Source organism: Serinus canaria, chromosome 9 (genome assembly GCF_022539315.1).
Source record: "Serinus canaria isolate serCan28SL12 chromosome 9, serCan2020, whole genome shotgun sequence".
NCBI classification, from domain to species: Eukaryota; Metazoa; Chordata; class Aves; order Passeriformes; family Fringillidae; genus Serinus; species Serinus canaria.
The window spans coordinates 1,490,141-1,722,214 of record NC_066323.1 but is presented as its reverse complement, the minus strand read 5'-3'; the positions used below and the strand labels follow the sequence as shown (position 1 = coordinate 1,722,214).

General features: G+C 47.3%; 7 protein-coding genes, 3 long non-coding RNA genes and 1 other non-coding gene across 19 annotated transcripts; 5 read left to right on the top strand and 6 right to left on the bottom strand.

Moving 5' to 3' along the window:
* The first annotated feature begins 11,716 nt into the window (after positions 1–11,716).
* Positions 11,717–31,320, top strand: KPNA4 (karyopherin subunit alpha 4). Its single transcript, XM_030227097.2, has 17 exons — positions 11,717–11,933; positions 18,805–18,849; positions 19,508–19,597; positions 19,685–19,714; positions 19,794–19,846; positions 20,589–20,684; positions 20,784–20,869; positions 22,532–22,618; positions 23,251–23,420; positions 23,502–23,546; positions 24,349–24,480; positions 24,662–24,790; positions 26,106–26,210; positions 26,821–26,892; positions 27,440–27,602; positions 28,295–28,389; positions 29,382–31,320. Exons 1-17 carry the CDS (start codon positions 11,865–11,867, stop codon positions 29,478–29,480), a joined length of 1,566 nt encoding a protein of 521 aa, XP_030082957.1. The 5' UTR covers positions 11,717–11,864; the 3' UTR covers positions 29,481–31,320.
* Positions 25,111–25,375, top strand: LOC115484004 (small Cajal body-specific RNA 7). Its single transcript, XR_003944761.1, has one exon. It is a non-coding gene; the product is annotated as a small Cajal body-specific RNA 7 (non-coding RNA).
* A 4,493-nt stretch (positions 31,321–35,813) lies between the features above and the next one.
* Positions 35,814–64,082, bottom strand: SMC4 (structural maintenance of chromosomes 4). Of its 4 annotated transcripts, none has more exons than XM_009088994.4 (24): positions 63,926–64,082; positions 61,524–61,719; positions 60,258–60,436; positions 59,514–59,705; positions 57,791–57,967; positions 47,917–48,081; positions 46,505–46,632; positions 46,148–46,288; positions 45,278–45,428; positions 44,791–44,955; positions 43,832–44,065; positions 43,096–43,281; positions 42,481–42,642; positions 42,106–42,331; positions 41,938–42,017; positions 41,177–41,329; positions 40,959–41,085; positions 39,926–40,115; positions 39,278–39,422; positions 38,522–38,695; positions 37,974–38,156; positions 37,198–37,430; positions 36,628–36,811; positions 35,814–36,114 (listed from the first exon to the last, which is right to left on the bottom strand). In XM_009088994.4, exons 2-24 carry the CDS (start codon positions 61,678–61,680, stop codon positions 35,926–35,928), a joined length of 3,921 nt encoding a protein of 1,306 aa, XP_009087242.1. In that variant the 5' UTR covers positions 61,681–61,719; positions 63,926–64,082; the 3' UTR covers positions 35,814–35,925. The 4 variants fall into 4 exon arrangements, with proteins under 4 accessions (XP_009087242.1, XP_030082955.1, XP_030082954.1 ...); XM_030227095.2 differs by having other exon boundaries at positions 60,258–60,433; XM_030227094.2 differs by having other exon boundaries at positions 61,524–61,714; positions 63,926–64,071.
* On the bottom strand, positions 48,122–57,717 carry LOC127059906 (uncharacterized). The gene is made up of 2 exons (XR_007778256.1): positions 52,203–57,717; positions 48,122–50,003 (listed from the first exon to the last, which is right to left on the bottom strand). It is a non-coding gene; the product is annotated as an uncharacterized LOC127059906 (long non-coding RNA).
* A 451-nt stretch (positions 64,083–64,533) lies between the features above and the next one.
* On the top strand, positions 64,534–98,147 carry IFT80 (intraflagellar transport 80). The gene is made up of 21 exons (XM_050978065.1): positions 64,534–64,764; positions 65,908–65,987; positions 66,568–66,786; positions 69,397–69,507; positions 71,302–71,370; positions 75,332–75,441; positions 75,760–75,849; positions 78,198–78,335; positions 83,601–83,780; positions 86,815–86,933; positions 87,953–88,027; positions 88,578–88,741; positions 89,270–89,334; positions 89,731–89,866; positions 90,233–90,380; positions 91,336–91,507; positions 93,254–93,343; positions 93,438–93,610; positions 94,649–94,772; positions 95,448–95,602; positions 97,373–98,147. The coding sequence occupies exons 2-20, from the start codon at positions 65,948–65,950 to the stop codon at positions 95,559–95,561; spliced, it is 2,337 nt and encodes a 778-aa protein (XP_050834022.1). The 5' UTR covers positions 64,534–64,764; positions 65,908–65,947; the 3' UTR covers positions 95,562–95,602; positions 97,373–98,147.
* A 13,083-nt stretch (positions 98,148–111,230) lies between these two features.
* Positions 111,231–124,193, top strand: CARD8 (caspase recruitment domain family member 8). Of its 4 annotated transcripts, none has more exons than XM_050978103.1 (15): positions 111,231–111,315; positions 113,242–113,273; positions 113,930–113,977; positions 114,008–114,025; positions 114,504–114,554; positions 115,884–115,931; positions 116,023–116,066; positions 116,185–116,234; positions 116,939–117,159; positions 118,502–118,752; positions 119,841–119,975; positions 120,213–120,351; positions 121,044–121,097; positions 121,186–121,269; positions 121,786–124,193. In XM_050978103.1, exons 1-15 carry the CDS (start codon positions 111,287–111,289, stop codon positions 122,076–122,078), a joined length of 1,497 nt encoding a protein of 498 aa, XP_050834060.1. In that variant the 5' UTR covers positions 111,231–111,286; the 3' UTR covers positions 122,079–124,193. The 4 variants fall into 4 exon arrangements, with proteins under 4 accessions (XP_050834060.1, XP_050834058.1, XP_050834059.1 ...); XM_050978101.1 differs by having other exon boundaries at positions 113,870–113,977; XM_050978102.1 differs by having other exon boundaries at positions 113,930–114,025.
* A 1,193-nt stretch (positions 124,194–125,386) lies between these two features.
* Positions 125,387–128,642, bottom strand: IL12A (interleukin 12A). The gene is made up of 6 exons (XM_050978121.1): positions 128,319–128,642; positions 127,449–127,556; positions 127,305–127,346; positions 127,098–127,202; positions 125,661–125,731; positions 125,387–125,489 (listed from the first exon to the last, which is right to left on the bottom strand). Exons 1-6 carry the CDS (start codon positions 128,640–128,642, stop codon positions 125,387–125,389), a joined length of 753 nt encoding a protein of 250 aa, XP_050834078.1.
* A 9,751-nt stretch (positions 128,643–138,393) lies between these two features.
* SCHIP1 (schwannomin interacting protein 1) lies at positions 138,394–173,704 on the bottom strand. Of its 3 annotated transcripts, none has more exons than XM_050978092.1 (7): positions 173,605–173,704; positions 144,565–144,683; positions 142,409–142,526; positions 141,750–141,947; positions 141,044–141,167; positions 140,711–140,804; positions 138,394–139,003 (listed from the first exon to the last, which is right to left on the bottom strand). In XM_050978092.1, the coding sequence occupies exons 1-7, from the start codon at positions 173,686–173,688 to the stop codon at positions 138,952–138,954; spliced, it is 789 nt and encodes a 262-aa protein (XP_050834049.1). In that variant the 5' UTR covers positions 173,689–173,704; the 3' UTR covers positions 138,394–138,951. The 3 variants fall into 3 exon arrangements, with proteins under 3 accessions (XP_050834049.1, XP_030082967.1, XP_030082966.1); XM_030227107.2 differs by lacking the exon at positions 173,605–173,704 and adding an exon at positions 154,582–154,716; XM_030227106.2 differs by lacking the exon at positions 173,605–173,704 and adding an exon at positions 148,150–148,457.
* A 10,141-nt stretch (positions 173,705–183,845) lies between these two features.
* Positions 183,846–184,240, bottom strand: LOC127059912 (uncharacterized). Its single transcript, XR_007778263.1, has 3 exons — positions 184,165–184,240; positions 184,070–184,107; positions 183,846–183,879 (listed from the first exon to the last, which is right to left on the bottom strand). It is a non-coding gene; the product is annotated as an uncharacterized LOC127059912 (long non-coding RNA).
* Positions 184,241–188,212: 3,972 nt separating this feature from the next.
* LOC127059911 (uncharacterized) lies at positions 188,213–193,951 on the top strand. Its single transcript, XR_007778262.1, has 4 exons — positions 188,213–188,322; positions 190,464–190,598; positions 190,717–190,802; positions 193,840–193,951. It is a non-coding gene; the product is annotated as an uncharacterized LOC127059911 (long non-coding RNA).
* A 10,341-nt stretch (positions 193,952–204,292) lies between these two features.
* IQCJ (IQ motif containing J) lies at positions 204,293–222,324 on the bottom strand. Its single transcript, XM_050978120.1, has 5 exons — positions 222,316–222,324; positions 210,531–210,719; positions 208,064–208,128; positions 207,140–207,220; positions 204,293–204,994 (listed from the first exon to the last, which is right to left on the bottom strand). The coding sequence occupies exons 1-5, from the start codon at positions 222,322–222,324 to the stop codon at positions 204,748–204,750; spliced, it is 591 nt and encodes a 196-aa protein (XP_050834077.1). The 3' UTR covers positions 204,293–204,747.
* Between the last annotated feature and the right edge of the window lie 9,750 nt (positions 222,325–232,074).

Here is a 232,074-nt window from a genome sequence, read left to right as displayed (position 1 = left end):
GAAGCAGCTGGGAAGTAGGAAGTTTACATTTCATTCTTACTAATGAACAGACAGGAATGTCAAGTTATAAAAGGGTGAAGCAGCAATAAAATCACCCAGACATAGCATCACCTGTTGTCTCATGCACGGGTTATTCAAAGACAAAAAACATCAGGTGGGTTTGCTGAAACAGTAAACAAAGGGAAGTTTCCCAATAGTAGCTGTTATTAATACTGAGACTAATTAATTACCAGGGGCTAAATCCTGAGTCATGCTGAGACTCTTGCTAAAAACAGAGCAAATGTCTGGATTTCTCACTGCCTGCTCTGGTGATTTGGGCTCAATGGAAAATATCATCTTTGGTCCCTAAAAAGATCTTTAAAAGTCATTAATGTTGGTTTTCCAAGCAAAAATATTCAACGTTTAAAAATGTGATATTTCATGTTGATACATTTATAAATGTTTGCATGTGTAGAGGGTGAATTCTGTTAATCTGACCACGTGTCTGTTCTAAAGCAGAATTTACTTCTGTGGCCTCAGGACTTCCTCAGGGAGAAACACTCCCGAGAGCTGTAATGAGGGTGCACCAGGTCTCAGATTAGCCAAGAAGCAAGTTCTGAAGGGAGAAATAAAGTTGTAAAATAGACCAGCTGATACAGCTGAAAATGAGAATAAGCTCTCAGGCACAGAGGCCCTTCTGCAGGTTATCAAATTACTCTAAATGACACTCACATCAACTTGAAGAAATGTTTTACATTATGCTTCAAAGAAAAGGAATAAACTCAATTCCATTCCCTTCACAGAATATCAAGTATTTTAAAATTGCATTTTTGAAGAGCTTGATTTCCCAGGGAAGTGAAGGCAGGCCTGTTCCATCTGCCTAAGGAGACCCCAACCTTTTGGAATCATTTTAAAGGTTTAAAATAAATATCAGTCAGGCTGGCTTGGAGGTGCGGGTTCTCAGAGGAATTAGATGCCTGAAAGTTTAATAAAAACCTCAGTGAGGCAGAGAAAAGTGACCACCCCTTAAAGGCCAGGCTGCTAAGGCACAAAAAGCTGATCCCCACGGAGATAAATGTTCCATTGACAAGGGACATCCATCCAGAGCTGGGGCTTCATGGGCTCCTCTGCTCCTGGAGCTGCCGGGGCTTTTCCATCGAGCTTGGATCAGCAGAGCACTCAGGCTCCCCCAGGATGGGACAGAGATGGAGTGCACTGCTCCAGACCTGGAGCACAAACCCCCCTGGCACTCAGCACACGTTGGGAAGGTGTTGGGAAGGTGCAGAGGAAGGGAACTGGGGCTCAGCTCTGGGCACAGGCTCACCCCAGCGCGCTGTGTTCTCCCGGGGCAGGCCTGGGTATTGTTGGATATCTGATCCCATCACTTGTTCCGTGCTGAAATCCATACCCAGGGACTTCCAGAGGTTCCAAAGCTTCCAGCTCCATTCCTCCTGGAGAGTTGGAACTGCCTGGCTGAACACCATGAACAGAATTGTCTTGGTGTTTCAGGAATTCTGCCAGTGCTAAAATCCAACCTGCAGCACAGGGATAATTTATTCCTGGATAAGTTTGGCTTATTTTAGTATTTAGAATTTTTACAGGTTACTCACTGAAAAACTTTTAGGATTTTTGAAGGGTTTGGGATGCTTTGAGAGATCAGAATCTGTAGAGCCCTGAAGCACTGGAGCTGAAGTCTGGGAGCTGAAAGCTTTTCATGGATGAAAGGCCTTGAAGAGTTGGGGTCAGATTTATGTGGGGTCAGCTGTTTATTTTGCTTCAGATCTGGGAATTTTTTTCATCAGCTCACCTGCTGCTTTGCATTTTTAACTGCTGCATTCTGGCAGTCTCGTGCAGGTGTTTTGTAGCTGAAGGGCTCACATCCTTCAGTGTCTGCTCCTATTCTTTAAAGAGTTTGCTGTGCCTGATCCTTTGTGCTGACAGGAGGGTCACAAAGAGAGAAGGATCTGAACCCCAGGGCCTGCAGGACCCTGTGCCCTCTCAGGGAGATGTGTTTGGATCCATTGGCACCATTTAAAGCTGACAGACCCAGAAGAAGGAGCCTGTCCTGTTGGCCATCCCTTGGTAAGATCCCTGTGGTTTGAAGCTACATTGAGGTTTCTGAGTTTAGGAATAACTCATGGAGCTCATTGAACAGGGGTCCAGTGGGGTGAAATGGGGATGAAATGCCATTTTAAGGCATATAATTTAGAATCCAGGAGAAGTGCAGTGTCTAAGGACTGCAGGACAAGGCTTCTCCAGTATCAGGTAACTGGTGTTACTCAAAATGTCTCTGTGCCATCTCATTGCCTACAAGGAACTGAACCAAAGGAGAGATTTTCTTGTGTCAAACCAATTCTGAGTGCTGCAAAGGAGACAGCACCACTTTGAAGTGCTGTGTGCACACTGAACAGGTTTTTTCCCCAAGTAAATGACCATGCTGAGTTCTGTGCTGCTGCAATCAGGCTTCCTGCACTTTAATTAGCTCAGGTGTCCTCTCTGGATTCTGGACATCCATCTCCTCAGATCCCACAGCCTGGATTAGCCAACTGGCTGTAATTTGGGATGGAAATCCTGGAGGGTGGAGGCCCTCAGCACGCACCACACTGCAGGGGCCATTTGCAAATGGAAATTCATGGACAGCGAGGAGCCCAGACACATCCTGAAGGCAGGGGATTTTAGCAAAGGGAGCATTCCTTATGCTTCATTTTCTCCAGTATCCCGTTCCACAGCTGTGCTCGGTGTTCTGCTCATCCCTGGTGTGTTTGTGGCACTTGGACTGACACACTTCTCCTCAGCCCTGTCACCTGTGTGTCCCCAGCAGAGCTTTCTCCATGTCCTCCTCTCCCTGTCTGTACCCATCAGAGCTTTCTCCATGTCCTCATTTTCTCCATGTCCTCCCCTCCATGTCTGTACCCATCAGAGCTTTCTCCATGTCCTCATCTCCCTGTCTGTACCCATCAGAGGTTTCTCCATGTCCTCATTTTCTCCATGTGCTCCCCTCCCTGTCTGTACCCAGCAGAGCTTTCTCCATGCCCTCGTCCTTCCCCAGGAGTCCCAAGGGCAGTGCAGCTCCCATGGTCTCCTTATCAGATTTCCCCTGGGTTATTGGGTTTGCTCTCAGCCACTGCTGGGCTTGGAGTGACCTACAGACATTTGCAGACATTTACAGACCTTTACAGACATTTACAGCCCCATTTCATTGTTTTCTGCCAGCTCCTTCCTCAAAGCTCTCCTTTCCCACGACTATGCAAACCTCCTGACAATGCTTTATGAGCCGTGGCTTTTGATGAATATTTTTTATTATTTCCTTGTTCTCCCCATACTTATTCATCAGCTCCCTTTTAGTCTTACAAGGTGCTTTCATTGGTGCAAAGATCATCTTTTTGTTCTGGGTTTAAATGTTTGTTTTAGCCTCTTGTTGACTTGTTTTTACTTCGTTTTACCCTTTTTATTTGTCTGGCCAATGAGAAGTTTCTAGGCCTTGTATTACCATGATTCTGGCAAAATATCTGCCAAAAAAAAAAGTAATTTTGTGAGTTTAATGACCCACCTGGCTCTGAAAGCTGAGCCTTGCATATTGTTTGGTTTCAGCAGTTATAGCTGGGAACAGCAGCGAGGATTTTATCGATCCAGACAAAGGCCGATCTCCTCTGAAATTCTGCTTGGCTGTTAAAGGCTAACTGTGCCTTAATCAATAGTTTTCAGTTACTTTATCTAAAGCACACACGTTTATCACTGAAGAATGTGAGTGTCCCAACCTTCCCTCGAGAGCTGGGGGAAGTTTTATTTCTTGCAAGGCCGACCCAGACTGCTGTGAGACTCCCTCCTGTCCTTTGGATGTAACACCAACCATGAAGGCATTCTGCAAACAGCTTCATTAACAGATGATCAATTAATGTCTGGCTCCTCATGGGGTGGCTGGGGCTGGATGCCTTTCCCAGCACAAGGGAATCATTTTGGATTGAATTCACATGGATTTTCCTTTGTTGAGGGTTAACAATAAAGGCTTAATTTATCTAAAATGTCTCTAGGTGGTCACACAATTCTTATGTGCCCCATCAGTAGTTACACAGCTTGAATTCTCTGAAAAGGCAAAAAAAATAAGAAAGAATTAGAGAAGAATTTAAGGAGTTAATCTGGAGGTGTGGTGGGGGAAGATAAACGACAGCAATGCCATGAAAAAGGGAAAGGAAAAGTGAGAAAATTCTCAGGCCAAAGTACTGAGTCTTGTAGATGCACAAAGAAATTAAAAAAAAAGCCCAACTCCTTCCCAGCCATTAACTTTGCACTCTGGTGCAAAAGCTGAGGCTGCTCCTCTTTTAAAATCAACATTTGATGTGTGCAATCCCTCCTGGGGCTCACAGGGGAACTTGCCTGTGCTCTCCCTGAACGGTCAAAGCTGAAGGCAGCAGATTCACAGATTAAATAACAGCAGGCCATAAAGATGATGTAACTTTGGAGCAAATGCTCTGCAAAGAACTCTCTCCTCATGGCAACTCCAAACAGTCTTAATCCTGAGTGAGAACAGTTAAAAATATTTAACATATTAAAGTCAAACATTGTGGAAATTAATTACAGTTTGACTTAACTCTTCCATTTAACCTACACAGGAAAATTTAAAATTTCTGAGCTGTCACCTACATTGAGCCTTTTCTTTTTGACACTTCTGGTTTTCCACTGAGTCATTTGGATCATTGATTATTTAAAATCCCCATTTATTGCCCACGCTAACGGATGAGTTTGTACAGGCTTGGCTTCCTCGTGTGCTGCTGAAAAGCCCCGTCAAGCACTAAGGAAAACCCGAGGAAAACACCGGAAAATTGAGCATTATTAAAAATACTTGTATCAAATGTGTTTCCTCGCTGAGACATCTTGTGGTGTGTGAGGCTTCCTGCAGCTCGTCAAAATGAAACTACAGGGTTGCAAATTCAAACGGAGACCGGGGAGCCCGAGAACTCTCTGAGAGGCTGAAACCACACAGCTAAAAATTGCTTTTTTTAAACAAAAAAGGCCTCATTGCAGCACTGATGGGCTTGTTCGCAGAGACTTTTTCAATTTCAGAAATAGAAATATAAATGTAAATATAAATCTATAAATATTTCTATAAATATATCTATAAATACAAATGTATACCTATAAATATATATCTATTATAACTAGAAATGTAAGTGTAAATGTAAATAGGTTGCTGCTCTTTAGGCAAAGCCCACATTTGTTTTCATCCTGCATGAAGATGAAGTTTCACTTTGTGGCACTGAAAATTCCTAACCATGAGGGATGCCCAAACTGCCCAAACAAGCAGATTCCCCAACGGGAATTCCCATTTTTTCCCAAGTAGGTTGTGATTTGGAAGAGCCCTGGTGAGCAGTTCATGGCTGAAGTGAGATTTGAATATAAAGAGGAATAATGAGCACTCAAAGGAAGGGTTGATCTCAGCCATCTGACAGAGGCACAGATTCCCGAAGCTGCTGAAATCAGGAAAATTATGGGCCCATTCTTCCCCCTCAAAAGAAAAGCTGAACAGAAATATTACCATTTATCAGCCATCAGGAAATCAAGGGAATCTCAGTCCTGAGCCTTGGGAGAATGGGTCTCGTTAGTGCTGCTGCTCAGAGCACTCATTTTCTTCATTACAGCAGAACAAAGAGAGATGCAAACTTGGAGTATTTTCATTTCTCTGCTCAATAGCCAGCCCTGAGCCTTTCCACATTCCTTATTCACTCATGTATTCGAGTTTCCTTTCAAAATGAGCCTGAGACACAGCACTGACAATAGCAATCTGCATCTGGACATTTACATTTTTGTTGCATCTTGGGTTTGGTGCTGTTTCATGAGCTAAACTCTGCTCCCTGGAAGTGTTACCAGCCAGAAATAAGAGTTTAAGCCTGAGATGCTGCCCAAAATGTCTCTGTTTTCATGGTCCTACCAGTGTTTCTGTGTACAACACCAACCACATCACCTAACACCTCACACCATTTAATTATCTGAGCAGTAGTGTAGATTGATTTTTCAAACACAGCTCCAGTGATCAGCCTTCCTTTTGGAAACCTGAGGAATTAAGGATGGAAAAGCAAATTCCCTTCCTGCAGTCAAGTGGAACAGGATCCAGAATGCTGGAGCTCCCAGACCTGCCAGCAGATCAGAAGTTTTCCTTTCCTTTTAGAAATACTATTGGAGTCACCCCAAACCAGAGACAGAAGCATTTTGTGTCCCTGTCCTACCATCAGCAGTGCTACAAGGATTTGTTTGAAGATGGAAAAACCACATCCCTGGTTCTTCCAGGGCACCCTGACATGGCTCATCTCAGTAACCATTTCTTCACTTTTTGTCTCAAATGAATTTTTTCCCTTTCCTTCAATAGGAAATTGTGCTGAAAAGCAGCTGGATAGCAGCAGGGAAGGGCAGCTCCAAAATCTGCTGATTGAGGATTGATTCCTCTTCTTCTTGGGCTAGTTGCAGCTGATGGATTTTTGGGATCTACTGCAGCTCTGTACCAAGGAACATTTTTGCCAATGGTCACGTCATGACCTACAAATTTGACTGCAAAAGCTCTGATTTAGCACCTGAAAAAACTGAATGTTTACAGGCTGAATGGTAGCAAACAGCACCATGCAAATTAAAGGCGATCCCCCAATGGAATAGGGGAATTAAAGGAAATAAAAAGTGATTTAAAGCAGAGTGGCTGAGATCAGAGCAGGCTGTGCTCTTGCAGAGGCACTCTGGAGCTCTGCTGATGCATTTGGCTCCTGCTGGGCGCCGTGTGGGAGCCCTGGGCTGAGTTCTGGGCTCAGGAGCAGATGTTGGGCTGATGTGGATCAGCAAAGGAGGAGCCAGAGGAGCTGGGCTGCAGCCTCTCCCCTGCAGGACACAGAATGCTGGGGGTTATCCCAGAACTCATCCCACGGCAGCTTCCAGAAAAACGAGAATCAAAATATCTAGAGGCCTTTAAGTAGGGAAAAAGGGCTCATTGGGGGTGTTGGACACTCAGAGAGGCCTGGAGGGAGGAGACCCCCGAGGCAGCTGAGAGGGACCCAGCAGAGCCCAGGGCTGGTGGGGATGGGGGAGAGATCCCAAATAAATCAGTGCCATCACAGGCCTTGGCTGCCCTGATGTCTGAGAGGGGCCAGAGCAGCTCCAGGGTTCCAGTGCCCCACACCACTGAAATGGAGAGGCTGTGAATCCTGTCATACTGGCAACACCTGAAACTGATTGTCCTTTCCAGGCCTGTGTGTCCATCACTTTAGGAAGCTGATTTTTCAAAGTGAGTTTTTAAGTACCGCCCTGACTGAAGAATATTTTTCTTGAAGTGCAAATACTTCTTTTTTTTCTAAATAGAAAAAAAAAACCAGAATACAGTGTAACCTAAATGCAGTGGTAAGAAATGAACAAACCCAAGGGGAAACACAGACAGAAGCTCTACAGCTTTGGAATAAAAATGTTCCTCCACAAGGGAGCGAGCCCTGGGTGAGTGTGAGCCCAGCCTGCAGGCACCAGGGCTGTCCAAGTGTCCAGATCTCTGATTCCTCCTCTCATCCAGCACACTTCAGCCAACCCCCATCAAAAATCCCCTCCAAACCTGTCTCAGCACACCAGCTGAAAGATTATTATGAAATATCCTCCCAGCAGTGGGCTGCTCCTTTGTTAATACCAGCTATTCCATTTGGATAAACCCTGGGATTAATGGGTGTTTTTCTGTGTGCAACACAAATCTTTGCAGCTTTACATAACATTTTGTTCCTTATGGGAGGGAGATAGGGCAATGAAAAGCCATTTCCAGGAGCTCCTTTCACCTCAGTGTACACTTAGTAAATAAATTTTAACTATTTTATCTATTTTTTACTAAAAGATGAGTAAAAGCACTCGGATCAATTCACATTATTACTCAAAAGAAGTGTTTAAGATAAGCTGAGAATTAAACATTTTCTAATTGCATAATGAGGTGCAAAATTCACAAATTGTGCCTTGTAAGCAAAATGTTAACTCTTTGTAAAACAAATCCATCTGTTGCTTGAAGGATAGGAAGGTGAGCAGAGCCTAATTCCCACCTTTATAGCAGAATTATCATTTTCCAAGCTAAAAAAATATGCAAAAAAATAACAAAGAAGCAGAGCTTTGTTCTGTAGCACCACATAAAGTCTGAACAACATCATACCACAAAAAAATTGTGTTTCATGCATAATTTATTATGTCGTAGGCACCTACAGTAAAAAAACTGTAAAAAACCCTGATTTAGTAAAATACTGATTTAGTAAAAAAAATATTTAGTAAAAAAACTCATTCAGAATCAAAATACCCAATTGTTTGGGTTTATTTTAAAGACAGCCCAGTGACACAGGATTGAGGATTCAGAGCTGGTCTGTCCTTCAAAATTGTTCTGCTGAGGGGTTTTTGCACTGTGGAACTGAGGTAAAACCAAACAGAAATCACCTGGTAATTGTTCCTCTGAGAGCCAAGCAGCTTCATTAGATTACAGTCACACAAAATGCACTTGATTCATCTCTGATTATGTCTGCAATGAAATCGCAATAGGAATTATTCTTTGGATGAGAACAGATCAAACGACCACTGAAGGATTGTCTTCCTTCATAACTCAGCCAGAGCAAAGCATGTTTTGGATATTATTATATGGACTTACACAGAAAGGAAACTGGGTGTTGGTAAATAAATTTCATGTATTTTACATATTTTTACTAAGAAATATTAGTAAATACTAATATAAGGAAATAAGTTGTATATATTTTATACACTTTTACTAATAAATATTAGTAAATACTAATAGAGGTAAGTAAGTTTTATATATTTTATACACTTTTACTAATAAATATTACCAAATACTAATAGAAGTAAACAAGTTTTATATATATTTATACACTTTTACTAATAAATATTACCAAATACTAATAGAGGTAAGTTTTTATATTTTATACATTTTACTAATAAATATTAGTAAATACTAATAGAAGGAAAGAAGTTTTATATATTTTATACACTTTTACTAATAATATTAGTAAATACTAATAGAAGTAAATAAGTTTTATATATATTTATACACTTTTACTAATAAATATTACCAAATACTAATAGAGGTAAATAAGTTTTATATATTTTATACACTTTTACTAATAAATATTAGTAAATACTAATAGAAGTAAATAAGTTTTATATATTTTATACACTTTTACTAATAAATATTAGTAAATACTAATAGAAGTAAATAAGTTTTATATATTTCATACATCTTTACTAATAAATATTAGTAAATACTAATAGAAGTAAATAAGTTTTATATATTTTATACATTTTTACTAATAAATATTAGGAAATACTAATATTATATACTTCATACATCTTCACTAATAAATATTAGGAAATACTAATAGAAGTAAATAAGTTTTATACATTTAACATATTTTTTACTAATATATATATGGTAGAAGCAGCAAGCTGGTGCAGCAAGGTGATTTTTGGGCCGGGCTGGATTTGGAGGAAGACTCTCCGGGGTGATTCTCAGTTATTTCCAGGTGGTTACTCCCACAGGAGCGGGGCTGTTGCTCAGCCCCTTTCCCAGGAGCGCAGAGGGAAGGGCAGCCGAGGGATGATTCCCCTGCGAGGTCACTGGCACAGCTCTGGGCTCTGAGTCAGGCCAGGGTGTGCTGCCTTTGCCATTGCATCCTGCCCAGAGCACACCGAGCACATGAGCACGGCTGGGGTGACAGAGGTGGGGAAGGGGCTGATGAAAAGGGCACTGATGAATAAAAGGGTTTTCTTTCCTTCCATAAAGTTCCAGGCTGGCTCTGACACTGGGGGTATTTTTTGCCATCATGTTCTGACTAGGTCTGAGCACTGGGCAGGAATGGAGCACGCATTAGTACCAGAGTCCAATTTCATTATTCATCAGAGAATTTCTGCCTAATATCTAATCTAAACCTACGCCCTTGCAGTTCAAAGCCATTCCCTGTGTCCTGTCCCTCCATCCCTTGTCCAAAGTCCCTCTCCAGCTCTCCTGGAGCCCCTTTAGGCACAGGAAGGGGCTCTGAGCTCTCCCCAGAGCTTTCTCTTCTCTAGGCTGAACAATCCTAACTCAGCCTGGAAATGAAACAGAGCACTAACTGAAGATACTAATTTTTTAAAAATTTTGTCTCTGTGTAGTCTTCTACAACATTACTACCCGGAAAATCTGCATTACATTTTAAAAAGTCAGTAGCTTTATTTAGAAAATGTCATTTCCGTCCAGCTAGAGATGTGAAAGGGCTGCTGTCCTACACCAGATTTGGAGAAAATGCTTTATATACTGTGAGACAAGCCCTGCCTGTATGGAACACCACCAGAACCAATGAGCCCTGACTAATTTATCTCCTCGTATTGCTGGGACATCGCTGCTACGTTTATGCAACAGATGGGGTGAGGTGACTCAGGCTCTGTCACTTTTAGGGTTTTTTTGGAGAACTATCTAGAGCCAAGCCTCATTCTCTGGGAAATGTCTAGAGATAAAACACACAAAGTCTGAAAAATCACTGTGTTTTCTCCAGGAGCCAAACCAAGTTCTCTTTGCTCAGTCTCTGAGGGATTTGGTGACCGCATTTTCACACTTGGGAAAAGCATCTCCTGTCACAGCTTCGACTCTTCTCAGCAAGTGTCACGGAAAATTATAATGAACTCTATCAATGAAGACTTCACAGAGTTCATTTCCAATCATTAAAAATGAGTAGACAACATGCAGGATCAGGGCAGTATGTGTATATATTTATTTATTCATTTATTTATTTATTTATATACATACCCTAGGGAATTCTTCTAGTAATGGCATAAAAGGGCATTCTTCTCCAGGTGAAATTTCAGAAGTAGGAACAAAATTACCATCCCCTCTGCTCTGCAAGTGTATCCCTCTGTTGCTTTCAATACTGTTTTTCTTTTTTTCATTAAGAATTTTAAAGTTTCTGTAGCAGTTTGGGGGGGTTTTTTGGTGGGTTTTTTTGGGGGATGTGGGTTTTTTTTTTTGCTAGAATTCTGGAAGACTGAGAGAAGGGGGATTACTCTTAGCAAATGCAAAGTGTAAGGAGGGGAAAGATTGAAGTGTAATTTTCCGCTCCATCATGCAAATAAATGCAAAGTGTAATGAGGGGAAGGATTAAACCTAATTTTTGACTCCATGATAGGGGAAAATGCAAACTTTAGTGAGTGGAAGGATTAAACTATTAACTTTGGGCTCTATGAGGAGACTGAATGGAAGGTGTAGTGGGGAGAGCGATTCAGGCGTCAGCTTTCGGCTCCGTGAGGGGAGCGAATGCCAGGCGTAGCGAGCGGAAGGATTAAACTGTTAACTGTCGGCTCCAGGAGTGAAACGAAGGGAAAGTGCAGTTGGGGAAGGATTAAACTATTAACTTTGGTTCCCCTCCCTGCAGCAGCGCAGGCGCGAGGCCGCCCCTCCCCTCAGCGCCCAAGATGGCGGCGGCGCTGAGGCGGCCCCTCCTTCCCTCCCCGCGCCCGCCCTGCGTCACCGCTCCCGCCCTCTCCCTCCCCGCCGCCATTGGCCGCGGGGCGCGCGCGGCGCAGCCAATGGGCGGCGGCGCCCAGAGCGAGGCTGGCCCTGCTCCCCCCTCCCTCCCTCGCTCGCCCCGTCCCTTCCCCCGCTCGGCGGCACCGGCGCGTTCGGGCCGCCGGGACCGGCCCGGGCCCGCTCCGAACCGCCCCGCTCCGGGCCCCGCTCCCGCTCGCCGCATCGCGCCCGGCCTCGCTCCGGGCCCCGCCACCCGGCCCCGCAGCGGCGCCCCCTCGCCCCGGCCCTTCCCGGCTCGCCGAGGCCGAGAGCGGGCCCGCCGGGCCCCCGGCGCGCTCGGGCCCGGGCGGAGGCGGAGGGGCCGCGCTCCTCCCTGGCCGCCCCCGCCATGGCCGACAACGAGAAGCTGGACAACCAGCGCCTCAAGAACTTCAAGAACAAAGGCCGCGACCTGGAGGTGAGCGCGGCGGGGCCCGGCCGCGGCGCCCGCCCTGGGCCGCGGGGAGGCGGGAGCGGCGCTGCCGGGCGGGGAGGGAGCGCAGGCCGGGCAGGGAGGGAGGAAGGAGCCGCCGAGGCCGCGCTGCGGGCCGGGCGCGGCCGGGCCCGGGGGCGGCCGGCGAGGGGCAGCGGCCGCGCCCCGCCGGGTCGCTCCGGGGCTCCGCGGCCCCTCGGGCCCAGCGGCGGCCGCGGCTCCTCCCGAGCTGCTGCGCCCGCCGGGGCTCGGCCCGGCCCTGGCCCAGCGGCCCCGGTGCGGCGTGGGCTCGCCGGAATTGCTGCGGAAACAATTTCTCCGAGCGGCCCCTAAAAGCCTGAGTCAGGGTTAGGGCACGGTTGGGCGTTCTGCTGCGTGTCTCCAGGATACCTGACGAAATAGATAACGCCCTAAGTTTCATAGGAAGAATATTTTTAAAAAAATACTTTTTCTCTCTTTTATTTTTTAATGTTTCTTGCTTTCTGCTCTGGTAGTTGAGAAGCCGTTCTGGTGTGTAGCACAGAGCCCCTGAACTTTTTGGTGGTTCAATTATTTGAGCTGTGAAGGTGCTTCTTAACACAGCAGGATACATAATTAACTTGGGGTTTCCTTAGGAAATAGTCAAATTTTAAAACTAGGTGTCAATCCTCACCTTTAAACTCTTGGCCAGGAGTGCTGGTTGGAGCTTAAAATTGTCTGTACAGGGTTCTGGACAAGAATTTTGGTGTTCTCATGGCTGCTTTTTCCTGGCCTCAAAGTGTCCCTTTTGTTTTCCATAATATTCCAGCCTTACATGTGAAGACATTACAATGTTTCAAAAGAAAAAACTCCTTTATGTTCCCTGTATTAATTTAAACATCAGCCAAGTTTCCCAGAAGTCTGTAACACCTGGCTTTTTAACCTGTCCAGTTAGATTGATAAATCAGTTTATTACTCATTTGTGTCCAAACTTTTGGCAAAAACATTGGGAGTGGGAATAATTAATTGCTCTGTTTGCTAGCAGTGTTGTGAGGTAACCCCTTGCCTTAGATACTAATTGATTTTTATATAAATTTTGTTACCACTGAATAGGCAGTTAGAGGAAGTCATCTTTAGGCCTGCACACAGAATGTGCCATTACAGTGAAAAATGGGATTCATGAGCAGGCACAGGCTGGAATTGAGGTGCTTTGGTGCAGCATTTTAGGGGAAAAGGGCAGAAGTGGGGAGGGTTCAAGATGGACACGCAGGTAACACCACGTGGGAGTGTGTCAGAAGGCAGGCAAGCTCTTCAATCATTTTTTTTTATTTGCTGCAGCACTGAAATGCCTTTTCCCACAGCCCAAACCCACTGCTGGGCCGTGTTAAATTTTAGAGAGTGACATTTATCCAGCAAATCCTGGAGCACATGCCTGCTCCCTAAAATAACCACGGTGCAGGGCTATTTTTCATACAATAGCTCAGGCTTCTGGCTGTCCCTGCTGCTCATTAACTGCTTACACATCACACTGGGCATCAGGCTGGGGCAATTGCTGGTGCCCACTCCCAGCCAGCCTCCAAAATCCAGCTTGCAGGGCTGCTTGGGCAGAAAGCTGTGTATTTATTTGGCAGAGGAAGCCAACATTTGATCTTTATCTCCTTCACTCCTCCCCCTTTTTATCTGCGCTGAAATTCTCGTTGGCCCTGGGTTGTTTTTACAAAGCCATCATTTTTTAAGAAATTTTCCATGACCGTTTACCCCCTAGAGAAATGAGAGATCACCCTAATTTTGGTGAATGGTTTCTAGAGGTTGTGAAAGGTTGTCATGTTGTCAATTGCAAACTTCCTACAAATGTTATCTCTTAATTCCATGTGCTCAGATCAGTCCAGTGACAGTTCCAGTTCCTGTCACATTGTCCTTGCCTTCCAGGTTTTACATATTCACAGGAAGTTCTTGTATTTCTGACCAAAATCAAGCAATTTCCTACATTTTACCCCTTAAAGTAACAAACATTATTCACCTTTTTGGATATTTGATTTCTTTCCCCTAATATGCTTCTAAAAACACAAATTCTGGTCTGGAAAAAAGAGGGGAAAAAAGAAAACAAACCCCAACACCAGCACCTGTTTTACATAAGATGTTTGACAAAATTCCTTCATATGCTGAAGTCTTGGGTAAACATTTCCTGCACGGGCACGTTGTAAATAATTGCTGCCATGTGTTTGGAGATGACAGATTGCTGGTGACACTGGGAATTGAGGGATTCACTGGGAACTGAGGGCACAAATCTCCAGGAAATCCCTGTCCTCTCCCTGGTTTCTGCTCCTGCCCAAAGGATAGTGGGAGAGCAGTCATGTGGAGCTGAGGCAGCATCTCTGGGGGGAATTGAGGAGTTCTGGTCAGTGCTTGCAACATTCTTTTAGGGTCTTCAAGATTTTAGAGCTGTGGGGGTAAAATAGAATTGGTTTAGCACAAAGAGGAGCCTTAAAAAGTGCAGAAGTGGCCACACTTTTAACCTCCCAACGCCAGAGCCTGACTTGAAGAAGGGCTTATCTGGACTCTGGTATTAAATTATGCAAATACTGATCCATTAGGGAGCAGGGTAAGGTGACTTTTTTCATCTTCAGTGAGGAACAGGTTTTACTTGGGCTTTTTTTCCCCCCTTGGATGAGAAAGGTTGAGCTGGTTTTTACTGGTTATTGTGGGCATGGCTGTGCTGTCACCCATCCAACCTTTGTTTCTAGTGGTGATACCACAGATCTTGGAATTTAATACCAGATCTTCACTGTACAAAGGCCAGATCAGCCCAAATTGTTCATTGTGGCTGTGCTAGAGTTTTATGGATAGACTGAGTTTAAATAATGCCTTTTTAGCCCTGCATTTAGGGGTCTTGATTTGGGAAGGTTTGCAGAGTTTTGGGGTGTTTTATTTGCTTCATTTTCTTTCATCTGGTGATTGAACATTTCATTTTCTCTTGGTGACTGTTGCCTGCTGCAGCATTGCAATCTGACTGACATTTAGAGGGTTTTTTTTGGAATGAAATAAAAAATATTTCCTGCATTTTATTTCTCTGGAAATCTTGGAAGAATCTGCTGAATTTTCTCTCCCCTGCCTCACCTGTGTTGCTGGGCAGGAGACGAAGGATTGCTTGAACAGTGCCAGCACAGGAGAGGTGTTAAATAGAGATTTCTGCTCTGCAATTGAGAGATGCATGAAGGGAAATGATGATAATTCTGTGATGCAGAACACTTCAAAACTAATTTTGGAGCAGCCATTGCATCAAGATGCTTGAAGATCCCTAATGTCAGGATTTCAAGAGTTGCCACCATCATTCACTGGACTTCAGAAATACCAATATTTTTTGAGGACACCAAGGAAGCTCCAGGGGAGTGAAGGAAAGGTGGTGGTGTGAGATATATTGAATATTGCAGGTGCTTTGAAGCTTTTCAGCCCTTTCTGTATCCCACACAAAATAGTCTGCTTGGGATTAAATATGGAAGAACTGAAGGAGAGCAGGAATTTCACTCAGTGAGATAAAAATAGGTTCCTTTAAGCTGACTTGGAGTTCTGTGGTGAAGCTCATCCATCTTGTCACTTTCAAATGATACTGAGATATTTGTTTAAGTCATTTTCTCTGCCATGCACAGCTTCTCCAGGAAAAATGGGCCTGGTGGCACATGTAATGTCATATTGATTTTTATTTTTTTATCTGGAACTCAGACTCTCATTTTCATTCTGAAGTTGCTGAGATGTGACTTCTGGGGCTATCTTGGGTTGGCTTTATGATCCCAAAGCATTTTTATCCGTGGTCTCTAGAGCAGATTGCATTGCTCCACTTTGGAATTGAGATAGGATTTGTCTAGAGGGGGATAATGGGTGCAGAAGGGCTTGAATCACTGGCTAGAACTGAGGAAAAATAGTCTCTTTTCAGCTGGCTATTCCCTGTGGGGTGTTTTGTTTTTGTTTGGAGTCCCAGACCACACTGGTGCTGGTAGCAACTTCCTGGGAAGGAAGGAAGGAAGGAAGGATGGCACAACCAGCTCATTTCTTATTTACAATAACTGTTGACTTTGCAGTTCCCCAACAGAAACAATGTGCCCTTGGAAAGCATTGCCAAAGTTCTACAGTTACTCCTGTGCTGTCAGATCTCCCTCTTGGAGGTGTAGGGATTGAGTGGAACATTTTATAACAGAAAGAAAACCCCACCCCAGCCAGGAGTGGGCACAGGCTGAGTTCCTGATCCCTTCAGGGAGGGGATCCCATCCCAGGTGTGTTTAGGAAGGGCTGGTGCATCCCAGCTGTTTGAAAATGCCCAGAATGTCCCAGGATCCTGCAGGCATCACTGCCACAAGATTTGAATGATAAGCTGAAGGGCTCAGTCATGACTAATGGTCAGAAATAGCCCTTATGATAAATCTGAAGCTAAATATAATTGAAAAAAGGAGGATGGAGGGGTGGCCATCGCAGGCCGACAGAAATAGATCGGATCATTTGATTTTTGATGTAGCAAATGACAAACAGGATCCAGTGCCTGAAGAGCCACGTGAATTCCTGACAGAGTGGGGCATGTTCCTCAGCTGGAGCCCTTCCCAGGCCTCTCTGAGCTCGGCTGTCAAGCCCTTTCTGGTCAGAGTGGTTTCCTGTGCTGCTGGGAGCTGATTCAGATCGCTCACATCTCCCCCAGAGCAGAAGGAATAACTCCCCACGTGCCAGAGCATCACCATCCCTCACCTCTGCCCTTTGAGGGCACACAAATCCATCTGGGCTCTGCTTGGCATTTCACTTTCTCCAAACTCTTCCATCTCTAGCTGGGGTGGTGGCACTGGGAAATCCCATGGCAGAGCTGACTTCAGTTCTTGTTTGCTGTGCTCCTCCTCCTCAGAGGATGAGCAGTGCCAGGCTGACCTGTAACTGTTGTGTCAACAGACTCTGTTTACACAGAGAGTGATTTTAGTGGAGCCAGGCTTTGGGACATCGTGCTTCAGAGTGACTTCACTGGTGGCTTGTCTTTCATGTGAAGGCTTTTGTGATTCCAAGGTGTGCAGGCAGGAATTCAGGCAAGGCCTGTCAGCTTCTGGCAGGAGGGAGAACATTCTTCTTGTCCCAGCAGAGGATCCTTTAAAGTCTGATCACCTGCAGATAGGATTTTTTTAAGTAAAGAATTTTCTAAATGACATATCTGAGGCTTTTTTGTTGTAATATTTGTTTTGGTCCCACTCAATTCTCTGTGTCAGCAGCAGTGTCACCCCTGGCGTCTGGGAAGAGCCACCCTGTCCCAGGCAGCTTCTGGGTGGGAATGCTGATGGTGCTGCCTTGTGCTTTGGGAAGGTGTTAAAGCCCTGTGAGGTCACCAGGGGCGTGGTGCCGTTCTGGGATCTGACTATCAGAGGCGTTCCTCACATTTTGTCTTGGATATGCCAGATCAGTCGAGTGTGGAGAAACTCCACTGAGCTTTTGAGAGCAGCAACCTGGAGCACCTAAGGCAGGAGGAGAGCTGCAGCATCTTTGCAAAGCCTGGAAATGCTGGGTGGGATCCAGCAGTGGATCAGCTTCTCCTGGAGCTCAGAGAAACATCCCTGGAGTGATTCCTGCCTTCCCTCTGCTCTTCAGAGCTGCATCCATTGTCCTGGGGCTTGGGCATTGCTGGGGGGTCCCAGGCTGTGGGATCTCACAGGGCTTTAACACCTTCCCAAACACAGGGCAGCAAAATCAGCATTCCCACCCAAAAGCTGCCTGAGAGGGGTGGGATTCCTGATTTTGGGAGAGTTCCCAGACCCCAGGGGTGTGACACTGCTGCTCACAGCAAAGCTGCTGCTGACATAGGGACAATTGAGTGGGAACAAAACAAATATTACAACAAAACCCCTCAGCTCCTGTGTTCTGGCTCTCCCAGAGCTGCAGCTGCCCCTGGCACTTTGCCTTTTCCAGAGCAGGAAGCTGTGCCTGGGGGAGGTTGGATTTTCCCCTCAGCCACTGCAGAGTTCTGCCCCCAAAGCAGCAGGGAACCAGCTCTGCTTTGCCACTTTTTCCTACCCTTACCCTTTTTCTTTGGAGAGCTGCAGTGTTGTGCTCAGCTGAAATTTGATTTGATGAACTGCACCTTTTTTTTGATAGGAATAATGAAGAAAAATGCTTTGAAAGTGAGGTTTTAATGCTTATCTTCAGATCTCCTGGCTGTTCAGGAGGTTCCTTTTCCTTCTGTCCTGCTCAGGGACTTCCAGCTTTCCCTGGGCTTGTCACAATAAAAATGGAATTGTTTGGAATTTTGCTGCTCTCACTCGCTGTAGAGTTCAAAGTGTTCAAATAAAATCACTCCAGACTGATTTATTTCTGTTTTCACTGCAGCAGCACAAGCAGCAATAAACCAATTTATGTATATTTACAATTGATGTCTTACCCTGAGTATTGCCAATGGCAGCTGTGGAGAAAATGACAAAGAATTCTGCTCTTAGAAAGTCAAAGGTTCTAATTCATAAATAATAGCTCAGGAACTCAGCTTTGCTTGCAGGTCCCTCAATTTGAGCTTCTTTATAAAGTTATTTTACTGTTGGATTGCCATGGTCCTTGGAATGCTTTTGGTGCTGTTTTATGCACAGCTCCTTTCCACTTTGCCCTTTGAAAAATTTGGTTTTATTCCTAATTCCTTTTTTCCTCAACATGAAGACTTAGGAGAATGTGAAATAACAGAAATATTAATTTTAATTTCACATATTTAATGTGAAATAACAGAAATATTGTAGTTATTTCCATTTCCTGTAGAATCTCTACTTTTCTAATGAAAATTATACCCTGTGTGTAAAAGTTCTGTTTAAAGTGTGTGAACTGAAATAATTCTACAAGAACTTTTTTAATTGATCTAAATTCAGATTATAATTATTTTTATCTTTATTTTTTCCAGACTATGAGAAGACAAAGAAATGAAGTTGTCGTGGAGTTGAGAAAGGTGAGATGACCCAGAGTTTTTACTCTTTTATATTATATTCTTTTATTTTATAAAATTATTCTCACCAAGTGGGATTTGACTTTGTTGTTACTCTGATAAAATGTGAGAGTTTTCATTAAAGACTTAAAGTTTCTGAAGTTATGGGAGTTCCACAAGTTTTGTCCTGGAAACCAGGAGTTTATTTGTAACCTGATTGAGGGACTCCTCCTTGCACTTCTGGAGTTTTTCAAGATTTAAAATCAGCTGTTCCAGCTCATCTGCAGGCAGAAATTATTTCCTTACTTGTAAACATGGAAGGGTGTGAAGGCAAAACTGGAATTGTTGGAAAAAAGGAATTACAACTGGAATTATTTTACTTCTGAGCTGAGCAGAAAACCTTTGGGAATTGCTGTGTCCTGTTAGAAATGATGACAATTGGAATGTTGATGGATGTGTGCACATCCAGTGTGCACATCCAGCACAGGTTGGGTGCAGGATTTTTAGGAAGAATTCCCCAAATGTGCCTCTCTGGGCAGTCCTTTCCAACTGTTTTTGGAAAATTTAGGTGTCAGTGATGGTTTATTTATGATTGTTTGAAACAGAAGCTTCTCTTCCCTTCTTAACACCCCCACCCCCCTCAGTCCAAGTTTCAAAGGTGTTCTTAATTTCTCTCTTTAAGAACAAAAGAGATGAGCATCTCCTAAAGAGAAGGAATGTTCCCCATGAAGATATCTGTGAGGATTCTGATATAGATGGGGACTTCAGAGTGGTAAGAGTTAACTTGCAATAATTTCTTCTTTTTGCATCCTTAAAAGACATTTGGAATTTCTGACTGCTTCTTGTCTCTGTTTTCCAGCAAAACACTTCTTTGGAGGCAATAGTACAGGTAAAAACTGTTACATTGTTTGAATATTCTTCATGGACTGATGACAGATGTGTGAAAAATCTCTTTTCTCTTATTTTAGAATGCTTCAAGTGACAACCAGGGTATTCAGTTAAGTGCTGTGCAGGCAGCAAGGTAAGAACACGCTTTCCTGAAATATCCTGATTTTATTTTTATTTTGTCATGCTCTTAATGTCAGAAAATGTGTTCTAGCGGAACTGAATTGTAATAATGAAGTGATTTTTAAAAGGAAAATAGAACTTTAAGGAAATCAGAATACACAGACCTTTTAAGTAGTGTGGATTTCCTTTACGTGTAGAGACCTGGATTTATTTTGGTGCAAGCTTGATGCTTCTCACAGAGTAAAACACACTTTAAAGGACTGTAAAATCTTTGGCTTTAAGTGCAGAAAGAGCTGAGTGTCTCTTGCTGGGTGCAGAAGGAAGAAGCTGCAGGGGTTGGAAATGAACAACTCTTATCTTTGATTTTCCTGACTGGTGATAACTTCCAGAGGGGAGAAAGCATGGAATGAAATGGCCAGTGGATAGAATGGCTTTGCTTTTCCTGTGGCTCAGTAATATCACTTTGGGGGATTATTTTCACTTAAAGAGGAGGAAACAAATCCTGTGGGTCTGTGGGAGGAGAAGAGAAACCCTCGGGAAGGAATTCCCAACCCAGCAGGAGCAGTTTGGTTGTTGGAGATTCCCAAACTCCAGCTCCATTGGAGATTCCCAAACTCAACCAGAGGGAGCCTTGACTGCCCTGCTCCAGTGGCAGCACTGATCCCTTTTTGAGGGGAAGGTGGGATTAAACAATTCCCTGCTCCTTTCCAGGCAGGATTTGTCAGTAATTTGGATTTTTGTCCATTTTCCTGCAGGAAGCTGCTCTCCAGTGACCGCAACCCACCCATCGACGACCTAATAAAATCAGGAATATTACCTATCCTAGTGCACTGCCTTGAAAGAGATGACAAGTGAGTACTGCCAAAACTCAGACCCTGCACCAGCTCTTGCTGTTCAGCTGATGTGCTGCCGATCTGAGTGATAAATCTCTGGTTTCTCTTTGTCTGCAGTCCTTCCTTACAGTTTGAAGCTGCGTGGGCTCTGACCAACATTGCCTCTGGAACCTCGGAGCAGACCCAGGCTGTAGTTCAATCCAGTGAGTCCTGCAGGGGGATCTGCTGCCATCACTCCTGGGATTGGGTTGGGATCAGGTTGTCAGTCAAGGCCCTGAAGGAGCTGCTGCCAGGTGTTTCCCTCACCCACCTGGTTTTGGCTTCATTTCCTCAGGGTTTAAACCCACTTGGGTTTCCTAATGGTGAGCGACAGCTGGAAACTCAAAATATCTTAGCAGAGTTGGTATCTGCTGGCTTCCAGTTTTCAAACTTGAAAAAAAAACCACCAAAAACCTTGGATAAAACCAGACAACCCCTCTGAAAAGCTCCCTCTTGTGAAGAGGGGAAAATATTCATGGACCAGAGGGTGCCTGACACTGAACTCTTCCAAAATTAAGATGAATTACAAAACCTGTCCTTCCTATTTTGGGGCATCTGAAACGTGGGAAGGAATTGTAGTTGGACTCTGAGCTACCAGGCAGAGCAAACTTTGTTCTGGACTCCAGGCATGGCCTGAAGAAGAGCTTCTGTTGGCAAATCAGAACTAAGTGGGGAGGGTTTTGAATTAAGTGAACAAACCAGAGCTTCTTGAGGAGTCAGAGATTCAGTGAAATGAGTTTTTCCTAAAATTTAAGGAAAAAAAATACACAAAAATTATGTTGACTGCAAGATCAGTTGCTTCTATTTTTGCTGTTAAGAGCCTGTGAACTTTGACATAATTTGATTTTCACTCTAACAGGATGTACCTTGGGTAATGTTTTTATCTTTCCTCCATCCTCTTAATTTCCCAGTTGCAACCTGAATTTTCTTTGGGAAATCTAATTAATAGATAATCTATCCCACCCCTGATCTAGAACACTTTAAATCTGATTTATCAGTGGATTCAGCACTTGTTCAGTGGTTCCTGTAGGTCTGTATTGTACTCTGGTAGTCAATTTAATAGCTGTGATAGATGAAATTTTGATTTATTTCAATTTAAAAGATGCTTTTTTTTGTAATTTTTCCATAAGAATTTATTAATCTGCTTGCTGGAGATGTTTTTACTCCTTGCATACAGACACTGTAAACACCTTCATTTAGCAGGAAATAAGAATCCTGCTGATTAGTTGTTTCTCTAGTAAACACATGGTTTACATTTAGAAAAAATTAACTAAAAATTTCAAATTTCTCTTGAAATTTATGAAATGAATGGGTTCTTTACAGACTGGGCTGTTATGTAAGCAAGCACCTCAGTGCTGGGGGAGACTAGAACAGAATCAATTATGTAAATGTGGATTTCTTTCCTGCCCTCTTCCTACATTCCCCCTCCTTAATTCCCACTCCATTCCTGCTTCTTCTCCAGTTGCTTCATTGGAGTTTGGGCTCTGTTGTTCCTTTGCACTTGGGGCTGGTGCATAACTTAGCAGAGAATTTCTGAATTCAATAAATGGAACTAAATTTGGATCCTGACAAGCCTCAGTAAACTTGAGACTTGCAAACAAATGAAATGTCAGGGGTTTAATATTCTCAAGTGCAGGCTCTGTAAGGAGATGCAGCAGAGGAAGAATCATGGCAGTGTTTTATTTTAGTATCACCTGGGAAATTAGTGAAGCTTTGACCAGCTCTTAACAGGAGACAAAAGTCTCATGTGAGAGTTAATTCTGCTTTATTTGCTCTTTTGAGATGCATTTTTAACCATTTCCCTGGGTTGTTTTTGTACCTTTCAGATGCTGTGCCGCTTTTCCTGAGACTGCTGCATTCACCTCATCAAAATGTTTGTGAGCAAGCAGTGTGGGCTTTAGGAAATATCATAGGTGGGTCTTCTTCCTGCCACCAGCACACTCTGCTAGGGCTGTTTTAGTAATTATTGTTACCCTGCCACCACCAACTTCTGGGCATGTTTATTTTATTATTGTTATTCCTGCCACCACCACCCTCTGGGGATGTTTTATTATTGTTTGGAAGTTTTGTCAGGGAATCTTCAGGAATATGTTGGGCTCTCACTGTTCTTGGTGGTCTGGTGTTGTCTGCCACCCCTTTCCCTTATCCACCACCATAAATTTGTAAATCATGGGAAGTTTTCTGGTAAAATCTGTAAATGCTGGGATGTTTCTGGTAAAATCTAGAAATTTTAACAGAACAGAAATTTGTAAACAGTGGGATGGATGTTTTCTGGTAAAATCTGTAAATGCTGGGATGTTTCTGGTAAAATCTAGAAATTTTAACAGAACAGAAATTTGTAAACAGTGGGATGGATGTTTTCTGGTAAAATCTGTAAATGCTGGGATGTTTTCTGTTAAAATCTGTAAATGCTGGGATGTTTCTGGTAAAATCTGCAAATGCTGGGATGTTTTCTGTTAAAATCTGTAAATGCTGGGATGTTTTCTGTTAAAATCTGTAAATGCTGGGATGTTTTCTGTTCTAACCCCCCTGATGTGTCCCACAGGTGATGGACCCCAGTGTAGAGATTATGTCATTAGTCTTGGAGTAGTGAAGCCCCTGCTGTCCTTCATCAGCCCCTCCATCCCCATCACCTTCCTCAGGAACGTCACCTGGGTGATGGTGAACCTGTGCCGCCACAAGGACCCCCCTCCGCCGATGGAGACCATCCAGGAGGTGCTGGGGGGGCTCTGCAGGGGCTGCCTCAGCTGCCTTTGCCTGCTCCCACAATAACCTCAGGTCTTTCTTTCCCCTCAGATCCTGCCGGCGCTCTGTGTTCTAATTCACCACACGGATGTAAATGTGAGTGACCTCTCTCTGAGCCATTGCAGCTTCTGCTGGGGCTTGGAGCTGAAATAGAGAATAAAATGGAAATCTGTGATGTTCCCTTTGGTTAGGACAAGCTGCTGTGGATATCTATTAACTGCCTCTTTTAAAATGCTGATGTTGTTTTTAAATAGGGATGTTTTTTCCCTGGTATTTCTGTCTTTGCAAGTGTTTATTTGCATGTACTTTCCCTGCACTTGTGACTGAAACTGCTTTCTATTTTTATTTCTGTGACTGTTCATTCACACAGAAATACAGGAGTTTTTTTGCCTAGCACTTACATTTGTAATGAAAATAAAAAAATCGGTGTCTGCTGCACATGTCAAATGTCAGGGTTAGCTGTAACTTCTGAGGTGATAAATATGAAATTGTTGTTTAGAAGTGAAGTAAATGAGCAAAACTTCATGTTAATGGCAACATAAAACTTCATGTTAATGAGTTAATGGCAACAGTGCTCTGCAAAAAAAAGTCTGTATTAACTTTACAATTCCTGTAGTAATTATGTGGTTTAATTTCTTGTCTCTAAGGGGGTGAAATTAAGTTTATTAGAATTTTGGAATTCCTGTGTTGGTGAGCCAGTCAAGAGCTGTCAGCTGAAACAGCATTCACTCAATATTTCTGCCAGCTGTCAGTGGAAATGCTCACATTTCCTGCTGCTCAAACTGGCTTTTGAGCATGTGAATGCACACAATATTAATTCAAGTTAATTGTCAGTGTATCCATGAATGCATCACTTGGGGTGTGTGCTGCTGCCAGAGCTGTTGTTGTCTCCTGTCAGATTTTGGTAGACACAGTCTGGGCTCTCTCCTACCTGACGGATGCTGGCAATGAGCAGATCCAGATGGTGATAGACTCTGGGATTGTCCCTCACCTGGTTCCTCTCCTCAGCCACCAGGAAGTCAAAGTCCAGGTGAGTTTGGATCACACAGAGCAGGTGACCCCAAAATGTGCTGCTGCAGAAAATGCTCCCTTTTTATCACTCCCATTGAAATGTGAGAAATATTTTTTCCTGTGTGCTGCAGCCTTTGCATAAACCCTTTCTATTTGCTGAAGGGCTTGTTTTGGAAGGAAATGTTTGGGTTTGTTTTCAGACAGCTGCCCTGAGAGCTGTGGGGAACATCGTCACTGGCACCGATGAGCAGACACAGGTGGTTCTCAACTGTGAAGCTCTCTCACATTTCCCAGCACTTCTGACACATCCCAAAGAAAAAATTAATAAGGTGAGCAACACCAGGGATTTTACCTGATGGAGAACTTCCATCTTTGGCTGAGCTGGGGTTCCACGGTGTGTAGGGCCATAAAGATGTGAATAATCCACTCCTTCCACCAGTTTGTGGCAAATTTCAGCAAATACTGATTTTTATTTTTTTGCTGGAAATTAATATCCATAGGGAAGTCCCCTAGGAGCTGCAGACTTGTTCTTGACAGGAATGTCAGTGTTTGCAGGAAAGCAAAGCTTTCTATTGTCAGTCTGGCTGTTGACTTGTGTAGGAGTTCTCAATACATGAAATGTCACCTTAATTAATTACCCTGCCTCTCTCAGAAGTGATGACACGGAGATAATTGGGTGAGTTTGGATGGAGTGTGTGTGAGAAAGGGAATGGGGGCAGTGTGTGGGTGTGTGGGGGGCTCTCCTGGGGGCACTGATGGCAGTGCTGAGCCAGGAGTGCATCTGAGGCGTGTTGGGCACCTCGGGGCCCCTCTGCAACACTGCCTGTGATTAAAGCCCCACAAAAGCCCACCAGGAGAGCCCCAGGCTGCCCAAATGTCTCCAGGGTCACCAGTGATCCTGTGCTCTGATCTCAGAGAGTCAGTGGTGAACACTGCTGCAGCTTCCTTTGAAATTCTCACCTAAAAAGTTCTCGTTCAGGGAGGCTGAGAAGGGAACTGAATGGTGGAGGATTGCTAGGAAGGGAGAAATCTGTCAGCTGTAGGAGTTTAAAAGGTTGGTACTTGCTTGTTGATTAAAGTTGAGATTCCCACTCTAAGAGGGAGGTGAGGGCTGTGAGTTTAACTCAGGGAGGGGCTGCTGGGGAACAAACCTGTTCTTGCTTTGCCTGGGAGGAGAGTCCTGGCCTTGTGGACAGAGTGAGCATAAAGAGTCATCAGCTTCAGAGTATTGTTAAAAATCAAGTGTTCAATTGATGGTGCTGCATTTTCCTGGAGCTAAGAAGAGCCATCAGGAAGGAGGTAAAGAACTGCCATGTCTGGAATCCAGGATTCTGTCAGGCCATCAGCTGAGACCTCATTGCCAGTGCTGGAAGGAACCCAAGTGCTCATTGGGCATTTTCTGTCTCCAAATAATTTCTCCTTTTAATTGGAAGTATTTGGTTGAAGCTGGTAAGAGGGAAAGGCTGAGGAGTCTTGTGGAGCCTCCTGAGGTGAGATTGTCCCTTTGGTTTGTCTCAGCAGGAATTCAGCTCTGCACAATCAAGCTGATGGAATCCTTGGTGGTGTTCAAGGTTGGCCAGTTGCAGTGGATATAAATGATGTAGAATCATTCTGTGAATTCATTCCTGGTGTTTTATTTTGCAGGAAGCAGTGTGGTTCCTGTCTAACATCACTGCAGGAAACCAGCAGCAAGTCCAGGCAGTAATAGATGCAAACCTTGTTCCAATGATAATCCATCTTCTAGATAAGGTCAGATCCCAAGCATTGGTGGTGGGCTTCCAATCCTGCTTTCCTTTCCAGCTGTTGGTGTCTTTTAAAAAGGGATTTCCCAAGCCTCTCTGTGCCCCCAGGGATCTGCTGTGGCAGAGGGAAGGAACAGCAAAAGCATGTGGGAATTATTTAAGGGAAAAGACAAATAACCCAGAGCTGGTCACAAATAGCTCTGTTAATTACCAATTTATTGATCTGTGAGAAAAGATTGGAGACTTTTCCATGTAATCCCAGCCCTGAGGTGCTGCAGCAGCCCCAGCTGCAGTGCTGGGCTTTATCACAGCTCCCAGTGGGCTCAGCTGGCCCTGCAGGGTGTGCCAGCTGCTGATAAGGGCTGGCAGAGTGCAGGGCTGCAGCTCTTGTTTGCCTTGATGTAAACAACCTTCCCTTCCTGGCAGATCAGTTACAAACCCTGGGTGCAGGCAAGGGATGGACCCAGAGAGACTCAAACAGGGCAGGATTTATTTGTTACCCACCCTGAGCTGCTACAGTGACACCTTGCAGAGGGGACTGTAACAAATGCAGATGTGTGGGAATCCTGCCTGACAACCCCTGGAATGACTGTTCCTGTCTCTGGTTGTGCTTCCAGGGGGATTTTGGGACTCAGAAAGAAGCTGCTTGGGCAATAAGCAACTTAACAATCAGTGGGAGAAAAGACCAGGTGAGTACAGCTTTGGGAGAGCTTCCATTTCCTCTCTTGGGAGGTGCTGGGCCTGTGGATGTCTGTGCCCCTTCTCAGGGATTTAAGAGTGACCTTCCCCTGCTTGGGGTGACCTGAGTCAGGAGCATCCCTGATGATTTCAGCCAGGCTCTGATGGGATTCTCCACATTTCTTTTTACCTTTTTTCCCCAGCACAAGGATGTGATCATAAAAAGGACAGGAGCCCCTGAGTAGGACACACAAGTCCCTTGTAAGCCCAGAGTAAAAGATTTGTGGCAGGGTTGGGGTGGTGCTGTGACTCTTCAGAGCAAGGTTGAAACTCCTTATCTACACTGAAAAATTCACAGTATTTGCTCCTTGGGTGTTGTAAATCTCCAGTCTGTTTGTAATTTAATAGCCAAATGTTTCCCAGGAAGGGATTCCTGAGGTGGCCCCTGCGGAGTGCTCTGGGCTGGGTGGGTGCCTGTGGCTCTTTGGGCCTGCTGGGGTGTGTTTGCCTGTGCTGCTGCCACATTCCTGCTCTAACTCTTGGCTTTCCCCCCCTCAGGTGGCTTACTTGATTCAACAAAATGTAATTCCTCCCTTTTGCAATTTGCTGACAGTAAAAGATGCACAAGTTGTGCAAGTGGTTCTGGATGGACTAAGTAATATATTAAAAATGGCTGAAGAGGAAGCAGAAACCATAGCCAACCTTATAGAAGAGTGTGGAGGTAGGAGGAGCAAGGTTTTAGCAACTTTTCTAGGGATTGCTGCTTTGGCATCCTGCCTGTGTTGGGTTTATTTGTTGGCACAGATACTTTAAGCAAACCTGTTTTAAAGCACCCTTTTCATGCCTGTCAGGTGAATATCCACAGCTTTTCCAAAGTTCATGATCAAATAAAACGTGGAGGAGCTGGATAATGGCAGTAAAGTTCATGAGGTGCTAATTTTGTAACAGTCTGCACATTAGACAAATTAGTCTAATTAAGAGAAACTAAATTAGTCAGTGCTTACCTTAATCATGCACAAGTCATGTCCAGGTGAACTTGGAAGAAATAATTCTACCTGCAGTGGTTGTAAAAATGTAATAACTTTAATTTCCTCATGGTTTTGAGACTTTCTCCATATTCTCTGTGGTTTAAGTTGAATGAAACTTTTTCAGGGATGAAAGAACAGTGCGATAGTAAATTTGGGCACAGGTGAAAAGCTGTGGGATTTGTTAACATGGAGCAGAATAATCCTTAAAATACCAAATCTGTGTACTAACTTGTGTGTTTATATAAATATGCCAGGTGGGTTTAACAGCATTTTATTCATAACCAGATCATTCATAACTCTGTTCCCAATGTATTTTTTAATTTCTTTGTTGGAAGTTGCTTGGCCTGAATTTGGTGTTCTGAGACCTCTTGTGTGTTGGTTGCAGGCCTGGAGAAGATTGAACAGCTACAAAACCATGAAAATGAAGACATCTACAAACTGGCTTATGAGATCATTGACCAGTTCTTCTCCTCAGATGATGTGAGTGTGCAGCTCCCTGCAGTGGGGCCATGGTTTGCACTCTCAGATCTCCTGCAGGAGAGAGGCAGCAGCCCCAGGGCTGGGCTCAGGGAAGAGTTTGAGCCCCTGTGTGAACCTCCTGCACCTCCTGCCATTGCTGCTGATGAAGCATCTAAAGAAGATCTGATGCCTAATTTAAGCCTCATCTCCAGGGATTAAAATCCCAGGCTGTGAATAGTTCCCTTAACTCTCAGCTTGACATTTCCCATTTGATAAGCTCCCTGCTGACTCCAGGGCTGAGGCTGCTGCTTAAGAAACAGAGCAGTTGGAACATTTGAATAATTCCAGGGGTGGAATGTGCTGATCAGGAGGGTTGTTCCCGTTTCAGACATGGAACATAAATCAGAGGCAGGGCTGATCTGTGTGCACTCCCAGTCAGGAAGTTCATGGCAGAGAGGGGAAGGGCAGCTCTGGCAGGCTGTGCCACGCAGGGAGGGTTTCCTGCTGCCTGGAACACTGCAGCAATGCTCAGGTCCAGCTGCATTCATGGCCTGTTTGCCCTTGGAAGGTTTCTTTGTGCTGGATTTCACTTTGATGGCAGCAGTAAAGATCCAAGTCTTGTTTAACATCTCAACTTTGGCATTTACAGCTGGACTTGGAATTTAATCCAATGTCAGTTTGGGCTTAGCCCTGCCTTGCCTTAGTGGTGCTGGTCTTAGTTTGGGCTTAGTCCTGCCTTGCCTTAGTGGTGCTGCTCTTCTCCTGAGAACCGAAGTTTTTCCAGGAGAGAAAATTGTGTCAGCGAGAGGGTTTGGGGTGCCATGTAGCACTCCCTGCTACAAGCTAAAACATTTGGGTTTAAACCACTTCATGTTAGTGCTGTCACTAAATTTAGGGGAAGGGTGGCAGGACTGGCTGCAGGGAGGTGAAGAGGGAGCTGCTTTTGGGATTGCCCAGCTCCCTGGGGGAGGTTTGGTTGAGTCCCTGCTGACGCTGTCCCCGTTGCATTCCAGATTGATGAAGATCCAAGCCTCGTTCCAGAAGCGATCCAAGGCGGAACGTTTGGTTTCAATTCATCTGCCAACGTACCAGCAGAAGGGTTCCAGTTTTAGAGTGGTATTTTGGAAGTTTAGGTACAATGCAGCACTGAATAAAAAAAAAAAAAAAGGTTTGATCCATCAATCTTGGCTCATGGGATCCGCTGCTGCATTAAATCGGGAAAGTAAATGTGAAGATTTCATTTGGAATCACAGAAAAGCCCAAATGAAGTCAAGATGGCGAGTGGGTGCGAGTGAGAATGAGTGGCAAAATGTAATGACAAACTTCACACTGAATGCTTCTTTAGATTGTTCAAAGAAAAAGGGCTACAGGTCACAGATCTTCAGTGCCTGAGAAGGAACACCGACCTCCCGGAGCCGCGGGGGGCCGCAGTACTCTCATCATCAGCCTCGTCAGCATCAGAGAGCAGGATGCCCAGAGCGCAGGGAGAGCAGCCCAGGCCTTGCTCTGCAGCCCCGTGTGAATGGCAGCGTGCAGTGAGTGTCTGCAGCTCTGGCCCGGGGCCAGCCCGGCCGGGCCGGGCCGGGGCGAGCGAGCGAGCGAGAGAGGCGTGCCTGTGATGTGTCTGTGAGCGTGCGAGCTTGAGTCGCCTCCAGGGGCTGAGAAACCTAAAATCATCCAATGAGTTCACAAGTGTTGACTTACACTGGACACACCGAGACCGGTTTAGCAGCAGACTCTGGTTTACTCCTGCAGCCTGTGTTTTCCTCTTTTTTTTTGTTTTGTTTTGTTTTGTTTTATTTTAATTTTTTTTCCCCTCTTCTTTTTCTTTCAGTTCTTTTTAATTTCTTTTTCCTGTTACGGCTTCTTAGTTGTTTGTAAAGTCAGAATTTCAGGAAGGCTTCCCTGTGCATTTGCACCAGATGAATGTTTGATGTTATGAAAAGCTTTTCCATATCATCAAAACTAATTTGTAGATTTTTGCATGGAAAAAAACAAACAAACAAACAAAAAAAAAATCATCCATTTCCCTTCAAACTAGACTGTGTTGCAGTACACAAGTTGCCATAATAGTAGAAAGCAGTAAAATGTGGTAATAAAGCCTCATCCTTTTCATTTTCAAAGATAACACGAAGACCTTTGCATGTGGTAATCTCCAGCATAGTTCATTTTTAGATTTCGTTGAGTCCTGTAACCAAAATGTTTCTGTTGTGGTAGGATACCGTGCTGTGTTTCAATGTTACTTGTTTTCAAACTTTGTTTTCTATGAAAATGATATGGAAACGTCTAAAAATGAAATTTGGTGCATATGTACTGCTGAATAAAGAGCGAAAAAAAGAGGTGTGAATAGATGTACAAATCAAGTCATGGTTTGAACACCTTTAATATGCCTAATCCAATTGTTTTAGACTCTTTTTATCTTAGATGTAGGCAGCCATGAACAATCTATTTTGAGCCACTTTAGAGAGAAAGGAAAAAAACACTTTGTATTTTTAAAACTTGCACAAAAAGGATGCAAGTGTTTTTATAATTGGAGGAATGCCTCAGTTTTGAGGTCGTGCACACTAAATTCAAGGTGATGTTACAAATTTGTACAAACTGAACTCTTGATAAGGTGGCTCATTGTAGGAAATGCTGTGCCTTCCCCTTTGAGCACAAGTGTTGCATGAACAACAGTTTGCTATAATAAAACATCCCAGGTTAGCCACCATTAGCATCTATATCTACCTTGTGTTTTCAAATCAGCTGGTAATTCTGAAACACTGTAGAATGGATAAAGATTATTTTGTGATCATAACTCTTTGTTGGACTAGAGTATTTTTGCAGCATTCCTTGTCATCAGAAACATGGTTAAAAGTTTAAAACTAGAAGCAGCGGAAAACTAGCTTGTGAATTTATCCAAGTAGAGTGCAGGCTAGGCTGTCTTGGGGAAATAAACATTAAAACTTGCAACTCTGCTGCCCTGCCTGTTTCTTTATAGAGTATTCACCTTCTGCAGCACGGAACACAGAGATTATTTGAAGAAAGTGACTTTTGAAGGCTCTGGGTTGAGGTTTTTACCTGTTTAATGTTTTTGTGTGTTGCAGGCTGGAAGCGTGGAGTTATTTACTGTAAATGTTCAAAAAATAACAATTTTATTTCAGCTTTCCTTAATGACCTCTGCAATTTCACTGAAAAAATCAGAGCTGTTTTCATGGAAAACATAGGGAGCCCATGGAGGAGGGGAATGAAATCCTTTTTGGGGGAGATGCAATATTCTGAGGAAAATTCTAACCAGTAGATGGTGATTTCCACCCTCAGACACCTTAGTGAGGGATGTTCCATAGAGAATTGCTGTTTTACAAACCTCTCCTGCTGGGGGAAGGGGAGAACAGGTATTTGTGGGAACCTCTTGGGTTTTACTGAAAACAAAATACCCCCAGAACTCTGCACCTAATGCCAAAAACCTTTTGGGCACTCCCTGGGTGTAACAACTCCAGGAAATCCCCCGGAGCTGCTGCTGCTCCAGCCTTTTCCCTTTCCTGGTGGATTTGGGGCTCTGGGGTGAGTTTAAACCGGGAAATTCTCTTCCCCTGCTTCCCAGCCGATCCTGTCACTGTTCCACCGAACTGCGGGAATCGGAAATATTCCCGAATATTCCACAGGGTGGCACCACCGGAGCTCCGGGAGCCGCTTTGGGCGATGCCTTTTCTCCCAAAATTTGCATTTTGAGGTGATGCCGTTGTTTCCTTTGTGGGAAAAAGGGGGATTTGTTGGGGAATCTCGAGATACAAACAAGAACAAATTTGGGAATTGCCTCTGGGAATACTGATCGCTGAGTTTGGGTTTTGTATCCATATTTATATCTTATATATATTAGATATATCCTGAATTTTGGAGTAGAATTTTTTTTTATCTGATTTTAGGATAGCAAATAGAAAAAGATTTACAATATTAAAAGGACAAAAATGATTCCACGAATCAGCTGTGCCTGGTGGGAATTTTTATTTTAAGGAAATAAAGGAATAATAGGAATAAAGGAAAATAAGGAATTTTTATTTTAAGGGGGGAAAAAAATCAATCAGCTGCCCTGGAATTTTAGGATCTGAGAAGAAAAAGCTGAGAGGAAAGGGATTTCTTGAGAGAAGTTGATCCTTTCTCTGCTGGAAGTGGAATTATCCCTGGTTCTTTTCAGCATTCCCTGGACAGAGCTGATCCCACCTTCCTTCCCAGCAAGTTGGGAATTTCTGCTTTGGGAGTGGGTAAAATGGGTAAAACCCCTCATTTCTGCACGGAACAGAGAATGACCAAATTTAAAGGATTTCAAGGCAAACGAGACCCTGGCAGAGTCACTTCACAGCTTTAGGATGCCTGCAGATTAAAAGTCAGACTTTTTGCCACTTTTAACTATAAATGTTTCCTCAGCTCTGCGTGTCACCGAGCTCTGGCAGGAGAGCTGCTCCTGGGGCTGGAAGCAATTAGAGGAATTCTGCATCTGGATCAAATATTGGGAGAGGAAACTTAGTAGCTGCAAACGTGTCAAGTTTACAAACTCGCTCGGGGTAAGTCGTAGCTACTGCTCCAGTGAAACGGGGGCACAGAAATCGCTGGGAAATTGAAATTGCTGCATTATCCACAGGGAGTGGCTGGAAGCTGCATTTCCATCAAATCATTCCCATTTTTGCCAGTGGATCCATTAGAAATCCTGTATTTACCCCGCTGGTCTGGTGTGCCCCAAAGCTGAGGAAGACTTTTCCTTAAGTTGTCATTAAAATGTCAGTGCTTTCAATTTTAAGTTTCTATAAAGCACTAAAAGCTGCTCTTACTAGAAAAGGACCAATTTAGGGAAGCTTTAAATGCCAATTATTGGTAAATGCGTTGCAGGAGTTTTGTAATTTAATGGAAAGGCAGGTGAGGGTCAGAATCTATCAGCAGTACAGACCGTGGGTTTGGTCACTGATTTAATTCCTTTGCACTTGAAATGCTGCTGCTTCTTGAATTCTGAATTTAAGTACATCAAATAGATGAAAACCAACAGATGTTCTTACTCTCAGTGTTGTGAATTATTGTCAAAAGCTCCCTTATTTCCTGCTCCTAGTTTTCCCTCTAAGGTTTTCCTCATGTGTTGGGCAGTTTGTGATTAGAGCTTGAGGGGTTTTATTATTTGAAATGTAATTCTTGCTGCTTCCCAGATATTTGTACAATATTCTCTACACACTAGTTTAAAGACATGATTAAGTAAGTTTGGAATGATGGTGCATTATTATTTACATCACAACAGTCAGTGAGTTTCACTTCCAAATTCACTTTGTAACAGCAGAGAGTAACTTCAGTGAACTGTAAATTAATAGAGAATAATGTGGAATATGAGAATATTCACATTATTATAATGTGAATATGAGAAAAGCCTTCATTGGGTGCTTCTCTGGGCCTGCCCACCCTCCCAGGGCGGAATTCCTTCCCAAAAATCCCACCCAGCCCTGCCCTGTGTCCTGGCACGACCCGAAAACCTCTCAGCGGTCTTCGGCAGCCAAGGCAGATAAATGAGCTTCAAAGAAAAGACGAAATAATTTAAATTTCGGCGGCCAGCAGCTGGCACAAGCTGCGGTTCCGTGTCTCCCTTTTCCACCTTCAAGGTGAAATTTTCCGCGGGTTGTGGAGAGGAAGGAGCTTGAGGTGCCGGACACAGAGCGGGGATGAACGCGCGGCTCCCGCTCCGCGTCCCTCCTGCCCCGGAGCGGGGTCAGCTCCGCTCTCACTCCCTGAGAGCCCCGGAGCGGGGTCAGCTCCGCTCTTCCACTCCCTGAGAGCCCCTGAGCGGGGTCAGCTCCGCTCTTCCACCCCCTGAGAGCCCCTGAGCGGGGTCAGCTCCGCTCTTCCACCCCCTGAGCGCCGGAGCAGGGTCAGCTCCGCTCTTCCACTCCCTGAGCCCCGGAGCGGGGTCAGCTTCGCTCTTCCACCCCCTGAGCCCCGGAGCAGGGTCAGCTCCGCTCTTCCACCCCCTGAGCCCCGGTGCGGGGTCAGCTCCGCTCTTCCACCCCCTGAGCGGGGTCAGCTCCGCTCTTCCATCCCCTGAGCCCCGGAGCAGGGTCAGCTCCGCTCTTCCACCCCCTGAGCCCCGGAGCGGGGTCAGCTCCGCTCTTCCATCCCCTCCGTGTCCCTCCTGCCCCGGAGCGGGATCCTCTCCGCTCTTCCCCCCCGCTGAGCTCCGCCACCGCAGCGCCCCGAACCGCGCTCCTGCGGGCCGAGGGAAGAGCTGACCCCTACGGCCCCGGCCCTGCCCTCCCTCCGTCCCTTCCCTTCCCTCAGTTCCGCCGCTGCTCTCCCTCCCTTCTCTCCCTCGGCTCCTTCCCCTCCCTCGGCTCCGCCCGTTCCCGCCCCCGCTCTCGCCATTGCCATTTGAGGGCCGTTACCGAGCGGGGCGGCGAGAGCGGCTCCAGCGCCGAGCACAGGAGTTCAGAGCTCCATCACCAGCGGAGCTTCCCGGGAGAGGCTCCATCGCCGGGCGAGCTGATCAAGAGGGGCTCGGAACGGCTCCATCGCCGAGCGGAGCTCCCCGGGAGGGCCCAGGCGGGTGCTGAGGGTCCCCGCAGCCTGAGGGGCCCGGCCCGGTGAGCGCCGCCCTCCCGGGACCCCGCGGGGTCGGGGCCGCTTTTCTCCTATTTCAGCTCGTTCCTTTCGCTGTGACTCGCGGGTTCAGGTGCGGATCCCTTTCCCAGCTCTGAAGTTGTTTAGAAATTCTAGTTCTGGCTTTTACCACGCTGCTACTGTTTCCCACTGTAACCAGTATCTGGTGGCAGACTGCTGCTTTTCCCTGATTTTTAAGGGTTGGCTGTGGATGATATGGATATGGTTGGGTGGGATTGGGGTTTTGAACTTGGTTTCCCCCCTAAGTGCGGAGGCAGGGAATTCCCGCTCAGATGTGTGTTCTGTGTTTGTGTGTGTCCCCACAGGCCGTGGAGGGGCTGGAGGAGGAGCTCACCTGTCCCAGCTGCTGAGACAGCTCCTGGGAGCTCGCACAGCTCCTGCGGGCCGGGCCGGCTGCGGGGATCCTGTGCCCGCAGGAGGGGCCGGGATGTTCCACAACTGCGGAATTCGGTCCTTAACATCCTGCTGGAATTCTCTGCCAGAGATCAGGGGCACTGCTGAGCTTCCCCTGCTGGAATTCTCTGCCAGGGATCAGGGGCACTGCTGAGCTTCCCCTGCTGGAATTCTCTGCCAGGGATCAGGGGCACTGCTGAGCTTCTCCCATAACTCTTGGCAGTTTTGCATTATAGTCAATGACACTGATTCCATAAATTGCTGTCTGTGCCTTGGGTGCTGCCCCTGCCCAACCTGATGCATTCTTTCTTTTCATCAATTTACATCTCCCTTTCCTCAATTTTTACGTGACATTCAAAAACTGGAATTTATCGATGCTGGGTTTATATTAACAAGATCAATTTTTTGTTTATATTAACAAGAACAATTTTTTACAACATTTATTTAGAATTTACAAAACAAAATGAAGTCTATGATACAAAATGAGAACAGACAAAAATGAACAGCAGCCATGGGGCTGGAAGGTGCTTCCTCCCTCTATCTCTGGGCTACACTGCACTCAGCAAGACCAAGTTCCTGCAGTCCTTTCAAAGGCAGGATTTTGGGGTTGGTGGCCACATTTTTGGTGGTGTTCTGGGTTTTAAAAATCCCAATTAATCTGTCTGCAATCTCAAACATGTTGTTCCGCAGGCTGATGATGATGAACTGGGCGTTTTTGGTTTGTTCCTGAAACAGAAGGGATTTGTGTTAGTGCCCAGCATTCCCAAAATCCCCTCTGTCCTGGTGTGGCACACAAAGCCACAACTGCAGCTGCAGGCAGGGAATGCCCAAGTGCTTCCCTAATCTGAAGTAGCTGCCCCTAATCTTTGTCAGTTAATGATAACTCTCAATATTCAATGTTTAATTACCTGAACTGGAGCCCTGTAAGGGGTTTGCTTTGATTAAATATGCTGAGGGCAGAAATCTTAAAGGCATGAAAACAATTAATTACTGCTAATTAAGATATAGATCAAAGACACTGATGGGAATAACATGGAAGTGTAAATCCAAGGAACCTTGGGAAATGACGAGCTTGGAGGCATCAGCACCAGCTAAAGTTGTGTATTCTGCCAGCAGCTGATGGTTTTGGGGGAGGTCTGTGTGTTCCAGGGGGAGCAGCCCAGACCTTACATCTGGCTGTGAGTGTGTGACTTTGTCCCTTCTGGAGGAGGAGGCCCCTGCCAGGACCAGAGAACTCACATAGATGTACAAGGCCACGATGGAGACGTTCTTGAAGTCGAGGGCGGCGTCGATCTCGTCCATGAAGTAGAGCGGGGTGGGTTTGTAGTGGTGCAGGGCAAACACCAGCGCCAGCGAGCTCAGCGTCTTCTCTCCCCCTGACAGGTTGAAGATTTTCTTCCAGCTCTTCTTGGGAGGCCGGACACTGGAACAGAGCAAGAGTTGGGGCTCTCAGGAATGCTGATCCTGCCTGAGCTCAGCTGGGTAACAGGGGCTGTGCCTCACTGCCTTTCCCAGCTCTTGGATTTCTCCTGGGAGCATTCCTGCTGTCATTCCCTAGGCAGAATGAAGTGGCCTGGGAATTAAGAAGTGCTGGGAAATGAGTTCAAAGCTTTCCAAGTGCTTTAGTTCCTGATTTCTCCAGGAGAAAGAAAGGAATCTGAGAGCTAAAAACTTGTGGTTTCTGTCACTATTAGCCCACATCAAGCCTGTCTTGGATCACTGATGATCAGTGAGCATTTACTTTAAAAACAGGTTGAAAAAAGGACTATGATGATTAAAAATTAATGGAATATAAAGTATTTTAAAAACCTGAACATGATTCCCTCTGAGAAGGGATCCAGACTGTCCACAAGCTCCAGCTCAGCATCCCCTCCCAGCGTGAGCATCTGGTAGTTCTCCTTCAGCTTGTTGGTGATGACATTAAATCCTGCCATGAATTCGTTCAGCCTCTGTTTCCTCAGCTCTTCAAAGGCCTCTCTGAATCTGTCCCTCTCGCTGCTGATGTTGTCCAGTTCTTCCACGTGCTTCAGGTACAGCTCTTCCTGCAGGGGAAAACAGCCAAGCCCAAGAGCCCTCAGTGCAGCTGCAGTTTGAGTTTAAACCTAAACACTTTTCCTACCATTTGAACATTCCTTTTCCCCAGCTTGGCTAACAGCCCTGAAACAAAACCCCCAAATTGTCTCTCTTTTCCCATCTCTGCTGCTGAGGGAAAACAAAAAACCAAACCTGTGTCAAAATAAAAAATACTTCCTCTGTTGAATGGTTCACTGTTACTGATGTGAGGAGGGGAAAATCCGGGTACTGTGTGTCTGTCCTGGCTGTGAGGACTTGACTCTGTTAAATAAACATTCCCAGGAGAATCATGGAATTACTTAGGTTGGAAAAGACTTCTAGATCACCCAGGAAGTTGTTGTCACCTGACACTGACGGTGTGGGAAACAAAAGGCACAGGGAAGCTCCCAGAAACAACTGTCACCTTGGCTAAGGAGCTGCTAAAGACAGGAACCGGCAGATTCCAGGTTCCGAAAGGAAGGGGAGGGATCAGCCAGGGCAGGGCTGTCCCCCCGGGATCGCCGGGGCTGTACCTTGCGCCGGTACTCGGCGATGGCGCCCAGGTTGGGGTGGAGCTGGTGGCACTGCGCCTCCAGCAGCGCGATTCTCTTGCTGAGCACGTCGGGCTCCTGCAGCGCCTCCAGCTCCTCCTCGCTCAGCGCCCGCAGCTGCTCGGGGGCCTCGCCCTCGATGGCGTGCAGGGACAGCTTGGAGATCTGCAGTGAAACACAGCGGGTGGGGAGTTTAACACACACCTGGAGCTCTTGCTAAAGGAGTTTTTTCTGGGTTAGTACAGGGAAGCTTCTAATCTCCAAATGCTCCAAGATTCTTTCCACATGTCCCTTTAAAATAGGGACCAAAAAAGAGAATCAATTCCCTTTATGCTATTATCCTGCTCCTGCATATTCAGCAATAAGCATCCTCTGTTTTCTGAGGGGATATTAGTGAGTTCATCCTGTGAGATCCACAGAGCAGCTGGGGCTGCCCTGGATCCCTGGAAGTGCCCAAGGCCAGGACCCTCCCAACCCAAAGCATTCCACAATTCCCTGATTTAAGTTTATGGAACTAAACCATTTCCTACCTCTTTCTGCCAGTATTTAACCTTTCCCTGGTGGGTGGAAATGTGGCTGTCAATTTGTTCAATTTTCAGCTTGATGCTCAGAGCTTCACTTTGGAGGGCATGTTCAGCATCCCGAATAGTTTTCATCTCCTGGAGTAAATTCTTCTGCTCCTCCTGCAATGCTGGCAAAGTTTCCTGAATAGAAAAATGGCAAATGCCCCCAAAAAGGGCATTCATCAATTACCTACAAAAATGCTGCCCCTTTTTTGGGTGAAAAGTCTGTTTTCACTTAATTTATTCACGGCTGTGGATGGAAACAAATAAATATTCTTGGATTTATAACTGATCCCTGAACTCTGGAATGACTGAGAAAATGCTGCAGTTTGTACTTCCATTCCAGATCTGGATCAAACGGGTCCTACACTCATTTTTAGCTAATTAGAGAAAGATATAAAATCTTAGATTTTTGGAAAGTATTTCAGCCATCCTGGTTTTCCCTCTCTCACAGAAATCTAGATGGGAAACTAAAATCCCACATAACTGGAAAAGTTTTATGTTTAAACAACTTTTAAACCCAGCAATTTCTTTGGGGAGACCTGGTGTAAGTTTTTTCCTGAACTGGGTCAGGATAAATTTCCAGGTGAGTATAAAAAATGGAAATACACCATTACCACAGCCTGGCTGCTCTGCAGAGAGAATGGGATATCAGTGGGACACAGGGAGGATTCAACTCCTCTCCCAGATTTCCCTGGGGCCCAGAGTGGTCCCAGCACTCACCTCAGCCTGCTTGCACTCGTTCATCACCTCGGTGGCTTTGTCCTCCAGCGTTGTCATCTCTGCTGTCAATTTCTTCATTTCCTTCTCATTTTCTTCCATCTCCTTCTCCGTGCGCTGCAGAGCCTCCTCAGATTTCTTCAGGTTCCTGCCCAGGGACAGGGAGCTTTGTGCACCTCACAGAAAATAATCCCGGAGCACAATCTCACTGGCAACAAGGAGCAAGTGCTGGTTTAGGCACCAACTCCCACACTCCAGAGGGATCCAAGGAAAACAAAGTTGTCTTCCTCAGCAGCCAGACCTCAGTAAATGACTTCGTTTCTTCTTTCAGAGTTTGGAATCTCTGTGGAGTGGTGAGCTCCCATAAAAAATAGATCCCATTTTATTTCCTGACAGAGCTCCTAATAAAATCAGTCCCTTCAGATTTGAACTGCTCCAGCACATCCAATCAAGTGCTATTTTGGACTTTATCTTGAATATTGCAGTTAAGGCAATATTAAAGAAATAATTCAGGCAAATATTAGAGAAATGCTGATTAAATGTGACTTTTAAACTACTAGAAACTACAAAATTTGACTTCCCTTTCCCTCCCTGAGCCCCACGTAGACAGGGAGTGAGTGCAGCTCCAGCCTGAGGCTCCCCGTGCTGTACCTGTCTGCAGTCTTGGCTGCCACCTGGGCCTTGGTGATGGCTGAGGAACATTCATCTATTTCCTTGTCAATCTTATCAATTTTGTCCTGCTGAGCCTTCAGTTTCTGGTTGTTGGTGTCCATGATGAGCTGGTGCAGCCGTTTCACCTCCTCCTCCATCTTCCCGGCCTTCTGAGCCACACGCTCATAATCTGTGGGTGAGAAGGGAGTCAGGGCCCTGTGCCAGCCTGGGCCTGCTCACGGGCACCAGCAGGAAGGGATAAAACAGTGGAAGTGATTTCAGGTGGAAGCTCTGCTCTGCTCCTCTCTTGAGAAGTGCACATATTCTCCATGCTCTGACAAATGATCGGTTTAACTGTGACAAACTTCAGAACCCACCCACTCCTTTCTGGCACTGCTCTACCAAAGCTCTCCTGCCACAAAACCCACTCAAGATGGATTAGGTAATGTACACAGAGTCCTTCAACACAGGAGGTGTTGTGGTGGTGCATTGCAACTTACTCCAAGCTCATTGCTTTAATTTAATTAATGGGAAGATGCTCAAGAGGTAAATTTTTAAGAACTGGCCACCAGCATTTCCCAGGGGCTGGTGTGAATGTGTGGTTCCTGCCCCTCCTGAACAGCATCACTGCACAAAAGGGAAGTGTTCCCACAAACAATACAGGGATTTATTTTAAAGACTCATGGAGAGCCTGGCAAAAACCTTCACTTGCTTTTTATATCATTGCCTCCTCATTAACAATTATTACCCCTAATTAAACTAAGTTTCCCTATGAATGTATGACACAACCACAAAAACCTAAGCAAAGAAAAAAAATACTGAAATTCATGTTTACTTTAGCTTGGCTAAAACATGAACTTGAGCGGTTGCAAAGAAAAGGGGTTTTACTTTCTGATCTCTAGAAACACCTTAGGAAAACGAGGTCCCAAACCAAGACAGGGAACTGAAGTACAAACCCAAACCCATTCCTTCCTCTATTGCTAAAAGAGATTACTACATCTTTTATCTCAAATCCCCTCTCCACAAAATGTACCTTTTTTATAACCATCAAGGACTTTCTCCAACTCCTTCTGTTTGGTTTTGTCTGGAGCAGCAGCGACGACGTTGGCTTCGAGTTCCTTGATTTGATTTTTGAGATCAATTTCTTGCTCAGAAAATCCCTGCAGAGAACAAAAAACTGGGCTGGAATCTTGTCCTTGGGAGCAGCCAGGCCTGTGTGGGGCTGAGGCTGGCAAGTTCAGGGCTTCTCACCTGGATACTCGCTGAGTATTTCTCCGAGGTGTTCCTCATCTCCCGGATGTCCTGCTGCAGTTTCCTTATGGCTTCCTCAAGCTGGGATTTCTCCTCCTCGCACTGCACGGCTCTTTTGGAATCCCTCTGCAGCTGGGATTCCATCTTGCTGATCTACACACAATGACAGGATTATTTACTGATGGCACCATGACAAAACCAAGCTGGGGCTCATTCCTGTGGAGTAAAACCTTCAGCTTGGGGAGCCTGAGTGTGGGAACATCAGCTGTGCCAGTGAGAAACAAGAGGGGCAGCTGCAGATTAAAACCTCAATGGCATTCAGAAGGAAAAGCAAACTGCAGCCTGCTCTGCCACAATGGGGTCCAGGCTATCAACGGGAGCACTGAGAGACTGAACTCAGTCATGGGCTGGGCTGTGAACAAACACACAATCCCTGAGGCTGGAAAAGCCCTCCAGGACCACAGAGTCCACCCTGTGCCTGGTCACCACCTTGTCCCCAACCCAGAGCACTGAGTGCCACCTCCAGGGATGGGGGCTCCAAACCTCCCTGGGCAGCCCCTGCCAGTGACAACCCTTTAATCCCTGATGCACTTTAAAGCATTCTAACCTCTGCCAACATTGGGAATTTTGTCTTTGTAACCCTTTCTGATTATCTTCCATCCCAGACTGCTCCTGCTCACGTGTGTGTCAGAGGCACATGTGTGTCAGAACTGCCCAAATGAAGGAATTCTGCTAGAATTCCATTTCCATGATGTACCCACCTCTTCTTCTGAGATATCCAGCACGACTGAGGAGCCCATCCTGCCCTTCATGACCTTTCCTCCCCCACCAGTCATGGTTCCTACAGAAAAAGGGATGAAGAGAGCTCAGAGAACTCCTTGGGCTGTGATATCACTCACTAAGTGCTTCCAGTGGAGCTCCAGCAGTACCTGACACCTCGATGATTTGTCCTTGCAGGGTTACCACCCTCCACCTTTTCTCCTTTTGGAATGCTATTCTGGTGGCTTCTTCCAGGTTTTTGGCCACCAGAGTGTCCCTGAGAGCGAAGTAGAACGCCAGGCGAACCTTGGGGTCCTCCACCTTCACCAGGTCAAAGAGCCGTGGCGCGTTCTCAGGAGTTGGGATTTGCTGCATTTTCTTTTCCCACACAGCCATCTACGTCCACAGAGGAAATCAAGGAATCAATCTTTGGGGTGAATGCTGAGGTCATCCTGTTATTCTATGGCATGTTAAGGCTTCAAAGCAAATGGAATTAGATTGCAATTAACACTAAAATGGTTTGTTTTCCCAAGAGTGGGACTCACCTTGTCCAGGGCTATAAAGGTGGCAACTCCAATCCCTCCAGCCTTCAGGAAGTTCACACAGGCCTGGGCAGTGTCAATGGTGTCCACAACAATGTGGTCCAAGGCTCCACACGCAGAGGAAATGGCCACGTCGTACTTGTCATCGATGGCTCCCAGGTCTCCCTGAGGATGGAGGGACGAGGGGCAAACACTGATTAGTTGGCACCTGAGCTGCTCTTTGAGTTCTGTCCCAGCAAATCCATGAATGCACTTCTTATCATCTGAATAAACTGATTTTTCTGAAGCAGAGATAATTCTCCTTGGACAAAAAAACTGCAGAATACAAAACCAGCACTTTCACAATTAGACTGATGTGCACCAGGAATGAAAAACTCAGCTCTGAATTTTCAGGACTTTAAACCAACATTACTTGGAAAGAACTGAAAATGTTTGATTTTACAGCAAGTCCAAGGGATTTACAGCTCTGCACTCCAAACTCCTAATGCCAGGGAAGCAAAGCATCCCTCTCCAAACTCCTAATGCCAGGGAAGTGAGGCATCCCACATTTCATCACAGAACACCACTCAGCTCCTCCAAAGTTCAACACTAGAATTCTAACAGCCTTCCAACACTTACCAGCCTTCCATAGAGGCCAGGAATATTCCCACATTTCTTCTGCTGGAGCAGAGCCTCCAGCACTTTTCCTCGGCTGCGACTCTGTGCTAAAGAACTTTTGGCTTCCTCTACTTTTCGGCGCAGGTTTCGCACGAGATCCTTGGTCCCGGATTCTTCCTTTCCCAGCTTCTCCAGAGCATTCTCTTTCTGGGGGTTCAAAGACACTGGCTCAGCCTCCCAAAATCTACTGGATTCAGGGAGCCTTCAATGCATGGCTTTGCTCTTTGGAGAATGATTGAGGAGCAGGAAATGAAATTCAAAGAATGGTTTGGGTTGGGAGGGACATTAAAGCTCCCCCAGTGCCACCCCAGCCATGGCAGGGACACCTCCCACTGTCCCAGGTGCTCCAGCCCCAGTGTCCAGCCTAGCCTTGGGCACTGCCAGGGATCCAGGGGCAGCCACAGCTGCTCTGGGCACCTGTGCCAGGGCCTCAGCACCCTGAAGAAGGCTCAGGAATGCAGCCACGTCTCAGTGTCAAACTAAATCTGTTCCCTTGCAGGGATATGTAGGATTTAAGTTAAGTCAACACTGGCTTAACAAAATAAGTCTGAAATCCAGGATTTGCTCCACCAGCAAAGCGAGTATTAGAAAACAGCCTTTGGGTCATGGTTTATTTTCACCACGATTATTACCAAAGAGAAGAGTGAGCCTTTGGTTTGTGTGTGACTCAGAATGAAATGGGAAAGTCAAGTCTCACCTCCCTGAGCTGCTGCTCAGCCTGGGGTAATTTCCCAGCGATGTCTTTGATGGCAGCTTTTCTCTCCTTCAGGGTGTTGGAGGTGCTGCCCAGGGCCTCCTTGGCCTGGCTGAGCTGGGCCAGGGCAGAGTTGTACTTGCTCAGGTAGAGCTCCAGCTCTGACTGTGCTATCTCCATGTTGGAGCGGGTCTCGGTCACCTCCTTGCTGAACTCCATCAGCTCCTTCTCCTTGACCTGTGGGAACACCAGGGACAGCTCAGCTGGGCACAGGGGAACAGGACCTGGATGGGCTTTTCCAGCCCTGGCAGCAGGAAACACTTCTGCTCTCTGGGAGAAGCAGCCTTTCTTCATTAATCAACATGAATGGCTGGGAATTTAACAAGGCTTTTCCTAATTATGAAGAATGTCAGGGAGTTATCACAGAGCATTTCCATACAATCTTTGGATGGTTTTCTCAAAAGTGGGAGGAGCCTTACACATTGAGCTAAATTACAGCTCAAATCCATGGAGAATCCACCTTTCCAAGGACAGGAAACAACCCTGCAATTTACAGGATAAATTTCCAGCCTCCAGGCACTGGACAAGACCACCAATAACCAAGTGTTAAAGTAGTTGTTCATTAATTCACAGCCAGTGTGGGAAAGGCTGGGAACAGATCATTCCAGAATATCTTTATTTATTTAAGCAACACCATTGGCTTAAATGTTTTGGTGGCAGAAAATCAGAGTGTATTATTTATATTAAATCTAGGAATGAGCTGCTTGATGATGTTTGAGCACTCAAAAAGCAGCCAAGGGTTTAGCTGCAATTATTAATTTAAGATAATTCCCACCAAGGCTCCTCTGAACCACCACGAGGAGCAGTGGAATTGTCAATAAATGTACTTTACAATGCCTGGAGCTGGTTTCCTTCAGAAGAGGGGAAGTTACAGCAGGTGGGTGATTCCTGCCTGTCCAAACCTCTTTTTCCTTCTGGATTCCCTTGGTCTCCTCCTGCAGGCTGGCCAGGACCTGCCTGAGCTTGGCCTCCTCCTTGTCCTTGTCCTTTGCCAGCAGCTCCTTCTTGGCCGTGGCCTCCTCGATGGCCTTGGTGCTCATGGAGGGGACGTTCCTCAGCTCCTCCACCTGCACAGGAAAGGAGCCTGAGCCTCCTCTGCCACTGGACAGGAATCCCTGAATCCCTCCTGCATCCAAAGGCAGCCCAGGAGCTCTCAGTGACCGAGGGGATGACCCAGCTCCATGAATTAACTCCTCTCATGGGGTGATCACTGCAGTGAGTCGTTAGCAAATGAAACTCTGGGCTGATTTAATGGCTCAAATATCTAATTAAAACAATTCCAACCCCATTTCCCACCTTCTTTGTGCCCTTCCCATTTTCTCCACAATTTACTGCACTTTTCCAGCTGATCCAATCCACCCAGCCAATCCAGCTGATCCAATCCCCCACCTTTTCCTTGTCCTTTTGAAGCTGCTTCTCCAGTTTTTTAGCCTTGCTCTTGGCATGTTTGAGTTTCTCCCTCGCTTTCACATCCTGCAAATCCAACTGAGTGAATTTTTCTTTATTTTCCTCTATGAACTTTGTAATTTTATTTGATTTCCTGGAGGAAAAAAAAGAAAAAAAGAATGATTTCATATAGTATAAAAATAAGGCTTATGAAGGTTGCTTCAATAAGTCAACATGAAGAATTTAAGCTAATATTACTCAGGTTCTGTGATTAACATCATCCAATATTCACTATATTCCCAGTATTTTCCCTGGGAAAATGATGTTCCATCAGAAAAAGATCAACTTCTCAAGTAATATTAAATATATTTTCAGAAATTTTCATTTTTTAATTGACAGAATTAATAATTCCCATCTCTCCCCAGTATTCCCTGAGGATGAGCAGGTCAATATTGCAGCTGGATTGAGAATTAGAACGCAGGCAAAGAAATTTTAAGAAACACAATTTCTGCATAAATGATTCATGAGGAAACCAGGGAAAAATTCCCAAATCCATGTCCCTAAGCATTAGGGTTGTAAATTTAAAAAGCATTTACTAATTCTTTTTTTGTACAGTCAATATAAAGAAATATTTTAAAGGTATTAAAAAGATCAGACATTTCCTTATTGTAATTGTGAGCCTTACCCAGAACCAAATCAAACCTATGTGAATTTGCTTTAATTTCTTTTTTGCATTTAATTTATTTTTCTGCATTAATTTAAATGCTTCTTTGTATATTTAGATGTACCAGAAGTGACTCTGGTCATCAGATAATTTAATTTTTTGGTGGGAAACATGTAAAACACAGTACTGCACATCCCTAGAGTACTCACTTTTCAAGTTCTTTCAAAGCTTTATTCTTGGTTTTTGTTTCCTCTGCAAGTTTGCTGCTTTTCTCATTAATACTTTTAGTTTCTTCATTAATTTTCTCCTTCTGCATTTCCAGGTCATTTATTCGTTTCTTTAGGTCATGGCTAGGAAAATAAAACAATAAATCCTCACTTTTCTCCATCTTCACAATGAATCTCCAGTTCCAATTCTCAGTGTAACAACAGAATTACGTAAAATATCAAAAATTACCAATAATTTGGAGTTAGAAATGGAACATATTTCTAATTAGAGATACTGAAGCAAAGTTTAACAGCAGCCCCACCACATTAAAGCCAACCCAAACCCTGAGAATTACTTACATGTAATATTGACACATCTGGTTCTTTTCCTTAAATATTTGGTTTTCCAAGCGAAGGAACTCAAGGGCTTTATTCTTGTCCTCTTCCAAGGCATCTTTTTCTTTCTCCACCAGTTTAACTCGATTTAACTGGAGAAAACAGAGGGGCAGAGCTGAGGCAGGGCCAGCACTACAGGAGGAAACCATGAGGAGAAAATTCCAAACCCTTTGTAGGACATGAATCCTCTGGAAAAATGGTATCAGAAATTACCCCTGCAAGGCAATTTGATGGTGATTTCCTTTATCTCAGCTTTCTGACTGGCCATTTTAAATTTAATTCTGACAACTACAGGTGATTTTTATTTTTAAAACAAGTATGCTACAGGATTTACCAAGGACACATCAAGGAAAACAAACTGATTTTATTTAGAGCTTAGTCCTTTTAGCACTCAATACATCAATAAAATGTTACAACAGCAGGATTTTTAGGGGCAGCAGTGATGCCTTGTGCAGGCTGCCCTGGAGCAGGGGCTGGGCAGAGTCCCAGAATAAAGCAGGGATTGATTCCAAGGATCTCCTCCATGGACCCACCTTGGGCAGCACCAGAGCCCAGCCAGGGCTGCCCCCAAGATGACCCAAAATGGCCCCAAAATGCCCCAGCGCTCCCGGGGTCTCTCCCTGGGATCAGCTCTGCTCCATTCCCACCTTGCAGTTCATTGTCCCAGCCCAGCTTTAGCCCAGGCACTCCCACCCTGCTTGTTTTTCTCTCTCCAGCCCACGGGGTTTGTGCTCCTGGGCTGGGATTTGGCTCATTTGTCCTTGGTGCCCAGCTGGAGCAGGAATTGTTTTGTCTCCCTGCTCTGGGCACAGAGCTCACCATCCCATAATATGGAGCTCAGACCCACACACTAAAGCAGCACAGAATGTGAAACATAGAAAAGCTCAAACCTGAGGCATCAGCAGTAATTCTGTGTAATTTGAATTCCTCACAGGGCTGTCTGCAGAAATGGTGGGATTTGTTTGGAATGCCCCAGGAGTTCACAGAATTCCCAGAATCACTGGGTTGGGAGAGACCTTCAAGACCACTGAGTCCAAGCCAGCCCCAGCACCTGAACTAAACCCTGGCACCCAGTGCCACATCCAGGCTTTGTTAAACACCCCCAGGGATGGGGACTCCACCACCTCCCCAGGCAGCCATTCCAGTACATTTTCACCCTTCCTGTAAAACCTTTTTCCCGATATCCAACCTCTATGTCCCTTGGTGCAGGTTAAGACTGTGTGCTCTGGTTCTGTCAGTGCTGCCTGGAGAAAGAGCCCAGCCCCAGCTGAGCACAGGAACCTTTCCGGAGTGTCCTTTTCTCCAGGCTCCCCCAGGGCCGCTCCCGGGGCCGGTTCCACCCCCGGGGCCGGTTCCAGCCCCGGGGCCGCTCTCACCTTCTCGCCGCGGCGCTCGTTGAGCAGCTCCACCCTGCGGCACAGGGTGTGGATGGGCTCCTTGAGCCGCGCCGAGCCGATCAGATCCTCCAGGTACTCCAGCATCCCCTCGTCGTGCTCCGTCTGCCCCTTGGGCTTCATCATGGCAATCTGCTCCACCTCCCCCTTGGGAAACAAAAGTTGAGTGGGTCTTTTCTTAGTTTGGTTTTGTTGGTTTTTTTTTTTTTTCTGGGATGGGAAAAGTATTTTGAAAAAAAAAAAAATCTATGGAATGAGTATGAGATGTTATTAAAAAAGAATAAAATAAGGCAGCAATTAAAATTATTCAAACTGGAATATCACAGAATCATTAAGGTTGGAAAAGATCTCCAAGTCCAACCTTCACATTTATTTGGGGAAACAAAATCAGAATGAAGAGAAGTTTCCTCTCCAAGGTGAAGTGGAGCTACCCTTTAGGTCTGACTGTTCCTTCATTCTCTAAAGATTCAAAATGTGTTTCCACAACCTAAAAAAAGAAGAAGAGAATAAAGCAGGCCCTTGGCAAGAGAGTTTAATCAGGATAGAAGTCCCTGAAGGGTCTCTTTAGAAACAAAGTCCATAAAATCCTGGCTGATGGATGAACTGGAATTGGAATTAATTTAATTGAGGCTTCCTTGGTGGAGAAAAAAAAGGATTCTTTAGGTATGAGGGTTCCTTTGTGTGATTTCCCTTTATGTACCACATTAATTTCAAGTGATTCAGGTGGTATTAAAAATAATTTCAATTTTCAGAAATAAGATTTAGAAAGGATTAAACAGAGCCAGTTTAAACAAGGACAGTTTGTGTTACTGACAAGACAAAAAACCCCAACCCAACTCTTATTTTTATTTCTTTCACCTCAAAAAGCAAAACTTGTGAATAACTGCTGCTGGATGGCAAAAATCCCAATTACCCATTTGCTCCCTCGCCCCAAAAGTGTGGATTGTGTCCCCAAAGCTGCCTGTCAGCCCTTGGGGGAGGAAACCGCAACCTCCCCAACGATTCTGGGATTGTCAGAATCCTTTCTGCTCTGGCATGACAGCGTTTCCTCTGTTTACATCCATCCACGAGGAAACAATCACAGGAAAGAGTGAACCCAGTGCTGATCAGGACTGAGAGCTTTCCACACTGGCTGCACAGCCCTCATGCTCAGTGATGGAAATCACAAACCCACCTTGGACTCAACAGGGAAAAATGGCAATTATGGACAGCAAGCAATGAATCACATTTTTATTATTTGGCTAAACAGAATAAACCACCTCTAACAAAGATGATGGTGCAGTTCTGGGGTCTCTCTGTAGCTCACTAATGTGAGTTCTTGAATTATTTTCTTATTGAGGGAAAAAATACATATATTTATAAATTATTATTGAAATAATAAGAGTATTAAGTATTATAATATTTATACTATTAATATATAAAGAAATCTGTTTAGTTCAACACAGATTTAAGAAACAAAAAGGTTTCCAGAAAAGAAATTAAAGGTTTCCTTGAATTGATAAAGGAGAGGGAAAAAGTTGTACCTGCTCTTCTTGAGAATGATTAAGAGAGCAAACAAATTTTACAACTGCTAAAGCTCCATTTATGTGTTTCCTAAAGAATTCCCAGCACTCATTACTTGATCCCTTATTTGAACTGTTAATTTAGAAGCCCCAAACCTCCTTGCTCTCCATGAATGCTGAGCTGGCCCGAGGTTGTGAAAGTGAAAGCAAGGCGGGGCAGGCCGACATTAGTGGAGCACGGAGGGAAGGAGCTCGGGAGCTCCCCGAGCTGGCACCCCCAGCTGGGCCAAAGCTCCAGCAGAACCCCTGGAATTCTGCAGTTCCTCCCCTCCGTTGTCCTCCTGTGCCTCAGGGATTCAGGACAGGGAGCAATGTGTAAAACAGAAAGGAAATCCAGGCTCTGCTCAGACAATCAAAATGGATGTCAACACCCAGCCATGGGTGATGCCAACAAGGAACCAAACGTCCACACGAGGGAAGAAATTCCTGGGAGAAAAAACCAGCCTTGGATCTGTGCTGGAGAAGCTCCAGGGTGCCTGAACAGTGACCTTCCAGTGCCTGAAGGAGCTGCAGGGAAGATGGAGAGTGTTTGTAAGGGCTGCAGGGACACAGGGAGTGGCTCCCACTGCCAGAGGACAGGGATGGATGGATGGGAGATTGGGCAGGAATTGTTCCCTGGCAGTGCCCAAAGCCAGGCTGGACACCTGGGACAGTGGGAGGTGTCCCTGTCCAAGGCTGGGGTGGGGCTGGATGGGATTTAAGGTCCCTTCCCACTCAAGCCACGCCAGGATTCCACACTTCCATCCCCTCCAAGCCCTCTGGGAAGGTTCTACTCAGTGCAAGAGCTCTGACTGGAATTACAAACCCAATTCCAGCTCCTGCAGTGAGTGTGTGGATCCTTCCCCATCCTCGTGGATCCACGTGGCCAGCTGCAGCTCTGCACCATGCACACACAGCCCAGCAGCAGTGCAGCTCCCACAGAATTCCCCAGGGAACAACCAAGGGGAGCCCTACACCACCACCCCATCTGGGGAAACATTTCCAAGCAATCAGCTGAGCCCTGGGGCAAATCAGGACAAACCTGCCTGGAGATCAGGCTGTAAAATAAGGGAAGAGCCCCTTTCAGCTGGAAGTGGCTGCTCTGGTGAAAAGCATGAGGAATAAATTGCTGCAATTTGGAACCTCTGCTTCTTTGCATAGCTAAATAATTCACAGCTCTGATGTTTAAGATGCTTGCTCAATTTAAGAATTTAATTTTCTATTGTACCTAAGTAAAGAGGAAAAGTTTAGAAGAAGTTTCAGGACTGGCAGCACCAGCAGCACATTCCAGCACTGGTTTAAAACTCTGAATTTGCCCCCAACCTCTCTTTCTCTAAAAGCAGGAACACAGCTGATCCTCTCAGCACAGCTCTAACCTGAGCTTTCCTGGCACATTTGGATTGGAATTTTTTAACTGCCTGATAAAGGGAAGGTTGGACCTACTCACGAGGCTTTTCCTGCACTTGTGGTCTAGACACAAGATCCATTTGCTGCGCTGTGTTCCAGAACATTCCCTGTGGGACTGGGTCCTGTTCCCCAAAGCTGTGGAGTGTGAATGGCACCAAGTGCTGATCCCAGCAGGGATGCCAGCCCCCCAGAGGTGGCACTGGCATTGTGGGGCACTGGGATAGTGCTGAATGGGAATGAGGCAGCTTTGGGATCCAGCACCACATCCCATCCTGAAACTCTGCTGTGGAAGAGACAGGGATGGCAAAAAGCCTCTGGCATTGAAAAGTTACTGACAGCAAGGTGAGAGCTCCTCATGAAGAGCAAACAGCAGGTTTGGGGTTGGAAGGGACCTTAAGGGACACTTCTCACTATCCCAGGGTGCCTTGGGCACTGCCAGGGATCAGGGGCAGCCACAGCTGCTCTGGGAATCCCATCCCAACCCTCCCCACCCTCCCAGGCAAGAATTCCTCCCCAGAATCCCACCCAGCCCAGCCCCAGGCAGGATGAGCTGGTTCTGGAGAACCTAGGAAGATGTTTGGTTTTGATTATTGCTCTGCTCATCCCTGAGTATTTGGGATGAAGCTTTGGGAAGGCAGCACCTTGCACACCCTGAGTTGTGTCTAAACTGTCACTGCAGCATTCCCAGAGCTCTGTCAATGTCCCACAGAATAATTATGGCACCAAGGAGGTAAAAACAGTTTTCCAGGATTTTGGAGTCTCAATTTCTGCTGCCTTAAGTACAGCTTTGAACAGCTGAGAGCCTTGGGAAAGGTTGGAATTCAGGAGCTGGGACTGCACCGTGCCCTGGGCAGGAGCTCAGGGCAGCTGGGGTGGGTTTGGAGGGGAATTCTGGGCTGCACTTGTGCTGGTTTAGGTTTTGGGTTTGGTTTTTTTTTTTAAGGGAACTCTCCACCACTGATCAGAGATGGAGAAATGTGACATCTGACTGAAGTGAAAATCACACTTGTGCTCAGAAGAAATGGCTTTAGAGAAAATATTTCCTGGAATTGCAACACTGTGGATCAGGAAAACCTTCCCTGGTTGGGGACAGCTCAGAATACATAAATGTGTTTCAAAATCCCATGAAACCACCAGAAAATTTAATGTATGACAAGTGTGACTATGCCACTTGGTATTTTTAGGAATATTTAGTATTCTTAAAATAATTTTTTGAAATTCAGAACAATATTTTAGCAATTTCACTGTGGCAGCAGCATATTCTTATAATAGCAAAGCTTTTGAGGCTTTTTGAACCCCCATAAAAGGAAGTTTTCTTACTGACACCAAAATCTTTGACTCTCAGCAAACTTTACTGTAATCCAACCACAACACCTGTTCCAGCAGAATCCCAATTGTCCTGTAAATGAATATTTAACAACAATAATACCTTAGTATTGTAACTTCTCAATATGTGCAATCTGCTTTCTAAATTGAGTATTACACAAATTATTTTGCAATTTTTATGGTATGACATAAATGAAGTGGAATTAATAGCTGAATGCAGTGATTAGCACATAATTTATCAAGCATCACAAGATTAAGGGATATTTGGGATGAAATAGTTCTATAAATGGATGGGAAATTAAAATTTAATGTAAGCAGTGTAAAAACCACCTTGACTTGCACTTTTGTGGAGGATTGGAGCAGCCAGAGCTAAAACCTGCTATTTGTTTGTCCAAATGTAAAAAACCCATTTTCATTCAAATTCCACCCCAATTTCCATCATTTTCTGCACTTTTACCCTGGGATTGAGACAGAAGTGACCCAGCACAGGGCAAACCTCTCTCAATAAAGTCAAGTTCTGTTTGACTCTGTTTTCCAGAGCACAGCAGTGTTTCACTTCTCTCAAACACTGAGGCAAATGGAGATGAGGAGATTTTGCAAGAGCTTCTCCAGGAGCTGAAAACTCCTCAGCACCACAAGGAGCAAAGGCAGAGTGACACAGGATTTGCTCAAAGGAAAAATCCCATTAAACCACCTGGAATGTTTGTCATAAAGGTGAATTTCTAGAGATTTAAAAGAGAAATTCCAGTCCCAACTCCTGCATTTCCTTTGTTCTTTACCCAGCCCTGCAGACAGAGCAGAACCAGCACCAGCACAGAGTCACTGCTCCTGTTCAGCTCTTGGCTCTGTCAGCTCCAGTTCCACCTGTCTGACACAGCCTGGAACTGCAGCAACAGCCAAGGTGAGAGAGGAACATTCAGAGGAAAAGCAGCCTGGATGCTGTGGAATTCTGTTTTCTCACTACATTCTTATTTCCTGGCTGGTTTGTGCCATCAATTTCTTGAGATCAAGGCACCAAAAGTGCATTTTTCTCTTCAGAAAGCCTTTAGGGAGTAAAATGAGACAAGTGTCTCCCTTCCTCTGTCTGCAGCTTCCTCTGATTTCACCCTCTCTCCCAGATTTCAATTTTTTAATTTTTCTTTTATGTGCTCACACTTGGCTTTGGGTTTTTTTTCCCCCCACTTGACCACAATGGTAGCTCTCATTTTTAAGCAGGAGTACAGTAAAGAATGGCAAAAATCAGTCCTAAATTTTTGTGTCTCATTTATTTATTTATTTTATGCCATCTCACAAAGCTCTGCCCAGGAATTGCAATTCTGCATTTTGGAATATGAATGGGGAGAGCCAATATTCCCACAACCTCCTTGTCCTCCTGCTGTAACACAGCTCTGGGAAGTTACAACAGATTGTTTTGAGATTTTTTCCCTGTAATTCCATGTTATTGTTGCTATTATTTAATGCTTGCAGTCCTATCTCATTTTTACACTTCAATTTTACCACATGGGGAATATACAGAGGGGAAAAAGGCACCAAAATTTCCTTTCCAGGAAAACTGAGTGAGAAATAAAAGTCAAATACAAAATAAAAGTATTTATAAAAATCTGCAAAGTCACCACTGGCCAGAGATGAGGAAAATCTCAGATTGAGCCTTTATGCAGCATTCAGTTGTGTGCACAAAACAACAATTCTGCATTCTGGAAAGAAGTCTACAAGTTTTAAGGACATTGCTGTGTTTAATATCAGAGCACAAAGTGAGTGCAAATCCAGAGTCACTTTGGGATTTAAATCAGGAATTGGCAAACCCAACCTGCAGTGTTTGATTTGTTACTGGGGTGTTCTAAAGAAAATATTCAAATATCACTCATTTTCTCCTCCCATTTTTGCATGTTTTTCTGCAGAATTTCCTCCAGGAATAACCCTCTCTTCACCCCCCATGCTGGCAGCACAGATATTTTATAATCCCATTTATAATCCCTTTTATAGCCTCAGCTCCAGTGTCCCACCAGGAGCACAGACCTCAACAACTGGGAATCTCTGCTTTATCTCAAAGGAGAAGAAAATCTCTCCCCCATTTCCTCCCCACTCCCCTGGAAGTGACTCCCACATTGTTTCCACATAGGAGCAGGTGAAAAACCTGACAGAATTTCCTTCCTGGCAGCCTCATCTCGCCACAGGATCAAACTGAGCTCCAAAATACAAAATACACCAAACAAAACCACTTAGAAAATACACCAAATAAAATCCCTGCAGTTGTTTAGACCTAAGAAGACAGGAGAATATTTTAATTAAATTTTAATCAAATATATTCAAGTGAAAATCACTGTAATTAGGACAAAATTGACTTAAAACAATTCTAATTTGTGAGATTCTGAAATAAACTAAAATAAATTTAGAAGTTGGTTGCCATGAATGCAGAATGAATTCTGCAATAGTGATGTGCAGAGGGGCTGCTGGGGGTTACCTGGGCAGCTCCACTTGGCTTTCCCACCCTTTTTGGTGACTCTGCTTCTCACCTTGCCCATGCCAGAGATGGCCACAGATCCCAGATATTCCTTCCCCCTGCACTTCCAAGCCTGCCATTCCCCAGGGCTCCCATTTCTCTCCTCCTTCCTCGAGGAAAGCACAAACTCTGAGATGTTGGAGCCTTCCAGAGGAGTCACAGCAGAGAGCAGCACAAGCACTCTGAGTTTGCCAGTCTGGCCAGAGCTCCAAGGCTTTCTGTCAAAGCTCAATTATTTTATTTGTTGTTCTTTGCACCCCTCCAAGCTCCTGCAAGGTGTGAAAGACAGAAAAGCAGCAGCAAGGTGCCAGATTTCCCCCCAAACTCTCTTTTTTTTAAGTGACAAGATGCACTTTTTCCTGCTGCAGTTTCAGGCTGTGGCAGGCTCATTAAAAATGCAACATATTTGTGATTATTTTAAATTTTTATAATAATGCAAAATAATTATCTATTCCTGAAGCACTAAAAGCACAGGGAAATTCATGAAAAACATGCACTGTGGAGTGTTGGAGTTAAGGATCCCAGAAGTGACAAACTCCTCCTGTTCTGTGCTGGCAACATCCCATTGCAACCAGAAGAATTCTGAAACCAGATTTATTTCAATTTGCAAGTTCAGGCCCAGAATTTGTAATTTTTTCTAGAGCTACTCAATTACTCTCACATTTTCTGTTTTCCCACAGGTGGGGTTTGGTGTTTTTTTTGTGATTTTATTCACAGGAGTCAGCAGCAGTTTGATTTGAATATTTTCAGTTTGGCATCAGCAGAAACACCTATAGCAAATCTCAGCTTTCAAATTTTACCCTAAAAAGCACCAAAATCAGCAGAAAAACACTGCAAAAGAGGGGGTGAAAGGGGGAAAAGGAAGCAAAAAAACCTGAAGCAGTCTTCTAAAAAGCAAATATTTTCCATTGAGTAATGGCAATTATGTGAGCAAGATAAAATCAAAGCTCTAAAGGTGTTGGTACTACATGTAGGACATGTTCTCCTACAACATTTTTTTTTAGCTCTGACAGTAAATGTTCTGTCACACACCCAAACCAGCACTTGATAATCCTTCCTTAATATTTTTCCCCAAAATCCAGAGTGCAAGAGAAATATTTTAATTACACTCTATTGATATAGTCAAGAATCAGAGATTTATAACTTAATTTAAATGAGAAATACTTGGTTAAATTTAATTAAACTCTTAGTTTTGCTACTAAAAAAAAAAAGAGTAAAAGCCAAATAAACCTGTTACTTATGCCTTCAATTTTAAATTATTTGAAAAATATTAGGGGGGAAAATGCAATCCTTGTGATAACAATCCACAGCCTTAGATGGTTTCATTTCCTTTCAACTATAAACTTTAGGATTTGGGGGTTGAAGTTCTGCTGTCACTCTCTGGAAAATATTTCCCAGTTGGAAATACTGAATTTTGGACCGTCAGATCAGTGGATTTCACTTTAAAAAGGCAAAGAGAAAGGCCCTGCCCTGTCAGAAAGGCTAAAAAAGGCAGAAAATCTCAGAGCAGCTTCTGAGACAAAGCCTGCTGTGATGAAATATGAAAATTCTGGTGGGAAGCTCTGGTTCATGGTTAATACTTGCTCTAGTTCCCCTTATTTCCCTTTGGAGGGTGGCAAGCCTGAAATTCCAGCTTTTAGGGAAAAAGGGATGCTCCCCTCACTGAAACAATTCGTGGGAGAAGAAAACAAATCCCTTTTGGGGGGAAAAATAGAAAAGAAATGAAGCTATCAATATTCTCTTCCAAATGTTCTCTAAGTGAGCTTTGGGGTCTCTGGCCCAGCATTCCCACCCTGCTTCATCTTTCACTTTACATTTCTCCCTGCTGGAAATTTTGGCAAAATGAGATTGCAGAACAACTGTATTAAAAAAATAAATAAATAAATAAATAAAAGGATGTATTTACTCCAAGTTGTTTTCTTGGAGGTGCTTCTCGCTCCATCCTGAAGCAGAAAATACAGGAATAAAGTGTTGGAGGAAATAATTAATTGGCATGGAGACTTGCAAACAGAGATATCCTCTTTTTGTGGGTGTAGCTGTAAAAAAGGACTGCACAGAAAGCCTGGAGGAAGTGAAGCAAGCACAGCCACCCAGCTACAAGTTCTTTAAATATTTTGGTATTTTAGAGGGGAACTGGAAGCTCCTTTGACAGAACCAGGCCTAAAATAAACTCTATTAAACATTTCAGACCTTGGGAAGCTCCCACTGATCACTGATTTCTAGGCCAGAGTAGATTTGGGACTTGTTAGTAATTACAGGTAATGGCAAAAATAATTATTTAATGGAATTAATATGTAAATACTTGCAGCTTAATTTACATCTTAATTGGCTGGCACATAGCAAAATTCTCATTATTTAAAAACTAGGAAAAAAAATAATGTTGTTCCCCTCAGCCTGACTTTAAAACAGCAAACAGATGCAAGCAAGCCTCAGGATCTGAAGGTCAAACATGAATATAAATGATATTATATTGACAAATTGTGATTAATTTTACAGTATGGGCTGTGAACTGTAATTGGTTATAAACACTGGTTAAAACTATTTCTGGAGCTGCTAAACAAGTGTAAACAACAAACACAATTCAGGAGATTTTTGTTGCACTTATTTTATGCACAATTCATTTTCCACTCTCATTTCTCAGCAAAACCACGTCTCTGAGAGGGCAGCAGACCACAGATGATGAAACAATTAAACAATTCAGATTTCAATTAGTACTGATGAGTTCAGAGATAAAGCCCCCCCAGGTGCTGAGTCTCTGCCACGCTGAAGCAGCACAATAATATTGGGGTTGAAGGTTTCTTTGACACTCCAATATTTACGTGCTGCTAGGGCGGAACGAGCACGAGTCCTGCAGGCAGAACACAAAATTCCCTCCTGGAAAAGGAGACAGGGGATCCCCCAGTGCTTCTGAGCCTTCAATTCCTACAGCAGCAGAAAATGATTTGCACCCTGGGCAGAGCATGCAAACCATGATGTGCTGCTACAGCACTTCAAGGCCTCCAAGGCAGCTTTTCAAACCTGCATTATTTTAGAGTTTTAACTGGAAATACAAATTTCAAATGGCTGTTACTGACACACCAACCTGTAAAATTAAGAACCTGTTATGATCCAGGTCAATCCCATGGCTTCGGAGGAGCACCCCAACATCTCTGAATGTCTTTTTCTTGCCATTGATGTAGTAGGTGGAGGAATTGTCTCTATAGGCAGTTCTGGAGACACAGAATTTGCTGTCAGGAATGACTTCGTAATCATCTCCTTCCTGCTTTGAGGAAACACAAAGCCAGAGAAACAATTACTGTAGATGGGAATTTACCTCCTATTTCACAATTAACCAGATAAGTTTCATCATGAGCTGTTTTTATCATGGACCGAGTTGTAGAAGTGGGAGCTGTCTTAAAATTGCATCTCTCAAAAAAAAGAGAGAAAAACAACAACAACAAAAATCCTTTGAGAAGTGGACAAAAAATCCCCTGAATTGTGTTCCTCGGGTGCCTTTCCCCCTGTAAGGGCCAGGAATTCCCTGGGCATGGCCCGGGCTGCAGGGCTGTGCTGTCCCAGCCTGGAGTGCCTCTGGAAGCCCTGGGGGCTGCAGAGCTCTGTGCACTCACAGCTCCTCAGAGAAACTGCTCAAGATAAAAAAACCAAACATTAAAGATGTGACAAATGTGACATCAGCAGCTTCAAAAGAGAGCTTCCATTTACCTCCAGAGCAGCAGGCAAAATAAAGCTGGTGCCAGGCTTCAAGAAGTTAAAACTCACCCAGATTAACCCCCAAGAGCTCTCAAACTGCTCTCTCCTTTTAAATCAAACTCAGCTTCTGGATGTTCACACAAAGTCCAAAAAAAAATTTTAAAAAATTGAAATAGATGAATTTTTTAATCTGGTTATTAAAAACACAAAAAGAAAAAAAATAAGTCTCTTTTCAAACAGTTCCTAAAAAAGGCTGTAAATGCTGCCACTTTATTAACACCATTTTTGGAATTTCATTGTACACTTCCCCCTTTTTTGGTTGACCCTAAATTTAAAAGTTTGAATGTGTGCACAAAAAAGAAATTTAAATTAGGGAAAATAAATTCTTTGTACCACAACTGCGATAAATCAACAAAAAATTCAAAAGTTTTAATCAATATACAGAGCAGCAAGCAAAAGAAATATTTTTTTATTTTGCCAACACTTTCTATTTTGTTAAAACAAAATATCAGCCTTAAAAAATTTTAGTGGTAAAATGTGGGGTCCAGAATTTTTGCTGAAAAATCTGTTATAAAATTACAGGCATGTTTGCAGTACATAAAGTGTAAATAAGGTTCAGATTCATTATATATTTTTATAAATTTGGATAACCTAAAATAATTTCTAATTGGTTTGAAAAGTTTTTCTTAATAGGTTTTATTTCTTAATACATATATTTGTGTTATACTTTTAAGAATATCTAATATGTCCAAATATAGACTTATAAATTTCCATGAATTCTTTTGATTGCAGAAATAAATTTATTTACTTGAGGTACACAAGATTACAAATTAAAACGAGTTCTTCTTAAAATGATGATTCAAAATTTGTAAATTGTTCTCAAACAGAAATCTTATAAAAACACATATTAGTCCTGCAGCAAATTAAAGAATCCTTACTAAGATTTTAAGAGCTGCACTACTCAACAGAGGATTTTTAAAGTTAATTAACACTGACGGTTTATATCCCAAAGGTAAACTAATCATGCTATGAAGTTTTCCCCAGCTCCAACGAAAATAAGCAAATATTCAAAGTTTTTCAGCTCCTTAAGGGAAAAAAGCTGGGCTCACACATACCTTGTCAGTGATCTTTTGGAAGTGAACTTCCACAGAGCAGCTGGAGATGTCCTTGTGCTCATCAGAATTGTGGATCAGCACCGAGAGCTTTTTGGAGCGGATTTTTTGGGCTCGGTAGCCGAACACAAAAAGCAGGGAATCGATGATGTTGGATTTGCCGCTGCCGTTTGGCCCGACAATACACGAGAAACGCTGCACAGAGAAGGGGAAAAGTGATCTTCAAAGGGAGAGAAATCCTGCCCAGCGTCCATCACCCATTTCAAGCACAATTATTCCTCGTGCATGCAAGTGTCTGAGAGCTGAGCTTTGCTGCCAAGGTAAAAGTGAATAAAAGCCCCAGAGCTCAGCTCAGCTTTCCCAGCTGCACTGGTTAACCCACAGCCCTGCACTTCGCAGCCTTCACAGGCAAAGTTTCATGCTCAGCCACGTAAGTCTCTTGTGGGCACAAAAAAATATTCTCTTTCTTCAGACACGGCCCTAAAAGTTCTCCAGCAAACGAAATCAAGAGAAAAGAGAGCTTTTCTAAGCTGTGCTGACAAATTAAAATTGCACAGCATTGGAAAGTTGCACTTAACTGTTTTCTCTACTTAATTTAGAATATTACTATCAAAATATTTCTAAACCTTAAATATTTTTTCAGTTATTTTGAGGTCAGCTTAGATGAAGAAAATTCAGGAAGGAATAATACCACCCAGTGAAGTCTTACCTTCAGTTCAAAACTACTTAAGGGAAAAAGAAAGATACCTTGTGAAAAGGTCCCAGAGTTTTCTCCCCTGCATAGGATTTGAAGTTCTGGTTTACAATGTGAGTGATCATGAGGCGAGGAGCACCAGGTTCACTGGTCATTGCTGGAGGTGGGGGAGGAGGGATGCTACCCAAAATCTCTTCTAAACTTCGATTATCCACCACCTCCTCTGAGGCTGCTAAAACCCATCCAAACAAACAGAAAGATAAAAAAAAAAAAAAAGAACAAAAAAACCAATTGTAAGCTCTCAGTGATTTGACACCTTTTAAAATGTTGAACCGAAAAAGCAAACATCATTTCTGTCTGAACCAAACTACATTTTGGCCTGTAGTTATTAATATGAGCTGAGTGGAATTAAAATTCTTCTTTCCACAAACAAAATGTTTTTTAAGAGCTACTTAAGATGTCCCATCGCTGGGTTTGTTCTTTCATTATGCAATTCTTATTCCAACACACTTTAACAGGCCCCCTGCAATTCCAACAGCTCCAACATCACAATAAATCTGCAAATCTGAAGCAGGCAAAGCCTTTCTAATGAATAAGTGCAAAGCCACATTTCAGAGTCACTGTGCAAGATTTGGGGATCTCTCACGAGGCTCTGAAAGCTGCAATGACAGCACGGCTGCTCTGCAAAGACAGGAAGTTTGTTACGAAAACAAACTGGCCCCCTGGATATCAGCAGAGCAGCTTTTCCCCAGGCACCAGCAACTCCTCCTTCCAGCAAGCAGCAGTTTTTGCCACCAATTTCAATGTATTTGTCAAATACCTGCCTTTACCAACTGCACATCTGGCTCCCTAAAAAGTTACACAGCTGCTGGTTTTTTGCAGAATTTTTCTGCGAAAGCTCAACTCAAGGAACTCAAGAAAATACACTGCTTCATGAAAAAGAAAGTCAAATCATTTTAAGAGTTAAGTAAATAAACTTGACATTTATTCCATTCCAAGAAATCCCATACCATTGGCTGCCTATAAATTTGAAAAATCCTGCTGTTGTACCACAATCTGAAGTACAATGTTCCAGATCAGAGCTCCGAAATAGCCTTTATTAGGAGAAAGTCTACAAATTGCTTTTGCACTTGTACTGGGCCAAACCCTTTAACTCTTTGCAAGCTCTTTTGACCATTTTAAAAGCAGTTTTAAATTGCCAGGGGTTTCAGCGTTGCTTTATAGAAGGGAAAAGAGCAAATCCCTTCTGGAAGGGTTGGGAAATTCGAGTTGCTGCTGAGGAGGCTCAACGAGCACCACGCCAGCCAGCCCAGACCTACCTTGGGGAGGTTCTTTGTCAGGCTCCCTGGTGCCCCCGTTTTCCACTTCCATGTCCATGGAGGACTCCTCCAAGGGCTCCCTGCCCTTCCCACGGGCTGCAGTGGAGGTTTTGGTGCTCTTGCCTGGCACGGTCCCTCTTGGCTGCTCCCCTTCCATTCCAAGCAATCAAACAACTGAAGGGCTCTATCTCCTTTGCTAACACAAACAAGAGAACCCCGTGATCTCAGCACCGAGCTACAGCCCAGGAATTCACCTACACCTCTGCCCAGATGCTTGACTCATTTAGAAACTTAAGACTGTAGGCATTTAGAAGACAAAAATCCAAATTTGAAACAAAATATCGAGGTTAGCTTCACAATGATATATTTTAAGATACATCACCCCCAAAACGAGGGGCTGAGCCTAATCTGTTTTAACGGCATGGATCTACCTGCTGCCAGCTCGTGGGGACATGTTAGGGCAGTGACTTGGCTCCCTGAAAGCCACCCTGGTGCTGGGGGCAAAAGAGTTAAAGACACATTGAATAACAAGCCCAAGAGCCACATGTCTATACTCTTCTGGAAGAACTCGTTATATTTCAGACCTGACACTCGTTTTACTTTCAATAATCCGTGCTAAATATCTGTATGGCTACAGAGAGATTGATAAACAGACAGAGAAACAAAAGCCCTGCGTGATCATAGCAAAGATTTGACTCTTAAATAATTTAAATCGACACACTCTGCTCACAAAACGCAACACAACCCCTCCTGCCAGCATTCAGCATTTCAGAGAGAAAGCAAAAACGAAATACCTTCATCTAGCCGGGATGTTAAAGTGATCTGAGCAAGGACGAGCATTACAAAAGCCATCAGCTGGCACTCGAGCACAGCTCCCCAAACGGGTGAAGAGAAAGCACCCGAGGAGAAGAAAAGGAGCGAAACTCTCCCCAAAGAGTTGAAATCGCAGCAAGTGGCGAAGTGAGTTCGCAGAAAAACAGACATGAGAAAGTTTACTTCTCACAAGATAAAAAACTGACGTGGTTAGAAAGTCATCTTACAATTGGTGCCAATCATTTGACGTTTTCAGACCTACCCCCAGCCCACACTCTCATGAGAGTCCTTCATTTGGGACAATGGGGGAGGGGGGAAATGAGAGACAGAACTCATTTTCAGGCCATTTCAGTCTATGCCTCCGTTCAGAACTGTTCCGCAATGGCTGTCGCGGACAATTACAGCCTCTCAAAGCACATTTATTTTTTTTTTTCCTCGAACCGCTCCACTCCAACAGAATTGTGCAATATAGACCTATTTACCTTCCCAACCCTTCCCCCCTCCCACCACGGACACTTCACCGGAATGAACAAGTCGAACTACCTGACCTCAGCTTTTAAATCGCGATAAATCAGCTGCCACATCGTCTCTAACAAATTTAACAAATTCGTGCCCAGCCCCTCCCCCGAGCCAGCTCGAAGGTGTTCGCTAAAAGCATCTCTCCTCTCCTGCCAAGCGCCGTTCTCCTCAGGGGATGGCGAAAAAAGAGCCGGAGACGGACAGAAAAGCTTCCTTATGAACAGCCCATTAAATCTGATAGAGACAAGCCCTGTCAGTGACAAATCTGGGGCTTTTTTAAAGCCAAAGGAGCCAGACTGCACCCTTGTCACGCTCTTTCCAAATCACAGAATCCCAGAATATTCCGAGTTGGAAAGGACCCACGGGGATCATCGAGCCCAGCTCTTTTAAGCGAATGGCCAATCGTTAAGAGCTTTCTTGGGATTTTTCTCTCACCCATCAAGCATCAAAGCAGCAGGCAGAGCCGGGGCTACAAGGGTCCCTGCTCTAAGCAGATTAAAGTCGGCTCTCTCCGCTACCCAAACGCGTCCCTGAACTTCCCCGTCCTCCGCGGTCCCTCAGGGCACGGCGGGAGCCCTTGGGCTGCGCAGCCCCTCGGGGAGCCGCTCCCCAAAGCCCTGCGCCGACAGCGGCCGGGACGGAGCCGCCGGGCCCGGAGCCCTCAGGGGGACCCTTGGCGGGGCAGCCCGGCCCGGGGAGAGGCGCTGCCGCCGCTTCTGCTCCCTCCGCGCGAAGGGGGAAGTGGGGAAATGAGGCGCGGGGCAGAACCCGCCTTCCCCCTCAGCGCCTCCTGTCTCTCCTCTCAGCACCCCCAGCCTTTCCCGTCAGCATCTTGCCTTCAACGTCACTTGTCTCCCCCATAGCACCTTCCCCTCAAAAGCCCTAATCTCCACTTCAGCATTCCTTGTCTCCCCTGAGCTCTCCCAACATCTCTTTTTTCGCCATCAGCACAGACCCCGCAGCACCCCCTGCCCGGGGCAGCCCCCTGAGGGCACCTCCTCCGCCCCGAAGCCCCCCCACCCCACCGCGCTGAGGCGAAGCACCATCGCTTCCTCCCGCCGAGCTCGTACCTGCTCGTCCCAGCGGCTCCGTGCCCCGGCGAGGAGGCGGCAGCGCGGGCGACTCTGGCTGCTGTAAAAGCTCGGCCGCTTCCACACTCGAAAATGGCGCCGAAACGGAGAACTCGAACCGAAATTCGTTAGAAAAGCGCGGGGCAGGCTGGGACGGGAGGGGCCGGGCCCGCGGGTTTGAACGGCACCGCCGCCCCCGCCCGCCATCTTGTGTTCGTTACAGCAGGGAGGGGAAAGCGCCCAGAAATCCGCCGGGAGCGGCTTTTTCTGGGCAGAGACGGAGGGGTGGGAGACATTAGGGGGTGAGGGCGGCGCGGTTACACAGCCTCGCGGCCGTGCCGGCGGAGTAAAAGGGTTAATTTTAATTTTAGAAGTAGGTCAGTGGGCGGTGCTTGGTTGCTGGGCGACGCGCGCTGGTTTAAAATTAATAAAAAAATATTTAAAAAAAAATTTACAAGTGAAAAAAATTTTTAAAAATGGTGAGAGCGCGGCGATTTTGAAGCGGGTTTAATTAATTAACGGGCGGCGCCGTGGCACCTTGGGGGGGCCGGGGGGGAGCCGTGAGGTGGCGGAGGAGGAGGACGAGGAGGATGCGGTCTCGCGAGAAGTCGCCATAGCGACGGCGGCGCTTGGCGGCGGGGGGAGCGGGAGCCGCCGCTCCTGAGGCGACGGGAGCGGGACGGGGAGGCGGGATCATCCCTGGATCGGCCAGGAGCGGGATCATCCTGGGATCCGCCGGGAGCTGGCGGCGGGATCGCCCCGTGTTCCCCTGGGAGCGGGCTCCGGCGGGAGCGGGCTCCGGCCGCCGCTCTGCGCGCTCCCTCCCGCTGCCCGCGCAGGTAAAGGCGCGCTGTGGAGGCGGCGGCCGCCGGCCCCCTCCCCTCGGCTGAGTCACCGCCGCGGTGGGCGAGAGGGTCGGGAGCCGTGACCCCCAGCTGGGCGTGGGACGGGCGGATGGAGGGGAGGGAGAGCTCCGGGGGACAGCTGAGGGCAAGGCGGGGGAGCCCCGACCCTCAGGAGGGGTTGGATAATTGCTTCTTGGAAAGCTGGAAGCGGAGGGAACGGCGGGTGTTGGCGCGGGCGGTGGTGGCCGAGGCTGCCCCGAGGCTTTGCTGTCTCCTCCGTGGCCCGCGTTCCGCCGGCTGCTTTTCCTCCTCGGCATTCCCCCATCCTGCTGTGGCATTCCTTCCCTTTCCTGCTCTGCCCCCATCCCTTCCCGTTGCCTTCCCTATTCGGCCCGCTAGTTTTCCTTCCCTCTGGCATTCCCTGCTCCCCCATCCCGCTCTCCTCCGCCGTTCCTGATCCTCATCTCCGGGCCAGCAGCTCCGGATGGGAAAGGGAGGAGGCGTCAGGCACTTTGGCTTCTCCGAGTCCCCACGATTCCTGCTTATAATTCCTGCTTATAATTCCTGCTTATAATTCCTGCTTATAATTCCTGCTTATTGCCACATCTGTCCTAAAACTCCAGCGGAGCCCTGCTGGATTCCTTGGGAAGGAGGGAATACGTGGGCTGGCAGTGATGGATGGACCTGTGGATGGCCCAGGGTGGGCGTTCAGCCTTTCAGCGGCACATACAGAGCGATTAAAATGCTTTCAAAATTATAATAAAGCTCTGGGCTTGGAAAGGAAAATATCACGTTTTTCCTTCCTGGCTGTGTGTCAGCGCAAGGGATCTCCAGTGCTCCAACCTCTGATGTTTCAGGCTTGATCTTAAAGGTCCTTTCCAACCTTAAGAATTCACTGTTCACAGCATCATTTTTTCTTCAAGTTGTCCATATTCAGTTGGATAACGTGGAAACAGAATTCTCTCTAAACTCAGGTATTTCTTGGTGCTTATTTTTCCCCAGTGGCGATGTCATATTACTTCACAACTTTTAATTTTAGTGTTAATGTCTTCCTCTTTAATTTTGGCCGCTTGTGTATGCATATATATTATGTTAATTATCCATACTTATATATGTATTTGTTTTCTTTTATTGCAGTTATTACCCATGGTTTTAATGCTCCATCAGAACAACTGAGATGAGACTGAAGACTTCCCTTTTAAAGGAGCCAAAACATATCCTTTGTCACAGAAAAAAGCATGGAACATCATGTTCATTCTGAATAGACTCTTCCAGAAAATACTATTTTGTTCTTGAAGTTTCAGTAAAATATCAGTAAATTGTAGATGGCTTTTTTCCCTGCTTTTCCTTTGTTCCCCTTGTCATTGAGTGCAGCCTTTAAGGACAATGTTTTAAGAGATACTGAACACTTAAATATGATGTGGTGTGAATAAACCAGCACTTTTGAATGATAGTTGGATATTTTGCACTTGTATTTTGCACTAAGACCTTTCACTAACCCAACATTTTAGCCATGTTTCCATAACTTTACATCATTATAAGAATTTTATTTTTATGAAATGTTTTCATTTCATGGAATGAAAATTTACTTAATTGGACTGAATTTCTACCAGCTCTTTTTGGCACATAAGAGCAAAAAAATGAAGTTTTTTGGTTTTTTTTTAGTATTAAACATTCCATGCAATCTTATCAGAATCATCTCCTTGTATTGTCCCCTATGTTCTGAACAGCCGAGATGGGCTATTTGATTATTTTTAATAGCTGAACTTTTCAGACTCCTTAACTGAAGGACACATAAGGACTTGGTGAGCTGTGTGGGCTGGACAACAGCTGATGAGCTGTTCTCCTGCAGCGATGACCACCAGGTCATGAAATGGAACCCAGTGACCAGCGAGACCACTCGTGTGCTGAAGCTGCCAGATGATGTCTATCCCTTAGATCTGCACTGGTTTCCCAGGGGCATTGGTGGCAAGAAGCAATCCCAGGCTGAGAGCTTTGTTCTGACCAGCTCTGATGGTAAGGCAACTTAAAATATTTCTTATAATAAAATTAAAAAACAACAAATTTTAAATAGATTTTTAAAATATTTATTGTTTCCTACCCTTGAGTGCTCATGTCAGTCAAATACAAGGCATTATTTGAGGAGCAAGAAGCTTTGAGGATTACTCGGTTTTTTTTCCCCTTCTCTCCAAAAAGATTTTTCCCTTGGGTTTTTTTCCCCCTTCTTCCCAAAAAGATTTTTCCCTCGGGTTTTTTCCCCCTTCTCCCCAAAAAGATTTTGCCCCCAGCCAGATTTTTCTTCCTGCATGAGTTTTCCTGCACCAGCTTACTCCTGTGATTTTCCTGCAGCAGCCATCTCATCCCTGTGATAAGGATTCCTGCAAACTCGCTGAATCCAAAGGAAAAGCAGCATAATGTCTTTACAGGGTTGCATTAATTCCTAGTTGAACTGCAGATGTTTGAAATCAGAGCAAATGTAAATTTAGTCCCCTTGGGTTTTCTTTGGAAATGCATCCCTTGGGGGATATTGCTCTTTTATTTCCTACTGACATTGGTCTTGTTGCTATTTTTTAACAAAAATGAAGAATATTTTTGGCTTTAACCTTCAAATTAAGGACAAATCATAAGTGTTTCAACCTTCTTATTTTTGTTTTTTGTTGACAATTTTATATTAGGTCAGCATTTAAGAGTCCATGGAAGTTAATGAACAAAACATACATATTTTATATTCTGTGCTTGGATAGGCTGGGAGTCTCCCACTGGAAATTCCTTCAAATCTGGGGAGTCATTTTCAGGTTGAGGACAGTTCTGCCTTCTGTACTTAATAAAAATAAAGGCCCAGAGATTAAGCTGAATCCCTTCTACCTACACCAGGCATTTGGCTAAAATCTTCTCTTTTTTTGTGTAGCAAGTTGTCATTTAAAAGTCTCTGTTGCCTCAGTAGAACAGAAATCCATGGAAATGGAGAAACCTCCCCATGGGAATGCCAAGGAAAAAGCATTTGGCTGGCAGCAATTGTGAATTGCCCTGTTGGAAAAGCCAAGGAGTTGCAGAAGTAAAGCTGCTGTCCCTGGAAACCTCCTCTCCCCTGTTCTGCAGAGGGATTAGGATACAGTTTTAAGTGATGATCACATTTTTTCCAGAGGAATTCTGGAAAGTTGATCCTGCTTTTACATGTAACCATGTTCTTCCCTGCTCAGCTACAATTTCCTCTGTTTCCCTCTTTGGAAGGGGCCTTGTGAGAGAAGTAGGAGCTTGTGGAGTCGGAGGGGATGCAAAAGATTGGGGAAATAGTGGAGTTTTCCCTGGATAACAGGATTTTATCAGATACTTTGACATTGCCCATTTTCCTGATATTTTGACTTCACCAAATCCTTCAGTTCCTCCCCAGCTGCTTGTGGGATTTCATTGGTCTCTTATGAGCTGAGGAATTGCTCACAGAAATATTCAGGGGTTCTGCTTAGACCAGTGGGAGCTGTTTCAGTATATAAAATCCCATGGAATTCTGTATGTCCTGAAAAAAGTGATGGCTCTGAAGAGCTCAGCCACTTCCTGCTGGTTCCTGGAGGTGATGGCATGGCTGGTTCCTGCTCCTGGGAGATTGGATTTAAGGATTCTCCAGTGAAAAAGGTCTTGGGTACAGGTGGAGCAAAGACACTGCATGGAAAAGGTGCAGAAAATAAAATATATATTTCTCAGAGAGTTCAAGTTGTTTTCAGTGTAAAAGCAGAAAAGGCCATTTGGCAATTGACTTGGAGAAATGAACTTTGAATTCCTCTAATCCAGCTTTTGCTTGCACATGGAACATGAAAGTCTCAGACCTGAGAGGTGTTCTGTACAATAAGTGATACATTCCTGAGATAAATTCTGATTTATAGCTACAAAATAATGGAATGCATTAAATGCACACCATGAAGTGTGGGAAGGGCTTGGAGCAGCCTGGTCTGTGAAAGGTGTCCCTCCCCATTGGGATTTAAGGTCCCTCCCAGCCCAAACCAGTCTGGGATTCCATGGAATTTTAAATGATCTGTTCAAATAAACTGATTTATCCAAATCATAGTTTTTTATCTGTGTTAGAAGTCTTCCCCTTGGAAATCTTGCACTGGCACAGATTTGGCTGGATGATTTTTATTTTTATTTTGTGCCAAAAGTTCTGGTCACTCAGGAGCTTCCTTGCAGTGGTTGAGTCTGGCAGCTTAGATCAAATAATACTAAAAATAATTTGATTTTAAAGTACTTAATTTCAATTACTGGGCTGCTTATTTTTCCAAGCTCTCCATTGTCTGCTCTTTGCTCCAGTTTAAATTTGATCTTCCTGGATTGAAGCAGCATCCCTTATTTGGGAAGAAAAACTTCCTGATCCTTCTGTTGAAGTCATTACAAACTTTGGGGTTGGCTGCTGTGGAATTCCATCCCAGCTCCAGCTTGGGAGCAGGAATAGCTCTGATTTGAGCTGTGGAAAGCAACTGGGTGCTCTCTTTGTATTGTTGCTTTCTTGGTTTGGCTGTGTGTTTTCCACAGAAGGTATCAGCACTGCTGTAATAATATATAATGTGATTAATAATACAGTAATAATTACATAATGATGTAAATTCTATGCACTGTATATTTTATTTGTTTTTTTAGGGAAATTCCACTTGATTTCCAAGCTAGGAAGAGTGGAGAAAAGTGTAGAAGCACATTGGGGAGCTGTCCTTGCAGGAAGGTGGAATTATGAGGGAACAGCCCTGGTTACAGGTGAGAATTCCTAAATTAATGCAGTGCTTGGAAAGCTTAAATAATAATCTGCTTTTTTTTTGTCCTATTTATCACAGAGGTTGTTACCACCTTGTTTACTGGAAGTTTATTTTGCACTATTTAATTAATGTATTTTAGCTTAGTGTTGTCCATTTTAATTAATAGATCTAGTTAAAATATTTCTCTTTTTTTTCATTTAAGTCATCCAATCCAGTTGAAAGTAAATGTTTTAATATCAGAGTGCTTAGATGGTTTTGTGGCTGTTCTGAACTTCAGAAAGGAGAATATTTGATTTCTTTTCTTTCTATCTGTTGCAAGACAAAGTTGCTAAGTTGGTACATTTATATCCCTGCACATTTGGGGTTTTTTTAGCCAAAAAGGCTCACTGATCTTGAATATTCCTGTGCTTTAGTCCTTAATTATCAGTAATTATCACCTACAGCCTGTTTGTATTAATGCTAGGGGAGTGAGCCCCCAATTTCTTCATTTCCACACCATTTTTTGTCCTAAATCTTTTGTCAATGAGTTGCTTTTGGCATTTTCTGTCCCAAATTCTGTCTGGGTTTTAGGGGAGCTGCAGAAATTGCCAGTGCTGGGCTCCTTGCTGGGGTTTCTGGTGGTGTCAGCCTCCTGCTGATGGAGCACAGCTGATTCCTCTGGACAGCTTCCAGCTCAGGCCACAAGAACTGAAGATAATTTTGGATCTGCTCATTTCCAGACTCTGAAATGCTGCTTCAAGGAACTCTGTCTGGCCTGTTCCTCTGAAATCCCAGAGGGATGGAAATATTGTTCTTTTTAAAGACAGCTTTGCCTCAGGAACTTCTCCAAAGACAAAGTCAAAATTGTCTTTTGAATCCCCTTTTTTTTTATGAGGCTGCATGACACTGACACTTTTTGGGGAGTGTGGGAATTCATCACCACTTCCAGTTTGTTTTGAGGAGATCAACTCCTCTTATACCACAGCTGTGCTTGGAGGAAGACTGAATAAATCATTGCTACTGCACCACTTCAAATATTTTTATGGTTATATTTCAACAGCATCAAATGTGCACAAATAAGATTTTTAATTTTGAGTGGGTTTTTTAGCATATTTAAGACATTTAAAACAACATTGGCCAGCTATAAAAACCTGAAATGTGGTAAATAAATTATATTTGAATGGAAGAATCCATTAATTTCTTTTTCCTCATTAATTGCAGCTGGGAGACCTAAACTGAAGGAGCAGAGCATTTTAAAAATGACACCACACCAGGAATTGTGTGTGTTAAAACAGCCCTAACTGTGCTGTGTAGTGTTTGCATGAATTCTCAATAAATAAACTGAGTTATTTGGTAACACACAGTTATGGTAGAAAATTGAAGCCATCCAAACAAAGTTATCTTCACTTCCCCCCATTTATCAACTGTGAAATCTCCAGCTGAGTCCATCAAATCTGCCCCTGCTCCCCTGGGCCCTCTCAGACTCCTCCAAGCAGCTTCTGGGCCATTGAAGGAATCAAAAATACAGAATTTGGGATGCTTAAATAATGATGGATTTTCCCTTGCTAGGACCAGCTTCAGAAAAGAGTTCAGGGATTTTCAGGAAAGGAGAATTTCTTGATAATAACAAAAAGAACCATCTTAAATATTTTTCCTTCCTATACTTCCTATTGCATCTTTGGGAGACTAAACAAAAGGAATTCACCTGTAAGAAAAGCTGGGTTTATTTTAACGCCAGTGTTTCCTGAGCAAATACAAATACAATTGTTAGAGTGAATATTGCATGGCATTTGCTGATTTCTGTGCTCCTTTGCAGTTGGGGAAGATGGCCAAGTGAAAATCTGGTCTAAGAGTGGAATGCTGAGATCTACCTTGGCTCAGCAAGGTGAGTTCTTTGCTCAGAGCTCCATCAGAACTTGTTCATTTGGGTTGTTCTGAAACATTTAAATAGCAGACCCTAAATATGGCAGTGATGGTTTGTTAATTAAATGTCAATCAGAGTTGCATTTTGATGAGATTTTTCAACAGTGTTTTATTTTTCAAATTCAAAGTGCTGCAGTATTTTCTGGCAGTCTCATCCCACGCTGAGGATTTGGTGCCATTTCAGTGAAGATCCTCAGCTAAATTTTGTTTTTCAGACTTCATAGATGGAGCCCGTGTGACCTTGTGACATTTTTGAAGAAACCACATGCACCTGGGCTTGGGTTAAATGTCAGGCCCTTATCTCTGTCTGAAACAAATGATCTGAATGCTTTCAACCTGGGGAAGGCATTTTAACCACAGCACTGAATAGAAAATGCATTTCAGTTCTCTTAAGAAGTTCACGTGCTCATGCAATGTTTGTCAGGTAAAAAGATAAACCAACTGAACTAGAACTAAAAAAAAAAAAATCAAACTGAAGCACATATTCTTTAACATTTCTCAGTTCATGTTGTCAGGTTTCTTATGCATTATTTTGCTTATTTGAGGTTTGAAAAAACATATCAAGTAAATTCCAAGCTGTCGTTTCAAACACGAATTTTCACTGGTTTCTGCAAGTTTCTGGTGCAGTACAAAAGCACACTTGAGTCCCCATGGAGTGACTGTCCCCTCGTGTTTGTGTTTTCACCTTGAAATCCTTTCGATTGAGAGTCAGAACCCCTCAGTCCCTGTGGTGAGCGTGGCCATACCTGGGTCAGGGCAGCATTCTGCAGGAAGGGGGCATCATGGTCAACCAGTGTCTCCCTTCCTTTATTGTACTAAGAACTGAAAAAATCCCCACTGCCAACGTCCCTTTTGTGGGAGCTCAGCCCATCCCTCCTGATGTCCAGAGCTACTGAGAGAACCCTTGGGGGGCTCAGGGGTCTTGGAATGTTGCCAGAAGCACTTGGTGGATGGATTTTGATCCATCTGGGGATGTGCCACCGATGTGTGAGGAGATGGAACCTGTGGGAATTACCCGGGTGTGAATGGTGAAGGGAAAACACAATTATAGGGTAAATTAGAGATTTTGGGGTTTTTGTACAGGGGGGTTGTGGAGACAAGATGGAGGAAACAAGGCAGGTCACAAGACTCTTCTTTCTTCTTCTTGTCATCCATCTCCTGCTGTGGTGTTGGCACTTGGGGATTGCTCTGGGGTGAGGGTGCACCTGGTGACGAGGGTGACAGGTATTGGGGATGAAAAGTAAATCTGATATCCGTAGTTTTTGTTATAAAAGATGTGCCCGCCTTGGGGGTGGTCAGAGTGCCTTTGGCTGCCCTGCTGGTCAGATCCCAGTCGGGCAGAGAAGGGACTTTACAGATAAGATATAATAAACAATTCTGAAGACCTAAAAACCCTGGAGTCCAGACTCATCTTTTGAGGCCCAGCCTGCCAGAACCACCCTAAGCGTGTGTGGGGACAGAGACAAACAGCCAAACTCCACACCTTTGCCTCATTCCACTCTTTGTGTTAGAAATGAATTTTCAGGCTGTTTTGGGGTGATGATCCACGTGCCTGTTCTGTCTTTGGCCTTGATTCCTCCTTAGATTCCCTTAGAATTCTTCCTCTTGTTCCTCCCTCTGCTTACACTGAAATGTTGTATTTGGGCTTCCACTGGTCCATTTTGATGAGGAAACCTTTTTTCCATGGATTTCTTAGATGATGTGTTGGGAACCCACAAGATTGTGATGGAATCCTGGGATGGTTTGGGTTGGAAGGACTTTAAAGCCCATCCCTCCATGGCAGGGACACCTCCCTCTGTCCCAAACCTGTCTTGGACACTTCCAGGGATCCTGGAGCAGCCCCAGCTGCTCTGGGAATTCCATCCCAGCCTTCCCAGGGAGGAATTCATTCCTGATACCTCTATTCTTTTGGAAACACCCTCCCATGATCTAAAATAATTTAAATTAATGTTTCTCCTCCTGTGACAATCCAAAATCCCACACAACTCTTGCAATTACCAAGTGTGCTGTGGGATAAGCCAGACCTTCCTTCCTCAAATCCCAATTTTCTGCCTTTTTGCTTCCTTTTCTGCCAGAATATTCCAGTTCCTCTGGGTTTCCAGGGTGTTGGCAGCATTTTCCCAAGGCAGCCCTTGTTAAGTGCAGGAGGAAATGAGTTAACTCAGCTCCTGCTGTTAAGCCCTGGAAATTGTGGTTAAGTCTTCAGCCATCATAAAAAAGGCAAACATTTGGTTTAAATAGAAAACTCTTCTGATTGTTAGATCAGCATTAGGAAAGGACAAAAAAAAAAAAAAAAGAGTTTATTTAGAATTTCTGCTCCAGCTGGGGACAGAATTTATGGCATTTTCACCAGGAATTGCCAGGAGGAAAACAGCCAGAGCCACATTTATTTAATATATGTTGTGTTTCTGGGACTTGTCTGCTCTGATGGTTGACAAGTTGGAAAAGTCTGCCCTCATTCTGGATTTTTAAGGAATAAAATTCCCTGAAAGAAAATCTCTGAAGTACAGAAATCTTCAGGAGCAGTGACACCAGGTCTCAGTTTGGAGGGTGAATATTTGGGAGCTCAAATGGAGTTCAGCCATAATAAATCAGCTTTTTGCACAGGGAGAAGTGGGAGATACTGGATGATTTTAGGGCAGCTCAATCGCTTAATTATTTAAATCTCATCCAAATATTCCCACACAAAAATATTCCTGAGTCATTTTTGGAGATAGAATTTAATATGCCAAAATTGTCACTGAGAATTTTACCCTGAAAGAGCATTTTTAAGCTTTTGGGGTTTTTTATTACCACAAAGTCACATTAAAAATGGTTTATTTGAACAATTTTGAATCAGTTGCTGAGTTTAATACTTGGAAAAGCTTTTTACTTAACTTTCTTCGTTTTATTTCAAGGAATCAAGTAGCAAAATCCTTTGATTTTTCTTCAGAGGAGACAAATCTTGTCAAATAATATGGAAAATATTTGCATGGTTGGCAAGTCTGACTTTTTTAAATTCTTTTTTTCCTTGGATGTTTTTCCATGTAATTTTTGCTTTATTCTGTTTTCAAAAAATCTTAATTTGAAAACTGGAACATGATTTTAAAAGGGAACAGTCAGCTTTATTCCAGATACAAAATTCTGAGAGTTTCAGTCTAAGAAAGTTTCAGTTAATTGGGAAAAATCTGTCCAGCCTGTGGCCACTTGGATTTATTGTCATTTATTTTGGAAGTCACTTGTGAATGGGATGTTTGTGCAGCAAAACAAAAATCTCTGGTAATTATGGCACCCAAAAATCTAAAAAAGAATAATTTAGGTGCAACACAAAACCTTTTCCAGCCATTTTTGTGTCCAGCCCCACAATTTGGGGTGAAAAGATTGATTTTCTGTTGTCTCTTGGTGAGTATTATTTTGATTTTCTGTATTTCTAGAGTGACAATTGGGACTCAGTGGATAAAATCTATATATATCAGTGAATAAAATCTGTATTTATCTGAATATAAATACAAAATGCAGTTATTTCCTGCTGGTTTTCTGGACTTGTTCTGGATTTTTCTGCACTTAAAACCTTTCACTTGTAAAAGTTTTAGAAATTGATTGTGTGGTAAATGGCAGTAGATAAAGAGGCTTGAGGAAAATGGAAAGTGCATTTGTATAATACAGTATTATCTACATAGATATTTATGTAATATAAATCTGTTTTATGCAGTAATTGTGTATTGATTTTATGTACTTAAATAGATATTTCTATATCTTATATATAAATATATTTTATTTATTATAATAATGATAATAATGATAATGATAATGATAATGATGGTGATGATGATAATGATGATAATAATAATAATAATAATAATAATAATAATAATAATAATAATAATAATAATAATAATAATAATAATAATAATTTTAAAAGCAGTAATTTTCCATGCCCACAGGAACTCCAGTGTACTCAGTGTCCTGGGCCCCTGACTCTGACAAAGTTCTCTACACCTCAGGGCAGCAGCTGATCATTAAACCCCTCCAGCCAAATGCTAAAGTTCTGCAGGTACCATTAATAATCTGATTCATTCATAAGATTTATTTACAGAAATAAAGATTCAGAAGCTTTTCCCTTTTCTCTTGTTAGGAAGAAGTTGTTGAATTTTAATTTTTTGGATTAAAATTTTTCATGGGTTTTTAGATGAAGGATTTTAATGCGGATTTTTGTGCTTTGGTTCTGCCTCGTTCAGGCTTTATTTAATTTATTTTTCTGCTAAATCATAAAATCATTAAGGTTGGGAAAAAACCTCTGAGATGATCAAGTCCAGCAAGTGATGGAGATGCAAAAGAGGAGTTGTGTCAGTGCTTGATGTTTCCCTTGCAGTGGAAAGGCCACGATGGGCTGGTGTTGAAGACAGACTGGAATGCAGTGAACGGGCTGATCCTCTCTGCAGGGGAGGATTGCAGGTACAAGGTGAGTGAGCTCTGCTGCCATCCCACACACCCTGCAAGCCCCCAGGGAAATGAGAAATCTTCCACTTTTCAGGAAGAAAATGTGTTATTTATAAATACTCCTCACTCTGTGTTGTGAGATAAAATTACAAATCTTTTTTAAATACTGCAGGGTGAAAATTGGTAAAGGGGGAGTGAAAGAAAAAGAAAATTATGTACAAATATAGAAGTGATGATTTGAATTAATAGAAGCTGACAAATCAAATTAGGGGAGAGAAAACTGCTCTTTTCTACTACAGGGACATGAGTGAGTCCCTCAGTAAATTTTAAAATATATTTTAAAATATGCAGATTACACGATTATATTTCCTACATTCATATATATTTGGATGTAGGAAATATAATCATGTAATCTGCATCCAAAATACAAAGCACCTTTGGAGTGCTTAAATAAAAACTGGTTTTTATCTGATTTATCTGATTTTAACTGATTTCCCTTCAATAAAACCTGATTTTAAGTATATCATGTCTTGGTTCTGTCATTTAATTGTGTAATGGCTGTAAAAGAAAATACACAATGAAGAAATTTTAAAAATCCAATAAATTATCAGATTGTTTTGTAGATTGATTTCCATTTAAAAAATCTTTTATTTTTTGATTTGCAGAGGGTTCTTTTATAGAATTGGGGCAATTTACAGGAACTAAAACTCAGGGGTGCAAAATATTTTATACAGAACATTTTATCCAGAATTATGTGACATTTACCATGGCAAAAAGTAAGTCTGTTGCATTAAATAAACCAATTCTAATTAAACAATTACATAGACATGTGTATATTTATATTTATTTATTTATATTTATGTATAATTACACTTCATTAACTTGGGCAATTTCTAAAATTTCTGTGTCATGGGGAAATGATAATTCTGGAATAATAAAAGTATAACAAGTGTATTTATAAAATATAAATGAGGTATTATATAGGTGATTTTTTAAGTTACAGTTCATCATGAGGGAAAATAATAGTTCTGAAATGATAAAAAAACCAAAGAAAGTATATAAAACAAAAGTGAGATATAAATTAAAATATATCTATTAATAATATATATAATATCAATATATCATCACAGGTGATTTTTGAAGTTACACTGGAAACACGAGGGGAAATTACACTTCTGCAATAAGAAAAATACAAAAAAATATATATAAACCAAAACTGAACCTAATATAGCTGATTTTTCAAATTACACTAAAACATGAGGGAAAATGATACTTAGGAATAGGAAAAATACAAAATATATATATATAAAACAAAAGTGAGGTGTATATTAATATATATATATATATATATGTGTGTGTGTGTGTGATTTTTCAAATTACACTGTAAATATGAGGGGAAATTAGATTTCTGGAGTAACAAAAATACAAATATATATATATATATAAAACAAAAGCAAGACATATATTAAATATCAATGTTTTTATATATTATATCTTTATATATATGTGTGTGTGTGTGTAAATATTTTATATATATATATATATATAATATGGGTGATTTTTCAAATTACACTGAAAACATGAGGGGAATTTACATTTCTGGAATAACAAAAGTATGAAAAATAGCTATATAAAATAAAAGCAAGATATATATGAAATACCTGTATTATTTATATTTTTTTAATATATATATAACAGGTTATTTTTCAAGTTACCATGAAAAAATGAGGGGAAATTACATTTCTGGAATAACAAAAGTACAAAAAATAGCTATATGAAATAAAAGCAAGACATATATTAAACACCTATATTATCTTTATATATGTATATATTTATATTTATTAAAAATACAGGTGATTTTTTTCAAGTTACCTGAAAACATGAGGCGAAATTACATTTCTGGAATAACGAAAGTACAAAAAATAGCTATATGAAATAAAAGCAAGACATATTAAATACTTATATATTTCATATATATATATATATACACATATATATATATATATACACATACATACATATATATATATATATACACATACATATATATATATATACACATGCATATATATATATACACATACACATATATATATACACATACATATATATATTTATTTATTTATTTATTTTTATTTATTTATATATTAAAAATGCAGGTGATTTCTTTCAAGTTACCATAAAAACATGAGTGGAAATTACACTTCTGCACTAACAAAACTACAAAAAAAATCCATATATAAATCAAAACTGCCCTGTAATCTGGTGATTTTTGAGATTGCACTGAAAGATGAGTGGGCATTTCTCTCCTGGGATAGTGAGAGTGCCCCAGAGCGAGGTGCCCTGGGTGAATTTGGGGTTTTGCTGCAGGTTTGGGACAGTTTTGGCCGTGCCCTGTTCAGCTGCCAGCCCCACGAGTATCCCCTCACTGCCATCGCCTGGGCTCCCGATGGGGAGCTGTTTGCTGTGGGCTCCTTCAACACTCTGCGTCTCTGTGACAAAACTGGGGTGAGTCAAACTCTGCTGAGTTGGTTTATATTGATTAAAAAATAGATCAACAATAGTTGTAATTTTTTACTACTTTATTTTCAAATTTTTGAATCATTTAAAAATATTTTCCCGAGTAAAATTCTGCAAATTTATTTATATATATATATATATATATATATATATATATATATATATATATATATATATATATATATATATATGAAAAATTGATAAATATAAATTAGTAAATAAATTTAAAATGAAAATTAATACATAATAATTAATAAACTATTAATAAAATTTAATAAATAATAGATCAATAATAATTAATAATTAATAAATTATAAATTAATAATTAATAAAAAATAGAAAATTCCACAGTAAAACTCTGGAAATGGTCCAGATTTATTGATAATACAGCAAATATTCCTCAGGATATCACTGTGGGATTTATTAGCAAAAATTGCTTGTGGTTGCCAGCTTTTTGCTGACCAGAATATTTTATTTTTAATAATGTTTTGCCTTTTAGGACAGGAAATTCTTTACCTGAAAACCAGAGAGTTCACAAGCATCTCTTGTGATCAGAACTAATCATAAATTGCTATTTTGAACCATAAAGAGGAGTCTATAACAATAACCTGATAGAAAAGGAAGCAGAAGAACCATTTATTATTTTATTACTATATTATAACCACTTTTATTATTTAATCTTTTTTTTCTTGAAGGTTTACTCCTGAATAATTATTTTATAGGTTTTTTGTAGCTTTGTCTCCAATTAAAATCAATTTATTGCAGTTTCACCTCCATTCACTGGGAGCACAGATTGTCCTCATTGTCTCTGTTTCTTTCCTGTGGCTCTGCACATTTTTGCTCAGATTTTTTGCAGCAAACTTTGATTATTTGGGACTTTTTTTATCCTGGTTTCTTGTTGTGTTTATTGCTCTTTTCTGGGAAAAAAATTGCTGTGGTGTTTTGGGTGAGTTCAGTCAAACCATGAATTTGGAGTGTGCATTTCAAATATTTCAAATTCATGAAGAGGAACCTTTAAAGGGGATTTGAGAAAAGGTGAAAGGCTAAAGGTGTAAGGTTATAATAATAGGTTAGGAGGTTTGAAAAGGTAAAGGTTAAAGTAAAGATTATTTGAGAAAAGGTGTAAGGATAAAGTCTGAATTTTCCTATGTCACCTTCTGTAGTGATTCTGATTTCACTGATTTTCACTGACAGTGTATAAATAGAGTTTAATTACAAATTCCTCAGTAAAATTTCATTGCAATTACCCAGAAGGAAAAGCACTCAAATGCAGTTTTCTTTTGCAAGGTGTCCATTTGCTGATTTAAAAATGATTTCTTTTAATATCTACAGATCTGTAATTGAATTTACTGTTAAGTCTGGCTCAGACTCCTGCAAGCTAAAAAACCAATGTTTTAATCAGCTTTTAACACTGACCAGGTCCTTGGGAATTTTGATGCAGACAGGTTTATTTCTTGTAGAAAATTCAGAATATTTTACCTGAGTTTGTTCAGAGTTTTGTGTTATTATTTGATACCCGAGTTTATTATTTAGTAAGAGTTGATTACTCCTGTTTGAAGGCCAGATGAGCAGGATGCTGCCAGCTGCTGTGTGTGCTGAGCAGGTTTGTTCATCTCAGATTCAGGGGAAATGTGGATATTGCCTGGAGGAGAGGCTGGGATGGAGGGAGCCTCGAGGGAAGCTGAGCTGCCTCTTCTGCTCAGCACAGCCCCTTTTATTGTCCTGCTGGAATGGAGCTGCCCTGCAAATCGCTCCCCAGGGAGCCATCAGGACAATAAATATTGATCATTAACTCCTCTCCAGCCTCTGTGTTCACACTGGGCCATGATTCAATTCAATTCTTGCACTCAATGCTCTTTATTCTCATTTTTTTCCTACCTCCCAAGCAGCTTCATGGTAAAGACCAAAGTTACAAATTTAATATTAACATTTTAAATTGTAGTTCTTCAATTAAACATCATGAAAAGTAATTAATTATTATATTTTTATATAAAATAAATTATTGTGGTTGTCCTGCAAGCAAGTTGTGTTCCCAGGGCCTTGGGAGTGTAGAGGGATCAGAGATAAAAAATAGTAAAAATGAAACACTGGTCAAATTAGTCATTTTAATTAGTAAATAGGGGCATCCAATTTATATTTAAATAATGCTGAATATATTTCTGCATCTTCTCTTAATGACTTACTTACCCTGGATGGGATTGATCAGTTTAATTTAAAGTTTTGGGTTGTTTTTCAAATTGTTTATGTTCTTCTTGTTGAGCATTTATTTTCTGCTGGTGTTTATTTGACTGTTAAATCCTGCCCTTTGCTTTACTTCTGCTTCAACACTCTGCTGAGAAAATTCTGTGTAATAAAAGCAATTATTTCCATTAATCCATAAATTTTTAAATTATTCTGTACATTCTTCAACCTTTTCTTGTATTGCAGAGTGAATTTTGGCCATTTTACTACACTGGCAGTTTGCATATTTGACTGATCCTCTTATATTTTTTCATTCTATCAAATTTTGCTAGAAATTCTGTGAAAAACATGGAATATTGTCTGATATTTTCTTTGGAAAATAGAGGAGGACATCCTGCAAACTTTTACTGCATTGTGCAATCAGAAGAAGGAAGCTCAAGTTGCTGCTTTTGTGGATTTATTAATAAAACAAAACTTTTAGAACTCCTGGATTTGTTCTTGAGAGAATTCAGTGAAAAATGAATTATTGCACAGGGAAAGTAGAACCCAAAATACTGAATTCATGTTGGACCAATATTAATTCCTGGAGTCCCAGTCAGACCTTTCCTAAATTAAAAAACCAAATCTGTCTTATTTAGGAATTCCACAGCAAGTATTGCAGTTTTTAAATTGTTTCTATTTAAAGATGAGGAGCTGAAATGATTTTTCTGGTACCATTTCATGGCCATGATGAACGTCCCAGCCCTCTGCAGGGAGCATGAATCACTGCAGTGCTCTGAGTTACACACAGCCTTCGGAACAGCTGGAAAATAAAGCTTGGAAATGGCTTTTCCTGGGATTTTTTAAAAATGTGGGTTAGGATCTGGAAATATTTCAGTGATTTTTCAATGGCCTGAAGGAAAAAAATTACAAAAAAAAAGGAGTTTTGGGAATGGATCCCATCAGAGCTGCAATGCCTCTGCTTTCCATGGAAAAGGAGCTCCCAAAAGCATTCCTGGAGCTCCTTGAAGTGGTTTTTAACTCTGGTGTGTGGCCTTTGGTTCTGGATCCAGGGGAAAGGACCCGGGAGAGGCAGGGCTCAGCCTGGAGCAGCTCCTGCCGGGGATCCCAGGCAGATTCCAGCTGGGCAGCACATCTGGATGGAGCTCCAGCTGCAGCCAGCCCTGAACTGCTGGGCTTCACTCTTGGGGGTCTGGGCTCTGCTCATCCTGGCCAGGCACTGCAGCCCTGAGGCACTGGGCAAAGTGGGAATGGCCTGCCCTGGAATTCCGAAAATGGGAATTGCCTTCCAAAAATGGGAATTGCCTGCCCTGGAATTCCAAACTGGGAATTGCCTTCCAAAAATGGGAATTGCCTGCCCTGGAATTCCAAACTGGGAATTGCCTTCCAAAAATGGGAATTTCCTTCCCTGGAATTCCACAAGGGGAATTGCCTTCCCTGGAATTCCAAAATGGGGATTGCCTTCCAAAAATGGGAATTTCCTTCCTTGGAATTCCAAACTGGGGATTGCCTTCCAAAAATGGGAATTTCCTTCCTTGGAATTCCAAACTGGGGATTGCCTTCCAAAAATGGGAATTTCCTTCCTTGGAATTCCAAAATGGGAATTGCCTTCCAAAAATGGGAATTTCCTTCCTTGGAATTCCAAAATGGGAATTGCCTTCCAAAAATGGGAATTGCCTGCCCTGGAATTCCAAAATGGGAATTGCCTTCCAAAAATGGGAATTGTCTTCCCTGGAATTCCACAATGGGAATTTCCTTCCTTGGAATGCAAAAATGGGAATTTCCTTCTAAAAATGGGAATTGCCTTCCCTGGAATTCCAGAATGGGAATCCCTTCCCAAGTGCAGCTCACACAGACAGGGGATGAAGGGGAAGGTGAAGCCTTCAAAGCAAGGCTTGGAAATGGAACTTGAGGCAGTGCCAGCATCCCCTTTTAGTCCCCCTGGTGTGGAAAAAAGAGCTTTAGCTCCACCCAGAATTCCCAGAGCAGGAGCACGACTGGGGCTGGGTGTCACCCATGGAATTCCCTTCCCACTGAACCTTTGGAGTCCAGCACCTTTATTTTACTGGAGACTTTGGGATTTCCTTCCACCTAAATCATACAAGGACCCTGATTTCTGGGATTTCTGTATCCTAAATCATATGAAGACTTTCTGTCAAGGACTTAATTTTTAGGGTTTTATACTCTGGCCAAGAAATCAGAATATGAAATGTGTTGGAAGCATCAGGTGAGGATTTTCTTCCAGCTGTGCCCCTTTTGGGATAATTTCATGTCTCCAAAAGTCAATCCAATGTTTGCATTTAACTTCAGCCACATGATTTTCATTGTTGATTTGCTCATTAAGATTTTAAATATATTTGAATATTCAGGTAGTTCTTCAGTTCCTACATTTAAAAAATATTCTATTACATAAAGAGGAAATAACTGAGATTTGCTTCTTGTTTTAAAAGCTGCTTGAATATCTTCCTAAAACTCCCTAAAAAGATTATTTAATTCTTATTTGTCATCCATTTTCAGGGAAACATCTGTTTGGAGATTCAGGATGATTTGTGTTTCTGATATGCAGGAAATTTTTAAAGAAGTCTTGGTCTGGAAATTCTAATTTTTGACAAGAATTTCTTAATAAGGATTTAAACTTCAGAGGAGTTTCATGGATAAGGCTGAGGGAATTAAGAATTAAGGTATTTGCTGGAGGAAATTTTTAATTAATCCTTCACTTGGACAGTAACAGAGTGGAGAAAATGTAATTATTTCTTTAGCACCTTAATTTTACGTAGTGATTGCCTGGATTTATGAATGAGAACCCACTTGGAATAAATCATGAGTAGAAAACTGATACCTGATGTACTTCCAGCATTGTGACTTCTTCATTTCTGATTCACTTTTTATTTTTTTGTTGTTTTTCCTTTTATTTTTTCCCAGACTCTGACTTAAACATCCAATCCCAACGCAACAAAAACTTCATTTATTGTCGCTGCTTGAAAAATCCCAACCCTGCAAGCTTATTTCTGACAAGAAATGATTTCTAAAAGCACAGAGTGACTGAAATGATGTTTTTTTCCTTGTTTTTAGTGGTCTTATGCCCTGGAGAAGCCCAACACTGGCAGCATTTTTGCCATTTCCTGGTCCATCGATGGCACCCAGCTGGCAGGAGCCTGTGGGAATGGCCAGGTCATCTTTGCCCACGTGGTGGAGCAGCACTGGGAGTGGCAAAACTTCCAAATTACCTTAGTGAAGAGAAGAACCATGAAGGTAAAATCCTCTTCCAAATTACCTTAATTAGGAGAAGAACCATGAAGGTAAAATCCTCTTCCAAATTACCTTAATTAGGAGAACCATGAAGGTAAAATCCACTTCCAAATTACCTTAGTGAAGAGAAGAACCATGAAGGTAAAATCCACTTCCAAATTACCTTAATTAGGAGAACCATGAAGGTAAAATCCACTTCCAAATTACCTTAGTGAAGAGAACCATGAAGGTAAAATCCACCTTCAAATTACCTTAATTAGGAGAAGAACCATAAAGGTAAAATCCACTTCCAAATTACCTTAATTAGGAGAACCATGAAGGTAAAATCCACTTCCAAATTACCTTAGTGAAGAGAACCGTGAAGGTAAAATCCACCTCCAAATTACCTTAGTGAAGAGAAGAACCATGAAGGTAAAATCCACTTCCAAAATACCTTAATTAGGAGAAGAACCATGAAGGTAAAATCCACTTCCAAATTACCTTAATTAGGAGAACCATGAAGGTAAAATCCACTTCCAAATTACCTTAATTAGGAGAACCATGAAGGTAAAATCCACTTCCAAATTACCTTAGTGAAAGAAGACCATGAAGGTAAAATCCACTTCCAAATTACCTTAAGGAGAGAACCAGAAGGTAAAATCCCTTCCAAATTACCTTAGTGAAGAGAAGAACCATGAAGGTAAAATCCACTTCCAAATTACCTTAATTAGGAGAACCATGAAGGTAAATCCACTTCCAAATACCTTATGAGAGAACCATGAAGGTAAAATCCACTTCCAATTACCTATTAGGAGACCATGAGGAAATCCACTCCAATTACCTAGTGAAGAGACCGTGAAGGTAAAATCCACCTCCAAATTACCTTAGTGAAGAGAAGAACCATGAAGGTAAAATCCACTTCCAAATTACCTTAATTAGGAGAAGAACCATAAAGGTAAATCCACTTCCAATTACCTTAATTAGGAGAACCATGAAGGTAAAATCCACCTCCAGATTACCTTAATTAGGAGAAGAACCATAAAGGTAAAATCCACTTCCAAATACCTTAGTGAAGAGAAGAACCATGAAGGTAAAATCCACTTCCAAATTACCTTAGTGAAGAGAAGAACCATGAAGGTAAAATCCTCTTCCAAATTACCTTAATTAGGAGAACCATGAAGGTAAAATCCACTTCCAAATTACCTTAATTAGGAGAAGAACCATGAAGGTAAAATCCTCTTCCAAATTACCTTAATTAGGAGAAGAACCATGAAGGTAAAATCCATTCCAAATTACCTTAATTAGGAGAAGAGCCATGAAGGTAAAATCCACTCCAAATTACCTAGTGAAGAGAACCATGAAGGTAAAATCCTCTTCCAAAGTACCTTAGTGAAGAGAACCATGAAGGTAAAATCCACCTCCAAATTACCTTAGTGAAGAGAACCATGAAGGTAAAATCCACTTCCAAATTACCTTAGTGAAGAGAACCATGAAGGTAAAATCCACTTCCAAATTACCTTAATTAGGAGAACCATGAAAGTAAAATCCACTTCCAAATTACCTTAATTAGGAGAAGAACCATGAAGGTAAAATCCACTTCCAAATTACCTTAATTAGGAGAAGAACCATGAAGGAAAAATCCCCTCAGAGCTGGGCAGCCCCATCACAGAGCTTGTTTGAATGGAAAATGGGAATTTGGGTTTGAGTTTGTGTTCCCAGACATTGACTCACCAGGTTTGTTCTCTGGGATAATCAAGATTTCCATCCTTCCACATTTTCCAAATTAAACTTTTGGGGCTTTTCAGCATTGAGTTCCTAAATCCCTAGTGAGACCCTTCAATGGTTTTGGGTTTGGAGTTGGGAAGAGTTGGAGCAGCAGCAGGGCTGGATTTGGGGCTGGGGCCGTGGGTGGGTGCTGTGAGTCAGTGTCTGGGAACACACAGCACAAATCAGCCCAAAATTCCCAACTTTCCCCTCATTCCCAGACATCGACTCGTTCCAGATGCACTTGGGAATGATCTCCAGGGCTTTGAATTCTCTTTTGGAATATGCAGAGAGTGAGGAAGTGGAGCTAACCCTGACTCATTTTTAATTTCCATTCTTTTACAGTGATTTTATTCCTATATGTTATGTAGGAAAATCCTACAAAATCCTACCAAAAACTTGCAGATGGATTTTTTTTTTTTTCCCTGAGTATTACAATGGCAAAGTTAATTAGTGAGGCTGTGGTGGGCATAGCAATTAACATATCCTTGGAAATGGTTTCCAGGCTCTTGGAATAATTGAGGTCAGTCCATGTTTTGCATTGGTGCATAATGGAGAACATCAGAAGGAAGTGACCACCCTCAGAACGGTGACATCTTCAAAAAAACACCCCAAACCCCACAAAAACCAGGAAACTTCTTTGTTTAAGGTCCCCCCCTTGGATTTTTAGCACCTTAAAATCTCTGAGCTGAAAAATCTCTGTTGATTTCAGGCAAATTCTGATTTTCTTGAGCAAATTTTAAGCAGAGTAACAAAACCACAGCCTGCACACCCAGCCTGTCTCCTGAATTTCCTGTGCTTCCAGCTGTGGAATGAGAAAAATTCCAGAGCTCTGCAGCATCTTCATCCCAGTCCTGGATCTTGCTGGATTGTTTGGATGAAGTGTTTATTTAAGTAACACATATTTAAATGGATTTAAATAACAATGAAATAAACAGTGACGTGTTCATTTCAATAACTCAATTTTATCAACAGCTGAACAATCTTCAAATGGGAATTTTCAGACCTCCTCTGGTGAAAAATATAACCAAACTCAAAATTTAAAAAAATCATAATTGAATAATCTATTTGTGAACTAAACTTTACACCATTATAAAAAAACTTTAAAAATAAACACATAAATATATATATTAATTCTATTTATGCCTTATCTGCTTCAATATATCCAACAAATTTAGCAAAACAGAACAATATTCAGAGTTTGAACATTCCTCCATCTCAGATCATTTTCTGAGCAGGAATATCTCATGAACCCATTTGAATTTCAGCTCTGTTGTTCCTTTCCCTGTGCCAGGTGCACAATGTCATCAACGATGCCGTGGATTTGCTGGAATTCCGGGACAGGGTCATTAAAGCCTCCCTGAGCTATGGATACCTGGTGGTCTCCACCTCCCTGCAGTGCTACGTCTTCTCGTGAGTACAGCGCCTTCTCTGCTCACTTGGTCTGCAAAAGCAGCAGCAACTTCAATAAAAGCACAAGAATTCATTCATTTAATGGTTTTTAATTTTAATTTTAATTCGTTGATATATTCAATGGAATATCTCAGTGAATGCTGGTGCAGATCATTGTATATAAACATAATTTTGCCCATTTTTCCTGCAGTGTTACATATTTTTGTGAGTACAGCAAATTCCTCTTCCTCGGGTTGTTTGGAAAAACAGCAGGAACTTCATTGGAGGCACAGGAATTAATTTATTTAAATTTTTTTTTTAGTTTTACTTTTAATTAGTTGATACATTCAGTGGAATATCTCATTAAATGCTAGTGCAGGTCATTGTATCAGGGTCAGAAATATTTAAAGTGTTTTAGAAATAAAATAAAATAAAATAAATTAACATAATTTTGCCCATTTTTCCTGCAGTGTTAGATATTCTCGTGAGTAAAGCAAATTCTCTGCCTCACTTGGTCTGGAAAAGTGGCAGGATCTTCATTGGAAGGACAAGAATTAATTTATTTTAAAATATTTTTTATTTATTTGTTTTAAAAAAATATTTTTAATTAATTGAAATATTCAATGGAATATCTGCTCAGTGAATGCTGGTGCAGATCACTGTAAAAGAGTCAGAAATATTTAAAAATATTTTAGGAATAAAATAATCCATGTAAATATAATTTTGGTAATTTTTCCCTGCAGTGTTATGCGTTTTTGTGAGTAAAACAAATTCCTCTTTCTCACATTGTTTGGAAAAGAGTGGCAGAGACTTCAGTGGAAGCATGAGGATTAATTAATTTTTTTTTTTAATTTTAAATAATTGAAATATTCAATGGAATTTCTGCTCAGTGAATGCTGGTGCACATCACTGTAAAAAACTCAGAAATATTTAAAATATTTTAGAAATAAAATAATCCATATAAACATAATTTTGCTGATTTTTCCTTGCAGTCTTACATATTTTTATAAACTTTAATGCTGATTTTTTTATATTTGCAGGACAAGGAACTGGAACACTCCATTGATTTTTGACCTGAAGGAAGGAACTGTGAGTTTGATTCTCCAAGCAGAAAGGTGCCTTAAAATGCTTAAAATGCTCATTATCAACAGAATGTAACTATTAAACAAAGAAATTTAATTATTTATTATATGTGTCATAAATAAATTTATTTATTATCTGTATTGTAAATATTTGTAGTTATTATATTTTAATGCATTTATATATATATTTATATTTTTATATATATTTATATATATATGTGTATATATATATGTGTGTGTATATATATATAATGTGTGTATATATATATATATGTATATGTATATATATAATGAACAAAATAAGCTCAAATTGAAATATCAGAAATAAACAAAAAATACCCAGGTATAAATCATAAATATTTGACTAATAAATATTTCTCCTGGAAAAAATAATACATTCAACCCAAACTTTTCCATCCAGAACTTCCAGGATATCTTGAAAATGTAAAGCTTGGGAAAAGCTGCAAGCTGGAAGAACAGTTGCTGATATTAAACCATCACTTCCCCATGATGGAAAATACCTTTTTTTATATCATTTACTGATTTATTTCTTTGTTGTTGGGTTTTTTTCCCCTATCTTTAGGCATTTCCTTCTGGTGGATGGTGCAGGGCTTTATCTGTATTCCTATGAAGGCAGATTGATTTCCTCCCCCAAGTACCCCGGCCTGAGGACAGACGTTCTGAGTGCCCTGACCGTGTCCCTGAGCAGTGACACCCTGGCCCTGAGGGACAAGGCTGATGAGAAGGGTAAACCCTGCTGCATTCACCAGCAAAACACACAAGTGAACTCAGCTGGTGAATGGGGCTTGCTTAAAACTCATTTCAAACTTCCAGAGAATGCTTTGGCTCGGAATTTCCAGCTGATCCATGGGATATTTACAGGAAATCATTGAATAAGGTTTTACTCCCTGATGGGATTTTTTAATTTTCTCTCTTTCTAAACGTTCCCGCTGATGAAATTGTGGGTTAAGATGGAGTCAGTCTGATGTTGGAAATGTGGATTTATTTAAATGATGGAGGCAGGCTTTTATCACAATTTGGTGTCATTTCTGGAAAGCCCCTTTTGAGGCAGGAGGTGAAAAATAGGGATAGGAAGTGAAAATTCAGGTTTTTGTAAGATTTTGTTTTCACCACCATGTGAAAACCTCTGGTAAAACTCACATGGAATATTTTATCCACTTGCACTAAATTACACTCAGAAAAGAATGGAATCCCTGGAAAAATCCATTAACAACTTCTGCTTTTATTAATAAAGTATATCATTATTCTCTTCAGTTATCTACATCTTTGAAGCTTTGTCTGGGAAGCCCCTGGGGGATGGCAAACCTCTGACCCACAAGGTAAAGGAAGGCTTTAATGTCTTTATTTCACTCAGAAATTAAGAATCACTGATGGTTTTCCTCAATAATGGGACTAAAAACACATTAAAAGATTTAAAATCTTAAGAGAAAGGAGCTTTTCAGCTGACTTCTAATGCTTTGTGTTGTCTGCAGAATTGTTTTAATCTGGGTGAAATTTAGTTTATAAAATCACAGAATCATGGAATGGGTTGGGTTGGAAAGGACTTTAAAATAATCTTAATTTTAACCCCATGGAATGATTTATTCCACAGAGAAATCACACACAAATTGTTTTTCTAACCCAGTTTATCCAAGAATTTTGGGGCCTTGTTTTTAGGAAAAAAATCAATTTGAATGTCCAAAATAAAAATCAGAAATTCTCTTTAATCTTTTCAGACAGAGATTGTGGAGATTGCTTTGGACCAGAAAGGACTGACAAGTGAGAGAAAAATAGCTTTTATTGATAAGAACAGAGATCTTTTCATCACCTCGGTGAAGAGGTTTGGGAAAGAGCAGAAGATTGTCAAAATAGGTGAGAAAAATTCAAATTGGTGCTTGGGAAGGTGCTGGGAGGGAAATAAATTTGTATTTAATGCAAGAGACAACATTTTGCTTAATGAATAGTGAAATTGAATTTGGAAAAAAAAAAACTTTGGCTTTTATATGATAGAGGTAGAAACAATTTCAGCAAATTTTACCTAAATTCTGTTGATTTTTCTATCATTTCCATCCAGAGCAGCTTTTAAAACGCTACAAAATGGGAGTTAAAACCTTAAAAAATGCTGAATAAGCACTGTGTTCTAATTCCATTTCTTTGGAAGTTTCTCCTGGAAATATCTTCTTTCTTTCTTTATCTGTTGATTGATTTATTCTCATGATTTGTTGTTTATAAATGAAGGGACCATGGTGCAGAGTTTGGCGTGGAACGACAGCTGCAACATCCTGTGTGGCATCCAGGACTGCAGGCTCACAGTCTGGTACTACCCCAACACCGTCTACGTGGACAGAGACCTTCTCCCAAAAACCCTCTGTGAAAAAGATGCCAGGTGAGAAATCCTTCCTCATCCAAACAGGATTTATTTTAATTATTCCCCTCTTTTCTTAGCAAATTGTGCTCGGGAGAAGTAAAAGCTGGCCTTGCAGCTTGGAAAATCCTTGGGAATTGAGGGAAAAGGGGTTTATAAGGAGAATTACAAAATGTAAGGTTGGAAAGCAGAGCAGCATCTTGAGGTAAAAGCAAAATTTGAATTTTTTCTCATGAAATTTTACCTCAGGTTTTGTAAAAAAAAATCCCAGCAAAGATTTGTTCCGATGACGTCGGCGATTCAAAGTAGCAAAACACCAGGCCACAAATAATCAATCTTAAAGAAATCCTTTTCCTATAAAAACTACTAAATCCTTGTGGGAATCTACAAAATCAGAGGGTTTTGGGAAAGCTGCAAAAGGCAGGCCTCAGAGACAGCAGAGCTGTGATTAGAGCTGAGCAATAGCCATGAGATTGGTCAGCAGAAAAATGATTTAAAAAGTAGAAAAGCAAGGAGGAATAGAACAATGGTCTGTGTATTAATACTTGTCTAGGATAACTTCCTAAGCTGCAGAAAATTTGTCTAGCAAGATATTGGGAAGTTTGAAGCTTAATAATGGAGCTCTGTGCATCTGTTTTAAGGCTCACAAGCAGGTGTTGTGTTTGAAATAAGCATTGTTTAACCAAAGGTACGAGTGCTTATAGTGGTTGGATGGAACCACTGTCAGTGTGCTTCTGCTTTGTGTGATTGGGCAAAAAAGTTATAAAGTGAGTTGTAACATTGAGTTCTTTGTCTGCTGGTTGGGATGTGAGCTGCTGGCATCTTCCCATTGTCATAGCCATGGAACGAGACTGATGCTGAAAAATCAAACAGCTCAAGGCACCTTCCACAGCAGCCCCGTCCCGTTTGTGGTGTGTACAGAGCCCCCAGCCAGTGACAATGTGATAATGCTGACTTCTTTTCCTTCCTGGAGCAGTGAGTTCAGCAGGAGCGGGCAGATCGTGAGCTTTGTGGGCAGCCAGGTGACCATCAGGAGGGCAGACGGCTCCCTGGTGCACCTGCACGTCTCGCCCTACCCCGCCATCCTGCACGGCCACGTCAGCTCCTCCCGCTGGCAGGACGGGCTCAGGCTCTGCAGGTTTGTCAAGGTGAGCCTCCTTTGGGGCTGCTCACAGCCATGTCCTGGGTTTGGCTCTCCTTCAGCACTCATCTCTCCATATCAAGTGGTACAGCTCCTTTCCAGCCTGCCTTGGTGCTCCTTTCCATTGTCCCTCGTGGAAATCGAGGTGGTGTCCTGAATTCCAAGACATCATCATTCCATAAGTTGTATGATAAATAATAATTCTTGGTTTTAGCCACACCACAGTCCAGCTGGATTGAACACAGCTGCTCACAGAATTCAGTTCTAAACTTAAATTTTTTAAAGTTTTTAAACTCAAGATCTGGGCCTTTATATATAACCTTAGACCTATAAGACCTTAAACCTTTAAGGTCTGGGCCTTAATATAACCAATGAAAAATGACATTTCCACAATTCCCTGTTAATTTCCATATTTTATTTCACATCTTCTTATTTTTTTCCTTTTCCATTGCTTTCTTTTGTATTTATTTAGACAACAGCAACAGATGAGGTGAGTGTGGTAGTTTATAAAACAACAAAATCCCTTCAAACCTTCCTTCCTGTATATTCCTAGAAAATGTAGTACCTTAAGTGTGTATTTCTGCTATTTGTGTAACTAATTATTAAATTAATGCACATCCAGATAGTTTGGGTTGCATTAGTAGAATTAATTGTAGCAGAATCTTTATTTGCACCTGATTTAAACATTTAAGTCGGGATATTTTGATTCTGGCAGTCCAAGTAGAGAGAAGAAAGTATTTCCAATCAGGAATAACAAAATGAGTCTTTTTTTTGAGGGGAAAAAAAGCAACAAGAAACAACTTGGAACCATCCAAAAAAAATTCATCACCTGGGTTGTTTCAGGCTGAGTTTTCAGCATTTTGTCACCTGATTCTCTAAATAGAAGGGAAGTGGGAAGAGAATGTGACAAGATTTTTAGGAGCATTTGATTCCCTGAACAATCTTAATTTTCCCAAATTCTGGGCTTCCTGCAGGAGGGTTTGTCCTGAGTGATGGAAAAGTCAGTTGGGAAATATGGGAATGTGTTTGGAGCACCCTCAGTGCAGCTGCTCATTCTGATTCCAGCCAAGAGTGATCCTTTTGAAATCTTCATTTCCAGATTTGTTACTGAACACACTCAGCAAAATTCTCCTTAATTCCTGGACCAAAAGTCCAAAATTGCATTTTTTCCTGTCAGAATAGAGTTTTAGATGTGGTAGCTGAAACTAAATAGAAATGTGGTTTATTAGTGTGTCTTTGTCATAATGTTGTCACTTGAAAATCCATCAAAATGTCATTTAGGATCTTCCTGGATTCTGAGCTCATGGGGTTTCCTCAAGGTTGTGTAAAATACCCCAAAAAAACCCTCACAGAAACAATAAAAGTAATATATAGAATAATAATACAAATAAAAGAGTAAAAAGGTAATATATACAAATATAAATATTGAATAAATAAATAAATAATATATGTCTGTGATTATAAATTTGTAAATAAATAAAATATAAATATGCAATTTAAAGTAATATATAAAATAATAATTAAAAGGTATAACATTATTATTACCATGAAGTTTTTCTAATTCTTAGTTCTGAGAAATAATTAATCATTTCCTAATCAGAGAAATGATTAGAGCACAGTGCCATAAATGCCACACAGAGAAATGTAATATCTCCCATCATTTTTAAGCCTTGTGCAGTTGCTTTGAGGAGTCATTTGCAGCATGATAATGAACATTTGGAGGTTTCCAAGTTGTTTTTGTTTTGAATTTCAGGACCAGACGCTGTGGGCTTGTTTGGCTGCCATGGCAGTGGCCCACAAGGACATGAGCACGGCTGAGATTGCCTATGCAGCCATTGGTGAGGTGAGCAGGCCCAGGTAGAGATGGAATTAAATCCCAGTGACATCCTCAGAGCCAGGTGAGTGAATGACTGTCCCTGCTGTCCCCTCCTGAGCAGATTGACAAGGTGCAGTACATCAACTCCATCCAGGAGCTGCCCTCCAAGGAGTCCAGGCTGGCTCACATGCTGCTCTTCAGTGGGAACTGCCAGGAGGCTGAAACCCTCCTGCTCCAGGCTGGCCTGGTTTACCAAGCCATCCAAATCAACATTAACCTTTACAACTGGGAAAGGTAGGAGTTGTTTGCCATTAAAGTAAATTTTCCTAATTATTTCCATCAGTTGTTTTATTGCTGACTCATTTCTTATCTTGTAATCACCCACGACTTCAAAAAAAGCTAATTAAATCATAGCCTAAAAACCCAGCATTTTTGTGTTTAGAAAATACAAGTATTTGGTGACAAAAGCCCAAAATATTCCTGGAAACCTTTTGAAATAACATTTTGCTTTCTCATCCCTGCTAGCACAGAGGAGCCCTCAGTGATGGCCCAGACTGGCTGTGGAATTTGGGCTGCTTGAAAATGTCTTGCTGCTAAAAATAAAATTGTGGCTACCCAGACTCCCAGCATTGTGTAGGTGGAGAAAATATGGATTAAGGCTGAGAAAACAAAGGAGGAATTTCTCATTTAAACAAAACCCCCACGTTCTGTTTTGGGACAGGATCCTCGGAGTTGTTTACTCCTGATGTCTCTGCTGTTCCATTGATACTTTCAGGCAAAAGGTTGATTTTCCCCCAGAAATCTGTAATTTTGTTTTGTTATGAAGCTGTGTCAGGGGAGGTTCAAGCTGGGTATTAGGAAAAGAATAGATTTTTATTCTATCATCTAAAAATGCTCTGTAGATCAAATATCAGTGGTTTTAAGCCATTGAGAAGAAACCAAGTGTGAGGGATGAATTAAACTAATCCAGTGTCTGACCTTTTCCACCTACACAATATTTATAAATATTCTATAGAACAAATCATGAATGTGTATTGTGAGCGTTCAGAACCTACTTCTGACTGGAAAACAGTTATCAAACATTCTTATTTTCATGCTAAACTCTGAAATATTCTGCATTTCCTTGAGATGAAAAGCCTCCTGGGCTCCAATTAATGATGTGATGAGCTTGGCAGTGGGAATGATTGTTGGGATTTGTTCATCCCTGGTTACTTTGAACCTCCTGATGCTAATGTGGGGTTGGATTTGGGAGCTCTGCCCTCAGCCTCAGAGTTTCTGGGTGGTTGTGGTGGTGCCAGAGCATTTCCCCAGCCCTTTCCTGCTCTGTTGCAGAGCCCTGGAGCTGGCAGTGAAGCACAGGACACACGTGGACACAGTCCTGGCTTACAGACGGAAATTCCTGGAGGATTTTGGGAAAAAAGAAACCAACCAAAGGTTTTTGCAGTATGCAGAAGGTGTAAGTGTCCCTCAGGGCTGTTCCTGCTGGAGGCTGGGGTGGGTTTGCACCTCAGTTTTCCTTCTGTGCCTCAAATGTGAACAGAAATGTGGAATTTTTACAGGTTTTGGCCTAATATTGGCCAGGAATGGCTGGGCATGGCTTTAATTTGAAGATTCACAATATATATATATTTAATATCTGGTAAAGTTCACTCAAGGGAAGGCACAGTTGTTTTCTATGAACAGGGAGTTAAACTTCACCGTGGCTCAACAAGTCTCAAATATTCCCAACATTTTCCATGGCATTTTATGGATAGAAACAGTAACAAACTTTGAAGGAATCTGGGTATTTATGAACTACAAACCATCCTGACTTTAAATACCATCAACAGTTCAATATACATTTATTGGAAACCCTCTGCATCCCCAGGAAATCAATTTATCAGTGTTTTACACATCCTGAGGGCTGAGGGCACATCCTGGAGTTCAGCAGCTGCATCTTGGATCCCCCTGGAATATTTCCACACAGGAGAGGTTTATTTTAAAGGCAAAGCTCAGTTAGAACTCAGCTGTGCCTTCAGATCTTGCAGGAGTTTGGGTAGCCAGCACTTGATAATTGTAGTTTTAAATGGAATACCTGACCTGGCTCTCTCTAATGTTGAGCTCTCTGTGTTTCATTTTTCTCTTCTTGCAGCTGGAAGTGGATTGGAATAAAATCAAAGCCAAAATCGAGATGGAAATTGCTAAAGAGAGAGAACGAGCAGCAGCCAGTGCTGCAGGGAGGAGCAGTGTGACTGTGCAGCAATAATTCACATTTTGGACACCTTCAAAGTGCTGCTTCAATATTTGGTACTGCTTTGTTGTAAAAAAAAATCCACAGCAAACATTCTGTGGGTCACAGGAGTGGGAATTTCTGTGGATTTCAATCCTTGGGGGGCACACAGGATTAATTATTTCCTTTCACTTTGAGCTGGGTTTATGTTCTGGTGCCAGTGCTGACTACAGGTATGAGAACAAAGGCAATTAACAGTTCCTCTCTTAGTGATTTTAAATTTTCATTGCCATTAATATTCCTTGACCTGGGTTAAAATCACAGTTAAAGCCCTGAGCTGAGCAGTTTGGTTCTTGCTGCAGCCTCAGGCACCTCTCCAGACTTGTTTCAATTGCCCCAAAACAAATTTAGCAAACTGGAAGTGCTGAAAATGCCAAAAAAAAAAAAGGAGCTTGAGCCTCTCAAGTACAAACACTTCCCTCACAGTTGTGGGAATGCATATTTGGTAGTGAGATCTTTACTAGATGATTTCAGATAATTTCAGCAGCTCAGGTTTGTCACTGAGCAAAACATTCAGCAGTAAAAGGATTTTTTTTTTGTTTAAGGTACTTTGGAATGTGCTTCCAGGGTTGTTGGAAGTAACAAACATTTGTAGCATCTGACGTGTAAAATTGACAAGAATATTAAAATAGGAGAATATTTCATGTCTTTTTTCTGCCCAAAGCACTTGATATGTAAATTTTTTAAAATTTATATTATTTCATCAAGATACATTTTTCTTTGTTTCACACCCAAAACTGGCTTCATTTTCTTTAAGTTATAAATATATTTCCAGTTTATTCCTCAGTGACAAGGTTTATTATGTATCTTTGAAATGTTACCAGCAAAATATTAAATATCTGTACATACAGCAAATTTGTAAATCATTGTGTGTGCCCCTTTCTTGCACAGTTCATCAATTTCTTAATAAAACCAAATCAAAGTGGAGATTTTAAATGTACCTGAGAGCTGCAATACTGAGTGCTGAAAAAAGAGTATTTGGGGTGTTTTAATTCCATTTGGAGGGGATGGGAGAAGGGTTTAATTCCATTTTTTATCACACACCTCCAGTCCTGAGCATCCTGGTGTTAAAGAGAAAACAAAACAAAATATTTTGGAAAATCACTTTTATTCCCAGGTTCTAAATAGAGTTGTGACCCTGGGTGTGAAATGTGAATTTCAGGATATTCTCAGGAGGAAATGTTCCTCTGTGCCTTTTGTGGCATTGTGGCAGGGACTGTCATTCCAGGGGAAGTGCCATCCATCAATGCCAGGGGAACTTGGAGCTGAATTTTCTGAGGTTTCCAAAGTTTTTATTCTGTTTTTACCTGTTTCCAGTTATTTCAGTATTAAGTTAAAATAAATAGCAGAAGGATACAGATGTTTCAGGTACATTTTGGTTACATTATTGCCCAGAACGAGAAATTATTTTAAAACCCTCTTTTAAAAAGAAATACCTCTTCTTTAATTACTGACTTCTTGATTTAAACCAATTTAAGAAAGAGAGATCAATTAACATCATTAAAATTCAGTTGTTCAGGTGCTGCTGTGATGGATCAATAATCAAAAATAACCCAAATTTTGTCATGGCAGGGTGGGAGTTGAGTTCATTCACTTCATTTAACCTTGGCCACAGTAAATCCTCTCTGGTTACAGAAAGGGAGGTTGAAAAATGCATCTTTAGGTGAAAAACAAACTCCTCAAATGAGGCAAAAGTAAAAGCTCAGGTGGGTGTTTAAAACCCTACTGCATATTTGTAATAGTTCAGAGGGAAAATTAAAAATAACTTTTGTTTTCTGGTTTTTAAGGCAATAAAACTTTGAGATCTGGATTGGTCTGTGGGATTTTACCCTTTGGGACTGGAGCAGGAGGAAGGTTTGAATCATCTGACATGAAAATTTGATTTTACAGATTATGTGGAACTGTTTCCTGCAGCAAATCTGGTGATTGTTGCCTGATTCACTTCAGAGTAGTCACAAGTATAAATGAGCAGCTGTGGAAAAGCCTGAAGCTTTGTAAAAGCTAACTCTGAAATGTTACCAGGTATTTATAGAAATACAAAGTTTGTATCACCCACAGCTGGGGGCAGGCTGGAGAGAAGCAATTTACTATTTTTATATTAGAGATATGGTGTTTATATTGGCTTTTACATGTTTTTATTAAACACTTTAAGACCTCCATTTCTTTATTTTGATGATAACAGAGATGAAATTTTACTCTGCAGGGGGTGGGGAAGAGCCAGGGAGAAAAAAGGATTTTATGAATTGATCACATGTGAGAATCTCTATTTCCAAACTTTATTTCTATTGATCCACATCAGTCACGGGATGCCTTGTGCTATAAAATTTCCAATACTGGAATTTAACCTTTTCATTTTAGTTCAGGTGCCTTTGCCCTCCTGTAAAAGTTTGGGAAAACAGGATGGGCTGGTCAGGGAAAGGGAGGGACGAGCCTGCACAGAGCTTGGTTGTACCAAACAATAAAATACTTCATTATTTCTGGGTTTTTCATGAAGGGTCTGTGAGAATAATCTTACTCCATGAAAAGAAATGACTGTGCTAGTTGGAGCCCTGCAGTCCTGAAAATCTGATCTGTATTTTAAATAAATAGGTTTATTTATTTATGCAGGTTTGCTTTGCCATTAGACACCTGCAAAAGAGGGAAGGTTTGGGAAGGTTTGGGAAGGTTTGGGAAGGGAAGGTTTGGGAAGGGAAGGTTTGGGAAGGGAAGGTTTGGGAAGGTTTGGGAAGGGAAGGTTTGGGAAGGGAAGGTTTGGGAAGGGAAGGTTTGGGAAGGTTTGGGAAGGTTTGGGAAGGTTTGGGAAGGTTTGGGAAGGTTTGGGAAGGTTTGGGAAGGGAAGGGAAGGGAAGGGAAGGGAAGGGAAGGGAAGGGAAGGGAAGGGAAGGGAAGGGAAGGGAAGGGAAGGGAAGGGAAGGGAAGGGAAGGGAAGGGAAGGGAAGGAAGGGAAGGGAAGGGAGAGGTGCTCGTGGCTGTTACTGCTGCACTGAGCACATCCTCAGCTCTGAGTGATCAAGTCAAGCTAGGACAGGAAAATAAAAGGTATTTAATGCAAGCTTTGGGCACCGAGCAGTTCCATGTCAGAGAGCCGGGCTGAGCTGGGCTGGTGCTGTAGGAAGCATTCAGGAGTGAGGGAGGCACTCCCGGCTCCTGCAGGGTCATGGAGGAGTTGCCAGCTGTGGCAGCAGCTGTGACATTCATCTCCCTTGGAGCAGGAGGGCTCCCAGCTCCCGCAGTGAGCCGGAGCAGGAGGCGCTGATATTCCATTTGCAGGTTCTGGAGGGGTTCCCTCCTCCCCCTGCTGCCCTGGCCAGGGGCACAGCCTGGTCCTGCTGTCCCAAAGGCTCCCTCTGGCACCCTTCAGGGGTCAGCATCACCCAGTCGTGTCCACACAGCAAAATCCCACAGCGAGCCATCCCAAAATTCCCGGGGAACGCGAGCCGGGGTGAGGGCAGCGGGGAATGCTGACCGAAACCACAGCCAGGGCTTCCCATCGCTCCGTGTGCTTCCGCTGGAGGTGATGTCCCCAAGTCACCTTCCTCCCTTCCAGGGCTGTGCCATGTCCCCGTGAGACACCCTGCTGTCCTGCCGGCTGTCCCAGCGGCTCCGGGCTGCGTGTCTCACCGCTCCATGGTCCTCAGGAATCCCGCAGGTCCCTTTGCAGAGCCCAGCCTGTCCCCCTGCGCTGTGGAGCATTCCCGGGGCTCCTCACTGTCCCACCAGAGAGCGCGGCTGGATCCTGCCCTGCATCCTCCCGCCACACCTGGGGCTGTCCGCTGTCCCTCCAGGGGATCCGGACGAGGACGAGGACGAGGATGAGGATGAGGATGAGGACGATCCATCCCGCAGGTGCCGCAGGTCCATCGGTGCGATGCCCGCGGGCCCGGCCGGGGCGCTCAGCCCCGCATCCCCGCGGCCGCTCCCCGCTCCGCGGGCGGGCAGCGCTGCGCCTCCTCGTAGCTGGGCAGGTGTTTCACCTCCTCGTAGCTGGGCAGGTGCGGCAGCTCCAGGCCCGTGCGGGGTGCCGGGGGCCCGGCGGTGCCCGCGGAGGCTGGGGCGGGGCGCGGGGCGCGGCGGGGCGCGGGGCGCGGCCGGCGGGGCGCGGGGCAGGCGCGGCGGCGGAGAGCGCAGCCCGCGGCCAGCAGCGCCAGCAGCACCAGCAGCGCCGCCAGCCTCCGCGCCAGCCACCGCGCCCGCGGCACCCACGGCGGCCCCGACACGGCCCCCGGAGCAGCCGCGACCCCCGGCCCGGCACAGCCGGCCCGGCCGCAGCGGCCGCCCGCCATCCCCGCTGCGCGCCCCGCCGCCCGCCCGCAGCGCCGCGCTTTATCCGCGCTCGCTGATGGGGCTCGGGCCGCATCAAATATTGATGGGGCCATTTGGCCGCCCTGCTCAGCCTAATGGGGCCGGGGCACGCCGCCAGGCGCGGCGGGATGGCCCCGCCAGAGTCACGGCTGAGCTGAGCCCGGGTGACAGGGACAGGCTGCGCGTGAGGACACCGGGACAGCAGGACCCAGCACGGGGAGGGACCCAGGGATGTGGAGATGAGAGGGACCAAGGATGGGAGAGTGAAGCTGAGCATGCAGGGATGAGCCAAGGACACAGGGACGTGTGGCACCTCAGGATGAGGGGATGAGCAGTGCCTGAGCTCGTGGGATAAACCCAAGGGTGCAGGGATGAGCAGAACCCATGGACATCAGGGTAAGTGACACCTGAGCCAGGAGCAACTCAGGGTGCAGAGCCCAGCACGGATTTTGCAGCTTAAGAAGGGAGGCAATGGCAGTGTCAGAGCAGGCACTGACAGACTGGGGCCGGGTACCAGGGCAGGCACAGTGAGAGCTTCTTTCTTCATTTTTGTTGGGCTCTATTCCTGCCACTAAGGTTTCACAGGTCCCTGTGTCACCCAGTGGTGTCCCAACCCACCCCCAGGAGCACAGCCCCTCATCTCTGTGGTTTGCTGATTACCTTCATCCTAACTGCAAAACTCCAGCAAAAGGGAGAGGACAGGGAGCTCTCATCATGGAAAAACTGACTAACATCAAAGTGAGGAACGTGGCAAAAGCTGACCAGACCTTTTCTGCTTGGTTTCCTCTGGGGTGACCCTGCCAGATCTGATAGGCAACTGCTGACCCACCTACGTGAGCCTCACGTGGGGTAAATTCCTTCCCTTTGTCCTCTTTCCCCTCCTGGTGATGGTGTCACTGCTGATAGCTGCCAGCCATCCCCCTGCTGTCACCCCCACTTTTGGGTAATTGTATTTGTGACACATTTTGGAGCGCGCGGGGGCAAAAATGAGGGGAAAAATTCTCAGCTGTGACAGAGTTTCAGGAAGGAGGTGTTGGTGGTGCTGGGCTTCTGGCAAACCAGGAGAAATTGCTGTTTCTTTCTGGATTTCAGGGGTTTGTTCTGCATCTGTGTCCTCATTCTGGAGACATATCCCCGTGCAGAAGAGAGCAGGGGCTGGGAGAGGAGGGCAGGAGGTGCCAGCAGTGGGTGCAGCCCCTCAGCTTTAGGAGCTGCTGCCTCACACAGAGGTGCCTTTGCTCTGGGGGCTGATCCCTGCCCATGGCCAGCAGGATCTGGGATGCTCTGAGGAGCTCCAGCAGCAGCTCCAGGGCCCACATTCCCTGCAGAGCTGGCAGGAACTGAGGGGGTGTTTGGGAGGCAAACAGGGAGCAAACAGGAGGTGCCTGGAGCAGCCTGCCTGGCTGTTGATAGAACTCAGCCTTGAGCAGCATCTCTGCTCTGCTGGGCTCCCATGAAATATTAAAGCCTGTTGGTAGCTCCATAAAGCCAGCCTTTAGGCTGGGCCTGTGTGCCTTGAGCTGGGCTTTGCTGCTCAGCCTGCAGCAGGGGCTCGGGAGCAGCTCCGTGTCCCAGCACACAGGGAAAATTGTGGCTGGAGTGAGCAGGGCACAGGAAGGAATGAGAATTCCAGTCCTGGCATGCAGCTGTGCTCTGCAGCAGCCCAGCTCAGGAAAATGCAGGAATACAGGCCCAGGAGGAGCCAGGGCCAGAGGATTCATCCTGGGGGGGCTGTGGATGGAGGGGCTGCACCCTCTGTGGGTTTGGGGGATTTGGGGGATTTTTGCCTCATTTTGGGAATCTGTGGAGTGGGTGTGCATTGGCAGGTGGGGATCTTTGATTCCATCAGGATTCCATCAGGATTCCATGGGCAGAGACACCTTCCACTAGAGCAGGTTGCTCCCAGCTCCATCCAAGCTGGAATTTCTCTGTCCCCAAGCACAGCAGAGCCTTGGGGCAGGAGCAGGAGTTGTGGGCAGGAATAAACTCCTCATGAGTGGCCACATCCTGCCTCCCCCATCCCAAAATCTGTGTGAAACCCACTCTGGGGCTCCCTGGAGCCAGGTCAGACCCAGAGCTGTTTCTGGGAAGGAGCTTTGGGCTGATTTTCTCCAGTTTTGCAGGGGATGGACAACTATTGATCCTGCAAATGACCCCTGCAGAAACCATCGATCCTTTGGAGCAGCAGATCATTAAGGCTCAGCTTCCAGACCTCTCAGGTGGTGCCAAAGTGCTGACACAGCACAAGAACCAATTGATGGTGCCATTGTCCCCGGGACCTCTGGCATTTGGGGAGCTCCAAACTCTTCCCCGTGGGAAGCTGCTCCATGAAATGCTCTTGGCACAGAGATGCTTCACATCTGAATTTCCCTGATGTGTTTTTCCCCCAAATATGGGAAAACCGCTCAGGAAAAAACATCAGGATGACCTGAGGTTCGTTTTTTGGGAAGACTGTGGAAGCCTCACGTGTTTGGTGGCTGGAAAAGCCCCAGGGACTGATGGAGGGAAGCACAGCTCTGGGTGTTGGCAGGACAAGCCCAGCACTCTCAGCCTCAATGAAATTTTAGTTTCTGAGAGATCCAAACCTTGTGACAATTGAGGCTTTTACAGGAATTATGGAGCAAATGGCTGCTGCACTGGAGGTTGGACAGGAAATCCGTGGCTGCCACATCCCTGGAAGTGTCCAAGGCCAGCTTGGAGTGCCCTGGGATGGTGGGAGCTGTCCCTGCCCATGGCAAGCTGGAATGGGATGAGCTTTAAGGTCCCTTCCCAGCAAAACCATTCCAGGATTCCATGAAAATCAAACACAGCCTGGTGGGCACCTCCTCCAAGGCCAAAATAATCCTTAAATCCTTCTTAATAGAACAAAATATTCCTAATATTCCTGTAAAAGCTCCCAGGGCAGCTCCTAAGGAAGCCCATCCAGCAGCAGGAGCTCGGAGCAGGGCTCAGGGGCAGCTCTGGACTGCTGGAATCAAACCCCAGAGCTGAGCTCCAGTGCCTCCCCCTTCCCAGGCACATCTGTAACTGCAATAAGGCCCAAAACCCGAGGAGATGACTCTGCAAATGTAAAAAACTCCACCAGCCATTACCTCACGGCTCAGAAATCTCCTCTGCCAGCAAATATTTGCTGTTGGACTGTTTAAAACCCAGGGAAAGTGAGAGAGAGAGGCTGAAACCCTCCTGGACAGCCCTGACTCCTTCCCAGGCTGTTAACAAGTTTGGGTGTCCTCCAGAAATGAAATGTGTTTTCTGTCATAAATCAGTCAGATCGAAGAAATAAATAAAATCCATTCATTGCTGTCTATTCTGTATTTATTTCTGTGTTTTATGTATAAAATATTCATTTATTTAACACAGCTTTCTTTTCTCCAATAAATAAAAGATGGAAATATTAGGGCAGTGATATTGATATCAGTGGATTTTCAGGCCTCCAGCTTGCAGGTAACACCCCAAATATTCTTCTTTCTTCCTTCTGCTGCACAGGAGCGTTAGAAAGGTTGGCCTGGACTGGTTTTCCCTTTGCAATAATTCCTCATAATTAGGATTTTAATCCCTGGACTCTATGGGAAGGCTCCTCCTCATGCAGTGACTTTGGCTGAGGTTTTTTCAGTCACAGATAGTGAGCAGCTCTTCCTCTTCCTCTTCTTCTTCCTCTTCCTCTTCCTCTTCCTCTTCCTCTTCCTCTTCCTCTTCCTCTAAGGGATGTTTTGCTGTTTTCCCTTGGAACCAACTGATCCTAACCCCTGGAAGTGATTCCAGGATGGAGCCCTGACCCCACACCATCCACGTGGAATCCCTGAGTGCCCACCCAGGGCTGGACACAGAAACCCTGAAATATCCTTTGGGATGGAGGGATCCTCGTGTCGGTCTGGAACCACCAAACCCTTTTTCCACGCTGAAATCCCTCGTGTTTTCCAGGGAGTAGCATTTTTCCTGGTTAGTCACCCTGGTTCTCCGGAGGCTGCCGCGATCCAGGCGCGGACGCTCGCCGTGATTTCACCCCGCTGTTATTCACAGCTCAGCCCCAGAGCTCAGCCTCGTCCTATTCCCGGCGGTTAAAAATAGCAGCGGATTCTTTCCCAGCCCTGCCGCTCTCCCACACGGCTCTCATGAGTCAGGAGCAGCAATTCCCGGCGGGATGATCCCGCCCCGGCTGCCCCGGAGCATCCCGAGAGCCGCGGGAGGTGAAAGGGTCGGGCGGGCAGAGCCCGGGCTGCGCTGCCGGCTCCGCCTTCAGGGGATGCTCTGCCTGCTCCCCGGCCGCTCCTCCGGGAATTCCCGCTCATCCCAGCAATTCCAGGTGATCCCAGCAACTGCAGGTGATCCCGCCTGCTTCCCGGCCCTTCCTCTGGGAATTCCAGGTGATCCCGGCAATGCCAGGCGATCCCAGTTTACCTGGCTGCATCCCGGCTGCTTCCCGGCCATTCCTCCAGCAATTCCAGGTGATCCCAGCTGGTGATTCCCGGCCCTTCCTCCAGCAATTCCAGGTGATCCCAGCAATTCCAGGTGATCCCAGCTGGTGATTCCCGGCCCTTCCTCCAGCAATTCCAGGTGATCCCAGCAATTCCAGGTGATCCCAGCTGCTTCCTGGCCATTCCACCAGCAATTCCCAGTGATCCCAGTTCTCCTACCTGCATCCCGGCTGCTTCCCAGTCATTTCTCCGGGAAATCCAGGTGATCCCAGTTTTCCTGGAGGTCACTCTGACTGCATTCCAGCGGCTTCCCTGCTGTCCCACACGTCCCAGGAATTCCAGGTAATCCCAGTTTTTGTGGATGTCACCCTGGCTGCTCCCTGCTGTCCCACACATCCCAGGAATTCCAGGGATCCCGGTTTTTTGGGGTCGGTAGTGTTGGGCAATGCCCCAGGGCAGGGTGTGAGCACCAAACCCTTTCCCATTTCCCCCTCGTTCCCCCTTCCTTCTGAAGAGATTTCATTTTTACCAAACTCAACCTTTACCACCCCAGTTTGTCCACAGGAGCCTGAATTCCCTGGATTCCCTGGGCAGCCGGAGACTTTTCCTGGGGGAAAATCCAACACCCCCAAATGAGGCTGCTCAGGGCATCACCCAGGCAGGAGGCTGTTAAAAAACGGGAATAAAGGGAGGAAAAGGTGGGAAAAAACGGGGAGGAAACCCTTCCAGCTGTTTTTCCAGGAGAGGGCTGTGTGCTCCACAGGGAAGATCCTCAGGGAAAGACGCAGATGCGAGGATGCTGAGGATGCTGAGGGTGCTGAGGATGCTGAGGATGCTGAGGATGCTGAGGATGCTGAGGATGCTGAGGGGGCAGCAGAGCTTTGACCCGGCTATTTTTACTCTCCTCAAACAACCGTGTCAGCCCTGGAGGCGGCCTGGAAAACAGGGAAAAGCTCTGGAATGGCCCCTCCTGGATGCAGCCCAGCCCTGGGGGTGCTGCTGGCCCTGCCGTGTCCCTTCTGGGCAGCACAGACGGCTGGGATGGCTGGAGAAGGGAAATGTTCCCTGCTGGAGATGAGGTGGGAGCCTCCCCAGAGCCCCAGGAGCGTCCAGCCCTGGCTTCCTGCTCGGGCTGCTCCACTCAGAGACATCCAAACCCTGGAAATCAGGGTGGGAACCGGGAAATGACTGCTGGGGACACTCAGGGGTGGCCCTGGAGCTGCCCAGGCTGGGGGGATGCTGAGCTCAGGCACAGGGGGAGAAGGGGCTGCAGGGCTGGGCTGGGGGTGGGTGATGGCCTCAGAGCCTCCTGCTCCACACAAACCCACCAAAACACCAAAACCAGCAAATGGTAAATACATACTGTGCAGTGAGTGAGCCCAAAAATAGCAAATAATAAATACTGTGCAGTGACTGAGCCTAAAAACCAGAAAATAATAAATACTGTGCAGTGAGTGAGCCTAAAAAACAGCAAACAATAAATACTGTGCAGTGAGTGAGCCTAAAACCAGCAAATAATAAATACTGTGCAGTGATTGAGCCTAAAACCAGCAAATAATAAATACTGTGCAGTGAGTGAGCCCAAATAAATCCTGTGCAGTGAGTGAGCCCAGCACTCTGAGCTCTGACCCTCCAGGGAATCCTTCTCCCTCCCTGGGCCACTCCAAGGGTTCCAACAAAACATTTGGTGCAATTCCTGTCACTGTTTGGGGCTCCAGGATGACACAGCCTGGAGCAGAATGGGGTAAAACCAGGGAATATCCAGCAAAACTCCCTGGCACCATCCCCAGAGCCAGGCTGTGCCCCCAGGAGCTGCAGGGACACAATTTTGGCTTTTTCAGCCCAAAGGAGATGTTGGATTTTTGGAATGATAATTTTTGATATCATTGTTTCTCATCATTATTGCTTGTCATTAATAATAAATTTATTCTTGCTAATGGGATTGATTGATTTATTAAAATGCTATTTCCAATAAAATTAATATTTCCATTATTAATTCAATTTATGATTGTTGCTTTGGTTTCTAACATGGTCCATGGTTCCGCCGGAGGAGCCGGAGCGGGCCGGGAGGGATCCCGGGGCCATCCCCGTCCATCCCGGGGAGCTGTTGCCATCTGCAGGCGGCTCCGGGACAGATCCCGGCGGATACTGGGGAGGGAATCGCCGCCAACTGGGGGGACTGGGAGAGAGCGGCCGGGGCAGGGTCTGGCATCCCGGAGCAGCCGGGAGGAAAAATCCCGCTGTTTTTAACCCCGTTCTCCCAAACCCTGCAGCATCCCGGCTGTCCCAGCAGCAGTAGTGTTCATTATACAGATTGTTATTGTGTATTATTTTATTTATTTCTGTTTATTTATTTTTATTTCTGTCTATTTATTTATTTTTAGCTCTTTGTTTCTTTCGTTATTATTTTATTTATTATATGTTTTTACATGTTGTTCATTGCTTTATTTTTATCTTTTTGTTTTGTTATTATTTATTTATTCTATGCTTTTTATATTGCTTATTTATTTATTTATTTTTGATATTTTATTTTAACTAATTATGTTTTTATTTATTTATATTTTATTTTATTTATTTTTATTTTATTTTTATTTTATTTATTATTTTATTATTATAAAATAATAAATAAAATAATTTATTTATTATTTTATTTATTCTATGCTTTTTATATTGCTTATTTATTTATTTTTGTTGCTTTAATTAGTTTATTATTAATGTTTATTTAAGTTTTCTTTATTTTATTTAGCATTTATATTGTTGTAATGCTATCTCTATATCCATTACAATATTTCTATTAGATGCCCACATTTGATCATTTTAGAATTATTTAATGTGAGTGTCTAGTACAAATATTCGAACAGATCACCCCTAATGCCACAGGCTGGGCTGTGCCTGTCCCCTGTGCTGGCACTGCTGGGGCTCCCCCAGCCCTGGGGCACTTTTGGGTTCCTCACAAGGACCTGGAGGGGCTGGAGCGTGTCCAGGGAAGGGAATGGGGCTGGGAAAGGGGCTGGAGAATCCTGAGGGAGCTGGGAAGGGGCTGAGCCTGGAGAAAAGGGGGATCAGGGGGGACCTTGTGGCTCTGCACAGCTCCTGCCAGGAGGGGACAGCCAGGGGGATTTGGGATCTTATCCCAGGAACAGGGACAGGAGGAGAGGGAACGGCCTCAGGCTGGGCCAGGGAGAGTTCAGGTTGGATATTGGGAAAATTCCTTCTGGAAGGGCTGTCCAGCCCTGGCAGGGTGGAGCCCCATCCCTGGAGGGGCCCTGGGGTGGTGGCACTTGGGGACATGGTCAGAGCCTGGGCAGAGCTGGGAATGCTTGGGCTGGATGTGCTTAAAAACCAGAGAGGGATTTTCTGATGCTGGGGTTAATAACTGATACCAATACTGATTTTCTGATGCTGGATTAATGATTGATACCAATACTGATTTTCTGATGCTGGATTAATAACTGATACCAATACTGATTTTCTGATGCTGGGAATAATGACTGATACCAATATTAATTTTCTGATGCTGGATTAATGATTGATACCAATACTGATTTTCTGATGCTGGATTAATGACTGATACCAATAATAATAATTTTCTGCTGCTGGCATTTACAGTTTCTCGGTTCTCTCCCGGGCAAACAGGAGCATTAATTCCATCCTTGGGCTGGGCACAAAGGGCTCAGTGTGAACCCCGCGGTGAAATCTCCATTTCCTGACAAGAGGGTCTCAGTGCACAGCTGGGCAGACAATGCCAGCCCTCACTGCCAGCCTGGCACGGGAATTCCACAGGGAATTGCCACAGGGAGCCCTCGGGGCTTCCTGCAGCACTCAGGCAATGCTGCTTTTCACTGCATTCACATTGAAATTCCTTTAAAAATGGGAATCCCTGGAAGAGCTGAACGATCCATCCTAGTGAGAAGAGAGAAAGAGATGGGACCGGAAAAACGGGGGATTCCAGGAGTTTGCAGCAATTTTTTGGTGCCTCTTTCTTATTTTCTGTTTAGTGCTCTGGTAAATGCATTAATTGCTCAAATAGCACCCAAAAGTGAACTGATAGCCCGCTAAAAGTAGTAATAATAATAGTAATAGTAATAATAACAATAATAGTAATAATAATAATAGTAATAATAACAATAATAGTAATCGTAATAATAGTAGAGGAAAGTGAAGATTAACAGAAGGAGGAGAAGGAGGAGGAAAGAAGGAGAAGGAAGAAAAGAAGAGGAGGAAAAGAAGATTCAAGGAAAGAGGAAGAAGAGGAAGGAAGAAGGAAGAAGAAAAAGGAAGAGAAAAAAGAGGAAAAGAAAAGGAAGAAAGGAAGAAGAAGAAGAAGAAGAGAAGAAGAAGAAGAAGAAGAGAAGAAGAAGAAGAAGAAGAAGAAAGAAGAAGAAGAAAAGAGAAGAAGAAGAAGAAGAAGAAAAAGAAGAAGAAGAAGAAGAAGAAGAGAGAAGAAGAAAAAGAAGAAGTGTCATGAACTCCTGCACTGAAAAACCTCTGGAAAACCCAGATCCAATCTGCCAGGGAAAAGGAAGGATGTCTCTTCTCACCTTAGGTGCTCCTGCTACCCTCCACATTCCTGCTTCAGGCTCTGGATTCTAGGATTTACCCCCGTTTTTGATGAATGTGGGGCTCAGGGGATGGAGCTGCAGACCCAGAGGGGCTGTGGGGGGCTGACCCTGCCCTGGGTGCCCCAGAGCCCGGCCTTTGGGTGACAAACCTAAAAACCCCACCTGGCACCTCAGGCTGTGCATCCCAGCCCCTGCAGGGACGCTCGGCCGGGAGCAGCAGGAATTCCCCCGGAGCTGCAGCCTGCACCAGCTTCCTTCTGCACACAAAGGATTGGGAAGGGCCAGCAAAGCTCAAATCCCTCCCTGTCCTTGGAAAAAAAAAACTGATTTATGGTCGGAGACATCGCAGCCTCCCTCAGCAGCACGGGACTGCGGGCAAAGGGAAGGGCTGTTCAGGGAAACTGGGGTGGATCAGACCCCCGGAGGAAAACTGGGAATTGGGGTTTGTCAGAGGAACACTGGAAATTGGGGTTTCTCAGAGGAAAACTGGGAATTGGGGTTTGTCAGAGGAACACTGGGAATTGGGGTTTGTCAGAGGAACACTGGGAATTGGGGTTTGTCAGAGGAAAACTGGGAATTGGGGTTTCTCAGAGGAAAACTGAGAATTGGGGTTTCTCAGAGGAAAACTGGAATTGGGGTTTCTCAGAGGAAAACTGGGAATTGGGGTTTCTTAGAGGAAAACTGGGAATTGGGGTTTCTCAGAGGAACACTGGGAATTGGGGTTTCTCAGAGGAACACTGGGAATTGGGGTTTCTCAGAGGAACACTCGGAGTCGGAAATGTTTGGGATGAGCTGCGGTGACTCCGCAGAGCCCGGGCTGTGACAGCTCACGGGATGTTTATGGCATCACCCTCGGCCTGGGGCCGCCTGGAAAAGCTGGAAAAGGATGGCTCGGCCACGCTTGGGAAGCTCCCAGCAGCATCCCAGGGATGGAGCTGGGGAAACAAACCCCCCCTGGGTAACCCCACCTTCCCCTCCTCCCTTCTCCCCGGCTTTCCTTTCCTTCCCTTTTCCATTCTCCCTCCTGGGTGATTATTTACTCCCAACTGTCGCTGTGCCATGAACTTTTCCCACTTCCTTCAGTTTGTTCCAGGCTGGATTTGCGAGTTGTTTACCGGGGATTTCCTCCGCTGGCACTCCCACCTCTCCCCAAACCGACCCCTTCTCTCACTTTTCCAGGGTCTCCCATCCAAATTTGGTTTCTTTTGCCGGGTTTCCCTCAGTTTTCCACCCCCCTTTGCAGCCCAGCTCGTTCCCGTGAGCTCTGCACACGGAGCTCCCAGCGAGGACGGATTTCCCACAACTGTTTGGTGTCCTGGAGTCCAGAGGGTGGGATTTGGGGCGAGGGGCAGAACTGAGGGGGCTCCAAATCCGGAATAATTCCAGGAGCTGGGAGCTGAGCGCTTGGAAGGCGCCGGGAGCGGCGCTCTGACCGTTCTGTGTTTGCTCAAGCACTCGCGTTTGTTTATAGAGATTATTTTCCCTTCTGCTCCGGGCCCTGGGCAGGCTCACAAAAGGCTCCCCCAGAGCCCCCCGCACCCAGATGGGCACAGGGGGAGGGGGTGATGCTGAGCTATGGATTGGGGCTGGATCAGCCCTGGGAATGAGGGAAATACCCTAAACCGCCCATCCGAGCCCTCCTTTCCAAGGGGCACCAACCCAGGTGACTTTGGCTGTTTCCAGCTGGGAGGAGCCGGGGTGGGGTGAGGGCTGTGAGGGGTTTTCCTTGTCTGCACCTCCGGAATTCCCCTCTCCCAGGGACTGCAGGGGGGGCAGGTGGGTGCCCAACACCTCTGGGGCTCCGGCATTTATTGCACTGCTGATTTATTGCTGAGCTGCTCCAGGAGCTTCAAAACGCTTCTGCTTAAGAGGCTTTTATTCCCTTTTTATTCCTCTTTTGTTTTGTTTGTTTGTTACAAAGAAGCCTGAACGCGCTGCAGGTTTGGGCTGTTTTTTTTTTTCTTTCTTTCATTTTAACTTTTTCTTTTTTTTTCCCCCTAAGCAGCTCTGCCAGCAGCCGGCAGATCCTGACGTGTCCACGGCCAGGTTGGACAGGGCTTGGAGCAACCCGATCCATGGCAATTGTCCCTGCCCATGGCAGGGGGGGGTGACACGAGACGAGCTTTGAGGTCCCTTCCCACCCAAACCACTCTGGGATTTCAGCACAATACGTGTAATAACACAAATATCTTAATAAATAACACGGAACGCGCCCAGAATATGAAAATTATCTTTATTTATGAATTACACCGGCGGCGTCGGCACCTACACCCAGGGGGGTGCGACGGACACGGAGCGGCGACAACGAGGGGGACGAGCCGGGGCGTGTCAGGGGCGTGTCAGGGGCGTGTCAGGGGCGTGTCCCGCTGGCCCCGCCCCCCACGCGCGCAGGACGCGGCCGTTCCCGCTCGGTGCCGCTGCGATGTCCGGCCCGGCTCCGGAGCCCGACAGGTGAGCGGGGCCGGGCCGGGCCGGGCCGAGCCGGGCTCGCCGCGCCCCCCGCGCCCCTCGCCCGCCCCCCGCCCCTCCCCGCGGCTGCGCGCCGTCCCCGCCACCCTGCCCGCTCCTGTCGCCTCCCGCTGGCCCCGTGCACCCCCTGCACCCTCCCGCTGACCCCCTGCACCCTCCCGATGTCCCCCTGCACCCTCCCGATGTCCCCCAGTCCGTCCCGCTGTCCCCCAGCTCCGCCCCCCACATCCTCCCATCCCCCACCCCACCTGCATCCCCGCATCCTCCATCCCCTCCCGGCCCCCCGTTCCCGGGCACCGGAGGGTCCCTGCCGTGCCCAGCCCCTCCCGGTGGCTGCGGGTGCCCCAGCCCGGCCGTGCACCTGCAGCGGGGGCTGCTCCCAGCCCCGGCCGCGCCGCGCATCCGCCGCCGCCGCAGACAAAGCGCGGCTCCCGCTCCGCCCCGGGCTCCCCCCGGGCTCCCCCCCGGCTCCCTCCGCCTCCCCCGGTGCTCCGGTGCTGCCCTAACGCCGAGCGCGGCTCGTGTTTATCTGCCCGTGCCTTTATCGCGCCGGGGAGCCGCCGTGCGGGTTCCCAATTAATGGTTACAGTTATTAGCGCGCCCTGCCCGCCTGCTCGGGTGCGCTGTTGTTTTGTGTTTGCTCCCTCCTCCCCTCCCCGTTTCTGCGCCGTTTGCCAGCGCGGGAGGAGGGAAATGCAGCTGGAGGGGTTGGAGAGAAGCGATCCCGATTTTAGCAAGCCAGCACTTGGTGGAAGGGTTGAAGGGTTGCACAAACACTGCCTGGCTCGGCTGCCGGCCCTGGACAGCATCCAGGCTCCCTCCGAACCCTCCAGATAAATACATTTACTCTTTTTTTTTTTTTTTTTTTTTTTTTCAAGATACAGTTTGGAAGAGCAAACTGTTGTGTAATTTCTTCTGGGGGGAAAAGCTTTCCCACTTCTTCCTGCCCTTGACCCAGAAAGTTTTGCAGCCCCTTTGCTGTGCTATGCCAGGACACCCCAGCGGGCATGGCTTCCCCGAGCTCCTCAGGAACCCTCACTCATGGATTTTCCTGCCTCTGCCATTCCCATTTGTTTCTTTTTTGTTTCACACTTTTGGCTGAGTGTGGCCCTCCTGGTGATGCCCACTCATTCCAGGGGCACTCCAGGAGCTCCCAGGGAGGCCAAAATCAGCCCCCAGAGCTGAGCAGCTCCCACATCTCAGCTCCAGCACCCCCAGCATCCCTGGGATTGCACTGTGACTTCACAGCTCCAAAGAAAAAGGGCTGGATGCTTCTTCCCTGCCTGCTCCTGCAGCTGCCCCTGGCCAGGGTGGAGGCTCTGGGACATTTCCTGGTGCCACCACGGTGCCCTGAGCTGGATGTCACCTGCTGCTTTATGGTGGCTGCCCCCAGGGCCATTCCCTTCCTCAGGGCAGCTTTCCTGGCTGGCTCTGCCTGGCAGATGTCGCGGAGCTCCTGGAGAAGGTTCCAAGCAGGATTTTAATCCGTGGGTGATACACACAGCAGGTTTCCCCTTTGCAGGGTGGATGGGGGCTGGAGGCTGCTCTGGGTTTGCCACAGCTGCCTCTGCTGGAGGGCAGAATTTATCTGGGTCTCCTGCCTGCCCAGGGATTGCTTGGATTGCTCCCAAATCCAACAGGGTCCTGGTGCTTGGAAGGAGGGGCTGGAAGCAGGAGCTGGTGCCAGTGGGAATTGTGTCCAGGTGTCCCCAGAGGGGCAGCAGGGAGCCAGGGCAGGGCTGGTGCTGCAGGAGGTGAATGCTGAACCCCCAGCCCCCATCCCACAGCAGCTCCCGGATTCCCAGGGCTGGGAGCGGTGCCAGGGGAGGGAGCTGGGAATGCTGCCCCTGTGGGAGTGTGGGAAAGGGCTGGCAGAGCTCTCATGTGTGCCTGCTTTTTGTCTTCCAGCGGGGCAGAGTCCCTCTCCTCCGATGAAAAAGGTACAGGGGCTTTGGGAATGGGAATTCTGAAACTGGCTTTAAAAACCAGTTGGAAAGTACAGGGATCTTGGGAAGTGCCCATCCTTGGGTATGGGAATGGGAATTTTAAAACTGGCTTTAAAAAACAATTGAAAAGTACACTGATTTTGGGAAATGCCCATCCTTGGGAATGGGAGTTCTGGAACTGGCTTCAAAAACCAGTTGGAAAGTACAGGGATTTTGGGAAATGACCATCCTTGGGAATGGGAATTCTATTATGGGTTTTATAACCAGTTGGAAAGGTACAGGGATCTTGGGAAGTGCCCGTCCTTTGGAATGGGAATGGGATTCTGGAACTGGCTTTAAAAACCAGTGGAAAGTGTACAGAGATTTTAGGAAATGCCCATCCTTGGGAATGGGAATTCCATAACTGGCTTCAAAAACAGTTGGAAAGGTACAGGGATTTTGGGAAGTGCCCATCCTTGGGAATGGGAATGGGAATTCTATATCTGGCTCTCAAACCTTGGTGTAAACCCTTTGTTTGTGGATTCCTTTGGTTTTTATGCTGGGTTTTGAAATGCTGTTCTTTTGTTATTTGTTCCTTTCTCTGAGTGCAGAATTGGCAAGAGAAGAGTTAAATCCCTCCCCAGCTCTCACTCCCTGCCTTTCCCTTGCAGAGGTGACACCCAATGGCATGGAGGGATCGGGATCGGGATCGGGATCGGGATCGGGATCGGGATCGGGATCGGGATCGGCTGAGGAGCACCCGGAGGGTGAGCCCACCATGGCTCAGGCATTTCCTCACTCCTGGGGTGCTGTGCCCGCTCCTGCATCCCACATTGCCCCAGCCACACCCCAGACCCCGTCCCTGCCTTCCCAGGGCTGGTTTCTCTTCAAGTGACGTTTGTAGGAGTCATTAATTGGTCGGTGCCTCCAAACGAGTCACCACTGGTGGGACACACAGCTCCCACCAGGGCTGCTCCCACCTGCCTTGGAAAACCATAATTTAACTGGGATGTGCCGTGGGTGCAGCTCCAAAATGATCCCAGGTTGTGTGAAACGGGAGAATTCAGTGTTCTGAGCACCCCTCTCAAGGGCCTGGGGGACCCCAAAGTCTCCCCTGCTCTGGGGTTTGATGCTCTGATGTTTTTCTCTGCCTCAGTAGTTCTTTTTTTTCCTGTTCCATTATCCATCTTATCCAAACCTCTGGGTGGATCCTGGACTCACATTCCACCTGTGCCTGTTTTTAAGGAGAAGCCAGTTCTGAGGACAGCTCCAGCAGCAGCTCAGAAGAGGAGTCAGGTGAGCAGGGCATTGTGATTTATTTACCTGTAATCCTTGTTTTTAAAACTGATGTTCAGTTTCAAGCAGCTGCTTCTCCTGGGTATAACCTCACAGTTATTAGGGAATGCTAGCTCTGATTGCTTTCCCAGTGATTTTTTGGGATCCGGTGGTTTCCTGTCCCTGATCAAAGGGCAGCAGCTCGTGCTGCTTTCACCAGGCAGACACAGCACCCCAGACACAATACCCACGGATATTTTTACACCACAGCAGTTTTCCAAACACCAAGAGGCCGTAAATTTCCTCAAAAATTGGCAGCAGAACTGGCCAAACAGGATGGACAGGAAAATAATGAGAGGAAGTGTTTGTTGTCAGTGGGTTTGTGCTTCCATGGGATTTGCTGCCAGCACTTGTGCTGGTTTTATGTAACACTGATCCTTTACCAATCCCAGCGGTTTTCCTGGGCAGATGCAGAGGAGTGGGATGGATGGAGGAAGGCTGGCTGAGTGGGGTTTGTTGTGCCTGTTTTCCCCTGCTCAGCTGGATGGCAGGAAGGATTCCAGGCTGGCCCAGCCAGCAGCTCCATCTCTTTGGGACAAGGAGCTGCTGGAGAGCATCCCTAGGAAGTGAGGGGTGGAAAGGAGGAGCTCCCAGAGCAGGGAGTGTTCCTGGGGCTGCTCCAGCCCTGCTGAGCTGGGGGCTGGGACAGCAGGGCTGGGGCACACGGCCAGGGCTGGCTGCTGCCTCCCTGCCTCTCCCAGCCCATAATGATCCCAGGGGGGACTGGGGTTCCAGGATAGCCTGGGACAGCCTCCAGCATCCCTCTGTCCTGGGAGGGAGCTGGGATGGGGAAGTGGCTGATCCTGGCAGCTCTGCCACTGCCCCGCTCCCAAGTCAGCCCTCAGGACACCGCCTTTGGCCTGAGGTCTCAGCTCTGCTGGAATTCCATCCTGTTGGGCTCAGCCAGGAGAATCCAGGCACTTTTAGATCGTTTTGGGGACAAACACCCTGCAGACAATGTGTGGTGGTGGTTGCTCCTTGGGAAAGCTGTTCCCAGTTTCCATGCTGGGGGCTGAACTTTGTCCTTGGCACCACAAGGCTCATCCCAGGATAAATCTTTTTTTAACCCCTGTGAAAATTCCCAGGAGTTTGGGCAGTTTAGGAGCTTTTGGCAAATTTGTATCCTGATGTTCAGCTTCACCCCCAGGCTGTGCAAAGCCTGCAGGGACTCTCAGGAATGTTCTCCTAAGGTGGATTTAAGCAAATGGAATTGTGGGGTTGTCCTGGGTGAATGTGGGAGCAGAGACCCCCTGGACATGGAGAGATTTACTCCAAACTCCTTTTCCCTAGATGAAGAACAGGAGGAGAAGGAATCCCCACCTTACTGCAATGAGTCAGGTAGGAACAGATCTCCTGAGGGCTTTTTCTTTATTCCTGGCTGTTTAATTACTTGGCTTTTCATGAGCTCATCTTCCTCCTTTCCCACTAGGAGAGAGCTGCTTGCCACCCTGTGAGCACTGCAGGAATGAAAATGTAGGTTTGTGGGGGAAGGAACACCCACTTACTTTGCATGGGATCATTTGCAAACTGTAATTCTACTCTCTCCTCACCTTTTTAAAGATTATTTATTTTTTTTTAAATCTATTTCCAGGACCAGAAGGAGCAAGTGACCCCCAGGAGACTTGCTGGAGGACAATTCATGTATGAATTTTTTTAATGTAATGGGTTTGAGTTTGGTTGTTCTCATCAAGGTGCTCCAGTCTTTGGGTGGGCAAGCAGCTCATTTGCTGCACAAGTGCATTTGGATTCATACTGGGGGTGCACCCAAATCCTTGAAAATCACAGTTTGGAGCCTATGCTGCCTCCAGATCCTGGTCCAAGACAACTCCTGCAGGGTTTTCAGGATGCTGCCTCGTCCTGCTGCAGGAATGAGCAGCAGCCCATTTTGATGTGCTTATTTCAGCCTGGCTGCACAGGAGGCATCCTGCCCTGCTGCACCCTGACTTCAGCCCTGCCTTCCCCTGGGGTGCAGCACTGTCCCCTCTGTGTGCCCTGGGCAGGCCCCCGGGGATGTCCCTGCAGGACACTCTGCTGGGTGTGGGTGTTACCCCCGGGAAACGCTGGACGTGGCACCGAGCCCTGCACCGAGAGCAGCTCCCGGCACGGGAGGTTTCATGCAGAACTCTCCTTTCCTTTCGCACGGGCTGGGTGAGCCCTCAGCCAGATTTAGCAGCCCCAAACCCGCCTGGAGCAGCTGTGGGGTGAAACAAAGCGGGAGGGAGCGCCCGGGGCAGCTCCCGGAGCTGTGTCCGAGCGGGAGGGAGTGCCCGGGGCAGCTCCCGGAGCTGTGGCCGAGCGGGAGGGAGTGCCCGGGGCCGCTCCTGGAGCGCTGCCGTCTCCTGCAGGGTGCAGCTGGACGCGGAGGGCTCCTACCAGTGCAGCAGCACGGGGCTGATCTTCGAGGTGACGGGCAGGGCCAGGATCACCTACTCGCTGCTGTCCTGGAGCAAGTACGCCCCGCTGGTGCAGAAGCCGTGGATCGTGGGCGGGCCGCTGTTCGACGTGCGCTGCTCGGCTCCGGGCGCGCTGCTCTCCATCCAGTTCCCGCACTGCCTCTGCCTCGGCGGTGAGTGCGGCGGGGCACGGCCCGGCGGGGAGGGCAGGAATTGTCGTGGGAATTGGCACCACTGTATGGCAGTGTTGTGGTGCTCTGGGTCCCAGGACCGGGGGAGGGATGAGAACTGACTCCAGGTTCTTCGATGGCTGATTCATTATATTGTATTATACTACATCACCACATTACGTTATATTATATTACATTACATTACATTACATTACATCACATCACATTATTGCATTACATTACTTATATTATTATATTATATTACATTAAATTACATTAAATTACATTATATTATATGCATTACATTATATAATATTTATATTAAATTATATTACATTATATTATATAATATTTATCTTACATTATATTACATTATATAATATCTTATTTACATTATATTACATTATAATTACATTACATTATATTATAATTGCATTACATTACATTACATTATATTCTAAAACTGTGCTAAAAAGAATAGAGAAGATACGTCAGAAGGCGAGAATAAGAATGAGGAGGAAAATAAAACCCCGTGACAGACTCAGAGAGTCCAGCACAGCTGGCTGGGGTTGGCCATTAATTAAAAACTCATTAATGACAAACAATTCACATGCTGGGTAAACAATTCTCCAAATCACATTCCAGAGCAGCAAAACAGGGAGAAGCTGAAGCTTCCTGCACAAGGGGGGAGTTTTCCTCTGCAGCTCCAGGGCTGCTGGAGCTGGGCCTGCTCTCCCTCTGGGAATGCAGGGCAGCAGAAAGCTGCTCCTCTGGGAATGCAGGGGGCAAAGGCTGCTGGGCTGTTCCCAGCACCTCAGATTGGATCCAGGTAGGAATGCTTGGCTCCTCCCCTGGGCGGAGCATCTCCCATGGGATGGTGGGATTTGATCAGCCCTGCAGGGACACTCCCTGGCCATGGACAGCAGATAATTAATAATGAATGGCCCATGGACAGCAGAGATCTCCTGGAGGGAGGGTTGGCTGTGGGAGAGAGAAAGAAAACTGCCCCAAGAGCAGAGAGAACTGCCCCAGCTCTGACAGGTGGGGACAGAGCACACAGCCAGGCACTGCTTGTCACAGGGACATGTGGGGACATCCTGGGGGAGCTGAGCCTGGCTGTCCCAGCTGAGCCCAGGCTGTCCCAGCTGAGCCTGGCTGTCCCCAGCTGAGCCTGGGCTGTCCCCAGCTGAGCCTGGCTGTCCCAGCTGAGCCTGGCTGTCCCAGCTGAGCCTAGGCTGTCCCAGCTGAGCCCGGCTGTCCCAGCTGAGCCCTGGCTGTCCCAGCTGAGCCCAGGCTGTCCCAGCTGAGCCTGGCTGTCCCCAGCTGAGCCTGGCTGTCCCCACAGGTCACGGGGCCAGCGTGGCTTTCAAGGTGCTGCACATCAAGGGCGGTGGCGCGGCCATCGAGCCCTCGGCCGAGTTCTCGGCGTCGCACGTCAAGTGGGTGGTGAGCTCCCTGTCCCCCGTGGGACCCCTGATCCACAGCCAGGAGCCCCTGCAGTACCACGGGGCTGTCATCCTCTACAAGGCCATCGACGAGCACCCCTCCCTGTCCTTCTGGGTCTACCTGGCCACCAACAATGACTCCTTCATCAAGGTACGGCCGGGGCTGGCAGCTGCCCGAGGGGAGAGAGGGTGAGGAGTCCTGGTTCCATGGTTTGGGTGGAAGGGAGCTTAAATTCCATCTCATCCCACCCCTGGATGGGCAGGGACACCGTCCACTGTCCCAGGCTGCTCCAAGCCCAGTGTCCAACCTGGCCTTGGGCACTGCCAGGGATCCAGGGGCAGCCCCAGCTGCTCTGGGAATCCCATCCCAACCCCTCCCCACCCTCCCAGGGAACAATTCCATCCCAATATCCCATCTGAACCTTCAGGCTTTGAATTTGAAGCCATTCCCCCTTTCTTCTGTCACTGCATCCCTTGTAAATTGTCTCTCTCTGAGCTTTTCCATTTCCATTCTTTATCCAAGTCACCTCTCCCAAGTAACAAGAGGAAACAGCCCCAAGTTGTGCCAGAGGAGGTTTAGGCTGGATATTAGGGAAAATTCCTTCAGGAAAAGGGTGGCCAGGCATTGGAACAGGCTGCCTGGGGCAGTGCTGAGTCCCCAGTGAAAATCTGGGGATTTGGGCAAGCAGCTGACAGTGGATTCATCCACGTGCCAGGGTCACGTCAGAAATGACCTGTGAACAGGGCAGAGCGTGTCTGCAGAGAAAGGAGAGGCCGTGGGACTAACCCAGGATAAAATTCCAGCTTCAGAAAGTTCCTTGCCTTGCCCTGCAGTGGGTTACAAGTAGGAAATTGGGTTTGTGGGATCATTCAGGAGCTCTGGCAGGAGCAGGACTTTAATTCACCCTATTACAGTGAGGGCAGGGACAAAAACCTTCCTTTTACTCGGCTTGCAAACTCTCTTACCTGCTTTACTCCCGTGGCAGAACAGCTGGAGAGGTTTAGTGATGCTTTTTGAGTGTGGTGGTTATTCCACAGCTGTCTGGGAAGTTTGTGGAGCAGATCAGGAAGTTGTGGAGCTGTTCTGTAAAGCTGGGGCCAGAGACCAGCCCAAGGAGCCACCTGAGCACGGGTGTTAGATGTTCATTCTTTTACTGAGATGAGTTTTAGATGTTCATTCCTTTACTGAGATGAGTGACAAGGAGATATTAAGCTTGAAATGGTGTTTTTAAATTTTAGGATATCTCAAAGGCTGTAAAACACTCGAAAAGGAAATTTGTTCAAATTGAAAAGCCCCCTGTATGCCAAAAATTGCTGCAGGAAGGAAAGAAGTACAGACTGATCTGTGAGCCAGAGGCTGAAATAACTCCTGAGGTGAGTCCCTAGCCCAACCCTCACTTCCTGCACTGCAGCTTCCCTGGAAATGTGCCACAACAAGGAACTGTGTGCCTCTTGGAGCCCTGAAATTTGGGATGAAATCCTGATGCTAAAGTCAACAGCAGAACTCTGGGGAAATTGGAGTTGGGTTCAGATCTCTCCCAACAGCCAGTTGCCTTCTCTTTGTTTATTTTAGGCAGATATTTATGTTTATTTTCTGTTTCTGTTGTGTAGGAGATTGAGTTTGTTGATGGGTCACTGCTGAAGCTGAAGAGTTACTTTGAGGTGTATTTGGAGAAGCCTGATGACTTCACCCTGTCCCTGGTGGAGCAGGACTCGGATGAGACTGTCTGGAAAGCCAAGCTGAGGGAGAGTGAGTCCTTGGCAGTGGGGACTGCTCAGGGCTGGGAGGACCTCAGAGCCCACCCAGTGCCACTCCAGGGACCCCTTCCAGTGTCCCAGGCTGCTCCCAGCCCTGTCCAGCTGTGGCCACAGCTGCTCTGGGCACCCTGTGCCAGGGCCTGCCCACCCTCCCAGGGAATTCCCAGTTCCCACTCTCCCATCCATCCCTGCCCTCTGGCAGTGGGAGCCATCCCCTGTGTCCTGTCCCTCCATCCCTGGTCAGTTGTCTCTCTCCATCTTTCCTGCAGCTCCTTCAGGCAGTGGAAAGCCCCAGTGAGGTCCCCCCAAAGCTTCTCCTGTCCAGGGTGAACAATCCCAGCTCTCCCAGCAGGGCTGCTCCATCCCTCTCCTCATGGAATGGTTTCATTTGGAACTTAAAGACCATTCAGTTCCACCCCTCCTGCATATTACTCCATCTATTACCCATAGAATTGCATAATATAATAAACAATTGCATATTATTGCATTATTATTGCAATCTCTCTTGCCTGTTTGGGCCTGCTGCAGCACGTGGAATAAAAGGGGAAAAACCTCTTTCTGTCAAACCCAAGGGGTTGGAATTCCCCCTTTGTGGGTTCCAACTTTGTGCCTGGGAATTGTTGGAGCTGGGGCCCAGCACTGGGAATCCTCCCTGACATTTATTTCCCTGCTCTGCCCTTCCAGGGGATTGGATCCACTATGACCAGAACAGGAACGAGCAGAAGAGGAGCACAGGCAGTGAGTGGTGGCTGTGCAGGGGGGAGCCCCGGTCCCCTCCCTGCTCTGGGCACAGGGCACAGCAGTGACACCTCTGCTCCCTCCCCAGGTGTGAAGAGGAGGAAGCCAGCCCTCAGCATCCTGGAGGAAGAGGGGCTCCACAGCAAAAAGCAAAAAACTGGCGGCACTGCAGGTGGGAAAGGACCTGGTTGGGGTTTGGTGTCCTGGGATTGGAGCTGAGCTCGGTTTTCAAAGGTTTTTCCCTGTGGGATGGTCCAGGCCTGGGGAGGGGCAGCTGGAAAGGTGTCTGGTGGAAAAGGGGCTGGGGCTGATGGTGGCAGTGGCTGGACATGAGCCAGGGGTGGCCAAGGAGGTCCCAGGGCTGTGCCTGTCCCCTGTGCTGGCACTGCTGGGGCTCCCCCAGCCCTGGGGCACTTTTGGGTTCCTCACAAGGACCTGGAGGGGCTGGAGCGTGTCCAGGGAAGGGAATGGGGTTGGGAAAGGGGCTGGAGAATCCTGAGGGAGCTGGGAAGGGGCTGAGCCTGGAGAAAAGGGGGATCAGGGGGGACCTTGTGGCTCTGCACAGCTCCTGCCTGGAGGGGACAGCCAGGGGGATTTGGGATCTTATCCCAGGGACAGGGACAGGAGGAGAGGGAATGTCCAGGGCAGGGTCTGGGTGGATTTTTGGGGAAAATCCAATGTTTTTCAGATGGAGTGGGAGCAAAAAGCTTGACAGACCAACAGCTGCTGGTGATTGCCAAGCTGCTGGACCGGCACTGGAGGGAGATGGCCATCGAGTGTCTGCAGATGGAGATGAAGGACATCGATGACATCCGGGCCATGGAGGACAACGTGACCATGCAGAAACTGCTGGTGCTGAGGAAGTGGAGAGACAGGGAGCAGGGCCATGGCACTGCAGAGGCTCTGCAGAGGACCCTGGGGGAAAAGGCCACCTACGAGATCCTGCAGGCATTGCAAGGTATCAGCTCCCAGGGAATGTGAACCCATCCTGACTCAGCTGGGGTTGGGAATTCCATCAGGGAATTCCATCAGGGAATTTACCTGGGGAAAAAAAGCCACCTATGAGATCCTGCAGGCACTGCAAGGTATCAGCAGCTCCTGGGGACTGAGCCCATCCTGACTCAGCTGGGGTTGGGAATTCCATCAGGGAATTCCATCAGGGAATGTACCAAATCACCACTGCACCATTTGTTCTGGAGGTCAAACTTGTCTCCTTTCCACTTCCCCAGCAGTGATTTTATTTTTTGTGGTGGTTTTATCCTTCAGGGACTGATACAAAAGGAACATTTTTGTCCCAAGTGTGGAGAGCTCTCCCAGCATGACTGGGTGTCCAAAGCAGTTCTTGGGATTTCCTGGAAGTCCCGAGAGGAGCTCTTTACTTCAGGAATGGTTAATTAATGGTTAATTAACACCTTCCCTGATGGAGGTCTTGGTGGTTCCATCCCATGTGGGATGGGTTTCCCAAGGGAGCTCCCCCTCCTTTCCATGGAGCTCTTTTGTTCAGTTCACCTTCTGCAAATCCAAGTTACTCCAGGAGCTGGGAGTTATCCCTGCCCATGGCAGGGGTTGGAATTCAATGACCTTTAAGGTCCTTTCCAACCCAGACCATTCCATAATTTTATGAACTCAGCCAGCCAAGGGGATTTGTCCTCAAAAATCGAATTTTTTTTTTTTTTTTTTTTTGCAACAGCAAAACCTTGTTCTTTCTCAATTCCTTCACTTGGAACAAAAGGAAATGGCCTCAGGTTGTGCCAGGGGAGGTTCAGACTGGATATTGGGAACATTCCTTCATGGAAAGGGCTGTCCAGGCCTGGCACAGGCCCCACCATGGAGGGATCTGTCACAGCTGTGGAGGTGGCACCTGGGGACGTGGAGCTGTGGTGGCCTGGGCAGTGCTGGGGAATGGTTGGGCTGGAGGACCTTGGAGGCCTTTTCCAGCCTAATTCCATGGTTAATTCTCCCTGGAAAGAGCCTGGGGATGCAGGAGAGCTCTCCCTCACAGACTCTGTGCCGCAGCCTTGTCCTGCGTTTAATACATTTATTTTTCAACCTAAATTTTTAAATCCAGTTTCTCCCAGTTTAAATCTTGCAGGAGCTTCAGAGATCCCACAATCCAGGTGTGTTTTTCCTTTCCCTCAGGTTCCTGGCTCAGAGCTGAGCCAGCTGGAAGGAGGACGAGGAGGAGGAGGAGGAGGTGGGAGCTTCCCAGTCCAACCATTCTGCTCCCCTGGGATCCTGCTGGGGCTCAGGAATGTTCCTGGTGGGAAGTTCAGGCAGGATCCTCCAGAGAAACGTGAATGGAGTTTGGTGTGGGAAGGAGCCACTTCCAAGGCTTTCAGGAGAGGTGGATCCCAGAATTCTGGGCTTCACCCCCAGGGAAAGCCCCTCCAGGAGGGCACAAACACTGGAAGAAGCCACTTGATCTTTTTCATCGCCTGGAAAAGATTTTTTATTTCCTTCAGGGAAAAATAGGGAGAAGAATTCCCCTGGAACCTTTCATCCCTTCCCAAACCCACTGAACTGCCAGAATCGTGAGGTGCATTGGATTTCTCATGGATCAGGGAAGAAGAGTCCAAAACTTGTACCAAATTCCTTGGCATAATCACTGTATCTATGGAATTACTGTACAGATCCCGTGCATCCAGTCCTCGTTCAGCTGTGGTTCTGCTTCCTGAGATTCCCAAGGATGGGAACACCACTGTGAACTCCAGGCAGCTCGGAATTTCCCCATGGAATTTCTTCTCCCCTCTTTTCTGTGTAGCTTGTCTCCGTTTTTTACGTTGTGTAATTCTTTTTTTTTTTTTTTTTTTGTATGAGAAACTTTTTATACTTTTTTTTAGGTTTTTTTTATACTTGATTTATTCGAACTTGGATAGAATTTAGGTGCTTAAAATGTGAGGAGCCGAAATCCCTGTGCTGCAGGAATTGGAAAAAAATGTGGGAAAAATGGAATTTGCAGAAGAGAGGAGTGACCAGATCTAGGATTGTCTTGTTTTTAAGGCTGTGGGATGCTTGGGATCATCTTCCTCTGTGGATGTTTGGGAAAGGAAAACATACTTTTGAAAAACAAGGATTAAACAGGAAAAATGTCCTTTATTTCCATCTGAATTTTGCTTTTTGTTTTAGTTGGATGAAGTGTTGGGAAGTTGTTGGTTCCTGGGAAGGGGAGGAGGATGGAAGTTGTTCCTCAGCCTCTGGAAAAGCTGGAGGTGCCACCAAAGGCATCCAAGGGTTTTTTTGGGCTGGAAATCCCAAAATCTCCCATCCCATTCCAACCCCTGCCAGGGGCAGGGACAGCTTCCCTATCCCAGGTGTTTCCATGAGGGAAACTTGGATTTTGAAACCAATTACAGGGAGGTGCCTTCCCATGCCAGCAATATCCAAAGTGTTCCAAAGGATTCATGGTGGATCCCAAGGGACAAAAAAAATCACCGTGGTCCTGAAGGAAACCTTGATTTTATTAGGATATAAATAGAATAAATAGGGAATATCATAAATAAATCAAGGGCTAGAATGGAATAGCATCATAAATAAATCAGGGAATAGAATGGAATATCATAAATAAATCCAGGAATAGCATCACAAATAAATCAAGGAATAGAATGGAATGTCATCGTAAATGGAGGAATATCATCGTAAATAATAAATCAGGGATTGTAATAATAAATAAATCAAGGAATATCATAAATAAATCATGAAATAGAATGGAATCTCAAATAAATCAAGGAATATCATCATAAATAAATCAGGGCATATCATCAAAAATAAATCAGGGAATATAATCACAAATAAATCAAGGAATATCATAAATAAGGGATGTAATCATAAATAAATAATGAAATAGAATGGAATCTCAACTAAATCAAGGAATGTCATCATAAATAAATAATGAAATAAATTGGAATATCATAAATCAGAATAGAATGGAATATCATCATAAATGAAGGAATATCATCATAAAAAAATGAAACAGAATAATGGAATCTCTAATCAAGGAATATCGTCATAAAAAATCAGGGAACAGAATGGAATGTCATCCCAAAGAAATCATGGAATGGAATATCCTGAGTTGGAAGGGATCCCCAGGAAAAGGAATTATCATGAACAGCTCTCAGTTCCTGAGGGATCAGCAGAATAAATGCGGATAAATCAGATTTAGGAACATTTTGGTGCTCAGATGTAGCTTAAATCCCAAAACCCCGGGAATTTAACAAAGCTTAAAAGGGAGGGAATTCTGTGGGAATTCCCTGGGATGTTGGGTGGGTGTTTTCCCCCGGGATCTCCCGGGATCAGGGGGAGCTGAGGAAGCTCAGCACCCTGGAGATGGTGACGCTGCGGATGCGCAGGGCCTGGAGGATCCCGCAGAGCCGCAGCCGCTCCGGGAACGGCGCCCGGCCCAAAGGTCCCAATGGTCCCGATGATCCCAATCCCGATGATCCCGATGATCCCAATCCCAATGATCCTGATGGTCCCAATGGTCCCGATGATCCCAAAGGTCCTGATGGTCCCAATGGTCCCGATGATCCCAATGGTCCCGATGATCCCGATGATCCCAATCCCGATGATCCCAATCCCGATGATCCCAATGATCCCAGCAGCGCCTCCGGATCCCGCCCGGTGCTGCTGCCCAGGGCCTGCAGGGATTAGAAAACAACTTAAACCCAAAAATTCCTGGGATTTTCACCCCCTCAGGGATGAACGGGAGGAGTGGGATGTAAGGATGGGCCAAAGGGAAAATTTGGGATGGTTAATTTGTCATTAAAAGGGAAAAATTTGGGATGTTTAAATTATCGTAAATAGAGTGAGAGAGAAATTTGGGATATTTCAATTATCATTAATAGACCGAGGGAAAAATTGGGATATTTAATTTATGGTGAATAGGGTGAGGGAAGAATTTGGGATATTTAATTTGTCATAAATAGACTGAGAAAAATTCGGGATGGTTACATTATCACTAATAGAGGAAAATTTGGGATATTTAATTTATGGTGAATAGAGTGAGGGAAGAATTTGGGATATTTTAATTTCTCGTGAGGGGATATTTAATATTTGGGATATTTAATTTGTCATAAATAGAGTGAGGGAAAAATTTGAGATATTTAAATTATTGTAAAAAGAGTGAGAGAGAAATTTGGGATATTTCAATTATCATGAATAGACTGAGGGAAAAATTAGGATATTTAATTTGCTATAAATAGAGTTAGAGAAAAATTTGGGATATTTATCATGAATAGACTGAGGGAAGAATTGAGGATATTTAATTTATTGTTAATAGACAGAGGGAAAAATTTGGGTTATTTAATTTGTCATGAATAGAGTGAGGGAAAAATTTGGAATGTTTAAATCATTGTGAATAGAGTGAGGAAAGAATTTGGGATATTCAATTTATTGTGAATAGAGTGAGAGAAAAATTTGGGATATTTAATTCATCATTAATAGGGAAAAATATGGGATATTTAATTTGTCCTGAATAGACTGAGGGAAAAATTGGAAATATTTAATTTGTCATTATTAGGGTATGTTTGGAAGTATTTAATGGTATCAAGAACAGACTGAGAAGGAAAATTGAAATATTTAATTATCACAAATAGGGAAATTTTGGAAATATTTAATGATTGCATTAATAGGGTAAAGTTTGAATTCATTATATCATTATTAAGGCAAATTTTCAAATATTTCATGAGAGCATTAAAAGATTCAAGATAAAATTTGAAATATTTAATGATAGCATTAATAGGGTACATTTTGAAATATTTATTTTACCCTGAATAGAGTGAGGGTCAAATTGGAAATATTGAATTGATCATTAATAAGGTAAATTTTGAAATATGTCATGATTGCATTCATAGACCAAGGCTAAAATTTGATTTACCAACATTTAATCCATCCTGTGTCACACCTGGTGCACCAGGTCTGTTGGATTTCAATATTTGGAGGAGAAATGGAGGTTTCCCTTCCCTACTTGCTGAATTTTGGGGTCCCTGGGGCAGCAATGCTCACCTCCATCATCCCATCGAGGGCTGCCAGCAGCTGGGGGTCAGGGAGGCTCCTCAGCTGAGCCCTGTAGGCTCTCACGTCCTCAGAGATGCCCTGCAGGCATTTTCCCTGGGGAAAAGAAATGGAATTGTCAGGAAATCAGGGAACCTGCTGCTCCTTTAAACACACAACGAGGAAAAGAAGGAGGTGTTTTGGGAAATTTCTATTTACCTCGTCAAAAGTTGATTTTTCCAGGACTGGGCAATTTCCAGGCTGCAAATTGAACAAAAATTAAGATTTAATGGGGGTGTGGATGATGCATTCCATGAAACCATGAGGTCAAATTGAAACGTGGTCTGTAATTCCTGTGTTTACCCCTGGCTCCTCAGCTGTGCAGGCTCTGAGGGTGTTGATGTGGTTCTCAGTGATGTCCTGCAGATCCACCTCCTCAAGGGTGCATTCAAATCCCAGGGTGTTGGATTTCTGGGGTGAAAAGGGAATAAAAAAGGGTCCTTGGCACCTTCATGGGGCAATTTCTGCATTTTTATACATTTATCTGCAAATAGACACAATTTGATACACAGATACAATTTCATGTATCTGTGCTCAGATGAACCCCAGGAATGAGGCTCGATGGGAACTGTGGTTAAATATGAAATACAGGAAATTGTTTGGGGTCCATCACTGACATCCTGAGGTCACCACTGACATCCTGGGGTCACCACTGACATCCTGGGGCCATCACTGACATCTTGGGGACATCCCTGCCCTTCTGGGACCATCCCTGTCATCCTGGGGACCAAAATTGCTCCAGCATTTCCAGGTTTGGTGTCACCACTACCCCATCCCTGCCCTCCTGGGTGTCACCAGTGTCCCATCCCTGCCCTCCTGGGTGTCACCAGTGTCCCATCCCTGCCCTCCTGGGTTCTCAGCAGCCCCTGGTTGCCCGGCTGGTGCCTGGGGACCATCCCTGCCCTCCTGGGGACCGCAGTTACCTCATCCCTGCCTGCCTTGGTGCCATCCCCACCCTTCTGGGTACCGCCACTGGCTCCTCACTGGCCTTTGGGTACCTTTGCCACTTCTCTGGGTACCACCACTGCTCCATCCCCGCCCTCCTGGGTACCACCCCAACCCCATCCCTGCCCTCCTGGGTACCACCCCTACCCATCCCTGCCCTGCTGGGTACCACCCCTACCCCATCCGAGCCCCCCACATCCTCCCCGTCCCGTCCCGTTCCCCGCGCACCTTCAGCCTCTGCGGGGCGGCGTTGGCGGCCTCCAGCAGCTGCCGGGAGCGGCTGAGGCACTGGGCGGGGGCGGGCAGTGCCCGGTCAAGGGCGGGCAGTGCCCGGTCAGGGGCGGGCAGTGCCCGGTCAGGGGTGGGCAGTGCCCGGGCCGGGGGCAGCAGCAGCAGAGCCAGGCACAGCAATGCCCGCCCGAGGCCGCCAGGCGGCGCTGCCCGCCGGCTCCCGGTGCCGCTCCCGAAGTTATTCCCGGAGTTATTCCCGATGTTCCCGGTGCCGTTCCCGGCTCTCCCGGTGCCGTTCTCGCCGCTGCCGCTCCGCTCCATCTCGCTGCCGTCGGTCCCCGCCGGGGACAGCTCTTATAGAGCCGCCGCAGCCTCGGGATTTCCCCCCGGGCCGGCCGCGCTCATCCCGAGAGCGGCGGCGCTGGGAATCCCGCACGGCGCTGGGGCGGGCCGGGCACAGCTGGAGCTCCTTCCTCGGGCTCTGGAAGCACAAAGGGCTTCCAGAAAAGTGGGGTTGGTTCGGGTCAGTGCTAGGCACGTGGATAAATTTCCATCGAACCACAAAGTCTTGGGATGGTTTGTGTAGGACCTTTAAGATCCTCTCATTCCAATGGCAGGGACACCTCCCTCTGTGCCACAGTGGCCTTGGGCATTGCGGGGATCCAGGGTCAGCCACAGCTGCTCTGGGAATTCCATCCCAGGGCCTCCTCTCCCTCCCACTCAGGAATTCCTTCCCAAATTCCCACGTAAACCTCCTCCTCTCTCAGTTCAAAGCCATTCCCTCTCTGTTCTGTCACTCCATCCCTTGGAAGTTGTGTCTCTCCAGCTTTCCCATTTCTGTTCTTTATCCTGCTTTCCTCTCAAGGAAAAAGTGCCAGGACAAGAGGAAACAGCCTCAGGTCTCACCAGAGGAGTTCGTGTTGGATATCAGGGAATATTTCTTCATGGAAAGGTTTGGAAGGGGCTGCCCTGGGCAGACCCCATCCCCTGAGGGATTTAAAGCCCTGGGGAGGTGGCACTTGGGGACAGGGCTCAGGGGTGGCCTTGGCAGGGCTGGGGATGGTTAGACTGAATGAACTTTGAGATATTTTCCAGCCTAAACCATTCCACGATTCTCTGATTCTCTAATGACAAACTCTCACTAGTGAATGTTTGTGAAAACCTGCCTGAGCGTTTGGTTTTGCAGAAATACTTGGATAAATCAACAAATACTTCAGTATTGGCTCCTATTCTTTGTGGCCATTCTCAGCTGCCCCAAAAGGCTGCAGAAAACTTTTCTGTGCATTGGGTCAGCCATGAAGTCACTGGGATTTTTGCTGTCAAACTGGAAGGGAGCAGGATGAATCAAGAGTTTTATATTGCATTTTCAGGTTCTTTGTATTTTCTCTGTTTCCTATAAGAAGCCTGTGGCGTGTCCTGAGACTTCTTTTTGCCCCAATACCAGCAGTGCCTCATTTTCCAATTTCTCTCTGTGTTTTCCACTCCTGCCCCGTCACTCCACCGTGGGCTGTGGTTTCCAGCTCGTGTAGGAGCCGCGGCTTCCGAGAGCCAAAAGTGAAAGAGAATTTTGGGATGTGCAGCAGGGCTGTTCCTGAAAGGCACCACTTTGGCTTTCCAGGTTTCTCAGTCCCTGCTGCACGAGGTTTCCCAGCAGGGTCAGAGCTGGGCTGGGATTTGGGTTTTATTTTTTGGCTCATTTGGGATATATCCTAATGATATCCTACAGATCTCTCCAAGAATCCTTGCTGGGATCCCTGGCAGTGCCCCAGGCCAGGCTGGATGGGTTTGGAACACCCTGGGACAGTGGAAGGTGTCCCTGCCATGGCAGAATGGGGTGGGATTTAAGGTTCCTTCCAACCCAAACCATTCCAGGAGTCTGGGGTTTGAATTCTGGTGTGTGGAACTTCTTTTCTCAATGGAAGAAGAAATCCATCTTCTCCTCCTTCACCTCAAAGCACCCTCTGCTTGACCAGGCTTAGCCTGAATGAAAAATCTTGATAATTAATATTTACATTAATCATATTAGAGCAAAAGGATATGTTTTACAGATTATATTATATTTAAACAAGAATTACTCCTCGAGCAAGTGCAGTCCCAGAGGAATGGGAAGCAATGCTGAAATGGAATGGGAATAATTAAAGATCTGTGATGTTCCTTTGAGTTTATTTCATGAAATCATAAAACCAGGGCATTTTTAGGTTGAAAGGGACATTAAAGCTCATTCAGTTCCACCTTCCACTATTTCAGGTTACTTCAAGCCCCAAAGTCCAACCTGGCCTTGGGCACTACCAGGGATCCAGGGGCAGCCACAGCTGCTCTGGGCACCCTGTGCCAGGGCCTGCCCACTATAATAAATATAATAAATATAGTAAATAGAATATAGATAATACAGATAATAAATATCACATCATATATATATATGTATAATTTATAACTGGTAAGTTATAAAAGTGTTAGCAGCTCTGATTTTTCCACAGGAAAATATAATTCTACTGCCTGTATTTCAACCAGAAATTACTTTTGGAATTACCCTCCAGGGAAAAGTAAGGCTCGTTCTGGTTTTCTATAAATTTAGGTTTGATCTAATGCAGTCAAAATTTGGGGAATCCCTGCTGGGGGCTCTGCCCTCCCCCAGATCAATACCCAAAAATGCTGCTTGAGACAGAAAGGGAAAGCACAGATCAGAAAGAAACCCGGTGAGAAAAGCCCCAGAGCCCCAGCCCTGGGCTCAGTTTGGTTTTGAGGCCTGGAGAGTTGAGAGATGAGAAATGGGATCAGCTCCAGCCTCGCTCTTCTGAAAAAGTGGGAGTTCCTGGAAATGTCCTGCCTTTGTTTCACCCTTGGCTTCTCTCCCCTCCAATGAACAGAAATTGAATTTTTGGCTTCGTTTTGACCAAAGGACCAAAGGTTTCCAGGTAAGACTCGTGGGCATCACCCTTGCTTTGAGGGAAATGAGATCTGGGGATGTTTCCTGCCAGCTGTGGGATGTTGTTTCTCCTGGAATTTAAAATTAGATGGATTTCCCTCAGGAATGGGCTAAACCCTTAGGGAAGGTCATGGAGTCACTCGTGACATCCCCAGTGGGAAGGGTTTGGTTTTTGTAGGGCAGCCCTATTGCCTGGCATTGGAAGTAGCAATAATTTTATAGGTCTAATTAAGCCATAATTACAGAGAAATAGAAATTCAAGCTGCAGGGTGATTCAATCCCAGCCAAGCTGACAGGCAGCTGTAGGCAGAGATCACTGCTCCACTAAAGAATGGGAAAATATCTCATGGAATGGGAATTCTGGATGCAATCAATAAAAGGGATCTGATCCTATTTGCCACTCAGAGAACTCGTGGAATATTGAATCATTTATTTGCCTCTGGATCATTTTTTGGGAAGTTCCAAGGTCAGATTTAGCACCAGAGGAGCCTCCCTGACAGAAGCTGTTTCTGATTTGGGTTGGCAATTGATGGCTCCATAAACAGGAGAAAAAAGGGTCAGGAGAAACTTTCCTGGTGTTTTAGTGGCTGCTGGTTCTGATTCCTCATGGGATTCCCTGAAATTCCTAATCCCCAAACCTCTGTTTTTGCTGGTATTTATCAGGGGGTGATAAAATGGAGTTCCTGAAGCTTCCTTGGGCTGCTGGAACATCTAAAATCCTGGCTCAGTCACCTGCATCTCTCAGCTCTTTTTTTTTCCCAGTTGCCACCAGAATTCCTGAGATTTCCCCATGATCCCTGCTGGTTCCTGGCTCCTGGATTCCTGGCAGCTCTGGGAGCCCCCAGCCATGGGATCCCCAGATTCAGAGGTTGTTTGCAGGCTCCAGAGCTCCAATCCCCTCTCCATGGATAGGGATTCATCCTGGGGTGAAGCCACTGGGATCCCCTGGGGCAGGGCTGGGATTCCCTAAAAAGCCCTCAGGGAGCATTTGGGGCAGGGAATTTCTCCCAGTGAGTTGGGAGGAGCAGAGATCAGGGAGAAATTCTGCCCTGGGAGGGTGGGGAGGCCCCAGCCCAGAGAAATTTTGGATTCCCAGAGAAATTTTGGATTCCCCATCCCTGGAATTGTCCAAGGCCAGGCTGGATGGGGCTTGGAGCACCCTGGGATAGGGGAAGGTGGAACAGGATGATCTTTGAGTTACTTCCACCCCCAACAACCCAAACCATTCCATGATTTCATGGTTCTATGGAATAAACACTGAGGAACACCACAGCCCAGATTCAGGATTATTCCCATTCCCTGCCCATGGAACTGGGATTTGAGATCCCTTCCCAACCCATCCCAGGATTTTATGGCTCCCTGTGGGCCCATCAGCCCCGTGGGGTTTGTTTTAAATTTCCACAGAATTAAGAGGAATAAAAGCCTCCAGGAAGCACCACCAGGGCTGGATGGAGCTGCAGGGAGAGCTGCATCCCCCTGGGAATGTGGGAGTGCTGTGAGCTCATCCTCCCTGGGCCTGGCCCCAAAGCTGTGGCTGAGGAAGGAGGTGATGCCAGCTGTGCCCGTGGTTTCGTGGCACTTTCGGGGAGCTCTTTCTCTCTCACTTTCAGTTTTCACCCTTGACAAGATTTCTCAGCTCTGGGTGCTTTTTCTGCTCCTTATCCCCCCCTGTCACCTCCTGGCTGTGGGTGTTGGGCTGGGCAGGCAGCAGGAAAGCAGGGATGGGGAAAAGCAGGAATTTTGTCCTTGCTGGGGTTGGATTTGCCCTTTCACCTCACACTGGCTTTGCAGGTGGAGAAAAGAAAGAAATTCGATCTTGGATGTGCAGGAGCTGATCAGGGAGATTTATTTCAGCATTTCTTTGAGGTACCATAATTTGCTAAGTGCCATTAATGATGGAATTCTCCATTCCTGGGGAAGCTGTGCCAGGCCAGCAGCTGAGGAAACCCAGGAGATGCAGAGCTCAGAGCCTGGAGAGCTTGAGGAGTTCTGGGGTGACCCACGGGCACAGAATTCCCTGGACTCCTGTCCCAGGGCCATGGGCTTGGCAGGAGTGACCCCAGGAATGCTGTGCCCGGGATTTCACTGCAGGCTGGGCACTCTCCTGGCAGGAATTCACCCCCCAGGGCCAAATGTTGTGGGTTTGCTGTGCCTTGGTGAGGGGAAAAAGGGAATTAGTGCAATGAGGGAAAGGAGGAGCTGCCCTAAAGCAGGTTAGAGCTGCCAGAGCTCTGTGGGGAAGGTGGGGAAGGGACCTTTAGTCCTTCCCACTGAAAGAAGGAGTGCGAAAGCTGCAGGAAAGCCAGAGGGGGAATGGATTCCCACTGCCAGAGGGCAGGGATAGCTGGGAATTTGGGAGGAAATCCTTCCCTGGGAGGATGAGGAGGGGCTGGGGTGGAATTCCAGAGCAGCTGGGGCTGCCCCTGGATCCCTGGCAGTGCCCAAGGCCAGGCTGGACACTGGGGCTGGGAGCACCTGGGACACTGGGAGGTGTCCCTGCCATGGGAATGGGGTGAGATTTCCCTTCCTACCCAAACCATTCCATGATTTTGGGATGATTCCTGATTTTGGGATGATTCCTGGAGCTGGGGAGGGCACCTAGGTCTGCTCTGGGTGCCGTGGCTCCCACAGAGGGCCCAGGAATCCCCTGGTTTCCCCATCCCAGGATGTGGGGCAGCCTGGGCTCCCTCTCCTTCCAGGGGCAGCTGCTGCCCAGGAGGAGCTGGCAGGGCCTGGGAGATCCCCCCTGCTCTGTAGATCCCTTGGCAAAAACAACCCCTGCATTTCCTGCAAATGCTGCAGAAAATGAAAAGGGTTTCACTCAAATCCTGTGAGCTGGGCACCAGGAGCTGCAGAGCTCAGGGCATTTCCCCAGCTGGAGCTGGCTGTGAACAGAAACCCACCAGGAATACACCAAACATAAACATTCAACAGAAACACAGCCCAGCCTGGAGGGGAAATCCCATTTATGCCATATCCAGAGGTGTCTCCCATCCAGCTGGGGGGAATCCCAAACCATTCCCAGTGGGCTGAGCTGCTGGAGCAGCCCAGAAATGCTTGCCCAGCCCTGGTGGCATCTCCCAGCCCCTCCCTGGCCACGGACACAGGGGCTGAGTCCCCTCCCTTCCCAAGGTGCAGGGTGAGGGGTCTGACACAGGGATGGGGTGCTGGCTTTTTTCCTATCTTTAAGATTGAAAAAATTTTTCAGTCTTTATTTTCAATCAATTTTTTTTTATTTCTTCAGGATTTTTTCCCAAGATTGGGATTGAAGGTGCTTGAGATGATTGTGTTTAGATTTAGGTGTTATTGCTTTTATTTATGTTACAGTCCTACAGGCAGTGAGTTCTGTAGTTCTTCACTAACAAGGTACAAAATGGTTAACAATCTTTTGTTATAAGGTTTTTTAAGGTTAAACTATCTAACTAAGAAATTACATTTAAATCATTTTTATTTTTAACTTAATAATTAATCACCTAAAGTCCTCAATGCAGACTTTTCTGTTTAATTACAAAATACAACTCAAACTTATGAAGAAAAAGGGAGAAGAAGGTAAAGAAGAAGGACCAGTTTCTGGTTTAAAACTCTTATTTTGTTTTGTATAGATCATTATATTCTAAAACTTTAAACTTCAAGTTTTCTACTTTGTGATATTGGACATTTTAATTAAGTAAATAATTATAATTCTATTGTTATCATCCCATTTTGGGGTCCTTCTCCACAGCCTCAGGTCAATGCAGTGCTCTCCTGGGAGTCAGAGTCTGCCAGCACAGAAAGTCTCAAACTCTCAGCATCCAGAGCTCCAGCAATGGGGATCCCTTCCCCACTCCCAAAATTCCATCTCTGTGTGGTTTGGGAGTGCAGAGCCCCGTTCCAGCTCTGGTCCTTGCTCTGGCTCACTCCCTGAGCCATGAGGGGTTATTGGGGTATTCCAGCAGAATTCCCTCAGCACCCAGTGGGACTTTCCCTAATTGGTGTCTGGGTGTCAGCCCTTTGTCCATGGTGGAACACAGAGCCAGGGAGACCAGAGCAGGATTTTCTCCTGGAAAAACCAAATTCCCCCAGGACAGGAGGGGGAAACCAGTGGTGGGTGAGTGGAAGAACAAATTCTCTCCAGCAAGTCCAAGGCACTTGGCAAGGGATGGAATTCCAGCCTTGCCAGGCTGCCTCATCCCAGTGCTGTGGGATTCCCCAGCTCCACCTGGGAGAACACCTGGGAAAATTCCTTCCCCCACAGCCCTGCCTGGAAGCAGAGGAGAGCCAAGCTGAGCTGAGCTGAGCTGAGCTGCCTGGAACAGCCCCAAGATCCATGTTAAACTGTAATTCCCATCTTTCAGACAGATGAGGATGCTTCACTCTCCATTTAAGGTGAGTTTCTTCCCCAAAAATGCTTCCCTTGGGAGGCTGTGCCTGGGCTTTGCTCCCAGCCCTCCATGGCAATTTCTCCATCAGCAATCCCAGCCTGGCATCAGACTCAAAAATCCACAGAGCGGGACAGGCTGGGATGGGTCAGAACCTGTGGCACCACCAATAATTGGGATAAATCCTATTCCATCCATCCTTTTTTTTTCCTCTTCCACAGCCAAGAGACTTTAAATGATATTTTCCCCCTGGGAAGGAGCTGATCTGAGGGAAGAGGGAAGGGCTGATCCCACCAAGGGACTGCAAAAGCAGATTTTAGCCGGTTTGATCCCATTTGAATTGGAAAGTTCCCTGTGCTGCGGGCACACAGATGTTCCTGCTCACCCCTGGAGCAGCAGAGGAGGAAGAGAGCCCTGCACTTGAGGCTTTCCTTTGGTTTATGGGAAGAGGGAAGAGAAACTGCCTGGCGAGAGGCGTGGGATGTGCGGGGAAGGGGAGGGACGTCAGCTCCAGCCCAGGGAGCCCCCCAGGCCTGCAGGGTGGCTTTGCTCTGGAGAGGGAACATCTGGGAGCTGTGCACCCTCCCGGGCAGGGTGTGAGGAACAGGGATGGCCTGGAATGGGCTGGGGACAGGGGCCACATGGAGGGAGCATCCCCCCACCCCAAAGTGTCCCGTCTGAGCCTGCCTTTGTTATCACAGGCTCATTAGTGCTTCTCTTTGAGGGTGAAAATGAAGAGTAAAAGGCCGTGTGTGTGGTTTGGATGGGATTATGGAATGGGTTGGGTTGGGAGGGATGTTAAAATCATCCCATTCCATCCTGCCCATGGCAGGGACACCTTCCTCTGTGCCAAGCCCTGTCCAGCCTGGCCTTGGGCACTCCCAGGGATGGAACAACCACAGCTTCCCCTCTTTTCCATGCTCCCAGCCCATGGTGGTGCCTCTGTGTCCAGGGAGATGCTGCTCAGCACACCCCGGAGCTGCTGGAGAGGAGAAGCCAAAAAAAGGGCAGAAAATCCCCAAAAGGGGGACCCAGACCACAGGGCTTCCCTGCCAGGAAGCAGCTGGCTCATAAAGCTCACCCCAGTTCCCAGGGGTGCTGGAATTCCCATCAGCAGGACCTTGCCTCAGGTAGGAGGAGGATTTGGGGGTTGTGCTTGATTTAATGCAGCATTTCAGGCTCTTGAAACACAGGTGGGTTTAGGGTGAGACTTAAAAATATTAAGGAATGTTGTGGTTGGAGACCAGCTGGAAAACAATTCCCAGCCTGGCATCCTGTGGGAGAGGGTTTATGCTTTTTTGGGAATCAAAAACCCACCCAGGAGGGTGCAGGAGGCTCCAAGTGGGACCAAGAGCCAGGAATAAAACACAAAACCAAAACCTTGCTCAGAAAGCACACCAGATCCTTGTGTTTCAGAATTATCCTTTAATCCATCAGTTCCAGCATTGCCATCACCCACAGCAGGAGCCAGAGCAGGATTTTCTCCTGGAAAAAAACAATTCCCCCAGGACAGGAGGGGGAAACCAGCAGTGGGTGAGTGGGAGAACAAATTCTCTCCAGCAAGTCCAAGGCACTTGGCAAGGGATGGAATTCCAGCCTTGCCAGGCTGCCTCATCCCGGTGCTCCAGAGCTGGAGGGTGCCAGGGCACTGTGGGATTCCCCAGGAGCACCCAGGGGATTGTTTGCTCCTTTTTTTGGTATTTTTTTTCCCTTAAAGCTGAGAGCAAACTTTGTGTATTTGGGGTTTTCATGCTTTAGAAGCAGCAGGAGGCAGCTGCTCCCTGAGCCCCAGAGAGGCAGCGCATCCATGCAGAGCTTTTGGGGTCACACACTGCAAATCTGGGGGTTTTGAGGGAAAATTTAACCTTTAGAGGGAACATTTAAACCCAGCAGCTCTCCCCATGTGCAGGCAGCGCCCCCAAGAGCTGCAGGGAAAACAACACCCCAATATTTCTCTATATTTTCTGCATGGATTTAAAAATAAGAAGAAAAGGGTTGACTTTTTTTTCCTGGGCTGCAGGTGAGGGCTCCTAATCCATCCAATTGCTAAATTCTTAGTAAATTAATCCATCCCTGCTCCCTAAATTAAACCAACCCCCAAACCCCTCCAAGGGCTCCTTCCAACCCTGCCCTTTCTGAAAAAAAAAGGGGAAAAAAAGTCATTTAATGAAAGAAAAAAGTGCTTTAATAAAAGTTATTTCTGTCAGGGGATGAAATTTTAATGCAGCTGAGGCCTTTTGCAAACACCCTGAATAAGTCATCAGGCAGAGCCTTGGCTGGGATGGATTTGCCCTCAAGGAAATGAGAATTAAAAGGCAAAAAGCTGCAGGGAGCACCAGGCTGGGACTTAGGAAGGGCTGGCTGGGTTCTTCCAGCTTTAAATCCAATAAAAGAGGGATGGAGACAAATTTATTGTGTCCCAGTGTCCCCTCTCCAGGCAGAGTGAGGAATTCCACATTTAATCCATTTAATTTGCTGCCCATTTTTTAACATAGATTATTCTTTTTATTCCTAGAATTTGATTTAAATGTTCAGCCCAGACAATAAAATATAAAAAACCCACCTGGGGTGTGTGTCTGTTGCTTCCAACCAGCACAAATTCAGGGCTCAGTGTTACAGAAGAATCCATGTGAAACAGAATTAGGAACTTACGCATAAATAACTCTACAAAACCCCTCTCTTCTCTCAGTTTCATGTGATCAGCAAGACAAAAAAATAAGGTTTTTTACACATTTAGTTGGAGGATCCACCAGCAAATCCACCCCCTTGGCAACAAACAGACGTGTCATAGGAAACAATGGTGGTAATTTTTATTTTACAGCTTTATACAGAAAACTTCCAACTCTCTGCACCCCACCGAGTGTTAATAGCACACCTAAAATGAATGTCAGGTAGTCAACATTCCCCAAAATGCTGAGAACTGAGTAAAATGTACAGATTACTGAAAGCTACGACGTCACTACGAGGCAGGCATGGATTTTTTGTTGACTTGTATAGCACCTTCAAGAACAGGTTCTTTATTTCAAAACTACAGTGAGGAATAAAAAAGTAGTCAATGGTAAAATATCATCCAACCCAAAAAATCTCTAAACAACCAAAAAATAAAGTTAAACTACCCTCTCTTCTCGCCCATGATTTATAATGTTATAAGTACTGTACAATTCTCTTTGTTTCTGTAATAATAATAATAATATTATTATTATTAAAATGCCTGATATTTAGTGGCACAAGTAAAAAAATTAAAATAAATTAAGAAGCAGAGGCCAATCACCAGACAGAAAGCTTGGGACATGGTCAATGAGCAACACTGGAACTCCCTGGACAGGACAGAGGCAGGAGGAGGGATTCACTTGGCTGGCATCTTCTCTGCCAGGTGCTTCTGCTGGCTCTCGGCGTGCCTGGGGGCAGGAGGGGGCTGTTAGTCCCTGTTTTCCAAGGAAAAGCTGGAAAACCCAACCCCCTGCTCCAGCACCCAGCTGGGAATTGTGCTTTCCCACAGAAAAACACTGAGTTTTTCCGGATCTCCTCCTGGCAGGAGGGCGGGTGAAGGGCCAGGGGAGCCCCTTTGGGGTTTGGTTTGGCGCTCCTGGGATTTTCCTGCCCTTCCCACAGGGATGGCCAGCACCTTCACCCCCCAGAAACAGAGAGGGTAACCTCAAAACCCCCAGATAGCACATGGGTACAGCCAGTGCCCCAGCATCCCCAAAGCTGCCATTTCTGAAAGTGCCAGGAGCTGCAGGGAGGAAGCCAAGCACCTCCAGAGGAAAGGAGAACCCAGGAGGTGTGGGGGCACTGACTCAGCTCCAGCTCCCATCCCCAACTTCCCCACCTGATCTTCCTTTCTTTTCCCAGCCCTAATGCTTCAGTTGGGAATCACAGTCCTGGTGTGCTGACACTACCCAGGGCCTCTTCTTTTCCAGCTCCTTTCATCCCCAATCTTTGCATTTCTGAATGAAATATTCAGAGTACTTGGGAGTATTTTATATTCCTGAAGCCCATCCCTAATTATCCTAAAAGTGCCCTTGAGACTTGCTGCCAGGAGATGGAGCCCTTAAGGGAACCTGCCCATATTTTGCAAGGCTTTTTGTCTTATCAATTATAATAATTATTATTATTAATTATTACATAGCCCAAAACTGTATTATCTTTATATTATGTAATAGATTATATATACAATAGTATTATATATAACAAATCAGATTATATATAATAGATAATAAATATATAATATAATTCTATATTATTATATATATTATATAATTATATATATATTATTTATAGCATATTATATTATTGTAATGTATTATATTATTATACATTTATGTAAAAATAAGATAATTTTATATATTATGTAATATATATTATTATTGCTATTTATAATATCTACATTATTTTATAGTTATGTAAAATATATATAATATAGAATATTATTACATATTAATATTTAAGTGATTCCAAAGTTCTCCTCCTTTTCCAGCCTTCCTGATGGCAAAAACAGATTCCTTTCAAGCTGGCCTAGGGCACTTCCAGTGATCCAGGGAGCAGCCTGGAAAATCCACCCTAGGGCCTCCCCACCTCCCAGGGAACAATTCCTTCCCAAAATCCAGGGTGGCAAAAGCTTCAATCCCAAGATTTTGACAGGAAAAGCCCCAGGCGCTGCTGCTGGCAAACGGGGAGCTGTGAGGGGAGAGCAGTCCCTGCCTCACTTGGTGAGGGTAAAATGGGAGCTGTGAGGGGAGAGCAGTCCCTGCCTCACCTGGTGAGGGTAAAATGGGAGCTGTGAGGGAGAGCAGTCCCTGCCTCACTTGGTGAGGGTAAAATGGGAGCTGTGAGGGAGAGCAGTCCCTGCCTCACTTGGTGAGGGCAAACCGGGAGCTGTGAGGGGAGAGCAGTCCCTGCCTCACTTGGTGAGGGCAAACCGGGAGCTGTGAGGGGAGAGCAGTCTCTGCCTCACCTGCTGAGGGCAAACCGGGAGCTGTGAGGGGAGAGCAGGCCCTGCCTCACTTGGTGAGGGCAAACCAGGAGCTGTGAGGGGAGAGGAGTCCCTGCCTCACTTGGTGAGGGTAAAATGGGGAGCTGTGAGGGGAGAGCAGTCCCTGCCTCACCTGGTGAGGTCCTCGATGTCCACCAGCATGGCGTCCTGCTCCGTGTGCAGCTCGTCCCGGATCAGCAGCAGCTGCACCAGCTCCTCGTTCAAGCCTGAGCCGGGGAAAAGGGCCTGAGTTTGGGGTGTCCTGGGGAGCCCAGCTGGGGATTGTCCCCAAAAGTGCCACATCCACAGGGCTTGAAATCCCTGCAGGGATGGCAACTCCAGCCCGGCCCTGGGCAGCTGGGCCAGGCCGGACAGCCCTTTCCATGAGGAGTAGTTATATTTATCCCAGAGAACTGCTCTTAATTAAAGCAGGCAGACTCCGAATAATTAAGCAATTACCACTTACTTTCTATCTGTGAGTGCAGGTCGTTGACTATCACCTGTAGCTGCCCAATGGTCATGTCCCTTAGGTCAGTAGGTTTTAAACTTCTCTTCATCAGGCATTCACTTATATGAGGCATATGTGGCAGCTGGAAAGAAATATTCAATATTTTACTGCTTCCTTCCAGTATTTTACCATTTCCTTCCAATATTTTACTGTTTTCTTCCCATTACTTCTAGTTCTGAGCAGTTTGTCCCCTCAGCTTTGCATCCCCCCCTCACAAAGAGGCAGCAACGACTCCAGCAAATGGAGTCCAGCCATCAGCACAAACCTGGGCCTAAGGCTCCCAGGGGAGCAGGAATATCTGATGGAATTGCCTCCCAGGGCAGCAGGATCAGGAATATCGGATGGAATTGGTTCCAGTGGAGCAGGAGCAGGAATATCTGATGGAATTGCCTCCCAGGGGAGCAGGAATATTTGACGGAACTGGGGGTGAGGGTGGTGGTGACAGCCCTAGGCCAAGGCAGGAGTGCTCCAGGATGGGATGAACAGGCTCCAGCTCAGAGCATGAGCAGCGTCAAGGCAGAACCTCATTCCCTGCTCCCATTTCTCCTTCCAACCCCTTCTCCACCCCTCCTGCCCACCTCTCCCATCCCTGTGAGCCAGAGCCACCAGAGGTGTGGATGTCCAGGGCTGGGCTCACCCCTGCCTCATCCCCAGCCCCACTTACGAGATCTGCTACCGGCGACTTCTTCCTGTTCTGCTTCTCCACCTCCACCTGCATCTTGGCCATGGGCTTGGCCATAGCCAAGGCCATCTTGGCTTCAGCCTGGAGCTTCTTCTGCCTGCTGAGGAAATCCATGTCATCCAGGGACTCCGACTCCTCCTCCGTCGTGTCTCTGTCCGAGTAGGACGAGCTCTGCTTGCTCTGGGGAAGCAAAGAAGCCACAGCAAAGTTTGACCTATTTCTGTGGCTTTTCTTCCTACAGAAACTGTGAAAGGCATGGATTTATTTTTTATCTTAATCCTCAGGATTATCTTTAAAAATCAGAGTGATTCCCAGCTAGGCCTCCTTGGCTTTACAGGGAAGGAGGAGCCCAGCAGATCAGAAGGTGTTGAAAGGTTAAAGTGGAGGGAAACACTTGGGGCTGTAGTGTTGCATCCAAAAAGGAATGCAGGAAACGGAAAGGGAAAGGGAAAGGGGGAAATTTGACATGAAGGCATCAACTCTACAGCAGCAGGTGAGGTTTCTTATCTGTCCCTCAGCATCTGACATTTACTGAGGGCTGTAAATGTTGCTCTGGGGTTTGGGGTTGCTGCTTTAACAGGATCAGCCTCCTCAGGGATGGCCTGTGGCTGTCCTGCTGCAGGCTGAGGTGCCAGACCCACCATGGGTGACAAGGGCGTGTCCAGGCTGGTCTCTGTCTTGCTGTCATCGCCATCGCTGTCCTTGTCACTGCCGCTGTCGTTGACAAAGCAGATCTGCAGGTTCATCCCACTCTGTAACCTGGGCGAGCACAGGGACAGGTGACACTGCTGTCCCCTGGGGCTGGGAGTGCCACAGCGTGGCACTGGGAGCTGCTCAGTGTCACAGGGCTTCTACCACCATCTACTGATAAACTGCAGAATTACCCCCACATTGCAGGGACTCTTGGTTATTTTTTATGGTTGTTATTTCAGAATGTCATTATTATTTTTGATTATTCAGATTAAATAAAATCTATAAAATACAATAAAAGATATGAAATATGTTACTATAAAAACCCACAAAAATTATTTACAAGAAATAATGAATGAAAAATTACAGAGAAATGTATAAAGATATAAATAACATATATTATAATATATTATAAAATATTTTGTCAGTTGTAGGAATTATTTATTCACAGTTTGTTTCCAAGACACTCCTGTAACATGAGAGTTTGTTCTGGTGTTTTCCAGACTCCCCCTGCTCCACTGCTGGATTGGGACTGATCAACCCCACCCACATTCCCCTCTCCAGGAATGATTTTCTCTGGATGCAGGATCAGGGAATCCTGCAGGCTGAGAGAAAGGAAAAGCTCAGGTGAGAGGTCCCAATCCATCCCCACCTGCTGGAGATGGATAACTCCCCAAATCCTGTTATTCCTCATTCCCAGTGTGCTGGGAGCTTGTATTGCTCCTTAGGAACAGCAAATTCCTATTTTCCATTTATTTCTGTGGGGTTTATTAGTTACCATTACCACAAAAGAAACAGGATTAATAATTGTTTATTAATGAACAAGTGAAGGTGGTGAGATCCTGGCAAGGAAGCTGTGGCTGTCCCTGGATCCCTGGAATTGTTCCAGGCCAGGCTGGACAGGGTTTGGGATTGTGGGAGTGTCCCTGCCCATGGACAGGGAACTGGATGAGCTTTAAGGTCCTTCCAACCCCAGCATCCCATGATCCTACTCTGCAATTCCATACAAAAACATGGGAATAACATCCTGCAAATGTTCCTGCAGGTCCTGGAACAGGGAATACTTTTCCTGGGTTATAAATATTAACAACCACCAAATCCTTCAGGCACAGCTGGCAATTTCTGGGGGCACAGCTGCCAAACCCTGATGAGCTGCATTAATTAGAGCCCTGCTCTAATTACCAGACAGCAGCTCCTGGTTCAGCTGTAACTACACACAGCAAAGCTGTTTTCCCTTTCAAATGATCCGCAGCTCAATTTAACTCCACAACTGCACCTCTCCCCTGGAGCAGCAGGATTCCTCCTGGGTTTCTGCCTCCCTAAGCCTCCTTTCTTCTCCCATCCCATGGCAACAGGTAGAGCTTCACTCCCAGCATGGGAGGTGTTTGATGCTTCCCCAGTGCCCTGGGTTCCACCCAGCTGAAGAAAAAAAGGACTTTCTGGAGTGTATTTGATGCAAAAACCTTAAAAATCCAAGGGAGGAATCCATCTGCTGCTCCAAGGAGGGAGCCATGTCTGGAGCAGAGCTCACGGATGTGGAGGGGAGGCAGGAAGCCACATTAAAGCTTATTTTGTCCATCCTCTGGTGCTTCCTGAGCACTAATCACTTTTCCAATCATTAATCACAATTCCAGAATCACAGAGGTTGGAATTCCCAAATGGTTTGGGTTGGAAGAGACCTTAAATCCCTCCCAATGCCACCCCTGCCATGGCAGGGGCACCTCCCACTGTCCCAATGGGACAGTGCTCCAAGCCCAATGTCCAGCCTGGCCTTGGGCACTGCCAGGGATCCAGGGGCAGCCAGAGCTTCTCCAGGCACCCTGTGCCAAATCCTAAATGAAAACCTGAAGGAAACCTAACTCAGAAAACTTCACCTCATTTCCTTTGTCCCCTCAACACCCAAACACCTTCCTACCCCTTGATAAATGAGAATTTCCCCCCACATTTACAAGAGCTCACATAACACAGGGGTGTTGCATCTGGACGTTCTAAGCACAGAAAATTCAGGAAGATGGTTAAAGGGCAGGGTGAGGGGTGATCCTGGGGTGTCCCACTGCAGAGAGCTCCACCTTCCCAGGCTGCCCTGGGGATTTGGGCTCTGGCTTACCGGGAGGACAGGCTGGGCTTGCCGCTCTTGCTGCAGCTCGTGTAGAGCCCGGGGCCATCGTCGAAGAAACTGCCCAGAGCCAACTTCTGCCTGATGGACTCACGCTCATTCTTCTGGGCCTGCAGGGAGGGACAGGGTCAGGCTCAGGGGAGGGACAGCAGGGGATGAAGGTCTGGGGAGGGACACCAGGATCAGGCTCTGGGGAGGGGTGGAGAGGGATGAAGATCTGGAAAGGACACAAGGAAGGATGAAGATCTGGGAAGGGACAAGGAGGGATGAGCTCTGGCCAGGCCAGGGCACAGGAAGGGGACTTGTCCCATTGGCCCCACCACCAGGCTCAGCATGTCCAGCATCTCCCAAGCATTCCACACTTGGGTCAGCCACAGAGCACACCCCACTGGGAATCTCCAGCTCTCTCCACATGGAACCAGCCTGGTCTGGGTTGGAAAGGACCCTAAAGGGCATCTGATTGCACCCCAAACTTGCTGATCGATATATCCTGGTATATTCCCTAATATCTGTACCTATATACACACACAGCCACCTCCATCAGCATCTTCCACTTCCCTGAGCAACTTCCAACCCCACAAAAATCCCTCTCCTGCCAGCGTGCTCAGGGATGGATTTTGAACCATTGTCATCAAATTATCCCTGGGTTTAAAAATGTATTTATACATATAAATATAATCACAAACACAAGTATAATTATAAATAAAAATATAACCACAAGTACAACCATAAACATCAACATAAATATAAGTACAGGAGTTTTAAAATAGCAGTCAACAAAACGATTTGCAATGAATCCCTGATCAATAACTGTGCAATCAATGTGCAACAAATGCAAATCTCAGCTCCAGATTCAAAACCTCCCCCTCTGTCTGTCACTAATGGGTCACGTGCCAACACTGACAACAAATTCAGGAAGTTATTGATGGAAGGAACACTTGGAAAGCCTCAAACATTTAATTATAAAATAACACTTAAAACCCAATCCAGAAAACACAACAAAAAGAAATAGGGCAGGCAAGGCTGGGCTGCTTTCATGGGGTTAATTCATGGAATTGTGCTTCCCATATCCCACCTCAGGAAAAATAAAGCACTTTTTTGTAGAAGGAAGTGTGACAAAATGCAAATTATTCACCTAAAATAACAAATTATTTAATTCCAGCTCCAGTGCTGATTATACACATTATTACCCTGCCCATTAACTTGCCAATCCCTTACCAAAATAATTCATTTATAACCTAACACGTTTTATTTCAATTCCTTCAAATAATAAAAATAAACCCCACGACACCAAGTGGTACCGAGCCTTTGGGCTGAGCTCCAGGTTCCTGAAGTTTTACCCAGACCATTCTGGTTTTTGGTCTCAATAATCAATACTTCAATCACATGGAGACAGATTTAGGATTAAAAATTGCCAGCCCTGCTGGGGAGGGAAAAACAGGGGGAGAAAATAAGGAGAAATGAGTGAAAATCATTTTTAATGAACTGAAAGCAGAAGGAGAGAGGTTGGTGCCAGCTCCTTGTGCTGACCATCTCAGGGTGCCCTTGGCTGTGCCACTGCCCCAACATTCCATCAAGTCCTGGAAATTCCCCCTTTCCCAGCTCAGAGGATCCTCTCCCACATCTTCCCCTCTAAATCTGATTTTTCTTGTGCTCCAGCTGAAATCCAGCCCACAGCACATCCCCACCTCCTCTCCAGCTGGGACTTCTCCCTCCCCAGAGCATCCCCACCTCCTCCATGGGCACCAAAAGCTGCTCCTTTCCCACTAAATCCAGGCAGGATTGGACATTTCTCCTCCTTTCTGGTGGATCTGCCTCTCCAGATCTGTTTTAATGCTGCTGTTCCCCACTGCTCCCAGGCTGACATCTGTACATTTAATCATCATGCAATTTGTTTTCTCCAGCAGGTCACTAATGAGGATTCTCAGTAACTCTGCTCCCAGGACTGAGCTGGGAATATCCCATTTTCCAAGGCAGGCCCAGGCTAACAACCATAAAGAAATCCAGAGTCCTGTTTGTTATTAGAAAATGGGGAGCAGTTAGTAAGAAATAAAATATACCTGAGGGAACTGGACTTTAGGCTCTGGATAAATTACCTGACAGCTGCACTCAAAATCCAGAGCTGGGAATGAAAAAATGTAAATGGAGAAGGGAAACAGCAAGGTGGGTTTTGACTGTGAAATATTCTGGCTTAATGTAGAAGGAGCAGTGGGTCAAATCCTCAAAATGCAAAGGTAACTCCAAGGAAACAATAACCCCATGGTATTTAAATGTGTATTTTGGCAATGACCCAAAAAATAAAAGTGTTTCTGCTCTGTGCAGAGCTGAGCACAATTCACTTCTCACAATGATTTTAAACAAGAAGCAGCTTTTGATTTTTAAGGGGAAAACAAAACAATCTGGGGCGGATGTTTTCCTTCTTCCCCTCGACCTTCCCTGTCGGAAGGGCAGCAGTGCCTGGGCTGGAGCCTGGGAGGGGAACACCCTGGAGGGGCTGCTCCAGGGAAAAGGGCAATGTGTCACACACTCCTGGAATAATCCTGCTTTGGCATGGAAGGGACCTCAGAGCTCATCCCATTCCCATGGCAGGGACACCTCCCACTGTCCCAGGTACTCCAAGCCCCAGTGAGCCTGGCCTTGGGCACTGCCAGGGATCCAGGGGCAGATACAGCTTCCCTGGGAATTCCATCCTTCACCCTCCCGGGGAACAATTCCCAGTTCCCACTCTCCCACCCATCCCTGCCCTCAGCACTGGGAGCCATTCCCTGTGCCCTGTCCCTCCATCCCTTGTCCCCAATCCCTCTGCAGCTCTCCTGGAGCCCCTTCAGGCCCTGGCAGGGCTCTGATGTCTCCCTGGAGCCTCCTCCTCTCCAGGTGAGCATCCCCAGCTCTCCCAGCCTGGCTCCAGAGGGGCTCCAGCCCCTGGGGCATCTCCTTGGTCTCCTCTGGCCTCTCTCCAGCAGCTCCACATCCTGCCCTGGCAGGATCACATCCCCATCCTGCCCTGCCCATCCCCAGCCCTGCAGGAGAGGGGAGCAGAGGGGGGAATCCCTTCCCACCCATCCTCCAGCACCAAACTCTTCAGAAACACTGGGACACCCAGCAGGAGCACTGGGACACTGGGCCAGGCCACCAGGGCTATTTTTGCCAGGCTCTGTCATTCCCAGCCCAGACCAGGACTATATTTAAAGTCCCAGAGCCACAGGCAGCGTCTGATTTTATCTCTGCACTGTTCAAGGGCTATTCTGGGATTTACAAACAACGTAGGATCACAGAAAATGTGAGTTTATCTCCTTTTTTCTTCCCGGGGTAAATGCAAACCCAAGTCAAAACTTTTTGAGTCACATCACAAAATGTCTTGGACCCCAGAGGGTTTCCAGGTAGGAGAAAGCCTTTGGAAGCTTCCCCTGCTATTTTATCACCAGGAGATAAGGAAAGAAGGAAGGAGGAAGGTTTGCCCCGTGCCAGCACTTTACAAACCGTGGATTCTCCCTGCTCCAGCCCCCGAATCCCACCCGCAGCATTCCCGCCGGGTGGCACACAAAGGCTCCTTTCTGTCCCTTTTTGTCCCTTTACCTTTTTATAGCTGCCCTCCGCGGGCGGCGGGGATGCTTTCCTGATGACGTCACCCATTCCATCATCCCGCTCCCGGCTCATCTCCCCCGCTCCCGGCTCCCGCTGCATCGGCCCCGCTCCCGGCCGCACATCTCACTCCTGGCCCGGCCCCGCAGCCAACAGCAGGGATGGAGGGCTCGCTCCCCGCCGGGATGCTCCTCCAGCACCTCTCCGCTGTCCCGCAGCACCTTGCTTTTCCCAAATAAAGGCAGGAAGCCCCAGGGAGAGGAGCTGGGAATCCGCGTCCTTCTCCAGCCACTGCCAGCGCCGGATAAAAATAACCCCGAGCTCCAGCGGCTGCACAAGGGCAGGAAAAATCCCGGTGTCTGATGTCAAAACCCCAGGCTGGCCGTGCTGCCGGGCAGGGAGCAAGGGGCTTCCTCCTTCCTTCCTTCCTGGGGCTTTTCCCCTGGGAAGTTATCCCAGGGGATTCCCAGGATCCACCACAGGGATTCACATCCCACAAATGGGAACCACCAGCTGGAACTTTTACTCCATGCAAGACCCACCAGCAAGGACCCCACGGAGCTGTTCCCTGGCTAAACTGGCTCTTCCAAGTGCACAAATTCCTACATTTATTGGAATTAAGCATCAGAGGCACCCAGCCTAACCCTGCTCCCCATCCTGGGAGTGGGGAGCCTGGGGATCCCCCAGAATTCCATCCCTGGCTCCTGGGGGGACTCAGAGCCCACAGACCTGGAGCTTGCAGCCTCTGCCTCCAGCATTCCTACCTGGAGATCGGGGCTTCCCAAGGGCACCACCGACCCCCTGCCACACAAATCCCGCTCTGTCCCTGCTGGGATCCCATCCCAGCTGGAAGGGTTTGTCTGGGTCAGCTGCAGGGAGAGCAGAGCTCATGCTCAGTGCAGGAATTCCCAAAAGGAATCCTCAGGAAAATGGAATTATGCCACAATTTCTCCCCAAAACCTGGCACATCAGCAAGAAAAATCCTGATTTTTGGAGCAACACAGCTACAGACAATTTTAATTGCTCTCTGATGTTTAATGAGATATCCAAGCCATGCTGACACCATTCCAGCCCAAATGCAAATTCCAGGTAAATTCCCAGCTCCAACAACACCCAAGTGATGCATCCCAGCATGAATTTACTCTGATTTTTCAAGGCAAAACCAGCAATAACAAATGTTTAATTCCATTCTTGTCCCTGGACGGGGCTTTGTAACTGTAATTCCCAAATGAAACAAAGTCGTTCTCTGGATATTTCCTTATTTTCAGTTTCCCTCCAGCTGACTCACAGTGTCCTTTCCTGCTGTTGCTAAACCCACTTCCTCTCCCAGCTGAGGACGGATCCTGACACAATAAACAAACCCCAAATAAATAAATAAATCACGGCACAGCCCCAGGGGAAGGATGTGTGGCCAGAGGCAGGGGCTGGGATTTGTCACCAGTCCCCTCCTGGGGTGTGACAGTCCTGCAGCACCCTGTCCTCACCATTGGGGATGTCCCCGTGTCCCCTCCCTGGCTGAGCCCTCTCCTGCTGTGCCCACCCCTGCAAAGTGACCCCAAAGCCACCCCGAAGGGCAGGAAGTGACACAACCCTAAAAATAGAAACAGGAATAAATATATTTTTAGTCTTTAGGCAATTTTATCCCCCATCCCAGCGTTCAGCTCACCTCTGCCCTGCCCTCCAGGGCTCTGCATTCCCAGAGCTGATCCCAGAGCTGATCCCAGTCTCCAGGGAAAACCCTGCACCCAGGAGCTGTTCCAGGCCACGGGAGAAGCCCCAAACCTGGCTAAGCAGCACAGCTGGGAGCTCCTGGAGCCACAGCTGGGGGCACATCTGGGGGCCTCAGTGCCAGGACCTGCTCCCTTGGGGTGGGCTGGGAAGGGCTGATTGAAACTGGGATATCAAAAGGGAAATGAATTTTGGGATTCTCAGCACAGGGACCAAACCCTTTGTTGTTCAGCCCCTTCCCCATGGGCTGAACCCACAACCACCACTGTCCCTCTGCTTGGAACATCCCAAAAAAGCTCCATGTGCCCCAGGAATGCGGATCCCACTCCCTCTCTGGAGGGGGAAGAGCCTGATTCCTTTTTCCAGCAGTAAGGGAAAGCTCAGAGCAGCAAACTCTGGAGCAGGTCAGATTCTGGGGGGTCCCTGGGATGGGAGCACACGGAGCCAGCTCTGCCAGAAACACTGGGATGGGCATGGAAGGGTGGAAATCATCCCTGAGTGAGGCCAGGAAATAGGGCACAGGAGTGTGGAGCACTTGGAACACGCCCCATGGCTCCAGGACAAGAAGGCAGCAAAATTCCCCTTTCCTGAGCATAAAAGCATTGCTGGAGCCACTGAAATCCCCCTCAGGGCTGGGGTGTGCTCCAGAGGGGGAGGAATTCCCCCTTCCTGCTGGGATCAGCTCCCAAACACCCTGAATCCCAAGGGAGGAGAGGAACCCCTGAATTCCCAGCAGAGTTCAAGGAAAGCTCTCCAAGGCAACAAAATCATGGGCATGGAGCACTCAGGGACTGAGGTACATTCCAGGATCTTGGAATGTCAAGTTGCCAGAACTATCAGGGAGAGATTCCTTACAAGAGGATGGGACAGGACAAGGGGAAATGGTTTTAAACTGGCCGAGGGCAGGGATGGGTGGGATATTAAGAAGGAATTCCCACCTGGGTGGGTGGGGAGGCCCTGGAATGGATTTCCAGAGCAGCTGTGGCTGTCCCTGGATCCCTGGCAGTGCCCAAGGCCAGTTTGGATGGGGCTTGGAGCAGTCTGGGACAGTGGGAGGAGTCCCTGCCCATCAGGATGGATTTTCAGGCACCTTCCAATCCAAATTATTCTGTCATTCTGTGATTCCATGCCACAAACCCTGATTTTATTGCAAGTGTTGGAATAAACCTCTCCCACCAGTCCCTTCCCAGCACAGGGCTCTTGCAAGTTTGTAAAATTTCGGGATGAGCTGAACCCAAGGCCTCCCTGTGCTGATGCTTCCCTGAGCTTCAGCACTCCCCACGTGCTTTTCCAGCACTTGGCAGAGCCTTTTTTTGGGATCCTTGTCTGAAGGAGGCCCCAGAACTCCCTGACAAAGGCTCTGCTTTATTGTCAGCGCTGTGGGACGAGGGGCAGTGCCAGGGAGCCTCCTCAGCTCTGCCAGCCTGGAGCATTCTCCATGGGGAGGGGCCAGGCCAGCAGCTCTCATGCTTCTCCACACTGGATTTTCATGGAATTTGAGGTTTTCCCCAAGGCCTGTCCCTTGGAGTTATAATTTGTCACCAGAATTTGCACTCACTTTTAAGGAAAATATGATATCAGCTGATTTTTGGAGCCTCCAAACCGTGCCTGAGATCAAACCAAAGAAACATCAGGAAGCCTCCAATTATTTTGTGAATTTTATGGATTAATTCTGGGGTTCACTGGGATCCTGGGAGGGGTGGGGCATCCAGCCCTGCCTGGTTCATCCCTGGAGCTTCCAGCCTGATCCAAAGTGGCACCAGCACCTCCCTGGCACAGGGTTTGCCAACAGATCCCTCTCAAAAACAGCCAGTTAAAATCAATCCCAACACCTGGACACATCCCTGAAAAACCCACCAGGCTCCACCACTGCACCACCTCAGAGATGATCTCTAAGCCAACAAAATCTCTTTTCTCCTCAGGTCTCTTTTTCTTTTTAATTTTCCTCACACGTGTGGAGCCTGGAACCATCTCCAGAGCCCTGGTGCCAGCAGATAGCTCAGCCCTGCCTGGTGCCAGAACACGGAGCCAAATCCCGTTCCCAGGGGCAACTGGGAGGCTCCTGCCTCAGGCACGGGCACTGGGTACCCCTGAATTCTCTGCTTTTCATCAGAAATTCAAAAATCCGTGATTCAGACACATCTCCCACTTGTACAGCAACGGTAACAAACGTGGATTAAAGCAGGGGGAGGCTGAGGAGCCCAGCACTGCTCTGTGCAGCCGTCAGGCCCTGCTGAAAACACAGATTTACAAAGCAAACTGAAGGCCTGGCTGAGGCTGAGGGCCAGTAAAGCCCAGCTGAACCACCCAGCAGAATAAAACCTTTATTTCTGGGCTGGAGCCTGGATTTGCACACTGGATTTTTATTCCATGTGGGCTCAGAAACTCACAAAACATCACTCAGACAGGGTTTTCCTGGTCAGACTGCAGGAGGAACTATGGAGCTCTAAATAAAACATTTGATAGAGGGAAATAAACTGGAATAAATAAGAAAGGAAGCAAAATTAAGAGAGAAACCCATGGCACGGAGAGTGGCAGCCTCCAGGCTGATTCCAGGATGCATCCATGGAAAAGATGGCAGATGCTGGGGCCTCCAGATCATGGAAGAGCCGCAATAAATTCCAGGAATTCACCTGACAGCCACATCCAAAGCCCAGGAGAGCCCAGGGCCACCTGCACTTCCCAGCCCAGCACTGACAGCTCACCTCTGGGGGAATCAGGGATTTCAGGAATATCCTCCTCTTCCTCAGCACCTGCCCATCCCAGCTCCCTCCCTGCCATGGATTTGGTGGCCCAGCCATGACCTGGGCATGTCAGAGTTTTTCTGCTGGAATTCTCCAAAACAAACCCATTTTTTTTAAGTTTTCCCAAGAGCTGACTTGTTCCTCTCTTTGATTTATTTTTAGTTTCTTTAGCAGTTCAAAAAAAAGGGGTGTGGGGAAGGAGCAGAGCAGAGGAAACACTGCCACCCCCTCCCCCGGGCAGCCACCGAAATCCCATCACTGCTGTGATCCCAAAGCCCGGGATTGCTGTCCACAAAAGGATTAAAGCTCGGCCTTAGGGTTCGTGGGGCTGGGAGGGGGCTGGGGTTGCTCTAAATCTCTGCAGCACCCCAGGAAGGTTTGGAAACACACTTCAATCGAAAAGATGTTTCCCGGGATTTTTTTTCCCTAGGATTTGGGTGGTTTCTGGCTGGTTTCCCTCTAATATTTATGGGTTTGGAGGAGAGGAACCAATCCATAAACGAGCAGGGGATGGAAGCAGGGAAAGGCAGAGCTGGCGCAGTAACACCCAGGGATTTTGGCCAGGCCTGTGCCGCAGCTCGGCATCATCATCACCATCATCATCATCATCACCATCATCATCCCACCCCCCGGAGCCCTTCCAGCCGGGAAACAATGCCCAACCTTTAACCCGTGCGTTCCTGAGTATGCTGGGAAAACATCCGCTGCTCCCAAACAATGGCACCATTTATCCCGGCTGTCCAGAGCAACAGGCTCGGAGCTGCAGCGAAATCAAAAGGCTGGGGAAAAAAACCACGAAAAAAACCCAGGATATTTTTTCCAAAGAGGTTAAAAATGGAAATTCACTTCCAGAATTGCTAGACTGAAAATATTCCGTGAAAAATCATTTCAGCTCCTCTCTGTTTCGTATCTTTTCCCTTGGTGAGATATTCTGCATCTGAGATATTTTGTTGGAAAACACGGCCTGAAGTTGGAATGAAACACGGGAATGGAGGAAAAACAAGGAAGGGGCGCTGGCCTGGGCAAGGCCCTGCTTGTTGAGGGTCCGGCTCTGGAGATGTTTGGGAATGGGGCTTTTCCAAAACACTGCACGTAGGCAAAGGCATTCCTCAGCATCGCCGTGCCAGAGGGACAGGTGTTGGTGCATTTGATAATCCGCCGGTGCCATCGAGCCTCTAACTGAGCCATCGAGCCCCTAAATAAGCCACCGAGCCCCTAATTGAGCCATCGAGCCCCTAATTGTGCCATCGAGCCCCTAGAGAGCTGCTTCCTGTGCAGGTGCACCCACAGCACCCATCCTCTCACCCCTCCTCTCTCCAGAGGGAAACGAAGCCCCAAGCCCAGTCCTGCTCCCAACTTCCCCACTGAAATAACCCCCCCAAACACGGCGACCCCCGGGGCTGGGGCCGGCCGGGATGCCTGCTCACAAACACGGCCATCGCCGGGTCCTGCGGAACCAGGAGCGGACCGCAGCCTGTGAATCACCATCCTGCGCTCGCAGGAACGTGGGAAGCGCAGGAAATGCTCTAAAAAAGACATCCCTGCGCTGCGGCAGCTCCGGGACTGCCATCCCGCGGCTCTCTCGCTCCCAGGGAGCGGTTTTATCCCGGCAGGAAGGCACTGGGAGGAAGGCAGAGGGATGTGGGCATCCCTGGCCCCGCTGAGCCCCCGAACATCACATGGCGAGCACAAAAGCCCCGGGGCTGCTCTGCCTGCCGAGCCCCGGGGTGCTCGGTGCGAACCCCGATATGCTCAGCGCGAACCTCAGGATGCTCGGAGAGAACCCCAGGATGCTCGGAGCGAACCCCGCGGTGCTCGGTCCAAACCCGAAGCGGCGGCCCCGCGATGCCGCAGCCCCGGGGGCGGCACAGACCGGGGTTGGCTCCGGCCGGGGATGGTCCGGGGCTGGCCGGAGCTGCCCGGGGCTGGGGGCCAGGCCGCGCTCGCCCCTTACCTGGTAGGAGCAGTTTTCCTGGTGAACCATCTCGGTGCATCATCCGCCGCTGCCGCCCCGCCGGCAGCGCCCGCAGCCGCCGCGGCCCCGGCGGGGGAGGAGGAGGAGGCTGGGGAGGAGGAGGAGGAGGATGGGGAGAAGGCAGCGGCAGGAGGAGGAGGAGGAGGAGGCAGCCCGGGAAGATGGATGCGGCCGCGCTGCTCCGCCTGCGCAGCGGCGGCCCCGGGAGCGCGGGGGGGCCGGGCCGGGGCCGCCTCCGCCCGCTCCGCGCCGGGCTCCGGGCGGGGCCGCCGCGGCCGCGCTTCTCTCCAGGAGGGGGAAAAAAATCCCTCAAACCCCCGCTGGACACGGGGAGGCTCCCCCGGCCCCGGCGGTGCTGCGGCGGCCGCAGGTCCGACCCCCCCGAGCCCCCCGGGACCGGCCCGGCCGGGGATGGAGCGCGGCCCCGGGGCACCCCGAAGCAGCCGGCCCTGAAATAGCAGCTGCAGAACCTTCCTTGTGCCCTCTGTCTCGGCAATCCCGCGCGGGAATTTCTGGCAGAGGCTGTGCCCTACATTCCCGGTTATTTTTACCTCCTGCAGCCGGCAGGGAGGGAGCGGAGCTCGGCCCCAGCGCCCACCTGGCCCCGGCCGGCTTTGGGGCCGGGAGAGCGGGGAAAGGCCCAGGCTGGGCATCAGGGAACATTCCTGCACTGAAGGGCGGGTTAAGCACGGGAAGGGGCTGCCCAGGGCGGCGGTGGAGTCACATCCCTGAAGGGTTCAGAAAACGAGGGGATGGGAATGAACCTGGACCACTCGGGAATGTGGCTCAGTGAGCACTGGGTGATCTTGGAGGTCTTTTCCAACCACAACACGAACCCAAACAGCCTCATTTACAAGAGTCTGGCCCTGGCTGTGGCTGGAAGGTGAGGACACAGCAAATGTAATTTTCAATCCTCTTTTAGTCTGGACACAGCACTTCCAAGGGGCACTAAAACACCCAGAGAGCGATGATGGGGTCACAGGCTGGGCTCACACCATGCCCTGGGCACTGCCAGCCAGGCAGGGAACAGCAGAAATTCCATCCTCCCCTCCTTCCCTCCATTCCAAACAGGATTTCTCCTGCTCCTAGGCCCAGCTGTTCAGGGATTCACATGACTAAATCCAGGAACACTTGCTCAGGGCAGCTCGGATTTGATTCCCCCACACCAGATGTGCCTCTAGGAAAAAAAAAAGCCTTTGTGGGATCATCACCCTGCCCTAGCTTTCCCAGCTTCCCACCAGCACAGACAGGCTGGAGCAGCTGTGGGAGGATGGATGGAGAATCCCTGGAGTCCCTGTGCAGCTGGGGCACGGATGGAGAGAACCCCCAGACCCTCCTCCCCAGTGCTCTCTCTCTCCCCTGCAGCAGTAGAGCTTAAAAAAAAAATAAAGACACTTCATTTAAAAAGAAATAATTAATATATTCTGCATAAATTTTTCAGAGAGAGTGAAGTCATCCTTGGTTTTTCCTGGATCTGCAGAGAATCCCATTCATGCAGACATCCAAATAAAAATTCATCCAAATAAACCATCCCCACTCTGCAATCTGCTGCACAACCTTGGCTTTGTTTGGAGAAGGATCTGTGGCAAGCTAAAAGTGGCTCCAAGCATTACATAAACTCAAATTCCATTTATTCTGTGCATCACAAGAAAAACTCCCAATCTCCCCCCTCAGTGGAACCACACAACTTCATTTTCAGTGGCACAATTCCTAAAGCTGGATCAGAAGTGCTTACAAGGGAATTTCGAGGAGGTGAGGTCTGAGCCCAGCAAGGATTCACTGCTGGGAATGGGGAGGGTCCAGTGGTGACCCAAGGCTTGGTGCCAACCTCCCCATTCCCAGGGCTGGAGTGGATCCCACTGGAATCAAAGTTTCTCCCAGAGAGAGCCAGGTTCACCTGCTGCAGCAGAGCCACCTGCCCCCAGGCAGGATCTGCCCCCAGCACATGGAGCCACGGAGGTGGGAAAGGGCAGGAATTATCCCTGACCTCTGGATTTGCTCCTCTGCTGCAGCCCCGTTTGCATTCCCCGGCAGGCAGGCAGGAGGTGGGCAGGCAGGTAATGATTAAAGCTGAGAGGGATTAATGGGAGGGAAAGGCTCCTGGCAGCTTTCCAGCTGGGTCAGTGGAAGCAGCGATGCTCTGGGATCAGGATGAGCACGGGCTGGGCACAGAGAGCAGCTCCTGGGACCCCCACCCGCCCCTTTGCACTGGGAAAAGAAACCCGGGGTGCCTGCCCTGCCCGGGCTTTAATCTCTTAATTAAAGCACCCCCAATTTAAGGGGTCTGATACCACTTGTGGGATGATCCAGACAAGCTTTCCCAAACCAGCTTTGGATTAGGAATGTGTGGCTTGGGAATCCCTGGAGAACATCTCCAGAGGGGCTGGCAGTGAAACCCTGCCCTCCAAACCCCTCCAGGGGGATTGGGAAGGTGCTGCTTGGGCATGCCCTGGAGGTGAGGTGGGCACCAGGAACGAGCCAGGCCTGATTCCTGCATGCCCACAGGGGGAATTCAACCCCATGGCACAGGCAGCACATCCCTGCCCACAGACATGCGGGGGAAAATAAACCTCAGCTTCACCAGACTCTCAAATTCTGCCCGTGAGACAATGGAATTGCCAAAATTATTCCTCTACAGAAGGAGGAAACTACAGAGGAAATATCAGAAATACCGAAATTATAGAAAAATATTAGAAAAATAGAAATTGCTTTCCTCTGCAGAAGGAGGAAACACCTGATATCCCAAATTCTGGGGGGAAAGAGAATTTCTGCTTCTGGGCTTGTATTTTTAGGGTTTTTTTGTTGTTTTTTTTTTTTTTCCCCCCATTCTTAAGCTCCTAGGAGCCCCCAAGGCACATCCCAAGCCTTGTCCCAGGGAATTCCCAGGCTTTCTGCATTCCTGGCTGCCCCAGCTCCAAGGAAATCATTAACAGGGGAGGGAGGAGCACAGGGAGGTTATCGGCTCTCCCATCCCCATTCCGGCTGGGAAATCTCTCCTTCAAAGGGATAAAGGCGGCCAGGGAAGCCGATCCCTCCCATTGCCGGTGCTGGGAGCCGTGGGAAGGAGGGAGGGAGGGATGCGGGGTTATTACTCACAGCCAAGCCACATCCAGCCCTTTCCCGGCGTTTTTGGCATTTCCCACATTTATTTTTACACACTCGTGTCGTGCTCTGATCACCCCCAGCCACAAGGGCTTCACCCACAAACCTTTGGAATGGGAAGGGAAAGAAGCAGGAGCAGCAGCAAGGCAGCCCAGACATGGAATTCCTGCTGGACACACCAGGAATGCTTTCCTGCCCACAGGCATTCCCAGAGGGGCCTTATCAGCTGGGAAGGTTTATTTTCCAGGCTGGTGTTGGCCAACCCACCCCGCTGATACAAAAGCCAGGCTCAATAAGTGATTTTTTTTTTTTTTTCAAATCCCAAAATAAATGTGCTGCTGGAACGTGGAACAGGTGAAAATCAGGGAGGAGTTCAAGAGCTGGGAATGCTTTGTCTCAGTTTTCAGAGAATTGCAGGATCGGGGAATGGATTGGAAGGAATTTAAAGCCCATCCAGCCCCACCCCTGGGAAATTTTCCCCTATCCCAGATTGCTCCAAGCCCTGCCCAGCCTGGCCTTGGACACTGCCAGGGATCCAGGGGCATCCTTGGGAAAATCCATTTCAGCCCCGCCCCACCCTCCCAGCCAGGAATTCCTTCCTGATATCCCATCTAACCCAGGCACTGGGAGCCATTCCCTGGGTCCTGTCCCTCCATCCCTTGTCCCCAGTCCCTCTCCAGCTCTCCTGGAGCCCCTCCAGGCCCTGCCAGGGGCTCTGAGCTCTCCCTGGAGCTTTGTCCTCTCCAGGTGAACATTCCCAGAGCTCCAGAGGGGCTCCAGCCCTGCAGCAGCTCCGTGCTCCCCTCTGGGATGATGATCCTCAGGAAAACACCCACCAGAGGGAGAGACAGGGACCCAGCCCAGCCCAGCCCCAGCACTCCAGGATGCTCCTGCTGGGCTCCCAAAGGCTTCCCAAGCACAGCAAGCTTGCATGGAAGCAGGAATTATACCCAGCATCCCGGGATTTCAGCTCTATTTGCTGATGATTTCCTGGGAGTGAGGGATTTAGCTCCTCTTTAAGCCCAGTTAAGCTTTCCCTGGGTTTAAATCCAGCAAGAAAAATAAAGGAAAAAAGCGATTATTTTTAATCAGTTAATACTCGACATCTGTTGGAAAGGGGAGTATTTGTTTGGATTACATCCATGGATAATGCTCTGCACTATTCCTTTTCTACTGAAGGACGAGGATGCCCAGGGCTTTTCCCTCATTTTGGATGTGTTGCTCTGCTCCAGGTGGGAATAAACCTCCAGCAGGTCAAAGACCCAATGTCCTTCCCTTTTCCAAGCCTTTTTTACTTCCCTGGGATTTTCTGGATCCTTTACAACCCCACCTGAAGCACCAGAGATGGATTTGGGATAAAAACACACAACCCAACCAGGATGTTCCCTTCCCTAAAAGCCTGGAGCAGAAGGATACAGCAATTCCCCATCCTGATTCAAACACTTCACAGGGAATTGCAGGGACTCATTTAAGGCACCCGAGTATTTATAACTCTCCAGTGATATAAAAGCCACCAAACATATGGAAAACAAGCAGATTTTTCCATGGAAGCCATCCAGGAAGGCTCAATGGTACCACACAGGCTTCATTTCCAGCGGGACAATTTCTAAAGCTGGATCAGAAGTGCTTAAAAGGGAGCTCTGATGGTGAGGTCTGAGCCCACCGAGGATTCACTGCTGGGAACAGAGAAGGGAAGGATCCAGGGAGAGCTCAGAGCCCCTGGAAGGGCCTGGAGGGGCTCCAGGAGAGCTGGAGAGGGGCTGGGGACAGGGATGGAGGGACAGGACACAGGGAATGGCTCCCAGTGCCAGAGGTTAAATGGGACACTGAGAAGAAATTCTTCCCTGTGAAGCCTTGGAATGGATTTTCCCAAGGATTCATCATCCCTGGAAGTGTCCAAGGCCAGGCTGGAGCAGCCTGGGATAGCTGCAGGTGTCCCTATGGCAGGGATTGGGACTGGATGACCTTTAAATTCCTTCCCACCCAAACCATTCCCTGTCTCCATCAATTTATCTCCAGCACTTCAGGAGTGTGGGGAGACAGAAAAGCTCCAGCTGCCTCCTTGCAATTTGATTTATTTCTATTGTTAGGAATCAACAGTTCTTGTGGAAAATGCAGCATTCCCAGTGTGCAGGATCTATGGAGAGCACCACAGGAAAAATCAGGTTTTATCTGAGCATCAATAAAGTCACAAATTCCTCGCTCTGCAGCACAATTTGGGGGAGGATTTGTAGCAAATCCCATCAGTTCCCAACGATTTTCCCCAGTTTTGGCTGGCACACACAGACCTGGCACTCCAGGCAAACAGAGGGATTGGGCTGGGTGGGATCTGCCTGAGCTGAACCCCAACCAATCCTCACCCCACCAGAGCAGGGACAGCTGTCCCCACAGAATTCCCAGTCCTGGAGGAGCACAGAGTGTCCCTGCCTGCAGCTGCTGTGCCCCAGCTCATCCCTGTGCCTGTGCCAGGAGCAGCCTGGCACTGCCAGCCGGGACATCCACACCCGGCACGGAACTCTGGGAACCAGCTCTGCCTCCACATCCCATTTTCTGCTCCAGGCTGGCTGGATTGATGGATGCTGGCAGCACCCATCCCCTCCCAACCCATCTGGAAAAGATTCCCAAAGTTTCATCTGTATTGATCCAGAATAACCCAAAATCATTAAAAGTGACCCATAAGTTACACCCTCATCTGATCTCTGACTACAAATTTAGGATTTTTTATCAGCCCTGCTCAAATCCATGGGCAGCACATCCAGCTTGTCCAGCCAAATTTCCCTGTCCCTCCTCTCCCACTTATTTTGTTCATTTTCATTTTTCCAATATAAATTCGCAATATTTGAAAAGAGATTTGAAAAATACAAAATTGCCCCCTCCAGCCCCATTTAACAGCAGCAGGGAGAGGAATGAATGGATTTTAACAAGAGGGGGAAAATGGCCCAACAAGGAATTTTCCCTGAAGATGAAAGACAGGGTGGGACAGCAGGAATTATTTGGAAACCTTGCTGGATTGGGAGCACAAACAGAAATCCCATGTCCCCTACTCAACACTTCAGTTACTGCTCTGGGGAATGTTCCTGGTTGGAATATGAAGCCATTGAAATGTGGCAAAATCCCTGGAATTGCAGGCTGAGGGAAGCCCAGGCTGATTTAAATCCAGGGCATTAATTAAGTAATTAATTAGTCCTGAGTGTGGAGTGTCCAGTGTGCTGCACCTGCATTCAGCTACAACAAAAATCAGGTTATTAATTAGAAATAAAGCACTGAGCCAGAGGGCAAAATCTGGGAATGGGGATGGGATTATCCCACTGCTATCACTTCCAGCCCATCCATCCTTCTCTGTTCCCTTTGTGCTTCCTGGTGGGAGCAGCTGAGAGGCTTCGTTTCTTTATGGCTTTATTTTGTAATTTTAATTGCAAAAGGGGTGGCAAAAGCCCAGGACTGGGACTTGCAGGCTGCAAAAATAAACACAGCACGCTACAAAGTGGATGTGCAATGAAAAAACATCTTTTTAAACAGAGCCAAACACCAAAAATAGGAATATCCTGAGCCAAACAGGTGACAGCAGCGGCCTTTAAATGCCTCCTCAAAAAAGGAGTGACTTTGCAGGGACAAATCTTCCTCTGAGTCATGGTCAGGACAAAAATAGAAGGGGATTTTTCCCTCAGCTCTGAAGGCTGATGCCCATAACTCCAAAGTTTTTGGCAGAAATCCACTCTTTTTGAGGGGCCTCCTCAAAATATGCACCCAAGTGTCCCCAGATCGGAGAGGTTCAAACCCTGCTGGGATCAGGGATTTTGGGAAGGATGGAGCAAACCCAGCTGGATGAATGCAGGTGCAGCACACTGGACACTCAGGATTAATTAATGAATTAATGAATCATTGGATTTAAATCAGCTCTGTTCCCTCTGCCTGCATGGCCAGCCTGGGATAGGGATCCCTAATTCCAGGGATTCTGCCACAATTCAAAGGTTTCAGATTCCATCCAGAAATGGCTTTTGGCCCCAGACCAGGAACTTAGTGGTTGCTCAGGAGAGGATGTGGGATTTCTGTACCTGCTCCCACCCCAGTGGCATTTCCATGGAATCCCTGCTCTCCCAGGCTGATCAAAGCCCTGCTCTTGCTTCAGGATAATTTTCCATTTCCAGCCTTTAAGAAGTGGATGCAAAGATGATTTTTGGAATTTGTCTGCCAACCCCAGGGTCACTGGGAGAAAGGAAAAAAAAAATGAATCCTCTTGTCTGGAGCTGCCTGGCTCACAAATGTGATTCCTCCTCAAAAGGCGTCACTGCCAGCTCCAAAAACAATTCCCTCAGGGATGAGAAATCCCACTCCTGCCTGCTCTGGACAAGCACTGAGAGTGCAGACTCAGTAATTCAAATAAGACAGGGCAGGCACAGCGAGCAGGAGGCTGGAAAAAGCTAAAAATACCAGGATAAGCAAGGGTGGATCCCAGCTGAGCCTCATTAGTCATGGAGCGAGGGAGCTGCTGGTGGCACAGCAGCACCATATAAGAGCAAGAAAACAACTCTGGGCTCTTAAATCTCCTTTTCCCCCCCTCCTGTTCCACCTCAGGCATTCTTTTCTTGCTCTGGCAGCCTGCAGCTTTTCCTGGAATCTTTCCCCAGGATGGAGATCCAGGCTGGTTCATTGGAAGGTGTCTGCTGGAACCAGGCCAGTTTTTACAGACAGGCACGGGAGGGGTCGTTTGAGGTTGGATTTGGGATTTTTTGGGTGTTTTTTTTCTTCCATTGATACCATCAGAGTGAGCCTTTGAGTTGAGCCATGGAGTTCCTGGTGGCAGGAATTCCCAGGAAAGGCAGAGGATTCCCTGGGATGAGCACGAGTTGTATCTTGGGATGGAGCCACAGGACAGCAGAGGGATTGGGCAGGAGGGGGGGCTCAGGCTGGGCTGGAGCTGAGCCTGGCTCGGGAAGCACTGGCACAGCTGGATTTTCAGGAGAAAATGGAGAAAGGGAATGGGGGGCACCCAATCCGAGGCATGGGAAGGAAAGGAGGTGGTGATGCCTCGTGCAGGCTGGGCTGGAGCAGGGGCTGGGCAGAGTCCCAGAATAAAGCAGGGATTGATTCCAAGGATCTCCTCCATGGACCCACCTTGGGCAGCACCAGAGCCCAGCCAGGGCTGCCCCCAAGATGACCCAAAATGGCCCCAAAATGCACCAGCGCTCCCGGGGTCTCTCCCTGGGATCAGCTCTGCTCCATTCCCACCTTGCAGTTCATTGTCCAATTCCCCTTTAGGTTATGAAGTCTTATTTCAGAATCTGAGAAATAGAAAAGCTAAAACCTGAGGCAGCAATGGCAATGGGAAGACTGGATGCTCCAGCAGGGAATTCCAGCTCCGAGGGACAAATAAATCTCCCTGCTGTGTTGGGAGCACAGGAGTGCTCAGCTTCTCCAAGGAATTCTCATCTCCATGCTGGGAACAGCAGCACAGGGATGCTCCTGGTGCCTTTCCCCAGGAAAAGTTTATTTTCCAGGAAACTGTTATTTCCCCACCAGCTCCATGCTTACAGAGTTCCCTCCACATCCATTCCTGTAACAACCAAAATCCTCTCCCAAAGCTGCAGCTGCAGCCTCGCTGTCCCCTCATCCCTGGCATTCCCTCGGGGATCAGGGCCCGGAGCTGGAGCCCGGCCTGGAACGGCTCCTGTTTGGTGCTGCCGCTTTGGTTTGGGCTGGCACAAACCCCGGAGCCACCGGAGCCGCTCCCGGGAGTGAGCGCAGTGCGGGATCGGCGGGCAGCGCCGGCTGCCAGCGACTGAGATCCCGAAGGGCCCAGAGATCCCAAAGGCCTCCGGAATTCCCAAAGGACCCAGAGTTCCCAAAGGGCCCCAGAATTCCTGAAGGCCTCCGGAAATCCCAAAGGGTTCAGAGCTCCCAAAGGACCCAGAGTTCCCAAAGGGCCCCAGAATTCCTGAAGGCCTCCGGAAATCCCAAAGGGCCCAGAGTTCCCAAAGGGCCCAGAGCTCCCAAAGGCCTCTGGAATTCCCAGAGGGCCCCAGAATTCCCAAAGGACACAGAGCTCCAAAGGCCTCTGGAATTCCCAGAGGTCCCAGAATTCCTGAAGGCCTACGGAATTCCCAAAGGGCCCCAGAGCACCCAAAGGCTTCTGGAATTCCCAAAGGCCCCAGAGCTCCCAAAGACCCCCACAGTTCCTGAAGGCCTCTAGGATTCCCAAAGGCCTCCAGGGCTCCCAAAAGCCTCCAGTGTTCCCAAAGGCCTTCAGAATTCCCCAAACCCTCCAGCATTCCTAAAGTCTGCCACAATTTCCAAAGTCTCCCAGAATTCCCAAAGGCCCCCACAGTTCCCAAAGGCCTCCAGGATTCCCGAAGTCTCGCAGAATTCCAAAAGGCCTCCAGAGCTCCCAAAGGCCCCCAGAATTCCCAAAAATCTCCAGCATTCCTAAAGGCTCCCAGAATTCCCAAAGGCCCCCAGGGCTCCCAGCATCCCCAAAAGCTTCCAGAATTCCCAAAGGCCCCCAGCACTCCCCTGGCCAGCTGTGGAAGCCCCTGGAATTCCTTCTGGAGCTCTCCAGCCCCTCTCCTGGAGGGGCAGCAGTTCCAGTTCTACATCCCAGTCGTTCCAGGAGTATCAAATGTAGGGATAACAAGGAAGGAGGGGTTGGGAATGGAGAACAGAGCTATCCCAAGACAGCAGCACCATTTCCTGGGAATAACAGACATTTCTGCTCCATGCCAGAGGGACGGGATGGGGAACAGCCCAGGAGCAGCACTGCCAAACTCATCTTGCAAAATGCATTTTATTTACATGGAATGTGGCACATGGGGACAGGGTGAAATGTGGGGAGTCCTCATCCTGTGACTTATGCACAGCCTGGATTGGAATTTCCTGGGAATAGGCACAATTCCTGCAGCCTCTGAGCAGGGAGAAGGGCTGGCTGAGCTCTGAGCACCTATTTTGAGCCATTTAAATATAATTAATATATGTAAATATCAGCTAATTTGGCCACTTGAGGATGGATTCCAAGGAATTCCAGGAGAACAGGGAGGCTGTGGCCAAGGTTTTCAGGAGCATGCCCTGATTTTCACCTACTCTGCCCTTCCCAGAAGCAGACCCTTGGAAAAAGCTCTGGAGGAGTTTTCCCAGCAGGATGGCTCCCAGCAGCTCCCAGGGCAGCCAAGCTGGGAATGTTCCTCTCAGGAAAAAGCCTCTTGGAGCTTTGCAAGGCCCAGCTCAAAGCTGCCCTTCTGCTTTTAAACCCAGAAATAATAGATGAGAAAGGAAAGAGCAGCTGGGATGAGCCAGGGAAAATGCTAAGAGCTCGGATATTATGCATTCATGCAAATGCAGAACACTGAGAATTCCACATGGAAAAATGATTCCCACAATTATTTTTTTTCTCAACTCCAAAGAGCAGCTGATGATCAAACACCTGCCAGGCCAAGCAGCCAGAGCAGAGGATGACCCTGCTGCAGAATGCTGCTATTTCCCCAAATCCCTCTTTAATAAATCCAATATAGGAATTACACAGAATAAAAAGTTTGGATTCAATTTTTAATAACTCACTAAAAGCATTTGGATTCCCCAGGGGCCACACACACCAGCAGCTTTTGTGTGCATAAAGAATCCAGCACTTTAATAGAGTTCTCTTTTATTTTTTAACATTGCCTCACCACAGAGGGGATTAAATCTCAGCCTGGCACTTCTCTTTCCTTGGAAATCCCATTTCCTCTCAGATTTCCAGAGGAGCAGCAGGAATAAAGGGCCCTGGGTGTGATTTTCTCATTAAAGGAGATCTATAGATCACTGAGCTGCACTCCCAGATGGGGGCTATAAATAAAATCTCCCACTCTGGTGACGCAAACGGCTCCCCAGGGAGAGATGAGGTGCCCCAAAATGATCCGAGGGCTTGGAAAAGCTGGAAAACCTCCAGGGAAAGAGGGATTATGGAGCACCTCGTGTGAAAGGATAATTGGAACAGGAAAAATCATTTTCCACTGAGTCCATGGGTGCTCTGCTGGAGCAGGATTGATTTCAGAGCCAGAGCTGGAAGAGAGATTTTTAAATCTTTTTAGTTTTAACTGAAGAAATTCCTACACAAAAGCAGAATTATTTGGGATTGAGGAGCCCGAACACACCAAATTCTGCTTCTCCTCAGCCCCCTCAGCAGTGCTGCTGTGCCCAGAATGCCACAGGAATTCCTGGATCATGGTGGCCAGACTTGGAAAACATTGAACTGAGCAGACGTTGGGATTATTTCAAAGAGCTTCATTTTTATAAAATTAAATTAACACCTACAGTGAGACGTGGGGAGAAGCTGGGAAATCACATTTCCTCCCAGTGGGGATTACACCCAACTTGGGTGAATTACAGTGGGATTTTATCTATCCTTACAAAGGTTTTCCCCTCCAAAAAGTCCATTTTCCCCACTAAATCTGCTGCTCCCTTAAAGCTTCTTTGGGCTGCAGCACATCCTGAGGAGATGGGGACACAAATTCACGTCACTCATATTGATTTTTCTGGTTTTTTTTTGCTGTTAGGAGGAAGAGTAATGGTGCTTAGAGCAATTTCTTCACAGTTTCTACACAAACTTTATCAAATAATCAAGTGCTGCACCTGCTTTCCCAACCAGTTAAATCCAAACCACCTTAAATCCAGGCAGAGAGGAAGAAGGAAATAAATCACAATTCCTGCAGCTCTTATCACTGCTAAGGCAATCCTGCTGCTCACAAAAACAAACTCTGTGAGGGTGTGGGGGACGTTTGGAGCATTATTTACAATATTTGAACAGTTCTTTAAATACTTAAACAATGTTTAAATCATGTAGAATAATTAGAACATCCCTGAGGTCCCTGGCATTTTGGGGTCAGGACAATCCTGGTTTTCCAGTGCTCCTCAGCAGATCTTCAGCCTGGTTGGGGTTGCACTGAACAAACCCATTTTCCTCTGGTTTTTAAATATCCTCTGCCTGCAATTTCTCCCTCCACATGCACCTGGATTTTCCACAATTCCAGGTGTTCCAGACACCCCATCCCACATCCATCCTCTCCAGCCACAGGGAAAATAACAGGTTTTGCACAGCACAGGGCAGTTGGGAGAACTGAACCCCCCCTGCCTTGCATTTATCCCACTTAATAAGCAAGGAATATTTGCCTAAGTACATAATTATTATCCTGGGAAATCAAAATTCCTGCTGCCTGCTGCTATTCCAACCTGAGACACTTGGGTTCAAGTGGGAATTTGAAGAATTAGGGGAGGGGTGCCAGGCTCCAGAGTCTCTCTATTTTTTAAAAAAAAACCACTATTCTGAGATATTCCAAATTTTGCCTGGCCTAAATGCTCACTCCTCTCCTCGGAAATCTTTTGGATTCCCTCCTTGTGATTCCCAAAGACCAAAAATACTCATTTACAATAAATTTTACTGGTTTTACAGAGCCAGATCACAACGATGATCCCTTAGCATCACATTAAAGGGAGATTTACTGCTGCCTGCACCACAATTAGTGCTAGAAGAATCCAACTTTTCCAGCTTTTCCACATCCCACAGGAAACATTCACTCACCAACCGCCTGGGCTCCATCACCTGCAGGAATTCACATTATGGCAGCACTGGGATAAAGGAGAATTATCCATCCAGGCAGAATCCACAGGCTGTTCCCTCCTGGGTTTGGCACTTCCTTTGAGGAAAGGCTCAGCAGCAGTGATGGGAATCGAGTTTGTCCTCAGGAATTTTAATCCTGGGAGTTTTTCCTGGCCAGGTTTGGGGAGCAGCAAAGGCTCATCCTTCCAATCTATGGAATTCCCACCTCAAAAATAGCTCTGGATGTTTTCCCAGGGAATGGCACTGCTCACTTGGGCAGGAGCAGGAATCTCCCAGCCAACCTTTGAGCTGGGTGCGAAGTGGCCAAAGTCCAGGGCTCTCCTGAGCCACCATTCCTGCAGCTCATCCCACCCCAGGGCTCTGGAACCACGCACAGTCACAGCTTTGTCCACACTCAGCAGGTTTGTTTTCCATGTTAAAGCCTCCCAACAAATTAATTGCCCTGGAGAAGCTCCCTGATGATGGAGTTCCCTTTTCCAGGTGCTCAGATCCAGCAGGGACAGGAGCTGCCTGTGGACAGGGAAGGTCTGGCTGAGCAATGACAGAAATGCAATTTCCTGCAGGCAGAAATTCCCACACTGGCAGCTCCTGGCTGGAGAAATTCCTTCCAGGCATTAATCCCTGGCTGTTCCCTGCTCCCATCCCAGACATCATCACATCCCTGGGGAGGAGGGAGCTCACACTCCAATCAAGCAATGAAGGCTCATTTTAAGTGAGAACCAACCCACTGCCAACCTCCAAGCAGTATTTGCTCCCTGAGTGTCTGGGCCAGCGCTCCAAGGTGGATCAAGGCTTTACACCAAAGGTCTGGGCTGGATCCCAGCCCCCATTCCCAAAAATCCTGCTCCACCAATACTCCCAAATGGCTTGAACAAGCACCTGTGGCTCCATTTCTCTCCTCCCTCGTGCCAAGCTGGTCCATACATTTCTCCTTCCATTCTGGCTGCTCTGATCCGTGAAAATCAGATTTCTGCCCATGGCCAGTTATGAAATTATTTCAAGATTTTAGTCCATGCTTTGAATTAGTTTCACATTTTCAGAGGGACACAGGCAAGAAGGAGGTATTCACGTGGTCCATGCTAAATTCCATCCTACAGCTTCTGGAATATCCTGGGCTAACCCTGAAGTCTTTCCACAGAATCATTAAGATTGGAAAAGCCCTCTAAAACCATCAAATCCAAAATGAATCCACCACCATCGTCTTCACTGTTAAACCACGTCCCCAAGTGCCACTTCCACAGGTTTTGAACCCTTCCAGGAGGTTCCCAGCTGCTTTCAAAAGCCGACCTGAGGCTTTTCCACCCTCCCCAGGGTGAGCTCAGGACTCTGGGCGCTCTCTGCTGCCTTCCAGGGCAGCCGGGCACTGATGGGACAGCTCCGAGGGAAGCAGGAGCACCATGCCCACCTCCAGAGGCTCAGCACAGCCTGGAGGATCAGCAGCCCATGGAAAGACACAAATATAATTTCCTGAAGCACTGGAAATGCAGGAGTCCAAGTGTCTGGACAGATGTGGGACTCCTTGGATTCCCCGCCACGGGGACGGGATAACCACCAGCGATCAGGCTCAGCACAGGCTGGAATGTTCCAGGGATGAAAAGATAAAATCCAGCACTGAAAGCTCCTGCAGAAGTCCTGGAAGCTGCAGGGATGAGCTTTTAGCAGCACTGCCTGCACTGAGCCTGGTGGGCAGCACAATTCCTTGGGCAATTCCATCCCTCCCTCCCTGCCCTGCCTGTCACGGCTGGGTCTGCCTGAGCCACCTCCCCTCCTGCCAGTGTTTCCCTAATTGACTGCAGAATTTGCAGATCTCCTTCCCAGCCAATCCCTCCTATTGATTGTAATTATCCTCCGAGAGGCAATGGGAGGAATATCAAAGCCATTAAGGCTGATTTGGATTTGATTCGAGCCATTAGAGACACAGCAAGCGGAGCCTCGCCGCTTCCCCGGCACCTCCTCGGCTCCTGAGGGCCATAAATCATCCCGTGGCACATTTGGTACTGCCTTGGATGCAGCCAGGAGGGGAGGAAAGGAGGAAAAATGGAAAAAAATGGGAGGGGGTGGCTTCCTGCAGCTGGGTGAGGAGGTTGAGCCAAGCATCTCCATAGTGAACCCTCTGAGCTCCAAGTGCCTTCAGGAAAGAGGTTTCTGCTCTTAGGTGGAGTCCAGAAATCTCCAGAGTCACTCAGGCTTGGAGGGACCTCATCCACTCAATCCAGCTCCAAAACCAGCCGTGTCATCCTTTTCTGGGGAGAAAGATAGGAATAGTCTCCATTTCTAGACAGCACCTGCCCTCCTGGCCCACGGGGAGCATCGGGGAGCTGGGGACACTGGGGACCCCCACGCCAAGAGCAGCCTGCCCATGGATATGGGAATCCAGGCTGGAGCCATCCAGGGCCATCCCACCCTGCTGGGCCTCAGGGGCTGCCAGTGCCAAGCAGAAGCTGCCAAACCCTTCCCAAATTTCCTGGCAGGAGCTTCCAGGCACCCTCAGCCTGTCTGCAGCCCGAGGGAGCAGCCTTGGCCTCCCACCCCAGCTGGAAGCTGAAGCACAGCCCTGCCCACGGCATTGATGGCATTAATGTCCCTTTCCAGCCACCCAGGGCACATCTCTGCAGCCAAGGATGTGACCAAAGGTCCCTCCTCACTCCGACCTTGCCTGAGTGCAGCTGCAGCATTCCCAGCCCTCCTTGCACTCCAGCCCAGCCCCTCCTGCCTGGGAACTCCCAAAGCCACGCTGGGGCTTCCTTGGAGTGGGAATTTCCTTCTCCTGCGAGCCCAGCCCGGTCCCTGTCCCTCTGCACTGTCAGTGTGACATGCTGAGATGGCATTTCTGGTTTGGATTTAGATGTTTATTAGCTTTTGTTCCTGTTACAGCATTAGAAGTTGTGAGTTTTACAGTATTTTATTTTAACATCACGAAAAAATGGTGATCTATTTCTTTTTATAAGGTTTCCTAAGGGTAAATTGGTTAATTAAGAAATGACGTTTAAATTATTTTTATCTTTAACTTTACTAATTATTTGTGCTTTGTAATGTGGATTTTTAAATTTAATTACATAATATTACTTAAACTTATGAAGAAGAAGGTGAAGAAGGTTAAGAAGGACTAGTTTCTGTTTTAAATTTTTTATCTTGTTTATATATATAACTATATTTTAAAACTTATAGTTTAAAGTTTTCTACTATGTGGTATTATATATTTTATTTAAACTACACATTTATAATCTTAGTTTTATTATTATATATATTTATAAATCTATATAACTATTATTTATTATTTATATATATAGTTTTATATTTATATAGGTTTTATTTATATATTTAATTTTGGAAGTTTTATATTTAATATATTTTATATTAAATATAATATATTATAACTAATCTAAATATTCTATTTATAAATAGATATTTATATATTTATATATTTATATTTATAAATATTATATATTTCATTTTGGACGTTTTATATTTAATATATTTAACTATATATATTTATATAGTTTTCTGTTTATATAAGATTTATTTATATATTTATTTTTATTATATTTATATATTTAAGAAAATTATAAATATTTATATTTTAAAATTTAATTAGGTATATTTCATTTTATATATATATATATATATATATATGTAATTCAGAGCCCTGGGGATCAGCAGAGATCCCTGAATCAGGCTGGGATGCCCAGCCAGGGCCAGGGAGGAGGATGGAGCAGGCAGGGATCCCACAGGGAGGAGCAGCCCTGGGGAGCAGCACCTGCCCCTGCTGGGTCCCCCCTGTCCCCCAGGTGAGCCCTGCCCTGCCTTCACCTGGGGCACGGCAAACCCCAAGGAAACCAGGTCCTGACAGCAGAGAAAACCTCGATTTTAATCATCTTAATAAATCACCTTACTAAAATCATTCCAGTCCAGGAATCTCTCTGGATTCCTGGGAACAGCCAGCCCAGGAGACACTTCCAGTCCAAGCTGCTTTCCCAGCCACCCCATTCCCTGTCCCACTGAAATCCCCCTCTCCTGGGCTCTCCAGCAGGCACTCAGAGCAATCCACACCATTTCCCTGGGTTTGCTCCCTGGCTGCCTCCTCTCCACCATTCCCATGTTTACAAACACTTGGGCTTCCAGCAGGGCAAGGCAAGGGTTTGTTATAAACACTGAACCGCAGGGAAATGTCAAGGGCAAGGAAAACAAAAATAAAAGCAGGGATTTTCACTTTGGTCTGGTTCAGCCTGGGAGGCTTTGGGGACACACAGCTCGTGGGACACGCCGGGTGCTCACAGGCAGGGCCGGGGAGGGACAGGAGGTGCCATGGGGACATCAAAGAGCCCTTCCCAGCCAGCCAGGAGGGGAAATGTCCCCTCCCAGCAGCCCTTCCCTTTGATCCCGGGGGGAAGGAGCAGAGCTGGAACACCTCTTCCTCCTCCTCACCCCTGGGAGCCAAGGGAAGGGGAATCCTGGGGCAAAGGTGCCTCCAGGACAGCCGGGGAGCTGAGCAAAGACTCTCCAGGGCCACAAACACCGGGAAAGTCACATCTGCAGGGTGGCAAACTCCAGCTCCTGGGAAGGAAGAGACCTGGGGCTCAGTCCCACCCTGGGAGATGCTCTGCATGCCCTGGGCTCCTCTGGGTGTCCATCCAGGCTATTCCAGCCCTGGATCTGCACAGCAAAGCTCCCAGCCCAGCTCTGCACGGGACAAGTCAGGGCATGAGGCAGTCTGAATTCCTTCCAGGGCCTCTGTGCCTGCAGGAGGGAACGGGAGGATGGAGGAGGAAAACCCTGACAGGGGTAGAATTCCTTAGGTGACAGCTCACCTGGTTAAGCTCATGCCTGGAGGCACAGAGTTTCCAGCAGTGCCAGCAGAGCTGACCAGATAATGCTGGAGAAATCAGCTCCCAAACCACAAAAATGAGGTGGGTTATTTTTCTTTTTGGTGTTTTTTTTTTCTTTTTCCCTTTCTTGCAGGCTGAGTTGCTGCACAAATGACTGTAATTAAAGCTGTTACCTGTCAGTTCCTCAAGGCACTGAGGCTCCGGTGTTCAGGCTTTGGAAAAAAGCATTCCTGCATGGCAGCAGTCCCACTCATCCCTCAGCTTACTCATCCTGCCCAGCACCCACCCAGATTTGTCACCAATTAGTTGTAATTCAAGGATTCAGGGGGAAATCCCCACCTCCCTGAGCGAGGTGACTTCACAGGAAGTTAGGGCATGGAATGCCTTTTAAACAACAAAAAAATCATGGAAAAAAATCATGTGTGCCAGAGGCAAGGCCACAGGCACGGCTGGTGAGGCACACAGTTCCTCAGGCATCCACAGGCTCCTGCAGAGCTTCCAGAGAGGCTCGGTGGATTCCTCTGGAATTCATCCATGATGGAAGAGCCCCAGCCCTGCCGTGTCACCGGTGTCTGCAGCGCTCCTTCCTCTCCCATCACTGCAGCTCAGAAGTTCTGTGCAATTCCCAAATCAGCCTGAATGGTGGGATCAGCCCCCGATTTACTGGGGTTTCTGTAAAACATCATCGGGGGATCATTCTGGCTGGCAGCAGGGCCTTGGGAAGGTTCTTTCCTCAGGAGAGGAGAGCACCCAGCACCAGCCTGGCACCGCTCCCAGCTGGGAAAAGCTGATATTCCTTGGCCTCTCCAAGGGACAGCTCTGAGACAGCCTGGTGGTGGCACCAGGCTCCTGCTGGGGACACCAGCCCCTGCCACATGCCTGGAGCTGCAGGGAACTGGCACCACCAGTGCCCAAGGATGCTCTGGGAAAGTTGGAGAATCATGGAATGGTTTGGGATGGAAGGGACCTTAAAGCTCATCTCATTCCCTGCCATGGGCAGGGACACTTTCCACTGTCCCAGGTTACTCCAAGCCCTGTCCAACCTGGCCTTGGACACTTCCAGGGATAGCCACAGCTGCTCTGGGCACCTGTGCCAGGGCCTCTCCACCTTCAACGGGAACAATTCCTTCCCAAAATCCAATCTGAATCTACCATCCTGCAGCTTAAAGCCATTCCCTGTGTCCTGTCCCTCCATCCCTTGTCCCCAGTCCCTCTCCAGCTCTCCTGGAGCCCCTTCAGGCCTTGCCAGGGGCTCTGAGCTCTCCCTGGAGCCTTCTCCTCTCCAGGTGAGCACCCCCAGCTCTGCCAGTCTGGCTCCAGAGCAGAGGGGCTCCAGCACTGGAGCAGCTCCGTGGCCTCCTCCGGCCTCTCTCCAGCAGCTCCACATCCTCCCGCAGGATCGGCCAGCCCCGGCAGCATCCCTCCAGGCGGGATCCCCGAGCAATCCCCCGCTCCTCCCTCCATCCGCGCCCCAAAGCGCTCCCCACTCACCGAGGCGGGGCTGGCCCGCGCCTTGCGCTCCTGCTCCCGGCACTGCAGCCCGGCCAGGTGCCTCTCCAGGGCTGCCCAGTCCATGGCCGGGGGCTGCGGGTCCCGGGGTGGCCGCGCCCCTGAGCTCCGCCGCCCGCCGGGCCCCGCGGCCGCTCCGCGCCGCCGCTGCGCGGGGTCCGAGCGGGGCGGGGGCCGCGGGCGGGGGCAGCGCCGGGCAGCGGCGGCCGCGGGGCCGCAGCGGCGCCCATGGGCGGCCGGGCAACGCGGCGGGGACGGCGGGGACCCCCCGTCCTCCTCCTCTTCCTCCTCCTCCTCCGAGTCCTCCAGCGCCGCCAGGTCCAGGCTGCTGGGGGACGGCGAGGACTTGCCCTCCGAGCACGGCGTGGCTTTGCTGGAGTTGGATTCCGAGCTGGAGCGGCTGCTGCCGGCGTCGCTGCCTAAATCCATGCCATCCTCCCGGGAATCCTGCCGGAGAGAAGCGGAGGGCGGCCGTGTCAGGGATGCCCGGAGCGCTGCTGCCCGCCGGGCACGGGAAACGCCGGCCCGGGGCCGCCCCCGCGCTCCGGAGCCGCCGCCGGCGCGGGGCGGCCCCGGGCGGAGCGGGCGGGGGCGGAGCGGGGCCGGGCTCCGGCTCCGCCGTTCGGGAGCTGCGGGAAACGCCGGCTGGCGGCAAGGAAACGCCGCTCCGACGGGCAGAAAATCCCATGTTCTTGGTATTCTGTTCAATTATTCTTGGCTTGGCTTTCTTTTTAAAATTTTAACTAGGGTGTTAGCTCATGTTGTCGTAGTAGCTATTGTAACTATTATTTTGTTACACAAAAAAAAGATTTCTATTTAAATGTTACTCTTTGTTCCCGCAGTTGTTGTGTCGGGACAATCCCAAGCGATCCCAAGAATAAATCCTGGCTGGTAAGAGAACGGATCAAAGCAGCCCGGAGGGAAGGGGTTTGGGGGTGGTGGTGGAAGAGAAGCTCAGCCTGACCCGGGCACAGGCACTGACAGCCCCAAACCCGCCCGTGCTGGGCTGATCCCGGCATGGGCAGCACGGGACGGGGGATTCTGCCCCTCTGCCCCGCTCAGGTGAGACCACACCTGCAGAGCTGCCCCCAGATCTGGGGGCTCCAGCAGGATGTGGAGCTGCTGGAGAGAGCCCAGAGGGGAGCACGGAGCTGCTGCAGGGCTGGAGCCCCTCTGGAGCCAGGCTGGGAGAGCTGGGGGTGCTCACCTGGAGAGGAGAAGGATCCAGGGAGAGCTCAGAGCCCCTGGCAGGGCCTGAAGGGCTCCTGGAGAGCTGGAGAGGGACTGGGGACAAGGGATGGAGGGACAGGACACAGGGAATGGCTCCCACTGCTGAGGGCAGGGATGGATGGGAGATTGGGAATTCCTGGCTGGGCTGGGATTCCCAGAGCAGCTGTGGCTGCCCCTGAATCCCTGGCAGTGCCCAAGGCCAGGTTAGACACTGGGGCTTGGAGCACCTGGGACAGTGGGAGGTGTCCCTGCCATGGCAGGGGTGGCACAGGGTGGGATTTAAGGTCCCTTCCAACCCAAACCATTCCATGATTTTATGGCTGGCTTTGGGAGGAGGTGGCATCATCTCTGTGTGGGGCTGTGGGTGACTGCAGGGAGTCACAGCGAGTGGCAAAGAGTGACATCCTCCCTCCCACGCCCCGAGGGACCGCAGGGACCCGCCACAAATCCCTGCTGCCACCCTCTCCCTTTCTTTCCTTCTTTAAAAGTAATTTAAAGTAACTCGTTAAGAGTGTCCTATAAATAACTCGGCTAAAAAAAACTAATCTAGTTTCTGCATTCTGGGTCACCGAAGCCAAGTTTAACACACAAATGTTCCCATTCCCAACCCCACAGCAAGGAGACCTTTAAAGGCACTGTGGCTGAAATGGGGAGCATCAATCCCATGGATCAGGAACTTCCAGACAGGGTGTGGGAGATGTGGCAGCAGCCAGCTGCCCTCGGGTCCCTGCAATCCCAGCCCTCTGGGCATGGAGGGCCAGGGGAGAACCAGCAACTCTTAACTGGAATATTGAAACACTGCATGGGGTTAGGAGCTGATTTAGGGGCAGGATTTGGTGTGAGAAATGCCCTTGAGGTCACCCCCAGGACTCAAAACATCTCTGTGTTATCCACTCTGTCTCCAGCACAAATCCAAACTGTAATTCCAGCCTGTCCCAGCCCCTGGGTGGAAATGAGCTCTGTCCCAAGAGCAGCACAGGGTGGGTTAAAAATTAAAGGTTGTGCAGGGGCAGAGGTGGGCATGGCACAGACACCGGGGAGCGGGCACGGCTCAGGGGGAATCCCCCTTCGAGGGTCCCCAGGGCCTGAACTGTCGGGAATTCCTGAGGGATGAGAGGGAGAAGGGAACATCTGCAGCCCTCAGCTCCTGGGACTGCTGGGCTGCTCCTCCCGGGGGGACCTGGCCGGGCACGGGGAGGGAAAGGGAGGGAGGGGAGGGAGAGGAGGGGTCTCCTGTGCCAGGTCTGACTCCTCATCCCCTCCTGGGCAGCAGCGAGCGGGGAGGGGCATCCCGGCAGCCCTGGCAGTACCAAACCCCACCGACATCAGACGGGACAAACCTCGGGAACAGGGCACGGCCCGGGGCTGAGAGCTTCCAGTGCCCCGGAGCCATCCCCTCCTCTCCCTGCGGACTGGGAATCACAGACTCCTGGAAAGGAACTTCAAACTCATCCTGTCCCTGTCCCAGGCTGCTCCAAGCCCTGTCCAGCCTGGCCTTGGACACTTCCAGGATTCCAGGGGCAGCCCCAGCTGCTCTGGGAGTTCCATCCCAGCCTCTCCCCATCCTCACAGAGAGGAATTCCCTCCCAAGATCCCTGTGGCAGTGGGAAGCCATTCCCCCTTGCTCTGCCCTGGTTAAAAATCCCTCTCCAGCTTTTCTGGAGGAGGCTCCAACCCCCAGGCAGGGCTTTGGAGGATAAAGGGGCTGGGATACACAGGGAATATCACAGGGTTTATTTGGGATTAACCTTTCCCTTGGGGTGTCTCCTCCAGGTGCTCAGCCTGGATTATCCCAATTTTCTCTCCTGACCCCCAGGAGCAGCTGAATCCCTCTCTGTTCCCAGCTGATCCCTGCTTCCCTCCCAGGCTGCCTGGTGGCTGAAACTCCAGAAAATCAGGAACTGCAAAGTGCAGTTTTAAAAATAATCCCAGCAAATGGCAGGAAGGAGCAAAATCCTGGAGATGAATTACATGGGGAAAAGGTTTCACCACAAGGTTGGGAGGGGGTGGCATTTGACACAGTTTGTGTGGTGCAATTCTTTATTTGGGGCTGGTTTAACGTCACCACCAGCCTCACAGGGGATTTTTGCTGAGCAAAGGAGGAGCTGCCTCGCTGCTCCCAGGCTGGGGACAGTTTGATTTATGGGATCTTCACTGGGGAAGATTCTTCCCTTCATCACCACCAGGGCACTGATAACGTTTTGTGGAGGACAAGAGCGCTTCCCTCTCCCTCAATTTCCCAGTGTGACATCTGGAATGGCACGAAACGAGTGGCAGGCACTTCCCAATCCCAATTTTCCCTATTTTAGTGGGATAAAGCTGCTTCAGCCTTCATTCAGTTCATGCTTTAAGGTGCCAGACCTTGCAAACCCCTCCCTGCTGCCCTGTCCTCAGACACATTTGTTTCTTACAAGGTTTAACACATCACACACGTGATTTTTCCAAGTTTCCCTTTTTTTTTTCCCACTGCAGACAGATCCAATCATTTTTAACCTCACAGTAAACCCTCCTCACTTCTAATTATACACAGGGAACAATTTCTGCTCGACCTGCACAGGAAGGAGCCAGCTCTTGCTATCCCAAACACAAATGGCATTTCTCTCTTCCACAAACCCTTTTCCACCACCATGGAAAACTTGGGATTTGTAGGAATTGTCAAGGGTGTGAACACAAACCCTTGGAGATGAAAGAATCTGGTTCACAGCTCTTTTATTCAGTGCAAAGGAGGTTTAATGCAAACAAGGCTTGTGGGGTTGATTCTGAGGCAGAAATATATCACAGAAATCAGATTTTTATTCTTTTCCTGGTGTTGGTTTCAAAGGCAGTTTGCTGATTGTCATAAGCTTCAAATTGATTCGATTTTTCTATTTTGGCACTGCTGTAACCCCATTCTAAAATGGGCTTCTTGTGTTCTCTCCTGCTAAATTGCAGAAGTTTTTGGGTCAGAGAAGAAGGAAAGCAGGGAAGTCACAATCACCCTTAAAACCCCATAAATCCTAAATATGGGACCATTTCTGCCAGCTGGGTCTTTATCCCAACACTCTCATATCCACCCAGAGCTCCCAAATTGTGGTTTTCATTTAAAAACTGGTTTGGGTTTTTTTTTCCTGAAGTGACTCCACACAGAGCTGAGCTGTCCCTGCCCAGGTGGGATTTGCCAGAAAATGATGCTGGGATAAAAACATCGCTGGGATAGAGCAGGAAAGGGAAGTTTCCTCTGAACACAAAGAGTTTCCCTTGCCTGAAAGGAAAAGGACTGCACTGAGAGCAGGACACGCTTCCTTTTCCTGCTGCAAGCCCTCTGGGAGCATTCCTGGGTTTTGTTCATTCCATGGGCAGGAAAAAAGCTGCCAGAGTTCAGCTGGGATAGGGGAAGGTGCCCCTGCCCAGGGGATTGGAGCTGGATGAGCTTTAAGGTCCTTTCCAACACAAACCATTCTGGAATTTGATTTGATGATTCTGGGATAATAAATATTCTGTTAGAGTGGAATATTCTACAGCTTATCCATCCAGGAAAGTTGTCTCCTCTCCAGAAATCCCAACAACATCCTGCAGTCCCATTATCCCAATCCTGGACTTTGGGGTCAAGAGCACTGGGATGCCCAATCCCTGCTTTACCAGGAGCACTGGGATGCCCAATTCCTGCTTTACCAGGAGCACTGGGATGCCCAATCCCTGCCTTACCAGGATCACTGGGATGCCCAATCCCTGCTTTACCAGGAGCACTGGGATGCCCAATCCCTGCCTTACCAGGAGCACTGGGATGCCCAATTCCTGCTTTACCAGGAGCACTGGGATGCCCAATCCCTGCTTTACCAGGAGCACTGGGATGCCCAATCCCTGCTTTACCAGGAGCACTGGGATGCCCAATCCCTGCCTTATCAGGAGCACTGGGATGTCCAATCCCTGCCTTACCAGGAGCACTGGGATGCCCAATTCCTGCTTTATCAGGAGCTCTGGGATGTCCAATCCCTGCCTTATCAGGATCACTGGGATGCCCAATTCCTGCTTTATCAGGAGCTCTGGGATGCCCAATCCCTGCCTTACCAGGAGCACTGGGATGCCCAATCCCTGCTTTACCAGGATCACTGGGATGCCCAATCCCTGCTTTACCAGGATCACTGGGATGCCCAATCCCTGCCTTTATCAGGAGCACTGGGATGCCCAATCCCTGCTTTACCAGGAGCACTGGGATGCCCAATCCCTGCTTTATCAGGAGCACTGGGATGCCAGTGCCAGGAGCACTGGGATGCTGCCCTGCTCCAGGTTTTCCAGCCCTGCACATCTCTGAGATTCCAGCACCAAACCCCACCCCTGAAATGCCAAATTAAGGCTAATTAATGTAAAACTAGGCAGGGTGGGGACTCACCTGCAGCTGCTTGGGGGGCAGGGACAGGATCCATGGGGCTGCATTCCCCTCTGGAATGCTGCATCCTCCCTCAGGAAGCTGCAGGGCACAGGGGGGCCAGGGCACAGCATTCCTGGCCTTGGGGCATTGTTCTCCTACCACTTGGATTTGCAGGTTTAACTCTTTAAATTTAGCAAATTAAATGTAGCCAATTAATCCTTTGCTTAATTTAGAGGGGGAGGGAAATCACAGCAGGACTCTGAGCGCTGGCACTGCCACCAGAGCTCCTCTGGTGGCACAGGAGGGGACAGAGGTGCAGGAGGGGGACAAGGGCAGCATCCCAGAATAATCCCTTTCAGGCCAGGCTCAGCATTTTGGGCTCTGGCAGCCCCCGTTCTCCAAACTGGGATTTGATGCTTGCTGGGATGGCTCCACCCCTGCCAGGGTTTCCCTCGCTCCCAGAAGTTTTCCCCACATCCTAAAACACCCCCAAAGTCCTCGCTGTCTCTTTTCCTTTGGAAAAAATGGAGGATGAAAGAGCTGCTCCTGCCCAGACTGGTTTTCCTCTAAACTATTTGCTCTGGAATGCATCCTAAAATCATGGAACGGGTTGGAAATGACCTTAAAGCTCTTCCCATCCCCTATCCATGGGCAGGGACACTTTTCCCTATCCCAGATTGCTCCCAGCCCTCTTCAAGCTTTGCTGAAACAATTCCAGGGATGGAGCTGCTTCCCTTGTGATGAAACAATTCCAGGGATGGAGCTGCTTCCCCTGTGCTGAAACAATTCCAGGGATGGAGCTGCTTCCCCTGTGATGAAACAATTCCAGGGATGGAGCTGCTTTCCCTGTGCCTGTCCCGGCCCGGAAGCTCAGGAGGGCCAGCAAAATCCTGGGAGTAAACAAAAGGAATCTCCTTGGAATGCCTCTGGAATGCCTTGTAATCATCAAGGCCAGGGGAAAATAAACCTTGCCCTTTAATAAAGTGCTGTGGAAGGCACGTGGGTAAGGAATGCGAGCAGGGAAATAGCTGGAATATTTCAAATGCATGAATCCACAGAGCCCTGCTGAATCTTAATATTTATGTTGCTTCCTCTAAATGCATTAACTCCCGAATCCCAGCGTGTGCACAGAAGCTTCGCAGCATTTCTCCCCCAAAATTCCTCCTGATCCTTTGGGCAGAGAGGAATCAGCCCCTAAAGGAAGTCTCAGCTTAATTAAGGAGCGCGTTAATCACCTTGGGGGCCTCCGGTTGTCACCGGGAGGGGCTGGAGTCCAACAGAAGCGGGGAGGAGCGAGCTCAGCTCCAGGAGAATGCGGGAGGATTCATCCCACCTGCCTCAAGCTGGGAATGTTAGCAGCAAAACCCAAAATTCAGGAATTTCTCCCAAGTTTTTGTTGCATCCTGGACAGTCTAGCTCGCTTCCTGACTTCGGGCTGAGGATTGTACATTTTCTGGGACTGCAAATATTTTACAGTGAATCATTTTTTGTCCAAGTCAGCTGAAGGAGAAGCACAGAAAATGGTTTGGAAAAGTTAAATTGGGCTATTCCTGCCACAATCCGCAGTGTCACGGTCACCAGGATGCCCCTCCCTGGCAGCACCGTCTGAGCCCGGCTCAGGGTTGAGTCAGGTTACAGATAATTAATCCCAGCCTAAAGCAGCCAAAGCCTGGAGCGAACCCGGAGAGGGGAAAGTGCAATTCCGCTGCCAAAGGAATTCCTGCTTCAAAGGGGGGGATCAAATCCCTCAATCCGCTCCATTTCCAGGGAATCTGGAGCCAACAGCTGCTGCCGATTCTCGGCTCCAGCCAGGGACAATTCTTTGCCGTTTCTGCCCCTCCGGATCCCGTTCCCATCGGGTGTGGTTCAGCTTTGCTGCTCCCTGGTGACCCCAGAGATCCTCAGTCAGCCCTTCCAAGGAGCCAGCACAGCTCAATAACCAGGCTCAGAGCAAACCGTTCTGGGTTTAACTTTTGGGTTTTATCCTAAATCCCAGGGCCAGGCCCAAACTCCCTGTGCTGCCTTCTCCTCCCCGGTTTTCCTCTCCTTTCTTTGCCAGAGGTGGTGCAGGTGTGTGGGATGGTCCCCGGGATGCCCACAGCATTCCCTGGATGTGTGTGTGTGTTTCCTTGGCTTCCCTTCAGCTTTGGGGGATGAAAAGGTTGGATTTGATGGGCTGGGAGGGCTTTTCCAGCCTGAATGCTTCTGGGATTGCTTTTTGTTAATGATTCTGGGATTCTCATGATTCTGGGATTCCTTTTTGTTAATGATTCTGGGATTCCTTTTTCCTTCATGATTCTGGGATTCCTTTTTGTTAATGATCCTGGGATTCCAAGAGCTGGTTTTGGGAAGGTATCACTGAGCCCCCTGACCCATTTCTGGTGGCCTCCTTGAGCATCTCCCTGCCATTATCCCCCAGACCTGGGGTGCTGCATCCATGGGGCAGCCCCAAAGTCCCAGAATCATGGAATTATTTAGGTTGGAAAAGATCTCCACAATCATCCAACCTGGGCCTAATCCCCTCCCTGTCCCCAGCCCAGAGCTCTGAGTGCCACGTCCAGAAATTCCTTGGACACCTCCAGGGATGGGGACTCCAAACCTCCCTGGGCAGCCCCTGCCAGTGTTTACCAATCCTTTCCATGGGGAAATTCCTGCTGATGTCCTCCTGGGAGCACAGCCCGACCCCCCTGGCAGTCCCCTCCTATCAGGAGCGGTGCAGAGCCACAAGGTCCCCCCTGATCCCCCTTTTGTCCAGGCTGATTCCCTTTCCCAGCTGCTCCCCCCAGGATTTGCTCTCTGAGGAAGCCAGAGGAGCAGCACAGGAGCAGAGAGGCAGCAGAGGGAGGCAGAAGTGCAGCTGCACAGGCACAGATTCCTTTCAGGCACTGCAGAACTGCTCTCCAGAATAGCCAAGTGTGGATCAGCCACCTGGGAGGGGGGATTGCTGCAGGAAGCTTTCCCTCCCCCTCCCTTGGGATGCAGGCTGCACCCAGGGAAAGAGCAGGAAGGCCATCCCTGTTACCACCCCAAACACTCTGCACCATCCAAAGGCTCTCTCCTGGCTTTTCCCTGCTTGGTTTTCCCAAACGCACGGATGGCCAGAGATTCCTCATGTGCCTCATCAGGAACGTGGCCACCTGGCCCAGGGAAGTATTTTTACACTCATTTCTATTAAAAAAAAAAAAAAAGAAATACAACTTCAGAAAACCCCCAAACTCCTTTATGACACGCAAATCCAGGGAAAATAAAATCTGTGGCTGCAGCAAATGGAGCAGTGAGGAACGAGCTCTGCTCCCTGATGAGGAATTGTGCTTCACCCACAACAGATGCAGCTCTTGATATTTGTTTTCTGCATAAATCTACATTTTAGCCTGAAAGCAACTGCTCAGGCTTTGTCTTGCTCTGCTCCATCCCTCACTGCTCTTTTCAGCTCAGTGCCTCACACAAACAGCTCCAGTTTGGGCTTTTCCAGCCCCAAATCCCAGCCAGGGAGACTCTGGCCACAGAGTGACTTTGCTGCAGGCCTGGTGGAGTTCAGATGTTCCTTTTTCCATGGTTATCAATTCCTGCCAGCAGGGATGGCCCATCCCAGCCCCAGGGATGGGGCAGAGCCCTCAGGGCTTGCAGCTCCCAGGGGAACAAGGAGGGAGCAGCTGGAGAGGGTGCTGTGCCTGCAGCATGGCAGCTGGGGATGGGAATTGCTGCGGGACATGGGAATTGCTGCAGGACCTGGGAATTGCTGTGGGACCTGGGAATTGCTGCAGGACCTGGGAATTGCTGTGGGACCTGGGAATTGCTGTGGGACATGGGAATTGCCGTGGGACCTGGGAATTGCTGTGGGACATGGGAATTGCTGTGGGACATGGGAATTGCTGCAGGACCTGGGAATTGCTGCGGGACCTGGGAATTGCTGTGGGACCTGGGAATTGCTGCAGGACCTGGGAATTGCTGCAGGACCTGGGAATTGCTGTGGGACATGGGAATTGCTGCAGGACCTGGGAATTGCTGCAGGACCTGGGAATTGCTGTGGGACCTGGGAATTGCTGCGGGACATGGGAATTGCTGCAGGACCTGGGAATTGCTGTGGGACCTGGGAATTGCTGCAGGACCTGGGAATTGCTGTGGGACCTGGGAATTGCCGTGGGACCTGGGAATTGCTGTGGGACATGGGAATTGCTGTGGGACATGGGAATTGCTGTGGGACATGGGAATTGCTGTGGGACCTGGGAATTGCTGTGGGACCTGGGAATTGCTGCGGGACCTGGGAATTGCTGCAGGACCTGGGAATTGCTGTGGGACATGGGAATTGCTGTGGGACCTGGGAATTGCTGCAGGACCTGGGAATTGCTGTGGGACATGGGAATTGCTGTGGGACCTGGGAATTGCTGCAGGACCTGGGAATTGCTGTGGGACCTGGGAATTGCTGTGGGACCTGGGAATTGCTGCAGGACCTGGGAATTGCTGCAGGACCTGGGAATTGCTGCAGGACCTGGGAATTGCTGTGGGACCTGGGAATTGCTGTGGGACATGGGAATGGCTGTGGGACCTGGGAATTGCTGTGGGACATGGGAATTGCCGTGGGACCTGGGAATTGCTGTGGGACATGGGAATTGCTGTGGGACATGGGAATTGCTGCAGGACCTGGGAATTGCTGCAGGACCTGGGAATTGCTGTGGGACCTGGGAATTGCTGTGGGACATGGGAATTGCTGCAGGACCTGGGAATTGCTGCAGGACCTGGGAATTGCTGCGGGACATGGGAATTGCTGTGGGACATGGGAATTGCTGTGGGACATGGGAATTGCTGTGGGACATGGGAATTGCTGCAGGACCTGGGAATTGCTGCGGGACATGGGAATTGCCGTGGGACATGGGAATTGCTGCGGGACCTGGGAATTGCTGCAGGACCTGGGAATTGCTGCGGGACATGGGAATTGCCGTGGGACATGGGAATTGCTGCAGGACCTGGGAATTGCTGTGGGACATGGGAATTGCCGTGGGACCTGGGAATTGCTGTGGGACATGGGAATTGCTGTGGGACATGGGAATTGCTGTGGGACCTGGGAATTGCTGCAGGACCTGGGGCTTGTGCTGCAGCTTCAGAGAATCCAGGAATGGCTTGGGTTGGAGGGACCTTAAATCCCACCCAGTGCCACCCCATATCCCACATTATATGGAAGGAAAAACCCAAAGCCAACTGCCCGAGCCAACACAGACCACATTATCAATATATTATATGAGATCTAAAGTGACTTCCAGCCCCAGCCATTCCATGGCTCTTCCCATGACTCCATGATTTACAGCTCATATTGCAGCCAGGGCTTTGGGAACGGCCTCGTGCTGCCGGATTTCTCCCTGGAATGGGAAGCTGGGAGAACAGAAAGTGGAAAATCCTCTTAGCAGGACGGGGGCGGCTCTGCCAGGCTCCAGTTAACACCAGAGGGTTCATTATTAATTATGGGAATGAGGGAAAATGGGGGATGTTAGAGCTGGGAGAAAGGAGATGGCCCCAAATAGCTGCCAGGGAGGGGAGAAGGAATGCCTGGGAAGCAGCACTGGAGCAGGGATGGAGGACAGAGCCCTCAGGCCATCCCAGTGTTGAAAACAAATTCCCAGACACCTCCCAGGCCTGGGACACTCCTGAAATCCCAAAGGTGCTTTTCCCTGGAGCCAGAAGATGTGGGAATATCCAAGGTGTTGCTTTTCCCCTGGGAGGGTGCTGGAGTTTAACTTTGCCTCTCAAACCAAATCCCTCCCCATCCAGAGTGTCCAACCCTCCACAAAACCCAGCCCAAGCAGGGATTTTAAATCCAGCCAAGAGGAATCTGAAACCCAGGGAATTTCAGGGAAATGAGCCAAACACTCCTTGTCCAAAGCTGTGAGGAACAGACCCCAGACATATCCAGAGGACTGGGGGGGTTCCTGGGTGGACACCCCTTTCCCAGGCTCTATATTCCCAGTTCCCATCCCTAAGGATGGACTGTGGCAGTGAGGGGCAGCACATCCATGGAGCAGCTCCTTCCCTTCCCCCATCCCAGGGGTGGGAATCCAAGGCTGGAGCAGCCCCTGGCACCAGAGATCATCCCAAGGGATCCAGGGAGGGATCCTGGATCCAGGGGTGCTGCACATCCCAGTGGATCCCAGAATTCCTGGACACAACTCCTGCCTGTCTCTCCCTGCCCCCAGCACATCCATCCCTGGGCTGAAGATGCTGAGTCACAATCCCAGCCCAACATCCCAAATTCCCAGGAATCCACAGCTTTGCTGGCAGAGGCTCACAAAGTTTAAAACCCCTCCTGGAATAATTCCCTATAAAATCCCCAGCCCCACAAACTCCCTTTAGGGCACTCCAAGGAATTTGTCCCCCGTCCTTGATGCCCTTTTTGAGAAACAAAACCGTAAAATTCATCACATAAATCAAATTAGGGTTAAAAATAACAACTTAAGATCCATTAGGATCCCTCCCAAGGATCCAAGATTTGCTGGAAAGTTGTTGCTCCTGAGAAGAATAAAACCCATGGATATTTTTGGCTGCTGAGCTCAGAATGGAGCCTGGGGTGCATTTTGGGGATGTGGAGAACGAGCCAAGACATTTTGTCCTATTATTTGTACTGTTATTTTTACTTTGTACTATTATTATTATTGTTATTATTACTATTACTATTAAATGCTGGGTGTCCCTTAATAACAATAAATGTCTTAATAAATAAATAAATAAATAAATAAATAAATAAATAAATAAATAAATAAATAAATGTCCAATTAAATATTTAAACAAAAAAAATTAATAAATAAACAAATGCCTTTAAAAACAAATGAAAGTTCAAATAAATAGATGTTTTAATAAGCAATGTATTTGTGAGCTGCTGAGGTGGGTCCAGGCTGAGCTGGGCTCTGGAATCAGAAACCCTGGAGTTCTTCCCTACCCTTCAGCTCCATCCCCGGTGTCTATAAAATCCTCCTCCTTCGTGCGAGGCCCAGGAGGGTTTTTTGGGAATTATTTAAAGGATCTGTCCCCAGACTGTGCCTCACAGAGGGGACCGAGGTGCAAACGAGCAGCAGAGCAGAGCTCAGGCTGCAGGCAGCCGATTCAGGGTACTCACATCCATCTTCCACTCCCGGCTCCTTTCAGGGCATTTTGGGGAAATCCCGGGGGTTGGGATGTCGGGATCCCGAGCCCCGCTAGGGCTGCGCTCCCCCCTTCCCCTTCCCGCTGCCCATTCCTCAGGGATTCGCCCGTGGAGTTGGAAAATCCACTTTGAATTCCTCCGGCATCCGCGATTCCAGCTGAGCTCTGCGTCCCGCCGGCGGAGCCGCTTCCCAAAGGATCTCCCAAAATCCAGAGGGCTCCTGGAGCCGCCTTGAGCCTCGGGGCGGAGGAGATCTCTTCCCGAGGAAAGCGGGATGCTGCTCTCTCCAAAAAATCCTCCCCTTCACAAGCCTCGACCTTGCCAGGGAAATCCTGTCTGCCTTGAATTATTCATCCTCTTCCCGTGCTGCTCCAGCAGACAATTCCAAGCATTAATATGCCATGACTTTTTATCCTTTTGGGGTTATTTTCCATCCCCCGCTTCCAAACTCACGCCATCCTGGAGGTGTTGGGCAGAATTCCTGGGATTTCCCAGATCGAATTGGCGTCTCCAGCCCCCGGCTCGCCCTTCCCGGTGGGAATGAGCCCAGGAGCAGCTTCGGGAACAGGGACAGCAGGGCTGGATCCAGCCGGAGCTCCTGCTCCTGGCAGCGCTTCCCAGCCTGCCTGGGCATGGAATGCAGGGGAGGCATCCAGCTCTGCAAGGAAAAACCCGGAGCAAGGAAAACCCGTGCTGGGAATTCCAGGAAAAACCGTGGGATTATCCTTTTTAAGGAATGCTGGTGGCAAGTCCTGCTGGTGTTGGGGGCGGTGGCCAGGCCGGGCTCTGCTCCCCGTGGTGCCTGCTGGCTGCAGCCCTGCGGCTCCCACCGGGATTTGTCCCTGGAATTTTGCTCTTTGCGGCAATTCCAGACCTGCTCCAAGGCCTGCAAATGGATTAAAGTGTCCAGAGGATCCTTTTCCCTTCCTCATGGAGACCAGTTGGAACCTGGGGTGTCTGAAGCTGCTCCACAGTGGCCAAACCCCAAAACCTGCTCCTTCCCATGGAAAATCCCTTTCCATTGGAAATGAGATGAGTAAATAGCTCATCACTAACACTTCCTCCTGGAAGGGCTGGAAAAGTTGGAATTCCTGCCCCATTAGCTGAATAAATGACATTCCAGCAGCAGGGAACTCCAGCCAATGAATTCCCAGCCTCAATTCCGTGCCTTTGTTATCCCTTGGATTATTTTCCATATTTAAGGTGGGCTTGTTGCTACCCTGGGCTGTGTCTGAGAGGGGAAGGGTGAAGGGTATCCCGAGCCATCCCAGCATGGAATTCCCAGGCTTCTGCAGCTCCAGTTTATCCAAAATAGGAGCAGACCAATTCCAACAAAATCCCCCTTTTCACGGAATTTTGGAAAGAAGGGAATATTGGAAATATTTTCCCTATGGATGAGAACATGAAGCTGCACTTTGGGATGGGCTATCCTTGGCTGGAGCAGGAGCCAGCTGTGGGATTGGGAACTCTCAGAATTTAGCGGGATTTGAAAATACCTGATTCCATCTGGGGAAAAACCCATAAATCCCTAAATCCAGCATTGCTGGGAGCTGCATCCCGATCCACCTGGAGGGCGCCGCGTTCCACTGCAGGAACTGCGAGGAGCTCTTTAAAAACAGCACCGAAATTAACCCGAACGAGGCAAACACCGCGTCTGAGAACCGTTTATTGGTAACGAAATAAATCCAAAAGAAAAAAGACTTACCCTACTAAGGAGAGGTAGAAAAGGCAGAGCAAGGGGGAGGAAATGGGAGTGAGAGAGACAGAGGAGGCAGAGGGAAAAGAGAGCATTAAAAAAACAAAATACAAAGGACTTACCCTTCTAAGGAGGGGTAAAAAAGGCAGAGCAAGGGGGAGGAAATGGGAGTGAGAGAGAGAGAGGGGGCAGAGGGAAAAGGGCGATACCAGCGGCGGTCGGGGAGTGCCGGCCGTGTCCCGGGCCGGGGCTGTGCTCGCCGCCTGCCCGCGATGGCTCCTGAGGCGACGGACACAGGTGAGGGGACACTCGAGGGACACAGGAGGGACAACAGCCAGCACAGGGTGTGAGCAGTGCCCTGGCTCGGGGGCGGGCAGGGCGGGACGCTGGGGGATCGGGCAGGGAGCGGGGACGAAGCAGGAGGGACACGGGGAGGGAGGACAGCCATGAGGGTGAGCCGGGACGGCCGTGAGGGAGAGCCGGGACGGCCGTGAGGGAGAGCCAGGACAGCCATGAGGGAGAGCCGGGACGGCCGTGAGGGTGAGCCGGGACGGCCGTGAGGGTGAGCCGGGACGGCCGTGAGGGAGAGCCGGGACGGCCGTGAGGGAGAGCCGGGACGGCCGTGAGGGAGAGCCGGGACGGCCGTGAGGGAGAGCCGGGACGGCCGTGAGGGAGAGCCGGGACGGCCGTGAGAGAGAGCCGGGACGGCCGTGAGGGAGAGCCGGGACGGCCGTGAGGGAGAGCCGGGACGGCCGTGAGGGTGAGCCGGGACGGCCGTGAGGGAGAGCCGGGACGGCCGTGAGGGAGAGCCGGGACTGCCGTGAGGGACGGAGAGCTCAAAAGCAGGCTGGGCAAAAAGGACAAAACACGGGCCTGGGTCAGGGTAAAAGGGACAAAACACAGGCCGGGGCAAAAAGGAAAAAACACGTGTTGGGGCCGTGGTAAGAGGGACAAAACGGGCTGGGCCCGGGGCACAAGGGACAAAACGGGCTGGGCCCGGGCTAAAAGGGACAAAGCACGGGCCGGGGCCAGGGCAAAAAGCATAACACTCAAACTCCCCCAAAAGACAAAAGCATAAGCTCCCAAAGCCCCAGAATCGAAAAGCCAAAGGCACAAGACCCAAAAGCCCACCCTGAACAAGCCAGCTGGAAAAGCCCCCGCGGTTTGTGACGCAGTTACTTTTCTGCCCGGCTCTTCCCAAAGCCGGCAGAGGAGCCCTGGTAGAGACCTAAGGCTTTCCCTGCAGGGACAGTGTCCCTGGTGTCCCCTGAGGCTTTCCCTGCAGGGACAGTGTCTCCGGTGTCCCCTGAGGCTGTCCCTGCAGGGACAGTGTCCCCGGTGTCCCCTGAGGCTGTCCCTGCAGGGACAGTGTCCCCGGTGTCCCAGGCTGCTGTCCCTGCAGGGACAGTGTCCCTGGTGTCCCCTACTGCTGCCTGTCCCCATGGGACATGAGCAGGCTGCCAGGCACAGTGTCCCCAGGGACACGGCCTTCCTCCATCTCCTCCTCTCCTGTGCAGCCATTGCCCACAGGCCTCTGACAGCCAGGGCTGGTAAAATCCAAACCAGAAGTGAATTGGCTCCTCAGAAGGGGATGAAAGGGGGCTGTGATTGCAGGACCTTGTGTTCTGTCCATACAGATCTTCTCTTCCCTCAGATCTTCCTCCCTTTAGCCTGGACAGGTTTGTCCCCAACTCTCTCAGAATTAATTAATTAATGAACTGTTCATGTTGTGCTAAACTCCAGGCATGGACAGTTCCTTGGGTCCTTTAATCCCCCCTTTCCAATATGGGATTAGGGTTTTCCCTAATGGGTTTCTGCTAATTCCTTATGAGATTGGAGCACAAACAAACACATCCCTGATTCCATTCCTCCTGCCATTCCCAGCCTGTGAACACGTGCCTTGGGAAAGGACAGGGAAAGGGGAATGGCTTCACAAGGACAGAGGGAAGGAAATTCTCCTGTGAGGCTGGAATGGATTTTCCCAAGGATGCCCCATGCCTGGAAGTGTCCAAGGCCAGGTTGGAGCACTTTGGGATAGTGGGAGGGTTTTACATTTCATTGTCACAGAAATGTAGAGATCATCCAAGAAAAAAAAAAAGGGAGTGTTTCTAGCAGCAAGAAAATTGCAGGAAAGTCAAAAATGGGGATTGATTTCCAAGCACCAATCCTTGAAATCTGTCCATGAACTTCTCCTTTCCACAGGCTCTATGGATGGTGGGAAAAGGCAGGAAAAATTCCGCATTTCTCTGAGTCAAACCACAAATAAAGCAATCCCAGATCAATATTCCAGCCCTTCCAAGCCTTTGTTCCATTCTGCCTTTTAAATTCCAACTTGTCATAATTCACTTTTCCATAATGAAGCTTGGAAATCTCACCCCCATCAGGGGTTATTCCCTTAAATAACCTGACCTGACTTTTAAAATTCCCTTTCTTAACAGACTGAACGGAGCTGTGAAGGTTCCAGCAGCAGCTGCTGGGATGTTCTGCATCCTGACAGGAAATCCAGGCTGACACTTGGAACAGGAGAATCCCAGGAGAGATGTCCTCAGTGCCCTCCTTGAGCTTTTCTGGAGGTAAATTTTAATTTTTTTCATGGATCAGCACAGCTGGAAATTGGACACAAAGTACTCCCTGCAAGTCTCCCCCAGGAAAAAAAAATTAAAATAAAAACATATTTATTTTCCATTGCAGGTCAGGGATGTGTTACTCCTCAGGGGATTCCTCCCAGAAGAGCCAAAGGCAAAAAATTCCTTCAAGGTTTAAAGAAAAAAAAAAAGGTGAGGAATGTTCAAGAGAGAATTTTTCATTTTCAAGGATTAAACAATGCCCAGCTCAAACAAAACCAAGGAAAATAAATCCTAGGGAAAAAAGGGAACAAATCCCAGAATTTGGCATTCTAGGTCCATCTGCTGTTGGAAATATGGAAAGATCATCAAGATGTTTTGGCTGTAAATAAAATAAATAAATAAATAAAATACCTCCAGCAGGGGCAGGTTGGGGGAAAGCCTCCTAAGCAAAGCTGGAGTGAAAAACACCCAGAGAGAATGGAGGAAAGTGCAAAAAATGGGGTGAAAATTATTAAAAAAAGAACAAAAAAAAAATCAGTGGGGGTGGTGGCAGAGAAGGCAAAAATTGGAGGAAAAAGCCCCAAAAAATGAGATTAAAGGGAAGAAATTGAGCAGACAGGAAAAAAGGGCCTGGGAATGGTGGAGCACAGGAAAAATACAGCAAAAAGGGGAAAAATATGCACCAGAAAGTTGGGAAAATACAGCAAAAAAGGAAAAAATACACCAAGAAGTTAAAAAATTACAACTTTAGGTTAAAAACTGAATTTACTTCCCAACTGGGCAGAGGTGGAGCCTGAGCAGGGCAGGATCAGCCTCCTTCCCTTTCCCTGAATCCCTGCTTGGAAAAAAGGGATTCCAGAGCAAGTGAGGCCATTAATTATTAATTAGCAGGGGAGAATTCAAATTGGAACGAAACCTTGGATGATTTAAAATAAACCTGAAGCAGAGCTGAGCTGCAGAGGGGGAGGGAGGGCTCTGGAAAAGCTGGGAAGAGCTGCTCCAGAGGGATAAATAATTCACAGGGCTTTTCATTTATTCAGCTTTCTTTACTTTCCTAATGTTCCAGGGAGGGAGGGAAGGATGGGGGTGAGTGGCTCAGGCAGGAGAGGAGGGAATGTGGAGAGCCCAGCAATCCCTGGCCTGCAATCCCAGCCTTTCAGGACACGTCTCAATCCCTATTTTACATTAAAAATGGGATTTTATACCCACTGATCTCCATGAGGTGGCTGAAATCAGCTCTTGGTAGTTACTTTACTCCTGGAGGCCCAGGGATGTTCCTCTCCTGGTGGCTCTGGAATGAGCACTGGGTGCTCCCACCCTCCTGCTCCAGGTTCCTGACTCTGGGATATCATGGAGTGATGGCTCAGCAAGAGCTCCAGGCTCTCCCTGTTTTGGAGGGAATGTGGAGAGCCCAGCAGTCCCTCTCCTGCAGTCCCAGCCTTTCAGGACACATTTCAATCCCTATTTGACACCCAGAGTGGGATTTTATCTCCATTTAACTCCGTGAGGGGGTTGAAATCAGCCCTCAATAATGAATTAATTCCTGTAGCCACAGGGCTGTGCTTTCCTGGTGCCTCTGGAGTGAACGCGGGTTATTCCCACCCTCCTGCCCCTAATTTATTCCCCATCCCGTATTTATTTCTCAGGCTCCCTGATCAGGAGGAAACAAGTGATTAGCGCTGATGGGAGGCTAATCAAGAGATTATCAGCGAGGACAATAAAATCAGCCCCGGGAGACAAAAGAAATCCCTCCTGGAAATGCAGATTCCGGCTGGGACAGCACTCGATTTTGGGCTCCGGCAAAGGGATAAATTTGGGTTGGGAGGGCTCAGGTGAGCTCAGGAAAGCGGAGTCAGCTTTAATTTCCAGGAGTTAATTTGCATTTTTGCGGTGACATCACTCGGCAGCGGTGACACAGCACAATTAGGGATTTATTCATGGACTGGGGAGAACTCTTCCCCTCTGGAGTGCGGATTTATGGATGAGTGGTTTGGGAATGAAGGAGCTGAACCCTGGAGCAAAGGGAAGGTTTGGAATCCACCCCAGCTGGGATTTTCCCAGAGGCAGGAGGAAAACCAGCACTGGGAATTGCTCAGGGACCACAGGAGCCATTCCCAAAGCAGGAGTTGGTGTGGAAGATAAATCACCCCTCAGAAACCATCTCCAAAGCACATTTCCTGCAGGATTTCCTGAAGGGTTTCACAGCTGCACCCCAAATTCCCTTTGCTCTGTGCCACAAATTCTGCTCTCTAAGGACAAATCCAGCTGGGAAAAAGCAATTCCTGGCTTTGAAAATGAGGACTTTTAACACCAATGATTCCTTGGTGTCATTTTCTGCATTTCAGGTCAGGGAACTGAAGGGCTGAGTGAAATTGGTGGAGACCAGAACCAAAAAGACTCCCCAGGTTTGATCTGAGGCCAACCCTCAGCAATAAAACTGCAACTTGATCCCAAAAATTCTTAATTGGGGTGACACTTTTTAAATTCCTAAATTATTTTTAATTTTTTAAATTTTAGTTGTTTAAAGATTTATTTAAATTTGTAAAAAATTAATTACTTTGAATTTTCTTTTTAATTTTAATTTTTTTTAAAACTCTGTTATATTTTCTACCACAAAAAGATTGCTAAGCCCTGGTCACAGGAACAAATCTATCCATGGACCCCTCGAGGGTGCTCCAGTCCCACACCTGGACACAGCTGGGCTGGGATCAATAAAAATCAAGGATTTCAAGGCTCCTCTCATCCCATTGCTCCCAGCCCAGAACAGCAGCACCAGGGTAAATTCCCCTCCCAGGGAACAGAGTAAAAGATCCAATGGCAGCACAAACTCTGGCCAGGATCTCCTCCCCAAACTGTGAGGTGGCAGCAGCAGAGAATTTAATGAAGAATGAAGAACTTTTCAGAGCAGCATTGCTGAATGACTTTCTATCACTGGAAAGGGGAAAAATGCCAATTTTCTTTGCTGGTTTCCATTTCTGCAGCTCCTGGCAGCCAAAATAGTGAGAGGCACAGAAACTTTTCAAATGAGATCTGGCAAATTGGTGGGAAAATAAATTTATTTGAGTTCCACACTTTTTCCTTGATGCTGTTCCTGGGAAGAGGATTTGCAGCTGGATTTGCAGCTTCCCAGTGTCAATCTTTTCTAGGAATTGTTAATACAAGTCAGATCTCCCGGGGCAGAGGGTGGGGTTGTTGTCTAATGTCTCAAATGTAGAATATTGTAATAATCCCTCATTAATTCCATCAGCTCCCCAACTGCTGGATAATTGAAGGGGGAAGGACTGAAAGGAAGATCCTGATTTAACACCCAGCTTCCATCCCAGTGAAATCACAACCCTGGGAAGAAAATTAATCTGAAAATTTAAGGTAAATGCCAATGGAAATGTCTTAACCCCTCAGATAAATATTTTCACTCTTCCCCCACCCTCTTTTTTTTTCTCTCTCTCTTTTTTTTTTTTGTTTTGTTTTGTTTTATCAACCTCTTTTTGTTTGTTTGTTTTTTTTTTAATGTTGATCCAGGTATTAATATTTTTAGGCTATTTTAAATATTCCTTCTATTTAAATTCTCTCATTCCTTTAGAAGTGAAGCACAGCTGAGTATTCCAGGTATTCATTAAGATTTCTATTGTAACTTTTTTATTATTCATTATGGACAAAAGCCACTGCAGGGAATTGTTGTGTCCCCACCTCTGGTTTTTAACTTTAGTCTCTTTGGGATTCCTGTTGGTTTGGAAGGAGCAGGGAATGGAGGAATTGGGAAGGAATGCAGGAATCTGGATCCATGAGGGCCTGATCAGGTGGTTAGAAATTCATTTATTGAATAAATCTGTCATTAGGGATAAGAACATCACAGCAAATAAACATCTGCCCACAAAGGTTAAACTTCAGGCTGCCTCATTTGGAGAAAATCATTGTTTTCCTAAAATAAGCAACCCATTACAGTGGGAAATAGCAGGAATAATTCCTGGAAGAGCCTGCATAGCTCTCCTGAGCCTGATCTGTATTGGCAGCCAGGGGAGCATGGCCCCCTAATGGGACAATTTAAATGCATAACAGCTCCAATAAACTCCTGAAAGGGTGTCCCCACATTCCTTATGTTGACATGGCTCCCTAAAAACCTCTGGGTAACTCCCAGGCCTTTAAAGCAGGAGAAAATATTGTCCTGCCTGTCTCCATAACCAGTTCTGCCCTTAAAGATAGGATGGATTGTGTGGAAGGGAGAGCTCAAATTCCCCTTTCCTTCCACAGGGCCCTGTTTTAAACAAAGCTAAAAAAAATCTATTTAAAAACCTCAAAACTATTTCTGTAACCATGTCAGCTCCCAAATAAAGCAACAGCAACCTGCAGTGGTGGGGAAAAATGTAAAGTTTGGGACAGCATCTATGAGAGGAAAAGGCATGGATTTCATCTTTTGGGAGAAAATGCCTCGGGGGCAGCTCCTCTTTGTCTGCTTGTTTGAAGGCCACCCAAAATTGAACAATTTGGGTGTCCAGGCTCTCCTGAGCACCAGGAAATTTCAATTTCTCCTGATCAGATTGTCCAAAACCAATCCAGTTTTTCCTGATCAAATTGTCCAAATTTCCCCCAGGGTGTAATTAATCTGTCAGGTTAATAAGGCTCTGGTTTTACTTCTTTAATTTTTTCCCAGTTCTTGTGTTGAGTTAACAATTATTTGAGATTTAACAGCACCTTCCAGTACTTGATCACTCCCAGTCTTTCCCCACTGGGATTTTGCTCCTCACAAATTTGGGCTCTCAGAAAGCCATGGCTGAAATGCCCAATTTTCTCCTGGAAAATTAAAAGTAGGCCCTGGCTTTGCTCAGGAGCAAGACTTGAGGTAAATTAACTTTCACTTTGTGTTTTGATGGATGCTTAATGAAGCCAGCATTGTTCAGCTGGAAATCTTGGAGCTATTTTTCATCCCAAAGCTCTCCTGAGCAGAGCCTTTGACAGGTTATTAAGATTTTAGTGTCACTGTGGAAACATTTTTCCAGGCGTCTCGGCTGGGATCAGGAGAGGTTCTCTGCTCCTTCTCCATCTGCTGATCTCCCAAACCAGCTGCATTTTAAATCCAGCTTTTTTCTCTAGAACTATTCAATAAGCAATGATTTCCAATCCTGGATTCTTCATCCTAATGACCAAGCAAAGCTTTCCCACTGTTTACTGGAGGTGCTGAGGGGGAGGAAGTTGAGTTGTCAGTCAGTGGGAAAAGTCAGGCTGCTCTGATAAATCCCCAAATTATGGAGGCAGGGAGAGACTCATTTAGGGACTGATGCCACAGCATCCCTGTGCCAGGGATCCAGGAGGTGGGATGCAGATGGGTACCAGATATTTGTGTTTTGCACGTGTCCATCCAGGGTTTGTGGAACAGGAAAACATCTGGATCATGCAATTATAAATTACTTTATATATGGAAATATTTATATTAGCAATACAGCTACATTTCCCATTTACACCAAGGTGAATTCCCAAAACATTTCCATGTTTTAAATGAAATTCCACAGGAATTCAATTGATCTCCAGCGCTGGTTTAACCAAGGAAATCAACAACATTTGGGACACCTTCCCCATCCCTGGGAGTGTCTGAGGCCAGCCTGGACAGGGCTGGGAGCACCCTGGGACAGTGGGAGGTGTCCCTGCCCACAGCATGGGGTGGGGTGGCATTTAAGGTCCCTTCCCACCCTGGAAGTCCAAGAAAACACAGGAGGAGCAAAAACTCCAAGGCATTGGGAGTTGACTTTTAGACATCCAAGGATCAACCCAGAATGTCCAGCTCTGCAGCCAAAGCCATGTTGGAATTGCAAACACAGCTCATTCCCCTGGTTTGGCTGCTCCATGGAGAAGACACTAAAATGAACTGTTAAAGGGAAAACACCCCATCAACCAGTCCCATACTCAAGGTCCTGTTCAGCCCTAATTAAGTGGGAAACCCCTAACATCAGGTTATGTTAAAAATTACTTTTAATTAATTAAGTTTTTCAAAAAATCGATTTAATTGAAGTTTATACTTACACATTTTTTAAAAAAATCCCTCTTGGAAGTGCCCCAGTTTGGGAGTAAATCCAGATTTACTTGAATTAAACCTGGCCCAACCTGATTTGTTCTGTCACACTCTAAGCAAGACCATTCTCCAGCCTTCCCTCTCTTCATGCTCCTATTGCTGTAATAAAACATCATTTACTGAGGCTCATGTATCCCAAAAGAAATTCCATGAGTTTTTAGGACCTTTTCTACCATTGGCATCAACCCTTCCAGCAGACAAAGTTCCACTGTGTGGCAAAGGCTGGAAACAAAGGACAGTGGTGCTGTAAAAAGGCAAATAAAGCCCTTCAGTGCTGCTGGAAAATGCATCCATTGACAGCCAGGAGCTCTGCAATTCCTTTTCCATGGAGAGAGGAGCCAGTGACAGCCTCTCATTCCTTTGCCATGATTATCTCATGGTGGGCACAGCCTTTAATAAATGAAATAATTCTTTTCTGGTGTCAAAGAGCAGGGTTTAAAATGAAAGCATGGAGAAGATAAATCCCCAAAACAAGGACAGCTGAAAGGACATTGCCACGGAAGGTCTGACTTTATGCTCTGAGGGAAATTAAGTGGGAACATTTGGAATTAAAATATCTCCTCGCTGGGAAAAAAAATGGGAATATTCTTAATTTTCTGGATCATTAAACTCCTCCTGGAAAACGAGTTCAGGAACGCTGGGATATTTTTACAGCCTTGAGGGTTTGGGGATTTCTGATGATGTGATGAGTCAGGCTCAGGTTTGCAGGGAATCTGCCCTCCCAAAGATTTCTCCAAGAGGCAGCAAGGATCCTTAGGGAAGGGTCCCAGTCCAGGCACAAAGTTGTCCAATTCCCTTTCTTTTGGGACAAGGAGCAGCAAAGGATCTGCTCCATTCAAAGGGAGTGAAGGAGTTCCTGCAGATGGCCTTAACAAAGAGTATCAGGATTAAAGGCATGGAATGGGAATTGGGACCTGGAAAAGCCAGACTGGGATTTGGTCGTGCAAATTCCAAGCTCCTCTGAGCCTCAGTGTTGTCCTAGAGGAGATTCAGGGCTCAGTCTGGTTTGGGGCTTTTCTTCCCCCAGAAATGGGAAAGGACAGACAGAGGTCCAGCCCTGCCCTACAGCCATGCACAGAACTCCCCAAGAAAGGGAATTTAGAATGATTTTGGAAGAAAATCCAGGAAATATTTGGCCAGGAGGAGAAACATCAAAATGGACCCCAAGTGGGCAGGAAGCCACAGCAGGATTCCCAGTCTTGGGAGGGACACCAAGGCCAGAATTTCATGGAATCACAGAGTCCTTAAGGTTGGAAAAGACTCACAAGATCAACCCACATTCACCACTAAATAATGTCCCCAAGTGCCGCCTCCACACATTTTTGGAGCCTTCCAGGGATGGTGAATCCATGAATCCAGCACTTGCCTGGGCAGCCTGTTTTCATTTCTCTACATCCCAAAACCCACAGCTCTGGACTAAAAATACTGAATTCTCCACGGCACCTCCACATTCCCTTTCCATTTCTTTCGAGGTAGAAAATCTGCTCCTGAAATTTGGCTTCAAGATTTCATATTTAAGTTTGCATCCCAATTTTGCAAAATTAGGCACAGGAGACAAGAGAAATCCCTGGCATTCTGGGAAGCACAGCAGGTTTTTACAGGAGAGGGGGAAACAGGCACTGCAGTGTTCATAAATAGCATGAATTCAGCATGGGAAATATTATGACATCTTCATCTAATTTACATAATTTACATAAAAATAAAATTACAGGGGAATATTAAATTCTTGCATGCAAAACCATCTCTTCCTTTCCCTCCCTGAATGAGATTCTGCTTTTGCTTCTCAGAGGATTTTATCCAATATCTGGGATTTCTGGACACTGACATAATCAAATCTAACAATAATTTGATTTTCTTCTGAGCTCCTCAGAGCACCAAAGCGATTTTATTATTCTGAAGATGGTTTGAAAGCATCTTTATTGAAGGCCCATAAATGTTTTTAAAGCTATCTCGGTGCCAATGGATCAAGAATACTCCTGAAATTCCTTGTTATGCCTTGTACCTGAAAAATCCATTTGGAACAGCTTCTCCTGTATTGAATTGCTGTCTGGAGCAGCTGATTTAAGCAGCTGATAGAGGATGGCAAGTGGCCCATTCATTGTGTTATCATTTTACACACTCTGTCCATAAAGCCCCCAGGAGAAGGATGGACTGTCTGTCCATGAGAAATAATCCACTGGCTGAGGTTTATTGGAACAGTGATGGAATTTTAAACACCTTGGAGAAGCCAAAGCCTGGCTGGGATTGGAGCAGCGCCTTCCAAGCTCCACGGTCAGGCTCGGAGTGAGAGGAATTAATGCAATTAAACAGGGCCTTAATTAGCTACTGGAAACAAGAGCTTAGCTGGAAAAACAAGAGCTGCTAAATTTTCAACTAATGAAGGGCTGGTGTACACAGGGTGTGGGGAATGCGTTATCAGAACAGCAGGAAAATGTCCAATGTAAGAAACCACTGGAATATTCCACAGCTCACCTCTGGCCCTGGTGGGAACTGCTCAGATCCCAGCATTTTCCTGCCCTGGCCAATGGGAGGAAAAATATTTAATTCAGTGTCAGCAGAGAAGGGCAAAATGAGGTCAAAATTTCAGAAGTCATCAGTGAAGGAAAGTTTAAAGCACGGTCCAAGGGATCAGGACACAAGTGGGGTCTGAGGTGATCCTGGCACTGCTGAACAAAATCTAACTGGAAAGAAGAGCCTGGGAAACGGGAAACCCTCCAAAATTCCTGTTACAGGGGTAGGCCAGAGGAACTTTGGGGAGTTTTGGGGCTCATAAAGGCTGACACTTCATAGGAAAGGCAGAAAGAGGAGCAGAAGCTAAAATAAGGGAGAGCCAAGTGATGCAATCAAACAAATCATGGAAGTAACGGATAATCCAGAATAAACACCAAAATCCACTTTGGACTTAGAGCTCTTAAAGACCTTTGCTGAAGGGTGGCTTTGCCAAAATTTATTGGTAAGAGATGGGGCTGGGAGAAAATCTGGAGACCTGAATAACTCCAGCTTGGGAATCTCCATTAAGACAGGATTTAAGCAGGTTTTGTTGAAAGCTTGAATAACTCCAATGTGTCAATGTCCATTAAAACTGGGTTTGGGGAGGTGCTTGTTTTGGAGCAAAGCTGCCCAACCTTCCTCCCAAAAACTTCATCCATGACTGGGCTCAGCTCCAGGATGGGCAGAGCAGATGGGACCTGAACCACCACCACCAGGGCACCTCCCTGCTGCTCACTTTGGGTTCTTTGGTAAAATTAAAAGGGCTTTTTTTACCCCCAGTTTTCACTCCCTTGAAATTTTCACTCCCTTCAAAACATTCCCAAAGAAAATACAGCTCTTTCCTTAAATGCTTCCCTAAAATGTCATTTATGTCTTCCTAATGACCTTTAGCTGACCCTAAGAAGTAATTTCACATGTGGAAAATTGCCTCAAAAAATGGAGTTATTGAAACAGAGTCAGAATCTCCCAAAAGCCAGAATAATGAGTATTATTTGCTTAAATTCCAAGCAGTAAAATAGCTCAAATCATATTTATTCCCACAAAAATGTACTTTTCTGGTGTATTTACTTTGAAAATTCATTTTACGAGCAGAAATCAATACTCTGCCCTTTGGAAGGAGATAATCTGGATATATTTGGAAAGATCCAGTGTTCTGTAATAGACCCCATTAAAGTGCTGCTGCCACATTTCAGTGGTGATAGAGCCACTAAAATAATTTAATGGCTCGGGATGGGGCAATTTCCATTGGATTTTCCCTCCATCCCAGTAAGTTTCTATTAAATAGATTTTATACCTATAATTTCTCCTGGTCTAATCATGACTTTATTGTCCATTACTTACGTTTCTTACATTTTCCCCTCTTTTGTGGTCCCATGAAAATAGAATTCTGAAAATCTGTCCCTGCCCTCTGGAAGTTCCTCAGACAAAGGAAATTCTGGATTTTCAGTGTGCTGTCACAGGGCTGGAGAGAAACCCCCCAAGAACTTTCTGTGATGGTGCAAATCTGCTCTGCACCCCCCTGCTTAATTAAGCATTAAAGTCTTCATTAATATTATTTTCATTTTGGGACCTGGCTTTGTAAAAAGCTGGCAGTGGAATTTCCCTGCTGTGGGAATAAATGAGATATTGTAAATAGAATTAGCTTAGAAAGGATTTGTAAAGGATTCAGCCAAACTTCCTGTAGTGGGACATAAATAAAACAAATTTTGAGACCTCTCATCGATACCCACCAGAGCCACCTCACTGTGAACCTTCACAGAGCTAAACCCACCCCAGAACTCAAAAAACTGTTCTCAAGTGTCTCAAGAGGCTGAATATTCCCCCAGAAACATCATTGGAAATGTCTTATCAGAGGATTTATCATCAGCCAAGAGCATCTCTGGATTGATTTTGCTGCTGCTGAACCACAAGGACTCAAATTGACATCAATAATCACATCAATACCCAACCTTCAATGCACAGAAGATAAAAAAGAAGAAATTGTTGGTGTTCTGCTCCCACCAGCAGAAAGGATCAAGAGGGTCCTTTTGTATGCCCCCAGTTCAAATCCCATGGGATAATATTTGAATGGGATTTAGACTTGGATAATCATTGGGGATGATTATGTACACAAATAAACCCAAACTCAACAACTATTTCTCCATTAAAAACCCACTTCAAAGACAAATACCATGTTAGGCCACAGCACTTTGAATTTCCTGCTCACATTTAGAACTGAGATTATCCAAAGCCAATGGGAGAGATTGAAAACAACATTTTTTTCCATGTTCCCTTCATTCCAAGTGTTATCTGACAGCCACATCAGCGTTAATGTTTCTCCCCAGCCCATCAAATATTTGATTTCTAATTAAGGCCTTTTCATCTCAGTTGGATTTGTCTCCCTCATCTTTAATTATGTTTCCATCCACGCTGCTCAAGAGCAAGGATTTGCATTTTTACATTATATAGAAATCACATTGTAAATATTTATCAGATGGTTCCCCCTCTGCTGCTCATGGATTTGGGAATTCAGGCTCACAGGAAAGAGGGAAGGTTCCCACATTAACACCCCACTGCTTGTTAGGATTTCACTGCCTCCCATATGTTGATTTTCCCTCTCCCTCAACTTCCCATTGCTCCTGCAGGTGCAAAACCCACCTGGGAATGCCACAGACACCAGTGGAAAAATGGGATTCTGCTGGGAGACCTAGGAATACACAAAGGCTGCAGGGAGATTTCGTTCTGGTTTAGAACCAAACCTTAATAAATCACTGAGGGAGTTCCCAGCTTTAAAGGGCCCCACGGAGCAGGAAGGACAAACAAACTGGGGGTTGGGGCAGAGGAGTTCCATCCTGGCCCTTTTCCCCATGGGATATTTCTGTGGCATCAGCTGATGGAGAAAGGGTGGGGAAATACTCGTTCCTGTTTGGAAAAGCAGCTTTTGTGTGGCTACACCTCTAAAAAAACCCATTTCTTGGTGGGAAGTTGCCTATTGGAGCACTTGGCTCAAGCAAAAGAATGGGAATTTTACGGAATCAGTTCCTGCCATTCTCGTGGGCATCCCGGTGATTTTTAGGAGAGGATGAGAAGTGCTTTGCCAGGATGGGCGGTCAGGAGTGACGGGGTTGGGGTAAGATGGGCACTGAAGGGCAGCGAGCCCCGGGTCCCGGGCGAGGAGCGAGAGCGCGGCCGCTGTCCGCGGTGCTGAGCGGGGCCGGCCCCGCCGCTGCCCGCGGTGCTGAACGCCCGAGAGCCTCCACCGTGGCCCGGGCAGCCCGGCAGGGTGGGAGCGGGGCTGACACATCCCCCTGGACAGGGAGTGCTCCCCGAGACCCCGCCTGCAATGCTGCACACGCATCTGGTGTCCCCACAGTAAGAAGGACATGGAAGTGCTGGAGCGAGCCCAGAACTGGCTGTGATGTTGCTAAGGGGACTGGAGATCTTCCCCTGTGGAGATGGGATGGGAAAGGTGGAGTTTGTCAGCCTGGAGAAGAGGAAGTTTATGCAGAGGTCAGAGCTGCTCCCAGAATCCGAATGGGGATACAAGGAAGATGGAGAGAGACTTCACTGGGGCCTGGAGTGACAGAACAGTGGCATGGCTTCAAGCTGAAGGAAGGGATATTGAGATGGGATATTGGGAAGGAATTCCTCCCTGTGAGGGAGGTGAGGCCCTGGCACAGGTGCCCAGAGCAGCTGGGGCTGTCCCTGGATCCCTGGCAGTGCCCAAGGCCAGGTTGGACATCAGGGCTTGGAGCAGCCTGGGACAGTGGGAGGTGTCCCTGACATGGCAGGGGTGGGATGGGATGAGCTTGAAGGTCCCTTCCAACCCAAACCATTCAGTGATTTTGGAGGAAAAAAGCAGGAAATCATCTAGGAAGGAAAGTTTTGGCACTTTTCTACATGGTAGCAAAAAGTGAAACATGTATAAGGAAGAACATTATTTCAAATCGATTACAGATCTGTCCTCTAATTTCTTTTTAGCAAAAATTAATATGCAAAAGGAAAACAAAAGCAAGTGAAAACAACACAGCTCCAGCCTGTGTGCTCCTCATTCCACTGTATGATCCGTGATCAATACCAGATCTTTTCCAGCAGTTAAGTAACTGTTTGTACTCTACAAACACAGACACGAATCTTCTTTGCTACAAAGCAGCAGCCAAACAAGAATCCTCTGATTCCCATCTCATCCCTCAGGCTCTGACATCGCACCCATTCCTTCAGTTCTCTCCATGGGAAGGCCCGGGGGAGCCCTGTGTGGTTCCCCACAAACACTCGGAGATGGAGCCATCACTTTCTCCCCACAAATCCAGAACTCCCAGCTGCCCTTCCTGAGCTCCCAGACATCCCAAAGTATCCTTTTCCAAACGAGATCAGTGCTGAGAAACTCTGGAGCAGCCGGGAGTGTCCCTGCGCAGGGTACGAGGGACCTCTGCTGGAAGCAGATTCCACTGGCAGATAAACATTTATATCCTCATTCATTCCTCTCATTAAAGGAACTGAACCCCTTGAATCCATGAAAAATCAGTGTCTAACCCAATATTCCAGCCCACTTTATCCTCCTGCTCTCCAGCTCCCAACTAAAAATAAAGCAGTGCCCTCAGGAGGATTTTATTAAATTCTGTCAAGCACCACATCCCAAAATAAACCTGCTGGAAACAGCTTCACTTTGGGCCTGGATCAACACTTGGATAAACACTGAACAGAGTCAAATTATCCCCAAAATTCCAAGATCAGAGTTATTAGTGTGGAAAAGCTCTGTTTGATCAGTGCCTTGGGCTTCACGAGATTAAAATCGCTCCAGCTTTGCAGCTCAAGGCAGAATTAAATTTATTCAGCTTGAAGAACACCACTAACAATGATTCCCAGATTTTTGTAGGGATTCAGAAGGCACCAAATGCTGTCCTGGGAGTGACAACAGCCACTGGCAGTGAGGATCCAACCAAACCATTCTCTCCTCAGGAGCAGGGAGACACTTCATGCACCACACACCAGGGCAAGCCCTGCTCCTGGAATTCCTGAATTATCCCACGAGCTCCGGTCTGCAATTCCCTCAAATCTTGTCTCTGTCACAAAGCTGAAGGCAACATCTCCAGACTCTGTATTTATTTATTTATTGACCTAAAAATCCCAATTCAGAGACAGTCACAGAGCTGTTTGTATTCCAGAAATGGGATCTGTATTTGGGGTTTATTTAGGGTCACCTTAAAAAGAGAAATGCAGCCTCCAACCACTGGTCAAGGCAGAATATTTATTCCAAAATCAAACTTGATTTTGATCTCCTAAATCAGCTTCTCAAAGTCTCTTTTAGTCTCTTTTAGTCTCCTTTTTGATAAAAATCAACCAACAAAGCAAAACCAAAAACCAACCAAGAAACCACATTTCTTTGCATGAAAAGCACCACAGTTTGAGGTTTTTTGGGAGCACAATATCCTAAACACACAGGACCACATGGAAGCCCCTTCTTACCAGCAAGAACACCTCCAAAATCTGCTGAATTCCAGGTCTGACATCCACAGTCAGACATCCTGATGAGCCCACAAGAGGAGGCTCTGCCTGGAGGTGATTTGAGCCCCCTAAAACCCCTTTTTAACCCATTACCAACCCCGTGCACCCTCAGCTGAGCTTTCACTTATCCCCAAGGCCAGAGAGGAAGCCAGGAAAGGAAGAAGGAGGAATTCCAGCCGGACTCACGGGGGTGCTGCTGTCGGAGAAGGTGTTCATGCTGACAGACCTGCTCATCTTGCCCGAGGCCGGCGGCGTTGGGGACATCGGGGACATCGGGGACGTCGGGGATGGGCTGCCCTTGTCCTGCAGCTCCGGGGATGGGGACAGGTCCTGGCGCTGCAGGTGCTCTCGCCATGCTCGCTGGATGCTGAGGGAACAAAGCATTCCAGTCCAGATCCTGGCTCAAAACACCAGGGCTGGGGGTTCCTGGGGTTTGGTTCCTGATCTGGATAAGGATCACATGGAAATATTTCTGTAGGGTTTCTGTAAGACACCACTTTTAATTTAGGATATTTTTGAAGGAGAAGCGGGGAATTCTGGAGTGGTTTGGGTTGGAAAGGGCCTTTAGGATGATCTGGTTCCAAACTCTTACCATGTTATTCAGAGTCCAACCCAATCCCAAAACCCATGGAAGTGATTTCAGTTGAGGCTATCCAGAACTCAGAATTTCTCCAATCAAAATTAAAATATCCACTTGACCATATAAAGGAATTAGCAAACTTCTACATCTTATTTTTATACCACATTTCAGATTATAATTCAGATACAACTGAAATTTGAGAGCCAGAGCAGTATCATGTACTCATGGAATTCCAGAATGGCTTAGGTTGGAAAATGTCATCTCATTCCATCCTCTGCCAAGGGCAGGGACAATTTCCACTATCCCAAGTTGCTCCAAACCCCCTCCAACCTGGCCTGGAACAATTCCAGCATCCACAACTTCTCTGCAGGATTAGCTCCTTGTAGGATTTCTAAGCATTTGAGGGTTTATTCACTGGGACGAGCAGTGTTTACATACTTATATTTACATATTTATAGTTACATGTATTTCTGTTTTAAAGCTGGAGAATGGACTGAGATAAAGTCACAATTACTCTCCTAAAAAGCTCCCTGAAAATGGATTATTTTATCTGGCTTTTATCTGCATGACTAAAAGCTTTAAAGACTTGGTTTTAATTTGAAACTTCATGTTCTTTTACTATTTTAATGTGCATTAATATTTGAATGGGCTGTAAGTGAGGCAGTGCTCTCTGGATGGAGGCAATTCCTGTTCCAGGGCTGGAGGATCCATGCTGGGAGAGGCTCCAAAAGGAGTCCTGGACTCTGATAAATATGTGGGGAAGTTTAATTATTCAAAATCAAGACTTCTGGAATAACTGACACCAGGGGAAACTCTGTATCATGTAACGTACAGCAAAAATTAAAGTGATTCTAGAATTCAAAGAGAGGATTGATTCAGGATGTGAGGAAGGATTTCTCTTCCCATGAGGGTGGCAGGGGGGAGATTTCCCACCCCTAAAACCACCCCAAATCAGGCTGATAAGCTGCCCTAATTGCTGACATCCCTGCTCAGGGCTGGGCTGAAAGGTCTTTAAAGGTCCCTTCCAGCCCGGACCATTCCAGGTTCCATGGTTGGGTGGCGTTTGGGAGTCCGGAGCTCATTCCCGGAGCCCAGCCCTGAGCAGTCCCTCCCTCCCGCCCGCGGTGTCAGCTGAGCCCGCCTCCCCAGCCAACCCCGCTCCTCCCGAGCGCAGGGCAGGAATTCCTGATGTTAAATGGGAAAATCGGCACAGAAAAGGCTCAGTGCTGCCCTGCCCTCCTCTGGCTCCTCGGCACACAGGGAAAAATCCAGCAGATTCCCAAATATTCTTGAGTTACACAGAGGAAATGACAAAATGAGTGCAACACTGCTGTTTCACATTTGAAACTCGGTTCAGAGGGAATCCATGTGATTCTGTGATTCAGCCCAGGATGGTTTGGGTGGGAAGGGAATGGAAATCCCATCCTTGCCACCCAGCCACGGCAGGGACACCTCCCACTGTCCCAGCTGCTCCAGCCCCAGTGTCCAACCTGGCCTTGGGCACTGCCAGGGATCCAGGGGCAGCCACAGCTGCTCTGGAATTCCATCCCACTCCCTCCCACCCTCCCAGCCAGGAATTCCTAATTCCCAATCTCCCACCCAGCCCTGCCCTCTGGCAGTGGGAGCCATTCCCTGTGTGCTGTCCCAGTGCCCCTTGTCCCAAATCCCTCTCCAGCTCTCCTGGAGCCCCTGTAGGCACTGGAAGGCCACAATTTGGTCACCTTGGACCCTTCTCTTTTTTCCAGGCTGAAAAATCGCAGTTTTCCCAGCTCCCCATTCTTACACATAGAGAACTTCATTAATTTGCTCATTGGAAGCTCTTTTACGCAGTTACACAGAAATGCAGGATGGATCCAGGGTGGATCCTGCAGCTCAGGAATTGGACACCCCCAGCTGCATTCCAAGGCAGAGCCAACACTTTTCCTTACTCACATTTTCACTTTGGATTCCAAGGGCTGGAGGTTGATAGGATATTCCTGGATATTATTTTCTTCATCCATGGTGAGCTGATGGCTGTGGGAAAGAAAAGGAAATGAGTTTAATGTGTTCCAGCCTGACATTCCTGCAACCCTGTGAATGAATTCCCTAATCTGGACAAGAACAAACAAGAGCTGCTGATCAGGGGCTGTTGCTGTCTTTGGAAGAAGTTAACTGGACCTCTGTGTTCACTCCCAACAAAAAATGGGAATTTGGATCCAGTTTTCCATTGGGAACCTGCCTGAATCCCTGTTTTAAATCTCCCAGCTGCCACAGCTCCAGTGACAGGCACAGCCAGCAAAAGAGCTGCTGTAAATTAAAAAAAAAACAACAAACAAACCCTGGCAGATCTGGCAGATATTCCTGCTAAATTAACTTCCATCCCCATGGCCACGCTAGGAAAGCTGGGGATGGAAATGGAAAGGAACAATGGGAATGCTGGCAGCAAATGAGTTACAGCAGCAAAAGCCACATGGGGGGTGAGGAATAAATTATTTGTAATAAATGATGGCCAAGGAGTTGCTGCTGGGAACTGATGGCTGGAAGAAAGCAATCTGAAAATGCTGGAATATCCAGATCCAGCATCTGGGAACACTGCCCTGGATGGAGCAGCAGCATGGATTGAATGCAGCCCTTGGCAGGGAAATCTGGGAGGTCAGACCCCGACCTGTGGAGTTATTTTGAGACTTTGCTGGGCACTCAATGATATCATTGTCAGAAATTGTCCTCTTGGAACTAAAAATAGCCATTGCTAATGGGAGAAAGGCAAATTTTGGGATGTTGTCTGTGACAAAGAGGAGCCCTCAGCAAAGGGTTCCCACCTTGGAGAATCCATTTCCCTTTCTCATGGGTGAGCTATTTTGGAAAAGGCACGATTACCTTTGGAGTGAGTCTTTGCCATCCTTGACCTGTTCCAGGGTGTGCTGGAGCCTCCTGAGTTCCTCCTGCAAGGAGAGAGAGAGAGAGAAAAATAATTATTTTTATGAGAAGCCTTTGGAGATTTCCTCTCAGCCTCAAGACAAACCAAGTTTTGAGTCAACCCCAAAACAAAAACAATCCCTCAAGTGCCTCCTACAAGATTTTAAACTTAGAAATCCATAACAATGACAAAGAAACCAATATCTTATTGATAATCCAGGACAAGTTTGAAAGGAAATATCAGAGCTACAGAAATAATACACAAAATAAAAGAGGGAAGGTTTTTTTCCATCTTGGATGTCTTTGATTCCAGAGATGCTCCTGGGAAGAGCACCAGCTCCTGCTTCCAGAATCTTTGTTCTGCAATCAAAACCTATTCAGGCTCTAATGAGGAGATTTCCAGCCTGCACCAGTTCCTGTTCCAGCAGTTTAATGTGGCAGATGTGGAGCTGGGAATCCCCACATCCATGGTAATTCCCAGGAAAAATCCATGCCTGGCATTCAGCACAGAGGTTTGGCTTAAAAAATGGAATTCTTCTGAGGCACAGCTCAGTTCAGAGACAACCACACAACCTTTCCTTCTCCCACATTTTCCCTCTGGCAGTTTTTCCAGCCTCCTCCAGAGCTGGGTACAGTAATTTAGAATGTGAAAACAATTTGCAGTTGACTTTATCCATAGCTCAGGGTGCCAAAAGCTGCCTGACTTCCATAAATCACTCCTGGTGTTTGACATCATTTTCCATTAACCCCAGGGTGAGGACTGAGCAGAGAGCAAGAAAGCAAAAGGCAGAATTGGTTGTGATGTTTTTGACTATTCCGAATGAAACCTCGCTGGGCAGTGCCTCTGAAAGCTGGGATAAAAGCTGGGATAAAAGGCAGCTCTGGAGGGGGCACAGCCGCCTTTGCATAATTGGGAAGAGGAGGAGACAGGAAATCGATCCTAATTTCAGTTGGGCATCATTAACCCTGGAGCATCGACCGGCGCTCCTCGCTGCGGGATTTATGGAGCTGCCCGTGGTGCTGAGCCGTGGAAAAGGGCCGGGATGCTGCAGGGGCACTGGGGGGGACAGGGACAGCCAGGGTGGTGCCACCCCCAGCCCCACATCCTGCCCAGAGCGACCCAGCTCCAGGGAATTCCACTGGAAGGGATCCATGCTTCTGTTGGGACCCAGGATGAGTTATGGGGCCTCTCTGAGCCCGGATAAAACAAAAATATTGTGAAACTTCCTGGGCTTTTCTTCTCCCTCCTTCAGCTGCATACAGACCTGGACAGGGATTGGGCAGCTCCAGGCATGGAGACACTGAGGGAAAAAAATCCAGGAAAGCTTGAGGAGCACACTCAGAGCAACCTGAAGTGTCTTTTCCTAGTCCTTAATGTGCTCGTTCCATTTATCCATTAATTATATCCTGAGCATACCCAGCATCCTGGGGTTGGTTAATTTTATATTTTTTCATTTTTTAAATTGTTTTAATTGCACAACACACTTGAGTCTGGATTACTTTGGAGAGGAATAGGAGGAGATTGGAAAGCAGGCAGAGTGAATTGCAGCATGGCAGGGAGGGGAAGGCAGGGGGAAATCTCACATGACAGATCCATTTCTGAATTCCCAGGGGAGGGGTTTTCCCCAGAAAAAGCAGGGAGCTCTTTTTATAGCTCCTGAGCCTGTTAATTCTAGTGACAACAACAGAGGAGTGTTTGAAAACTGAAAGGAAATCTATTAATCCAATTTTCAGCCTTTCAGTGTGGGGGGATGTCTGTAATCCTCACAAAAGAGGGATGAACTAGTTTGGGAATCAGAAGGTTCCTGTAAAAAGTAACAATCCCATCTATGAAAAAATATTATTTCTACAGCATTTTCTTCCTGGGGTTTTTGGAGGAAACCTGAGGAGTCTGGGGGTGGAGGAGGCTCAGGGGGGACCTTGTGGCTCTGCACAGCTCCCTGCCAGGAGGGGACAGCCAGGTTGGCATCGGGATCTGCCACCAGGGAACAGGGACAGGAGGAGAGGGAACGGCCTAGGCTGGGCCAGGGCAGACATCAGCAGGAATTTCTCCATGGAAAGGGTGCTCAGGCCTTGGAACTGCCCAGGGAGGTTTGGAGAGCCCATCCCTGGAGGTGTCCAAGGAATTCCTGGCAGTGGCACTCAGTGACCAGGTGGGGATGGGCACTGGTTGGATCTTGGAGGCTTTTCCAGGCTCGGGGATCCCGGGATTCTGGGCACGTGCACAGATCAGAGCACTGGGGAGAAGAAACCCCTGCCAAGTTTCCAGGTGAGCGAGCACAGGTGGGAGGAGGAGGCTCTGGAGCTGCCGAGCAGTGACATCTCTCAGATGTGCCGATGGCTCCAAAGATGGCTTTCATTCTGGCGGTTGCTCGGCAACCACATCCGTGTGCGGCAGCGCTGCTCTTCACCTGGAACAGGGAAACACCGGATGGCTCCTCAGGAACACCGGGATGGTCCTCAGGAACACCAGGAGGTCCTCAGGAACACCTGGATGGTCCTCAGGAACACCGGGATGGCTCCTCAGGAACACCTGGATGGTCCTCAGGAACACCTGGATGGTCCTCAGGAACACCTGGATGGTCCTCAGGAACACCTGGATGGTCCTCAGGAACACCTGGATGGTCCTCAGGAACACCAGGAGGGCTCCTCAGGAACACCTGGATGGTCCTCAGGAACACCGGGTCGGCTCCTCAGGAACACTGGGATGGTCCTTAGGAACACCAGGAGGGCTCCTCACAAATATTTGGATGGTCCTCAGGAACATCAGGATGGCTCCTCCCAGACCTGAGCAGGGCCAGGAAACAGCAACAGCCACGAGCCACAAGTGCTCCTCCTCAGGCTGTGCCTCTGGTGCCCAGCAGCAGGAAAAGCCAAGGAAACTCAACTGCAGGTGGAACTTGTCTCTCCTCCTTCTCCTCCTTCCCACCAAACCAGACTGGAATTCCATGGCATGAGACTGCCCCCAGTGTCCATGGGATGTGGAGATGCTGCTCATGTTGGAGCCTGGTGGGGCATGGCACTCCAGGAAGCCTTGGAGCACACACTGATCATCCCAATCCTGGATATGTTTCCCCAATCCTGGATCTGTTTTCCCCAGTTCTGGATCTGTTTTCCCCAGTCCTGGATCTGTTTCCCCAGTCCTGGATCTGTTTTCCCCAGTCTGGATCGTTTCCCAGTCTGGATCTGTTCCCAGTCCTGGATCTGTTTTCCCCAGTCCTGGATCTGTTTTCCCCAGTTCTGGATCTGTTTCCCCAATCCTGGATCTGTTTCCCCAGTTCTGGATCTGTTTCCCCAATCCTGGATCTGTTTTCCCCAGTCCTGGATCTGTTTCCCCAGTTCTGGATCTGTTTCCCCAGTCCTGGATCTGTTTTCCCCAGTTCTGGATCTGTTTCCCCAGTCCTGGATCTGTTTTCCCCAGTCCTGGATCTGTTTCCCCAGTCCTGGATCTGTTTCCCCAGTTCTGGATCTGTTTTCCCAGTCCTGGATCTGTTTCCCCAGTCCTGGATCTGTTTCCCCAGTCCTGGATCTGTTTTCCCAATCCTATTTAGCACACCCAAACCTGAGCAGGTTTCAAGTGGCAGCTGAAGCAGAAGGGTTTGAACTGGGATCTTAAACCCCATCTCATTCCATCACCTGCCACACTTCCACAGGCTGGGATGCTCCTGCTAATCTGACACAGGGATTGGGATGCACAGGACCCTTAAAATCAACCCCGAGCTAAAATAACAAACCCTTTTCCCTTGGAGGTCCCATTCCAAAGCCAAAGCAGAACCAGGGCATCATTCCCAGGGTTTCCCAGCTCCTCAGTTATCCCAATCCCATTCCCAGAGCTCCCTTGTGTGCTGTGGGAAGCACTGGGCATTGAGCACGGAGCAGGTTCTGGGTGTTTGACTGACAGAGTCCCCCAGCATCCAGCAGGGCCTTGGGATAAAGGGCATCCCAGGAAATCCTGAAATGCAAACAAGAAAAGCAGCGTGGGAAGCTCTGAGATGGAAAGTGGTCACATTCAATCTGGGTATGAATAATTCACAAACAGCCTCAGACAAATGATCTCAGGTCTAGAAGGAAATGGGAAAACCTCTGGAGGCTGCAGCTCTTTTTATTCCTGCCTGGTTCCTGCTGAATGCTCTTTTCTCTAGGGTTATTTTTTAGTCTGTTAAAAAAAAATATATATATATGGATCTCTAAGCAGTTAGGCTGGATGTTGAGAGAGCACAGCAGACCCCAGAGAAATCCTTTCATTTTATTTTCATTTCTGGCTGGTGAATTATTCATTAACAGGGATCATGCAATGGGGCAAAAATTAAAAATTGGCAAATTAGATTTCATTTGTTGACGTTAATTATTTAGTGTTCTTCCCTTTTATTGGAGGAAACACAGAGGGGGATTAGTCTTGTTCTGGCACTCCAAGTTTGCTCCCCAGACAACTCCCAAATCAGCATTGCTGTGGGTACTTCTGTGGGAAATCCATGGGAATGTGACTCCAGGGCTGAGATGTTGGGGCAGAGCTGGATTTCTGAATTCCAGAGAAGCTTTTGGGTATTTTTTCACAACACTTTGTAAAAAACACAGTCAGGTGGGTCTTTATTTCCAGATATCACCCCAGCCACAGCATTAATGGGGATCTCATTCATTAATCTCCCTGAGCTCACCACAAACAGCCAACATTCCCATCGACCTCGTTCTAATAAAGAAACATCCTGACCTTTAATGGGCAGTGGAAACGGAATTGTCTCTGGAGCAGTTTGCTTTGGATTGTGCAGCCTCACTGCCCTGAAGAGCCAGAGGCAGGAGAAGTTAATCACAAATGCTGGAGCCAGACTAAAACTGAGCTTAGCTTCCCAAATCTCCAGCTCTCCCTAATCCTGCTCCTCAGCTCACAGCAGCTGCCAGGAGAACTCGTTCAATCCCTCATCCAATTTTTCTTCTGTCAAATGCCAGTGGCTGCTCCACCCTGAGAAGCTGGAAAAGCTTTGATTCCTCCCAGCTTTCCTACCCAGGCAGCCACACAACTCCCAGGCTCAACTCTGATTTTTTCTGAAATACTCTCCAAATGAAACCTTCCACTCATCTATATAAATATGTATAAAATAATAATGAAATAATGATTGAAACCCCACCTGGCTGTGTGGGAGTCCCCATTATGACCAAGCTATGCCTACTGCAAGCTTTTTAATAAGTTCCTGGGAGATAAAACTGCTCCTGGTGCCTGAGAGCAGATAATCCCAGCTGAGCCTTTCCAGGGAAGTTTGATTCTTCAATCACAGAGCCAAAATCCCAGTTTTCTGCAGCAGCTGGTCCTGCTCCACTGAATTTCTGTGCTGGGAAATGTGAAGGTGACCCCCGGACCTGCAGCATCCTCAGCTTGTTCAGGTGGGGTCAGCTTATAATGAACTGAATAAACAATCTTGGCTTGATTGGGTTGGTAATTCTGCCCTCCCTGGCTGAGGTTTTTGGTGCATCCTTACAGAGGGAAGGGGCCTTTTCCCAGTCCCAGTTTCCTGCAAGCACACATCCCTAGGAGGATTTCAGAGACAGATCCACCAGGACAGGAAATTAAAGGTCTCAGCTCCCAGACATCACAAGATCAGATCAAAAACCAAATCAAATCCCAGCGTTCACAAACAAAACCTGGGATAATGAAAGGAGGCCCTGGCCACGGGGAGGGGGTGGAATTACATCAGCTTTGTTGCCCTTCCAGGACCTTTCTCCAAACTAAACCAAAATGCTGCATAATTGTTCAGAATAAAAGAACCCCCAAAAGTGACAAAACCCCCCTTCCCTCACTGCCTGCTCTCCCTGCAGTCTCTGCCAGGAAGGAGCCTCTGCTTTGGGTTTCCAAGACCAAAACTGAATTCAAATGTCAGACAGAGTAACAACAAACCCCTTCCTTTGAAATGTCTCCCTCTGCCTCCATCCAAGGGACAGAAAGGACAGAAACTCAATCCACCAGAGCTTTGAACTTCTCTGCCATCCAAAGCAAGGCAGAGCCCTGGGGCTCCCCCATGGCAGCACTCACTGATTAAATCTCCCCTTTTCCAGCTGCTTTTAGAACACCTTTAATTCTCAAAGTTCACAGGGACACCAAAAACCTTTCACAGCCGAGCCTGAGAGTGAAACATCCCAATTTTGCCAGGTTTAATGCTACAGGAATGTCAGGAACACCACAGGAACAACACACAAGCACTGCCAAGCTGCACTGGGGTCACAGGAGTGAACTTCATCAACTGAGAAGCAGCAGAAAAGGTCAGACGGGCACGAGGAGTCCATCCCTGTGGGTCCTGTGTGTGTGCAGGGGTGAGGGGAGCTGGAAGGAAATGTTCTGGAAATGTTACATTGGAGCTGCTGCTCTAATGCTGTGCTTGGACCTCTGGCAGCTGCAGCAGTCACAGGAGGGATCTGTCACAACCTGGCTCAAAACAAATCCAAATGTTGGTGCTGGGTGTTCTCCTGCTGCCTTGCTCAGGGGCTGCTGGAGCTGGTAAAGGTCAGATCACGGCTCCCACAGCAAAGGCTTTCCAGGGAGATCAGCTCTGGCTGTGGGAGGAAAGGGCAGCTGGGTGATGCTTTGTGATCTGAGCTCAGTGCTGAAATGCTGCAGACATGCTTTGGCTGCTGGGGTGTTTGGAGCATTCCTGTCACAGGCAGGAATTCCATCCCTCCATCCCTGTGCAGGGCTCTGGTGGGACAGAGCTGGATGGGGGAATTTGAGGCACAGGGCACAGCATGCCATGCAAAGCATTAAAACCACCATAAAACATGAGCCCTACATTTGGGGATTGAGCCCAGGAGTGTCAATTGGGTCCCTGGTTCTGTGACCACTTCCTTGTTGGAAAATCCACTTTTATGGACAGAAGAAACCAACACAAAACACCAAAGCACCAGGACTGCAGAGCTGTGCCATCCCAACCTGAGGAACTCCTGAGAGCCAAACTCTCCTGCTGGAGAATCCCAGGGTTGGAAGGGAACTTAAAGCCCATCCATTTCTACCTGGAACACCTTCCAGTGGCCCAGGCTGCTCCAAGCCCTGTCCAGCCTGGCCTTGGGCACTGCCAGGGATCCAGGGACAGCCACAGCTGCTCTGGGAATCTCATCCCAGCCCCTCCCCATCCTCAGAGGGAGGAATTCCTTCCCAATATCCCATCTACCAGCACAGCTCCATGGAAAGAGGAAAAGCATTCCCAGCATAGTTATGAGGATGGTGAGCAAGAATAAACCAGCACTGAAGTGTTCCTTCCTTCATCACACAAATAATTAGGAATACACAGGGTTGTGTGATGCTTTTTAAATAGGATCTCGTGCTGCTTGTGGGAATACAATTCCACAGCAATAGTTTATCCTGGGAAGTCAGCTCAGTGGGGTTACAGCGTGCCAAGCTGAAATGGGAACCATTTGTTTTCTGTCTGCATTGCAGCAGGAGCTGGCAGGGTTTTTATGGAGCATCCCTGACAGCCTCCAACTGTTATTTTTCCAAATTAAGGCTGTGCCTATGGAGTTAATGGCAGTGCAGGCAGCAAGGGGTCTCTCCACAGCCTGGCCTCGTGCTCAGGATCCTTTGCAGGAGCAGAGAATAAAATCTGACAAAGCTTTCTGTAATTACTGCTCTGCTTCACGGGATGTCACCACAGGCACCCGCGCTGCTCTGTGACAAAGGACACGGTGCCACTGCCACTCCCCCAGACCGAGGCACAAAACGTGGGCACAGAGAGGGGGCTTGGGAAGCCCAGAGGTTTTACATTTGTGAGGGGGTGGAGAAGTCCTTGACCCCACCAACACTGATTTCTGGAGAGGGCTCTGCAGAGTTTTACCTGGGATATCCTGGAGGAGCAAGGAAAGGCAGTTCCTGCTCATAAAGGGGGGGATTGCCCCAGAAAGTCACCCCAGGAGAGGATGGAACTCCAAGGTGCACATTCCTCCTGCCACAGGAGCTCTGGCTTTGGGAGAGAAGGAGTCACATGAGTCTGCTCTGATGGAAAATAGAGAATCCTGGAATATCCTCAGCTGGAAGGGACCACAGGATCACCCAGCCCAGCCCCTGGCCCTGCCCAGACACCCCAAAATCCCACCCTGGGCAGCCCTGGCTGTCCCAACACTGCTGGAGCTCAGGCAGCTTTGGGAATGTGCCCATTCATTCCCTGGGCAGTGCCCAGCACCCTCTGGGGGAAGAACCTTCCCCTGATTTCCAGCACTAGAGAGGCAGCAAATCCTTTACCCTCTCCAGTTCCCATTTATTACAGAAATATTCCATGTTGGGTGGCTCCAGGACTTATCCTGTGCCCCAGAATTTCCAGGCCACATCTCCTCTCTCAGCCTCACCCTTTGCCTGCTGATCCCTGCCCACCTCCAGCTCTGGATGTGCCACCCTTCCCTTGGGCTCCTCCTTTCCCTCCTAACCTGCATTTTATCCCTCCTGGATAACAAGGAATTCTTCCAGCTCCAAAGCAGCTTTAAACATTTATTATAATTTAAAAAACCATTTTACCCCTACTGTATTAATCTGGCTCCTCCAGAACAGCAGCTTTGCCACTGGACTGGAGCAGGGGAACCAATTTTCCAGGAGCAGCTTGTTTTTATTCCATCAGCTCTCCTTCCCAATGATCCCTTGTCCCTTGCCTTGCCCCGACAGATTTTTGCATGCAGAACTTTTTCCAGATGGCAGCCTCGGTGCAGACAGCAATTTGCATAATTTAAATCTGCTTCCTGGCATAAATTATAGCACAACACAGCTCAGGCTTTGATTTCCAGCTCCTCACAGCCAGGGCTGGGCAGTGCCCAGGAATTGCAGGTGACTCTGGAGAACCCTGGCTCAGCCATGGCACGGGGAAGAGCTGAAATCAGAAATATTTCCTCGGGGAAATGATAATTCCCAGGGGAATGTGCTCCAAACAGCAGCATCCCAGTGAGCTCCAGGAGCTCAGGGGCTGCTCTGGAGTGAGAAGGTCAAGGAGAGCTCCTGGTGACAAAATTGGATTTTCCCTCAAGGACAAAAACAACTTTGGGGGTGTTCCAGGAAGGCTGAGACAAATCCATGGTCAGTGAATCTCTTTCCTGACTTTGCAGTCCCCAGAAGCTGGGCTGAGAGCTGGAATCACCTCTTTGGGATTCACAGCACACCCACTGATCCCAAACCTGAGGGGTCACTTGGGATGCAACCCCTCCTGCCAAAAATGAATTATTCACCTTCCAGAGGCTCCAGTTTACACCAGACACAAGTTTCTGTCCCAAAACACACCCAGGAACAGCTGAGAGATGGAAGCACTTGGAGCAGAAATGTGCTGGCAAACGTGGAACACAAACAATCCTCTTCCAGAGAGCCCCCCAGCAGGAGCCTGAATCCCAAGATAATCCCCTAAAACCCACACAATGGCCAGAGCCTGCCTGGCTCCCATCATTTGGGGCACAGTGGAGCCACCCCCAGCCTTGGCACGTGCCCTGCCCTGAGGCTGGCCAGGACTGAACATTCCTTTGTCCATTTGGCACCAGGACAGACACAGCGGGCCCCAGCCCTACCCTCTGCAGCCATCTGGGATGCTGCAAACAGCAGGGAACCCAAAAAGTGCTGGTTTGGTCTGTAAGCACCCTGAGCAAGCCAATGTCTCCAAACATTTGTGTGTCTTATCTCTCAACTGATGCATTTTCATTTCTGCACCAAGTGGCCTTCCCTCCCTGTTAAATGAGCATTAATTCTGCCACTCCCTGAGTCCTGAGGTTGGGCTCCCTGAGCCCATTTCCACTGTCAGAACTCGTGTTTACAAATGTCAGATGCTAAATTCCTTTATTCCTTAATTCCATTATTTGTGGGATTGTGCCAGTCCCCACAAGGCTGAGGCCACTTCAACCCCAGGCAGGGAACACCTCCATCCTCTCATGGAGGGACCATGCAATTCCACACAATCAAGGCCATATTTTAATTAAAATTTGCCTTGGAATTTTCCCAGGCTGCTCCAGTGGAATTCCTTCCCCCCAGCCCGGTGTGGATGTGTTTGCTCTGTCCTGATGGTGAATTCCCATCAACTTTCTGCCAGGGAAAAACCCCAGGGGCTGCTCAGTGGGGCTCACATCCATCACCCTCAGGCCCCTGCTGCACTTTTAATTACAACACCCAGGATCCTTCCTTCAAATCCAAACCCGAGGAGAAAGGAGCCTTTCATTTGCAGCACCCATGAAATTCCCTGCTCCAGTGACACCCACGTGCTGCTGGTTCCTGGACTGAGGGAGAGATTCCCTCTTTTCCCTGTTTCCATGGAAGATGAGTTTGCCCAAAGTCACAATCAGCTTTGTGCCCACACTGAATTACAAGGATCATTTTCCATCAGCAGCTGTGCTTGTCAATGGATAATTCAGGTTTGTTTTGCCTGGGGTACATAGCAGTTTCAACACTGGTTTAATTTTAATTATACCCACTTTGGGTCTTTATTTCTAGGTGTAGGCAGATCCCCTTTCCAGCAGAACTTTGGGATGAGGAGTTTGACACAAATCAGCTGCTGAAATGCTGGCCTAGAACAACCCTGAGAGGGGCTTACACAGGCACCTTCCCCCATTTAGGCTGAGCCTAAACCCCACCAGCATTCCCAGATTCCTCTGGCGTCTCTCCCTTTGCAAGAGGACATTTTCCATCAGGATTCCAATCAATGACCACACAACCACGTCACTGGATGGAAAATTCCCTTCAGGCGCTGCTGGCCCCATTGCATTCCTCAGGGAGAGAAGGAAAGGATGGGATAAAGCTTGGGATGGTTTGTGGAGAGGGAAAACAAGACAGGAGATGAGCTAAAATCACCCTGACTTTCAGGTACCTGGAAAAATGGAAGGCTCCACACTTCTCATTCGGTTATTAGCACGCAAAAACCACTTTAATACTTGATAATGGAAGGAATTTAAAGGATTAACAGGAAATTCATGAATAAAGGACCCTCTCAGTGTCTTTCTGAAAGCAGCCACTCCACATTGTTTTAAAAGGCACCAAGTTGAACCTTCTCCAACTGCTTTTTAATAAATGTAAATAATATTCCAAAGCAGGGACGAAATGCCAGCAGTTGAGGGGTGGCTGAGCCATCCATGGCATGTTAATGAATTCCCTGCCTGGATATCAGGATGTGGATGTGCAGCATTCAGGAATTAAATGAGCCCAACTTGCACAGCTTGTAAAGAGCTTCCCAGAGCTCCCCAAAATCCCTTTTATTATTTATGTGGGAAAAGCAGAGGAGCAGCAAGGGGGAGGACTTGCAGGTGACACCAGGAGTCAGTGAAACCTGACAGAAAATGCTGAATTTTTGTGGAATTGAGGGCAAATAAATTAAACATCAACCAGGGAAATGCAAAAAAACACTGGAGGATGTAATTGGATTTACACACAAAACTAATGGCAGCGTTCCTGCAGCTGGGAGAGCAGATCCAGCTCCCTTCAGCAGGAATCATGGAATTCTTGAAGCTGGGAAAGGCCTCAAGGGTATTCCTAAATCCAACAGAACTGCCTGGAAATCATCATTCCCAAGGGATGGGACCTCCTCTCTTCCTGGTTCCCATCAGCCCAGCCTGGATCATCCAGGGGGTTCACTGGCCAGTTCAGTGTCTGATGGGTTCTCAAATCCCAGTTTTCCTGTTTCCACTCCCTTCACATCTCTTTAGATGAGGGATTGTCCCAGTTCAATCCCCAGCTCTCAGAGAAAGAGGAGAGCTGGGAATTCCTTTTCCTCATGGATATTTTCCCAGCTCTGTTTTTCCCCAAAACCTCTCTTTAGACCCTTCAAAGGCTCTGACCTCGCTAAATGGGAACGTCCCCACAGCAAGGTCCTGCTCAAAGCCTGGGATGAGCAGAGCTGCCCAAACTCCAGCTAAACCTGGATTAGGATCCTTGTTTTGGGAGACATTTCCATGTTTTCTCTGGGTGATTTTACTCTGTAGTCACAGCCTGGAGTTACTCATCCAGCCTGCTGTAGAGGAGTGAGCTGGAACTCAGCCCTCAGGCCCTGTTCTCAGGGGACAGCGCAGAAATCTGGGACAGCACCTGCAGGGGTCTCACCCCTCCTGCCCACCCGAAGCCAGGATGCTGCAATCAGGTTTTCCAGCTGTAGAAAATACGGAATACTGGCTTTGCTGTGTTTTCCCAGCTGCAATCAGGGCACTGAGAGCCACAGGGCCCCTGAAACAGGGAAATTTCCCCTTCAGAGAGCTCATCCCAACCAGTTGGTTGTTTATTCCTGTGTTTTTTTGGCATCCAGGGAAATTGCTGGAAGTGCAAGCATTCCCTGGCATTTGATCTCTTCCCTGTATTTCAGGTCTGCACGAGCTTTTGCACACAAAGCCAGGCTTTAGCCCTTGGGCACACAAAGAGTCTCCCTGGTTTTACTGGGATTCCAGGAATCCCCAAACTGCCTCAGCAGGAACCTGCAGGAGCCTCATGACAGAAAATCCAAGTTTTAAGAGATTTAAAGCAGGGAAAGGACTCCAATTCTGTCTGTGCCTTGGAATACTCAGGAGAGCAGGGAAGAAAGGTATTGGACACAATTCCAGAGGTTAGACAGTGCTGTGCTGGGAACATGAAATAAATCCCAGCACCTACAGCTCAGGGAAATTCTTATGGGTTTATTTTATTTATAAGACTCTCTAGAGCTTCTCCAGCCTTTTGGGAAGCTGAAAAACTTGAAGCAGCAAAGGGAATCCAAACAAATTCAGCTCCAGGTGAGATATTCCTAATGCAGCCTTTTTTCCCTGTGGAATTTAACAAATGAGTTTCCAGTGTCTGACAAGTTGTCTGGGAAAACAGAGAAGCTCAGATTAATTCCAGCTTGGGAGAAATGAGAATTCAATATCTGCTGATTTCCAGCCACCCACTCTGGAGCTCGGAGCTGTGGAGGATCCATCAATCCCAACGTGTTCAGCCTCCTCCTCCCGTGAGGAATGGGATGTGCAGGATGGATCCTCACCTGAGGGTCGGCTCCCTGCCCTTGGAATTCCTGAGGAACCATCCCCAGCTCCCTGCCTTGCCTCCCAGAGTCCCTGCCTGCTTTATTCCCACCCTCTGGTGTTTCTATCTCTCCCATCCATCACACCCCAATGGATAGCCCTGGAGTGAGCTTTGGGAAAGCCTCGTGAGCTGCCTGTGCCCAGGGCAGAGGGGATGGAGTTTGGGATGGAAGGAACCCCCCTGTGGAAGCTGCTCCTGAGGGAATCTCTGTCCCAAGGTGCTGGGCAGAGCCTGGATGCCCAGCCCAGCCCAGCCAGCCCTGCTACAACTGCTCCGGCAAAACCCCACAATCACTCCGGCCCTGGGATTATCCCAGTGCTCTGCCCAGAGCCCGGATTGGTCCCGCAGCATTCCCGGGATGACTTCATGGGGATCCAGCCCCGATCCAGGCGCTTTTCCGTGTTGACAAACAGCCGAACTCTCGGCTCCAGGAGCCCTGCATCGATCCGCCGGCTCTTCCAGCGCTTGGAGCTGAAATCCCTGCGGAATCCCGAGGCTCAGAGCCCGGGAGGCACAGCCACGTTTTTTACCCCCAGTAATTACACAGCCAAAAGAAAAAAGGCTGTGAAATCCAGGGAAATTCTGCCCCAGCACCCGGCCACGGCTTGGCAGAGCCCTGAGAATCCCTGAGAATCCTCGGGCATCTTTTCCGAGCGCTGTTCGGAATTGTTATCACCCGGAGATGATTCCCTCCTTCCCGAGCACAGAACCCAACCCTGAATTCCCGCAATAAACCTCCAGCACGTCAGGAATCGCATCGCGATTGCTCCAGACTCCTTCTCCCGAGGAAAAATGCCGCCGGATCCCAGATTCCTTAAGGAAATGTGCCTGCGCATCCCTGGCGTGTCACATCCATGTCCCGCTGGGCACCCCCCGCCATCCCCTCCCCGGTTATTCCCGGGGAGCTGCTCCATCCCGGAGTGCTCCATCCCAGAGCCGCTCCATCCCGGAGTGCTCCATCCCATGGAGCTACTCCTCCATCCCGGAGCGCTCCATCCCGGAGTGCTCCATCCCGGAGTGCTCCATCCCATGGAGCTGCTCCTCCATCCCGGAGCGCTCCATCCCGGAGCTGCTCCTCCATCCCGGAGTGCTCCATCCCGGAGCTGCTCCTCCATCCCGGGGAGCTGCTCCTCCATCCCGGGGAGCTGCTCCTCCATCCCGGGGAGCTGCTTCATCCCGGAGCTGCTCCTCCATCCCGGAGCGCTCCATCCCGGGCCGTGCCTTTAGGAATTCCATCCCTTACCAGCCGCATGGTGAAGTTTCCCAGGAAAAAGAGGCAGGAATGCGGCTCCTCCCGGCGCTGCCTCCCGTGGAACAGCAGGAGACAGGGAAGCTGCGAACCTCGGAGTTGAGCTCACTCTAAAGGCACCAGAAAAACCTCAAAGAGAGGGGGGGGAAATGGGAAGAGCCAGAGCGGGAGCGAGCAGCCACAGGCAGCGAGAGGAGAAACTTCTGGCACGGCTCCAGCGCAGGGATGGATCCGCTGTCATCCCAGCCATGGGAACGGGGGAATCTTGGATTTACGGGCGGCTTCGGAGCCGCTCTGAGCGCTGCAAGGAGCGTTTGGCAGGGAATCGGCGAGGCTGGGTCCAAGCGGGAATGGCGGGGTGGGTGTGTGCAGCACGCAGAAATACAGCAACCCCACAGTCTACTCTATATAGGCCATTCTCTAGACTTTATTTCATGTATTTGTTTTCATATATTCTATTTTCTATATTCTATATCTGTATTCCAGTTTCCATCGATTCTATTTTCTATATTTTATTTTAGAGATTCAATATTCTATTTTCTGGTTTAGATTTTATATTTTATATAAATAAACCCAGCTGCCAGACCCAACTCCAAACAGCTCATTCCATCAGCTCCTCGATGGGAATTTTACTCTGCACAATTCCAACCCCAAATCTGCATCCAGGTGGCTTCACTGGGGTTTATGATGCTCTTCAGGCACAAATTCCTTAAGGGGTTTTTCCCTAACATAGCCAAAAATCCATTTTCCAGAGGTAATTCCAAGGATTTCAAGCATTTCATGGGGCATTGTCCGTGCCCTGACATTAAAGTTGTGCAAAATTTCTGCTCTGGCAGTGTCCTTCCAGTAAAAGGAAAAGAATAATCCAACATAGTAATAATTGCTGGTTTTTCTTAGGCCACAAGACTCTGTAAGGCTCAGGCAGAGAACCCTTGGTGCTCCTCACACCTCCAAACTCCAGATGCCCATGGAATTATTTGGTCTCTGAGCTCCAGCCCCTCTCCCTCATTCCCCCTGCCCCTCCCAGGAGCCGGGCTTGTCCCCTCCCGTGCTCCCAGGAGAGATCCCATGGCAAGGGTCTGATGGGTGGCCCTGGGCCACAGATGGAAAGGGAGAGGAGCTGCTCCTGCTCCTCTGGAGAGCAGGAAGGACACAGAGCCCAGGCTGGGAAAGCAGGATCCAGGCAGGTTCCTGTGTCCAGGCTGCTCCATTCCCACTGGACTCTGGAATAATGAGCACTGCCTGCCCAACCAACAGATTCCAAAGCAGCCAAAATCCAGCAGCTCCTGCATTCCCAGAACTACCTGGGAACTCTTGAAAACAGCCTTAAAGGCAGGAATTGCCTCAGGAATTCAATCCAGGAAGCCAAGGGATCATTTACTCCCCGGAGCAGGCAGTGGGATCCAGGAGTGCCGTGACTGGAGCTGCCCCAGGTGCCAGCCAGCCCCACCCTGGGACTGCAGCAGGCTGGCATGGCTGAGCCAGGTCCTGCCAGGGCAGCAATTCCCTTCTCCTGGACTAAACCATGGATTGGCTGTGCTCTAGGAGCGGTGGGGTCTGGTCAGCAGTGGGGTGGGGTGATCCACACAAAGCAGGGAGGAGCAGGATGGTCCCTCTGGAGCAGGGAGGTCCCTCTGGAGCAGGATGGTTCCCTCTGGAGCAGGATGGTCCCTCTGGAGCAGGATGGTTCCCTCTGGAGCAGGATGGTTCCCTTTGGAGCAGGGAGGTCCCTCTGGAGCAAGGAGGTCCCTCTGGAGCAGGATGGTCCCTCTGGAGCAGGATGGTCCCTCTGGAGCAGGATGGTCCCTCTGGAGCATGGAGGTCCCTCTGGAGCAGGATGGTCCCTCTGGAGCAGGGAGGTCCCTCTGGAGCAGGATGGTCCCTCTGGAGCAGGATGGTCCCTCTGGAGCAGGATGGTCCCTCTGGAGCAGGATGGTCCCTCTGGAGCAGGGAGGTCCCTCTGGAGCAGGATGGTTCCCTCTGGAGCATGGAGGTCCCTCTGGAGCAGGGAGGTCCCTCTGGAGCAAGGAGGTCCCTCTGGAGCAGGATGGTCCCTCTGGAGCAGGATGGTTCCCTTTGGAGCAAGGAGGTCCCTCTGGAGCAAGGTGCTCCACCTGGATTGTGGTGCTCCAGCCTGCCCATGATGCTCCTCAACATTCCCAGCTCCTGGTCTCATCCCAGCCCTGTTCTCCAGGGCACACCTGCAGCTCCCCCAGAGCCACACCCCGGCCACATCTGTCCCCTACCAAAGCAAAGAGGGTTTAGGCCAGGCCTTGTGTGTCCTCAGGCCAGGCCTAAGCTCCTCATGCTCCATCAGGAGGACGTGCTGTGGGTGCTGTGCCAGGACACCCTCACCAAACCAAGCCCAAGTGTTCAGTTTTTCCAGGCTTTTGACTAAAACTGGGCCAACAGGGGGTCTGGCACTAAAATCTGAATTTCTGACTAAACCCATGGAAGAACTGGCCCTATAAAGAGCAGATTAATCATTTCTGGAGATCAGCCCCAGGATTTGCAGCTCTGCACTCCTGGAATGCCAATGGAGAGGAAGAGCAGAGCTCTGCTCCCTCTGCCCTCCCCAGGGAGCTCGTTAGTGTGGGAACACCTGCAGGAGATTTCCATCAATCCCTCAGTGCTGCCCCTGCTTGGGATTCCCACTCCTGGTACTCCAGCTGAACAGAAGCTCCTGGGGGGCTCCCACAGCCTCCCCCAGACCTCAGGGAACAGATTCCCAGATATTTAAGAATGAAATTATTGAACTGCCTCAGCCAAATATTGGACTAAGCTGGAATTGTCTCATCCCACCCACGCTCCAGATGGATTTATCCAAGAGAAAATGAAATCCTGGGTGTGGCTCCTTGCTGAGTGTCTGAAGGAACCTCAATTTCCTTGCAAAATGAAGCCTAAAAAGCAATTTTCCAGTAGCCATGAAGATGGGAAACATCATTCCTGCTTTCAGAAGGGGAAGAAAGGAAAATCCCAGGAACTGCAAAGCTGCATGTGGAGGTGGGATTTACACGGGATATTGGGAAGGAATTCCTGGCTGGGAGGGTGGGCAGGCCCTGGGATGGAATTCCCAGAGCAGCTGGGGCTGCCCCTGGGTCCCTGGCAGTGCCCAAGGCCGGGCTGGAGCAGCTGGGGCAGTGGAAGTTCCTGTGGCAGGGCTGGAATGGGATTGAGGGTTCCTCCCCACCCAAACCATTCCATGGCTCTGGGATAAGATGGGGATCCCATCTCCAATTTCTCCATGGGACTGGGGGTCAGGGGATCCATGCAAACCCCATGGGATGGGGTTTGGGCAGCAGAGACCCCATCCCAGCTCTCCCAGCTCTCCCCACTCCCAGCCTTGCATTCCTGGTCTGGTGGAAATGGAGAATTCCCCATTTCAGGCACCAGATAACAGCACTTGTGCATTGGAATAAAATCATTATCAATTATTTAAAATCACCATTTTATTTTCAAATGATACCATTTCAGGAATTCTAAATGGTTAAATTATTTTAGAACAAAACCACATGGAAACACTTGGAAAACACTGGATTTATCCCTGGAAACACCTGGAGCTGGCTTTGGATGCCTCCTGAACTCCATTTTGGTGCTGGGAAATTCCCCCTTCAGTCCCACCTGGTTAATGGATAAAACCCAGTGTCCCAAAAAGAACTTTCTCTGCTCTGAATTCCCTGGAATTCCCAGGAAATGCCTTTGGTTTGCTCCATGTTCCATCCCCATGAGGGATGTGCAGGGGAAGATTTCCAATGCAAAATGAGGAATAGCTGATTCCAGTGGGATCTGCAGCACTTGAGGCCCTTAATGAGTTGTTGGAGAAAATCAATTTCCATGTGTGATTTACTCGGGGACCACGAGGAAATCTGGGAGTTTAATTAATCACAGCATTAAAAAAAGGGGATTGGATATAATTGTGAGTAAATATTTCTTAATTACTATTCTAATTCCATGGCTAATTTAGAGGCATTTCCCTGGATGCTGCTCCTGGTTCAGGCTGTGAAATATTTCTTGGTCCAACCATAAATTCCACATGTTTTGAAATAAAGATGGATTTTCAGTGCCTCTGCTCCAAACCCCAAACATTTCAGGCACAAACCTCCCTCCCAGTCCCGAGCAGAGCTGTGGGATGCCAAGCACATCTTTCCTAGGAAAAGCAGCAGGAATGATGCAGGTTCCCATCAATCCCTCCTTAATTTGGATGCAGTCATTCCCCCCTTTATTATCCCTAATTCATTGCCCTGCCCAGCACCTCCTGTGTCTGTTCCTCCCCTCCCTCCCAGGTTTATTGTGGATTTTGCTCCATTTGAAGCTTCCCAGTGCTTTTTTCCCCACTCCAGAGGTTTCCCAGAGCAGGACCCAGGAGCTCTTGCAGTGAGTGATGGATTTCAGGTCCCCAAACCTCTCCCAAATGTTTATTTCGAGTGTTTTGTGCTGTGCAAGATGAGTGGAACTCTTGGAAAATCCATTTTCCTTTCCAGGGGGAGCTGCCCTTGCTCCCTTAAAACCCAACCCTGACTGTCACAGGGCTTAAATCAAACCCAGGCCTTGCCTCCACCAGCCTGAGGGAGGGAGGGAGGAATGGGAAAGCTCCCAGATCCCATCCTGCTCCCTGTGGATGTGGCTCAGGGTGTTTAACTGCCCCTTCCAGCCTTTTCCTCCAGGAGCAGAGGGATTGCAGGAGCTGAAACCCCAAAGATTTGGGATGCAGTGTGAGGGATAATCTGGAGGGAAATGTTCATGGTTCATCCATAAAATCCTTGGGGGTTGAGAGAAAAATCCCTGGAAAAGCTGAGTGTATCCATTGGCTCTGGTGCTTTAGGAAAAGCCACCAGAATTGATCTAGACAAACCAATCATCACATTTAAATATGAAATCTTCATGTTGGAGAGCAAATAGTAAAAGAATAGAGTTTGTTTGGCTCCTGCTCAGCCCTGGGATGCAAATCCAGTGGGAAATGCTCTTCCATTGTCTGGGAATGGTTCCTGCTGCTCCTCTGGGCCTGCTCCAGTTAATGAGGGGCTTTAATTAGTCATGAGTGCTGCCTGGGGAATAAGATAAATGGTCTCTCCTGATTTATAACATTCCAGAGATTGCAGCAGTCCAAACAAAGGAAAATTGGGAATTATCCCTGATGGATGAGCCTGGCTGGGATCTGGGGGAATTCCTCCAGAAATCCAGGACAGGGTTCAGGGATGGAAACCCCCAAAAATAAGGAGCAGGGGGGGATTTTCCTGCATTCCTGGGGCACTTCCCATGGCAGATCCTGCCCTGGATCCTTGTGGATCCCTTCCAGCCCAGGGTGTTCCACCCCCCTGGGACACCCAGCAGAACCTGACCCCAAATCCCCGTTCCAGCCCCAGCCCCAGGTTTATTCTGAAATGCTGATTTTGCCTCCCCACTCTCTAAAAAATAAAGTTCTGGGTGGGCAGGAGCCAGTTCAGCCCTGGAGCTGCTCCCAGCTCTGCTCCTCCAAATCCACAGCCCCAGCAAACCCGGCTTAAAGTGAGCCACTGGCACATTAGGCAGTTAAACCCAGATTAAAGTGAGCCACTGGCACATTAGGCAGTTAAACCCAGATTAAAGTGAGCCACTGGCACATTAGGCAGTTAAACCCAGATTAAAGTGAGCCACTGGCACATTAGGCAGTTAAACCCAGATTAAAGTGAGCCACTGGCACATTATCCAGAGAATTCCTGATTTTCTACCAGCTCCACTATTCCCAGTGAGGGATCTGCCCTTCCCCAGTGCAAACTGCTCCCTGATGGGGTCCTGCCTGGCTTTTGGTGATGGTTTGGTCTTATTTGGTGATTATTTGGTGATTATTTGGTGATGGTTTGGTGATGGTTTGGTGATGGTTTGGTGATTATTTGGTGTCATTTGGTGATGGTTTGGTGTCATTTCCATTCTGAGAGCTGCATTTCCTTTCCCCAGCAGCCTGGCCTGCCAAGCCTGGATTGCTGAGGCCAAACCAGAGATGGAGTCAGCACTTGTGGGGTTTGATAAAAGCCACAATGACACCAAAAACCCCCCAAAGCCACAGAGGACAAAACCCCTGTGACAGCCAGGGTAGGAAAACGATCTGGTTATGAAATTCTCAGCCCACAGACACCAAAGCAGAGGTAACCTGTGCTTGTGCCAAAGACTGCCAGGGTTGAAATGGAAGGTTTATTTCAAAATAAACATTTCATTCTGCTCAGAGCGAGCTGGGGTGGGGCTGGAGCTGGGCAGGCACCACCAGGGATGGCTCAGAAGCACAGCTAAATAACAAATTAATTCCTGTATCAAGGACATTTGGGTGGCCTCTCCAGTACTTTTTATTAAATTTAAATGAAGTGCTGCTCTCCTTTGGTACAAAACTAAAGTTAAATAACAAATTAATTCCTGTATCAATAAACATTTGGGTGGCTTCTCCAACATTTTTTAATCTTAATTTAAATGAGATGCCGCTCTCCTTTGCTGCTGCATTTTTGCTCCACAAGCACTGTTAAATAAAAAATTAATTCCTGTATCAAAGACATTTGAGTGGCTTCTTTGCTCTCCTTTTTTTGGTGCTGCCCTTCCCTCCACGCCCAGGGGAACCAGAACAGATCCCACCTGTGCAAACCCCCCAGGTGTGCCACGTTACATTTCCCCCTTTTTTTCTTTTTTTCTTTTTTTTTTTTATTTCTTTCTCCCAGGGACTTTTGCTCCCTTTTGCTCCTCAGAGATGGAATGAAGGTGCTCAGGGACACGAGGTGTGCTTGGGGTGGGGATGAGGATTTGTTGGGTTTTTTTTCTTGGGGTGGGGATGAGGATTTGTTGGTTTTTTTATCTGGGGCTGAGCTCGGTGCCTGGGGCGTTTCCAGGGAAGTGCAGGGGTCTGGGGGCTTGGCTGGGCTCAGGGCTGCCCTTGGTCCCCTGGGGACCAGGGAGGGGACAGGGATGGGTTTGGGGCCCGGCTGCTGCTGCTGTGGGGACAATTCCCTGCCACCAGAGTTCTGTCCTTCCCTGCTCCTCCTGCTGTGGGTGAGTCTGTGCTCCAGGAACTGGGGTCTCTTCAAAACCCTGGGACCCCAATCCCTGATCCCAATCCTTGATCCCAATCCCTGTGCTCAGGGAAACTTAGGACCCCAATCCCTGATCCCTCTTCTCTCCAGAGGGACCCTGACCCTCAGTTTGGTGCTTTAGGGAAAATCCAGGACCCCAATCCCTGACCCCAATCCCTGTGCTCAGGGAAACTCAGGACCCCAATCCCTGATCCCTCTCTCCAGAGGGACCCTGACCCTCTGCTCGGTGCTTTAGGGAAGATCCAGGACCCCAATCCCTGACCCCAGTCCTGGTGTTTTAGGGGAAACCTGAGACCCCAATCCCTGACTCCTCTCTGGGGGCAGCCTCACCCTGTGCTCAGGGCTTTAGGGAACACCTGGGACCCCAATCCCTGACCCCAATCCCTCTGCTCAGGGGAACACAGGACCCCAATCCCTGTGCTCGGTGCTTTAGGGAACACCTGGGACCCCAATCCCTGACCCCTCTCCCCACTGCCACCCCAGGACATCACACAGGACAGGTGAGAGCCCAGGAAACCCCCCAAAACCCCTCTCTCCTCCACCTTCTCCCTCCTGCAGGTGTTTCCTGCTGCTGCTTTGGGGTTTTTGTTCCACTTTAACCCAAACCCCACCCAGCCATCCCACTGTTCCCACAGCTACAGCCAAGGGGGAATGGCCTGAAGGGTGGGAAAAGGTTTGGGGATTGTTATTGGGATTGTTTTCCTTGTTTTCCTCATTCTAGTAAAGAGTTTTTGCCTGCCAATCCCATAATTTCCCAGTTACAGCCTGCAGAGCAGGGGATTTTCCTGGGATTTCCCATTCCAGGAGGGTTCCTGCCCTCCTGGCTGACTGCTGTCCTTCAAACCAGGACCAAGGGATTCACCCCAAAGGCTGGGCCAGGAGGGGGATCCGTGAGGAGCAGAAATCCCTGGCTGGCTGCTGGCAGAGCGAGAGTTGCATTTAAACAGGGCTGGAGAAATCCCCCCACACACCCCTTTTTCTCTCCCCCCTTTTTTTCCACCTCCCCCCTTTCTCTCCCCTTCCCCTCGCTTTTCCTTTCCCTTTCTTTCCCCTCCTTTCCTCCCATTTTTGCCCCCATTTTCCCCCCATTTTTGTCCCAAATTTCCCTCTCTTTTTTACCCCCTTCCCCCCCTTTTCATCCCCCTTTCCCCCCAGTTTTCCCCCATTTCTGTCCATTTGCCCCCTTATTTTCCCCCCTTATTTTCCCCCCTTATTTTCCCCCCTTATTTTCCCCCCTTATTTTCCCCCCTTATTTTCCCCCCTTATTTCCCCCCTTATTTCTTCCCCTATTTTTTCTCCCCATTATTCCCCCCCTTATTTTTGCCCCTTATGTCCCCCCCTTATTATTTCCCCCATATTTTCCCCCTTATTATCTTCCCCCCATTATTTTATTCCATTTTTTCCCCATTATTTTCTCCCCTTATTATTTCCCTCCCCCATTTCCCCAGTTTTCCCCCATTGTCCCCATTATTTCTTCTCCCCATTTCTCCCCCATTTTCTCCCCCCATTTTTTCCACCCATTTCCCCCATTATTATTTTTCCCCATTATTTTCCCCTTATTTCCCCCCTTATTATTTCCCCCATTAGTTCCCCCCCCTATTTTCCCCATTATTTTATTTTCTCCCCATTTTCCTCCCATTATTTCTGCCCCTTTAATATTTTCCCCCTTTATTATTTTCCCCCTTAATATTTTTCCCCTCTTATTTTTCCCTCCATATTTTCCCCTCATTATTCTCCCCCCCCCCCATTATTTTTTCCCATTATTTTTCTCCATTATTTCCCTCCCCTTTCCCCCGTTATTTTTCCCATTTTCCCCCATGTAGGAGACACAAGGAGCAGACCCAGACGTGCAGCTGCCAGCCCAGGATGGATCCCCACACCCAGCTGGGGCTGCCAGCCCTGCTGGGGTCCCTGGAGCTGGGACAGGAACCCATTCCCCATTCCCCATTCCCAATTCCCCATTCCCCATTCCCCATTCCCCATTCCCCATTCCCCATTTTCATTCCCCATTCCCCATTCCCCATTTCCCATTCCCCATTCCCCATTCCCCATTCCCCATTCCCCATTCCCCATTTTCATTCCCCATTCCCATTCCCCATTCCCCATTCCCCATTCCCCATTCCCCTTCCCATTCCTTCCCATTCCCCATTCCCCATTTCCCAGTTCCCATTCCCCATTCCCCATTTCCCATTTCCCCATTCCTCCTTCCCCATTCCCCTTCCCCATTCCCCCATTCCCCATTCCCCATTCCCATTCCCCCCCATTCCCCATCCCCATTCCCCACCATTCCCCATTCCCCATTCCCCAGTCCCCCATCCCATTCCCCATTCCCCATTCCCCCATTCCCCCATTCCCCATTCCCCATTCCCCATTCCCCATTCCCCATTCCCCATTCCCCATTCCCCAGTCCCCATTCCCCATTTCCCATTCCTCCCTCCCCATTCCCATTCCCCATTCCCCTTCCCCATTCCCCATTCGCCCATTGCCCCATTCCCCATTCCCCTTCCCCATTCCCATTCCCCTTCCGTCCCATTCCCTTCCCCATTCCCCATTCCCATTTCCCATTCCCCTTTCCCATCCCCATTTCCCATTCCCCCTTCCCCATTCCCCATTCCCCATTCCCATTCCCCATTCCCCATTCCCCATTCCCCATTCCCCATTCCTTCCCCATTCCCCCTTCCCCATGTCCCCATTCCCCATTCCC

Excerpts from the sequence above, each read along its gene's own strand:
- KPNA4 (XM_030227097.2), top strand. The coding sequence starts at position 11,865 with ATGGCCGACAACGAGAAGCTGGACAACCAGCGCCTCAAGAACTTCAAG. Across the intron at positions 20,685-20,783 it reads TGCCTTGAAAGAGATGACAA|TCCTTCCTTACAGTTTGAAG; the intron begins GTGAGTACTGCC and ends CTTTGTCTGCAG. Across the intron at positions 24,791-26,105 it reads CCAAAGAAAAAATTAATAAG|GAAGCAGTGTGGTTCCTGTC; the intron begins GTGAGCAACACC and ends TTTATTTTGCAG.
- SMC4 (XM_009088994.4), bottom strand. The coding sequence starts at position 61,680 with ATGGAAGGGGAGCAGCCAAGAGGGACCGTGCCAGGCAAGAGCACCAAA. Across the intron at positions 46,633-47,916 it reads ACGAGCGCCGCGGCGAGAAG|TTAAATCGAGTTAAACTGGT; the intron begins GTGAGAGCGGCC and ends TGTTTTCTCCAG. Across the intron at positions 42,018-42,105 it reads ACAAATCATCGAGGTGTCAG|GAACCATGACTGGTGGGGGA; the intron begins GTACTGCTGGAG and ends CTTTTTCTGTAG.
- IFT80 (XM_050978065.1), top strand. The coding sequence starts at position 65,948 with ATGAGACTGAAGACTTCCCTTTTAAAGGAGCCAAAACATA. Across the intron at positions 91,508-93,253 it reads GGCTCTGCAGGTTTGTCAAG|GACCAGACGCTGTGGGCTTG; the intron begins GTGAGCCTCCTT and ends TTTGAATTTCAG. Across the intron at positions 93,344-93,437 it reads CCTATGCAGCCATTGGTGAG|ATTGACAAGGTGCAGTACAT; the intron begins GTGAGCAGGCCC and ends CCTCCTGAGCAG.
- CARD8 (XM_050978100.1), top strand. The coding sequence starts at position 111,287 with ATGTCCGGCCCGGCTCCGGAGCCCGACAG. Across the intron at positions 111,316-113,241 it reads CCGGCTCCGGAGCCCGACAG|CGGGGCAGAGTCCCTCTCCT; the intron begins GTGAGCGGGGCC and ends TTTGTCTTCCAG. Across the intron at positions 116,235-116,938 it reads CTTGCTGGAGGACAATTCAT|GGTGCAGCTGGACGCGGAGG; the intron begins GTATGAATTTTT and ends CGTCTCCTGCAG.
- IL12A (XM_050978121.1), bottom strand. The coding sequence starts at position 128,642 with ATGGAGCGGAGCGGCAGCGGCGAGAACGGCACCGGGAGAGCCGGGAAC. Across the intron at positions 127,203-127,304 it reads AAAAATCAACTTTTGACGAG|GGAAAATGCCTGCAGGGCAT; the intron begins GTAAATAGAAAT and ends TCTTTTCCCCAG. Across the intron at positions 125,732-127,097 it reads CCCTCGATGGGATGATGGAG|GCCCTGGGCAGCAGCACCGG; the intron begins GTGAGCATTGCT and ends TAATCCCTGCAG.
- SCHIP1 (XM_030227106.2), bottom strand. The coding sequence starts at position 148,257 with ATGCAGCGGGAGCCGGGAGCGGGGGAGATGAGCCGGGAGCGGGATGAT. Across the intron at positions 144,684-148,149 it reads CGGAGGGCAGCTATAAAAAG|GCCCAGAAGAATGAGCGTGA; the intron begins GTAAAGGGACAA and ends CCCTCCCTGCAG. Across the intron at positions 140,805-141,043 it reads CCTGCACTCACAGATAGAAA|GCTTGAACGAGGAGCTGGTG; the intron begins GTAAGTGGTAAT and ends TCCCCGGCTCAG.
- IQCJ (XM_050978120.1), bottom strand. Across the intron at positions 207,221-208,063 it reads GGCAAAGACTCACTCCAAAG|CCATCAGCTCACCATGGATG; the intron begins GTAATCGTGCCT and ends TCTTTCCCACAG. Across the intron at positions 204,995-207,139 it reads TTGGAATCCAAAGTGAAAAT|CATCCAGCGAGCATGGCGAG; the intron begins GTGAGTAAGGAA and ends TTGTTCCCTCAG.